The 277,582-nt window shown below is 45.0% G+C and overlaps 1 protein-coding gene and 1 pseudogene across 5 annotated transcripts; both read left to right on the top strand.

Moving 5' to 3' along the window:
* Positions 1–69,060: 69,060 nt before the first annotated feature.
* Positions 69,061–188,991, top strand: NRP2 (neuropilin 2). Of its 5 annotated transcripts, none has more exons than XM_088828124.1 (17): positions 69,061–70,019; positions 84,436–84,613; positions 104,069–104,250; positions 111,058–111,288; positions 112,665–112,820; positions 114,763–114,932; positions 116,711–116,866; positions 129,458–129,602; positions 130,710–131,059; positions 133,116–133,260; positions 137,524–137,640; positions 140,557–140,697; positions 152,972–153,234; positions 154,760–154,856; positions 155,980–156,015; positions 183,294–183,344; positions 185,663–188,991. In XM_088828124.1, exons 1-17 carry the CDS (start codon positions 69,947–69,949, stop codon positions 185,965–185,967), a joined length of 2,796 nt encoding a protein of 931 aa, XP_088684250.1. In that variant the 5' UTR covers positions 69,061–69,946; the 3' UTR covers positions 185,968–188,991. The 5 variants fall into 5 exon arrangements, with proteins under 5 accessions (XP_088684250.1, XP_055253521.2, XP_055253524.2 ...); XM_055397546.2 differs by having other exon boundaries at positions 69,062–70,019; positions 155,980–156,000; XM_055397549.2 differs by lacking the exons at positions 183,294–183,344; positions 185,663–188,991 and adding an exon at positions 165,380–168,867 and having other exon boundaries at positions 69,062–70,019; positions 155,980–156,000.
* On the top strand, positions 161,332–161,430 carry LOC129538780 (U2 spliceosomal RNA; annotated as a pseudogene).
* Positions 188,992–277,582: the final 88,591 nt, after the last annotated feature.

Here is a 277,582-nt window from a genome sequence, read left to right as displayed (position 1 = left end):
TTGCACTTCTGTCAAATACGTCCATTCTTCCTAACATCCTGCTATGGCCTTCATTCAGTGCCATCACATCTCAGCCGCTCCCCTTGGCTGCCTTCTATGTGATCTCTCCCTCTTATTTAGCTTCCTTCTGACCCACCTCTGTACTATACAGACCCCACCACCTTTGTAAATAAAATTTTATTGGAACATATAGACACTGATTCACTTAAACATTGTCTACTACTCTCTCACACTGTGATATCAACCTCTGCCCTGCACTCCCAGAGGAACTTTTTTGAAACAGAGAGCTGACCAAATTAGTCTGGAAGCAGCATTGTCTTGTTGAAAGAACACTGGCTTTGCACACAATCAGTTCAGTCGCTCAGTCATGTCTGACTCTTTGTGACGCATGGACTGCAGCACTTGAGGCTTCTCTGTCCATCACCAAATCCCAGAGCTTGCTCAAACTCATGTCCATTGAGTCAGTGATGCCATCCAACCATCTCATCCTCTGTTGTCCCCTTCTGCCCCTAAAATTAGGTTCAACCACTAATTATCTATATAACCGTTGCATAAAATGCTTCTCTCTCTAGGCCTCAGTTTTACCATTTGTGAAATGAAACTACTATACATCTTATAGGACAAAGATAGGAGTTATGGAGCTAGTTTGAACCAGCTCCCAGGAGCTAACTGTCTGCATTTTTTCCCAAATCCATGTTCAGTGATGTCACATTGGTAGCTTGAAATAGGTCATGTTCGAAGCATTCACAACACAGGAATTAGCATACCCTACAAATCAGGACTTTTTCCCTTCTGGAGAGTCAGTTGTTAAACAGTACCAGCACACCAGTACATAAAACATATGTTTACTAGAATACTGCTATATATAACACACATAGTTGCCCAGCAGTCAAGGGAAATGAATCCTTGCCTCCATTCTCTCTCTCACACACACACATACACAAACACACACACATACACAAACACACACACATACACAAACACACACACACACCCTCACTCCTCAAAGCCTTTCTGTGGCTAATGCTTATGGCTTCCAGTCTGAAGTCCAAAGCCCTCCAAAATCAGTCCACTGCGCCTCTCTCTTCTCGTCTCGTTACTCCTAATTTTACATCTTGTGCTAGTATTGTTTCAAATTACTTTCATTTATTTAAACCAGGGGTGCATTTAACAGCTTTGCACCACAGCAGTATGCAGTAAATGCAACAAGCAGATCCTCCGCTGCTCAAAACGCCCTCTGACCTGTGGCTCCTCGGTCCTCCTTCAGATCCCAGACCAACTGACTCTTTCTCCATGAAGACCTGAAGGCAGACACTGAAGGCTGGCTCCTTCGTATCCACCTCGCCCTCTTGGAGCAAGACTTACTGCAGATCAGAGGCATGAAACCTAGAGACCACCTTTTCCAAATTTCCTCCCAGCTTGGGCACCACATGCGGCCCAGCCTCCACCAGTCAGACTGAACACTCTGGAAGACGGAACTGAGGCTCAGGCATGCTTCTATGGGCAAGCATAGTACCAGAGGCATTTGGTTTTACTGGAAGGGTGTCTGGTCTCTAGCTTCCTGGGGGCCAAGAGGCATATGAGGGACATCCACTGTTTTAGCAAGGATCACAGCTGAGGCAGTATAACTCTGTTGCCCACAGATGGGGTAATGGCTTTTCAGGGCCCTGGCTTTCTGGGCAGCAACTCCTTCAGTGGGCCAGTTCTGTAACATTCTGAGATTTATTCCTGGAAGCCCTGCTCATGAAGCATTCTCTAGCCCTTCCAACACATTGGCAAACACCTGTGCTGTGTTTAGTCTCTTCAGTCATGTTAGACTCTTTATGACCCCATGGACATGGGAATCCACGGGATTCTCAAAGCAAGAAAACTGGAGTGGGTTTCCATTTCCTTCTCCAGGAGGATCTTCCTGACCCAGGGATTGATTGGCATCTCCTGTAGCTCTTGTATTGCAGGCAGAATCTTTACCGCTGAGCCACCTGGGAATCTAACTCCCCACATTAAGTTCCTTTCTGTTTAGCTCGGAGGGACTCAGTTATCAGCAATTACACCAACCAAGTTACCTGCTGCAGCCTCCTCCCAAGACAGAGCTGGCAATTCCATACAGTATTACTGAGATCCTTTCTGCAGATCGTCAATAAAACTTTTATTACCTCTATTACAGTGATTGGTTTCCATGTCTCTGTGGCCTTCTAAGGAGTATCGTATTTGTAACGCATCACCTGGCTCTGACTATGCACTTTAAGAAATATTTGTTGAATTCATTTGAATGAAGAAATGAGGTGTGAGGATTCTTTCCCTGAGTTGCTCCAGTGCTGACGTTCCAGCTCACAGTCCAAACCATATATCTCCAAGTCCTGTTGTTAAAGATCACCTGGTATTATTCTCGAGGTGAAAAGTGTTAGCTCACATGAGCAGGCCATGTCCCAACTTAAAGCACGAAGCAGGCTAGGAAATTATAAATGCAATGGGTGATGCATTATTTACAGAGTAAAGAGAAACTTAAGTAGAGAGAAAATGTATCACTTGCGACCTACCAAGATGGAAATACTTTTTTTTAGTGACAGATGACTACTATTATTATTGTATAATTCCTTGGATTTTAGGCAAGTGCTTTACAATCACTTGCATTACTTGTTCCTTTCAACAACCGTAGGTGGTGAGTTGGGTGGTTCCCTGACTTTCTGTAAGGAGTCTTGCATACAATGGTACTAAATAAGAGGTTTAATGAAACTACTTAGGCATATCCAAAGAAACTAGAGATTATTTCTGTAAGTGTCTTGACAACTGAGATTTCTTTTTTGGTGGCCATGTTTATACTATACTAATTGTTGTTTACTTCATTGGCTGAATGGTTCCTGATAATGGTGATTTTTGCTTCTCATATAGTCAGAGAACATCAGACTCATTCTTATTTTACAGCTAAAGGAACCGAGGCATGAAAGAGTCACCCAGGTCCTCCAGCTCAGAGGGAGAAAAAGTGCAACTTCCTTTACTCATGAAGTGCTTCCTGAGACCCTACTATGCTCCTGGCACACTATGCTAGTCCTGAATGAGCTCTCTGCCATGTGAGTGGCTACGTCACCAGTTTACATCAGAAGCTTCTTCCTTAGCATGTTTTGGCTAATGCGCTTCATCTCTGTACCTTCCAAATCACTGGACTCTCACAGGTCCTCAGTCATGGTTAAGAAACCCGTGTCATTTGGAAGAGGAGGGGAGATGCTTCACAGATGTGAACACACTTAACATTCAACTATCATCCTTTTGACCTGAACCTTTATTTGGCTGGTGGTTACTCTCCTCAAACAATGCCAAATACCTAAGTTTGCTGCCTAATAATGAAGATGCATGCATACATGCTCAGTTGTGTCCGACTCTTTGCAGCCCCATGGATCACAGTGCACCAGGCTCATCCATCCAGGGGATTCTCCAGGCTAGAATACTAGAGTGGCTTGCCATTTCCTCCTCCAGGGGATCTTCCCAACCCAGGGATAAAAGTCACTTCTCTTAACATCTCCTGCATTGGCAGACTGGGTCTTTACCAGTAGCACCACCTGGGAAGCCCAGTGATGAATGTGCAATACCCTCAATATGGTTTACCTGGTAACAACCCTTGACCTTGTAGCTCTTCTGCTTAGTCACTCCAAAGACATTCAAAAATAGAGATTCATTGTGGCCCAACAGATACTTCATGTAAAATGCAGCAGAGGCCCACAGACATGGAGGAGGCTTGGATTTTGTTCTCAAGGACCTGAGGAGGAAAGAAAAACAAGTATACAAAGAACCAAAACTCAAAGCTGAATGTAGTAAGTTCTCGAGAGAAGTGTGCTCTGCCAGAGAAGCTGGACTTCTGACTTTGGGTGTAGACAGGATCAGTAGGTCTTATGGATGATGTGATGTCTGAAATGCAACCTTCAAGGACAAGAATATAAACAGGCCAAGCAAAGGATGTTGGCTTTCTAGGTGAAGAACAGAACACAAGAATACGTATGATTTGAGGGAGAGGGTGAGGACAGGTTGGGTGACGGGATTAGGAAGGGCTGTAGGTTAATCATAATAGCCAGTATGATTTGGTCCTTAGCAGTGGCTAGATAGTACTCTTGCCTAGAAAATCCCATGGATAGAGGAGCCTGGTAGGCTGCAGTCCATGGGGTCACTAAGGGTCGGACACGACTGAGCGACTTCACTTTCACTTTTCACTTTCAAACACTGGAGAAGGAAATGGTGACCCACTCCAGTGTTCTTGCCTGGAGAATCCCAGGGATGGGGGAGCCTGGTGGGCTTCCGTCTATGGGGTCACGCAGAGTCGGACACGACTGAAGTGACTTAGCAACAGCAGCAGCATCAACCTGAATGTTTTTCATATTTTATCCCATTTAATCCTCAAACTTTATGAGAAAAGTGAGCCTTAAATGAATTAAGTAACTTGCCCTTGGAATTTCAGACCCAACTAGAATAATTACTTAGGGGCTATCGGGATTTGGGCACCTGAGAGAATCGCTCACAAAAATGGGTAAATGAAACTGGCCCAGGGATGTCCCTGGCGGTCCAGTATTTAAGACCCACCTTCAAATGCGGGGTTTGATCCCTGGTCAGGGAGGTAAGATCCCACATGCCTTTCAGCTACAAAGAAAGTGAAATTGAAAGTGTGAGTCGTTCAAACGTGTATGACTCTTTAGGATCCCAGGCACAATAGCCGGCCAGGTTCCTCTGTCCATGGAATTCTCCAGTCAAGAATACTGGAGTGGATTGCCATTTCCTTCTCCAGGAGATCTTCCCAACCCAGGAATCAAACCCAGGTCTCCTGCATTACAGGAAGATTCTTTACCATCTGATCCAGCAGGGAAGCTTTCAACTACAAAACCAAAACATAAAACAGAAGCAATACAGTACAAATTAAATAAAGACTTTAAAAATGGTTCATTTCAAAAAAACTCTTTAAAAAAAAAAAAAACTGGCCCTGTTGAAAGCACTTTGTGAGTTGAACTGGAAAATTCATCAAATCATCAGCCCTTACTAGGAAGGGGAGAGCTGATATCTGTTGAGTTATGAATTAACGTAAGAGCCATGCTAGTTGCTTCCCTTTTATTTTTCTCACCATATCTATTAAGATGGACATTATCCCCATTTTAGAGGTAAGAAAACTGAGGCTCTAAAAGCATTAGAACCAGCTATCGCTAGTAAAGTGGCAGTTCTGATCTAAAATTCAGCTCTGAGTCCATAGGGTTCCTTGTTACACCCATGAATGGTAGGGATTAAAGATAAATCTCTGTGCAATTTCTTTTAATTCTTCATAGCTTACACTGTGATTACTATTTAAAGCATGTGCAATGTGGAAGAAAATTCAGAACGTGTAAATGCAGATTTTGACATTTCAGACTCAAGAAACAGGCAGCCTTGTGTTAGTTCCACTATATATTAAATTATAATCTATGTAGACAGCAGTTTTGAAAGGTATCCAGGCAAATAAGTTGTACTTTGGGCTGAAGTCAGACAGGTAGATGAAACTTTGATGACTTAATTCCCCCAACTATTAAAGGTATAAGCAGCCCAGGACCCTGAGTTGGAGAGAAGCTGCCAGAAAATTTATTGAGAGCAGTAAAGTGCAGGGCCATAATTTCAACAGGTTATCTTGCTTCTCCGGCTAATTGTTTTCCAAGGTTTCTCGGCTCAGAAGCATTCAGCATTCTTATCACCTGGGAAATGTGCGTGCTTCTCGGGATATTTTCCAGCGTGCAGCCACCTCTGTCCTCCAGTCATGGCTATATTTTTGCTCAAAGAGCTGTTGATTAGATTTAAGAGCCATCCCAGCCCCACAATGCGCTGTCTTGCTGATCTTCAGAGAGACGGTGGTGTCACCCTTTGATTTATTAGGAGAGCAGCTCAAACCCAGCCCTGTGTTTTATTAAAGCAGCTTTTTAGTCACGTTATACCTTCCCAGTTTCAAGCTTTGAACACCTCCACCACCTAGGAGTCCAAATCCCTTTGATAAACAGCATTTGGGATGATGGGGAAAGGAGCCTTTGCCTTGTACCCTCCCAGCATCTGCCTCCCGACCCCCCAAGTGTGAGATGGCCGGCAGGGAGCGGGTGATGGAGACCCAGTCAGAGCCCTGCTCTCCAGGTGGCCTTTCAATATCCGTTTCTTTCCTGACCCTCTCTTGACCTTCTCAGTGTGACAGTGTTTGGCCTGGGGCTGTGCCTCTTCATGGTGATTTTTTTCCTATCCAGGCTTTAAAGGGGAAGCCTCAGAGAGGTGCAGCCACACTGCTTTGGGACCCACTTTCAAAGGCTCCTGTTCTCTGGGCTGTGTTCTGCAAAATCAAGCGACAGGATGCAGGCCCCCAGCAGAGAACACAGTGGAGCAACTGGCATATGAATACCTGCAGGTAAATCAACTGTCTTATAGGTGTCAGTTGTACGAAACCTGGCTTCGTCTCAGAACACAGAACTTTGCCTCTACCTTAGTATCAGTCACCTTCCCCAAGATACAAACCAGGCCTGTGCCATGAAAGGCTGGGGTGGGGAAACCTGAGTATCCATGGCTACAAGTGCAAGCCATGATCTACTGAGAAGCCTGTGGTCTCCTTCCCAAGGACCTGGCATCAGGATATCCCCACCCTTCCTTAGAGGTGTTCCCAACTCCCTCCGGGGTCTTCACTAAGGCGTTACTGCTCTCTGCACTTGGATGCTACACCATCACCCTGCCCCAGCCAACTCACTGGAGTGGAGTTGATGAACAGAGTCATCCTGGACCAAGGTTGAGATGTTCAGTTCAGTTCAGTTCAGTCGCTCAGTCGTGTCCGACTCTGCGACCCCATGAATCACAGCACGCCAGGCCTCCCTGTCCATCACCAACTCCTGGAGTTCACTCAAACTCATGTCCACAGAGTCAGTGATGCCATCCAGCCATCTCATTCTCTGTCGTCCCCTTCTCCTCTCGCCCCCAACCTTTCCCAGCATCAGAGTCTTTTCCAGTGAGTCAACTCGTCGCATGAGGTGGCCAAAGTATTGCAGTTTCAGCTTTAGCATCAGTCCTTCCAATGAACACCCAGGATTGATCTACTTTAGAATGGACTGGTTGGATCTACCTGGCAAACGTCCTTTCCACCCTCCCCTACTTCTCAGTGGGAGGATGGACCATCTGAGAGTCAGGCACAGTGGTGGGTGGGTTGCAAGTGGCTCTTGTATTGACAGGCTGGGGGACCCAGCTAGTTATTGACCATCTCTTGTCTTCAGCTACCTGTCTTTAAAGTGGTGATGATCATACTGACCTCATAAGATGATGTAGAGAGTATGTGACAATGTATTAGCCAATAGAAGCTCAGTGCTATTTACCATTATTAGCCCTGACTTTTGCAAATAATCACAAATTATTTGATCACTGTGGATAGTGACTGCAACCATGAGATTAAAAGACTCTTGCTCCTTGGAAGGAAATCTATGACAAACCTAGATAGCATACTAAAAAGCAGAGACATCATTTTGCTGAAACAGAGGTCTGTACAGTCAAAGCTATGGTTTTTCCAATAGTCATGTATGGGTCTGAAAATCGGACCATAAAGAAAGCTGAGTGCTGAAGAATTGATACTTTCGAACTGTGGTGCTGGAGAAGACTCTTGAGAGTCCCTTGGAATGCAAGAGATCAAACCAGTCAAACCTTCTGTAAATCAACCCTGAATATTCATTGCAAGGACTTGTGCTGAGGCTGAAGCTCCAATACTTTGGCCACCTGAAACAAAGAACCAACTCAATGGAAAAGACCCTGATGTTGGGAAAGATTGAAGGCAAAAGTAGGAGGGGAAGGCAGAGGATGAGATGGTTGGATGGCATCATCAACTCAATGGACATGAATTTGAGCAAATTCCAGGAGATACTGATGGACAGGGAAGCCTGGCATGCTGCAGTCCATGGGGTCGCAAAGAGTTGGACATGACTTAGCCACTGAACAGTTACAAGAATCTGACTCTTATTAGGACTCACATAACACACTGCCACTATAAGAAAGATGATACCGATGAATTTATTTGCGAGGCAGCAGTGGAGAAACAGACATAGAGAACAGACTTATGGACAGGGGTGGGGGGAGGAAGGAGACTGTGAGATGTTTATGTGAAATAGACAGCCAATGGGAATTTGCTGCATGACTCAGGGAACTCAAACAGGGACTCTGTATCAACCTAGAGGGGTGGGATGGGGAGGGAGATGGGAGGGAGTTTCAAGAGGGAGGGGACATGTATACCTATGGCTGATTCATGTTGATACTTGGCAGAAAACAAAATTCTGTAAAGTAATTATCTTTCAATTTTAAAAAAATTTATTTTTTTTTAAATTAAAAAAAAGAAAGTATTTCCCTCCAGTTCTCTGCTTCCTACAAGAAGACTGTGTCAGGTGCTTATATGATTTCAACACGCCTTCACAATTTGTTAATCTCTTTTATTAACAGAGAGCCCACTAAGGTTCTAGCATGAATTTTATAACTTTATTGTATTTACTATAAATTCTCTTCTATTTAGTAAAAAATGATCCTGGCTTTTTTCCACTTATTGGAGTGCAATAAGTTTTCATTAAAAGCAAAATGACTTAAATATTAAGTAAATAATGCTACAGATATATACAATAACAATCACATCATGGTTCCAAAAAGGAGATGGGGGATGTTCAGAAACCCTGGGCCAAGTTAAGCCAGTGGAGCGGTGCCACAGGGGCCTCTGAGACTTCCAGAAGGTAGGGCAACTTCTGTAGGATGCAAGCTGTCTGGCTGAATCCTAGGACACCAGGATGAGTTACAGAGGAATGAAATGAGGTGAGAATGTTCTGAGAGAGAGATTGCGCTGACCAGGCTGATCTCCCTTAACAGGGCCCTTGCCCAGCCTTCTCCCCTCCTTGCTCCTGGCTTGGGTTCCAACACCTCCCCACAGGTCCTTTCCATTCTGTCACCTCCAGCAGTGGGGACCTCAAGGCCATTTGGATGATTCATCTCTAGTGCCAGAGACAAAGCAGTCTGAACCCAGGAAAAGAAAAGCTTTCCTTTTCCCCAAACCTTAGGATTACAGCAGCGTTAAAGCAGGCCTCAATCCCTGCCTCCATCATTACATAGCATCCTACCTGAGTATCTCTGAGCCCAAATTTCACAAGGATGCCAAGCATCAGATTAGGGTAATCCAATATGGCCCCATTTTAATTTCACTATATCTGCAAAGGCTCTATTCCCAAATAAGATCCTGTTCACAGTACCAGAGTTCAGGACTGGACCATACTTTTTGGAGATTCACAATTCAACCCAAGACTATCCTATGTATGGAGGGTCTCTCTCCCCCTATCTCTACACCTCCCACCAGCCCCCCATCAAAATCTTTTCCCAGTGTGTAGCTAAGACTGCTGCTGCTGCTGCTAAGTCGCGTCAGTCGTTTCCGACTCTGTGCGACCCCATAGATGGCAGCCCACCAGGCTCCCCCATCCCTGGGATTCTCCAGGCAAGAACACTGGAGTGGGTTGCCATTTCCTTCTCCAATGTGTGAAAGTGAAAAGTGAAAGTGAAGTCGCTCAGTCGTCTCCGACTGTTAGCGACCCCATGCATTGTAGCCTACCAGGCTCCTCCGTCCATGGGATTTTCCAGGCAAGAGTACTGGAGTGGGGTGCCATCGCCTTCTCCAAGTAGCTAAGACTAGTGCACACTGAAGTACCAATGACAGACTGCAAACACCCTGCCAGTGCCTTCCTAAGTTTCTCCCACCTGCCATTCCTGAAAAGGTCACCGTTTTCCAGGGCCTGGGGATAAGTCAGCCAGAGATGGGTACAATGTGTGTCTGCCCGTCCAGATTCCATAGTGTATTAAAAAAAAAAAAACTTACTTTCCTACACTCTCCTTCAACATAAATGAGGTCATAAGTCATGGTTCTAGCCAATGAAAAATAAGCATAAGTATCTGAGTGATTAATTTCCATAGACAAACAGCAAACCTGCCTCCTTCTCCCTTGTTTGTCCCTTCTCTTTCTGCCTGGGACCTGGAGATGATGGCTAGAAGCCCAACAATCATCTTGTAACCATGAGGTGATAAACTGAAGATATTTTGTCAAAACTGAGCATGCTAAGCATGATGATGCAGAAATAGTATTTAAAATAGCCAACAATTATTGAGCATTTAACACACACCAGGCATAGTTCTGGGCACATTGAATGTATTAATTCATTTACTCCATCAGCCCCATTGGCGGAGTATATTATTACCCCTATTTGCAGATAACGAAATTTGTAAAAACCCACCCAATGTGCTACAGGGTCCATGCTATAAACTATTGTTGTGTTCTCACTCTCAACAAAGGCAGAAAGAATCTAGGAGTCCTGATGACATCATTGAGCTCCTAGATATACCCTTTTCATTTTCAAGTCATAAACCAGCGTTTGTTGGGGATTATATTACTTGCAGCTGATTGCATTCTTGGCTGACACTAATATTAGCTCATAGGCTCAAAAGGCTTAAATGAGAAAATATATGTCTGCAGTTGGAGAAATAACAGTTACCATTGTCTAAAACACAATTCTCAAACCTTCTCAATAAATAATTGGTTTTAATGTTTAACCATTCAAAGAGGCAAAATAATTAAGTCAATAATATTGTAGGCAGAAGAATGGTCTTCCAAAGCTGCCCTCATCCTCATCCCAGGAAACTGTGATTACTTCATATTATTTGGCAAAAGGGAATTTGCAGATGTAATTAAGATTAAGGACCTTGAGTTGGAAAAATAATTTTGAGATTAATATGAAAGTGAAAGTCGCTCAGTCGTGTCTGACTCTTGCGACCCCGTGGACTGTAGCCCTCCAGGCTCCTCCGTCCATGGGATTCTCCAGGCAAGAATACTGGAGTGGGTTGCCATTTCCATGGAATTCTCCAGGCCAGAATACTGGAATGGGTAACCTTTCCCTTCTCCAGGGGATCTTTCCAACCCAGGGATCAAACCCAGGTCTCCCGCACTGCAGGTGGATTCTTTACCAGCTGAGCCACAAGGGAAGCCCTGAAATTAATATGGGTCCCTTGCAAGCTATCACATGAATCCTAGAATCAGAGAACCTTTCCCGACTGGAGCAAAAGAGAGATTCAGATGTAGATGCTCTGAGGTGTGAGTCTACACAGAAAGAGGCCACTAGGACAGCCAGCCAGTGAGGAAACCGAGATCTCAATCCTACAACACAGGGAGCTGAAGTCTGCCAACACCTGAGTGAGCCAATAAATGGATTCTCCCATAGAGCTGATGGAAAGGGACACAGCCCTGCCAGCACCTACACTTTGGCCTGGGAAGACTCATACTGGACTGCTAACCTTCAGGACTGTAAGATAATAAACTTACATTAAGCCATTATGTTTGTGATAATTTGTGATAGCAGCAATAGAAAACTAACACAAAAAATTTCAGGCAACATCCAGAGTGTTAGCTTAGGGGATTTCGAGAACAAGCTGAAGAGCTGCACACCAGGTTAGTGAGATTCCCCCCAAAGCATGGAATTAATCATGATGATCTTTGTATGAAATCTTTTGACCTGGTGGTGGGACTGACCCTGTTTGAATGCATCAGGCAAGGCTCCCCTGATACACAACTTAAGGGGCACCACTCACATAGCCCTAGGGTGGCATTCATACAGAAAACAGTGTAAACAGCGCCTCCTACAGTTGTGTGGTGCAACAGCTCTGCAAGTGAGAGGGGCCTTGTGGGATCACAAGGAAAGATCAGAGCCAGGTGGGCCAGGGATAACCAGGGCAATGTCTGTACCGGATATTTTACAGGAGCCACTCTAGCCATCCAGTGATTCTGGTATTAGATAATGAGTGTAGTAATAAAATGCCATCTTGTAATGTCAAAAGCTCCATTTTAAAAGGGAACAAAAGGGAACGCTTTGGGGTTTTCTTTGCTCAGCTGAGCCTCTGCAGTCAGATGAGCTGGTCAACGTGGGCCTTGTGTGGCCATGTCGCTCTGTCTCAGCTAACGAGGAACACGCCTCGATAAGAAGCCAGTGAGGTTTACACCTGAAGCTTAAGTTGAGGACAGAGTTAGCATTCCCATGACGAGGGTCTATATTTTGAATAAAAATCTGGTGACAGAAATATATGAGATCTTGAGACGCATCTGTCTGTTTTAACCCTCTTCCTGAGGAAGGCGTGTCGTCCGAGTCAGAGCTGCAGAGACGCACCGGTGCCCACAGCCTGCAGGGGTCCAGATTCCAGGGCTACCGTGTCAAACATGTTTACATTAGGTGACAAGAAACCAGTTAAGTAAAGATGTGAGAAATGGAAATGCTGCACCAATTTTCCAGAACAAACTGCCTCTGAGAAGGTGTAACTTCACGCAAAATATGCTTCATCATTTGAATAACAAAATAAGATAGGCAAGAAAATGAGACTTCTCAAAGAGCTACTGTATTCAAGTTACAGTGAGTACAAGCGATATGAGGACTCTCTTGTGCTATATTTAAAATGTTTTGTGAGAAAATAATGTGGTTTAGAAATGGAGCTGAGATAATGCCACAGACTTTGTTTTAGTGACTATCAAATACGTTTCCAGGCTGGTTTTTCTGTTTCTTATGGATTCCTGGAGGTAATGGTGAAAGCTGCCATTAAAATTCATCAGATGAAAAGTAAACATATTACAATTTATGACATTCTCCTCTAAATTGTTAGCCCTATTAGTGAGAAACATCTTGCCTGCAAAACTCTATCTGTGGTATCTGCCTTGCTCTAAACAGTTCTCTTGCATTTTAATCTCAGGAATACTCCTTCAGTGTCTCATTTCTACCATGCACCATACACCACACAGGGCATTCCATGAACTGTCCAGAGAAGCTGCCCAACTTTTAGAAACAGGATGCTGAGGTTGCAAGGAAATTCTTCTAGTCCAGGCATCAAGGTTGGAAAAATTACTTTCGATTGACAGGAAGAGGGTTTTTTTTTTTAAATATGCCCAGTTACTAAGGTCTGAAACATCAGTCCATTCAGCTGAAAAAATTCCTGTGAGCTTCTCTCAGAGCACATTGAAGAGCCTCTGCAAGGCCCTCTTTGGGTTCAAAGCAGTTCAAGAGCAGAAGCAGAGGGGAGGCTCTGCCCCTGCCTGCTTGATCTTCAGACCTTTATGGTCAGACCCCTCCCTACCATCCTTCCCAAAGTTGGATCAGGAGGAGAATAGAACATGACAAGGACTCATCTCATTATTATGGTGACTCCCTGTTATAGACTGATGTTTGTGTTTCCCCCACCAAAATCAAATGTTGAAGCCCCAATGGCCAGTGTGATGGTACTTGGAGGTAAGGCCTTGGGAGGTAATTAGGGTCATGAAGGGACTTCATGAGGTTCACTGAGGTCATGAAGGGACTTCCCAGGTGGTGCTAGTTATAAAGAACCTGCCGTCAAATGCAAGAGAATTCTATCCCTGGGTCAGGAAGATCCCCTGAAAGCGGGCATGGCAACCCACTCCAGTATTCTTGCCTGGAGAATCCCATGAACAGAGGAGCCTGGTGGGCTACAGTCCATTACATCGCAAAGAGTTGGACACAACTGAAGCAACTTAACACAGAAGCCATGAGGATAGGACCCTCACAAGGCAATCCGTGTCCTTATAAGACAGAAAATTGCTCTCACTTCCTCTCTGTCTCTCTTTGCCATGTGAAAAGGCAGTCATCTCCAAGCTAGGAAGAAGGGCATTGCCAGGATTCTAATATGCTAGCACCTTGATCCTGGACTTCCCAGCTTCCAAAACAGTGAGACATAAATGTCTTTCCTTTAAGCCACCCAGGCTATGGTATTTTGTTATCACAGTCTGAGCTAAGACCCTTCTCATCCACAAAATGTGGCTTGTGCTGTGACAATCAGCAAAGTGATTATCAAATCTACAGAGTGCAGTTTGGCAAGAAAAAAATTCTATGGGTCAAAATTTTTCTCAAAAACATAGAGCTGGCTCACAAAAATGCATCTTTCAGCTTGGCAAGCCCTAAACTCCCTGGCTCTCTTCATGGAAAAGCCAATTTCAAGCTATCCCAAGAGAGGCAGGTGACAGCAAGCTCCTTCCCTGTTCCCCAAACCTGGCTGCACCAAGAACTGTGAGCACAGAAATGGAGCAGAAAGACTCTTTCCTGTTCTCCCATCTGCTTTTCCATGGACTGGAGGGGCTCACCCAGAAGGCACCAATGGATCAGAAAAGGCTATGCTTCTCAGTTGGGCTTGAGCTGGAATCTCTGCTCCACCACCAACTCATTGTAGGACCTTGAGTAGATTATCAAAACTCTCTGAGACACAGACTCTTCATTAATGAGGAGATGGTAATAATTCCTGCTTCATGGGAAGTTTAAGAAGATGAATAAGATACCTATGTAAGCACACCTAGCACGGCAGCCAGCCAGCTTCCTTCCCAGGGCCCCTCCCTCCTGGCCTCTCTCGACATGGATTAGAAGTTCCCAGAATCGGTGCGGCATCTCAGCCTGTATTATCAACCCTCACTCTTTCCCAGGCTCTATCTGAATGACTCAGGGTTTGAGGCTTTGTGGCGGAAATTTAGTGGCAGAATTAAGAACCTTGATAGTCAGCCTTTCCCCCGAGAAGGAAGAACCTAATGTTCATGGTGGGGCAATCAAGAAAATTGGAAAAGACCCAGATGCTGGGAAAGATTGAAGGCAGGAGGAGAAGGGGACGACAGAGGATGAGATGGTTGGATGGCATTACCAGCTCAATGAACATGAGTTTGAGCAAGCTCTAGGAGTCGGTGATGGACAGGGAGGCCTCATGTGCAGTAATCTATGGAGTCGCAAGGAATTGAAAGTGACTGAACTGACCTGAATCAAGAAGATGCGCTGGCCTCCATCCACCTGAGGTTTCGTTCTGGAGAAAGTAGCATGAACATATATTACATTGAAGGGGACAAGAGTTGACCAAAGCAACTGACAACGACAACCACAAAAAAAAAGCCCCAAGCTTATTTTTTTCTAGCTTCCAAACAGAGAGTTAAATATAGGTGAATCATTTCTGCAAATTAGAGCTTAAAGATAGTACTTTGCTTTCTCCCCGCTGAGACTGTTGAGGAGAAGTGTGGGCCCATGGTATCAGCTTCATCCTGGAAATAAACCTGACCTAATCTATTCATAACCCAGCTCTGAATCTCTTCCCCTCAGAACTTTCAGCAATAAAACAGTAATAATAATAAAACCAGGGAGAGAAGGGTGAAGCCATTCAACTTATTTCATTATCTTGGATTTTACACGTCTTGTTTGCTAGCTTGATAAGGGTTGCTATAATCTTTTACGATATCAACATCCTTTTTTATTGCACTAGATGGTAGGGGAATTGCCCCCAAATTAATAAAAACCATATGCTAGATTTTGATTAGAGATCACTTTGGAATAATGGTTGATCTGGCTTGGGAGCTTTCCTCCCTCCTTTTCTTTTTTAATCACATGCCTTTCACAGCCCTCTTGCCTCCTTCCCACCCCCTTTTGCCTCCTTCCCACCCCCACTTTTGCCTTTATCTGCAAAACTAGGGTAATGAAAAGGTCTTATAAATCTCTGGTGTATATATTTGTTACCAAAAATTTCACTGTAATCTGAGCTATCCAAGGCTGTCTTGTCTCTATCACACCGGGGATAGTAATAGCGGCCCTTGGTGGTTGTGTCTGATATATATGATGAGATGGGTCCTGTGAGTATGTGATGTATCCCACTGGCAGGGACCCATTCATTCCTCAAATCTCTAGAGAAAATGGGAAAATTCTGTTGCATTAAGAACAAACATCCCTGGTTAACATAACCTATTCTCCAGGCAATAGGAAGTCTCCCATCTTGCCAGCATTTTAGAGACTGTTCTCAGTCTGACGATGCTTCTTTTCAACAATATGAATAGTTGGATTCTAAACATAGCCAAGATGGTCCATATTTGAAAATTCATTTCTTTATCCTATACTTCAGAGTATAGGACAACTATGGAATACATAAAGATAACTGGGAAACCTGTTAAAACTGATGGATCCAAGGCCTGTTTCTAAAAATGTAGTTTCATGAGGTTTGAAGTTGGACCGAGGTATCTGCATTTTTAACATGTACAGAAGGTCATTCTGACAGAGATGGTCTACAGACCACCCATGAAGAAACACTGTCCTTACAGGGACCTTCAAAATAGCTTAGCTGTGTTGAAGAGCTTTGGAATAAAAATGCAGTAGGTATAAACCCTAGCTTTGCATTTACTAACTCTATGATATTGGCTACATATTTAGCTAACTACTCTTAGACTCAGTTTTCTCTTCAAGAGAATAAAGATAATAATACCTATACCATAGTGTTGTTGTAAGGATTAAGTGAAATACTATATAAACAATGCTAAGCGCTGGGCCTGGTGATTATAAGCATTCTGCATAGAGCTGTTCCTAAGGGAAAATATTTCTAGGGGAGCCATCAAAGAGTTAGCGCTGTCTTATTGATAAGTTGATTTTCTGCCACAATAACTATGGAAAGTAATCAAGAGGAATATTGGTCTTAGAAAGACTAGTGGTAGAGATCTGAAGAAAGTGGAGGCTAACAAATTAAAAAGAATAACAGTAAAAATGTGAAAGGTGAATGGAGGTATATAAAATTCACAATTGTCTTCAGTTGTAAGCTGGATAGTTGTATCATGTTAGATGGAAGTATGGCTTAGCTGATGTTTTAATTTGGAGATTACATGTGATTTAAGGACTCATATATCCATGCCAAGTTGATAAGAAGTAAACTATTGTATTATAATAACTTTTAATGCATCAACTTGGTTCAGCTACAGTTCCCAATTAACTCAATCAAATGCTAATCTAGGGGCTGCTGTATAGTGATTTTATAAATATTATTAAAGTCCCTAACCAGTTGACCTTAATTAGGGTGAGTGTCCTGGTGGGCCTGGATTAATCAGTTGCTGCTAAGTCACTTCAGTCGTGTCCAACTCTGTGCGACCCCACAGACAGCGGCCCACCAGGCTCCTCTGTCCCTGAGAGTCTCCAGGCAAGAACTCTGGAGTGGATTTCCATTTCCTTCTCCAGTGCATGCATGCATGCTAAGTCACTTCAGTCATGTCCAACTCTTTGCAACCCCATGGACTGTAGCCTGCCAGGCTCCTTCATCCATGGAATTCTTCAGGCAAGAATACTGTCATGGATTGCCATTTCCTTCTCCAGGAGATCTTCCCAACCCAGGGGTTGAACCTAGGTCTCCTGCATTACAGGAGCCACAAGGGAAGCTAAGCTAATACCTTGTACTAAATCTATATCTCTATATCTACACATATATATTACACATCAATATACCTACATATACAGTCCATATGTCTAAATCCATATAAACAAAATCTGTCCTTCTATCTATCTATCTCCCTTCCTACCTATCATCTTCTACTGGCTCTGTTTCTCTGGATGGACCTGCCCGATACAACTCTTTGCCAGGTTCAAGTTACAGAAATTGGATCTAAAGTAGAATTAAATTATATGACTTGTAAATAGACACCCCTCCTCACCACCTTGCCAAAGTCTAACAGAAGAGATGAGAAATGTCTCTTTCGCCTTTTAAGTGCTTAATTTTTTTTTTTTTTCCAAATGGTTTTACAGAACAACAGCTGGGAATTCTGTGATAAGTACTAAGGAAATAACAACTGTCTTGATTTTTTTTAAAATCTCTCTTTCTTTCTCAGCAATCCAAAGAGATTTGCAGATTTTATCCTAATACAACTCTGGAAATATCTCCATCAGTGTGTTAAGGGCAGGTGTGATTATTCTCATCTTAGAGATAAAGAAACTAGAGAAGAAGGGACCTGCCTTTCTCAAGCTGACTCAGCAAGTCAGCAGGTGAGACCCAACAAAACCAGGGAAATTAACTGCCAAACTTTCAAACCTTGCTTGCCACCTGATTTGTGAAGGTAAATTAAAAAAAAAGAAAAGCAATGGAAGGAGGGAGGGAGGGGCAAGAGAGAGGATAAAAAAGTACCTCACTTTGTTTGAGGAAGCAATGTTAGAAGTCACTCATAGATAAAGGATTTTAAAGAGAGAAGTCCAACAGGCTATCACTAAAATGTATTTTGGAGGAATGTAGTTGCTCAAAAGAGAAATTTCCAGTGCATTGTTGAGTTTTCTTTAAAGTGTTAACATCTTATTACAATTATGCTTTCATTTGTTTTTCCTAAAATGCATAGGGAAAAACATCTGAAAGGGCATACACCAAAATGTTGAGAATAAATTATAGGTGAACTTATCTTGATTTTGCTTCTGCCTTTTCTCAGTTTCTCTATTGAATATATATGTGTTACTTGTATTTTTTTTAAAGAGTTGTTAAACAAATGTTCTATTTTCTTGTGATGCTTATTGCTCTATTGAAATTCAAAGAAAGAGCAATTGGACATAGGAACCAAATACTTCAGCTGCTCAGTGGGCCCAAGCCTCAGCTGTGAGCATGATAGATGCCAATTCCTGGGTTCCCCACCACCCCACCACCCCCGCCCCAGGCCTGCTGATTGAAGAGGGCTGGAAAAAGCCTCAGAATCTACAGCTCTAACGAGCTCTCAAGGTGATTCTTTTATAACCAATCCAGGGACACCTTGAAAAACACTCTGATATGCCTTACTCTTTATCGAGAAGACATCTCTTCTAAAGGTTACAAAATGCTCAGTGTATTGAATATGGATAAATGTGGGAAAACCAAGTGCCACCTTGGTCTGTCTCCAAATAACAGAAAGCATTTTTAACAGTTCTGAATAAAACATGCCCTCACAGCTGCGGCCTCAGGCCCCAACTCCTCACTTCTGTACCTCTACGTTTGTGCCAGGCATATTTTGCCATCCAAAGAGTGGCCCACAACCACTCTTATTACAGCAGCATTACCTGGGAACTTGTTAGAAATGCAGACTATCCAATGGCACCCTAGACATAGAGAGTCAGAACCTACATTTTAGCAGAATTTCAGAAGTATTGGAGGAAAACCTACAGCCACTGGAAATGAGGGCCACCGTCCCCAGTTACAGACTCTCCAGACAGTCCCCTACTCAGACCCCCGTGGCCAGAGTCTAAACAAGCACAGCAAATTCTCCTTGACCACCGAAGTGCACGCCTGCAGGAGCCTGACCTTGGTCTGGGGTTCAGAGGCCTGGTCAAGGGCATCCTTCCTGTGTTAGATGTGCTGCTGTCTTTGTCTCAGGCCAGCCGGCTTCCTCCGATGGCCTCCCTCACCCGCCCAGCCTAGGAGCTGAAGGATGCTCTTGGGAGTGAGGTCCTGTGACTAAGCAGCCTCCGTCCATTCATTTCCTTAGCCCCCTCCTTCCCGCCTTCTAGAAAAACTCAGACAGTTCGAGTCATCCTTACCATCATATTAATAAACGTGGCAGTGTGAGGGCAGAAACACAGGAAAAGACCAAGACGAGAAGGAAAAACAAAAGCCAACACCACACACAAATACGGCACACACAGACACTAGTCTCTGCAAAGCCGGATATTTCTCTTTCTTGCCTAGCAGGATATGGCATCTCCCGCGTTTTTTTTCCTCCTATTTGTGCTCTTTTCTCTTTTCCTTTTTAAATAGACACATTTCAAATGTCAGTGGGTGATAGTGGGGCCAAGTCAAATTGGATTCAGGAGACCAAATAGCAAAAGGGTTTGATCTCTGCAGCTGCGTCTTCAAGGGAGGCTCCAGGAGAGGGACCAGTGGGGGTGAGCGGCCGATAAGCTCAAGTGGGCATTCATTGTGCTAACTGGGGCTCCCTCTCAGTTTAACCTTTATTTACAGACTTGAACTGAAACTGTCGGCTTGAAAAGAAAAGTAGTCTTTCCCCCTTTTCCCCCTCCCTCTATCCCCAGAGGGGATGGAAAAGAATCAAGGCAGAGGTTAAGTGATGGAGACAATGAAAAAGGAGAGATTCCTTATCTAAAATCTTAGTGACTGACAGTGAGTGGCAGCTCGATGGCCAGTTTTCGTGTGTTTTTTTTTTTTACACCTTCCTCCAGAAATCCCAAGAGAGAGACTAAGTTATATTGGTCCCCACCTTTCCAAGTCAGCTAAATGGAAAATTAGACTCCAAACATGTCCCTACCCCCAAAGGGGCCAGGGCTAATCAGATATCCTCTCAGAGGGACTGCACGTCCAGGGACATCTCATATTTTAGGCAAGTAATTCAGACTTACTTTCCTAATGCCTTACTGAATCTTGTCATCACAGCAGCCAAGTAAAAATTATATCTGTGTGCCGTGTGGAGCTGTAAATCCTGAGGCTGCATTCTCAGTCATTCCATATTTCAAGACGGGGAAGCTTATTTCTACAAGGCCGTTAATAACTGAAGTGACTGGGTAAGGAAGGGAAAAGTTTGTGTCTACCGTTGGCACCCTCACAGGTCCGTCCTGGGGACGGGAGGGGAGCTTGTGGGGCACCCTCTTTTCATGGAACTTGCAGCTGGAACTGTTCTGTGATCCAGCAGAATCCTCCAGGGAAGGAGGCCCCAGTATCCCTGTCTGAATGGAGACAGGAGGTGCTTCTTTGTTTTCTACGAGAGACTGAATGGCCTTCCAGTTTTAAAATCACCCTGGGAATCACTGAGGTTTGCCCGAGGGCAGTTGGAGCTTAAGGACGGGAAGTGGACCACCAGGCCAGAGCATGTAACGAGGAAGGAGCTGAAGACACTAGCATCTGGAGAAAAGGCTAAGACTTCTTGGGTAGGTTACCAAGTACGGCCAGGTGAGCCCGGCCAGATACCAGACAAAAAGGAATGTCTGGTGTGACCTAAGCGAGCCTCTCCCAGATCCCATAGGAAAACTGGAAACCAAGATGGGCTCTCCCATGGTCAGTCCCCCATGCCCCGCATCCCCATGATTCACAGTGCTGAAGCCTCAGAATGGCCGAATGTTATAACAGGAGAGGATAAGAAAGAAGACAAAAGGAGGGAAATGATGGAAGGGATGGGGTTGGGGAGGGCGGAGAAGACAGAGAAGCAGCAGAGGAAAGTAGAGGGAAAAAAATCTAGTTAACCTGGGGCTTTCCAGCTTTATTAGACTATGAAGTCTTTTTCCCTTCATCATTTCTGTTATCACTATTTATGTGGGGTTCACATGAGTGTCCCTAAGGGACCCTATTTGGGGAATTAATTCTACATCTTATCAACATTTTTTCTTTTATTCTAAAAACTATAAAAAACCATAGTGGAATATATCAATCCATTTGAAGCAGGATCTGCCTGCTTGTGTGTGTACCTTTAGGTCACTTAGCTCATATTCTCACAACAATGTGTTAGATTTTCCCATAACAACTGCTCAGTTAAATATCAAGTACTAAGTTGATGATGGACAGGGAGGTCTGCCGTGCTGTGATTCATGGGGTCGTGGAGAGTCGGACACGACTGAGCAACTGAACTGAACTGAACCAGTTTGGGTTACGCAGGTAGCCCTAGTGGTAAAGAACCCTCCTGCCAGTGCAGGAGATGTAAGAGACTTGGGTTCGATTTCTGGGTCGGGAAGATCCCCTGGAGAAGGGCATGGCAACCCACTCCAATATTCTTGCCTGGAGAATCCGATGGACAGAGGAGCCTGGTGGGCTACTGTCCATATGGTCGCAAAGAGTCAGACACAACTGGAGTGTCTTAGCACACATGCATGACCAGTTTACATTAGAGTGAGAAACACATAATTCACATTAAGGTATAATACATATTAATTAATGTTTCTGCATGCTCCTTTTATTCTGTGTATGGGCTCTTTTCAGGGTTAAGTATTTAATTAATTAAAGCTTTCTTTACTGAGCAGCAGTGTTCCCCTTGAAATGTTTGCTTAGTCAGGGATAGCAGACCTGGCAGCTCCGGCCTAGTGCCTCTCACTCTCAAGCTGTGTGACCTTTGACAAGTCCATTAGCCTCTCTGGGCCTCAATTCCTTCAGTGGTAGGATGAGAGTATTGAACCAGATAATCTCTGAGGCCTATTCAGTGTCAACATTTATATTTCAAACCCTCCTCATAGCAAACCTCACTAACCATTACTGCCTCTCTATGATCTAAATATTAGACTTGTAAAATGTGAACCGATTTAATTTACTAAAAGCCTTTAATCAAGACCAAAACCTTTTACTTAAACAATTAGAAAACAATTAGCTGGGGAAATAGAAACAATTTTAATTTGCTAAATGGGCTTCCTCCCTCCTAATAGATATGGATAAGACCCTAACTAATGCTTCTGACCACATGGAAACCACACGGGCATCGCGGAGGCTGTGGGCAGAGGCGCGGGCTGGCTTGATTTTCTATTAGGGAAGTGAAAGGCGCTCACATTAACCTCAGTCTTCTTGCTGTGATTCATGTTTAAACATACGCCTAATGTTTGTGGGCCTTAGTGCTCCCTAATCATTGATCTGTCTTGATGCTTAAGTGCAGACGGATCTTGCACAAGCCCGAGTCCACGCACACCTTTGCCATCACGTCTCTCAGACCAACATGAATTGCCATGCCTCTTGTCAAAACCAAACCCATCCAACATGCTTCCAAGCACGTTGTGATACCCAACAAGAGCCTCCTTAATTAATGAAATGTGAGAGCATCTGGCCCCAAATTCCAGTAAATTTCAGCTAGAAAACTGCTTGATTACATAGTGCTCAAAGGGATCAATCAATAGGCAACCCTTCCATTTTCACCACTACGCAATCACAGTAATAGAGACCACACTTTATAAACTATCTGATGCTAAAGCTGAAACTGCAATGCTTTGGCCACCTCATGCGACGAGTTGACTCACTGGAAAAGACTCTGATGCTGGGAAAGGTTGGGGGCGGGAGGAGAAGGGGACGACAGAGAATGAGATGGCTGGATGGCATTACCGACTCTGTGGACATGAGTTTGAGTGAACTCCAGGAGTTGGTGATAGACAGGAAGGCCTGGCGTGCTGTGATTCATGGGGTCGCAGAGAGTCGGACACGACTGAGCAACTGAACTGAACTGAATTTCTCCTTCCATTCATAACACAAAATGGAGCAGTCTCCATTTTAGAAGTTAATTCAGGCTAGTTCCTCTCATTTTTTTTTGTTCCTTTACCCTCATCCTCTTTGAAATACACTTAATCTTGGGCAAGTCATTCCATCCCTCTCAGCCTCCATTTTCCATTTAGAAAGCAAATCAAGGATTGCACCATCTCCATTTTAGAAGCTCTTTTAGTTTTTATTTTGTTTTCCCTTACCCTCACCCTCTCAAAATATACATCTTTTGTTATTTTGGGCAAGTTTCTCACCACTCTGGGCTTTAGTTTTCTCTTTGGTAGAATGAGGAGACAGATGTTCTGTGGTCCCTCCAGCTCTGTAGAGCAGAGGGTGATGGAGTGATTTCTCACACAACCATGGTGAGCTAGGGAACCAGTTTGTTCTTTTGTCTCTCTTTTTACATTACTTTTCTGTTCATTTCTAACTTCTATGTTCTCCTCTCCTTTTTTCCTCCTCCCTGGCCTACACCTCAGATTCAGTCCAAGGAGGGCTAAAAGGGTTGACTTTGAATCAAGAACACTCATATGTGAAGAGCGGCTCTATAATTCACCAGGCATACGGCCTGAAGCAGATCTCTGAGGCCCTTTGAACCAGTTTCCAAGTTCATAAAATATAATGATCACAGGAGCACCTATCTCACAGAACTGTTGGAAGGATTCAGTAGCTGAGCTCATGTGAAGTAGTTAAAACAGTGTCTGGTTCCATAAATGTTGGTTTCTGTCATTCAGTTTGGACTAGATTGTTGGATTGGCTACTGTGAAGTCAATTTGCATGAGCAGGAGAATAGGAGAACTTCTGATTGAGAGGAGGTTTGAGGGAGCGTGGGAAGGGTGGGAGGGGGTCCCCTGGGGTGGGAAGGTCACCCAAGTGTCTGTTTCACGAGTTAGCCCCTCAGTCAATCTCACAGAGGCCCATGGAAAGAAAGGATGCAGCCAGTAATGGAATGTGAGGGCACACAGAGCTCCTCTGAGACAAAGCATGACCCAGAGTGAGCAAGAAGTCTTCTTGACACTTCTATACAGAACACACAATTGCTTTGTACAGTGAGGCCTGAAGAGAACCCAACAGACCCTGGATATCACAAGGATGGGAACTTGAGGAGCTCCCTGAAACAAAGCATGACCCAAGTGAGACGTCTTCCTGACACTTCTATACAGACCATGCAATTGCACCTTTGCAGTGAGTCCTAAAGAGCACCCAACAGACCCTGGGCACAACCAGGATGAGAACTTGAGGGGCACCTTGAGAGAATTCCATCAGGACAGATATCAGCTTTCCCTTGGGGGACACCAGCCCCCGGGGTGATCCTGAGGAATTACATAAGCTGGGATATCACGGAAGCAGAAGCTGCATGTACATGAGCCAAGGGTGAGAGGAAGAGAGATGCCCCTTGATGTCTCTCTGACTTTCAGGAAGGGCAATTTTGCATAGGACAGAAGTCCTCACATGCAGGTAAGGGAACATGGGTCAGTGAAACTGGGACCCACAGGTGTGCATGCATCCATGAGGACAGGAGAATGTCTAGCAGCACTAATAAGATGGTGGTTGTTCCCAAGCTAGATGAACATCAGCACATGAACTGATACCAACTGTAGCCTCCACTACCAGAACCACCGCTCCCACCTTTTCTGAACCAACCTTCAGAATACCTGATGGAAATGACAGCTTGATCACTGATAAAGCCAACTGAAAAACGTGACTTGAAACTGCAGCCAAGGACTTTCCGGGTGGTCCAGAAGATAAGAATCCACCTGCCAAGGCAGGGAATATGGATTCAATCCCTGGTCCATGAAGACTGCACATGCCCCAGGCAACTAAAGCGCACGCGCTGCAGCTACTGAAGCCTGCTCACCTAGAGCCCATGTTCCGCAAGGAGAGAAATCACAACAGTGAGAAGCCTCTCTGAAACTAGACAAAGCTGGCACGCCGCACCCAAAACCCAGCGCAGCACTCCCCCCACCAAAAAAAGAAAGAAACTGCAGCCATTTCCACTCACTAAACTTTCACCCCTGCTGGGTGCAGGCAGTGATGGGCAACCTACCTGACTGGTCTCCTCTAAGGAGAACCCTCACCTCTGAGTGAGAACAGAGACATTAGGGATCTTCCTGTAGCTAAGCACATCTAAAGATGAAGGGTCTGAGCTGGGCATACCTGGATCCTTCTCCCAAAGTTACCAAGTCAGGGGAAGGAGAAATGCCCGGAGTGTTACTTGAAACTTTCTCTACATAGAAACACAAAAGTGGGGAGATGTGGTGTCCACCTTAACTACCTTACCTGGGATCACAGACTCAAATACTTTCCCCTAGTGTGGCTATGTGAATATAAGAGTGTAAGGAGATCAGGAGCAGCAGTGGACACATGTAGGGTCTGGGAGAAGAGAGGGTGGGGCCAGAGGTTGTATTTAGGGAGCAGGAGCACCCACCACCCCACCCAAGGTAGTGTCCTACTCATCTCTGGCCAGTTGTAGGACCAGCAACAGGCTGGGCTTCTGAACGAGGATTCTTTTTTAAACAATGAAACTTCTTGATTGTTAAATGATGGCACAGAATTCAGCCTCACAAGGTCCATCTGAGAGCTGCCAGCTTGTGGCCTACCTTATAGTAATTAAGGTAATGGCCTGGGAAAGGATGAATTTCAGGAAAAATGGAAAACCAAACCTGAAGGCATTTGCTGTCTCGCAGCAAGAGTCGGACAGGACTGAGCGACTTCACTTTCATTTTTCACTTTCATGCATTGGAGAAGGAAATGGCAACCCACTCCAGTGTTCTTGCCTGCAGAATCCCAGGGACAGTGGAGCCTGGTGGACTGCCGTCTATGGGGTCGCACACAACTGAAGCGACTTAGCAGCAGCAACAGCAAGAGCAGAAGAGAAAGGAGGGCTATTTCCTCAATCATAAACAGGAGGAGCCAGGACACTGGGGCCCAAAGACCGGGTCTCACTGGTACTCCCAAGGCTGGGGCATCTGAGAGGTTGCTTTGTGGCCCCAATGGGAGGATTATAGCCCTTGATCCACAAATATGGGAGGATGAAAGGCTCCCATCCAGGAAAAAGGGAGATCCTGCCAGAATCCGCCTTGTTCTCCAAGACCACGCCCTCTACTGTTCTCAGTCCCTTCAAATGCCTAAGGAGAGGCAAACCCAGCCGCCAAGTGAGTCACCCAGTCTGGGAGGACGACTTTCTTCCGTCCTCGCTTCCCTTTGGCTCCCTTCCCCTCAGTAATTGTTTCCAGGGCCGGCGCTGGGGGCAGACACCATCCAAAAGGCCAGCTCTGTTCCTCCCTCCCGCTCTTGAATGGGCCTCACAGGCTGCCCTGTGTTGCTAGTGCCCATTCATCTGGAACTAGCTGTTCACAGCCCCAGCTAAAAAGGCCTTTCATCCACTCATTATTCCTCCACCAAAACCTCAAACAGGAGGAGACTTCAAAGGATGAGGGCCAAGCTTGATTTCCAGTTTGCGGCAGCTCTCCCTCAAGCAAAGACGGGGGAAAGGCAGCCTCGCTTTCCATGGGTTCTACCTGGTCCGGCAGAGTTGTCATCTGTCCCTAGTAACACTCATTCAGCTGGGTCCCTTCCCCTTTTGGACCCTCCCATCGTTGTGTCTCTTAGAGAAACAAAGGCTTCAGGGGAAGGCTCTCTCACAGTTCTGAGCCACCCCCTTGCTTGTTGAGTATCCCCTCTGGCAGCACAAGCTGAAATGCTCCGCCTTGGGGTGCCCAATGAGTTGTGCCTTGAAACAAAAGGCCCCTGGCACAGCTGCTGGATTTCCTCCCTCTTATCCTCTGATTTCACTCCTGATCAGAACCATATTTCTAAAATGAGGCCCTGAATAGCAAGTGGAATGGCAAAATGGTCATTTCCCCATTGTGATTTTAAATGTCATGCCAAAGACAACTGGTCTTTTTTTTCCCCCTAGTTATTAAATTGAGGTCGGGATGTACTTTTGTAATTTATGGATCTTTGAGCATTTGGTGTATAGTCCTCAAGTCCCAATAGACCCAAACGTAAACCTAGGCTTCTTCCTTCCTGACCGTTGCCACCTCATTTTCTTGAGTGAGACACCCAAGCTGGTTGGGCAACTTTCCTAGACAGAAATATTATTAGTCTGCCAACCGCCTATACCAAACATTAGTGAGAAGTCTTGTGAAGCTTTGAGCAGGGGCCGACAAGCTGTCCACTGACTGACCTTAGGCCTGGTGGAATCTTCAGCAACCAATATCTGACCTGTTTGGTAAACTGAGACTTAAAGTAGCCAGTCACTTAACAGAAATTTACTCTGTGCTTCATGAGCTGACTAGTACACAGACTTTCGGCTTCTTTGGTATATTTGTCCCTACGCCAAACCCGCCCACCCCCCATCCTAAATCTAGCCCTTAGATATTCTACTTGGGAATACCCACTGACCTTGAATTATATGGCCCTCCCTTGCCACAAAACAGTTACTATATACTTCTAGCACAAGCTAAAAATGCCCCAAGTCCTGAGGACATTCAGCACTATTACTCTCTGCCCAGACTTCAACCACCGGTGCTTCTCCATTAAAGGCAGCAGTTCTGTCCACAGGAGTCCAGCCAGGCGCACAGTGAAGGGAAGGTCCTCACGTCCCCATCTGCTTCTATTGCCTTTCCTCTCACACCAGTTTGGATGATTTGATTTGAGGAGACAACTCTAGAAAAAGGGGTGAGAATTCAGCCCTTAGCTCCAAGACTTAAATTGACAAGAGTGCCTCGTACAATTCATGAGCTTGCAATCAGTCCCCTTCAGCTTTTCAGCAAGTGTGTCCAAGCCAGTCTAAACCATTGTTTGATAAGTTTAGAGCTTAGACTTATGAGTGGGAGGGACTAGAGTCTATGTTCTCAAATGGTATGGGAATTGAGTGTTCAGCTCAGGGGTGGGCCTGGGTGGGACACTCAAAATCACCAGATATACACTGCACAATGTTGTGATAATTTTATTCAAAGACTTATTCTTGGAAAAGCAGTTCATTAATAGAGATATTAGCATCACTACGAACAAAGCTAGTGGAGGGGATGGAATTCCAATTGAGCTATTTCAAATCCTGAAAGATGATGCTGTGAAAGTGCTGCACTCAATATGCCAGCAAACTTGGAAAACTCAGCAGTGGCCACAGGACTGAAAAAGGTCAGTCTTCATTCCAGTGCCAAAGAATGCTCAAACTACCGCACAATTGCACTCATCTCACACACTAGTAAAGTCATGCTCAAAATTCTCCAAGCCAGGCTTCAGCAATATGTGAACCGTGAACTTCCAGATGTTCAAGCAGGTTTTAGAAAAGGCAGATGAACCAGAGATCAAATTGCCAACATCCGCCGGATCATGGAGAAGCAAGAGAGTTCCATTAAAACATCTATTTCTGCTTCATTGACTATGCCAAAGCCTTTGGCTGTGTGGATCACAATAAACTGTGGAACATTCTGAAAGAGATGGGAATACCAGACCACCTGACCTGCCTCTTGAGAAACCTGTATGCAGGTCAGGAAGCTACAGTTAGAACTGGACATGGAACAACAAACTGGTTCCAAATAGGAAAAGGAGTACATCAAGGTTGTATGTTGTCACCCTGTTTATTTAACTTATATGCAGAGTACATCATGAGGAATGCTGGGCTGGAAGAAGCACAAGCTGGAATCAAGATTGCCGGGAGAAATATCAATAAGCTCAGATATGCAGATGACACCACCCTTATGGCAGAAAGTGAAGAGGAACTCAAAGGCCTCTTGATGAGGGTGAAAGAGGAGAGTGAAAAGGTTGGCTTGAAGCTCAACATTCAGAAAACAAAGATCATGGCATCTGGTCCCATCACTTCATGGCAAATAGATGGGGAAACAGTGGAAACAGTGTCAGACTTTATTTTTTGGGCTCTAAAATCACTGCAGATGCTGATTGCAGCCAGGAAATTAAAAGATGCTTACTCCTTGGAAGGAAAGTTATGACCAACCTAGATAGCATATTAAAAAGCAGAGACATTACTTTGCCAACAAAGGTCCGTCTAGTCAAGGCTATGGTTTTTCCCGTGGTCATGTATGGATGTGAGAGTTGGACTGTGAAGAAAGCTGATCGCTGAAGAATTGACGCTTTTGAACTGTGGTGTTGGAGGACTCTTGATAGTCCCTTGGACTGCGAGGAGATCCAACCAGTCCATTCTAAAGGAGATCAATCCTGGGTGTTCATTGGAAGGACTGATGCTAAAGCTGAAACTCCAATACTTTGGCCACCTCATGCGACGAGTTGACTCACTGGGAAAGAGTCTGGTGCTAGGAGGGATTGGGGGTGGGAGGAGATGGGGATGACAGAGAGTGAGATGGCTGGATGGCATCACCGACTCGATGGACATGAGTTTGAGTGAACTCCGGGAGTTGGTGATAGACAGGGAGGCCTGGCATGCTGTGATTCATGGGGTCGCAAAGAGTCGGACACGACTGAATGACTGAACTGAACTGAATAGAGATATTGCAGGTTTAGAATGCAAGATGCTTCATGAGTTGTTGAGCTAGAATTTGAGTCTTGACCAAAAACAAAAATTACAGGCCAATATCTTTGATGAAGATAGATGCAAAAATTCTCAACAAAATATTAGCAAACCAAACCCAATGACACATAAAATCATATATCACGACCAAGTGAGATTCGCCCCAAGGATGGTTCAACATACACAAATCAATGGGATATACCACATCAACTAAAAAGACAAAAAACACATGATCATCTCAATAGATGCAGAAAAAGCATTTGACAAAAATTCAACATCCACTCATGGTAAAAATTCTTACCAAAGTAGGTATAGTGTAGTATATACTATATACTACAGTCCAACTCTCTGTGACTCCATGGACTGCATCCCACCAGGCTCCTCTGTCCATGGAATTCTCCAGGCAAGAATACTGAAGTGGGTTGCCATTTCCTTCTCCAACAGTAGGTATAGAGGGAACATATCTCAATATAGAAAGGCTATTTATGATATATAGAAATTGGTTGCATTTCTTTACACTAACAACAAAATACCAAAAAGGGGATGTAAAAAAAAAAATACCTATTAAATTGTGCCCCTCAAAATAAAATACTTAGGGAATAAACTTGACCAAACAGGTGAAAGAATGATATGCTAAGAAATATAAAACATTAATAAAGGAAACTGAAGATAATTCAAAGAAATGGGGAGATAGCCCATGCTCTTGGATTGGAAAAATTAATGTTATTAAACTGGTCACAATACTCAAAGCAATCTACAGATTTAATGTATCCCCATAAAATTATCCATGTCATTTTTCATACAACTAGAACAAATAATCCTAAAATTTATATAGAATCATAAAAGACCCAGAAGTGCCAAAGTAATCCTGAAGAAAAAGAATGGAATAACCCTGCCAGACTTCAGACAATACTGCAAAGTTACACCTATCAAAATATAATGGTATTGGCACAAAAACAGACATATGGATCAATGGAACAGAATAGACAGCCCAAAAATAAACCCATTCACCTATGGTTAGTTACTCTTCAACAAATGAGGCAAGAATATACAATAAGAAAAAAGTCTTTTTGCAAGTGGTGTTGGAAAACTTGGGACAGCCATATGTAAGTCAATGAAGTTAGAACACACCTTCTCACCATGCATAAAACTCAAAATGGCTTAAAGACTTAAACGTAAGACATGACACCATAAAACTCCTAGAAGAGATCTAGGCAAAACATTCTGACATAAATTGTATTGACGCCAATGTTTTCTTAGGTCTCCCAAGGCCAAAGGAAAAAAAAAAAAGCCCAAAACAAATGAGATCTAATCAAATGCACAGCAAAGGAAGGTATAAACAAAATGGAAAGATAACCTACAGACTGAGAGAAAATATTTGCAAAGGATGCAATCGACAATAGCTTAATTTCCAAAATAAGTAAACAGTTCAAGCAGCTCAATTATCAAAAAAAAACCCAATCAAAAAATGGACAGAAGATCTAAATAAACATTTCTCCAAAGAAGACATACAGATGGCTGAAAAGTACATGAAAACATTGCTAATTATTAGAGAAATGCACATCTAAACTACAGTGAGGTTACTACCTCACACTGATCAGAATGGCCATCATTAAAAACTACAAATCACAAAAGCTGGAGAGGATGTGGAGAAATGGGAAGACTCTTTCACTGTTGGTGAGAATGTAAGTTGGTATAACCTCTGTGGAAAACACTATAGAGGCTTCTCAGAAAACTAAAAATAGAATTACCATATGGGCATATGTCCAGACGAAATTATAGTTCAAAAGGATACATGCATCCCTATGTTCATAGCAGCACTATTCATAATATCCAAGACATGGAAACAATCTTTAGGTTGTTCATATGTCCATCAACCGATGAATAGATAAAGATGTGGTACCTATATACAATATTCAGTTCAGTTCAGTACTGGAGAGGTAGGTGACTAGGGAAAAATTGGTAACAAAACAGTGATTTCTTCATCATCAGTTCAGTTCAGTTCAGTTCAGTCGCTCAGTCGTGTCCGACTCTTTGCGACCCCATGAATCACAGCACGCCAGGCCTCCCTGTCCATCACCAACTCCCGGAGTTCACTCAAACTCATGTCCATCAAGTCAGTGATGCCATCCAGCCATGTCATTCTCTGTCGTCCCCTTCTCCTCCCGCCCCCAATCCTTCCCAGCATCAGAGTCTTTTCCAGTGAGTTAACTTGTCGCATGAGGTGGCCAAAGTATTGGAGTTTCAGCTTTAGCATCAGTCCTTCCAGTGAACACCCAGGATTGATCTCCTTTAGAATGGACTGGTTGGATCTCCTCGCAGTCCAAGGGACTATCAAGAGTCCTCCAACACCACAGTTCAAAAGCGTCAATTCTTCAGCAATCAGCTTTCTTCACAGTCCAACTCACATCCATACATGACCACGGGAAAAACCATAGCCTTGACTAGACGGACCTTTGTTGGCAAAGTAATGTCTCTGCTTTTTAATATGCTATCTAGGTTGGTCATAACTTTCCTTCCAAGGAGTAAGCATCTTTTAATTTCCTGGCTGCAATCAGCATCTGCAGTGATTTTAGAGCCCAAAAAATAAAGTCTGACACTGTTTCCACTGTTTCTCCATCTATTTGCCATGAAGTGATGGGACCAGTTGCCATGATCTTTGTTTTCTGAATGTTGAGCTTCAAGCCAAACTTTCCTCTTTCACCCTCATCAAGAGGCCTTTGAGTTCCTCTTCACTTTCTGCCATAAGGGTGGTATCATCTGCATATCTGAGCTTATTGATATTTCTCCCGGCAATCTTGATTCCAGCTTGTGCTTCTTCCAGCCCAGCGTTCCTCATGATGTACTCTGCATATAAGTTAAATAAACAGGGTGACAACATACAACCTTGACGTACTCCTTTTCCTATTTGGAACCAGTCTGTTGTTCCATGTCCATACTCAGCCATAAAAAGGAATCAAATAATGCCATTTACAGCAACATGGATGCAACTAGAGATTACCATACTAAGGGAAGTCAGTAAGAAAGAGAGACAAATGCTACATGATATTATTTGTATGCGCAACTAAAATACGGCACAAATGAACCTATCTATAAAAAAACAAAACAAAACAGACTTAGGAACATAGAGAACAGACTCAAGGTTGGCAAGGGGGATGGGGCTGGGGGAGGGATGGAATGGGAGGTTGAGTTTAGCAAATGTAAGTTTTATATATAGCATAAATAAACAACAAGGTCCTACTGTATAGCACAGGAAACTATATTCAATACCCTGTGATAAACTATAACAGAAAACTATATTTAAAAATAGAATGTGTATAATGCATAACTGAATCACTTTGCTCTACAGTGGAAATGAACAAAACCTTGTAAATAAACTATACTTCAGTTAAAATAAGTAATTCGCTAATTTAAAAAACATAATAATAATTTGAGTCTTGAAAGATGTTTCCTGCTTGGGGCAGAAGATCCAAGAAAAGCACTTGGACCCCCCAGGCCCACTCAGCTACTTTGCCTTGCCCCAGGGTTAGAAGTCCGGGAAAGCTTGATAATCAGGTTGATCACAGAAACCTGTTCCAACTCTCAGATTCTAAAAGTACCTCCTCCTTTTCTTTCCTGGGGCACTTATTCTTTCCAGAGGTGAGACAAAGACATTCCATTAGGTGAAAACTACTTCTCCCCATGTTCATGTGGTATCATCCAAACAAAGAGCCACCCTGATGAGACACTGTGAGAACTATGCATTCAAGGACACATAAAGCCCAGGGTGGTGAGTCGTCAAGGTCGCTGGAACCAGGGCCTCTGCTCACCATCATCTGACATCACTTCAGGAGGAGCTACCACTTCTAGTTGTGTGACCTTGGGCACACCCCTTAATCTTGGCTGTGTCTTCGCTCCTTCATCAGCAGAACGGGGATAATGATAATAGAAAGCACCTCTTTTGGTTGTTAGAGGAATGCCTGAGTCTGTACAAAGTACTGGGAGAAGTGGCTGGCATACGTCAAGCTTTATAAAAATGTTTTAATGACTAAACAAAAGTTAGTTTGGATCTGCTCCTTTCTCAAGATAGTTTAAAATTTTTAGTCACAATAAAAAGCCTGCCCTTACTTACTGCTCCCACAAGAATTTCTGCAGCAATTATTATATGGATGAATGGTAAAACAGGGTTCTTATTGCCTGTCACCATCAACACTTTTCCTCTCCTTACAGGGTGGGGAATTGGCATATTATCTTGCGCTAGTTACTCTAAGCAAGACTGGCCTTATTAGCAAAAGAAAGATGTGTTTGACATATAGATGCTTGTGATAGGCTTGAATAATGACCTCCAAAAGATGTGCACATCCTAATCCCCAGAACCTGTGAATATGTAACGTTATATGGTGGATGTGATGAAGTTAAGGAATTTGAGATGGGGAGATTATCCTGGATTATCCTGGTGGGCCCAGTGTAATCATCAGCATCTTTATACAAGGCAGGCAGGAGGTCAGAGAGGAGAGATGCTACACTGCTGACCTTGAAGATGAAGGGAGGGACCACAAATCAAAGAATGGTGGCAGGCTTTAGAAGCTGTCAAATGCCAGGAAACAAATTCTCCCCTGAAGTCTTTAGAAGGAACGCAGCCTGATTTTAGACTTCTGACCTCCAGAACGAGAAGATAATAAATTTGTGTTGCTTTAATATACTAACTTTGCATTTATTTGTTACAGGAACAACTGGGAAATAATACAGTGTACCAAACATTTTTTTCCAGATGGAACCTGGAAAGTTCAGAGGCCTTGACCTTGCAGCAAGGTGTCCAGAGTGAACTGTAGCAGAAGAGGCAAAAAAACTCAAGACAACTTTTTTTAAAAAAAAAAAGGAATGATTTGGCATCATCCTCTGGACTCTGTTTCATGATCAACTAAGAACAAGCTCATTTACCATCTGGTCACGAATTGTACCTGCAGGTGTTTCCAAACATAGCAGGAAAATTTCTCCTTAGAACATACTTGAAAAGTTCTCAGGTTTTTTTTGTTGTTGTTGTTGTGCCATTTTCCCCATTGTCGACTGTTGCCTAAATCTTTTCTTTACATTTTTACTTATTTATATAATAGCACTGACAATCACACAGCAGTGCTATCTTGTGCTATCTTGTCCCTCATAACAATGAATTTCCAAAGGGCCAACGCCAAGTATTATTCTTGTTCTTACCTCCCCCACTCCCCATCCCATCAGGCCTAGACCATTTACTGAGCTCTTGTTATTGCTAGAACTGTGCAGACACTTCCATTTACATTACTTCCCATAATCTCCACTATAAACTCAAGTGCTTTGTCCAGGGCCCTACAAATACTAAAGTGAGAGAACCCCAGCCTCATGCTCTTTCCAAACCATCACATTGAATTATAGCAAACGAGAGCACTGGAGTGCTCTCTGATTGGAGCTCTTTCGCTTATTACCAGATGTGCCAATCTTATCACCATTTGAGTGTCTGTTGTGTGGGTGTGCTAAATCACTTCAGTTGAGTCCAAATCTTTGCAACCCCATGGACCATAGCCCACAAGGCTCCTCTGTCTATGGGATTCTCCAGGCAAGAATACTGGAGTGGGTTGTCATGCCCTCCTACAGAGTTGGGTTGCTGTTGCTGCTGCTGCTGCTAAGTCACTTCAGTCGTGTCCGACTCTTAGCGACCCCATGGACTGAAGCCTACCAGGATCCTCCATCCATGGGATTTTCCAGGCAAGAGTACTGGAGTGGGTTGTCATGCCCTCCTTCAGGGTTGGGTTGCTGTTACTTCATCTCTAAAACCTACCCTGTAGGCATTTCAGGCTCCTTCTGGGAGGGGCTGGAGGCACATCAGAGCTGGGAAACAGAGCTGGTTGCCACATTCCCCCAAAGCAGCAACAGGTGTCTGAGGATGACCGATGGAGCAAAGCTCTGAAGGGTACTCTCCCTTTCACCCAGTGAAGCCCAGTTCTGGTCCTCCTTCCCCGCCTTCTCCAAAGGAGCCATTATCCGGCTGGAGATGTTGGAGATTACTTTCTCCCTGGGAGCATCACTGCATCACCTACCCCAGTTTCCATGACTTCCATTTGGTGCAAATGCTGTTCCTCCCTCCCTCCACCTCCCAACCAGGATCTCGCTGCCAGAGACACATTCAGCAACAACTTAGAGAGCCTCACTGGAGGCAGGCAGAGAGCTAATGCTGTATCTGACCCCTTCCTTCACCATAGTTCCGGACACTTATGCAGGCACTGAAGAAAATTTGAAGATGAAAGGGCTATGGGACCTTCTTGTCGGAGATGAGCGATTGGGTCCCTGTGCCTGAGAAAACAGACATGCCAGCAGTTTCCACTACGTCTCCAACCCAAGGATGAGGGAGAAAGAAAGCAGACCAGAGCAACCCCCAACCTCAATTCCAGGAACCAGGAAAGAGTCTCAGCCACCTACCAAATTATCGAAAATGTAATTCAGGAAAGACCAGCCAGGACGGCCGAGGAGAAAGACCTGGCCTCACCTCCTCTCATGGGTACATCAAAAATCACAATGCAGAACAGCCATCGGGCGGGGGGCGGGGGGGCAGGGGGAAAGACCAGAAATACATCGTTTACAACTGAAAACCTAAGGAAGAAACCACGAGACACAAAGGGGGATGGGCTTGAGAAATAACAAGTCCCATTACTGAACTCGGGGGTGGTGACCACAGCTGGAGAGTAATTATATTGCAGAGATTTTCCCACAGGAGTGAGGGTTCTGAGCCCCACGTCACACTCCCCAGCCCAGGACTCCTGCCCTGAGAAGACGAGACCCCCAGAGCACTTGACTTTGAAGGCCAGTGTGGCCTAATCCCAGGAACCCCACAGGACTGGGGGAAATGGAGACTTCACTTTTAAAGGCACACACAAAATCTCACATGCACTGGGACCCAGGACAAAATTAGCAGTTTGATAGCAGCCAGTCCTACCTGCTGGTCTTGAAGTGTCTCCCGGAGAGGCGAGGGCGGCCGCAGCTCACCCTGGGGCGCTGGTGGCAGCCATATCTGGGAGCTCCTTCAACATGGACACTGGCAGGTGCCAGATGGGCTCCTCCTTCTTGCTCATTAGCTCCAAATTAGCACCAAGACCTGGACTCGCTTAACAGCCTGTAGGCGCAAGTGCTGGGACGCCTCAGGCCAAAGAGCTATCTGGGTAGGGACACAGCCCCAGACACCAGCAGCCAGGGTGTCTAAAGACCTCCTGAGTCCACAGTGTCCTCTAGACACAGCTCTGCCTGTGACAGAGGGCCCAGGACCCAGCTCCATGCCCCCAGGGGGCCAGCACCAGTCCCAGAATCCCTTGCATTCCCGCTCTGCCCACTGATGGGCCAACAAAATTCAGGTAATCCCGGACCCCTCACCCAGCTGTGTCAGGACCTGCCCCTCTCCACCAACAATCTGACACCAGCTTTGGGATCCCGAGGGCCTGCAGCCAGACTCCAGTACCAAGCTCTGGCTGCCAGTAGTCTGACACTAACCTCAGGACCTGACTTCACCCTTCTTGCTCATTAGTGCCAAATTAGCGCCAAGACCTGACCCTCCTCAACAGCCTGTAGGTGCAGGTCCTGGGATGTCTTAGGCCAAACAACTAACTGGGTAGCCCAGGGTGTTGTGTAGGGCAACAGCCCCGGAGTCTTCAGGACTGACTCCATCCATCAGTGAGCCTGCACTAGCCCTGGGGCCCTCTAGGGTTCTTCACACAGTCACCTCATGACCAGGCCCCACTAAACAGTAGCCTGCAGCATCTACAGCCCACCACAACAGAAGGACCCATGCAGCCCGCTTAGGCAAATTCGTAGAGCGTATAGCATGAGTGGTGAGAGGAGAGTAGCTGCTGGGATGTGCAGGCCATCTCCTACTTCTCCAAGGTCAAGAAACACAACTAATCTACCATATACATAGCAACTTAGACAAGATACGGCCGCAGAGGAACACGTTCCAGATGACAAGACAAAACCCCAGAAGAAAAACTAAGTGCTGTGGAGATAGGCAATCTACCCAAAAAAAGAGTTCAGAGTAATGACTGTAAAGATGATCGAAGAACTTGGTTGGGGGTGGGGGGCGGAGTGGATGTACAGTTAGACATTTTTAACTAAGAGAAAATATAAAGAACAACCAACCAAAGATGAATACAAAAATTGAAATGAAAAATGCACTGGAAGGAATCCACAGTAGATGAAATGATACAGAAGAGGTTCAGTGAGCTGGAAGACAGAGTAGTGGAGATCCCTGCCACGAGACAGAAAAAAGAAAAAGAATTTTTTTTAATGAGGACAGTCTAAGAGACCTCTGAGACAACATGAAGTGCGCTAATATTCGCATTATAGGGATACCAGGGGAAGAGAGAGAGAGAAAGGGCCTGAGAAAATATTTGAAAAGAGTAGCTGAAAGCATCCCTAACCTAGGGAAGGAAACTTTCATCCAAGTCCAGGAAGCAGAGTCCCAAACAGGATTAACCCAAGGAGAAACACACCAAGATACATTGTGATTTAAAACTGACAAAAGTTAAAGAGGGAATACTAAAAGCAGCAAGCAAAAAAGCAACAGCTCCCATAAAGCTATCAGCTGATTTCTCAGCAGAAAGTCTGCAGGCCAGAAGGCAGTGGGACAATACATTTTAAATGATGAAAAGGAAACTCTACAACCAAGAATACTCCACCCAGCAAGGCTCTCTTTCAGATCTGATGGGAAGATCAAAAGCTTTACAGACATAATTCAGGGTTTTAAATTGTTTAGCTCTCTGGACATCGTAATATGAAATTCTTTGGCTTACTTTTTTGGACATTTTACTTTGAAACACATTCTCAGTTCTCATTACATGTGAATTAAAATAGAAGATTGCCTCTACTATATCAGGCAGGTGATCCGTAGCTACTCATGAGCTTTACAAGGGCCGGCTGTAATCCCCTGGTTACAACTGCTGTAGCAGGAACAATACTGTCTGGCTCAGTGTTTCTCAGTGCTTGCCACATGTAGAATCACTTGGGAAGACTAAATCAATGCCCTGATCCCACCCTGACTAGGAAAATCAGAATCTCTGAGGCCAGGCATGGGTGCATTAAAAAAAATTCCTCCACTGGTATTAATGGGCAGCCAGGATTGGAATTTCTGGTGAGGAATCAGAAAGGTTGCATTTGCAATCTGAAAGGTTCGCATTATTCCTCACTAGTGGTAAAAAGAAAGACAAGTCACCTGAGCATTCTTCACCTTAGTTTATTCACCTGGGGGTCAATAAAAAGAGCAGCACTTCCCAATTTTTTTTTCATGTCATGGAACACAGAGAAAACAAAAATATGCATAAGAGCATCCCAGGAACTCCTGGAAAAGGAAATGGCTACCCACTCTAGTATTCTTGCCTGGAAAATCCCACGGACAGAGGAGCCTGGGGGGCTACAGTCCATGGGGTGCAGAGTCAGACATAACTTAGTGACTAAACACCAACAACAGTCCGGGGAACTCCAGAAATCAATAAACAAGTGAAGTGTGTGTGTGTGTGCGTGTGTTAGTCACTCAGCCATGTCTGATTCTTTGCAATCCCATGGACTGCCAGAGGCCCACCAGGCTCCTCTGTTCATGGAATTCTCCAGGCAAGCATACTGGAGTGGGTGACCATTCCCTTCTTTAGGGGATCTTCCTGGTCGAGGGATCAAACCTGTGTCCCCTGCATTGCAGGCAGATTTTTTACAGTCTGAGACACTAGGGAATGAAGGGAGGCAACTTTCTTGGGTCCTTCGACTCTCTCAAGGGCTGAAGCAATCAATAGACCGACTAGCTACCACACTGTCTCTTCAAGGCAAGCCCGTTAGAAGGCTTTGCAGAGAAGAGGAGGTAGGAGAGATTTTTACCGAGTCATCCTACACAGACTGTTCGAGCTAAAAGGAAACCTAAAATGATCTGTTCTAACTCCTTTATTTCAAAAAGGGGGAAACTGAGGCTAGAGAGGTGGGATGACTCACTCAAAGGGTATACCAGGTCTGTATGAAGGATTGCCTTTGGTCAAATCAAGCCCCTGGCCAGGAGTGCTAGCCCCTTCCTTTGATCAGAGGGCAGCCACAAAACAATGCTTACATGTCTTGTCAGGGGATCTGACTTACATCACCCTAGTTGATTCATCACGTTGATTCATCAGCCCCACGCTCTCCTTGCAGCCCAGGAGGCCGGCTGAGAGCAACTGTCTTAAAGGACGGGTGCCTGTGCAGAATGACAGCAAGCAAGTTTCTTGGCTCTTTTCCTTTTCAATCTGAAAAGCTGCAGTCAATGAATGTGTTCAGAATTAAAGGCAGGAGTACGGAACAGGGGTCTAATCGGAGAGCCACTCAAGACTGACAAGTCCATGGCTCAGCATGTTGAAATCATTTGTCTAGCTGGAGGACTGTCTTCCCCCTTCAGGTTTATTTCAGTTGCAGAAGGGTTGGGGTTTGGGGGAGCTGTTTGGGTCCTGACACTTGAGCTGCTTCTGCGCAGCTGATTTCTAACAAACCCTTGATTCTGGAAACACTGGTTGCCTGGTTTACATGTGACTCAGAACTCCCTGCCCCCACTCACCCCCTCAATTCCATTTCCGCATGCTGCGTGGAGATGAAAACCCAGAATGCAAAATAGAAAATATGCTGGTGACAAAGAAAGGCCAAGAAGCCACTGGTTACACAGGCTTGGAAGTGGAAGCCAGGTGTTTCTCTCCAGTATGACTGCAGACTGTCTTTGAAACAGATGTCACCCACTCCTTCGCCATTCTCTTCGCGAAAGGGAGGCGCCGAGCTCCAGAATGGGAGACAATAGGCATTAATATCCATTGGAATGACAGCTGTTTATGACTCGCTTTGCTCAGGACACGTGTCCCCCAAGCAAAATGATTAGCGCTCCGGCAGAATACAATATTTGTGGGTAATCAAAAGTGAATGGCGAATCGTTTGGGCTAATGGGAAGCAGGGTCCTCATCAGCCTTTCTGGAAGTTCTCACCAAGAATAAATAATAAAGTGGGCTCCTAGCAGTAGCCTCCTTCCTACTCATAACATAGTGGATTTGTTTAATGTGTCCTGGGAAAACTTACCTACCTCAACCAGGGTGTTATGAGGATTAATTAATGTTTATAAAGTGCTTGGAATTCCACTGAAGAAATGTACTTTGTCGATGCAAATTATTATCATTCTATAGTACCTTTCATTCCAGAATCTCAAAGTGCTTCCCCAACAATTAATTAAGCCTCACTACAACCCTGTGAGGGAGGAGAGCATCCTTCTGCCCTTACTAATACAGCAGAGTTTCTGCACCTGAGTCGCAGAGTCTAATGTTCCAGTCACCCTCCAGGAGGGAGAGAGACCCCATTAGCAAGCATCCCTAAGTGCTTCATAATACATGAGCTGCTAACAATGCGAGGCACAGCACTATACCCAATTCTGATGGCCATAAGGACTTGTTTAATTTTGTTTGGTCCCTAATTGTCTTGGCTGCTTGTTGTTGTTTTTTTTTTTTTTTTTTTTTTCTCCCTCCCCTGCAAAGCAATAAGGTGCTTGTCAGATGAGAGCCCAATTAGTGGCTGTAACAAGTTTCAGTGTTCTGACTCTACCATCTAATCCTATTCCTTAGCATCTGCAATTCTAGTAACAGGTTGTACCTCTCTCCCACCGTGCATACCCCAGAAGTTGACTTATCCTTTGCAAAAATTTTAATGGGATAATTAACAGGATGGATGGTTATATGCCACGTTAGCCATCTAGAAGCTGTAGGCTCGTCTAACACATGAACATCTCAAGCATGTACTGTAATTCCTTTTTCATTACAAGTGCAGTAATTCATACGCACAAATCTCTTGCATTGGCTCCTTTTAAAAGGAACCTGGAAATCGAGTGAGCATGTGTAGCATTCCAGTGAGTGCTGGAGACAAATCAAGCCTGCAGAGCCCTCACCAAAAGTGTTTTAAAACAGAACTTCTGGCATAAGATCTGGACAGGTTTTAAGTCAGGAATTTCCTCAGGAGGCCAACATTCTAGCCATGAAAACCTGGGAGGAAAATCATGATTTTCACCTCTAATCTGATCTAAGGGGTTAAGATGCTGTGTGATCTCAGAAACATTCCCAAAACTCCTCCTTGCTCTGATGTTCAGTTCAGAGTTGGAAGACCTGGGTTCTCAGATGAGTTGACCACTTATCAGTTATGTTACCCTGGACAAGCCACTAACCTCCCCAAGGCCCCATTTCCTCATCTATAAAATGGGAATAATTATGTCTGTTTATGTACTCTTCATGTTGTTGTACGGATGAGCTCTTTTTATGTGAAAGTGCTCTGTAAACCGTGAAAAGTGCACAAATGTAAGTGGCTGCTAAAAGCAGGGAAGTCTTCATAAGAATTTCACAGCTATGTGATGACAGACTTGTTCATAACCATAAATCACACAGAGATAGGTATAGCATACTTACTATTATCCATGCTAAGCAGCCCTGATAAGGGAAATTGAAGAGTTCTAAGACTTGAAATCCTTGGGTATTGTCAGAAGGATTGTAGCAGTTACAGTTCTGTTGATCTAGCTTCTTCCCCACTCTGCCACACCAACCACCCTTACCTCCTACTCTCTTAATTCTGTTAAGGATTCCTTCCCTACACTGTGTGATCATACCAGCACTTTCGTGAAAGGAGTCTTATCCACACCCTGCTAGGAAAGTGAGCACATGACACAGGTTGGCCAATCAGAATACTTCAGCCTCTGGCCTAAGAAATGAACATCAGCTCAGGCATGGCTAATTAGAGCCTTTTCAATGATTGACACTGAGATGTTAGGAGAGAGAAGTCCTAATTCCACTGAGATTGCAAAGCTGGAAGAATGTGGGTTGCCTGCCCCTTGAACAAAGCCTGTTTGGGAACGTCACAAAGCAGAAACAAGTTGATGCAAGAGAGCAACATTCCACATAGTATACGTGTGTACTATGAGGCAATGACAATGCTTTGGCCTCATCAACTGGATCCTAGAGCTATCTGGGCCCAGGTGCATAGGGAGACTCCTAGCTTCCTGATTGTATGAATCAACAAATTCCCATTTACCTAAACTAGTTTAGGTTGCATTCCTGTTCCTTGTCAGATTCAGTTCAGTTCAGTTCAGTCGCTCAGTCGTGTCCGACTCTCCGCGACCCCATGAATCTTAAGTCTTGATTAATTCAGGCACAAACTTACCAATAAAGAATGGACAAGATTTATCAGTTTACCCTCAGAAAGAAGGTGAACTTCATAACCCCAACCTCCATGATTGGTTGAAGCAGGGGCTTTGTGAATTCACAGCACTTACAGAGTAGATAGAAAGGTAATTTTTAAATGAGCATTTTTAAAGAGAATATAAGTTGGGCATCTTCAGAAGTTTGGAGACCTTATAATTTAACCCAGATTGTCAAACAGTAACTATTCTCCTGATAGCAGTTCCTCTGTTTGGACCTCCCTGTCTCTTCTGCTCTTACCCCATCAGAGGTCTCCATTATCTCTGCACTGCCATTTGCATCATATTATTCTCAGTAGGGTTTGGTGCTGTCTTGTGAATAGATTGAAAGCTCTTTGGGGACAAGGTTGGAGCCCCTAAATACATAACACACTGCCTAATGGGATTTTGCATATAATAAGTTGACATTATATGATATGCCCCAACCAGTAGTGCTGAAGATGCTGAAGTTGAATGGTTCTATGAAGATCTACAAGACCTTTTAGAACAAACACCCAAAAGAGATGTCCTTTTCATTATAGGGGACTGGAATGCAAAAGTAGGAAGTCAAGAAACACCTTGGGTAACAGGCAAACTTGTCCTTGGAGTACAGAATGAAGCAGGGCAAAGGCTAATAGAGTTTTGTCAAGAGAATGCACTGGTCATAGCAGACACCCTCTTCCAACAACACAAGAGAAGACTCTACACATGGACATCACCAGATGGTCAACACCGAAATCAGATTGATTATATTCTTTGCAGCCAAAGATGGAGAAGCTCTATACAGTCAGCAAAAACAAGACTGGGAGCTGACTGGCTCAGATCATGAACTCCTTATTGCCAAATTCAGACATAAATTGAAGAAAGTAGGGAAAACCACTAGACCATTCAGGTATGACCTAAATAAAATCCCTTGTGATTATACAGTGGAAGTGAGAAATAGATTTAAGGGACTAGATCTGATAGAGTGCCTAACGAACTATGGATGGAGGTTTGTGACACTGTACAGGAGACAGGGATCAAGACTATCCCCAAGAAAAAGAAATGATGCAAAAGAGCAAAATGGCTGTCTGAGGAGACCTTACAAACAGTTGTGAAAAGAAGAGAAGTGAAAAGCAAAGGAGAAAAGAAAAGATATACCCATTTGAATGCAGAGTTCCAAGAATAGCAAGGAGAGATAAGAAGGCCTTCCTCAGTGATCAGTACAAAGAAATAGAGGAAAGTAATAGAATGGGAAAGAAGAGATCTCTTCAAGAAAATTACAGATACCAAGGGAACATTTCATGCAAAGATCGGCTCAATAAAGGACAGAAATGGTATGGACCTAACAGAAGCAGAAGATATTAAGAAGAGGTGGCAAGAATACACAGAAGAACTATACAAAAAAAGGTCTTCACAACCCAGATAATCACGATGGTGTGATCACTCACCTAGAGCCAGACATCCTGGAATGTGAAGTCAAGTGGGCCTTAGGAAGCATCACTACGAACAAAGCTAGTAGAGGTGATGGAAATCTAGTTGAGCTATTTCAAATCCTAAAAGATGATGCTGTGAAAGTGCTGCACTCAATATGCCAGCAAATTTGGAAAGCTCAGCAGTGGCCACAGCAATGGAAAAGGTCAGTTTTCATTCCAATCCCAAAGAAGGACAATGCCAAAGAATGCTCAAACTACCGCACAATTGCACTCATCTCACACACTAGTAAAGTAATGCTCAAAATTCTCCAAACCAGGCTTCAATAATACGTGAACCATGAACTTCCAGATGTTCAAGCTGGATTTAGAAAAGGCAGATGAACCAGAGATCAAATTGCCAATATCCACTGGATCATCGAAAAAGCAAGAAAGTTTCAGAAAAACATCTATTTCTACTTTATTGACTATGCCAAAGCCTTTGACTGTGTGGATCACAATAAACCATGGAAAATTCTGAAAGAGACAGGAATACAAGACCACCTGGCCTGCCTCCTGAGGAATCCGTATGCAGGTCAGGAAACAACAGTTAGAACTGGACATGGAACAACAAACTGGTTCCAAATAGGAAAAGGAGTACGTCAAGGCTGTATATTGTCACCCTGCTTATTTAACTTCTATTCTGAGTACATCATGAGAAACGCTGGGCTGGAAGAAGCACAAGCTGGAATCAAGATTGCTGGGAGAAATATCAATAACCTCAGATATGCAGATGACACCACCCTTGTGGCAGAAAGTGAAGAAAAACTAAAGAGCCTCTTGATGAAAGTGAAAGAGGAGAGTGAAAAAGTAGGCTTAAAGCTCAACATTCAGAAAACTAAGATCATGGCATCCGGTCCCATCACTTCATGGCAAATAGATGGGGAAACAGTGGAAACAGTGTCTGACTTTATTTTTTGGGCTCCAAAATCACTGCAGATGCTGATTGCAGCCATGAAATGAAAAGACGCTTACTCCTTGGAAGGAAAGCTATGACCAAACTAGATAGCATATTAAAAAGCAGAGACATTACTTTGCCAACAATGGTCCGTCTAGTCAAGGCTATGGTTTTTCCAGTAGTCATGTATGGATGTGAGAGTTGGACTATAAAGAAAGCTGATCACTGAAGAATTGATGCTTTTGAACTGTGGTGTTGGAGAAGACTCTTGAGGGTCCCTTGGACTGCAAGGAGATCCAACCAGTGCATCCTAGAGGAGATCAGTCCCGGGTTTTCTTTGGAAGGACTGATGGTGAAGCTGAAACTCCAATAGTTTGGCCACATGATGCGAAGAGCTGACTCATTTGAAAAGACCCTGATGCTGGTAACAATTGAGGGCAGGAGAAGAAGGGGATGAGAGAGGATGAGATGGTTGGATGGCATCACCAACTCAATGGAGATGAGTTTGGGTAAACCCCGGGAGTTGGTGATGGACAGGGAGGCCTGGCGTGCTGCGGTTCATGGGGTCACAAAGAGTCGGACATGACTGAGCGACTGAACTGAAGGCACAAAAGAATGACTTGTTTATTCTGAGATCAACCTGATTAGTTAGACCAGTCAGACTGTTAAAGTGTAACTGGTGTGTGTGTGTAACTCATAGGCTTTTTGGTGACTGGATTGGAATCTATGCATACAAGGGTACGTGGTTATATGCTTTGTCTTTGGTTCTAGGTGGCCTGAGTTTGAATCCTGACACACAGCTTTATTATTTGGGGCTAATTATTGCCCCTCTGTATCCCCCTCCTTGGGCTCCCCAGGTGGCTAGTGGTAAAGAACACTCCTGCCAATGCAGGAAACATAAGAAATGCAGGTTTGATCCTTGGGTTGGGAAGATCCCTTGGAGGAGGGCATGGAAAACCCCTCCAGTTTTCTTGCCTGGAGAATCTCATGGACAGAGGCACCTGGAGGGCCTCAGGGTCACAAAGAGTCAGACATGACTGAAGTTACTTAGCTCACATGCATCCCTCTCCTTCTCCGTAAAAATAGGCAAAAAATTAATCCACCTCGTTATTGTGAGAATTAAATTGATTTGCACCAGTAACCTGGTCAGAACAGTGCCCAGGTCATAGCAAACATTTAATAACTGTAAGCTAGTGTGAAGAGTGCAATCTGGCCTGTGATATTCATTCATTTGTGGGAGGGTATGTGGCTCAGATGGTAAAGCGTCTGCCTACAATATGGGAAACCCGGGTTCGATTCCTGGGTCAGGAGGATCCCCTGGAGAAGGAAATGGCAACCCACTCCAGTACTCTTACCCGGAAAATCCCATGGACAGAGGATCCCGGTAGGCTACCATCCATGGTGTCGCAAAGAGTCAGACACGACTGAGCGCCTTCACTTTCACACGTGGATACAGAATCGATCAGGGCCTCAGTACTACACAGAGGGCACGGAGCGGTTCTCGTGACTGTTTTGCCTGTGAACTCAGGTGCTTGTTTCCCCACACTGAATCACTGTCCTGTGGGGCTGGGCAGCAGGTGGTATGCTTGACAACCTACGATGGTGTGTCACCACCACTGCAAGGTACAGATGGCGTCTGAGGCGCAGTCCTGGAAACCAGCAAGAGGAGACCCATCAGGTTGCAGTTAAGAATCACAGAGCTCTTCTTTCTCTGCTTGTCCATATTTTTCTGGCTTGTTACCTTCACAAACATTTCTTTTTCTTCATCATGTCCCAGTGGTAAGTTTTCGCTCTAGTTTTGGACACGTGCTTTTACTTCTTTGCCAATTTCCCTCCCCACTAGCACTAATCTGATCTTCATTTGCATCCCCTTGCTTGCGTGAGAGACATAGTTGTGCACGAGTGTCAAGCAGACGAAACGATTCATAGGGAAAGTTTATGTGTCCTTGGAGGCCTCCCACAAGGTAACTGTTAACCCCCTTGCACCCCATTCATAGAGCTTCGAAATGTGTTCAGCTTGCTAACAAGTCAGAGAGTGTTTAGAGAGGAGGGATGAGTCAAATGGGGACCATGAACAGATGGAATAGAGCCAGTTGTTATGCTCCAAGTACATTTCCCACATTGGAACACGCGCATCAAAGCCTGGCGGTATATATTGCATGCAAGGCACCCACGTAGGATAAAACTGGGTTAATTTACTACCAAGTGCTTTGTTTCTCCACTGCATAATCACAAATGTGCCCCCAAAGAGGCAGTGTTGGAACGTAAGCCAGGGCAAGGAGCCAGCCAGACAGGAGTTCCTGTCCTCATCAGACAGCTTCTTCCGCTTTCCTGCCAGTCCTCCAGGGCCATTCTGGTCTGTGACAGGGACACACCTGGATGCCACTCATGTCTGTTGACTTGTCTTCCGTGTACCAGGCTGGTGATGTGTGTGTGTGTTGCCAGCCAGATCCCAGAGCAAGCTGGTGACCTATAAAGGGTAAGTGACCTGGTGTCTTTGAGTGTGGAAGTGACTCCCAGCTCCCCCCACCCTGTTGCTGCCTCTTGTCTTGTGAAAATTACTGCTCTGAAAACAGAACTCAGTGTCACTTGAGAGGGGCCTGGAAAGGACAGCCTTCATTGCGTTTTCCTCCAAGGCCTTCCCATTAAATCTCCTGCAAGCTTGAGGTACAGAGACCCACTTAGCAGGCCCCAAACATCTCAGTTGCTTCTACTGGGTGAGGAAATTCCATTCAGGGAAAGATGCATTTCAAGAAAGTTGGCTACAGAATGGGTTTCTATAAAGAGAATTCCATTTTCTTCTGGCTTCCATTACAAAATTGGAAAATTTGTCACACTGGGGGGAAGTCTCTCAGGAGACTAAAATGAACATTTGGGGTGAAAAAAAAAATGACTGTAAACCCACAGCAATGGCACGTCTTTCATTACAGTGAACCAGGAACTGCCGAGAACCACCTAATGGTTCACTTTTCCTTTGAATCATTTCCAGCATTTTGTTGGCACTCATGAACCTCACGCACACACACTGTCAATCTTTTTCCCTCCTCGCCCAAATATATGAGAACTGTCCCCATGACTGAAGGTCCCATTTCCGTGTTCTTGCACCTCTCATAACTTGGACTGTTCGTTCATGTTAGTCTGAATCTGGCATTAGGCTGCAGCATAAGATTTTATTCATTCCTTCACTTATTTCTACCCCGCTTCATTCCTGTAAATAATTTGATGTAGCTTACAGGGATAAAGATGGTGACATGGTATGTTTGCATTTCAGATTTACTTCTACTTGTTTGCCATAATTAAGTCAATTTTGACATTTTAATGTCACAAGTTATAGTATTAAATAATAAATATTAACCTATTTGAGTTGAAAGAGTTTGAGGGGGTATGTAGCCCAACCTCTCTCCCAACATAGCTTCTGTCACATCCTAACCAAAGAAATGGGGAGATATTTCTAACTCCTCTCTGTAAGAGATGACTATCATGTGTCACTGTAAGGCTTCCACGGGAAGTCCTCACTTAGGACATGAAGCTTGGTGGGCTTTCCAGTGAGTGAAGAAAAGCTTGAGTCTATCTGGAAAACTCTGGCACAAATAACATTTCCCACTGCCACCATCAGATGAGAGCATTTATTTTTCACTCAGTAGTGACACCTGAGGCATTTCTAGCTTCAGTTTCTCTTTCTTTTTAATAGAGACTCCTGGAAAAGCAAGTCTTTGCTCTCTGAATCCAAGCTCCAACCCCCTCCTGCCACCACCTGACAAAAACTGTTTTTCTCATTGTCATCCACTCTCTGATTCAGTGGAATTTCCTTAACTTTGTCTACAGAATCCCCCTTCCCCAAACTTCCCCTTTTCTGGATCAGTTCCCCCAGTTATTTCTGCTTTAAAGACTCTGTAATCATGAATAAGACACCAGGGTCCTTCTCTTGGCCCCACGAGGAATGACCACAGGTCCCCTTTGGGGAGGGGAGAGGAACATTGATCTGACAGCTGAGCTGTTGGGCTGGTAGCCAGACACATCTCCTGATCTCCCCACCCATGTTGTGGGGTCAGGCCACCTCCTTCTGCAAGGACACATGCTCCCTCAGAACTGTAGTAAAGCCCCTTCCTACACTGTTTCGGGATCACAGGGCATATCCTCACGAGGTCCAGTGGATTTATAGAATCTGTGTTCACCAGATTCTGCTGTTGTGACCCCAAGATCTCCATGACTTAGAGTGCAAAGGTTTGTGTCCCACTCAGAGCACATGTCAGCACCAGTCATCTGCAGGTCAGCTCTGCTCCTGTGCCCTCTTCATGCTGGGATCCAGGCTTATGGGCAGCCCTTGGTGGGCACATGCCCTTTTTGCTCATGGCAGAGGCAAAGGGCAGTGACCAAAGCTGACACTGGCTCTCCAAGTGTCTGCTTGCAGGTGACATGGGTCACTTCCCCTCACTTCTCAGCAGCCAAAGCACATTCATGCCTGAGTTTGGAATGGAGTCATGTCAAAGGGTGGAGATGTAACCACACTGGTGAGAAGGCACTGCACACCACAGACCCAAGAGGGATGTATAATACTTTTGCTGCAAATGAGGTGAATAACTGGGATAATCATACAATCCATCATGGTGCCGTTAAAGTTTGGGGCAGGCTCCCACAGAGGAGCTAACTTGTTTATTTGAACTAAAAAGTATCATAGAGTTTCACTTTACAGCTTTTGGAGGCATCAGCTCATTATGTCTTCAAGCAGTATTGAGTGTCCGCCACAAATCTCTTGTCCCTTCTTTATACCACACTCTTGACTCCCTCCCTTCTCACCACACACACACACACACACACACACACACCTGGGTCTTCTTGACTCACCCCAGTTCCCTCCCTCCCCTTCACTCCCAGGCTGCAGTCCTTCCCAAAGCTGCCTCCTGTGCCTGGAAAATTTTTAGGGGTACAAAATACAGATGCTCTTGCCTGGTCCCATTTCTCTGTTGGTTGAGGTAAGAAAGCCTCAGGTCCTTCTGCTGAAAGAAGGAAGGAAGGACCTACTATGGGCTAGCCTCCAGGAGACAGCTTGCTGTTCTTTGCACCCTCTCTCTGAGTGTCTTTAGTTATGGTCCTTTCAGTAAATCAGGTATCTCCTCTTTCAATAAATCAGCTATCTCCTCTTTCAATAAATCAGGTATCTCCAGCTGCAAGAGTTCATCTTCTGCCAATGAGTTTCCCTGAGTTTAAACATGAGTCTCATATTCTTCCTGCTAGTAAAGCTTTCGTACCTTTTAAGACTAAAAGGATATCTGTCTCCTTCACAACTTTCAGTTCAGTCAGTTCAGTCGCTCAGTCGTGTCTGACTCTCCGCGACCCCATGAATCACAGCACACCAGGCCTCCCTGTCCATCACCAACTCCCAGAGTTCACTCAAACTCAAGTCCACAGAGTCGGTGATGCCATCCCGCCATCTCATCCTCGGTCATCCCCTTCTCCTCCCGCCCCCAACCTTTCCCAGCATCAGAGTCTTTTCCAGTGAGTCAACTCGTCGCATGAGGTGGCCAAAGTATTGCAGTTTCAGCTTTAGCATCAGTCCTTCCAATGAACACCCAGGATCGATCTCCCTTAGAATGGACTGGTTGGATCTCCTTGCAGTACAAGGAACTCTCAAGAGTCTTCTCCAACACCACAGTTCAAAAGCATCAATTCTTCGGCGATCAGCTTTCTTCACAGTCCAACTCTCACATCCATACATGACCATGGGAAAAACCATAGCCTTGACTAGACGGACCTTTGTTAGCAAAGTAATGTCTCTGCTTTTTAATATACTATCAAGGTTGGTCATAACTTCCCTTCCAAGGAGAAGGTGTCTTTTAATTTCCTGGCTGCAATCAGCATCTGCAGTGATTTTGGAGCCCAAAAAAATAAAGTCTGACACTGTTTCCACTGTTTTTCCATCTATTTGCCATGAAGTGATGGGACCAGATGCCATGATCTTTGTTTTCTGAATGTTGAGCTTCAAGCCAACCTTTTCACTCTCCTCTTTCACTTTGATCAAGAGGCTTTTGAGTTCCTCTTCACTCTGAGGAGGACTTACAAATAGCTGTGAAAAGAAGAGAGGCAAAAGGCAAAGGAGAAAAGGAAAGATATAATCATCTGAATGCAGAGTTCCAAAGAATAGCAAGGAGAGATAAGAAAGTCTTCCTCAGTGATCAGTGCAAAGAAATAGAGGAAAACAAAAGAACAGGAAAAACAAGAGATCTTTTCAAGAAAATTAGAGATTCCAAGGGAACATTTCGTGCAAAGATGGGCTCGATAAAGGACAGAAATGGTATGGACCTAACAGAAGCAGAAGATATTAAGAAGAGGTGGCAAGAATACACAGAAGAACTGTACAAAAAAGATCTTCACGACCAAGATAGTCAGGATAACGTGATCACTGACCTAGAGCCAGACATCTTGGAATGTGAAGTCAAGTGGGCCTTAGAAAGCATCATTATGAACAAAGCTAGTGGAGGTGATGGAATTCCAGTTGAGCTATTTCAAATGTTGAAAGATGATGCTGTGAAAGTGCTGCACTCAATATGCCAGCAAATTTGGAAAACTCAGCAGTGGCCACAGGACTGGAAAAGGTCAATCTTCATTCCAATCCCAAAGAAAGGCAATGCCAAAGAATGCTCAAACTACCACACAATTGCACTCATCTCACACGCTAGCAAAGTGATGCTCAAAATTCTCCAAGCCAGGCTTCAGCAATATGTGAACGGTGAACTCCCAGATGTTCAAGCAGGTTTTAGAAAAGGCAGAGGCACCAGAGGTCAAACTGCCAACATCCGCTGGATCATGGAGAAAGCAAGAGAGTTCCAGAAGAGCATCTATTTCTGCTTCATTGACTATGCCAAAGCCTTTGACTGTGTGGATCACAGTAAACTGTGGAGAATTCTGAAAGAGATGGGAATACCAGATCACCTGACCTGCCTCTTGAGAAACCTGTATGCAGGTCAGGAAGCAACAGTCAGAACTATACATGGAACAACAGACTGGTTCCAAATAGGAAAAGGAGTACGTCAAGGCTGTATATTGTCACCTTGCTTATTTAACTTATATGCAGAGTACATCATGAGGAACGCTGGGCTGGAAGAAGCACAAGGTGGAATCAAGATTGCTGGGAGAAATATCAATAATCTCACAACTTTGGTTACACATAAATTATGTTAACTTATCCTTGAGAGTTGTGCCCAGTATCGCACTTCTAAGGTTTCCCAGCGTGTCAGTGCACACGTGTGTGCATGGGCTCCTTTCTGTTGTGGGTGTTCATTTGTTTTCAGCAGTAAGTGAAATCCCTTCTGTCACTTGATCAACTGGAGCCCAATGCTGGGAACCATCCACACCTGTTGACCTGCCTCACCCCTAAGCCACCGTCATGCTTTCTCCTCTCTACCAAGAGTGCCACTATTTTCTTATACTCTTCTGGACCTCCCTCCTACCCAAACGTTGCCAGGTACAGTTGAGCATCTTCGGATTCCTGAGCCCACAGGAGCTTCTCTCAGCATTGCACCATTCCTTGTCATTCACCCAGGACCTCAGATCACTGGTTAAGTCCTCACATATTTTAGGCAAATAGCCTGGGATTGTAACCACCCTCTCATGCTTCTAAATTATCTCCAAAACAGTGCATATGTCCACCAGGACCTTAATTTTTCAGTTTTCCAAATTTTCTTTCTAAAGTCACGTAAAGAACTCTAGCCTGAGCACTGCTTACATCACCCAGTCTCCCCTGAGGCAGAGTCCCCCATACCCAGAGTAGAAAGCAACCTTGAAATTGGCCCAGATCAAGACCCTAGCTCCACTCAGTTGTCTTGATTTCCATCCAGAAAGGTCATGACCTTTGACCTTCATGATGTTTGCATCCCTGCCCCTATGCCTAATCCTGCTGCTTTGGGACAAAAAGTGCTAACCTATAAATTGCCAGACTTATAAAGGATGGATGACCATTTGATATCATGTAAAGCCAACTGCTTCATGAAAGAACGTGCGTGGAGAAAGGGTTGTTGATACAAATGTCCAGTGAGTGAAGGCCTCATGGACTCAGGGAGGAGAAGGAAGGCTAATCTTTGAGGGAGACCAATCTATTCCAATCCCCCTGTTTTAGAGAGGAAGATGAAGGTACCCAAAGCACCAAGTAAAACTGCGTGCAAGGCTGATAAATGACAGAAAGTAGACTATTTATCCAGTAAAGAGCACTTTCTGCTTTACCGTGCCCCCTTCCTGAGCTAATTTTTTTCAGTGATTTCTTTTCAGCCACAACAAAAAGGTATTTGAGGTATTTCTATTTTTGAGAATGTTACATGGGCTGTATATTGTCACCCTGCTTATTTAACTTGTATGTAGAGTACATCATGCAAAATAGCAGACTGGATGAAGCACAAGCTGGAATCAAGATTGCAGGAAGAAATATCAATAACCTCAGATATGCAGATGATACCACCCTTATGGCAGAAAGCAAAGAGGAACTAAAGAGCCTCTTGATGAAAGTAAAAGAGGAGAGTGAAAAAGCTGGATTAAAACTAAATATTCAGAAAACTAAGATTGTGGCATCTGGTCCCATCACTTCATGGCAAATAGATGGGGAAACAAAGGAAAAAGTGGGAGACTTTATTTTGGGGGGGCTCCAAAATCACTGCAGATGGTGACCACAGCCTTGAAATTAAAAGACACTTACTCCTTGGAAGAAAAGCTGGCAAACTTAGGTAGCATATTAAAAAGCAGAGAGATCACTTTGCCAACAAAAGTCCATATAGTCAAAACTATGGTTTTTCCAGTAGTCATGTATGGGTGTGAGAGTTGGACCATAAGGAAAGCTGAGCACAATAATTCTTCAATTAATGCTTTTAAACTGTGGTGCTGGAGAAGACTCTTGAGAGTCCCCTTGGACTGCAAGGAGATCAAACCAATCCATCCTAAAGGAAATCAGTCCTGAATATTTACTGGAAGGACTGGTGCTGAAGCTGAAGCTCCAACACTTTGGCCACCTGATGCAAAGAACTGACTCACTGGAAAAGGCCCTGATGCTGGGAAAGACTGAAGGCAGGAGGAGAAGGGGACGACAGAGGATGAGATGGTTGGATGGTACCACTGACTTGATGGACATGAGTCTGAGCAGTCTCAAAGAGCTGGTGATGGACAGGGAAGCCTGACATGCTATAGTCCATGGGTTCACAAAGAGTTGGACATGACTGAGCGATGTGGCAACTTGTTCCCATTTAGACAGGTATTGGTTTATTTAACCCAGTTTCCATCAGAACAAGTAGAAAAAAATCCAGTGGTTCTTTTCACCCAAGCACACCTGTCTGCTTGTTCCTGGAGCGATCTATCACACAACATAAAAGTTATCACTTGGTGGGCATGTGTGTCTTACTATCCATGACTACCAGGTCTGGATCTTTCCTTGTCTTGCTCAAATATAACTCTGTGTTATATATAGACTGAAGGACAAGTCATCTCTTCTCATGACCCCAACTAGGGAACAATTAGGTGCATTCATTTCAGTTCAGTCACTCAGTCATGTCCAATTCCTTGTGACCCCATGGACTGCAGCACGCCAGGCTTCTCTGTCCATCACCAACTCCTGGAGCATGCACAAACTCATGTCCATTGAATCAGTGATGCCATCCAACCATCTCATCCTCTTTTGCCCCTTTCTCCTCTGCCTTCAATCTTTCTCAGCATTAGGGTCTTTTCCAATGAGTCAGTTCTTCACATCAGGTGGCCAAAGTATTGGAGTTTCAGCTTCAGCATCAGTCCTTCCAAAGAATATTCAGGGCTGATTTCCTTTAGGATGTACTGGTTTGATCTCCTTGCAATCCAACGGACTCTCAAGAGTCTTCAACATCACAGTTCAAAAGCATTAATTCTTCGACACTCAGCTTTCTTTATAGTTCAACTCTCACATCCATGCATGACTACTGGAAAAACCATAGCATTGACTATATGGACCTTTGTTGACAAAGTGATCTCTCTGCTTTTTAATATGCTGTCTAGGTTTGTCATAGCTTTTCTTCCAAGGAGTGTCTTTTAATTTCAAGGCTGCGGTCACCATCTGCAGTGATTTTGGAGCCCCCCAAAATAAAGTCTCTCACTTTCTCCATTGTCTCCCCATCTATTTGCCATGAATTAATGGGACTGGATGCCATGATCTTAGTTTTCTGAATGTTGAGTTTTAATCCAGCTTTTTCACTCTCCTCTTTTACTTTCATCAAGAGGCTCTTTAGTTCCTCTTCACTTCATCCAGCCTGGTATTTCACATGATGTACTCTGCATGTAAGTTAAATAAGCAAGGTGACAATATACAGCCTTGATGTATACCAATTAGATGCATTGGTGCTTAGTAAATGCTATTGCATGGTGACATATTTTTACGGCAGTGGTGGTAATTGTTTTGTTTTTTTTAAAAATCAACATCCTGGTGACAGACCCCAGTTTGGCCAGCTGATGCTGATTTGTGGTATGTTGCAAGATTTCTTTTGGAATCTATTCTCAAGCCCTTCTATAGGCATGTGAGTAAACAGACTATGTGGAGAGAGACGGGAAGGGCTGGCACTTGGACTCTGAGAGTTGTCCTGTGGTGAAAGTACAGAGTGTCAGAAGTTTAGAGTTAAATTTCCTGCGCAGCCAACAAGTCTTTGTGTGATAAATAGACTGGTGTGCTATACCCGTAGGCAGAAAGACTGTCTACACAGCTCTGGTGCTGGGGGATCTGTTTATTTTGCAATTAGCAAAAAGGTAAAGGGTCTTGTCTGAAACGTTTAGGAAGGATCCCAGACTTGACAGTCTTTCCATGGACTGTTACTGTTGTCTTCCTCTTTAAACAACCCTCCTGCTACCACATTTTAAGAGAGTTTGAGAATTTTTTTTTTCTTATCAACTCTAACAAATATCACAGAAGCATTTGCTCATGTTAACTTTTTTAAATTGTTTTCCTTGAATCTGAGATTTCTCTGAATATATTCCCCTTGAACAAAAAGGATCAAAATACAGAAGCAATGGTAACGGTATTTCTGATGAAATCGCCCGGGTGAATATTTTAAAAATAGCAGCAGAAGAGGCTTTGATTTCTTCCCATCATAATGTTGCAAAAGAGTCTAAATACAGCTTTGCATTTGTTTAACTGAAAGCTGCCATTTCTCCATGTCGGTTGGGTGTTACATCTCAAAATGATGTGCACAGTTAACTTCAGCTACTGTCATTGCTAAAATGATTCTATGAAAGATTCTACAAAGAGAAACTCTGTAAAAACTGAAATTACGTAGAGAAATATTTGGGATGAGTTTGCATTTGATATGACTTATATTTGGCAAAAACAAGAAATGTGAATATATTGGATTTTCCCGACCTGGGAAAATGTGTCATTAATTGCTGTTCAGTCATTGTCGTATCCAACTCTCTGTGACCCCATGGACTGCAGCATGCCAGGCTTCCCTGTCCTCACTATTTTCTGGAGTTTGCTCAAACTCATGTCCATTGAGTTTTTGATGCCATCCAACCATCTCATCCCCTTCTCCTCCTGCATTCAATCTTTCCCAGCATCAGGGTCTTTTCTAATGAGTCGGCTCTTCCCATCAGGTGGCCAAAATATTGAAGATTCAGCAGCAGTCCCTCCAGTGAATATTCAGAGTTGATTTCTTTTAGGATTGACTGGTCTAAACTCCTTATTGTCCAAGGGACTCTCAAGAGTCTTCTCCAGCACCAGTTTGAAAGCATCAATTCTTCTGCACTCAGCCTTCTTTATGGTCCAAGTCTCACATCCATACATGACTATTGGAAAAACCATAGCTTTGAATATACGGACCTTTGTTGGCAAAGTGAGGTCTCTGCTTTTTAATATAATGTCGAGGTTTGTCATAGCTTTTCTTCCAAAGAGCAAGTGTCTTTTAATTTTGTGGCTGCAGTAACCACCTACAGTGATTTTGGAGCCCAAGAAAATAAAATCTGTCACTGTTTCCATTTTTTACAATTTGTCATTAATAAATTTGTCTCATTAATAATGAGGGTAATAGCAACAACAATAACAATACAAATAAAGATTACCGTAACATGATACAAAAGCTTTTCATGATTTTTACACATTTTGATCTAAACAGTAGTAGTTTCAGAACCTATCCCAAACAAATAGTTCCAGGTCAATCTACACTTACTGGGTTGGTCAACGCTGGGACCCTTATTCACTTAAAAAATATAGACTTCCTTCAATTTAGTGTCTTCTTTTAGATTGTTCATAATATACTTTGATTCACAAAAATGTGATTTCCCATGAGCTAGCTCAAGACCACATTTTTGCATGAGTCAAGTTGCCCCATGATGGAAACACAGCTCCACGGCCATCGTGCTGACCTGCACTGGGTAAGCAGCTGCAGTGTGACTGGGATGCCTGGATGCTGGTGTTTCTTCTTGGTACATGTGTGTCTGCTCTGCTTCAGGAAGGCAGGAGGGGATGGATACAGAACATTGAGTGCAGAAATCCGAAACTCTGAGTTAATTTGCCTAGCCACAGATTTTCAGGCAATTAGGTAAATGGACTTGAAAATTAACTCATGGGCATGTGCAAAGGGCCCGAAGCGGTCTGTTGGTGCTTTCCTTTCTGAAGGATGATGTATCGCTGATTCCTCAATGCGATCGCCTTGGTCTGGCTCTCCCATCCCAAAGGATGTCAACTAGGGTTCTAGGCAAGGAAGGATGGAAGAAGTGGGTCATCGATTTCTAATCAAATGCATAACCTTAAAAATTATTCTGAGACAGAAAAGCGTACTACTTAAGCCACAACTAAGGAGGGAAAATGTGTGTTAAAGTAAGTTTACTGCTGCTTTGAAAAAGGTGACTTAAATGAAGACTTGCAAGACTAGTTTTAGGAAGGCAGAATTATCTGAATCCCCAGGGACAAAAAAATAGAAAAACTTCCTCACTAATTCTTTTCTTTCTTTAAACATTCTAAAGGTTTAATGAATTACAGTTATAAGTAAGAAGAAGGCAGTTTGCCCTACTTGGGAGAAGAACTTGTTAAACTCTTTTTTTAAAAAATTGTAACAGAGTTTCTGAGAATTCCAAAAATAGGCGATTCCTAGCACCATAAGCAGAGAAGGCAACTGCACCCCACTCCAGTACTCTTGCCCGGAAAATCCCATGGACAGAGGAGCCTGGTGGGCTGCAATCCATGGGGTCGCAAAGAGTCGGACACGACTGAACGACTTCACTTTCACTTTTCACTTTCATGCGTCAGAGAAGGAAATGGCAATCCACTCCAGTGTTCTTGCCTGGAGAATCCCAGGGACAGCGGAGCCAGATGGGCTGCCATCTATGGGGTTGCACAGAGTCGGACACGACCGAAGGAACTTAGCAGCAGCACCATAAGAGCAATGTAATTTTGAATTTGGTTCACAAGGTTGGCATTTTGGAAAAATATAATACATTATGCTGATACTTTGGTAAGTTATTTGGTAATTCGTGCTGATGTATTTATTTTAAGACCCAGTGCATAAATATCACATTTCCATTAATTCAAAAAGCATTTATCTAGCACCGTTTATATGCCTGAAACTGGGTTAAACACTGGGATTCTCTGATGAACAATACTACTGTTTATTCAACAAATAAAATCAAGCAAGAACTCTGTTCCATTGGATTCTTGCTATAAAAATTGAACAGAATCACAGAATTTGAGAGCTTGAAAATATGTTAGAGATCACCTAATCCACTGAAACCCACAGAAAGTAATATATTTTTACATGTGACCCAGAACACACGTGTGTGTTTATGTGTGTAAGATATATATACATAAATGGAAGCAGGTTTCATGAAACAATATACGCTCTTATTTTATTCTGATCTATTGCATTTTTAAAATATTGATCACAAATTTCTAAGTTGATTTCATAACCCATTAATGAATCTCAACCTGGACTTTGAAAAGTACCAGTGTAGCAAAACTCCTTATCTTAAAGATGAGCAATTAAGCCTGTTAGGTTATTAGCCGATGATCGTCTTGGTTAATGGAAGGACTAACTTAGATTCCCTGTCTGATGTTTACTAGTCTCTATCACATTATCTTATTTTGTTTTTCTCTTAGAACTCCCTATCATCATCTGAAATGACCTTGCTCCTTGTTGACTTGGATGTTATCTGTCTCCCCTACTAGGAAGTAAACCCCCTGAGAATAGTCGCCTTCACTGATGTAGTCACCATTATTCCAACCATGCAGGGCTCAGCATAGAGTACCTGTTCAATAAATATATTTTGACTCCATGAAGGCTCTAAACTGGACCCTGCTTTAGATTCACCTGAATATTTGGTAAAGTCATTATTTTGGAATAATAACATGTTCTAATAAATGACGAAACAGAATCACAGAGAAATGAAATGATTTGACATAAAGCATACACATGGCATCAACAAAAAAGCAAGAACTAGAAACTAGGTCTCCTGACCCACTTCAGAGCCCTTAGTTTCCTCTGACATGTCTGTCAACCTACATTGCTAATCCAATTATTAAGTTTATTAGACTGACTTGCCCTCGAATACTCCTCACCCCCAAAGTGCAACTTTTCCATTTTCCAAGGGCTAAGGGAGCTCAGTGTTGGAGAAGATGAGGTCTGTGAAAATACTGTCAGTCGGGTATAGCAACAGGAAAACATGCTTCCAAATGTGTTGAAAGGTCAAAAATTACATTTCCTTCTTCTAAATGATGATCAAATCAAATGGGAAATCAAATGCAAAGTGTTTTTACATCCTAGATCCTAGCCAAATTCTAACAAAGAGACAAACTTGCTTTGTCATTTAACTTTGGGGGGGCTTGTGTAAAGGGAAGCAAATTGCTTCTGGTCAGAGAGGTTTTTATTTGGCAATGTTTCCAGTATGACTTTTCAAATGTGTTAGAAACTAAACTCCAGGACTCCATGTCAAAGAAAAACAGAATGAGAGAGAAAGAGAGAGGGTTGAAGACAGCTTCTGACTTTAGGCTACAGATGAAAACCCAACAACCACTGCAAAACAACCGCTTTTGAAATAATCATTTTGCGACTCACTCCAACACATCAAACTCCACTGCCCACTTGACAAAGCCCAGCTTAATCTGGCACAGGGTTAAGGAGCTCCCCATGGCAAGTGCATGCCAGGCTTTCTCAGAATTACCCCAGCAATCCCCAAGTGCCCCCTGTCCATGCTGGGTCTTCAGGAAATCCAAGAGTCTAACATCAGAGGTGAGTGATTGAGAACAAGTGCCTTTCATCCTAAAAGGAAAGTTTCCACTGGATTTTAATGAGTGACATTGGGTGTAGAGTTTGGGACAGCCTGGGAGTACTTTGTCTTCTGAATCAGACTCAGCAAATAACAAATACAGGATGCCAGGCGCTCCATGCTTTATCCAGTGACCCTAGACCAGGGTTTTGACAGGTTTTTGTTGCCTATCTTAATGTTGGGGAGGGGAAGTTTGGAGATTAAAAGTGATGAAATTTATTGTGCTCTAGAATCAACTTTCCATTTCATATTATCCTAGCATAAATGTTGCCCCTGCATTCCAATCACAATGAAAAACATCAGGGTACAGAACTCCCAAGAGGGCTGGTTTCTGCCTAATGTACCCAGAGGGAAGAGCCTAGAAAACATTAAAGCGGTAGCTAGGAGCTTTAATGAAGTTAACCTGCTGAAACCAGGGGAGGTTTGCTTGAACTACACCTGAAAGCATTTTGATTACGGCATTGGCTTCAAAAGAAACACGGTCCCTCATTTCTGAGCTCTGCTGCATTGAGAAATAGAATGGCACCTTTATATTCAGGCTAATTTCGCTGCCTCGCTGAGAGCTGAAAGCATGCTGAGGATGGAGTGGATGCGGGATGGCCCTCCCACCCCCATCCCCCACATCACAAGTCCAAATGGACAAGGTGTGGAGTTCTGTACCCTTTAGTTGGAACAGGTCCTAAGAATGGAAAGTCCTGCATGAAAAACGCCTTCCGGTTCAGGTAAAGATAACCTTCTGCTTTCTGCTCAAGTTGAGCTAATCAGGTTCTACAGGTTAGCTTTTAAAAGAACATTTTTTTTTTTCAAATAATCCCTAGCCTTTATAAATTTCCCCTCTCTCAACACATAAACTCCCTTTAGTTTTTTAATATTACAACTTCCTTTTATTTTGTGATGTTTTGAATTTGTTAATTTTGGCTTTCTTTTTCATTTTTCTCTTCTGCTGATCTCTTTCCTAAATTCCTTTCCTTCCACATATCTTCCTCTTGAATTTTAGCTCTGCATTTTCTCCTGTTGTTTCCTTTTCTGGTCACAGCTGCCCCCTAATGGTTTTCAAGATCATTACTGCTTAGGCTAGGAGAGAGAGACAGGGAAGGGAAAAGGGCTGGAAAAAGGAAGCTGAAGAAAAATATAAATATGTTTTTGCTTTAAATTTGGAACATAGTCTCAGTATCTCTGGAAGGATACCCAAAACCCGTATCAATGGGGAGATGAATTGGAAAGGTGAACTGCAAAACTGGGAGACATTCAATGAAACTTAAGTTTTCATTGAACACTTCTGCTTGGAATTTTTTAAATGATGTCCATTTATTACTTACTGTCTTTTTTAAATTTAGAAAATAAATAGAATTCAAGTCTGGAGATGGAAAAGGAGACAGCCTCTTCAATTTATCTTGGTGCCTGCAGAAAGCAAGCTTCAATCCAAGGTCTGCCCCATCCAGAAACTCAGTTGATTGGCAGCTCAGTAAACTGCGTAGGAGTAAATGTGAAGGAAAAGAGTGGAAACAAATGACTCTGGTGGGTGTGAATTAACCCACTCCTGAGAATCCTCAATAGCCAAAGGTCAGTTCCCAGACTCTTGCCTTTCCATCAGGGCTTTCACGGTCAAATTAGCAATTATTTCCATCATAATGTAACAGTCACTCGACAGTGTAGATGTCTAATTAAGGCACTGTAAGTCACAGGCTGGGCTTCCCGGGTGACTCAGCAATAAAGACTCCACCTGCCAGTCCAGGAGCTTTGGGTTCAACCCCTCTGTCAGGAAGATCCCCAGGAGAAGGAAATGGCTACCCACTCCAGTATTCTTGCCTGGAAAATTCCATGGACAGAGGAGCCCAGCAGTTACTAAAAGAGCCGGACACGACTTAGCAAGTAAAGAACAACAACAAAGTTACAGGTTACAAATCTGAAAACGGCAATAAATAACAACAACAAAACCCGTTACAAATCAGTGGGGGGTTGAGAGGATATACACGCATGTGAAGGAAGGAAAAGGAATACATCTCATGGATGGAAGATATACATTTCCAGGAATTTTAGTCTATGAGTTTAGTGAGGGAATGGGAATCTTCAGCTTAAAATAAGATTTTCCTGAATGGTAAAAATTTCATATCATAATCCCCAAATTTCCCATCACATCACCTATAAATGCCATGAAGTTACAAATAAGTTCTTGGCCTAACCATCAAGTGGAATCTGTATTTTTTTTTTTTTTAAAGGAACTAGGAAAGGTCTTTGTCCAAAAATCCAGAAATATCTCTTCTGAAAGCCCTACCAAGATGCCTAACATACTTACTATTACTTACGTCTTGGGAAAAGGTACCAAATGAAATGGGCTTCCCAGGTGGCTTAGTGGGAAAGAACTCCCTACCAACACAGGAGACATAAGAGACACAGGTTCAATTCCTGAGTCTGTCAGGAAGATCCCCTGGAGAAGGGCATAGCAACCCACTTCAGTATTCTTGCCTGGAGAATTCTGTGGACAGAGGAGCCTGGTGGTCTATGGTCCATAGAGTTGCAAAGAGTCGGACACGACTGAAGCAACTTAGCATGCACGCACCCAATGAAATGTTGGGTAAATATTTTATATAACATTTTGTAGGAAAACCCAAATGAACTTTTTGACCCAACTTAATACTATGAAAATGGAATAGCCAGTTAAGCTTCATCCATGCATTTATATTTTCTTGGGGGATAAAGGATTATCAATTTTATTAACTGATGATGGCTATGAAATTAAAACCAGCTTTAAATTCACAAATGTGAATGGAGTCCTGGAAGATCCCAAACCAAATTTAAAAAACTGAAAAAGGGTGGATGTCATGGAAGAATGTTGATTTGAATGACTTTTCCTCCTACATGTGAGGAAATTGATTCCAAATTGGTTATCAGACTTTCAAGGACACCAAAGGGCAGTGGAGAACAAAAGTCCATCTGCCCTAACCTCAGGTTTCTGCTGCCCTAACCTGCTTCTTTCCACTGAGGGCTTGAGTTGAGGCCAAGGGCCCAGAGCACTGTGAAAGCCCTGTTTCCTGGTCACTGCTCTGGAAAAACTGTCCAAGAGAGCAGAGAAGGGGCACAGGGTGATAGACAGTAATATAAGCCAGTCCTTTTCTTCCTCAACAGGTAGAAACCAAACATTTTCAAATGTTTCCTCTGCTGATACTGGGATTCCCTTTTGGGTGAACAAGTGAGGGAGCCTCAGAGACTAACAAGGGGGTGAATTTCTAGGGCTTCTATGGGAAATGTTCAGCTCTGGTCTTTTGATTATCTAAACCTGAGAGGTTGCATTTGTTTAATAGCCTTAACATCATGTGGAATCTCTCTTTTTGTTTTTTGTTTGTTTGTTTGTTTTTGTTTTTTGAGGGACTAGGAAATTAAAATTTTTTAATAAAATTAAATGCAACTTAAAATTCTATTATCAGTGACACTAGGCATTAAATGCCTAATGTTGTTCAGTCACTCAGTCATGTCTGACTCTTTGTGACCCCGTTAACTGCAGCATGCCAGGCTTCCCTGTCCTTCACCATCTCGTGTAGCTTGCTCAAACACGTCCATTGAGTTGGTGATGCCATCCAACCATTTCATCCTCTGTCATCCCCTTCTCCTCCTGCCTTCAAACTTTCCTAGTATCAAGGTCTTTTCCAATGAGTCAGTTTTTCGCATCAGGTGGCCAAAGTATTGGAGCTTCAGCTTCAGCATCAATCCTTCCAATGAATGTTCAGGACTGATTTTTCTTAGGATTGACTGGTTTGATCTCCTTGCAGGCAAGGGACTCTCAAGAGTCTTCTCCAACACCACAGTTCAAAAGCATCAATTCTTGGCGCTCAGACTTCTTTATGCTCCAGCTCTCACATCCATACATGACTATGGAAAAAAAACATAGCTTTTCCTAGGCGGACCTTTGTCGGCAATGTCTCTGCATTTTAATAAGCTGTCTGGGTTGGTCATAGCTTTTCTTCCGAGCAAGCGTCTTTTAATTTCAAGGCTGCAGTCACCATCTGCAGTGATTTTGGAGTCCAAGAAAATAAAGTCTGTCACTGTTTCCATTTTTTCCCCATCTATGCCATGAAGTGCCTAACAGCTGCGTGTAAAGCACTGATACCTCTTTCATTGCAGAAGGTTGTATTGGAGAACGTGGCTTTTATAAAAATATTTGGCTGTGCCAGGTGTTAGTTGCAGCATGCTGGATCCTGGATCTTCACTGTGGCATGTGGGACCTTTAGTTGAGGCATGTGGAATCTAGTTCCCAGCCCAGGGATTGAACCCATGCCCCCTGCACTGGGAGCGCAGCATCTTAGTCACTGGACTGCCAAGGAAGTGCCTGGAGAATGCTGCTTTAAAGTGAAGGATTGATGGAGTTCTTTTCGAGAGTGATGCCTCAATTGTACAAAAATGAGTGTATCAGAGGGAAAGAGACCCATGCTTAAACCACAAAGAGTAGCGAGAGCAATACGACTTCTTTAGTTTTCTTTGCCAAAGATTCTGGAGATGTTTGAATGAATTTTGCACATTTCACTTGATTTTTCTTTTTTTCATTCATAAGTCTCCCTTCTACCTGATCTAGTGTCTGTGTCTGAGAAAGAGATGAGAGACACATACAGTAGAGTGAAGGACATCTCAATGCTTTATGGAAATCTGTGAGGATTCTGGAAATGCACCAAAATAATATCAAATAGTAACTCCACGGTAGTGTTCAAATGTACTGAATAAAGAAGAATGTTGATTGTTTAAAGAGTGAGTAGTATAAAAAACTTATTGGCCAGAAACCCAGACTTCAGCTTCAAACAAAACAGAGAATAAAAAATGAAGACCTATTACATTTTAACTGAAGCTTTGCCTCTGAGACAGATGCAACTAAACATTAACTAGGGCAGTGTGGTGAATTACAGATTAAGACTCAATTATGTCTCTCATCTCCACCTTCTGGGGTGAGAGCTTGTCGATGTCAGGGCTCAGATAAGGGGAAGCACTGTGTGACAGGTGGCATTTACTGTGGAAGCTTGATACTTCTGGAACTCTTAGATCCTGTGTTCCCAGGAGACAGGACCCCAATGTCTTACTTGCTTGCACACCTCCTGCAGAGTCATGCTTCCACGAGCATTTAATAAGCACAATACAATGAACACAGATGGAAAACTATACCTGAAACAAACCTCTAGTAACAACCAATGGTTCAGTGGGTGGGTGGTGAAAGGGCTGGATCCAACTTCATAAACCCCACCAGCTGGCACTTTAAACATGTTTTTTCAAATCCCTTGCACCCATGAGGTGAGGTTTGGTGTTTCCAAAAGGCTCTTTGCTATTGCTACTAAATAAATGTCATAAGGCAAAGCTGGAAATACCACCACTCTGGCATTTTTAAGGAATATGTTCTTGGGGACTTTCCCCAGAAACTTGAATCACCTGCTTGCTGTCTGAAAAGTGCCTGGAGAGGAAATGTGAAGAAATAAATACCTGCCCAGGTCCTTCTATGGAAGTGCATATAACTAAGATATGTGCAAACACAGTGTCTCAAAACAGAACTCCTCAATTCTGGTCTGATGAACATTTACGTAGAATCACCTAAAACTTGGGTTAAAAAAGCAGATTCCCAGATGCAAGGAATCTGACCTGCAGGAATATAGTGCCCAGGGATCTGGATTTTTTACCACTCGTCCTCGGTGATTCGGATGTAACCTTGGGTTGGGACTATCGAAGAGGAACCACCCATCTCTCCTTAGGGGTGTGACTGCTACAGCTTTCTCTTCCAACCTTTTACAAACCTGTTTTTTGTTCCCCACATCCCTTCCTGTCAAAGGAATGGAATGTAGGATGGGATTATCTATTATTATTTCACAATTAAGGATAATGATGTAAAAGGTCCTAGGTGAGTCAGTGATTCTACCAAGAATCTCAACTTCACTAGTTAGCTGTTTTCTAGTCAGTTCACTGTTTCTGTTAACTCGTGCATTGTTTCTGTAAATGCCACTAGTCTTTAGTAGGCAAGTTTCTCTATGACAGGGGTCCCCAACCTCCGGGATCTAATGCCTGATGATCTGAGGTGGAGCTGATGTAATAATAATAGAAGTAGTGTACAATAAAGGTTATACACTTGAATCATCCTGGAACCAAGCCCTCTCAGTCCATGGAAAAACTGTCTTCCATGAAACCAGTCCCTGGTACCAAAAAAGTTGGAGACTGATGCTCTATGGGACTCAAAAGGGTGAAAAATGTGGGCTCACAAAATAATGAAAAGTATGGTGCCTGGCTCACCCCTGCACCTCTGGTCAAAACCAAACCAACTGCAGCCAAACCCCTGAGATTCCAGTCCAGACAAAAACGGGGGCTGGCAGGTCTGAGCCAGTCCTGGTCTGGAGAATTTCCCTAAAGATTGGATTTCAGAGGGCACTGGTAGGATTTTTGTTCCCAAGAGTCCTAGGAAGTCCTGAATTAAAGCAATTCTGAGTCCTCCCTGAGTCCATGGGCTCTTGTTCACAGTGGACTGGTGAGATCTGCTCTCATCCTGAATCTCCCCTGGTCTGATAAAGGGCTGTGGGCTCCTAGAAGTCTCATAAAAGCACCACCAGAAGAGCTACTGCAGGTACTGTTACAATTATTTATTGAGTGCTGCCCCCTAGAGGATTAAAAATGGCCTGGCTGCGCTGGCCAGGGCTCTGAACCAAAGACTCACCCTCTACCCAGCTGAAGGCAGTCAGGACTTGACTCAAGTGGACTGATTAGAAGTCTTAGAACACTCTTTCTGAGGACTCCCAGAAAGTGAGTTAGCTCCTTCTTAATGATACCTCTATAAAATTAAAATCCATGACTGGAAATCAAGTCCAGGAACAGAACACAGAAACTGACCCTTCTCCCTGCCATACCAGACCCTCAAAGCAGCCTCATGGGGACCTTCAGCCCTGAGACCCTAAGAGTAGAAGTCCAGAATTTCATTCTTACAGTTTCCCAATGGGCTTCAGTTTACTTTTACTTTCTGTCTTCCCTTCATCTGAACTCTGGCTATAATGTTCTCAGAAACAGAATTCTTTCCTGTTGAGCACTTGCTAGGTTGGTTGGTAGGGGGACATGATTCTAAATGACTCTCTTTACTTGGCCTCTGTCACTGTAGATAATATCCCTAGGTTAGTAACTTGGCAATGACAGAAGCTGAGATCTCAAATTGAGGTTCAAATTCCAGACTGCCTCTTTACTCCATTAAACACTGGGGGAGCAGTGGTCTTTCTTTACAATTGACATTTAAACAGGAAAAAAAAATAGTAAATTTGGAGTTTTCAATAATATGGATGTGCTCTCAATGCCAGGAAGAAAGGAGGGAAAAGAAGGAAGGGGAGAGGAGGGAAAAAAATGAAAGGAATGAGAGGTAGTCTTTGGGCCAGTCTGGGGATATGCACATTGGAAGAACTCACCAGGCCTCGGTTAAATGCCCTTTCAAGCCAGGCGTCTAAGATTAACAATGTGATATGCAGCCTGTGGATTTACACAGCACGGTAAAGTCCTTGCACGGCTTGGCGCAACTATTTGCAAATGACTTCTGATTCAATTTTGTTTTGGTTATCTCAGTGTAAATAACAGTTAAGTGGGAGTTACAGATTTTTCAGACACTAAAAGTGATAAACAAAGCTAATGGCAAGTCCAGATAAGGAGGAAAACCACCCAGAAGAATCCACCAACACAGGCAAAGAAATAAATGGAATAGTCAGATGTGTGTGTGTTTCTTGTCACCACAACTTTATTTTTCTTAATCTGTGGAGTGGCAGAAAAGGTATACGCAGAGTGTTTAGACTGTTTCTGTTACAGTCTTTATGATACTGTAGTAATAGGTGCCTAGTGAAGCAAGACAGTTTGGAACCCACAAAGACATCCTTTGAAACAAAAATACAAGTGTTTTCCCAACTGTTAGCCCGAGGCTCCCTCTAAACAGTTTTCACGCCTCCGTTTAAAAAATAGTTGGCGTAATGCTGTTTTCTTTCTCTCAGCGGTGTGACCACATTTCCACGGGGAAAATATGAAGAGAAGTAGTTTCTGTAGCATTTTGAGAAGAAGCCTTCCTACCTGGACATTTTTGGAGGGTTGGCGGAATCCAATTTAATTACCTGAAAAATTGCTTTGAAGAACATCTTTCCTCTTCTGATAGTTACAAGTTAGGGACGCAGGAAAAACTAAATCCTCACGCAGAGAGGAGAGGAGTATGTTTGGGACACAACAAAGGATCTGAGTAGTAAACGGAAGGAGTGTTTGGGGTTTTATTCAGCCAGGGCTGAGCGTGTGTGTCGCCGCCACGCACTGCTGCCTGTGCGAACGCATGGCTGAGCTGCTGCCTGCTTCCCTGCTCCAAACACCGTACGCCACCCAACTCCTCTTGTAACGCCATTGCGCGTGGCATTGTGCTGGGCTCTACGTGTGTGGCACCGGAGTCGGGGAATCAGGGGCGGGGGGACAAGAATTTCCTCCGTTTCCCGCGGAGTCTCCCTCGGACCGGGGCCAAGCGGCCAAGGGCAGCGCGCCCGGGAGGTGCCCGGGGGCGCTCCTTCTGCAGGGCATTACGCACGGGCGGCCTGGCGAAACCCGGCCGCGGAGGTGCCAGGGTGGGCGGGAGGCGCTGGGTGGGAGATGGGTGGCTTGAGGCGGGAGCTGCCTTAACTTTGATCCGGCCGCTACCGGGGGAAAACCGCCGCCGCCCCGCCCGAGCTGGGTGCCGCGGCACTCGCCTCTGCGCCGCGCGTCTCCGCGGCTGCCTCTTTAATCAGGAACACAGAAGGGGCGGGCCCTGAGCCGGCGCGTAATCGGATAGCTCTGCCGCGGCTCTGACATCCACATGCTGCTCGGCCTGAAAAGGCAGCGGGGGGAGCCGGAGGGGAAGCAGAGAACGCGAGCTAGGCACCAGCCCGCAGCCCGCCCCCAGCACATCCTCAGACGCGCAGACACTCTGCCGGGCGCTGGGCGAGGTGGAGGTGAGGGCGGGCGCGGGCGAACTCGGAGAGGGGCTCGCTCACTCCCAGGCGATCCCAGCCGCCGCCGCCGCCGCCGCACCACCAGCAGCCACAGCAGCCGCAGCCGCAGCAGCAGCAGCTTCCTTCCTCAGACTCCCCTCGCGAGGCTGGCCAAGCGGGTGTAGCCGTTAGGGGAGGCTCCCGCTAGGGGAACCCGGCGAGGGCAAGAGCTGGGCGGCCGCCTCGCGCTCGGGCCGTCCGGCGTTCTGTGCCTCCGCCCGCGTGCCGGTCCCCAGTGCCGAGGGATGTATGTCAGTGTACGCCTCTGAGATCTCACAGCTGCCTGGGGGCCGTGTGATGCCCAAGGCAAGTCTTGGCTTGTATTTTTATTCTTTTTCTTTTTTTTTTTTTTTACGCTTGGCTAACGGGAAATACTCGGGATGTTGTAGGATAAAGGAAATGATACTTTGAGGAACTGGAGAGGACATAGATGCGTTTTGTTTTTAAGAGAGGAAATCCATCCTCTCTTCCCGGCTTGCTCCCTCTTTGCTGATTTCAAGAGCTACCCTCCTCCTGGTGAGGTGGGGACCCAGCAAGAAGAAAGGTGACGACAGGCCGGCAGGACTCAGAAGGGAAACACTGACCGGTAGGAACCTTTGCAGAGGACACTAAGGAAGAACACAAGGGAGCGAAAAACACAAAGACTTATCATTAAACAAGAAATCTATAAAAACAGCTCTGGAGAAAACCTTCTCCAAAATGGATATGTTTCCTCTCACCTGGATTTTCCTAGCTCTCTACTTTGCAGGACATGAAGTGAGAGGCCAAGCAGGTAAGACCCCTGAAAGGTGTTTTTTTTTTTTTAATTCATTTCAGCATGCCTTTACCTTTAAAAACAACTGCTAACGCAGGGGGCCACACGCAATGGCAAGAGAAGGAGGATCGCTCAATACTGAATAATTCAGAGAGAGATCCCAGTCGGCCCTCCCTATACCACCACCGCTGCTAAAACCCAACTTTTCTTTTCCTGCTAGGAGTATGTGACTATGTGTGTGTTTTGAAACATAGACAGAATTTGGCGGTGTTCAGATGTCACATATGGACTGAATCAAAGGTTTAAAAATACTACAAAGCCTTTGCATTACAGTTTTGGGGAATTTTTTTCCCCTGTCTTGAAGCAGAACACATCTCCCATGAGTTTCTTCAACCTAGCCAGCGAAATATAAATCATTTGCATTCCCTCCACTTAGCTACATTGAGCAATGTTAAATGAAGGGCTTGGGAAATACAAGAATCTAGTTTGGGTTTTCCAATGCTGTGGCTTCTTTGCAGAATGTGTGGATGAGCCTCCGAATCACTGGGCTCAGGCTGATGGAGCAAGTTGTCTCGTGGCTCGGCTCTGGGCTGGGCGCTGCTGCCAACGGAGGCGGTTGGTCATCCAGTTCTCTTGCCTGCCTCCGTATATTTTCTGGGGGAAGTAAATCATATGTTCTTTTTAAAACTAGTATTAGATAAAACAAACTGCGTGGCCCTCAAAGGTCTCTCACTCTTGTAAAGTGGTTAGAAACTTTTGGGTAGAATTTGTTCTCAACCACTGCCAAAAAGAGTGTGTGGACACACTGCAGAGATAAGCACTGCAAGGCCCAGAATGGTCTGGGGCAAGTGTCTGGGGAGTGGGGGGAGTGGAGGCTGGCCAGGGGCACTGCTCTTTCAGAGAAGGGCTCTCTGGTTCCAGAAAATCCAGTGGGGCACGTTCTTGCTTCCCCACACCACTCTCTCCAGGCTGAGTCTCTCTCCCCTCTGACAAGAGGCTCTGGAATCTGACAAAACTCTTAAAAGCTGCTACAGGTGATTGAGAGTGGGGAAAGCATCCCTGGAGGAAATGGAAAAAAGAGAGAGGAGAAAAACGCTTCCTGGAGTGCCCTTACCCGGAGGCACATCTAAGGCTGCCACCGCAGCGGTAGCACGAACCCCTGGCAGCCTCCCCGGGTCCTCCCCATCACAGCGGGTTAGTGGATCCTGCGGGAGCCGGGGACTCTGATTCTCACTCCCCAACACAGGCACGCGCCCCACTTGAAGCTTGGGTGTTTATTTGAGGGAAAGAAAGATAGGTGAACGCCCTTACTCTCCAGACCCACACGTTTGCTGCTTTTCTTCTCTGCCGTAACTGGTCGTCAGAGCAGCTGCAAATCGTATCAAAGAGATGGGTGCAGGTCCCACTTGGGGAAATTTCCTGTGGCTTCCAGTTCCCTGTTCTCTTAAATCTAAGTTCCCAGCTTGAGGCGAAATTAAATTACCTCCCACAGACCTGAAAGCGGCATAAATTATGGATGTTTGTGTGATTCGCTGTGTGTGTGTGTGTGTCCGCGTGCGCGCGCGGCAAGGATGCCCACGGTACATTATGTATTCAGGCACGGACTCCGGTAGGCCCGGGTGCGCGAGTGCGCGCACACTGGCGTACACATCGGCACGCACACACACACACACAACTTGAGGTTCTGTGTGCTGTGCGGAGCGGGAGGGGTCGTAAAGACTCAGGGGCCATCTCGTACCCCAGATGTTCTCACATCTGTCCCCGAGCGCTGCGCGGAGTGTGTACGTGTGTGCGCGACACCCGCTCTAACCCACTCCGGCTCTGCCACCTGCCTCCCGCGCTCTCCGCAGAGCCCCCTCCCACCCCAGCCCCGGGCCGCGCTGCGTCACTTCTAGAGAAGCCCAGAGGCGGGAGCGCGGGCCGGTCACCCACTCTGAGGCCTCAGGCAGCCTCGGACCCAGGGTGGGATCTCCCTACGGGACGCGGAGCTGGGACCCGCTCGGGTGGATATTCTGCAGACCCCCGAAAAGGCGATCGCGAACCGCGGGCTGCTAGGGCTTTTGGTCGCAGTAGCCAACTGGCACCGGGGGAGCTGGCAGCCAGTAGCAAAGGGCGAGGCCGAGCTAGACCTCTGACTCACCCGGTGCGCGCCGGCCAAGAGGGGGCCGGGCCCAGCCTGCAGCGACGGTTGAAACCCACTCCGACGAGTTGGGGTGGGGGGAAGGGCGGAAGGAGGAAGCGAGGGAGCAATTGGGCAAATAACCTCGTGGCCACGGCGCGTGGCCTCTGGCACTGGCTGGCGGCTGGGAGCTGAGTGGGCGTCGCGCACTAGGCTGCCCCAGTCCTTGCCACGCCGGCCGCCTTGCCGGATCACAGCGCCGCCGCCTTCCTACCCCCGCTCGGGGATTCGGGGGACGCTCCGAAGGCCCTGCGGGGAGCGCCCCCTCCTGCACTCCACTCTGCGCTGCAGTTCCCGCGCCGCCCCGAGAGAGCCGGCTCAGAGGGGCTGGGGGCCGGAGCACTGGCCGAGCTGGTTGGCGGAAAGTCGGGGTGGGATTCGGACCTGAGGTTGGAGGCAGAAGGGAGGCAGCTTGAGCCACGGGAATGCGCGCAACTTTAGTAGCGCTGCGCGCCGGGCGCCCGCCAGTGCGCTCGAACAGGTGAAGAGCACGCGGCGCGCGGGCATCCCACGTGGTGGGGACGTGGTGGCCCCCCAGCCGGCCCTCCCCACCCCCACCCCATCTGTCTCTAACGCCGCATCGATTTGTTTGGGCTACGCAGCAGAAACAGAGCCGAGCGATCCATAAACATTCTATTAGGCAAAAATATTCCCAGAGAAAGCAAAACCGAAGCTCAAGCCGGGTTAAGTGGGCCGCCTCCAACTCCTCCAGCTTTGTCCCCTCCTCCTCCACACTAAGGACACCCCCAGGGAGAAGCCTGCGGCATTTCCTCAGCACTGCCCATTGCCAGAAAGTTAAGTCTCCGCTGCGGTCTTCGGCCTGGGAGAATCCTCTGCAGTCGCCGGCGAGTTCCGCCTCCCCTCCGCCGCCGCCTCGCTCTTTGCTTTTCCACTGGAGAAAAAGAAATAGTCACGGCCAAGGCTCCATTTTCACTGATTGATTTCTTTTTAATATCAACAGAAGTTAATGGAGGCAAGGCGAGCTGTGATTAACCGGCTGCCTCCGCCCTTCGCCTGGGGCTGGCGCACCCCCGTTTTTCCCACCAGGTCCCACCCGGGCGCCCAGCGAGGGTGGGGGGCATCCGCGGAGCTAAAGTCCCGGCGGCTGGGTGGGGGGCATTGCCGAGCTGAGGTCCAGGGCTGCCGGGGTCGGGGCTGGTGGAAGGAACCGCGCGCCCCTCCGGAACCATGGGGTTATGGGCATGGTAATCGGCTTTCCCAGCCAAGCTTAGGGGATCCGGCTCCACCGTGTCACCGCTTCTGCGGCTCCGGCTGAATTTTCTCTGGAAGGGGAAGGAGATCGGCGCTCGGGTTGATTGGCCGGTGCTCACCGCTCGCCTCCCTCCCACCACCTCCCCTCCTCTCGGTTTCAGACAGCGAGGAGAGCCCCCTGGCGCTGGCCATTCACGGTCAGCGCCTGGCCACGAAAGTCCCCTTTGCTAGACTTAATCTCGTGGTCTGCGGGAAACGGGGTTTTGCTCAGGAAATCATCAGGCCCTGACAATGGGTTCCTTCAGATGATGGTAACTCCCAGCTCTGACGTTTCCCAGCCTTCGGGTCTCACCGCTTGGGGCCAAAACAACCCGGACCCTGTAACCATCAACCCCCGCAAACCCCACCCCCACCCCCACCTCCTACCCCTACCTGCCCCTTGCCTGGAGAGCTTTGATCTGTGGTTGAGTTTTAACACCATTGCCATGGTCCCTGGCAGAAACGGTCAATTCAGCCTTCCGTCTGGACAGGATGATCAGATAAGAGGTGTAAATTGGCTGTGGGAGACAGGTCTGGGTTCAGACAAATCCTGAAAGAGGCAACCACGGTCTAGGCTCGGGAGGAGAGGAGTTTGAAGAGGGTTTTCGTTTTTGTTTTCTTCTGCCTCCCTAAATTGCCCGATGACTGTGGGCAGGCATAAATATTTGCAAGTAGAACTATAAACTCCTGGATTTGGCACAGACGGCCTTAGGGACTAGTCTCTTGCTGGCTTTCAGTGAGTACCAACTCCACTTTACCCATAAACAGCCACTGGAGGTAGTGAAGCTAGTGCTAGTTGCCAGCAGAGCACACAGTGCAAAACAGTGGAAAGAGAAACGCTCCCCGTGAGGGTTCCAGAGCAAGCCCCTTCTTGTCCAAGTTGTGCCTGGTACAATTAATTGTGACTGCCCAGGCATCCCCGCAGGTCTGGACTTTTATATCATGCCGAGGAGACCTCGGATTAAGCCACAGAGCACCCAGTTGGCAAAATGAAATGTTGGAAGGCTGCAGTGACTAGAACCCTGGGCTATCCAGACAGGACTCCTGCTGTCTACCAAATGGCTCACATCTCCTACTGTATAGTTCACGTTCTGCACCTGAAAGGCCAGTTCCTGCCTTCACAGTGTAGAGGAGACTAGGAGTTCAAATGCCAATTCATAAGCAATGAGGCATGAAAGCGAATAACAGCTGGGGAGAGGCCCATGGGGGGTCAGTTGGGAGAGACACTAGGGGCTGGATGGTTCTGAGGGTCCTGTCTGGTGTTTGTCATTTCCCTCAATGCTTATTAAAGCAGTCAAGAGAATGAGCTGTCTTTGGGTGACCCAAGTGTGAGACAGTTCTGAGCTGACAGAAGTCAGAACCAGGTTCATTGGTAAAGAGTTTTCAGAATATATTCCCCAAAAGTCCTGTTTGGAAAGACTTTAGGAAATTAGAGACAAGACTTTCTTTTTTTCAAAAATGGAGCAGAAGCATAATACCTTTTTAATTTCTTGCACTGACGAGAAAAGACTTGAAAAGTGATGTCTGGGCAGTAGTTTGCAGTATCATTAACATATTTGAGGTATTTTATCATCTGACCATCACTTGCCACTGGATAATCTTTGAGACACCCTCCTTGCGTGTCATACTTGTGTTTGATCCCTAAAAGTTTTTGTATGATTCCTTCCAAGTAAGGCATTAACTTTTTTTTTTTTTAATTAACTCATTCCTGGAAGATATTGTGAACGTTTGTTCTGGAGAACCTACAGCCTTTTCCAAAGCTTTAGCTGCCTCTATGAGAAATAGCTGAAGGGCTTAATGGACTCGTTACCTAATAGGAATCAGTAGGGTTGGATTCCAGGACACAGTGGCCTTGTAGTGTGGCTGGCCCTCCAGGAGAAAGCATCTTCTAAAGGTTTAGGAAGCTGTCAAGTTTAGATAAGGCTGAGCTCCGATCCTATGGGACCTTGGTTGTATTAATAAGGAGAAATTAATTTTTAACCACTGGGAACATTGCCAAATTATGTGACCTTTGGCAGACCAGCTGTGCTATAAAAATAAATCCCCCATCTCTGAAAATGCTGCTCCTCTCCAGTAGAACAATAACAACCGTGGCATTTAGGATGGAGAAGACTGGGGTTGAGGAGACAGGAGAGAAATGGAAACTGCCAGGAGAAAAAAAAAAACACTCTTATATTGTGACACATAGTTTCAGACTTGAGTGATCTACTCACACCCCCGCCACACCCTCCCCCCAAACACACACCCTGGTTTCCAGGAAGCAGGAAAGAGGGCCAGGATGACAAGGAACAGAGTGCCTGTGTGTTGGGAGTGAAGAAGGTGTTAAGTGCCTCCAGCCCACTCACACCCCAGCCTCGGAACACATCTCTCATTGTTCACACACAGATTCCTGGCACTGGGAGAGAAAAAGGAGTTTTCAAACAGGCAAAACATTTGTCTGTCTCTAAATGCTATTGAATAAGTTTGTCACTGAAAGGTTCAGGGAGACCTTCATCAGACTTCCTAGCTTCTGAAGCATTAGAGCCAGACCTCCTGCCAGTCCCCTGATGGTTCAGTGATCCTGAATCCCAGATTTCTCTCTGCCTCAGTGTCTTTATCTTTAAGTGTGTTTGATCCTAATAGCCGACTGATTTCTAGGGTGTTGGGCTATTTCAGGTTACATAGAGTACTGCTGAGTACATATTAAGCCGCCTGTTCGGAAGTTATTTTATCTTCAAAACAGCTTCAGTGGGGTTAATAGTATCTACTGATCATAGAAAGACAGAAAGCACACTAACACCCTTGCGGTAAGTTTATGTTACTTTTATGAGTTTGTTCTTTTTTAAAAAAATCAGTAAATAATTACTCATTCTCAGCTCTTACCCCGCTAGACCTTTGTCTGGTTTTATAAGCGTCAGATTAATCTCTAGGCACCCTGTTCTTCAGAGATGCATGTTTTCTGCTGGATTCTCATCTTAGATTTACATCAGTTCTTCACACTTTTTTTTTTTGGCCTTGGTTTTCTACTTTCAGAATTCTCGCCTCTACTGATTTTTAAAATCACTCTCCTTTCCTTTCCTCCTCTTCCATCCTTCATCCCTGAAAGTGTGCTCAGCAGGAAATGCCGCATGGAAGGGGCTCCCCAAATGTATAATAACTTCTACTCTGGCAGTAAGGCCCCTCAGCAGCTGAACTCAAAAAAGTCGTCATAAAGACAAAATAGCTTTTACCCAGCAAGACTCTTAATAATCCCATTTCCCTCTGGGTCTTCATAAAAGAGTCATGATCTAATCCAGAAAAAAAAAAAAAGAAGGGGGCTGGGAATAACAAAAGGAAAGCATGCCTTGGATGGGGCTGCTGGCCAGTCTAATGCACACAGCCAGTGATACCCTGTTCACTGCCTCTCAAGATCCTGTGATAGCTAGGGATCTGGGTTCTGGCCAGTCTTTCAGTGAAGAAGATAAAGAGAATTGCAAATGACTGGACCAAGCGGCAAAAATAATTTATTTTGATAAAGGGGAAAGATAAAACAGATGTGCCTAAAAGGCATATTGGGGGCCAGGGGAAAGGAGCTGGGGGGGCGGGGAGGATGGGTAGAAAGGAGTGAAATGAAACCCAGCAAGAGTTTAGGGATAAAGTAGGACTTTGAAGCTTCTTGGTGCTACTGAAAACAAATATCTAGAACTTGCCCTTGGGAGGATGGGGGGAGGGAATGAGGGGGTAAGAAAGCCCTCAGATAAAATTAATTTTACCATTATTAGAATTAAAGTGTAATGTCCTTTGAACTTCGTCATCATTATCTCAGGTTATTGTGTCCTGTGAGTTCACACTAGCTCTCCCTTGATCTATGACTAGGTATTATTATCCCAGACAAGTCCTCTAAACTCCTGGTTCGCCAATAAAAAATATTTGCATTTAATAGCAGCTGTGAGTTGGGAAGGAAGGGTGGAGGCTGGGCACACAGAATACTTTGCGATAAGGCTTTTTTAGAATTTATGATACCTACTGATACTTTGGGTATCACTCTGCTGAGTCAGCATGCATGGGTGCTCAGTCGTGTCTGACTCTTTGCGACCCCATGGACTGTAGCCCGCCAGACTCCTCTGTCCATGGGATTTTCTAGGCAAGAGTACTGGATTGAGTTGTCATTTCCTCCTCCGGGGAATCTTCCTGACCCAGGGACTGAGCCCACATCTCCTGCATTGGCAGGTGGATTCTTTACCACACCCAGTCAATTATTAACTCATTAATTCATCAAGCCTCATTGAGCGTGATCTTTGGCAGAGACTCTGGGTTTGATGCCGTAAGGTTTGCCAAAGATAAGCAGGTGGTCCAGCAGCATGGATAGGGTTCTCTCACACTTTAGAAGATGCTAAAGAGTTTCAGCCTTAGAAGTTGGAAGAGGTACTCCTGGGAGATCAGGGAGGGTGGAGGTGGCATGTGAGCCTGGATTGAGGGTTTAGATGGGTTTAGAGCTGGGAAGCCACTCTAGTAGTCTTGCCTGGAAAATCCCATGGATGGAGGAGCCTGGTAGGCTGCAGTCCGTGGGGTCGCTAAGGGTCGGACACGACTGAGCGTCTTCACTTTCACTTTTCACTTTCACACATTGGAGAAGGAAATGGCAACCTACTCCTGTGTTCTTGCCTGGAGAATCCCAGGGACAGGGGAGCCTGGTGGACTTCCATCTATGGGGTCACACAGAGTCGGAAACGACTGAAGTGACGCAGCAGCAGCAGAGCTGGGAAAGGCATAGCAGGGGAAGGGGGAAAGGGAGCAGAGAAGGAACACTGGGGAACACTCAGAAATGGCCATTTAGACAGTATGGAAGCAAATAGTTGCAAATAAGTTTGGAAATAATAGCTTGGGCCAAATGCAAGGTCCAAATTGCTAGGCCTGGGGGTTTGGATTTCATTTACTAACCAATGGGGAGCCATGAATGTTTCAACAGAAGCCTTCTGTTAATCAAAATAAATGAAAACAATTATATTACCTTTTGGAGAGACCCTAAAATTATTCTTCTTCTATTTCCTTCCCCAAATGTCTGTTGAAATGGTCAGTAATTGTAATCCCAGATCTCTCATCAATGGCATCAAAATTGCATTTGCAATGAGGGCTGGGAAAGAGTGGACATAAATATCAACTAATGATATTATATTGGCTGCCCTATTGGAATTGCATTTGTTTATGATATAAGATGACAAATAACAAGGTTACCACAGGTGGCATGATTCGAGGTCAGGGGAGGTAATCACATCAAACTTACATTTTAACGATTAAATGAAGGTTCATTTTTAGAATCCAGATTGAGGAGAGACGTTCCAAAGGCCCTGTTTCCAGACCCAACTTCCAGTTCTGTCCTTGGTGAATTCATCAGAGGTGTGTTAGAAGAGGAAGTTTGCCTCATTCCTCACTCCTTTTTCCATGCTCAAGTGCTGCCTTCCTTTCCCACTCTCCCGTTCCCTTCTTCCTGCCCTCTCAGACAGTTCTTTTATTCAGATTTTGAACTTTCTCATTGCAGAAGTTCACAGGAATTTTCATTTGCTGTGCCTTCAGGAGTGGATCACTCACTGCCACCCAGCCCCATAAATTGAATAGATTGCATCCCTTCCCAGTTGCCTTAGGAAGTGGTCAAACAGCCGCATTCCTGGGCTGATGGATTGGCTCATTTCTTCCCAGCTTAAGCCAAGATACAGATTTTTATGAGACTGTCTTGTGACAGGCTGAAGTCACTTTGAATAAAACAAAATCCAGCCTCAGCCCACAGAGATCACTTTAAAAGAAGCTTATTCAAGGTTAGTGAGCAAAATTTGGTTCAAACCCTGAGCACAGGACTTAGAAGATCTGTGTGAGAGATTGGAAAAAACTCTTTCTCTGTTTTCTTTTCATGCATCGTTGTTGAGAAGCTCACACACAGAACTGTGTATGGCTTATATTTATAAATATACAGCCACAGACTCAGTTAAGAAAAGAAGCTCACGTCAGTAGAGCTAATGTGATTGAAAGAGACATTTAAACTCTCCATAATGCAAGACAGATGCATTCACTGAAGAATCCTAGAGTTTTGTTTCAGGCTTACCAAACAGATGAAATAAAATCAACACCTTGCATAAATACCTTTTTGTCTAGGAGGGTAGAGAATCTTTTTAATTAGAGGTTCATCTGTGGGTTATAGGATTTTCCCCTTCCATAGTTATACAGGCTATGAAATTTAGAACTGGAACTGACCTGTAGCACCACTCCCCTCATTATAGATGGGAAAATAAAGGCTCAGAGTGGTTTACTAACTACCCAAGGTCACACAGCTTTCCAGTGGCAAGATCATACTTGCATACAAGGCTCCTGACTAGTTAACAAAGTGACAGCCTTCTCTCTTTTGAAGTCATAGAAAGGGCTTCTTCTTTTCTTTCCTACTAATAAATAAAAACAATGCTATGGTAATAGGATGAGACTGTGCTGTGAATGTATTTTTGGGGGATGAATTGAGACTTTTTCTCCATCAAGTGCCCTCAGGTATATATATAGTGTCTTCTAATCCTTGTACTTGTTCTCTTTTCTGTGGCATTTGAAAGTAACATGGGAACTGAGTTCTAATGGGTTTCAAACCCAGTTCCAGGAAGCCCTGAAGACCTTATAGAAAGGCAGGGAGGGGCTTCCAGGCAGGCATACTGCACTGATTCTGTTATCTTCTATGCCCACACCCAAGAAGAGCTTCACTTTTAGTGGCTTTGCACTTTGGAGTTCTGGTTCCAGTTTTGATTAAGGGAAAAACAAACACTTCCAAAAAGAACTTTGAAAACGACACACTCACGGAATTACAGTTTAGGAAACTGAGAAACAGGAAGGTCACAGGGAGTTAAGAATCCAGGTGCTTGCATCCCCTCTTTTGCTAACGTCAGCCCCGCCCCCTCCTGGTAGTCTGGTCCCCTTACCCCGGGCCCACTTTTGACAACAACCTGATGCTCCAGTCCCATATCCAGCCAGCCTAAGTTCCCCATTTTTGATAAGGACTTTTACCTTCAGTTCAGTTCCACCGAGTGATCTTATTGTTCTGTGCGGAACAGCCCGAGGTTTGTAGCTGGTGTCACCTGGCCGTCGAGAAGTAAACCACCGTAATCCAATTATTTTCAAGTTCTGGCCATATGGTGTTCCTTTAAAAACAACTCCAGCTGAATTTTCTTAGGAGGCAGACCAGATTTTTTTAAAAGATCTTCTACTCCTTTTTAATAAATACTTCCTAAAAATTGTATTAGCAAGGAATCAGTGCTCTGTCTTAAATTGGGTCCTATAGGAGGGTGAGTTCCTTCCGAAACTGGCAGAGTGCCTTAGAATTGTAAGTGGATGGGTCCAGAGTCCCTTTACCTGATCCAGGAACAGGTACCACTAGGCAACATCAGATGGTACTTAGCTCACCAGCAGACAAGTCTCTTCAGTCTTGTCTGACTCTTTGCAACCCTGTGGACTGGAGGAGCCTGCCAGGCTCCTCTGTCCATGGAATTCTCCAGACAAGAATACAGAGTGGGTTGCCATGCTCTCCTCCAGGGGATCTTCCCAACCCAGGGATCGAACCCCTCATCTTTTTTGTCTCCTGCATTGACAGGTGGGTTTTTTACCACTAGTGCCACCTGGCAAGTCTCAAACAAAAGCACATGAGAAAAACAAAAAACAAACAGAAAGATATGAAGGTGAGAAATAATCTGACCTTTCACATGTCAAATTTAAACACCTCAGTATTCATTATGGGGGTAAATCAGACCTTTGTGATTTTAGAACTTAGTAGTCCCTTGATTTCAATCCTGTCTAGAGGTGTCACTTGAGTCCTTTTCATCCATGGTCCAAAGACCTCCGAGGTCTTTATCTGACCTGACCTGGCCCATCCCTTAGACTTCCCTCTCAGATGTAGGAGAAAAGCTGCTCTGAACTGTCCAGGCTTAGGTTTGCCTGCTTCTCTTTGGGAATGAATTTGCCCCAGGTATAAGGTAGTCACCAAATACAGAAAGAAGTCACTTGTCAACTTGCCAGACAGGCTCAGTAGCTAAAATTCAATGAGGTCAACCTCGCCTCTATATGTGGAGATTGGCCTAAATGTGTTTGCCCTTGAGTTCAACTCCCTCTTGGCTGGGCTGGACTCCTCTGAAACACATAGAGAACATTTATGCTGTTCCTTCTGGCACGTGACACAGACCTCCTGAGCCCTGGGTGGTGCAGCTCTTCAGAAGAAAGTCTAGCTCATTTCTCTTGGAGGCATGCTTATATTTCAGACAGACCCTTCTGTATTTCAGGAGGGTCCCCAAACCTGGAAGTGAAAGATCAGTTATCAAGAGGAGGTGGAGAAGGATTAAGTGTGTTTTCTTTACAGTTTTCACTGATGATAGATTTCAAGAATTCAGATCTCTCCAAGAAAAATAGAGACAGAGATTCTAGTATTTATCTTGGTAGATATATGTCTGTGCAAATGATGTGTGATACTTCATGAGAGGGTGTGAATGTGTGTATAGGACTGAAGTGTGAATTTCTAATAATTATGTGTCCCGGATGTGTGTTCATTATCTGTGTGTGTGTGTGTGTGTGTGTTTCTGAGTGTGCGTGCCATCCAAACAAGAATGTGAGTTTATAAATGTTTGGATATTGAAAAGGTTAACTCCATGCAAGCAAAGCAGATGTTTTAATGAGTTCTTAAATATTTTAATAAGTGCCTTGGTGTTCTTCAGATAAAGAAAGAACAGGAGAAAAGAAATGAGTTATTCCTATTTCCTCTGGTTAAGTGAGTTTTAACAGCAGAAAATGTAGACTGTCCACTATGGGATATATATATAGCTTAATTTTTTTTTTAAGTGGGAAATGATTACTCCTGATGTGGGTAAGAAACGAAACCTTATGAAGAAGTTTCCTGTCTTTATTGCTGATTATGTGTGCCGTCTTAGTATTAAAAGCTTAAACTTGGGAGGCACAATGGGAGGAAGAAAAATTCCTGTTTCAGGAGTAATGGGAGGGGAACAGGGAAGGGATACTGAAAGGAGGGAGGGAGTTTGGATGACCAAACAGGAGCTCAGCTCAGATGCCCTGTGATGAGTTCTGCATTAAAAGGTGTGGTTTGGGGTGAGCCAGGAGCAGGGCTGTAGTTTCAGCACAACAACTGGCAGAGGAGCTGCACCCAGTAGAAAACTTCCTCTCCTGCCAGTTTAGTCCAGACAGCTGGTGATCTAAATCCGGACAGCTCCACTTCCTCAGAGCGCCACTCTCAGTCCTATTTCCCACCCGTGAGCAAAGACCAATGGGCCACAGTTTGACCTAGTTGGAAGACATTGGGTACCCAGCATGGCTGAGTGGTGTGGACCCCTGGAAAGCCTGCAGGATTGGCTGCAAGGGAGTGGCACCCAGCTCCACCACTGACCTCGTCTCCGTCTGGGTGGGAAGGCTGGGCCCATTGTCCTCCTGGCCTGGGGAGGGCCCAGGGTCATTAGTTAGAGGATGATGTGGTCTCTGCTAACCAGAGGAAATGGCCTGCTTTTGTTTTCCACCCAGTAGGAAATGGAACCTGAATCCATTAGATTCTGGGCAGCTCGACTGTGGCACAGTTTGAGCTTGAGGCGCGATGCCTAAAAGGCTACTTGCATGGATTTGCGTGTCCCAACCACCATTGTGCGGCATGCCCATGTTTTATGCATTTAAAGTCTGTCAGGCTGGTAATCTAAAGCAGAGGTCTGGAAGACAGTAATACCAACCGACACGGGGAAGAGGAGAGTGCACCTGTAGAGTTAAAAAATGCATGACCCTTTCCTCAAAGAGGGAACACAGGAGAAAGCCCCCATCCTGTCGGGTAGCTGCTGAGCCAGAATGCATAATTGACGGACCCGTGCTGCTCCATGCAGATGGCGATATTAAATCGTGATTGATGCTAAGAGAGGCACACATCTTAGGAAGGTCTCCGAGAGGCTTCTGAATATTTCTTGGTCTCTTGTGCCTGCCCGTCTTCTGTTCTACTGTGGGATTAAGCACCCCCCCCTTTCTCATTTCCCAAGAACCCCTCCTGGGGATGACAGAACTTCACTCCCAAATATAAGATGCATCAAATGTCATCACCCACCTTTTCTGCCTTTGAAGATTGCCCACTTCCCTCCAGGCCCCCACAAAGCTGTTTACCTCCAGCCGGGCACTGTTGGCAGTTACTCCCCTGCAGCTGCCTTTCCGATGGCTGGTCACCCCTGGACAAAGCAGCAGCACACTCTGCTGGTGGTGACCAGGCAGGAAGGACAGTGGATAGAAAGCTCAGAGAAAACACAGGCGTCCACTCAGCACAAAGCACCTTTGTCAAAACTCTGAGATCAGAGCCAGTGGATTCCCTAATGCAGATTTTTCCACTCATTGTGTAATGAAATAATAAATCAAATTTGTGGTGCATGTGGAATTAAGTGTTTGGGGGTTTTGCTTTTTCTTCCTTTAAAAATAAAAATGCTGAAATCACCCTCCAGGGCCTGTTCTGGCCCAAAACTGAATATGCTTCCTCCGTATCACAAGTAATTGTTACCAGGCTCACTTGTGGGTCGGCACCACAAAACCACTATTGTCGGTTCCTGGAGTCTTTACTTCTGGCTGCTGGGCTGGACTAGAAGACACCATCAAATAACATAAAGGATTTATGAGATAAAGATAGAGATGCAAGGTTTGAACGAGAAGAAGATGGGCCAAGCAGGAAAGACGGAACAGGAAGGGAGTCATGTTAAGTTTACAGTGGTTTTTTTTTTTTTTTTTAAATATCAGCCCATGTAATTGGAAATATTTATGACTTCTGGAATATTTTCATTTTAGAGAGAGTGTGTGTGTTGTATGTGTGTGTGGCTGGGTGAGCTGGGGGGAGAATGAGCTGAAATAATCTCTTCCACTAAATGAGTAAGTAGGTTAGTCTTTTGGACTGCCATAAAAGGTCTGTAAAACAGTGTTAATCAGCCACTGGTAGAGAAGAGAAACAAGGAGAGGAAAAAAACAGACTGTAACATATTTGAAGTTTTTGTCTGCTTTCTATTCCAGACCAACCCTGTGGAGGTCGTTTGAATTCCAAAGACGCTGGCTACATCACCTCCCCAGGTTACCCCCAGGATTATCCATCCCACCAGAACTGTGAGTGGATTGTTTACGCCCCCGAACCCAACCAGAAGATTGTCCTCAACTTCAACCCTCACTTCGAAATCGAGAAGCATGACTGCAAGTAAGCACCGCCCTGGGCCCTGTACATCCATGAGACACACCCTCCCACCCCCCTCCCCAGGTTCCTGCCATACCCGCCACCTCATGGCAGCACCCCCTGGCCCCAGGATCTGCAGAACAGTGGAATATCCTGGCCCCAGAAAGGAACCTCAAGATGTTGATTTCTTTCAGGGGAAATCAAAGCCTAGTTGACCCCGTAGAATGGAGGTAAGAGACTTACTGAGTGAAGACTATAAAGAATACACCCTAAAGTCAAAGGCTTGCAGAGGAGGAGAATTCCATGTGGGGGCAAGGGATGGACTACCTCATGCTAGCCCTTGACCTTAGGAGTGACTTTCCCCTCAGCACACACCGAGTGTGTGCTCAGTCGTGTATGACTCTTTGCAGGGCCCACCAGGCTCCTCTGTCCATGGAATTTTCCAGGCAAGAATACAGGAACGGGTTGCCATTTCCTTCTCCAGGGGATCTTCCTGACCCAGGGATTGAATCCACATCTCCTGCATCCCCTCCAGAGATCTCCCCATTTCTACTGCTGTTCCCACATGAAGGAACCCCAGCAGCTTCCTTAATAAAACAGTAGCTAGATCCCCAAGTGGAGACTTCCTTTGCATCTAGCCGTGGAGAGTCAGGCTGTTGTTTTATGAAGCAGCAGCTGGTCCTTATAGAAAGAGAGTTAAAAATCTAAATCTATACTGGTAGGCCTGAGATGCACCTTGATTCTCAGAGTTTGTGCTATATAGGTTAGAGTCTCAAAGCTGGTGTTCTGGATTTATTTAACAAACACTTTCCTAATTTCTTTGTAAATATCAATCCATTCAGTTCTCACAAGGGCCCTGAGAAGTCGGTATCATTATCATTATGACTTCCATTTTGCAGATTAGAAAACCAAAGACCAGAGAAAGTAAGTTAAGTCACCCCCGGTCACTCAGCTGGGCTCACAGCATTGGTTCTACCATTTTGAAAGTGTGTGATTTTAGGGGACACCAAGCAGACATTGACATCTGTGAGAGGCTTAGAAATGCCGTCTTCCTAGCCTCTTCTAGGGAATCCATCACTTCTCCCACCTAGCCTCATTCCATGTGAGCATCAAAGGGAATTTCTTTTTTTTTTTAATTTATTTATTTTTAATTGAAAGATAAGCAGTATTGTTGATTTCTACCAAACACCCACGTGAATCAGCCATAGGTGTACCCATGTCCCCTCCCACTTGAGCCTCCCTCCTACCCACCTCCCCATCGCACCCCTCTCGTTGTTACTGAGCCCCGGTTTCAGTTCCCTGAGTCATACAGCGAAGTCATCAAGGGAATTTCTTTTCACAAAGTTTCTAATTTTTGTAATCTCTATCTCTTTATTACTTTGGTCACAGTAAGGAAATGGCAACCCACTCCAGTGTTCTTGCCTGGAGGATCCCATTGACAGAGGAGCCTTGGTGGGCTATACAGTTCATGGGATCGCAAGAGTCAGACACAAGTTAGCGCTATCTTTTTTTCTGTGGATACGTGTAGCTACAGAAGTTTACATAATAAGATGTTCTACTTTCCATAACTATTGAAATATAAAATATTTTACTGCATTGGGAACTTCCTAGTTATACCCATATATCAATTCCTACTGACTGTGAACCAGTCTACATTTTCTATAATTTTATAGCAGTAATCCCTCTAGTTTCCTATCAGGTAAAATATATATAAAATCCCATTCAGAGTGGTATTCCCTATTCAGTATATATGCCTATGACAAAAATCATATATAGAATAAAAGTCTTGGATGATTTCAAGAAAAAAAGCAAAAACAAAAAAAAGAAATGCTATGTTAACATCAAGGTCCCTATTAGTTAAAGTGAGGTAGGGAGCAGCATTGTATTATAATGTCAAGAGTGTGAATGCCCTTTGTCTTGTCTAGTGGGCTCCACCTTAAAGTCTTTCTTCACTGAAACAAAAATGAGAGTTTTCTCTGTAGGACAGAATGTGCCAACAATCATTTGTTGCTGTTAAGTTGCTAAATCATATCTGACTCTTTGCTACCCCATGGACTATAAGCCCACCAGGCTCCTTTGTTCATGGGATTATCCTGGCACAAATACTGGAGGTGGGTTACCGTTTCCTTCTCCAGGGGATCTTCCTGACCCAGGGATTGAACCTGCACTGCAAGTGAATTCTTTACCACTGAGCCCCCAGGGAAGCCTGCCAACGATCATGTCTTGCTCTAAATGAGTGCCTAGAACATGCCATGGCTCTGATGAGTTTCCAGTGGCCCCTTATGATTAATAAGTAGTCTGAGCATTCCTTGTGACCAAGGCACTGTGAATACTGATGAATTGACAGAGGAGACAGCTAGTAGGAGGTGTACCAAGGACAGGCCTAAGTCTGGGCCCTCACTTCCTTGTGGAGGAGACAAGGCTTCTCTATAACCAGAGCTAGATTGGGAGATTCAGTGAGTCAGTGTCATTGTTATCATCCTAGGATGCCTTTGCACCTTCATAACAGTTCTTTCCTAACAAGAGTTAGACTTTGTTGAAAACCGGAGGGTTTCCCAGATGGACGCCTCATGTGATGAAGAGTCATAAGATGGAGCTCTAATCCCAGATCCACGCTTGACTCGGTGGATGACACCAGGGAACTTATTGGTTCCTCTGTCCAAGTTAAATGCACAGCCTGCGTATATTTGCACAGCGTCTCAGGGCTTCCAATTCCCTGCCAGTGAATGTTACCAAAAATTTCTGTTAGAAGAGCTTCTTTCTAAGGTATAAAGCTTCCGGTGCCTCTGGCTGGGATACAGAAGGTTGGCACAAACTGAAGCATGCTGTACTCAGAGCTTGGGTCTGAGCTCAGAGAAATTTGACTAAGCACCTCTCTCAGATGAGGGCCAAAATCTGTTATGCTTATGCCAGCAAATCTCCCAGGGAAATTGCAGAGAGGTCATCTCATGTATATTCATAGTGGCAGAGAGAGAAACCAGGTTTTTGAAGAGAAAACTCAGGAGCTGGTGAGTATAAAACACATTGGAAGCAGGAAAAGCCAGGGAAACATGCTCCTGCCCTGTTTGGGGATGTGGGGTACCATTTCCCCTCAGGACTCAGTCCCAGGGATGGGACGAGCACAAGGTCTCTGAAGCCACTGGTGGCAGAGGATCCAAGACGGTGTCTCTGACTGGAGCTGGAGTGGGGGAAGCAGGCAAGTTACAGGTTATTCTGAAGCTTCTGGTGCTTATCATCCATACCAAGTAACTTCCTGTTCTCCCCACTCCTCCACTCCTTGCTTCCAGCTTGAACTGAAAAGTTCATGGAGGTCAGAAAAAGATCTTTCTGGAGTCTCTTTGCCCCAGTGCCAAAGTGTCAGCAAGACTGTTGGGGTCATGCTGCTTCATCTGTGCTTACCTCTTTCACTCTCCCCCCTTTCTCCTCCACTCCTCATTTTTCTCTCATTCTGATTAATTTTTATACTTGGAAGGACACATCGGGCCTCTCCGTCTCTTACCCTAGAGGTGTTTTAAGTCTTACCTGCCATTTGTGTTTAGGGTAAATGGGCTCCCCTTGTCCCTACTGCCTGGCTTCACTTTCTTGTGAAGGGAGCAGTTCATCTCATTAAAGTCTTAGGAGTTCTGTCCTGTGCCTCCTCTCTCCCACCCTCATTTTCCTTCCAAGGGAGTTTCTGGGCTGGGAAAGCAATTACTACCAAAGGAAGCTAGCATCCCTTCTCCTTTCATTTTGGGTGTGTGTTTCCAATGGGATTTGGTTCTCAAGGTCCTTTTGTTGTCCTTGTTCGGCTGCTCAGTCATGTCCGACTCTTTGTGACCCCATGGGCTGCAGCATGCCAGGCTTCCCTACCCTTGACTATCTCCCTGAGTTTGCTCAAACTCATGTCCATCGAGTCAGTGATGCCATTCAACCATCTCATCCTCTGTCGTCCCCTCCTCCTCCTCTCTTCAATCTTTCGTAGCATCAGGGTCTTTTCCAATGAACTGGCTCTTTGCATCAGGTGGCCAAAGTATTGGAGCTTCAACTTCAGCATCAGTCCTTCCAATGAATATTCAGGGTTCTTAGGGTGAATACTCACCAAGAGAAAACTTCCCAAAGATCTTCTGAGAAGAGCATAGAGCAACAATACCCCTGCAAAAACTGGAAGTGAGCAAGAAAATCAGAAAAAACAAAAAAACAGCCTCCCTGTGGAAAAAGGGCAGTGGTCACATGCCCGCTTTCTTCGGTTTTCCCTGTCTTCCTTTGTGCAGGATTAACTGCAAAGATGGTCTGTGATCTGGGAGTGGGCCCTGCTATGAGAGGATTAGCCTGGTTACTGGCCCCTAAGCTTTTGGCTCCCTATCCCTTGAAATCCACAACCTAAAGGTGGAGGCCGTTGGTGAATAAACCCCAGACAGGCAGACCTTTTCCCCTAACCATCACTTGCTAATTTTGTTCCATTTAAACTTGCTGTCTGCTTGGAAACTTTCACTCACCAGCCCCGGTTTTGCCTGAGTCAGTGCAATCCAAGGCCACCATCTGCAGTGAGCACCCCACCTCCTCCCTCTGGCCATCCCCAGGAATCCAAGCCACCAGCACCCATAGGCCATTCTGAGGCCTGGTTACCCACTGCAAGCAAAAACCAGAAACCCCTCTGTGGCCCCTCCAAGTCAGGGTGGCTGACAGACGGAAAGGCAGGACTCAGGGCTGACTGAACAAACAAGGCGAAGCCACTTCATTCCCTGTGGTGGGGAAGAACATCCTGCTACTGCCTTTCACTTGAGTCATCGGCCAAGCAGCTTAGGGCTTTAGAAACACATGCACGCAAACTTGAATATTCTTTCCCTTTCTGAGATCTGAAATAGATGTATTCTTGAAAAGCCCCACCTGCATATGATACAAAGCTTATTCACGAGCACTCGCACAGGCCTGGTGGAGGCCCAAATGAAGCCAGAACCAAGAGTCTAGTCCATTTGTGCTGTGCTTAGTCACTCAGTCGTGTCCGACTCTTTGTGACCCTATGGACTACAGCCTGCCAGGCTCCTCTGTCCATGGGGATTCTTCAGGCAAGAATGCTAGAGTGGGTTGCCGTGCCTCCCCCAGGGGATCTTCCCAACCCAGGGATCAAACCCAGGTCTCCTGCATTGCAGGCAGATTCTTTACCATCTGAGCCACCAGGGAAGCCCCAGGTCCTTTTAAGAACTGGTTATTTCCAGATGGTGTCTTGAAAAACATGCTTCAGAAAGTGCAAAAAACCACTAGGAAAACTTGAGAGAATACTTGGGCTGAAAAACCCAGATGCAAACCTATACTAATAATTGTATGTGTGGGCTCAGCAAAAGAGATCTCCTTTACCATGCCACAATGAAATTTCCAGATTCTAAAACACCCTGCTTTAAAGCTCGAAACGTTCCTGTTTAGAAAGATCTCTGATTAAAAACATTCTATGTCATGTGCCACGCTTCCTTGTCTTCTGAAACAAACAAATAATAAGGTGAGTTAGCTTTTTCTCAATGACTCAGGCATCTAATTCTAAACTTGACTTTTTGCAAGATAGGCTGGGTAATGTCATATTTAGATCAGAAAGGTTTACATATGAGTTTTTGTTGACCTTTTACACTTCCCAGGCCTTAGTGTCTTCACCTGCAAGACTGTGTCAGTGATGACTGCTTTGCAAGATTTCGGTCTCCTGTTTATGTCGATACACAATACATTATTGACCATGTCAGCATCTTTGTACTTTGGGGGAGTGTGTGACATTTTTGCTATCTATACGCTTGCTGTCATAGCGCTTCTGTTATAAGTGCGCTCCTCTGATCTGTTTTCACCCTTTTATTTTGGGTAGGATTTTGCCTTGAGAGGTTTTGGTGTCCACTGGGACCTCTTTAGTCCTGGGGTTTAGTTTTTGTCCCAAGCCAGTACAGTCCAGGGCCAGCATTCTAGTTTGCCTTAGTCAGCCTCACTCGTAGTGGAGCAAGGACTGGGGTGCTCTCCTGGGGACAAAGTTCGAGAGCGCCAATGCAGGGTCCTCAGCAGTAGCTGAGCTGCTCACCATCTTTTCTTTTGAAACCATCCCCTGTCCCCATACTGGATATTTGAGGTTTGGGGATATTTGGCCTCTCGCTAAGTGTGCTGGGTAAACAAAGTGTTCTTGTGTTTACTGTGGCCAGAGGAGCCCTCTAAATCTTAGGTGTGTCTGTTTTCCCCAAAGTAGGGGATGCTGTCTTAGAAAGAGAGCTTTCTCTTAGGTTGACAAGTTGACTACAGGAAACAGAGGGAACATACCAGATTTCAGTCATCTGGCCCCACCCCGCCCAGCCAACGAAGATTACGTGCACTCAATTAGCATCCTCCACATACAATCACATACAACCTTATTTCCACAGGAGACCCTGTGAGGGCAGAGGCTCAGACTCACCCCGCTCTCCCCTTCAGCACTCCCCGCTGTGTAATACCCTCCCCTCCCCCTAAGAGTCCTAGATTCCTCTAGCTCTTTTAGGGCCTGCTACTCAAAACTCCCTAATCATTTCTTATTGCCTGGATCTGCTTGCATTTTGTTCATGTGTGGTCATCCTATGTTCTGAGCATGTAAGTTCTTTAAGGGCATGGACCACAAGTATCTTGTCTCTACCCTCTATGGCCACAAAACCCAGTAAAGTCATTGTTACTCTTCCCATTTGACAAATGAAGAAACCTGGGCTCAAAGAAGTAAGCAGCTGGCCCAAGGTCGCACTCTTTGAAAGTGGCAGAGAAGGGATTTGAAGCCGGAACACCCTCCTTTTTTGCAACCTGAGCTGTTGACTCTCATGCTTTATTGTTTCCTCCAACACCATGCATTCTGATTGAGGGCATGATATGAGCCCTGGGATCCAGTTGGCTGAGGAGATCAGGGAAGGCTGCTTGGAGGAGGCGATGGCTATACTGATCCTGAAGAAGTTAACCAGGCAGAGGAGGGGCATGGGTATGGCTGGTGGCCCGGGCAGAGAGCATCATGTCCCAGACAAGAAGGGAACCACAGTAACGAAAGGCCATCTTTGTGTCTTGTTGATACAAACCCCCTTCCCAGTGAAGAGATTCCTGGGCAGTACTATTTAATTTTATTTCCTGGCCACACAACTTCCAGCATCTCAGAGAGGGGTTGAGGTCAGGAAAGAGAGACTATGGGAACTCTCTGCTGTCCCACTGTCCCGGGTCAGAGCTTCTACAGTCTCATACCCTCTATCCTGGGACCCTCCCCACTCCCTCCAATTTAATGCCTGAAAGTGAGATTTGGCCTGGGGAAGTCCAGGTAACACTCTGGATTAAGCTCCGTGCATCAGAGTACTCCTATACAAGACTCCCTCTGAACACACTTCTTTTTCCTGTGCAATAGAGGGCACAAAGGCCCAATGCCCAGTTAGAAGTGTGGTTTCAGCTGGTTTCCGCCTGAGCCTCTGCAAATCCAAGCAGAGAGTGGGTTCTCTGTGGTTCAACAGGGTGTCTTACACTCAGGAGAGACCTTCAGGTTGATTACTCATGACATTATTACAGATTTACTGCCTGGCCAACCTCAGAAATATTCTGATTCCCCCAAGGAGCCCATGAGCAGCAATACTTGTCTGTATTGCAACAACCGTGCTAATGACAGAAACATTCCCCTCCAGGTACTTGGTGCAATAAACGGGAGCGGTCTGCTGACTGGAGCTCAGCTGGCAGCCGACCCCACACTCACGAACCTTGACCAAGGGCTCCACCCAGCAACTGAGCTTGCTGAAGAAGTGGGAAAACACACCGCAAATTGTTCTCCTCCGCCTACCAAGGTTAAAGAGCAGTTGGGACAGCAGTTATTTTTGGCAGTTTGTTTTTAAATATGCGATGTTGCAATCGCAACTCTCAAACTGCAAGCTTCACTGTGGATGTCCTTCCTAACAATGCGTTTTTATCTTCTGATTGAGAAAATCACTTGAGATTTTCTAGTTCACAATCCCACTTGTTCTGCCTCTCAACCCTGGCACATTCTCTGAACCCCAGAGGTCTCAGAGGGCCAGGATCTCATCCCATGTAACTCTGTGTAATTCTCCCTTCTGATTACACTGGGTGAGAGTCTGTCTTAAGAAATTCAGTGGGAACTCTGGGTGTGGAGGGGATAAAGAGGAGAAGGAAATAGACTAAGTAGAGAAATTAGATTTTTCTTAAAGGGGATTCATGTGTTCTCTGGTAGTCATGAGTCCTTTATTAAAAAAAAAAAATTCTGTTTTGTCCTTTTTAGTGGCAGGGCAATTGAAACCTTTGGATTAAGAGAAACTCAGCAGATAATGTAATTCCATTCTTCTACTTCTGCCTGGATAAATCATCCAGGAAAAAATATATATATTTTAGCTGCCCTTGTCTTTCCTTCTAGAAAAGAGCTTCCATAATCGTCCTTCATTATAAGACCTACGCCTCACAACTCATCTCAGCTGATTGCAGAGTAGATGGTTGTATTTCATTTACATAATAATTTTTTTTTTTTCCTAGAAAGGAAATCCCTGAAAATGTGAGCTGGTTCAAAATAAAACTTGACAAAGAAGAAGAAAGAAAAAGTGTGAGCTAGGCTTAGATTTAGAAGGGCAGCAAAAAACTCCAGCACAGTAAAGGAAAATTCACATGATTTTTATATGCTTTTTCCCCTGGCTTTGTAGCCAAGCGTCTCAGCAATCTCTATAAATTTTTTAGCTCTGCCCCATTAGGGACTCCATTTTGTTTATAGGTGGTATGAAGGGATTGTCAGTTGGACAATAACAGCAAATATATATTGAGCTCTCGGCAGGTCCCTGGTGCTACTACACCAAGAACTTGCCATATTTTACTCTCATAACAACCCTCTGGGGCTGGGACTGCTGTTATTCCCATTTAACAGATGGCGTTACTGAGGCCCGGAGAGATCACACAGATAGTAAAAGTAAGGCTGGGATTAAGCCTGCTTTAGCTGCCTTAGGATACCTGTGTCCTTGTGCCCAGAGCTGTCATCTGCTTTCCCAAGGCTTAGGTATTTGGGGCCTCTCTGATTGCCTAGGATATCCTGGACACGGATTTTTTTTTTTTTTCTCTTATACCTTTTCTTTGCTTCTTCCTGCCATCTGCTCACCTCCGGATGCCGACAGGGCAGTCAAGGAGAGAGAGTGATTTTTCTGTGTCTTTAAATACAAGCTGAGAGGCCTGACTCTGAGTCAATTGTTTCCTTCTGCTTCCTTGTCATCCACCTCCTGCCCTGTCCCCTCCAGCCCCGCCCCATCCTCTTCAAATTCCCTGCCATTCCCCCACACCTCACTCTTCATCTGGAATCCGAAGATGTGAGGGCTAGTAATAGAGTGTCAGCGGAAGTAATTGATTCCTCACACAGGGAGAATTCTCCTGCCTTTAGTGTCAATGGAGCTGAACCGGAGTATTGGAGGGTGAGCGAGACATGTAAACAGTCCATGGCTGAGCTGTCAGGGCGAAGCCAGACACACCAGAGAGTGAGTGAGAGGGAAAACAGTGGAACAAATAATTGTTTTATTGGAAAGGAAAGGAGTAAATAATATTTCAGCCCAGGAATTGGCAGTTTGAAAGAAAGGGTTGAGAACTAGGAGCAGAAGGAATCCGTGATGTGGGTTTTAATTGGGGGGGGGGTTCCATTGTCTCAAGGTAGGAGGTTTCGCCCCACCCCACCCCTTCCACCCATTATCATCATTATTATCATTAAAATAATTATCGTAACAATTACAGTTGATGAGACCTCGGGTTTATGGAGCACCTTTCATCTAAAAGTTCAAAGTGATTTATCTGTTCGTCATCCCTTTGAGAGCAGTAGGAGGGTAGGAAAATATTATTATTATTTTTTTTTCTGGTCTTATCTGCTGGGAAAGCGAGGTCCAAGCAGACACTGGATTTAGTCCTAGCCTCAGGGCAGGCTGCTGTTGGGGTACTGACTCTTCCTCTGGGCATCTCCATTGCCCTACTGCCCATAAAGCCCCTTATGCTTGTGTGGCCCCCACAGCTCATCCCGACACTGATGCTCCCTCCCACGGTGTGAGGGTCCCTCCGGCCACTGCAATGTGATGGCTGTCTCACCAGCCAGCCAACTGCTCCATGCACACAGCAAACAGCCTGCTCTGTCTGTGGGATAAAGGTCCTCCAAGGTCTGACTCACACTGACTCCACACTGTATCCTGTGAGGAGACATCCTGCAATCTGGTTCCCTTTCTTGTAGAAGCTGGTGTCCTTTCTAGCCATATTTCTTCCCGGTCTTACTGAGCCTTCGGCCAAGAGCACCCGTTATTCTGAACTTCACAGCTTCTACTCCCCCACAAATGGCAGCTGATTCTTTCAGGATAGAAGGATGTGTTTCTGTGATGTGGAGAGGCGAGTGTTGTAATGTGCCCTGAGTGGACAGGCCTGCTTTTGCTTCAGCAGCCACAGTGCCTTCAGAACACAGTTGTTGAAGAAAGCTGTTACCCAGTGGTGGTTTGAGAGGCGGAAGCGGTCCCAGCTGACTGGCCACCAAATGCTCTATTCAGAATCTCCACCCCGGCGTGGCAGCCATCCCTTCCTGCCTGGACATTAGTGCAGGCCCCTCGTGTCCACACCCCAGTGCTTTTTGCACAGTAGTGACGAGTTGGCCCCTGGAGCCAGGAAGAAGCTCTGGGCTCTGTAACCTGAAGCTCTGAGTAAACGAAATGCAAAGACAGCACTCGTCACACCTGCCCCGTCACACCTACTTCTCAGACTGTCCCCTGCTTGGATATCCGCATGGCACGTTTTTCAGGCAAGTTTTATATTTTCTGACTTTTGTTATGGAGGCTAGAAGCCAGCAAAGGAAGACAGAAAAACCTTTGAGAACTCCCTTGATCCCTGGAAGAAACATAAAGGATTTTTTTGATGCTGACAGATTCCCTGGAGCTCAGCACACCTCGTTCCCAGCAGGCTCCCATTTTTCGGGCAGATGGAAAGGTTATGATTCACTCTCACAGTTAGACCCTCTGGGAGCCAGGGTGAGTGAGCACCCATCCGGAGGGAACCATTCACCCGGCCAAGTTCAGGGATGATGCCTGCACACCAGGCCCAGGAATGGTGCACTCTGATTTCCTCTCAGTGGGTTGCAGTTACCTTCTGCCCCTACCTGTCAGCCCTGAGAGGCACAGAGACATCGTTCTTATACCCATTTATGAGATGAGGCAAGCTGAGGCATGTGCAGGTGACCCAGGCCAGCTTAGAACAATTCAGCAAGTCTCTGGCCCTTGGCACTTGGGATTGGAAGGGTTTCACCTTTCCATCCGAGCCCCAGTCTGCTGGTAAATGGAGGCAAACTGTGGGCAACTCTTACCTACTCTCTGCTTTGGTATTATTACACAGTGCCAGCATGGGGTCTTTTAAGCTTATGGCAGAGGATGAGGATTTTATAGACGCAAAGGACAGACAGAAAGCAATACTTAACAGTCATGCTGAAAACAGCCTGCCCAAAAACCTTAAACTTCACACTGGCACTGGTTGCCTCGAAAATCCTTCCTTACATAAACAAACACGTCCTATCCAAGCCCGTCTCCAGGAACAGAGCAGATTTGTGGCCTTGGGGCCTGGGGAATGTGCTTGCTGGGGAGTCAGTCAGTGGAGAGAGGGGTGCTAGGCCAGAGGGTCAGGGGAGAGACGCTGCGGACTTTGTTGTGTGCCCTTGATTCTCTGAAAGTTCATCTGCAGTGAGACTTATCAGACGCTGTCTGGAGCAGCCTCCTTCCTCACGTTGCAAGGCGTTCTTGGCAGCCTGCTCTGCCAGAAACAATGAGACCGGCGGGCCCTTTCCCTCATCCCAGGGCTTCTGCGGAAAAACAGCCAGTAATTATAAATAGATGTTATTTGTAGTTTCCATTTTCTTGCCTTCAAGGTTTTTTGCAATAATTCCTCCAGTTTCTTTTGGGTTGTTCTCTTTGCATACTTCCTTTGCTGGGTGGTCAGATTTCCTCCCTTCTGAAGAGCCCTGGTGACCTGGGTTCTGAGTGGATTGTGAAGAAGCTCAAAACATCAGAGATTTGGAGTGGGAAGAAATAAAGGAAGAAAATGAAAGTGCCAACAACCGGTTTTAAAACGGCATTCGGCACCAAGGCAAATACCCAAACCGATGCAGTCTGTGAGTCCGTGGGGTTAGATAGCACATAATAAGGGAGTTAGATAAGACATAACAGGGATGTGAAGTTAGACAACAACAGATAATAATAATCATGATGGCAGCAGTAACAACTAACATTTGTTTATTGAGCATTTACTATGTGCCTGGCCCTGTGTTGACATGTATTAACTCACCAAATCTGGGGGTTCAGTGCCTGGTTGTTCAAGATGTAGCACATGTGAGGGGCAGTAGGACTGGTTTTGAACCCAGCCTGGCTGGCTGGTTCCAGAGCCTGGGCTGGGAAATGAGAATGAAAAGAATTCTCAACAGCTCAAGGGATGAAGCACTATGGATGGGTTTGTACAGAAGGAGGGTGTTTAGAAACTGCCCTCTATAGCACGGAGGTTGGGTGGCATAGACTGTCCCTAAAGTTATGACTTTTCATTTCATTGTCAACTGTTCAGTTTCCAGAGTGTCGTGTGTGTGTGTAATGCTTCTCTTCCTCGATGTCTGCCACACTGTTTTGTAGAACGCAAGTAATAATAAAAATAGCCAGTGCCTCTCAGGCGGTTTCTAAGGCATCCGGTGCTATATTGGGCCTGTGTAGACCTTTACAAACTTTTCAACAATCTCACAAGGTGGGAAAATTATTATTTCCATTTTATAGATGAAAAACTGAGACTTACAGAAGATAAATGCCTGAAGACGTAACACTAGGATGTGCCAGAAACTAGCTGAATCTGTCCACAAAACAAGAGTATACATACAGAGTATGCATTTCCCAGACTATACACACCCTTGTAGACAGATATGTTTCTATGCAATTGAAACATTCTCTTTTTTTTGGTCACAGACCCCATCCGTAGGAAAATGAGCACATACACAAACCGACAAAATTTCTACATATGATTGTAGGGGTTCCCCAATCTACTAAAATTCATCTGTGGACCCTACTGGAAAAATCACGGGCTTAAAAATGTATGTTCTAGATGGTACTTAAGAACGTGTAAGTACACAGGGTACTGTTTTCTCCCTCGGGCCATATGTTCACATATGGGTATATATGTGCTTATAAAAATACTTCACTTCAAAAATTAATATGTTATCCCATCTGAATACTTAGAAGCTGGATTTCTACTGATGAGACTCAAAACCACGAATTCCAATTCTACTCCCTGTTTCTATGGGTGATTTGTCTATTAAATTTGGCATTGTTAAACAAAACAGCTAAATTAAAAGACTGAGATTCTGTGATCTCTAACTGAGATGCAAAGGGTGCTTTGCACCTGCCCCTTCTAATGTAGTGCTCTGGCAGTCTGGCATGCCCATTGCTCTCTGATTTTTCCTCAGCACAGAGGACAAAGGACGGAGGCAATGCCAGTGAGCCCTTGAGTGAGACTGCGTGGGCCAAGCCTGCGTCTGACTTTCCTCATCTCGTGACTTTAGCTTCACCCTGTACATCTGTGAATGGACAGTGATCATATCAGGGTCTGGTGTGTATTAAGTGAGGGTTAAAGGAAATAGTAAATAATTGGAGCGAGGATCCCGCCCATTAGGAACGCTCAGTAAGTGGGAGCTCTTCCCATTGATATGCCAGCTTCTTCTTAAATGTGTGTGTGGCACCGGTGAAAGGGAGAAATTCAAGGAAATGAAAAGATTCTTAAAAAACCCGACCTGACAGCTGCCTTATTTCTACAGAAAAGCTGGGTATCCCAACTGAGCTGGAGACCAGGCGACCTGGCTTTGGACCTGAATTGACTAGAAACTTTAGCATCACGCAGACCTGCTCCACAGCCTCTTAGGAGCTCAGGCAGCTTCTTTGTTGGGAAAGTTGTGCATGACAGTGTTGTTTTTTCCTCCTATTTTCCCCACAGGTTTTAATGTAAGGATTAATAAGACAGTGTTTGTAGATGTCTTTGAGCTTCCTAGAAGAAAGGCACTCCAGGAGGTGATAAATTCCCTGGCCTGGATAATCTACTCATGAAATATGGAACTTTGAAAGTGTGAGAAAAATCTCAAATCACTTTGACAGCATTTTAATTATAGTTGATTTGTTTGCCGCTAATAGTGAAAATGCTGTCAGCATGATTTGAGATGTTTCTTCCACTCAAAATGTTATATTTCGTGTTTTCAAGTCACGAGGCAACATTTTGGTTTCCAGATACAACCAGAATAGCTCAGTGAGTGCTCTGGCGCACAAAGGCAGAGTAGAAAACAGAACAACATATCCAACCCCTCGGAAAGCAGAGTTTATCCTTTTTAACATATAACATCAACCTTAGGTTCCCCATTCATTTATTCACTCAACACAAAGTTAGTGAGCCCTCCTATGTGCCAGGCACCATGCAAATATCAGGTTGGCCCAAAAGTTCATTTGGGTTTTTCAAAAAACCCAAATGAACTTTTGGCCCAACCCAATATTATAGATTCAACCGTGAAAAGGTGAGTTTCTCACCGTCATGGTCCTGGTTGTCTAGTCCTGGCCCCATATCCTAAACAAATGAAGTATGTTGACAAGACCTTCCCAGATTATGGTAACAGCCATAAAGGCGATGAAAGCAGGTGAGGTAGAGAATAAGGGCATGCCAGCTGAAATGGGATGGTCAGGGCAGGTTTCTCCGAAGAGGTGACATTTGCAGCCAGAGCAAAAGCTAACGAAGAGCACTGCAGACAGAGGGAAGAGCAAGTGCAAAGCCCCAGGGGCTGGCAAGAACTTTCCATGTACAAAATGTGATGGCTTAGACATTTCATGATGCAAGTAGCATGAGAGGGGGCATCGCCTGGTTGGCAAAGGTTATGGCTTCAGGACTGGGGCGCATAGGTGCTCAGCCATATAGACAAATCCCATAGAACGGACACAGCATTCTTCCTGGGAGCAGCTAAGGACTCTGCCCACAATATAGAAATCCCCTCACAAGCAGTTCTGTGTGGCATCCACAAAGGTATGGATGGAGCCACACATCATCCAGCCCTGGGAGAAGGGCCTCCACGTGGTAAATTTTCCAGCACAGACTTGGTCGGCTGACCCAGCCTTTGGTGGCCTGCTGGGCAGCGTCACACGTGGAGAGAGTTATGGAAAGTAAAACTCTTTTCATGTTTGCCTAGTGATGAGAAGAGATGAGACTGATGCTTTTTCATATTTCTCCTGTGGACTCTTAAAATTAATTCCACCGTCAACGTTCCCACGCCCCAAATGTGGGTTTGGGGAGAGGAACGAAGACTTTGAAGTTGAGAGAGAAAGTACAGAAAGCATTCTCTAGACAAATGCTCAACATGCAGATGCTGGGATCTGTGAAAAGAAAAGTAAAAAGGTACTCAGGGAACCATTTTAGAGAGGAGGAGGAAAAACAAAAAAAGAACTGGCTCAGAGATGGCCACTTCAGCTTAGGAAAGTAAATAAACAAATAAAATTTGAAAAGGTAGTGTTAAAGCTTTGAAAGGAATTTTTTCATTTGAGGGAGATTAGGAATAATGAAATGCAAACACAATAGTTAATATGTCTGTTTCCTTCCAGAAAATGGATAAGAGGAATGGCTTTTCAGGTTATCCTACTTGACTACCATTGGGGTGAGCTGTGAGTTTGCAGCCCAGATTCATTTACCCAACAAACGCTGGGTATCAGATGCCAGATGCAAAGTCATGTTTATTCCAAGACCACAACTTCCTAAGTCTCTGCTAGCTCTTCATAAAGGAACCTGACAACACTGAAATTTCTAGAGAGATTTACTCCAGCTGTAGCAAATATCTAATAATAAAAAATTTCCCCAAAAGAGTCAGTCTCACAGAAGGTAAATGAGACATTCTGTGTGGAGTCAGCATGTCATTTGGAGTATGCCCTTTATACAAAAAGCCCAGCCAGAAGACCTGGTGGTGAGCTGGAGTTGGTCCAGAGGGCAGAACCCTAGACGCTGAAGGGAAGGGGAATTTTAGCTGCCAGATTGTAACTCTGGGTCGTTTTCCTGTCAAGTAAATCTGATTGGAAAATACAGTTTTGCTAAGAAGTTCAAGTAAGGGCTGATTATTTGCTTCACAAAAGGATTCACCAGAGGGTCCTTTAAATAACAGGCTCAGAGAGAAGCTGTATGATATGACTGATTTGTGTGAACCTTTTTCAAAAGTGCCTCCCTTCACTAATGTCTATGTAGATATGTGAGGATGTATTCACAGCTAGCCATGTAACCCAGAAGGACTTAGGTGAGATATCTGTTGAGTAAATTGAGGCAAGTTTGCAGCTATGACATGTTTTGGGTACTGTTGCTTCATTGCTGATTCTGTCAATCCCCTAAATGACCGCATAGGTGATTTGGCGACTGGATAAAACCTTCCACTTCTAATGAACAAGCCAGGTGGATGTCAGTGCCTCTCTGTGTCCTTATAGAAACTGGTGACACAACAACTGGACGTATGTGATGGTCTCTTCAAAATTGTTTTTAAATTTTAATTGAGTGTGGGCCATGTCCCTGTCACTGTTCTTGGTGCTCCAACAAGCTATGTCTCATTTAGCTCTTATGGATGATGGTTGTCATCATGATGGTGGCATTTTTTATCTGCAAAATTATGAGAGCTGGGTTATTTTTCTCAACTCTTCTACTTCGGAAAAAAATTCTTAATAGAAGGATCTTTATGTATTTTAAAGAAGTGAAGACTTATTGTAACAACTCAGATAATAGAAAAGAAGAAAGCAAAAAATTACAAATTATCCCCCATCAATGTATTCCACCCACCATCAATATATTTCATCACAGTTAATATTTTAGTCTCTAGTCTTTCAGGCTTTTTCTGTGTGTATATGCAAGGAAATTTATATACTTACATATATTTTAAAGCATACTTTTAAAATAGTCTACTGTTTTTCAACTTAATAATATACTGAGGACATTTTTCCTTAAAGGCCAAAAAAACCCCACCTATACCTACAGCATTTTCACTATAGCGATGGAGCTTTCCATTTATAAATGTCCAAAATTGATTTACCCACCACTTTTGTCAGACATTTAGACACATGCTTTTTATAAACAAAGCATCTTTTCACTTTTCTCATGCTTTTTAAAATATGTACACACACAGAGAGATGCATATACATCTTTGCACAATTGTCTGATTATTTTGCTAGGAAAAATTCCTCGCAGTGGGATTGCTGGATTAAAGAATATGTATATATTAACTTTTGTCACATTTTTGCCAAAGTGCCCTCCAAAATGTTTGAGCAGATGCACATTCCCCCTTAGACAGTGCTTCATTCACTGGCTCTCTCTCTCTCTTAGGGAAAATCACTTCTGCTCTATGGCTCAGCCTCTTCCCCTCTGAAACGGGTGTGGAAACACAACAAATCCCTGTGAACACTTATGAAGTCCACACTCACTGCCAGTCTGTGTCCTAGACACTTTCTATAGATTATGTGGGTCCTTCAAATTTCAGAAAAACTGAAAGGAAGGTTCTAGTATCCCTATTTTGCTTTTATTTTTTCCATTTCTGAGGCTCAGAGAGGTTGAGTAACTTGCCTGAGAGTAACTAGGCTAAGGGCTCTGCCTACCTGCGGAACGAGGTGGGTGGGGGTGCTCTTGCCCCTCCAGGCAAGCTGGGTCCTATCTGCTCAGTGGGTACGGTTGTGCTCCAGCATTGTGCACCCTGCGAAGGAAGGCATCGCCATTACTCAGCTGAGAGTGACTGTCCAGAGGTGCTTATTGCAGTGTGGAAATAACAAGGAGGGATTTTCCAGAAGGTCTGGGGGAATTTCCTTTGAGAAGAAACTGCCTTTTCACTTATGTTTTGGAACTGAGGAAGCACACTTTCAGTGTCAGCATCATCTCCCACACTGATTCCCCCACCCCCACTGCCTTTCCCAATCTGTGGCCATCTGTCCTGGGGGAAAACCCTGCCATCTCCTTTCTCCAGACTCTAACCAACTTCTGTGATTCTTTTGACTGTAGAATTCCAGCCCTCTGGGGTCTAAGAATGAACTAACCCTGGTCCACTCCATATACTCCCTTCGAAGGCCTATTTATTTGGAAGTGGCTGAGCCATCTGAAGTATGGCTTCTGGGGGCTGCAAGGAGGCCTCAGACCACCCCGGCTCAGACAGGCCACTTCTGCAGGCCGCCAGCTGCCCCAGACCCTGTGCGTGTGGCAGGAGCCGGTGGGTACATCCCAGGGAAGGTAGCCTTTCCTGTCCCTCTCTTTTCCCCAGTGGAAGAGATTTTGTACATGTTGTTTTAACAGCTTGATACAAAATACATAAACAGGGTGGGAAAGGAGATGGATGGCTTTCAGTAAATAATAGTACAGTGACCAGCAATTTGAGGGAGTAGGTAGGGGAAGAAATTTTCCACATCAGCAGTTGTGACAGGGTGTTCCCCAGGAGCCCAGATGAAGACCACAGGCTTGGGACAGTGAGGCTTGCCAGACCACATGCTGAAGCTGAAAGTGTGCATCTGTACAGATAAGATGGCACAGTACCTGTGCAGTCCTGTGAACTTAACCAAGAATGTCTTTGAGGTGTCTCCCCCTACCTGGGCCAATTTGATTCTGTTTGAAATGAGCTCAGGTCTTCAGGGTAAGGAAGGCAGCCCGCTCAGCCTCTTGCTGAGACTAATAGTTATGTGCTCAGAGAAGCTGGGTCCCCTGGGATTCACCCCCTGCTTTTGGAGAAAGGTTTTTATTGCCTTATCTAATACGGTGCTGATTCCTTTTAAGAAATGTGTTGTTGACCAGATAGACACTGCTGATGTGAATTTCTCAGTCATCTCAGGGAGGGAGATGGCCCACGATTGGAGGTCTTTATTACTCACAGTTAAAGAAAAGAAGGGTCGACCCCTTCAGTTCAGGAGAGAACTGAAACTTGGGAAAGAGGCAAAAAATAATAAATCTCTCTGAAACATCCCCCGTGTGCCTGACTCGGTGCCCAGCACCTTCCTTACATTTTTTTCATTCCATCTCTGTCCCAGCCCCCTGGAGTGGATATCTTTATCCGCATCTTATAGATGAAGTAATTGATGCTCACAAGGGTTAAGTAACATGCAGAGACACAGAGCCAAGAAGAAAAGACTAAGATTCAGATAGATCACGATGAAAATAAAAATGGTGCTACCGAATGAAAAAAAAAAAATGTTTGAGACATTTGATAGAATGATGCTACTGCTCTTATGTGAGCAAGAGATAAGGCCCTAAAGTCTAGCCATGCACAGAGGTGCTCACTCTCTGTGACTTTAGGAAAGCAACTTCCTATATCTGTGTTAGCCAGTCTCTACAAGTAAACCTAAGTGCCCTTTGTTTATGCATCCAGAACACCTTAATGTCTAGAAGTGGATGGAGAGCAGCTGAGCTGGAGGGAGACAGTAGTCCATGTCATCTCCTAGCCGTGATCTGTTTTCATATGTGTCCCTTTATGCTGTCTGCACCCAGGTATGATTTCATTGAGATCCGAGACGGGGACAGCGAGTCTGCAGATCTCCTGGGAAAGCACTGTGGAAACATCGCCCCACCCACCATCATCTCCTCGGGCTCCGTCCTCTACATCAAGTTCACCTCCGACTACGCTCGGCAGGGCGCAGGCTTCTCCCTGCGCTATGAGATCTTCAAGACAGGTCAGTGTGGTCGTGGGTGGGGAGAAGCAGGGACTCCGCCATCGCCACCCGTGTCTGGCCACAGTGCACTGTGGATCGGATCTGCCTAATAGTTATGTGTTCATAGATGAGGCCCAGTGGGTTGACCTACGTGGTCAGGGTTCCAGTTTTATCCAGCCTGAGAGAGTTGATGGAGGGAAGAGTGTTCAAGGTGAGCCTGGAGACAGTCCAAGTTGAAAAGTCCATTTAAGTTTCCAGTCAATTTAAGAGGGCGAACTGCAGGGTTAGTGTTTGGGTGTTTGTGACAACAAAAGAGTAGGGACATCTATTATATAGAAAAACACATTTGGAAAAAATCTGATTTGTGTGTGTGTGTGTGTGTGTGTGTGTGTTTAATCACAGTAATCTTCACGGTGAAAGCAAACCTTGGTTGAACTTCCTCCAAATTACTTCATCATTTAAATAGCCTTTGTTTAGAACCAAAGGGGAAGAAGGACATAATCTTTTCAGTGTTTGGAGTCTCTAAAAATCTTACTGTGACCCCACCACCAATGGGATCATGCAGTAATTTTAGATCCAAAAATGACTCCTAGAAATCCCCCCTGCTGATCCACTGTATCACGTCTATCCATTGAATCCCCACTTCCTAAGTGCCAAAGAAGCTGACTCCCTGAAAAGGATAGCAGAAGAAGAAGCAGAGAACTTTTAAGTTGACTGCTTGCTTTCCATTAGGTCCCCCTTAGATTACTTTTAGACCCTGAGAATAATGCTTGCTTTCCATTAGGTCCCCTTTAGATTACTTTTAGACCCTGAGAATAATGCTTACTCTCCCTATCTGGGTAGAGACAACTTTGATTCACAAGATGCTAGTTCAGCATCTCCATGGAAGCGCGCAGAGCAGTGTATCCTTCCCTCCGATGTGTGAGCTCATTAACTTGAAGCTAAGTGAAGCCTGTCCTCCAGTTCTCCCCTCACCCCTGCCCATCCCCCCACCTCGGGGGCTTCTACCCCATCTAGGGCTGTGTTTCCTTCTCCAGCAGCCCACGTTTTACGACTCATGGGCAGAGTCTGCCGAAAGGGGAAGCTGTCAGCCTTGTCATCAAGGAGCCCAAAGCCCGGCGCCTGTTGAGTTCAGTGTGAGGGGAACTATTCATATATATTTTCTTTTTCGCCAAACAATTCTTGAAAGGAAGTGGTAGCTGCTGAAAGCACTTTTTATATCCACTCTGTCTAAATATTTGGCCGATTTATCTGCCTGAGAACAAGATCGTAGGATCCAGTAAAGGGGTGGGGCTGAAGGAACTGTGTGGAGCCAGAGTGGGAGCTGGGACTGTCCCAGGGCATGAGTCCTGAGAAGCTCCGTCTGCTATGGGTGGTCATGCTCCTGAGTACTTGATGTCATGGGGACTGACGATCTGTGCGTCGGGTGGCTTGGGACTGGCACGAGACTTGCAGATAGGTTTATCCACATTCCGCTGAGTCCTGTGCGAGATTCAGATTAGTTAGTGCCCCCAGCAACGATGGACCACTCATTATACCATCATCTGCTGGGGAGCAGTGAGGAGATGGAAGAGAGAAAGGAAGGAAATGGGTGTTGGTACTCTTCTGGTGGGGGAGACAGCACATAACAGGTGCACAGTTGATGTTATTGGATGAATATGTGTAAATAGATACGTAACTTGAAAGGTATAAACTATAATATGAGGCAGAGTAAGTATCAAGGTATGATTAACATGCTATGGACGCTTCCTAGGTGGCACTAGTGGTCAAGAACCCGCCTGCCAATGCAGGAGACACGGGTTCAGTCCCTGGTGGGAAAGGTCCCCTGGAGGAAGGCATGGCAACCCACTCCAGTATTCTAGCCTGGAGAATCCCATGGACAGAGGAGCCTGGCAGGCTATAGGCCATGGGGTCGTACAGAGTCGCACACAACTGGAGTGACTTAGCACTCCATATATAACATGCTATGGATTTGTACTTAATGCACTGTGGTGACCTGAATGGGAATGGGATGGCAGTCTGAAACAGAGGGGATATATGTATATGTATGGCCGATTCATTTTGCTGTACAATAGAAACTAGCACACATTGTAAAGTAACTATGCTCCAATAAAAATTAATTTCAAAGAAGAATGTGCTCTGGATACAAAAATGAGGAAGCCATCGAGTGGCTTGGACCGCGGGGGATCTGGGAATTCCTTTAGATAGTTAGGTTCCCCAGTGCTAAAGCTGCCACTCAGCCCTACTGGGTTGACCATGAAAACTGCTCCAAGCAAAGGCTTCCAGAGAGCTGGCCACTGGAAGTCAGAGCAAGAATGGGGAGGACCGTTACAGCTCAAATCTGTTTCATACTTCCCAGCTTAGTATTTCACAAAGGACGGTACCACATCCTCCAAAAATCAACATTAAAAACGTGAATGTTAGCTCTGTGCCTGCCTGCCTGCTAAGTTATTCAGTTGGGTCCAATTCTTTGTGACCCTATGGACTATGGTCTTCCAGGCTCCTCTGTCCATAGGATTCTCCAGGCAAGGATACTGGAGTGGGTTGCCATGCCCTCCTCCAGGAGATCTTCCTGATCCAGGGATCAAACCTGTTTTCTGCGCTACAGGCAGATTCTTTACCACAGAGCCACCAGGGAAGCCCCCGTTAGCTCTATCCGTCATGCAAATTTGAAGGGTCGATATTAAAAGACAAAATACACGGAGATCATCATAATTCAGCATTGCTGTTTTGAGGGTAGGCTGATGTAGGATTTTGAATGAGGCAGCAGGTCTGTGGACTGCCTAGAAACAAAAGAGGCAGCCAAGAAGGTGACTTGGGCATGGGGAATTGGGACAGTCTACTTTAAGGACGGGGATTGCCTAGGAAGGAAGGAAGAGATTACTGCAGCAACATGAGATAACAGTCCTGCCAATAGCAATCATTCTTCTGGGGACTGTAAGAAAGAAGATGAGAGCCCAGTGGCCCTGGAGCCATTCACGCGTGCTATCATGCCCATTGGAAAGAGCAACTTACCCTCAATAAGGCACACACAGGTGCAGGGGTAGGGGGCGGCTGTGCCAAATTCAAAACTGAGAAGTTTAGGAAGATGAGCGTTCTTCCAGGTCCCTCACCCAGATCTCCACTGTTGGAGCCCTGAGAGAAAATACACAAAGTTACGTCATCCACAGAACATGAAAGAAACGCAGGAACATGCTGAAGAAATCCAAACAAACACAGTTGTGTTTGCTAGTCAGATTCATAAAGAGAGAGAAGGGGGAAGTGTAAACACAGATACACAACTGTGCCAAGGACTCAGGAAGCCTTCGACCGCACATCACCCAGGCAGGGCTCTGCTGCAGAGTTATACCGGCAGAAATAAACCCACGATTCGGTACAGATGGGACCAAGAGGCTGGAGGGGGAGGTTCATGTCTGCCCCGAATGAAATGGTTTATGAAAGAGTCTGCGTATGTCCACATACAAAAGGGTTAAGCAAACAACTTGCTGACTTAAGTGATCCCAACTCACCAAATCAAAGCATAACAGAGAAAGGAATTTTAAAATAATTTAAAAAGTAACATTGGAAACGGAATCACTGGAAAACTTGGGGTTTTTGTATGTTTGTTTCCTGATTGTCTTCTGACCAATGTGCAAGATCAAGTTTTCTTTCCTGGGGCCCATTGAAATTTTAGAAACTGAGATCTCACTTTATCCACGAACGGAGAAAACCTGGGGTGTCCCCTACTCCCACTTCTTCAATTGAAGAACTGGATTTACCTTTTGTGGTTAGACCCAGCTCAATTTTGGATAAATGCACCATGTTTTCAACAGCCTTGTGCTTGCAGAGTTATTGTACAATTTAAAGCGAAAAACCACAGGATGGGCATTTTTCATACCAGAGTCCTTTGGTATGAAATCATCCACGGCAGCAAAATCCCCTAGCTACTATGGACAATCTTACCATTGCATGAACTTGAGTATCTGTTGACTGAGCTATTTTCTTAATTTTTAATTCATTTTGCACATTGCAAAAAAAGCGTCTTGGTTTAGGTAGGTATCTGCAAGACTCAACTCTTGCCCCAGGGATAGTCACCTTTCCTGAGATCTCTTCTCCTCATTCAATATTCAGCTGCCTACTTTCTGACAATGACCATAGTCCAAACAGCAAGATGGCACCGTTATAAATGGATGAATGATTGTAATGAACAGGCTTGATTTTTCTGCATAAAGAGGATAAAACTGTTTTTCTCCCTCATTCTAAATAAGCCACAGTACTTGTTGATATTGTTCAGTTGCTAAGTCATGTCCGACTCTGCAACCGCATGGACTACAGCACACCAGGCTTCCCTGTCCTTCACAATCTCCCGAGGTTTGCTCAGATTCATGTCTGTTGAGTCAGTGATGTTTTCTAACCATCTCATCCTCTGCCCCTCCCTTCTCCTTTTGCCTTCAATCAATTCTGAGCATCAGGGTCTTTTACCAAGGAGTTAGCTCTTTGCATCAGGTAGTCAAAGTATTGGAGCTTCAGCCATGCTTTCCAAGTGACTCAGTGGTAAAGAATCAGCCTGCCAATGCAGGAGACACAAGAGATGCAGGTTCAACCCCTAAGGTCCCCAGGAGTAGAAAATGGCCACCCACTCTAGTATTCTTGTCTAGAAAATTCCATGGACAGAGGAGCCAGATGGGCTAGTCCATGGGGTCGCAGAGTTAGACACAACTCAGAACACACACACACACGTAGCCATATGTCAGAGATAAACACTTTTTTTTTCTTTTTGCTTAAGGACTTCAGTTTGAAAAATTCTCTCCAGTCCATTACAGGACCACAGAACCTTGGAAACTCTGGGTACTTTAGGATCTTACATTCTCCAGGCCTCCTGGGGCTTTCTAAGTGTCCTTTGTATCCCTTATGGATGACAGGGACCAAAGAAAGATTCCACTATAAATTCCCACACCCAGGGGGTGGGGATTCCCCTTGCCTTGGCGAGGAATGACAATAGGGCAAACTCTAGGAGGGATTGTCAGGAGGCCTTTCCTAGTTCTGGAAGCAACTTGTGAATAGAGTTAATTTCCTCTGGCTAAGTGGCCCAGCAGCCATAAATGCTAACCTTTTGAAAATTCCTCTTGGCCCCCTGAAGGCCTGCCAGCTGGCTTGGCTTTCCTAAACTGCCTCATCCTGAACCACCGAGGAGGCCCTCAGAAGCTGGGGTCCTGATGGTAAACAAAGCTGGGAATACCGTGGTAAACAAATTGGGGGAGAGGTCATCTCAGCTGCTGCCTCCTGGCCTTGCTGCCCCCTGGACCAGCTTGCCTCTGAATGATGGCGTGCAGAGCTTCTGGGATGCCACATTTGAGAGCCTCAGAAGAATCCTGAAAAGATTAACTCTCGCCCCAGGTGTCCCAGGTTCCCACCCTGCCAAGGCACAGTGCTGGCTGGAGGGCAGAGGTGATGGACAGGTGGGTAGGGATATTGGAACTTCCTGTCTGATGCTAAAGAAAATTCCCCTCCCCCCCCCCGATTATTTGCATGGCACCTTTTCAAAGTCAGACATTTGCAGCTTTCCAGAAAGCCGTCATCAATAAAAAGACTCGCAGAGAGGCTGCAGCAGGAGCCACGGATAAAGACATCGCTGCGGGCTAGGATCAGCGTATTGACATCACACAGTTATATTTCAGTGGGATCCCCAGAGGACACTTCCTACCAGTAAACACCTGGTTTATCTAGTATTTCTCTGTTTTTTTTTTCTTCATGCTTAGAGTGCCTGTTATTCTCCTCATAAATCCTGCACCCTTTTTAAATTTTAAAATCAGAACATAGTGAAATCAATTCTAATTGTGCAGCATTTACATTCATCACATTAACTCGCAAAACTTCTGGCTCCAAGCAGTTCCCTGGGCCCTGCTCCTGTCCTGGGACTGTCCCAGGCCCGCCCTGGCAAATGGTGGCCCTTTTAATGTGACTCCACCTAGAGGCATTAGGGGAGAGGGTAGCTGTAATCCTTTTATGAGCTCCCACTGCGGTCCAAGGCGAATGTGTGTGGCATTTAATAAGACGCCTCCATCAGTCCTGAGAAAGCAGACATAAGAGCTTAGAGGAGAAGCAAGGCCATCCCCACCACAAAAGAGCCAGAAACCGTCCAAATGCCAATGCACTGCCACATTTTTTCCAAACTTTCTGCGAGAGCGGCCTTTAACATCCCCAAACCCTGCTGTGATCCACCGGCTGCAAACCTCAATTGTTCATTGTCTGGCCACTACAGAGCCGCTCGTTTTAATATAGTCATGACATGAATGAGACCCGAGCTCCCCTTTGCCCCTCCCCTGAGGCACCTTGGATCTTGGAGGGAGACGGGGGCACCAAGTTGGCTCTGGTACAATAGGGGCTAGTGTTGAGGTCAGAAGTAAATAAGGGGTCACATTGTTTCCCCTGCTGGCAATCAGTAAGCCTTCCTTAAGGATTGAAATAACTTACATTTCTGGAGCAAGCGGCCGAGTAACTGAGAAAGAAGACTCTGTTCCTCTTTTCAAGGGACTCCATCTTTCTCTCTCTCTCTCACATACTTTTCTCTACACCACCCCTCCTCCCAAATCCTCAATTGCCGCTCTTACTCTAATATGTAGAGCAAGCCTGCTTGCCTCCCTAATTTCTCCCCTAAAGATGGTCTGGCTTAAGGGCTTGAAATGTGGATGTGAAAAGTATGTTTCTTCAAGGGCCACTCCAGTGGAAACAAAAACTTCTTGAGTAAGGAAATTTGGGCCCAAACATTTAAATAACCCGTGTGACAGACACAACAGAGAAAGACATCCTCTTCCACTCTCTTAAGGCTCTGCTTCTCTTTCACTACAGGCTCCGAAGATTGTTCAAAGAACTTCACGAGCCCCAACGGGACCATCGAGTCCCCTGGGTTTCCCGACAAGTACCCGCACAATTTGGACTGCACTTTCACCATCCTAGCCAAACCCAAGATGGAGATCATCCTGCAGTTCTTGACCTTTGACCTGGAGCATGACCCTTTGCAGGTGGGAGAGGGAGACTGCAAATATGATTGGCTGGACATCTGGGATGGCATCCCCCATGGTGAGTGATGGCGCCTCACCAGGCCCTTCCCAGTAGCTTCATTGCCTGTTAATTGCTTTAGTGGCAATAAAAAACAGAGAACAAAGGCGTTAAAGCTCCTCAGAGTTTATCTATGACCCATGATGACTTTCTCTTATCCTTCACCAAGGATGACTTCAGAAAAACTGTGGAAAGGCAGTTTCCTTGCTTGAGGATGCTTCTTTGCAGAAGGATAGGAGCAGACTGGAAGAGGGCATGGCAACCCACTCCAGTATTCTTGCCTAGAGAATCCCCATAGACAGAGGAGCCTGGCGGGCTAGAGTCAGACACATGGGCTTGCAAAGAGTCAGACACACCTGAGTGACTAAGCATAGGAGGAGACTGAATAGATACTTGGATCAGGATGAGGAAACCTATCGGTCATGTTTTCTTCTGCTCCATAGAAAGTGACTCAGTGACCACTCTCTATGTCAAAATAGGACTCTAGAGCCAGACTAAGTTTGAACTGTGGCTCTGATCTTAGCAGCTCTGCAACTTTGAGCAAGTTACTTAACCTTTCTGTGTAAATAAGCTGCTATCATCATCATTATAATTACTATAATTTTATTATTATTTATATAGTCACAGGCTCCCCTGGTGGCTCAGACAGTAAAGAATCTGCCTGCAATGTGGAAGCCCCAGGTTTGATCCCTGGGTCAGGAAGATCCCCTGGAGAAGGGAATGGCAACCCACTCCAGTATTCTTGCCTGGAGAATTCGATGGACAGAGAAACCTGGCAGGCTACAGTCCATGGGGTTGCAAAGAGTCGGACCCAACTGAGCAACTAACACTAACCAACTAACTATAGTCATAGATGTTAAAAACCCCCAAAGCCAAGAGGCACCTGTGCTTCTCATTAGAGACCAGCATGAGTCTTGGGTATACAGTATCAATGAGGAGACTCATCTTTCACTTCTATCATCATTCTAAGTATTTTGCACTGTAAGGGAGACTTGATGCCTAAGCAATTTCATTTCCTCAGACAAGCATAAGATTTAGTCAGGAAATGTGTTGGAGTCCCTGCTCTGCTATTTCCTGGCTGTATGCACAATGAACAGTCATGTGCCCTCTCCAAACCTCAATTTCTTCTTCTATGGAACAAGCATTATAATGATACCTTTCCAGCCCATCTCTCAGGGCTGTGAAAACAGAATGAAGCCAGGTCAGTGAAAATACTTTTTAATGTGCAGGAAAAAAATGTTAGGCATTGTTCTGAAACTGTATCTCTGGTTGTTTTGTGCCAAGGCGTCCCGAGTGATGCTCTATTGAATGACTTGGAATTATGGGAAGGGAAAATGTATGGAAATTGGGGTCTGGCATGTTCATATCTGTGACTTCCCTTTGTCCTTCCTGTCCAGTTGGACCCCTGATTGGCAAGTACTGTGGGACCAAAACACCTTCTGAACTCCGTTCGGCCACGGGGATCCTCTCTCTGACCTTTCACACGGACATGGCGGTAGCCAAGGACGGCTTCTCTGCGCGTTACTACCTGATCCATCAAGAGCCTCTGGAGAGTGAGTTGGCTGGCTGGGAAACTGACCTGTCCTCCCATGGGGACTGTGAGGGTGATCTCTGCAAAAGAAGGCGGGGGGAAGTCGGACCTCAAGGGAAGTGAGCTATAGCCTCTTCCTGGGGAGAGATGAATGAAAATAGAATATCAGCATGGGTGCTCATTTCTTAAAGAAAAAGTGTGTATACCAGGAATTAGTTATTCCCAGGGAAAGTCACAGGACCATCTCAAGTCTCAGAATGAAAGGGAGAGTACTTAAGATATCTATACTGAGTACCCCATGTGCTATTTTTGGGGGTTTCCCAGGTGGTGCTAGTGGTAAAGAATCCACCTGCAGGAGATGCAAGAGATGTGCATTTGATTCCCTGGGTCGGGAAGATCCCCTGGAGAAGGGAATAGCAACCCACTCCAGAATTCTTACCTGGAGAATCCCATGGACAGAGGAGCCTGGTGGGCTATAGTCCATGGGGTCACAAAGAGTCGGACACAACTGAAGCAACTTAACACACATGCATGTGCTTTTCTTTCAGTCTGGGGTCATTTTCCTCACTCTCCAAGTCTCAGTGACCATTGTCAGAAAAATAGAACAATTTTTTTTTTTTTGGTTGCATTGTGCATGTGGGATCCTAGTTCCCCAACCAAGGATTGAACCCACGCCCCCTGCATTGGAAGCTCAGAGCCCTAACCACTGGACAGCCAGGAAAGTCTCAGAATGGAGAAATTTTAAACCTCTCTATTTATACATATGTTTTGACATGAAATCTCTCTGGGCCTGACTAGAGTTTCTCTTACTAGGCTGGTACACTGCTGGATTTTCACTTTGTTCTGCCAATAAACACAGTTTTTTGAGCTTCTACTATGTAACGGGCACTGTGAAAAGCATAGAAAATCTAATCCAGCCCCCAGCAGTCATGGACCTTGCCATCCAGACCATCAGTCTCTTACTCTGAGCTGTATCTTTAAATCAGTTCCTCTTGGACGTGGACTTCAGATGTGCTGTCATTTTCACTGAGAAACCTAAACGATCACTTGAATGACCAGAGGCACACTTTCAGGATGATTGGAGCTGGGCAAATCCTGCCATGGCTGTTGACATTTTGCCACACGGCAGCCTGGCCAAGGGGTGGGTTTCATTCTGGGTTTTGCTTTTTCTGCAAAGAGCTCATGAAGGTTGAGAGACAAGAAAACAGTATTGTGAGTTAACCGAGTTCTGCGGGTGGTCAGAGTGGTCACCGAGCGACAGAGTAGGTTTGATAGCTGAGCGAGATTGCTGGTCCTTATCTGACACATGCACACACACATATTGACCAGTGGCTGTGGGATCACGGGAAGGACAGCAATTCAGCTGACAGCACAAGGCCAGAGGAAGTGACTTCTGAGCCCAGCTGCCCAGACAGGTGGTGCCGGCTAATACAGAATGACACGCATGTACTCACAGAGAGGACTCCCAAAGACAGGTATTCATTGCTTTGTAATGTCTGTCTTCGATGCCAGAACTCAGAGACAGTTGCGTGAAAGAAAGAAAGAAGCAAAAGTGCCTCCTGGGTGTTTATTAATAAAGCAGGCTCCCCACGATGTATCAGCCCACCCAAGTCTATCACACGTTTCCCTGTTATTTCAATAATGGTGCATCTGGAGTTTGTGAGCATCCGTTGCCTGCAGCACTAACAATTCTTGTTTAGATTGTATTTTTAATTTCTGTGATGATTCTTATTTATCCCCAGCCCAATTTCTTTTAGGTCAAATTTAGTTCCTTTCAGACCAAGAGGGGCTGTCAAGCTCTGTGACTTGGCATAGTTGTTTGTAAAATGTGAGTGTACAATCAGGTCTTTAAGATGAAGGAAAGCCTGAAAGGACTCACCCCTTGAAGGGAGCAGCATTTTGGGGGTCTCGGGGTTTAAGGCTGAGAGACCTAACTTCTGACCTTGACCATTTCTACCCACCAGACTTTCAGTGCAATGTCCCTCTGGGAATGGAGTCTGGCCGGATTGCTAATGAACAGATCAGTGCCTCATCTACATACTCTGATGGGAGGTGGACACCTCAGCAAAGCCGACTCCATGGCGACGACAATGGCTGGACACCCAACTTGGACTCCAGCAAGGAGTATCTCCAGGTACTGACTCAGAGGCCGTGCAGAGTGTGTGTGCTTCGGTGGGTGAGGCGGCTGGCTCCTTCACTAGAGTCGACAAAGGACGTGAAAAAAATAAGTGTAACATAATTGAGAACTCCATCCATATTCTAGGCACAAACAGACAGCGCCAGGCACTGTGCTAAGCGCCAGGATAAGATGGACAATGCCCTGCCCTTGTGAAGATTACCAGGCCCTGGTGGACTTGCTGGGCTGGGAGGGTGTTTGCCCTTTCACTGTAGATATCCAAGCAACTTCTGTAAACAGTTCCAGAGAGTCCTCATTCTTGGCAGAGGGAGGCATCAGGACGTAAAGGACATTTTTCCTAAGGGCAGGCTGGCTGAGAAGCATGTCAACCTTTTGTGATCTCTGCTGTTTGGAGGGAGCCCTGCCAGGAAGGTTTTGCCGATAGCCATCAGGAGACCACGTGGGAAGTTATCACTACCAGGAATGAAATTCCAATCGCGTGGATGCCCTGCAGCATTTTTTCAGACTATTGTTTGCTTTCCTTCTGAACAAGATGTGCAGCTTTTGTGGAGTAATCCTCCCTTGCTCTACACACCGGTCCAGTGCTGGTCCCCAGGGGAGGGCAAGCTGCTAGTTCCATGCTAGAGCAAGGACTGCTTTCATGACACATGGCAGGTAGCCTTGTGACCTGCTGACAAGCCTGTCCTAGCTCTGATGCGACAGAGCAGCCTCTGCTCTGAGAAGGGTGTTACTGAGTAGACGACAGAAAAGGGAGAAAGACCCCTTAGAAACTTCCAGAACGTTCCACAGAATGAGCTCTAACAGCCCAACCCTAAGGCCATCTGCCACTCTCTTCTCCTCCTCTCCAATCATCCTTCTCATAGCAAAGCTTCCAGAAAGTTCTTACTGATAGCCAGCATTCCTTGACTATAGTCTCTGTTTTGAGTCCTGATTGTAGACTTTCTCCTCTTGCTCTCCACTTGTTTATCATACACATGTACAGCACTGCGTGCCTCTTTAGAACGCTTAATCATGCTGCGCACATGTTAAGTAGCTAATAAATGCTTACTGAATCAAATTTTACCAGGGCATGCTGGCTCAATTTTGATCACAGGGAGATTGCTGTTAAGAAACACTGTGGCCTGCAAAGGAATGACACCTAGCAATTTCCAAATGGGTTTGGTGTTGTGGAAGGGAAGATGGCTCAAAATGTTGGCCGTCCTCCTTGTCGGACAAAAGGTCAGGACTTGGTCCATAAGCCTAATTGCTTGGGCAGACTCTACATGCCCTTTGACCCCTTGGTGACCCAGCAACTAAATACACAATGGAGTGAGGGACTGAGGGGAGGAGAAACAGCTCTGAGCTGAGACTTTGGCAACGAGGCTGGATCAGAGTGGAGTGGATTGGATTTAGCCGTTGTTCCTGTAAAACAGCATCCGCTTTCACTATCCAAGGCAGGTCGCGGTTAAGTAAAAAGGGGTCATAGTTCTAGATGTTCAATGATTCCTTTAAGATAAACAGTCATCCTGTCTGTTCAGATTTGCAGAAAAAGAAAAGAAAGGAAAAAAAAGGAAATAAATCTCAAGCTACAATTTCAGAGGTGTCCATTGTAGTTCGAATACGTCGCGTTTAGCTGTCTAGTGGATGCAGACAGATACTGACCACCAACACCAGTGAGTCAGTCACAGACGCGGGTTGGGAGTCAGGAACTGCAGTGGTGTCCCAGGAAGGAAAGCCCAGGTGCTGCCCCGTGTGGGGAGTCACGACACCCATCCTTCTTCGCCTTTCTTCTCCAGGTGGACCTACGCTTTCTAACTGTGCTCACAGCCATTGCAACGCAGGGAGCGATTTCCAGGGAAACTCAGAATGGCTACTATGTCAAATCCTACAAGCTGGAAGTTAGCACTAACGGTGAGGACTGGATGGTGTACCGGCACGGCAAGAACCACAAGGTAAACCCACAGCCCCACCACAGGGGCACGCGGGGCGGAGCCAGAGGGGCGGGTCCAGAGGGGCTGCTCACCCACAGCCTTGCTCCCCAAGGCTCCAGTAATTGATGGAGGCACCGGAGACACTGGCCCTGAAAATATTCCTTCCTATGCTAAAGTGATTGGAAGACACCGTTTTCTCCGACAGCCTGGCTGCTGTCGCATCTTGTACAGCAGAGAGAGAAAGAGCTTGCAGAGTGCTCTCTGACTACAAATGAAGGAGAGAATGTGTTCTGGCCCGTGTCTCCCTGTGCAGGATTCATTGAGCATTGATGGCCTGAGTCCCTTCCACATGCTGCGTTAACAGTCACAAAACCCCATGAAACTGCAGTTCGGGGAGTTACTGAGGTCTGGAAATAAAAGGACACAGATCCTAAGAGGGAATCACGATGTCCCGAAGGAAAAAGAGGACAATAAATAATGAGGAGAAATTCGGTTTGTCAGGGATGAGATCTGAACTGGCAGTCATGCTTGGCAGTAAGGTGTTGAATCTGCAAGGCTGGTGCCTTCAGTGTCTGGGGCTCCCACAGGCGTGTCCTCGTGGGTGATGTGAGGCTTTTGTTGTATATATGGATGAATGTCTGGTCTCAGCTTTGTTACAACACGTGGCATTCTGGCAGTGAACAGGTGTGCAGCTGGTGCCGGCAATGTACATACTGTTTATAAGGTAGACTCAGTGCATGGAAAGGCTTATTGGAAATAGCCAGTGGTCTCACCTGGGCAGGGCAGGAGCCCCGTTCTTTGTGGGCTGACTCTTGGTTCTCAAAGGAGAACGCTCATCCTTCTCTGAATGGAATTGGAGAGTGAGAGAGAGTGTCTCTCCCAGTCTGTCAGGTTGTGAGTTATCCAGAGGGTACACAGGTGGCCCAACCTTGAGAGGCCTAAGGTCTTTTCCAAACAAGATGCCCTCAGCCTGCGTCACTGCTGCAAGGCAGCTTGCTCTTGCTGTTGTAACAGGAAACCTGGGGCCCAGAAAATCCCAAACTATAATGTTGGCACTGCTTCACTTGGGAAATGTGAGTTTTTAAAAGAGTGGATTTTTAAAAATTAAGATCGCCATAGTAACATGGCACCATTCGTCTGAAATCATGGCTTCTAGATATTACCAGGTCTCTCTCTCTCACACACACACACACTCCCCATCTCACAGATAAAGAAAGTGAGAGACTTAGCAGTTGAAGGACTTCCGCATTTTGATGTGTTGAGCGGGGCTGGTTTCTCATTGCCTGCTTTTGTTTCAGGGAGAGTTACTAAATGTGACTTGGACACAGCAAGCCAGAGTTGGCATGGGGTGCTGGGAGCTCTATGGACGAAGTCTTCATCCCAGCCTGCTCCTTCTCATGCCCTCTGTCTCCACCCTCCCTTTTCCATAAGAAACTGCTAGAACCCAGAAATTCAGCCAGGCAGGCAAGGGCCAGCATCTGGCTTGGGGTGGGTACAGGGGAGGAGGAAGAGGTTCCCCTAACCACCTCCCTGTCCAGGCTCAATGACTAAGCAACGCTGGCCAGAGGGATACTGTAGCATAAGCTGATTTTAAAAGCACGCAGATGGACTGGGATGCTATTTTAAACACCGTTTGTAGGAAATCTGCTTTTGGAAATACCTTAGCACTGCACATTTTGATAGAATGCTGTCCTCCCTGCCTTTATCCCTGGTATTGGTTCTGCAGGGAAGATATTCCTGAGAATTAAATGTAGCTTTCTGGACTCCTTTAGAACCATTCTTCTCCCCTTTTTCATAGCGGATACGTTCTCATCTCTTTTATTTCCTCTCTCTCTCTCCCCTTTGCCTCCTCTTCTCACCCATGACTAAATTTCTTTCCCTAGAAACCACAGGGTAATTTCCTTCTTGGTACCTAGAAGGAGGCAGAAGAACGGAAAGGCTGCCATTCAAGCGTCGCCCCCTCCCTGTGCTCCCTTGGCCCCCTCGGGTGTGGCGGGTGAGGGAGGAGACCTCCAGGTCCTCGAGTCCGTGGATGATCTCTGCTGCGCCTTCATTATCGGATCTGCTCCCAGACGTCTGTATTTAATGTGCAGATTCCGCACCGTTCATGGTGTGTCAGCGCAGCTCTCTGGCTGTTTGGGTTGAAATAGTTGAGTGAACCGTGCCAAATAGATTTGTCAAGTCTGCTGCAGTTTGACTTGATGCCATGAAGGGGAGGTGGGGTGAGGAGGGGACCGGGGGGCAGGGTGGGGAGAGGCTTGGTCGACCCAGGACACTACCACTTTCCCTTTGTAGCCGCTGGATGGTGGGCACCGTGCCAAGCACACTGGCGCTAAGTGGGCTCCAAAGCAGAATTCAGCCAGCAGGACCTGAGAGCAAAGCATGACAGAGGTGGAGGCAGCCGCAGGCTCTGCTCTGTAGGCAGTTGGGAGGGGTTGCGGATGGGATCCAGTGCATAGGGTGTGCAAGGAGGGGATGGTGATGTTTGGGGCAGAAATGTGGGGACTTGATTTCAATTCCCTGGTCTCTGTCAACACCAGTGCGGTATACCAAAGGCCAGGGAATTGGGGAAGTTGGAGGAAAACAAGATTAACGAGCACTCAGGGTGGTGGGGGATGGCTGTGCTAGTCCCTTGCAAAACACTGTCTACAGTTTGAAGCCAGACTAGGCTGAGGCAAGGCCTGAGCCTATGTGGGGGAAGACTTCCTTGAGGCTAGGAAGTGAGGGGGGACTGACTGAAGAGCTCTTTTCCAACCTCCCATGGCCTGGAAGCAGCCTCTTCTTAGGCCCTTTCCATCCAACAGGTAACGGTGAGGCTGCGGATGAGAAAGGCATTACCCTGTCGCTGGGGATATTGTAAGGATCCTCCAGGCAAAATGCAGCCCGGTTACACAGGCCACGTGTGCAGCACATCCACAAATCCTTATCCAACTCCACATGCCATGAAAAATGGAACCTATGGTTTTCCTATAGGGGGACCTTCTTATGCATATTTACTGCGTAACCACAAGGCAGAGAGCTCTTCCACCTGGTAGAGCCCAGAGCCAGCCCAAGTGCTCTCTTAGATTATACAGATTGCTTCACATATATTTCTTCAGAAACCACAAGCATAAAACTACTGCCTTTGGTTTCACCAGCTGTATTAATAACACCCCAAACACAGACATAGCATTGTAAGTACAATAGTGGAAAGTTGGTATGTTTGTCTATAATTATAGGCCCAATTATGTACACACAGACCAAGGGAGGGACGTGGAGAAAGATGGAAGGAGCTGGAAGGCACTAGGCCTTGGCTAGGATCCTGCTCACCTCTGAGATGCTGGTTCTGCAAGTCTGCATTCGAGGCAGTGAGACAGAGGCTGCTGTCAGGCCAGGAGGACACAGGCCTTGCCCTCATAGGTCTAAGCAAAAGCCTCTAATTTCAATTGTCCCTTATTTGGTACATGTGAGCATCTTTCTTGCTGATGTCACTCTCATCACCTTGTTCTTAGTCACAGTGTTGCTGGGCTGTTCTGATGTGTTTGGAAGAAATTTGGACTGAAAGAAAAAGTCTATCGGGTGCTACCTATATCCTGATGGCCAGATTGAGGATGGAAGGGTAAGGACAGGGATTAGGTAAGGTTTGGGCCCAAGAGTTTTCAAAATTACCCATAATGAGTGGCAGAAAGGCACTAAGCTCAATCTTATTAATGTAATGATGACTTCCAAGGGGCTCGGAGAACCCTCAGGCACTGGCTTATTTGTTTCAGAATTTAACAGAGTTTCAGACTGTGGAACTGAAGCTCTCAGGCAAAGTAATTTGCCCCAGGGATTTGGGGAACTGTGGAGTCCCTGTGGAAGACACCAGTCACCACGCTTTGAGTTTAGACCAGTCTTATAATCTGATGGCTCACCGTCTTGCATTCAGAGGGAAATTGGCTTATTCAATGTTTCATCCAGGGTTCAAGAGAGGCACACATTCATGGAGATATGAAGGCAAGTTGTGCTTTGAGGGCACTAGGCTCATCATTTTGGATTTTGGGCACCATCATAGAATCCTGAGCTGTAACTTGAATGAAGTCACTTTGGCCACAACCCTTCAAAACAAATAACCACTCCCCTATCACTTCAAAAATCCTCAGTTCTATATTTATTTTCCAAATTAAAACAAATCATTGTGAGAGCCATCTGAGAAATTTAAAACCCTTTGTGAAGCTTTCAGAAACTTAAGAGGAAAGACAAGCACCCCCCCTCGCCCCAAATTAATTGGCTAAAGGTTAGAACCATGTGGTGTCTCTCTTCAGACCTTCTCAGATGATGCACTACGTGACCTTGGAGATTTCTCTTTGCAGCTCCGTGCCTCAGTGTTTCTGCTGGCCCAAATGGAACGGTGCCTTTTTTGCTGTAGGCAGAGCACCCTGGGATCCATAGATGGAAGGCTTTCTGCAGATATAATTAATGTATTAGACCCACAGAGCTCTTCTTGAGCAGAAGCAAGTTATCAATTTAAAAAGTAACAAGGCCCCATGGGATATTTATCTGCCTCTCTTAAAACCATAGGTCTGGAAGGGACCTGATAAGTCATCCAGACCTCTCCATGCATCTGATGGGGCCTGTACGTGAGCTGCCACAGATAAACCATACCCCTCAGGCTTCAGTTAGGAATGCAATTGTTCCTTCAATGAAAATTTGGATTTTTTAAAATATATATATATACCTTTTTTTGAAGCCTCCTGGCGGATGACTGGCTTTCCCGTTTCCTTTTATTGTAGTAATTTTACTTATTGTGTATAACATTAAGACAATGACTCAAACCATCAGCTAGTAATGGACATCAAACTTTAGAAGTCATGGATATGATTATATTGTCCAGGGTCATGTATGTTCAGAAGAAGGCTGATGTCCCCTCCAAATTCAAGTCCCCCAGTTTATCTGCCCCCCCCCCAATTATAACCAAGAAGAATCGAGGGCCCTTGGTAATTAAGTTTGTCCCTTATCCATTTGCCATGGGATGAGCTCAGACCTTTAGCCTCTCCACTTAGGAAGCTCCAGGGAAAATTTCATTATACATAAGCTTGGAACCTTTTCTCCATCAGGCCCCCATGGCTGGCTTCACCCAACTCCCATGGGTGCTGAATTGTCTCTGGGACTGGAGGCCAGCCTCCCTGGCGCTTACAGCCTTGATGCTAAATTCCTTGTGCTTTCCAGACCCACAGCCAGTGGGACAGAGCAGACAGCAGGAAATGTGAAATGGTACCGTGATTTTACTTGGGCAAAAGCCCAAGCATCTCCAGATGAGCAGTGGGGTGAACACTTCGCCAGGTAGATTGTCGGGTTCTTTGCTATCACCAGTTCCCTGCTCTGTGGTTTCCTGAGATTTCTTCTGGAAAAGGAGTACAGTTGGCAGTTAGATTTAGCAACCTCATTCCCTGTACACTTTTTGCTCTCTTTTCCCCACCTGGAGATTAAAAGGTGCCTCCTTAAATAATGTGGCAGTGTCCTTCCAGGAGGTATTCAGTTGGAGGCACTTCCCACCCAGGTAAGATATCTATTTCTGCCCCACCTTCATGGGAGTACACCCTCATGGCTCTGATATTCCACTCTCCTGCAGCCCATCTCTCTTCCAGCCCCCGATCCCTGAGCTGTCCTCTGCTCCTCTCCTCCCTCGTGCTTTCCTGTCTCAAATCCTGAAACCCTAGTCCTGTTCGGATGCTGTGTTCCAGGGCTCAGCATCTCTATGGGGGTAGCTTGATCCCACAGTAAATCTAACGGGCCCCCAAGGCACACACAGATGGGGATGTGTGCATACCACCCACCTCCGCCCCCCACCCCCAGAAAAAAAATAGGCTTTCCCTGCCCTACACCCCACAACAAGCTCCTGCTCTTCTGTCTCCTCCTTCACATCAGCAACACTGTCTGATGATAAAAACAGCCCTAAAGTAAAGGAGGAGGAGATAGGGCATCGTGGTGGTAAATGAGCATTTGGTGGTTAGGGAATTTCTTTGCCCTACCCCCATCCCTTCCTGCCCTTAAATTCTCTTTCTCGGTGTCTCTTCTAGATATATATTTATACAGGAGAGAGACATCCCTTCTGATTCTGTATCTGGCTAAGTTCCCACATTCACTAGAATGAAAGCAGCTTTAAAAAAAAAATTTATAGTCTTTAAGGAAGAGGTTTAAGAGAGAAATGTCAGGACCAAGATTTACAAACAGGAAAAAAAAGTCCATTACCTTAACATCATTTTCCCCGAGTGCAGCAGGCCCCCACCCCCACCCCTACCCTTGCCTGTTTGGTGCAACAAATTAATTAAGCAGGATGGTATTCATTGATTAACCATTTATTTCCCCGTGTACCCCCGATGGCTGATTTTAGAGAAAATGCAAGGGAAAGCATGTGGGAGAGGGAGGACCGCACTTGCTCCTGAGTGAGGATGGGTCAGTATGGTGGTTCCTGAGAAGAATGTTTAAAATGTGCTCCTGTTTTCCCGCATCTCTGCCCTCCATTCCTGCCACCTCTCTTCTCTGCTGGCTTTGTTCTGCTCCTTGAGAGTCTGTGCCAAGTAGACTGAAAAGGGAGAACTTTGGATGCAATGAAACATTTATTAGTGAAGAGAAATATTTATTTTTAAAAAAGAAAGGAAGGAGAAAAAGATCTCCTGCACAGTTTCTACCTCAGGGCTCCAGCACTGTGTTGTCTTTGAAAATGTTTCTACTCTCTGTGCAGTTCCTGGAGCCAGTTGCGTTCACATATTTACAGCAAAATAGAAGTAAACTGTAGGTCACACTATAGATAATGAAGGGACGGGCATGCGCAGACGGAATGAATGAAGCCCAGTCGGGTGGGAGGCAGTGCACAGAATGAGAGTCTGCGTCTGTGGAGCAAAGGGCCTGCCTGACGCAGGAAGGTTAGGCAGCCAGGAACGCCGCGGGCCTGTGCTGTGTCTCTCCACCAAGACGCTCGAAGACTGTGGAGTGTCTACACTGGCCTGGGCACCCGGATGTTGATGGCGGAGATGAACAGCGTATGGGAGAGAGATTTAGGGCTGGCGGAGAATCCACCCTCAAAGAGGACTCCCAGGTAGGCAATGAAACAGTAACTGTTCTCAGTGGTGCCTGAGTCACTGCATGTTCTTCAGAGATCCTTGGGAGGGATCAGCAAGAAGTGGTGGCTGTGACTAGAAATGGGGTGAAAGAGCAGATGACCTCAAAACCAAACATGATGCTTTCTGGCTGGATGTTTCTTATTAGAGTATAAATATATATACATACATATACATACTTATCTTTTTTGTTTTTTACATAGTCCATGCCTTATGAGCTCACAGACATGTTCGAAACATGTTATTTCCGTTTTCTGGGTGGGGGAAGAGTGATTTGTAGATAATAACCAAACTGCGATATTGGATAGCAGCCAATTTAATTGGCAGATGCCCCCCTCTCCCAGAGGTGCAAATCAAAAAATCCATGAAGTGCTGCCGGTTTCAGATTCTGTCTTACTGAAAATAAACCAAAGGTCTCCAGAATCAATTGGCAAGTGTTGGATTATGTTCGGAATTCAGCAAGGCACCAAATGGATTATCTAAACCACTTCGTGCTCTGAATTGTTTTTCAAACTTGGTTTACAGAAGTGCACTTGAAGAAATCTTTATATTCAACATAGCTTCATATATTTATATATATACATACACACACACACACATTAGTAATTATGACATAATCAATGCTATCCCACCTCTTTAGAAAGCTAGGATCACCTTGAACACACTTCTGGTTTTCCTTTGGGTGGGAAAGCAACCATATTAGCTTTTTTTTTTTTTAGTTAACAAAAACATATAACATCTGTGACATCCAGCTTTTAAAGCAGATGTTAAAATGTGATCATCACATTTCATATACATCTATCTGGGTGTGCCATATGCTGACAAGTCACTGAGTTTTCTCAGCGATGTGGACTCCTCACTGTGAAGTTATGGCCGGAAAATTCTTGGCGTCAAGGTGGGACTTGAGAGTTAATGGATTTCAAGGCTTGAACTTTCCCAGTTAAACAGAGACCTATCTGTTACTCGTGCTGTAGCTTCCCATCTAACATCTGTCCTGGCTGTGGTGCTGGCACTAGAGCCAGCAGGGAGGGCTGGCTGGTAAAGTTCAGTGTCTATTTGCAAGCTTGCTATCTACTTTACTTTCCTGAAGGAGAAATCAAGGTATCTAAGGTTTATTGATTTGCCTATAGTGATTCAGTGAGTCGGCAGGGAATAGGGAGTGAAACCAATTTCCTGGCATCATTTCCCAAGCACGCCAACTCCTTACCTTGCAGTGCCTCGACTGGAAGCCAAGAATCCATCTCAGAGAATTTGATCAGAAAACATATGAAGGGTGATTCTGAAACCACAGAAGCATTGAGAAAGTCATAAAGATGTATAATATATGATAGCATTTACCAGCTATAAATAGGGCCGTGCAGGGAGAAAAATAGAGTCCTTATAAATCCATTGGGTCTGGAGAAATAGAAACTGCTTAATGTTTCATTAAAAATGGATTTTCATAAATTGCACTTTGATATCTTTGGGCACAAGACAATATGTGAGGACTAAGGTGTTGTTATTTATTATTCTTCGTTTATTAATAATTTGAACTGTTATTGAACCAAAAAGATCAACAAGTTATATTCTCCCTCTGAGTGGAGCAGTCACCAGGTGTCCTGAGTCTGAGCACTATTTGAAATGTATGAAAACCCACAGTATTTGTCCACAAAAGCACTTAGGCTACAAGGGACAGTGGTAACTAAAATGCCCTGTTAGAAAGTGGACACTCTTGGGGCAGTTCTAAATGAGAAACTCTTGTGAAGCAAGCCTTAGAATCTGGGGGCCAGAAGGGACTGTACAAATCAACCCATACAATCTCCTCATTTAATAGGGAAGGAAATTGAGGCCTGGGGGAGGTAGAGATATCTGCCCACAGTTTGGGCTTCCCTGGTAGCTCAGATGGTAAAGAATCTGCCTGCAATGCGGGAGACCTAGGTTCAATCTGGGGTTGGAAAGATCCCCTGCAGGAGGGCATGGCAACGCACTCCAGTGTTCTTGCCTGGAGAATCCCCATGGACAGAGGAGCCTGGCGGGCTACAGTCCTTAAGGTCGCAAAGAGCTGGACACGAGTGAGTGAGTAAGCACAGCAGGAGCTAATTAACAACAGAGTCTGGCTCCTGGTTCAATTGTGTTTGAACTTTTTCTACTACGCCCACCTCAGAGTAAGAGGTATATAAAAAGTTTATTAAAATAAGATGGTATTGGGAACTTCCCTGGAGGTCCGAGGAGGAGGAAATGGCAACCCACTTCAGTATCCTTGCCTGGATCACCCCAGGGACAGAGGAGACTGGGGAGCTACAGTCCGTGGGGTCACAGGGTCAGACCCCACTGAGCGACTGAGCACAGGCACACATTGGAGGTCCAGTGGTTAAGACTTCTCCTTCCAATGCAGGGCTGCATGTTCGATCCCTGGTTGGGGAGCTAGGATCCCACATGCCTCGTGGCCAACATACCAAAACATAAAAAAGAAGCAGTATTGTAACAAATTCAACAAAGACTTTAAAAATGGTCCACATTCCAAAAAAAGATGGTATTCCATCAGCCAAGGGGCCCAAGAACAGAGGGTAGTTAAAAGCACAAGCTCAGGGGCAAACAAGACACTGAGAAGGATCTGGGCTCAGAAACAGGAATGATTACTTGAGGTCACATTGTAAGAGCCTTGTCTGGTTCAGGGGTGGTAGAAGAGTGAGCAATAGTGGAAGGAAGGTCAACCAGAGAACCAAGTACATGTCCTCAGGTAGATAAACCATGTGCCTGCCTCCCTTACTGACTGATGCCACTGTGGGCAGAGATCCAGGAGGCTTACCCAAGCCTGTGGGCACACACATCCATGGGAAGAGCAGCCCCCTCCTCAGACATGGAGCCACGCGCGTGTGTTCCCCATGCCCACACACAGCCAGCCTCCCTAGGACAGTCCAAAGACACAGTCATTTCCTTACTGAGGAAGGAAAGAAATGGTTTCCTGGTGTTGTCTGCCCAGGCTGAGAAATGAAGGGGTCAGATAAGATAAAATTGGATATTAAAAACACATAAGACGTGCTGTGTTTCTAAACGGTACCAGCATGGTGTGTACGCTGTGGATTAGCAGCTGTGTTAAGGTTCAAATCCACTCAACACTCCAATTATATATTCACGTGGCAAATCAAACCCCCCACCAAGCCCCCCGCCTTGGAACTCCTTAGCATCTCCTGATGGAGGCCACACACAGCCGCCACCGCCATCCTCAGGGAGCAGGTCAGTAGTGGGGGCCCCCCACTGCTCACAGCACCCATCCGAAATAAGCAGAGGGCTTGTCTTTGCTTCTGCCCTGCCAAAACAAAACAAAAAAACAAACAAAGAGCCTCTGCCTCGTGCTGAATTCTACCGAGAAGTGATTCATCTCTTTCCCTTGGATTCGGTTCCTCCATCTCTTTACGCAGAGCAGCAAGGAAGCCAAGGAATGGGCATGGCGAGGCCTGGACTGTCCGCCCTCCTGGCCCTGGTACCTCCCCAAGATTAGATCACAGAGGTCCAGGCACCTCCTTCTTCCTGTCGGCCTTCTCCCAAGTGTCTGGCTCCAACTTCTTTCCTTCTGCTTTTGTGGCCCGTTTTCTTCGTCTTCTCACTCTTCTTTGTCCTCAATCACGATGCGGGAAGCAGCCAAAGTGAAGCTGGGAGGGATGTGTGCGGCAGGCAGTCCTGCTTTGGTGCTCCCGGCGGTCAGCGAAGCAGCAGAGAAGGCAACTGGTGGCCCGGGGACCAGAGCAGAGGCTCCGCAGGGGAGGAGAGCAAACAGCAAGGCTGGAGGGGGTGCTCCCCTGAAATAGGTGGGCTCAGTACCAGGAACAAGGGGTTTCAGCTGAATACAGCGGTCCTCTGAATACTTTTCCGTCCTCTCTTTCCCTCCGTTTCTCTTCAACAGGCCACATCCCCTTATTTGGTTGGAAAAGGTATGTGATGGCTCTTAGTCTTCACCACCACCATCAGTGGGAGCTATTAATGGCTCTGACGTTTGACCTTTAGCAAGTGGGAAATACCGAAGGTTCAAGGTTGCCAAATGGCTGAGTTCCTAGTTACAATTCCTAAGGAAGCAAAGACCACGTTAATTAGCTGTAAGCCTTGGTGCTGCTCTTCACGGTTTCCCAGAGCCTTCTACGCTGCGATTAGAAACAATGGGAGCACACCAGTCAATAGCAGCTCTTCCTCCATTCCACCCACGCTTGGAGATCTCAAGGCTCCCAGACTCCTAACACCAACATAAACACTGCACGTGTAAGAGATACAAGAATCAAGGGAGAAAACCACAAGCCTACAGTCTAAAAACGTGGCAAGGACTTGAGATCCAGACAGACGTCTCTGAGCCTCATCAGAGTTTTTTCATCAGCAAAGTGGAAATAATAGCACTTACTTCCTGGGATGTTTTTTAGGCCTGATTGTGTTTATATAATGTCTGACTCAGTGGCATTCCAACATACTAGTTTCCCCATTCCCCTTGTCCAAAGCCTGTCCGTGCCCAGACAGCTCATGTGTCATAGGTGGTCCCCCTACCTAAGGGGAATGGCTAGTTGTTGCAGAGTTGGCTGTGAATGGATTTACAGTCACTTGGTTGTTAGAGCTGTGACAGGTATGATCTAGGAGTGGTGGTTAGTGGTCTTTCCCTCCACTCTTATTAAGGGAAACCGGGAGAAACTCATGTCCACTTGTTTCAGCTCCTCTTTTTTTCTTTTTTGTAATGGAGAGCACAAAAAAACATAAGGTCCATATGGCAGTTATTGATTTGGGCCATCTGGTAAGCTCGGACTTGTTCCTACCATGTTGGATCAGAAGCTACTTGGAACAGCCATTCCTCCCATAAGAGATGCATCAGTCAGATGGGAATGGGGTGGATTTCATTACAGGGCAGAGACTGCAATGAGAGGAAGCCAGAGCCAGACTCTGAGGGTTTGCCTGCAACCCTGACCCTACAACAAAGACCAGAAATAACCAAGAAAGTGTTGATTGACACAGGGGCACCAGGGTGGACAGTGCCCCCACTCTCTCACCCATCTGTGAAGCAGGGAAATCTCTAAGTAACTAACGTACAATCGTGATGCACTTTCTGATGATAAAATACCCTGCAAATCTTTCTATATGCTGAAACCTGAGTAAGCAGGAAAGTCAAGTTCAAGCCAGTGAGAGATGTCCACAATCCCTAAAAGATGATGTTGTCATTCCATTTTGAAAGGATATTCTACTGCTTACTCCCCCTCTCTCTTGGCTTCTGAAAGTGTTTTCCTTTTCACGGTGCCTTCCTCTGCTTGCTCTCAGGCCCAGAGGCAAAATTTTTTCTCCCCTGCAAAAGTTTTTGTGAGGACCATGTATTGTTTTCAAGTTAGAGCAGTGTGAGAAATTATCGTTGTTTTTTTTTTTTTTTCACGGCATTTCGGTAACAGCCCCAGACTACAAACCCACTGATCATTTTTAAACTTAAGGGAAATAACATTGAACAGAGCTTCCCGCACTGCGTCAATGACTGCCTGGCTCAACTACACACAGAGATTTCAATAACATGGACTGGCGTGTGATGTTACAGGTCTTCCAAGCCAACAACGATGCCACGGAGGTGGTTCTGAACAAGCTGCACTCACCGCTGCTGACACGCTTCGTCAGGGTCCGCCCGCAGACCTGGCACACGGGCATCGCCCTCCGCCTGGAACTCTTCGGCTGCCGCGTCACAGGTAAAGTGGGGTCGCTGTGAGGTTGGAGAGCAAACTGAGTCCTGGGCTCTGCTTCCGCTTCCAGCCCTGTGCTAACAGCTCGACTGCAGCACGTGGCCTTCTCAGAAGGCTCGATATTACCTGTGTGGGTATTGAATGCACATGAAGTCTTGGACCCTGCCTTGCTGGGTACCATGTCTTCAGGCAACCCCCACTCTCTCAGTGGCTGCATGAATCCTTATAGAAGGCCCCTATGTGCCAGACCCCACGCTGAGAGCTGGAGATGAAAAAGAGAAGGGAACGAGCAGATAGGGTCCCTGGCATGGCAGAGCATTCAGGCTGGGGGGCAAGACAGAGAATAAATGTAAGTATGGGGATACTGTGTGACTGAAGGAACCTCTTGGAGTGTTGATGAAAAGTTTGGGGACAGCCTTTTTAAGGATGTGACACTTAAGGTCTGGGCTGAGTAAAGGGTTGGTCTGATGGTGAGTGAGGGGAACAGCATTTTGGGTAGAGGGAACAACAAGTGAAAAGGATGCAAGGCAGAAAAGAGCTGTGATGATACATATGGAAGTAAAGACCTAACCCCATGAAGGGTTCCATCTAGATGGGCAAACAATCACCCAGCTTACAATTTGACGCTCAGCGCAGCTCCCCTATGCTCACCGCCCCCAGGAGGGTTAGTGGGGACTGTTACCAACAAGGATGTGAGAGTCCTTGGCTAACAGCGTAAGATGCTTAGCCATGCCAGGCACTGTGCTTTTCATACAGTAACTAACGGAATCAGTAACTGACTTTCATATAGTAACTAATGGAATCCTTGCAACAGCCCCCAAGAAGTAAGTACTACTGTTAATCCTCCTTTAGGCCTAGGGAAACTAAAGCACAGAACACTTCAATCATTTTCCCAAAGTCACACAGCTAGTAAGTGGCAAAGCAAATGTGAATCCAGGCAGTCTGGTGCCCAGCCATGCTCTTAACCACAGCGCTATCCCACCTTGAAATGCAGGAAGTCAGTGCTGACTTAAAGTGTTTGACAGTCGGGTTCTTTGACAGCTCCCTACTGATGGGTGGTCCCAGTTAATAGGGTACCAGCCTGACCTCTTGTATCTTCCTCCTTCTCTGCAGATGCCCCTTGCTCCAACATGCTGGGGATGCTCTCGGGGCTCATTGCGGACTCCCAGATCTCTGCCTCCTCCACCCGTGAGTACCTCTGGAGCCCCAGTGCCGCCCGCCTGGTCAGCAGCCGCTCGGGCTGGTTCCCTCGGATCCCTCAGGCCCAGCCAGGCGAGGAGTGGCTCCAGGTGGACCTGGGAGTGCCCAAGACTGTGAAAGGCGTCATCATCCAGGGGGCCCGTGGAGGAGACAGCATCACTGCAGTGGAAGCCAGGGCGTTTGTGCGCAAGTTCAAAGTCTCCTACAGCCTCAATGGCAAAGACTGGGAGCACATCCAAGATCCCAGGACCCAGCAGCCAAAGGTAGGATGTTCCCAGAGGACTCCCTAACCTTGCCCCACAAAGGGAGGTTGATCTGGGGCGGGCTGGGGTGTCGATTTCCCATCCAGATGGTCATCACCAACTTCTATGACCCAGTCAAACAAATGTTAACTGAGGGATACTTTTTGTGCCAGGCCCTCTGCTAAATGCCTTTTAATCCTTACAATAGGCTTCCCTAGTGGCTCAGACGATAAAGAACTGGCCTGCCAGTGCAGGAGACGTGGGTTCTATCCCTGGGTCAGGAAGATCCTCTGGAGAAGGAAATGGCCACCCACTCCAGTATTCTTTCCTGGAACATCCCATGTACAGAGGAGCCTGAGGGGTTACAGTCCATGGGATCACAAAGAGTCAGACACGACTGAGCAACTAAACAATGAAAATCTTTATAACATCTCTAAAAGGTAGATCTTATGGTCCCTCCCATTTCAGAGATGACAAAACTGAGGCTTGATGTCATGTCCAGGGTCACACAGTACCTGTGGTAGAGCCATGATTCAGACACAAGTCTCCCTCCAGAGCACAAACACCTAACCACTATTCCACACCACCTTGCTAGTAACTTGGACACTCTTAATGCTCTCTTTCAGATAAAGTTTCCTTGGAACTGGCCAGATATTCAAAGGGGATGTGGTTCTTGGAGGCTCAACTATAGAAACTTAGGGAATGACTTCCAAAAACAACCGTGTGTTTCTTCTGAGTGTTGCTGAACTTTGTATTTTGCTGGGCTTGACTGCTTAGATCTTTCCCGCCTCTCACAGGGAGACTGGAAAGAGGCAAAGGAAACTAACTCCAGGCCAGAAGTTCAGGCCAGCGTCGCCCACTCTGTCCTGCCATTGCAGGAGTAAAGGTCAGCCCTGAACAGGGGGGACCAAGGAGCTCCAGGAAAGGGAGGGATGTCATGCCCCTGTCCCTGTCCACGTTAATCTTCCAATCAGCCTGGGGCCCCAGTCCTCGTTGCTAAGCTAACTCTTCATTTTTTGCAAAAGATCAGGGCCTCTACTAAGGAAGGGGTATCACGTGTCTCTGTTTGGCCCCCTTTACTAAGCCAGCATTTCCATTCTTAATGCAGAGGCAAGGGCTGGGCTGGAGGTTTTGCACTGCTGATGTAAACTCCCAGCTCATGATTCCAGTGGCTTGAAAGGGCTCAGGGCTTGGTAACTGGAACCGTCAGTGGATGGAACACAAGTTGGACCACAGGCTCCCCCAGGGACAGCTGACCTTGAGTCTTCTTGACCATTCTGAGGGCCTGGGAAAGGAGAGGATCTTAGCCAGGCTCAGAGCCTACTCTCCCCATGACAGGGCCCCACTTTTGCAATTGTGGGCATTCTGCCACATTCCTAGATAAAATCTGCCACAGCCCCTGGCACACCTGTGCACCGCCTTTCCCTAAGTCACTGGTTTGCAAGTGTGCTCTGGGTTGGGTCCTCACGCAACTTCAGCCAGGGCAAGCCCAACGGTCATCAGATTCATGTAGTGTGGCCTCAGGTGAGGTTTATTTTGACAGAATGTCTTCTACTAAACCAAGGTTGGAGGAACACAGTCTCAGACTGTCAACGTGTGTCCAGCAGAAATAGTCACGAGCCTAGAGAAAGGAAGGTCACTTGCCTTTCAGTCTCTCGGTGACCTGGAACTTTCTAAATCGAAATTGTCAAGCTGGGAGTTTCTAAATCTAGACTCTTAAGCATCAGGGAAAGAGCTGCTTTTTCTAATAAACGGAGAACATCAGAACAGGCAAGACGGTCTACATGCCCTTTCTTCCTCCCTAGCCAAGCACAGCTTCCAACTCACTCAGAGCCAAATTCTGCATTTTCAGTTTCACTCCCAGGATCGAGAACAGAACCCAACAACTGCCGCTTTCATCTGCTCCCTATTTGCCATGTTTCTGGGACCTCCCAAATGAATAAAACCTTGGCCTGAGAATGGGGTTCCCTCAGACCGAAATGTAAGGGGCGGGGAGGGAATGGGGAGCAAGGAGCAGAAGGGAGGGGTGAAGGGGCGTCCAGCCAGGAAGGGCTGAGCGGCCTTGTCTCCCCTGCAGCTGTTTGAAGGCAATATGCACTTTGACGCCCCCGACATCCGGAGGTTCGACCCTGTCCTGGCGCAGTACGTGCGGGTGTACCCGGAGAGGTGGTCACCCGCAGGCATTGGGATGCGACTGGAGGTGCTGGGCTGTGATTGGACAGGTAAGGCCCCCGTTCCACTTCAGGTCTCACTCACATGGTCTCCTGACCCCGGCTTCCTGGGACGGCCTGGGAGGTCAGACTATGATGGGGACAGGCAGAGAGGCAGCCATCCCCAGTGAAGCCCCATCCATTCAAAACCGCACTGTCCCCCTGCCTGCCCTGCACCCCACCTTATTCGACCTCAAACCACGGGCCCTGCCACCTCTGGACTTGGGACAGTTTCTCAAGGGATGTGCTCTGTCAATTTTAAAGGATCGTTTCAGTCCTCCACCCCGAGTCTCTCAAAAACAAATCGTAACTACACACCACCCACCCAAATTCAATTAGACCCTGACTCTTCAGGCCAGAGGGCTGTGGCTGTTGATTTAGGGAAGGGGAAAAAAAACCTTGCTCATGATAATAAAGTAATCGGTTTATGTCTGAATCTGGCCTCCAGATGTCAGTGACTAAGAGACTTCATTTTCATTTCGAAGCTACATCTGTAAAAGGCATTTATTTGCTCAGGAGGGACCCTGTTGTGGGGGAGCTTCTGGGAACCCGCCTTCTTCCCCTTGTGCGGCAGAAGCCTGGCTGAGTCCCGCCTCCACCCAGCAGCGGCCCCGGAGCATCTCCAGAGTCTCCTGAACAGGATGAGGCCCACTGATCACGGCCACCCTCCCTGTTCCCTGAGAAGCACCCCATCCATCCTTCCGAGTAGGGCCTCCCTACTCTGCAGGCCCCCGCCCTCCTCCCGGGCAGACCTGGCACGGATCTCAGCTAAGCCAGAGTCGAGCTCGCGCGCTGCCTGCCAGACGGAGCTGGCGCGCCGAGCCAGAGACAGCAGGGGCTGCAGGCAGGACCTGGGCCCCAGGTATCTCCATTTTCCTGTCTGTACGGTACCTGTCAGCAGCTCGCCCAGCAGGGGAAGGTGAAGGATTAATAAGGGCATGTCGGAGAAGTGCTTTTGGCTCCTGGGGAGAAAAACGCTGCCTGCGTGCTGTTACCGTGGTGCCCAGGAGGTGTCCCGTTGAGGCGCGCCGGCTGGGAATCCGGCTGAATTAGCCTTTCTCACCTTCAGATGGAAGGCAGCCCCAGTGAATGCATTATAGTGGGAAGACACTTTACTCCCCGTCACGAAGGAGTGAGGCCAGGTTCCCTGCAGCCTGCTGAGTGTGCCTCACCTGTCCTCTTGTGGCTGCTGAAAATGGCCCTCTGGCAGTGACCCAAGCTGGCTGCTTCTGACCAGCATCAGAGCGTTAGAGGTGCAGAGGACCCGAGGGCTGCAAGGCCAGTGACTTTCAAGCGTTTCTGACCATCATCTGCAATTTACAGTAAATTTGTATCACAACCCCCTTGACTTACAAGCATGAGCACACACACACACAAGCACACACTACCACGTGTGTGCATGGAATATGGAATATCATTAACCTAGTCTGGACTCTAGGGACAGATTGCCAAGTTCAAGTCTGGCCTCTGCCGATCTCGGTTATCTTAGCTGAAGAACAGGGGTGACCATAGTATATCTACACCCCTCACCGTTGTCATGAGGATTCAATAAAATAACAAAATACTTAGCCTACTGCCTGGCCCCTGATAAATGTATTATAAGTAAATATGATTGAAACAAAAGTTCCCGAAGCAGTGCTAACACATGAGTACACTCTGAAATATAATAGTCCCTTTTTTTTTCAGAGTCCCTATTTTAAAATGCTAGTCCTAACCCACGAAATTGATCCACAACCTGTTAACAGGGTGACATATAGCTTGAAAAAGATCACCAATCTGGGAGGGGGAAACTGAGTCCCAGGGAGAGGAGTCACTTGCTAGAGGCCACTCAGCTAGCTGAGAGCTGACTCATACTTCACTTCTGGGCCCGGTACCCCTGTGCCACACCTCTCCCAGGCTGGCCCTGCTTTATGACCGACTGAACAACCGCTAATGGCTTTTTCCTCTTACTGCCCCTCCCAAGCTATCCCAGATGACACTGGAGATGGTCAGCAACAGGTTTCTCATTTCAAAGTCCTCCTGGCCATTCTTTGGAAGATCAGAGTAGGACCTCGACACCCTCCACCCAGCCTCCTTCCCTTTGAAGTCTCTGACATCTGGTTTCAATTGCCGGGGAGCATAACGTGGTGGGCAGTTACCTCTGAGTGTCCAGTACAAACACAGTGGACACGGAGGCCAGCTGTCATCCCCTCACTTTCATTCACACGTCCAGCCCTCTCACTGCCTTGCCTGCCCCCTTGCCACTGGATTTAACATTTTACATCTCTGCCAAAAGCTCACCCACTCTGACATTTCCTGGAATCGCTCTCCCAGGCCTTGTGGCTTTCTGCTTTTCACATTTCCATTCATTTCTGCGATTCACCTTTGTTCCCTTCTTTCTTCCTATCCCAAAAGGATAACAGGGAATAGAATGGGCTGGGTTGAATTGCTGCAGCTTAATAATTTGACAGGGCTATTTCACCTGTTCGTTTGTTTGTGTTTCCAATGATTACTTCTTGCCTTGCTGCCCATAGTTGCTTTACAATGGTATTGGAGATTCTGTGACACGGTGACAAATTTGAACTTACAAATTAGGACACTTTGAGGTTGTTTGCTATTTACTGTGCGTGAGAGGCAGACATGGCAAAAGGAAGTATGAAAGGTTATGCTCGTAGTATTTAATAGCAGAAAGATGGGAAGTCGACCATGAAAAAGCTATTCAGCGTGGTTAGTGATTTCCTTCAGCTCCCGGCTTTATTGAATGGTATCCTAAAGGGTGATGACAAAGATGCCTAATTACATACAACAGCACAAAAAAACACATATAGAAATAGTAGGAGCCGTGCACAGGCTTTCTGGGGAGTCTTATGGGAGGCCAGCCCTGGGATGAAGACCCCACCTCACAATACGCAGACTTAGACATCAGTTTCCAGCATTCCTTGGGGCCCCACCTAGCACCTGACTCATGCTTTCATTCACTTCACGAATGGTTGCCGAATGAATGACTGGCAGCAACAAATAAACAAGTGAACGGACGGCTGAATGAATCACCTAGAGCCCAGGGCAGAGCTGACTGCCTGCAGCCAGCTTTGGTTGCCTGCTGCTCAGGTTTTGAATCAGTTACCAACATTGACAAGTCTGGAGATTTTCCCTGTTTTTTTTTTTTTTTTGCTTCATGTGTGGGAAGAGACATCCTTTTGCAAGATCTGGCCACCTCCCTACTTGGGGCCATCCTGGTGGTGGCCTCCTTTACAGCAGGCAGGTGGAGTTCCTCTAACACTTCTCCTGCAGCCCTTTACCCTCCCTGCCCCCCAGTGGGCCATCCCCGATTACAAAGGTGGTTTGTATCCTAGAAGCATTTGTACTTATCACACCCTGACCTAAAGGCACAGCCCTAAATGCTTTCCACTGAGTGAGTCTGAGTCCCTTTGAGCCCTGTTCTTTTCCATTCAGTTTTGTGCAAACAGGAACAGTGTCTGGGGTCCCACCTCCCAGTGGCTTGGCTGTGACTTCAACCCTTGTGCTTCTGATGATCCTGTAACAGATGGGCTCCCAGGTCGGGTTAGCTTTGATTCATAAAAGCACTGTCTGACTCAGAGAAGGTAGAGATGAGAAGGCCTGTTCCGTGTGCCAGCTGGGCCGAGCCAGGGGCACTCCAGTGTGCAGACGTGTCTTCCACAGGACGGAGCTCACTGTGTGAACCCAGACTTTTTTTCAAACCATTTTTGATTTGTGTGGTTCACTACATGTGTCACCCATACTTGTGTCTTTAAGTGATCTTTTTTTTTTTTTTTTGACATTTCTGGTCATGCCACATGGCATGTGGGATCTTCCCCGACCAGGAATTGAACTCACATTTCCTGCACTGGAAGCGTGGAGTCTTAACCACTGGACCACTAGGTCCAGTGTCTTAAACAGAACACCCAGGACATGGTTGAGACCCGCCTGGGGTCAGTGTCACCCACATTCATTATAGCCTGGCACTTCAGACTCTCTGCAGTGGAGTAAACAGGTAGGTTTGCGTTCATCCCTCCCCCCAGGGAGGGATTTCTACAGCTAGGGACCATTCTCCTTAACACAGGTTATGGTTTTAACTTCACCATAGCACACAGAAATGACTTCATGGGTGTGTGTGTGTGTGTGTGTGTGTGTGTGTCCATCTTGGCTTTCCTTTCTCCTTCCATCTTGAAAGGCCCACCGTTGGAGGAGAGACTTAATATTTGGCATCTTCCTCCTGCTGGGTGTGACACAGGCTGCTGCCTGAAGGATTCACTCCCGTACTTTGCCTCTCTGCAGACTCAAAGCCCACAGTTGAGACACTGGGACCCACCGTGAAGAGCGAAGAGACCACCACCCCATATCCCATTGACGAGGAGGCCACGGACTGTGGGGAGAACTGCAGCTTTGAGGATGGTGAGGATGGGGTGGTGGTTTATTTCATCTGGGGTGGCATGGGTGCCAGCCAGTCACAGTGGAGGCTGGTCCACGGCTGGGGCCAGGAACTGGGGGTCCCTTGCTCCGAGGTCAGGAAGGTGTGGCACTTAGGGACTTGGGGCAGTGGCTATTTATAACCTCTCTAGAAGGATTCAGATATTGGAAAAACCAGTACACTGGTCATCGGCTGAGATAAGGGTCCATCCAAGGAAAACTCCATTGAGAAGTCTCCTTTCCGAGCCCTCACTTCCTATCTTTAGAATCCACAACCGTGATGGCTGGGTCCACAGCACAGTCAAAGGGAGATCTGTCTGTCAGCTGAGTGACTTGGTCAGTGGAACACAATAGTTGGCTTAACTCAGCAGTTAACCATGACTTATCTGCATTTCCCTGTGTCTTCACCATTACTAGTTGAGAAAGCATTATAGTTATGACTCTAAGAGTGGGCACTGCATTCTCCACAAGGCGAGTGAGGTCAGTGACAAAGGCAGAAGTATGAAAAGGCACCTCAGTTGTCCCTCAACACTCAGGGCCTCTTAATTTCCGATCGACCTCATCACATGGGAAATCTATATCATTTTCATTTTCTCTCCTAAGCATATCCAACTCAGATTTTAAAAAACAATAATTGGCAGAGCCCAAGAAGGACATCACATTTTAAATCTTCCTGCTGAGGCCATAGCATATGAGGACATTCCTAACAAACCACAAATTTTGGAACACCTGGCATTTTTTACTAGGATTAAATGCTTGACAGCCTCAATTTACAGTAAATTGCTGATCATTATTAATTGTTGATTAAACCAAATGAGGGAAGATTGGTGAAGAGGCTGGGGAAGTGATGGAGACGTAAAAACCTAGCACCCAGTAGTGGGTAGATGGATGGTAAAGTCTGTGAAACCCACGCCCTTAACCACTTGACAGTACTAGGAACTGTGCTGATGGGGTAGACGGCTCCCAAAAATGGCTACAAAGAAGAATGGGAGGAGAGCCAAAAATAAATGCTGAAGTTGTATGACTGCAAAATGATAATTTAATGCATATGCTTTTAGGAATGCGCTTTTGTATATTGTGTGGGCGGGTTGGAGGTGGGGGACACTCTTGGTCAGGGATAGTTGAATTCAGAATTCTGACATTTTAATGAACTTGTTTTTGTTTTATGAAGAGGAGAAGGAGACTTGGAGAATCTTCCAAGACATGTTTGAAAGAGTTTGAGAGCCAAAAGGGGAATGCATTCATTTACTGTGTGGTGTTGGATTAGCAGAGTTAGCTTGGTGGAGGGCAAAAGGAGGGTTTTTATCTAAATGCCAATCCAAAGGAAAATTTAAGAGTTCTGTTGCAAATCAGAAGTTAATATAATTTTCCCGTTTATAGTGTGGTTTGTCTCATTTGGGGTTTCTGTAGTGGTTCCTCCCTTCTCTCTCTCTTTTTTTTTTTTAGCAAAAGATCTCTTTGTGGAATTGGGTTCCTGAGATACAGTATGCATATAAACATTCGAGAGGAATTATGCTATATTGAATTACTCCATATTTTTGAATGGAAAAATAGAAATTTAGAAGTTGTCGGGAGAAGGGGATGGTGAGGGCGAAGGGCTGACTTTTCCAAGCCACAGGTTGATGCTGCAGTAATAGATTCCATGTGTTTGTTCTCATGCTGACTTTGGCCATGGATGGGCAAATATTAAATATTCTTTCTTGGGAAGGGGAAAAGACGAGCAGGACCCAGCGGCAGTCTGCCGTGTGCCCCCAGGCCAGCAGGGCCCTCCCCTCAGAGGTGAGCCCTCTTCGCCCCCAGGGTGGGAGCAGCTTGTTGCCGTCAGTCTGTTGTTCCCTGTCGACTTCCTAACCTGCATTCTAGGTCTTCCCCACGGAAATTCCTCTCTGGGAAGCCTGAGAAGGGAAGTGAAAAGGCCAAAGACCCCACTTCCTCCCTGCTCCCAGCATTGAGCAGCGTTTTTCCGCTGTCTCCGCAGCCAAGAGTCCTAATTTGGGTTCCCATTTCCTCTCTCCCCACCCCGCCACCCCCACTTCATCACATGTTTGGCACCAGCTCAGACTGGATTTTTAGAGCTAAGTGGAACCTCAAAAGAAACTCTTGGGTTCAGTCTATTCACTTAGAGGTGAACAGCCCTGCAGATGGAGACAAGCCATTGTGTGGCCTCTTCTTAGATTTCCATTCTCTGCTGCCCCTGGAATCCTGGCCTTGGAGCACTCCGAGCCATGTGAAATTATTCTTCCTCCTGATTGGCGCTGAGCTGGGTGGCAGGCTGGTCTGTCCCTACCCCCCTTGTTTTTGCCCTTAACATGCCAAGTTGCCCTCCTGGCAGCACCTCCCCCTGAGGACTCTGAACTGACTGGTCCTCTGAAACAAGAGACCTGGCACAGGGAGGTGAAGGGGAGCAAACAAGCCCTCCTTGTTTCCGAGGTCACTTTCTCCTCCCTAGCCAGCACCTCCTGCATTTCGAATTCCAGCCTCTGCAGATGCCAACAGGCTGCCCATCACTGCTGACAGCCAGGTTGGCAGGATCCCGCCTTCCACTGAGGCACTGGGGAGACATTCTTCTCCGGCATTTAGGGAACAGCGATTTTCACATTTGTCTGCTCTCCAAGGTGGACAGAAGAGGCTGATTAGAGCCTGCAGCCATTTGGTGGCCTCATTTATAATTGCTGACTATGGGAACCACTGGCAGACTTGGCTTTCATGCCTGGGAAGGATGAGACCAAAGGCTGACCCGAAAGCCAACCATCGCCAAGATGGGTTCAGTGAATAAGCAAAGGGAGCCATTGCTTTCTCTGCTCTCCCCTTAGGCCCTGCCAGCGGTTTAAATAGCACCACTGTGGCTGTTCTCCCGACCCATTTCATTTGCCTTGTTTTTGGGTTTTGTTTTCCTTTCAGACAAAGATTTGCAGCTCCCTTCAGGATTCAATTGCAACTTTGATTTCCCGGAGGAGCCCTGTGGTTGGATGTACGATCACGCCAAGTGGCTCAGGGGCACCTGGGCCAGCAGTTCCAGCCCCGACGACCGGACGTTTCCAGGTAAGCCAGCCATGAGTGATGAGCTGAGAGAGGACTTCCCTGGTGGCTTAGTGGTAAAGAATCCACCTGCAGTGAAGAAGACACAGATTGGATTCCCGGGTTGGGAAGATCCACTGGAGGGGAGGGCATGGCAACTCACTCCAGTATTCTTGCCTAGAGAACCCCATGGACAGAAGAGCCTGGTGGGCTATAGTCCATGGGGTGGCAAAGAGTGTGACACGACTGAAGCGACTTAACACACACGCAGGACCAGCCTGCACCATGTTTTCCAGCTCTAGATTCCCTGACGAGCTTCCTAATAACTTCCCACCATGGAGCAGTCCTCTGCTCTTTGCCCACAAACCACCGAGTCTTTGCTGACAACATCACCCCACGGAATAGCTAGCTGGTTGGCGGTTCCTGGCCGTCTCCTGTGATTACAGTGCAGCCTGGAGGCTGGGAGGGAGTGAGAGAGGCTAAGGTAAAAGAAGAGAGAAAGAGCAGCCGGGAGTTCTAGGAGAGGGCCGAGCCAATGTCCCTTTGTTCCCACAGTCTGCGCTAGCCACCACAAGCACAGAGCCTCTGGGCAGCTCCAAGCTGCGTATGGTTCCTAAAATGGCTCTTTGGGAAACTCCTGGCGCAAACTCTTTGACTGCTACTTCTGGGAAGGTATCATCACTTCTGTCGAAAACCAAGTCAAGGGCGTGAACCACTTGGCCTCTCAAAGAGCATCGCCGCCAGTCCTTGGAATATTAGGAAGCCACCCACTTGGTCTCAAAGCCTCTCCTGACACTGCTGACAGAGTTGTTGTTGTTCAGTTGCTAAGTTGTGTCTGACTCTTTGCAACTCCATGCATTGCAGCACTCCAGGCTCCTTATCCTCCACTGTCTCCCGGAGTTTGCTCAAATTTATGCCCATTGAGTTGGCGATGCGCTCTAACCATCTCATCCTCTGCCACTCCATTCTCCTTTTGCCTTCAATCTTTCCCAGCATCAGGGTCTTTTCCAGTGAGTCGGCTTTTTGAATCAGGTGGCCAAAGTATAGAGAGGGGTTGTCTTTACCCTTCTAAGCAGGTAGAAACAAGAGTTATCCACACTCTGGCAGGCTTTTATAGCAGTGTTCCAGTAAGGTTTAAGCACCAGGATTCTTTTTTTCTAAATCTGCTTTGTAATGCTTGCCACTCTCTGGTGTAAATCCTCCCACTGTGGTTGAACGCAAGCTACCAACATGACATCATCAGAGGCAGAGTGGAGAAGTAAGTAACACAGCCTTAGTTTTTTCCATCACGCAGATACAATAGATATAAATAACTTAGGAATCATGTGTACTGGTAAGATGTATTAAAATGATTAGGAAGTATTGCACTTTGAGAATTTCTTTCCTTTTGTTTTTTAATATCCTTAATTTTTGGGTAACTTTATATAGTTCCATTGGTAATAATGCTTGTGTTTCAACAGCTGGCTTACAAAATTCCAGAAAATTCCACAGTCAGCTCTCTCAAGCCAGTACATAGTAGACGTTGCTCCAGCACATCACGAGTTAGCTTTCAATGCTCCTGGACCTAGGCCGCCAAAAGAGTTTGAGAGGAAAGAGGTTAATTCTAGAAATTAGTAGATCATACGTTGCCTGCCTAGAGCAGGAAAGGGGGAAAGGCGTCCCCTTGTGCAGAGTCTCCCAGAGTGACTCTGCTGCCCCCCACCCCCAGGCCTGGCTGTGTCCCCCCTCCCCAGGGGTGGCAGTGGAACAGATGCTGGGAGAGCACCACCGCCTTCTGACTCGGCCTGCACTTGCTTTCCCGGAGGGTCACAGCGTCTGCTCCGGAGAAAAACATTTTCATATTTCAAGTGTTTATCTCTTCAGCATTTGAGTGCTCAGAGAGATTAATATCTGAAGATCACCACCGCCCTGGGCAACGGGGGAGAACACTTACCCTCGTCCCAGCCTTAATCACCCTCCCCACCTCGTTCACTGCAATAATGTTTAATTAATATAATGAGCCTCCTGCACGTTGGAAAAAAATACTTATTTTTATAACCCAGCCTGGATTTTTCATTTCATTTCCTCTCCTTTGAGACTTGGCCCAATTAATTGGTTGTTTTTCCCAACCCCCACTTTTTATACAAACGTAAAGGAGATTTGCAGGGTGTGTGTCTGTGTGTATGCACATTTATAGGTGTGTGTGCATTGTGTGTGTATGTTTGTGCATGTGTTTCTTTCTCAAGTTTTTTGTGGCTGTGTCTGTACGTGCATATGTTATGTTTTTATGTGTCGATTTTGTGTGTTTGTAAATATGGATATGCATGTGTTTGGTTTGTGTGCATGTACAAATGTGTGCGTACGTGTGTGTGTCTGTATGTTTGTGTTTGAATGTGTTTGTGGTTTATATGCATGTGTGTGTGTGTGGTGTGTATATAAGGGGGCAGCTTGGCAAAGGCGCTTTGCATGAAGGGGAAATTTACCAAATCTTAATCAGCATCCATCCTCAGATTCTTTCTAACAATTCCACTTCCTCCCTTGCACTCTTCTGAGCAGATTTTCTCTAGGAAGCCCTGAGGTCAGCCCAGTCTAGGCTGACCTGGAGGTCCAGGTTCCAAGGCCACTAATTTGCAAGTGACACTTTGGGAAGAGCTTAAGTTACTCTGTTTGAAAAGGTTCCTCTCTGCCCACTCCTCGCCCTGCCCTGGCCCTCACCTGATGCCCCATCGGTCGACTCTAGTTACTGGCTGGGGATCCTCATCCTTGCCCTCATTCCGCTTGATTCATTACACCCTGCGGTTTGGGAGGGCTTTTCAGAGCAATCTCGAAGAGCGGGCAGAAGTCCAACCTTGGCTGGCTAGATAGGGACAGAAAGAAAATTAGGGCCATGAGGAACTGCTAGATCTAATGTTGTTTCTCCCTTAAGAAACTGAGAAAGAAAATAACAATTTTCCTCTTCCAGAGGAATCCCTGAGGTTTGCAAAAGCGGCCCTTAGATGCTGCCTCCAGAAAAATCGAATCATAATATTGTCTTCAGAGCCCGTCTGTCCATTCCCCGAAGATTTAAAGAATCATTTGCTGTATTTCCCACTATCCTTCTCCTTACAAAACATGACGCTGGATTCTAAGCAGGAGAGGATAGAAAGCCCTTTCTGTTCAGGGTGGTCCTTTTTTCTTTTTCTTCTTCTATTTCTTCAAAAAAAAAACTGGGGCCCCGAGGGGAGCAGTTGGGAGAAAGGAAACAGCTGTACTTGGTTAGGGGCAGGGCAAATGCTGACGGGTTCAAAATCACGGGACCTTCTCAGTCAAGCCTGAAAGCCACTGTGTCACCCACACTTCACCCCTCCACAAAGAGGAGACCGCACCACTCTTTAAGTGTGCCGTGTGTTTTATCTCCTTGTTAGATAGGTAAACAAAAGTAATTACAGTTAAGAAAGGAGGTGTCTCCATCAAGTGCAGAGGGAGAAGGCAGGAAAGAAAAAAGGAAATAGCCATGTTGAAATATCATAACAGGCTATTTGATTAGAACTGTCTGTGGAAACGACTTACATTCCTTAGATGTTTTCTGATTTCGTTCTTTTCTCTTGTTTTGTTTTCTTCTTTTCCTTTTAAGTAAGCAATTAAGTTCAGTTTTTCTGGCTAGTGGAAAGAGTTGCTTAAAGCTGACAAGACACCCTCTGGTTTTATTCCACTGTTTTTGTTTTTCAAGATAGTCTTTCAAGATACTCAGAATTTCTTTTTTTAGCTCTTTGCTTGTGACTTAGAAGCCTGGAGTATGTTCATAGTAGCCCCTGGGGACACTGTTGCGAATGCCTGGAGTGGGTTTGCTGTGTCCTCCTCCAGGGGATCTTCCCGACCCAGGGATTGAACCCACATCTCTTTTGTCTCCTGCATTGGCTCAGTGGGTTCTTTACCACTAGTGCCACCTGGGAAGCCCGCTCTGAGAAGGCACTTTGCCTTTGCCCTGTAACTGCAATGACACTGGAAATGTCTCCCCTAGTGGGAGCCACTGTATCTCCTGCAGACATTCTCAGGTGCGCTGATCAGAAACAGAATTTAGGTGCAATTTTGAAGATGATCAGATTCAGCTCAGCAAGGCACAAGGCAGAGACTCCTCAGCAAGGAACAAGGCAAAGAGATGCTGTGGTGAACCTGTGTGTCTAGACCTGCCCTGCTTCATATGGTAGCCACTAGCCACCTATGGCTAATTTAATTTTAATCAGAATTAAATACAGATAAAACTTCAGGTCCTCCATCATACCAGCCACATTTTAAGGGCTCGGTACCCACTCTGTGTGGGGTGGTGCAGATGGGGAACACGCCAGTCATCACAGGATGCTGTCGTGGTCAGCGCTGTTCAAGCACCTTTTGACATGAACATGAGAGTAACTTCCAGGGTCCTTGCTGCTGCTGCTGCTCCTTGGTTTGGTGTAAATCAAGGGGCAGATAATTAGGGGGATGTGTCTTCTCTTTGATCCCTTCATGGGAGTGTTCAGTGCCTGGTACTTTTGTCACTGTGTCATTCTGAGTGAGTAACACAGTAAAGTCAGCAAGTAAACAGTATCGGAACTATCCCATTCAATCAAAAAGAGTAAATACTAAGTAATAGCAATTATAGTAACAAAAATTGTTTTATTATTATTATCTTCAGGAATGAGACAAGGCTAAATACACAGGGTGCTATGCCAGGTCAGCCTCAGCATCTTCAAGTGTGTGGTCACCCTACATATGTGTTCTTTGATATGTTTGTTGACCTGATGAAGTATGACTTCAATATTACTTCATTTCAGTAACTTTAAGTTGTGGAAGTAATATAAAGAAAACAGTCAAAAGCTATTGGGACTAGTTTGCCTTTCTAAAAGGACAGAGCTCTGGCAACCTAGTATGTGCATATTTATTAGATTGAGAGACCAGAACCTTTACTCTGGATTCAAAAACAAGTGAGAGTCGGTCAAGAATACCATGTTCTGAAATACTCAGATTTTACGAATGGTGGCTATTCCATCAGATGTAGCGCTGTTGTAATGCACATCGGGCTGCTGAATAAACTCCAGGAGCATGGAGGGCCAGGACTGTGATTCACTGTGGGACATGCACAAAGAGGATTAAGTGTAGCTGGGGATGGTCAGTAGATGGTCACAAAGGAATCAGTGAAAGAGATGAGTCACTTGCTTACAATGGGCTTGATTTTGGGTGGTGAGCTAGCAGTGACTCTTTGAATTAAAAAGCAACTCTCTGAACTCAAAAAGACCTTCCTCATAGGTGGGGCTGATGGCAACAAACAGTCCAGACACGGAATTGCCATTAGCTCGAATTACCTTCAGAAAGCAGTTACTGTGACTTGGCTGGGGCACAGCCACTACAGATATGGAGACAGGAACTTCTCAGACCAGGCTAGATTAAAATTAAAGAGCAGGAGCAGCTGGGCTAAAAGAAAGCCATATTTAAGGAATCACATCAACTGGAAAATGAAAGCATAGTGACCCTTCTTCATGGAAAGTAGGGAGGAAAATATCTCTGGCTCTGTAGAAAACACAGCAGTAGACAGGAGAAACTATTTTTCCTTATCTTCTGCAAGTCATGACTGGTTGAGTGTAGATTGACAGTGAAGGGGCAGTGTGATAAAGAATGTCTCGATTGCAAGCCTTCATAAAAGCTGCCATAGCAAAAAAAAAAAAAATAGCTCCAGATAGACTTCTGCAAAACCCAAGCCTGAGACCTCAAATGTCCACAAACTGGTCAGTTGTAAACCTTGAGAACATTCTGTGGAGTTCATCCAAAGTCAATGTTTCCCTTAACCAGTTGTTAATTTGAGGACCTTAGCAGACATCGGCTGACCTTGAGAGACCAGCTGAGGGGCTGACTCACGTTTTAAGCATGACCTATAGGAAGAGACTCCATCTCCTGCAGCACTAAATAGTCTTTCAGATGGCTGTTCTAGCAGGAGGGCAAGATGCTAGCCAGGAGATGTGTGTGTTGGACAGATGGTGTGTTTGGCTTTGCGATAGCCAGGAGAATAGACTGGTGATTTATTTCAGGGTTTGGTAAGGTGTCGGCGCCATTGATTCTGTTGCAGTTGGGCCAGGAACATTCACGTGATCACCCAGCACTTATGCAGCTGAAGCCAGATGTGGTTGTAAATCGCCAGGTGAAATGTCAAGAGACCCTTCCTAAAGACAGCAGCAGGTTAAGATGCCTGAGCGACCTTGTCCTCCGCACTTCCTCTCTGCCCTTTTGAACTCCTCTCATTCATTCCCTTGTGCTTGTTTTCCCTGTGTCATGGGCAACAACAGATGTTTTGAGTCAAGGACCCAGCAGAATGCTTCCCAAGTATGTCAGGTCCAAGAGGAGAGGGATTGTATCTCTGGGACATTTTCGTTTCATTCTCTTTCTGCAGCTAAATGTATTTCCTCTACATTCTTTTCTTGTTGGAAACCATCCATTGGCGACATCACTGCCATCAAACTACAAAAAAAAAAGAAGAAGAAGAAGACCACCTCTAGCAGGCAGACCTGGTTCTTAACCAGTCAGTTGTCATGTTTTGGGACCTCTTAACCATCCAAAGGGCTTTTCCCCTAAAGTCCAAGCAAATCAGTAAAGTAGCCCACCCATGCAAGGCCAACCCTTTGCTCTATCAAGTCATCAATAGTCACTGTCTGCTAAAACTTCCTCTGTGTCTGACAGTGGTGGGCCATAAAGTAGAATGTTCCAGAAGAGCAAACTCCATTGACACTTCATGTGCTTCACTCACAGCAGAGACAGGGATGTCGGGACTTAAAGGAGCTGAAGCACTGAACTGAGCAAAGTACCCATCTAATCAGGCCAGGGTTATATTTCCTGAGGAAGCAAAGACCAGGGTCTTAATTCTTCAGGACTGAACTTGTTTCTTAGTCAGAGGACAGAAATTGGCTGTACTTCATGGGGGAATAGAAAGATGACATGTGTCTAAATGACAGTGGGAAAACTTAAAACTGAATTTAAGACGTTTCTGACAGTTAGGGCTGTGCGCCCCGCCCCCTCGGAAAAAAAAAAAAAAACAACACCACATTGCCAGCATGGCCTTTGAAAACTCCTGCCTTGGAGAATTTAAAGCAAAGGTGGACAGCTGTGCTGGGGATGTTTTCAGTGTAGTTCCTCTGAACAGCAGGGCTGGCCCCTTCTAAATGGTCTTTTGGGGCCCCACTCTCATTCCAGAATCATGTATTCTTTTGTCTACTGTGCTGCTGCTGCTGCTGCTGCTGCTAAGGCGCTTCAGTCGTGTCCGACTCTGTGCAGCCCCATAGACGGCAGCCCACCAGGCTCCCCTGTCCCTGGGATTCTCCTGGCAAGAACACTGGAGTGGGTTGCCATTTCCTTCTCCAATGCATGAAAGTGAAAAGTGAAAGTGAAGTCGCTCACTTGTGTCTGACTCTTAGTGACACCATGGACTTCAGCCCACCAGGCTCCTCCGTCCATGGGATTTTCCAGGCAAGAGTACTAGAGTGGGGTGCCATTGCCTTCTTAGTTGTCTACTGTAGATTGACCCGAAAGACATGTGGTCAACAATGCCTAGTGTATACAGCATGGGGCTGGCCCATTTCTGGGGTTAGGACGTATCTGGGAACCATCTTATTCCAGAGAACATTTTTACTGTCCTTGAGCCAAACCTTACTTCCTTTGAGTCTCTGAATGGTCTTCCCAGGTTACTGGGGCTCTTTGGACCCCTTTTCTTTCTAAAAGAAACAAAAAAGCCAGCAAAGCTGAAGTTCCAATACTTCGACCACCTGATGCAAAAAGCCGACTCATTGGAAAAGACCCTGATGTTGGGAAAGATTGAAGGCAGGACAAGGGGGCAACAGAGGATGAGATGGTTGGATGGCATCACTGACTCAATGGACATGAGCTTAAGCAAACTCCAGAAGATGGTGAAGGACAGGGAAGCCTAGCATGCTGCAGTCCATGGGGTTGCAAAGAGTCAGACGTGACTTAGTGGCTGAACAAAAACAGGAGGCAGAGTGTCCAGGGATGGTAGTTGAAATAAAGATCATAGCTTTTATGGAGCTTTTACTGTGCCCCTGTTTCTATGCAAAGCACTTTAAAAGGCTCTTTCCATTTCCTCCTCCTCCCAGCCCTATGCAATATTGCTATTATTGTATCCATTTCACAGGTGGGAAGACTGAGCCTTTAAAAGATTAGCAAACATTAGGATGCCAGCCCCCATGAGAGATGAGGCTCTGGCGATTTTACTCGGTCCAATGAGGGTTCAGATCCTACTTCCATCCCTCTCTAGCAGTGGTCTGGGACACACTTTTCACTTCTCTGAGCCTGTTTCCTTTTTGGTAAAAATGGAGAACATCATACTTATTTCACAGGAAGATTACGGAAGGCAATGAAGCCCCCAGCGTGATGTCTGGCACCTCGAGGTGCTCAATTCACATCAGTTCTCTTGCCCCTGCTCTTCCTCTTCCCCTCTCTGGGCTTCTCTTGACCAAAGTCATTCCTTCATGATGTCCTGCTTCTAATCAGTCCTCTCTCAGTGACAGGCGGGGATGTTTTGCAGCTCAGCGTCCTTCTGACTGATGTCTCCTGCTAATTCCTTAAATTTACATATCATCTTTCTTCCCTCCAGCTCATAGCACTTAACAGACAAGTGGGGCACAAGTGATTTCACTAAGTGAAATTCAGAGGCCTGCTTGTCTAGAGATTCTGCAAACCAGTGGATTAGCTCAGATGTCAGCACTGAGTTATGATCCTTCAGCTGCTCGTGCTTAGCACGCCACCAGCATTAACTCCCTGGTCTTCCAGGGGTCCTTTAAATCATGCACAGTGATTATCATCTTATTGTGAGAGAGAGAGAGAAGAGAAGAGAGGGAAAGGGGGAGGGGGAGGGGGCCAGTTCAGGTCCCCGGGAGAGGCAGTCTGTGACACCTCTGGCCTCACGGTGCCTGAAGTTTTAGCAACAGGATGGGTAAATAAAGCAGACCCGGAGAAAATCCAGCCAGCCCGGCATTTTACACCTCCACACACATTTTACTGACTAAATTCTAACCATTATGCTATGATTCCCCTGCTGCTTAAGAATGTAAATTCACACAAGTGACAGTATTTCTGCCAAGCAATTTTCAGACAGCCAGTGGGTCTTATTTGTGAAACTGTGAAGGAAGAAGGCTGAATAATAAGTCTCTGAAATCTGGTTTCCTTTCTATACGAGGTGGAAGCCGTAAAGTCTTGGAAATGACTGGAGCGTGGGAGCATGTTGGGGGGTTGTCACTGGCGGCTCAGTGGACTGGATGCTTCCACAGGTCACCTTGTTTTAAGATCTGGGTATCGGCTATAGGTATATTTACTTTGCAAAAGCTGTTGTGCATTTTTACTTATACATACTCATATTTCAGTATAAACGTTCCTTAATAAAAAGCAGAACGTCTCAAAAATCCACCTCACCTTTGAAAAGGGCTGTTGGCTCAGTAGAATGGGAGGGAATTGTGAGATTATAAGAACCTGAGGGATTACAGAGCCCAGCTGATTCCTGATCTGTTCTTGTTTCCAATAGAGAGCCTCATAACATTCTTTATCCATGTGTTTATCATTCATTCATTCATGGGAACAGAAAATTTTGTCATATATATGTATGTGTCACTACCTAGGGGCAGGGAGAAGAAGCATTCTTAACCCTCCTGTGTGTAAGGCCAGGACCTTATAGTCTAACCAAGGAAATAGAAAAGACGTATAGCAAACAATTTAATTGCAGTACAAGGCAGGGAGCTGAAATGCATGAAAATGGCCTCCAGTCTTTTTAAAAACCAGGTAAAATCAGTGGTATGGTCAGTAAATGCTTGAGTTATTGAAAGAAGAGAGGCATTAATGTTGAAATGTACAGAGTGGTGAGGAGAAGAACTGGCAAAAGTGGTGGGGTGGGGGACAGGGGGAAGCAGAGAATTACAGGTAAAAGGAGAAAGGGGAACAGCGACCAGTAGAGAAGCCGGTTTCCTTAAATCATATGTAGATCACGTAGACTTGGGACAAGGTTACCAGGGGCACAGCTGAAGTGAAGGGCCTACTGCACGAAGGTAGAGAAACTCGAAGTCAAGTCCAGCTTTGCTACTCACTAGCCTTTCTACTTCGGACAAGTCACTTGAACCTTTCCCAGCCTCAATTTCTGCATCTTGTGTAGAGTAAGATTCATAAGACCCAGCTCACAAGTATATAGCGATGATTAAATTATAAAGGCAGATCAACATGCTTTGTAACCTGTAAAGCAGTATGCAAATAGGCCTTATAATTATTATCATTAATAGTGGTAGTAATGAGATCTGATAGGAGAAGCATAGGTTTAGAAGATCTTTGAGTGTCTGGTTGTGACACCAGTGTCTCCTCCTCAGCAGATCACCATCATTGAAATTCTCTGCTGTAGACAGCTGCCTCCATATCTGTGCTAACTTTGGCCTTGAAGAGCTCCCATGGTGTGGGGTAGTGTGCCTCTAGATGGTTAAGGTATCCCAAACTAGAATCCTGACTATGCATCTTAAACTGGTCTAATTTGACTTCAGGGGAGGGTAGCTTCCAGAACAATAACCCCAGAGAATCTAACCAGGACTTAGGGGAGACGGAGAGGAGGGAGAGAGGTGGCCAGGAGGAGGGAAGGAGCTGTTTCTGGGCCACTGATGGGAGGACTGCCACAGGCTCTGCTCTCACTAGAAAGATGATGTTGGCAGGTACACAGCAGCACATGGGTGGCCCAGGAGTCCCTGCTGATTCTGGGCTCTAGAGTCCCTGCCTGTCCTTCCCTGACAAAAATGTTCCCAGTCCCTGTTAAGTAAAAAAAACTCTGTGCCCACATCTCAGATTAACATGATCCTGAGGTGTCTGATGTGCTGGTTATGTGGTGTAAAAGGGCCATTGCCATCTTGCAGAAATGTTCAGCATAAGATGTTTCAGGGCCAAAAGGAGACAGTGAGATTTTCTGCTCAAATGCCACCCTGTTCTCTGTGCAAGTGGTCGAAATGCTCCTGCATGAACTGGATTTGCCGGTGCAGGTCCCCACACCTGTGTCTGCAAGGCATGGGGTCTGCCAACAGGGAACTCTGCCTCCCACAGAGTACCTGATGCATTTAAAAGTGCATCAGCCAAAAGACACATTCTTCAAACATTTGGATGGGTGAAACCTTCATCTCCCAATGTGTGTATGCTGCTGCTGCTGCTGCTAAGTCACTTCAGTCGTGTCTGACTCTGTGCGACCCCAGAGATGGCAGCCCAGCAGGCTCCCCCATCCCTGGGATTCTCCAGGCAAGAACACTGGAGTGGGTTGCCATTTCCTTCTCCAATGCATGAAAGTGAAGTCACTCAGTCGTGTCCGACTCCTAGCAATCCCATGGACTGCAGCCTACCAGGCTCCTCCACCCATGGGATTTTCCAGGCAAGTGTACTGGAGTGGGTTGCCATTATCCTCTGCTAAACACATAGCTTTTGTTAGTGATGGTGACAACACCTGTTTTATTGGGGCTGTATTTGCCTGACTCTTTCAGAAAGGCCACGTTCAGGCCTCCCCAGGGTGGGGTCTCAGGTCCCTTGCATCACCCCTTTGTTGTTCATTATTCAGTCACTCAGAACTTTCTGACTCTTTTCAGCCCATGGACTGTAGCACACCAGGCTTTCCTGTCCTTCACCATCTCCTGGAGCTTGCTCAAACTCAGCCAACCATCCCCCACTCCTATTCAGCCACCATTCCCTGCTCTGCTTGAACAAGGATGCCGGGCTTCTGAGCTGCTGTTGGTAGAGCCCAAGCTTCATCCAGGAGCACTGCTGGAGACAGAAGGTTGTAAATGTCTTCCAGTTGGACAGTGCCCAGCCAAGATGATAAAGGCTTGAAGCATAAACCACCTGGCCAGAACCATCCACTAGTCTAGCAGTCACTTCACCCCTTATTATTCAGTTCATTACAGCGCCCTGGCCCTTTGGGTAAGCAAATGATGATTAAAATGTGGGCTTGGCCTCTCAGAATCTAGGGGGAAAAGACAAGCACCAATACAGCCAACCAAGACCTAAGGCGGATGGTGCCAGGTGCCATATGTAAAAGATACAAAGGAAGGGATGCAGAGAAAATAGGCAGGAGGGACCTTCTTGACATAAAGACTCAAGAAAGGGCCTTAAGGGGATGCAGCATTTGAATCAGAGTCCTAAGAAAGGAACACAGAGCCTGGAGAACAAGTTCATAAATAAACCAAGGACACCCAAACTCTGCCCCGGCTTACCCCCCGCCCCCCGAGGGGCCACAACTGCCAGCTGGTGTCCTTCCCAAGCATTTACGAGGGACCTCTGTTTGGGTTTTTTCCCCCTCCAGATGACAGGAACTTCTTGCGGCTGCAGAGTGATGGGCGGAGAGAGGGCCAGTACGCGAGACTCATCAGCCCGCCGGTCCACCTGCCGCGGAGCCCCGTGTGCATGGAGTTCCAGTACCAAGCCACGGGCGGCCGCGGGGTGGCGCTGCAGGTGGTGCGCGAAGCCAGCCAGGAGAGCAAGCTCCTCTGGGTCATCCGCGAGGACCAGGGCGGCGAGTGGAAACACGGGCGCATCATCCTGCCCAGCTACGACATGGAGTACCAGGTGGGGTGGCGACGGGAGACGGCGCGGAGATCCGAGGGGATCCTTGTGATCTGCGTTTCAATATTTCAAAGGCCGTGCCCATTCATCATTAGGGAACGCGGTTAAGCGCCGCTGTTTTCATTGTGTTTCTCCCGTCGCCATGGCAACTAAATGACACTCTTATTTGTTATTCAGAATGTGCCTATCTCTACACCCAGACTTGGTTCTTTGTTCCTCCTATTGCCTTTTATACTGCTGAAATCTTCCCCAACAAATGTTTCTTCTCTCCATTTTATTTTAGATTGCTATCAGGTAGGCTGACAAAGGAACACAGAAGCCAGGGAAATAAACACAAACAAACCCTCCACACAGGAGAAAAGACGCCCTGGGAACCCCTGAGACTCAGAGAAAGAGAGGGCAACAGCCTCCCCGCCCCGTCCCAAGTGTTCAGGTGGCTGTTGGTGCTTAGTGTTACAGAGATTCCTAAATGAGTGAGTTCTCACCCTGCAGCTCCAGGAGTTGAATTCTATTATCTGTGCCCTCACAGAGCAAGAGACCAAGGCACAGATGGGGATGCGCAGCTGTGGCTGAAACTTGGGCAGAGTAGGCACTGTGGAAGAGGTGACTGAGAACCAGCCAAAGCATTAACCTGCTCCTCCCCAGACGAGAGGCAGCAACAGATGGCTGGTGAGGCAGCCAACTGCTCGCTCAGCTTGCCAGAGGACATGTGCTCGTTTGCAGAGAGAACCTGGGGAGGGCGAAATCGAGGGCTGACTGGAGACCACTGAGCCGAGAGGCTCCTGCATGCAGCCTGCAGTCACTCTCACCTTTGCAAAATAGCCTGAGTCCCGCCCCCACCTGCCTTCCTACTTAGAAACCTCCATGTGTTGTGAAGCTACTCCCTGTTGGTATTTTTGTCTCACCCACTAGACGGTGAGATTCTCCAGGCAGAGGGTCTTGCCTTCTTAGCTTTTGTAACTGTCAGGGTGCCTGGCACATAGTAGGTGCCCCGCAAATTAGTGGTGAAGAAAAATCACTTACCTTCTAGTTGTAATAATGTAACACTGTAACTAACCCCCAAGGTAATTCAAACCTGTACACTACATTTCTCACATTACCCCTACCTGCATGTCCTCTTGAGTTTCCAAATACCTGGATTGAGCATCTGAAAGATTTGTGAGAAAAAGAAAAAAAACATGGCTAGGGAAATTTAAACTCTCCTTTAAACATGCTCTGATTGTAGTCCTTTTAGTCAATACATTCTAGTTACTTGACAACAATATCCACCACTTAGTTATATATATGTATTTTTTAATCCCCTTAAATATGCATTTGATTTCAACCAACTCATTTTAAATTGAGATTTCAAGTACCAGAGCCATGTGGTCAACAGATGTGTACCAGGTGCAGTAAGGCACATGTGCGTGCGTGCGCGCGCACACACACACACAGATTTTAAGCTACAGTTAACAGAAAATTGGAAATCTTTGCACTGTTTGCACCAAGAAGCTCGGTTAACCCTGGCGCTTTTTCTTCCTGCTTCTAGATTGTGTTCGAGGGAGTTATAGGAAAAGGACGTGCGGGAGAAATTGCCATTGATGACATTCGGATAAGCACCGATGTCCCACTGGAGAACTGCATGGGTACGTGAACATCTGTCTCTTCGTGTCTCCTCCAAGGGCTGGGATCCACCAGGGGAGGCAGCACCTCGTTTTCAAACACAGCTGTTCCCCCAATGGGTGCTGTAGCACCAGTCCATGCAGGAGGCGAGATGTGAGTTCAGTTAGAGCTTAGGCTGCAGTCAGGCCGGGAGAGGTGTCAGACAAGGTGGAGTCCTATACCCCTGCTCCCATTCAGAAAGACACATGCACTTAGTATATGAAGATTCAGGGTGCTGAGACCCCATCACCAGACTCCAGCTTTTAGCAAAGAAATGCTAGAGGACAAGAACAACTGCCAGTCAGAATTACATGCTGGAAGGGTTTGATGGATTTAATGGAAACCTTCACTGGTGAGCAGAAATAGTACATATGTTATATTGGAATGATAACACAATTACCCAGGCAGTTCTTTTACATGAATGAATTGCAGGACGAGCTATGGCATGTGAAATAAGAGTTCAGATTTTGCTCTGAAGCTAATATCTCTAATGCCCAACATGCCAGAGTTGTAAGATTAAATACTGCATGCCAAGTGACCAGCACAGTAAGGACACTGTCTCCTTGGACAGAAGTGCTGAGCAGCCAGGTCACCTAGTTCACCCCATGGACCACCTCCCATCAGAGGCATGGACATTCCCAAAAGCAAGAAGAAATCCTGAGAAGGAAGGAGACCTGCTTGCAGTCTGCAGAGTGACTGTAATAACTCACCAAGTGCTTTTCTTGGCACATGGGTCCCGGGTGTGTGTGTGCCTGATGATGGTCAGAAGCACCTGGGACCACCCTATTCCCTTCAGGCAACTCTCGGGGCCCCCGGCATCTAAAACTAATCCAGGCTCTGAGAAAGTAATCAGTGGTAAGTGACTGATTACAATGCTTCAGGGACCCATTACTCTATAAAGGACTTTTTGTTCCAAAGCAACTTTGAGAATCTTTCCCCCCTGGCCCCCGTGACTACGATGTGTTAGACCCAGAGCCTGTGGCGGGCATGGGAGACTTTTCACAGAATAGTATAAAAAGCTTGATGAAATTCATCTTCATCATACACTGTGTTCACCTTATGTATTCCTCTCATCTAATTCAAATTTTTTTGGTTTTTTTTTTCCAGAACCCATCTCAGCTTTTGCAGGTGAGAATTTTCAAGGTAAAAAAAAAGAAGTTATTTTTAAATTTCTGCATGCCTTTTCCTTCCTCCCATGTGATGTGAATTTGGCGGAGGCGATAAGCCTCCAGATTTGACAAAGCTCCCAAGAGAAAAATAGATGCCCCACCTTCTCACCGCTAGATGGCGCCAGCAACACCTGTAGATACTGGAAAAAGGGCGATTGAGAGCCTCACTGTCTCTGGTTTAATTAAAGTTTAGAAACCTATAATAGAGACAAATAGGTTACAGATAAACCTTTCAGCTTTGCATTGTCCAATGGAGAGCAATGAGGCTGAAAATGCATGAGTGGTGAGAAAAGAGAGGGAGACTGAACCAAAAAAAAGAAAAAAGTCAGTAGTAAATTAGAAGTGAAATGAGGTGGCAGTGATTTATTTTGGACCAAAGATGGTTTCTTTCCAGTCACAGGGCACCAAGGCAGCAGTCTCAATTAACCCTCAGTGAGGTACACAGTTGTTTGAGGGAAGAAAGTTAGGGGAAAGACATGAGGAATGACAGCCCTAAGTGGAGAAGGTCGCAGAAATCTGGAGACGGTGTCTGGTTAAGGGAAGGAGGAGGCTCATTTGGTGACTGGAATTAGAGCACTTGAAATACAGGGCTGAAAAATAGAAAGCGACATTTTATCCCTAATAAAGTAAATAGAGAACAGAGCAAAGAGAGAGGAATGTGGGATGCCTGCCTTATGCCAGGAGGGAAAACTAACCTCCAAACTCGGGGGTGCTAAAATGCAGTGTATTTCACATCTCACCCTCTTAGGTTGACACTGCTAACATTTCCACCCGGGTTCCAGTGCTAAGGATTTGGAAACCACTCTGTAAATGCTTCCCATGAATTGGCCCGGGTGTATAAGCACACTCAGAGACACTCACCCACACCTAATAACAGAACCTAGTTTATGCAAACAGTCCCGAGGGTTTCTGTGCCCTGTTTATATTGGCTGGCCTTAACCCCACAGGTGACAGCATTTCAGAGATAAGGGAAGTCATTTTTATATCTGAAGTCTAGACTCGTTATCTTCGCTCTCATTAATCTGTCCAGCTCCTGGCTGGACAGAGATGGATTCCTGGTTTGCCACCTAGATGTGCTCTCTGACTTCAAATCATCTCGCCCAATTTGCCACTCATCACCCGCAGCACTGAGATAGTAGATGAGGGAGAGGCAGCAGGATGGGGGATGGGAAACCTATCTAGAATATCGTTTCTTTCTTCCTCACCCTTCCTGGCCTCCCTGGCCCCATTCCCACTCCCCAGTGCACACTTTTCAAGTATTAAGAGTATTCCTGTGCATGTGGTGGTGCTTCTTGGGTGTGAGATTTTCTGTTAACACGAATCTAAAAGTATCGAAAGGAAAAGCTGAGATCAAAACTGAACGGCTTGGATTACAGTTGAATTCAAGTTCTAACTTTCAGGACCCAAGGTAATGTTGATGCTGGGGAAGTAAACTTGCTTATGTTGTTTCACGTGACTTTGATTGTTGAGACTCAAACCTCCCAGAAAAGGCTGGTTAGGGCCTTCAGCCCCCACGGCAGACACTCTGCTGTGTGAACATGGATGTCTGGGTCCATGACTGACAAGTTCAGTGGCTAAGTGCTTTGCTTCTGTAAGTGAATAAACAAACCAGGGCACATGTGCTGTCGCAGACGCTGTATTTACCATGAGGCTTCACAGGCCAGTCATGTTCTCTTGTAAAATATATATATAAATAAAATAGCCTCAGAGCTGCAGTGCTCATTTAGCCAAAATAAACACAGGGCTTAGGGACTCCAAGGTAAGAATTTCCAGTGTGCTTCCGATGGGCTGGTTTGGGGCTTAAGCACAGGCAGCCCTTGAGTGACATGGATTGGCCCATGGCTATGGTCTTGGGAAATAACAAGCATCTTTGGAAGGAGGAAACCAAACTCCAGAGACTTGACTCAGGAGTCAAGAGCAGGATGGGAATTGAGAATGGACAGTGTCGATTGCGTCAGCAGGTTTTACATGGAATTCTGACTTGGTAGCCAGATGAACCCAGGGCCAGGGAGGCTTCTTTGGGCTGAAGCCCCTCTAACTTCAGTAGACACCTGTGGGTTTTGACTTGAGCAAAGCCTTCCATTTGGGAGAGGAAAGAGGACATTCGCTCTACCTAATCTACTGACCTCTCCGAGTCAGGGCGGTGGCAGCCTTCTCTTGGTGGGAGGGTGAATGCCTTGGGAATTAAAGCAGGCTGTTCACTCAAATAAAGAAACAGAGAAATCAGGTTTGGGCAAGCAGGATATGGAAAGCTGATGGTGAAACCCTATTAACAACAGGCATATATTGTTAGTACGGTTTTTTCTTTTTTTTGAATGTAGATTGTTTTTCTTTTCCATTATAAATTCACCATGAGACAGAAGCAATCTCATTCTTTATGAGAGACCAATGTGTACTAGGTAAACCTTTAAGGCAATGCAACAAAAGTGGCTTCTGGACTGAGGCTTATTAGGTAGTCTTGATCTTTTGTATTTTGAAGTGTCTTTCATTTTCTGCCTCTTACTCATCTCTTGCCATGGAACATTTTCTTTTTATTCGAATCACCTTGTGTTTTCTGCTTGGTATATATGCTTTGATTGTGTATCAGGATATGAGTCAGCGAAAAGAAACAAGCCACACTGAAAAGGAGAGCCATGTAGCGAGGGGACAAGGAGGAGATGGAATGAATACGCTGTGTTGTCATGTGATGTTTAAAAAGACTTTTTTACTGTTGTCCTAAACAATGTAGCCTGGGTGTGCGTTTCTTTTTTTTTTTTAAGCAGCAGCAGCAGCAGCATAGACATAGTGCCATCATGTATCTTTTTCTAGAATTTGAGTTTAACAAATGAAAACTGTGTGTAAAGGCGGGGAGTGGGGAGGTGAAGAACCGGAAAGTGGTGTATTTAAGGTGATGGATTATTTTTTCTTAACCAATGCTTTCTATTTTCAGTACAAGTAAAAAGAATAATAAGGAAGCCAGTAAAATGATATAAAGCCCATAATCTGAGTTCTGTAGTTGTTTACCAGGTAGTTATTTTTAGCAGGTTGCAGTGGAAGCAAGAGCTCTTGTTCATGTTAGAGGCTGTGGGCTTTGAACCAAGCGGGAGCAGAGAGACCCATGGGAGTCCCAGGCATGGGGGGTAGTGAACGTGAAGGATTCAAAAGTGCTGTGTCAACCACTGATGGATGCTAAGAGGAACATCAGTAGCTCCTGCTCACAGCTGTGAGCGTGGGTTTTATGTCTCAGACCAGCTCTGAGGGCTGCTGGCCCTATCTCTTGGGCCTTTCTTGTTCAGTCCTCTGCAATTTTCATCCAGGTAAAACTAGGAGAAAGAGGATAGTACAGGCTGTCTGCTGGGCATAGAGGGGACCCATTTCGGGGCAGTGACAGATGCCTAGGGTTTGACCCTGTGTCTCAGGTTTTCAGGTCTGTCTATTTCATACCAACTGGCCCATCTCTGCCATGTCTCTTCCCCATCTTTCCATCCCCGCCCTTATCCCGGTTGATCTGCCAATCGGCTACCTCCCTGAGACTTTGCTCCCTGGTATAATGCCCCCTATGCAAGGGCACAAGACCTGGAATGAGCCTCAAATTCCCTCTCTCTCTGGCATCCTTCTCTCCCACAGCTCTCTTGACTAGAAGCACTTGCAAGACGCAGTGAGGGTTAAATGGCATTCTCGCCATAATCCTCTGATGAAAGGCAAAGAAGTATTCCCAACGCCTGCCAGGGCTCCAGATAGGCAGCTGTGGGGTGTGACTCCTTCTCCTTGGCCCCCTCCCCCTGAGGTCCCCAGCTGCCAGATCAGAGCTAGGTGTTGCTGAGCCGGGGAGTCTGGAGATGAGATGCGTGTGAACCACTAACTGCCCGGCTGCTGCCACTGCCCGAGGGGACCCCAAGGCATCCTTTGTGAGGTTCAAGCTGCAGAGGCCTGACACATCGTCCTGCAAGTTTACCATTCATCTAAACTGCTGCCAACATCGGTTTCTCTAAGGGGAGAAGAAAATTTTTTTCACTGACTTTTCCTCTCTCCAGGAACAGAAAGGACAAGCCTTAATTTAAAAGAAGTAATCTAAGTGCCACCAAAGAGAGGACAAATGTTCAGACTTCAGGCAGCCATGGATCTGGGTTTAGGGGTGTCTTAGACAGGTGTGGGGGGGCAGGCAGCAGCATTCCTACTAACTGAGTGGAAATCTCCCAATGACCCCCCCCGACACACACACACACACACACACACAGTGCAAGGCAAATGGAGAGTCATTTCACAGGGAGATTTTATGCTTCTACATTCTTCTTCCAAACAGATCGGTGGGCGCGACCACGTTCTTCGACCCTCTTCTATAAACTTCTCTAGAGAAGCCAGCTTTCTCTTTTGTTTGTTTAATCTCACAAATTAAATAAATGTTTTAACTGAAATGCCCCTTCTCCAGCTCTTCGTTTTCAACCTACACATGCAAGACTGCAGACAGGCCAGACCTGAAACAGTTCTGATTTCCAATGAACCTTTTCTTCCCCTCCGAGAGAGATGATTTACGTATATTAGGTATCTTTCAAAACATTTCTCTTGGAAACCTGGGTGACTCCTCCAGGTCCGGAGGACATTTCATAAACTTAGCTGCAAGAGATGTTTTCGCTTTGGGGTGATTCAGTGAGAATTTGACTGAGACAATCCGCAGACGGGTTCAGACAGAAGAAAGAAGCAGAAAGGGAGAGGTCTGCTTCCTGTTCCACCCCATGTGGTGAGAGCAGAGTCTGCACACCTTTCTGTCAGTGGACAGATAGTGAGCATGTTGGGCTCTGTGACACTCTGTGTGGCTGGGACTCACTGCGCCTGTAGCAGAAAGGCAGCCATAAGCCATATGTGATGAGGGTGGCTGTGTTCCAAAATGTACAGAAATAGGCTGAGAGCCAGATTTCATTTTCTGACCCCTGGGTTCCAGCACAGGCGGAGGATCTGGTCCACGTACTTCCAGTCCTGACCCTGCCACTCCCCAGCCGCATGTGCTTCCTCCGAAAGCTCTGGGCCATCTCTCGGGTTGCACTCTGTGCTGCCCCTGTCCTCCTCCTCAGTTTTCCTCCAGGCAAAACCAGGAGAAAGTCACTTATCCTCTCAAGTTCTCCACTTTCCCATCTGAGAGTCATGAAGAATAAGGATGATAGGTGGTCCAATGCCTGGCACCCAGAAGTCTCCACTCATTAGGGTGGTAGTTATGCTCACATTTCCCAATTGCTTATTAATTCAGTAACCCTGTTTGCACAACAGGAGTGGAAAGAACCTACCTAGTGTGTAATTTTTTCTGTTATACTCCCATATCGCTTCTCGGCCTTTTGGCTAAGATCAAGTGTATTATCCTCCCGTGCAGGGCTTCTTAGAATCTATTGTTTCTCAGAATTTAAATTCTCCACCTTCACAACCCCCCTTTCTCCAGGGGGCTGAGAACTTTTACAGGTGGAAGCCTACTCAACCTTGCAAATACACTTTTAAATTTCTGTTTTTCATTATCTTACACGATGAGAAAAGCATAAACAGAATCAGAAGGTGGAAATTCATGAAAAATAGAACAGACATTGAAAGCATCTTTCAGTTGGGGGGAAATCAAAGTCTGTGAGTACATGGGGGAAGTTTGAACAATCAAAGGGACCTTCAGGTGAGCACATCACCAGTGTTGGACAAAGTTGAAGTCACCTGTGCTTTTTCTCCCATCCTGGGGGACATGTCTCCAGCTCCTGAGTTGTGAAGCAATAGCCTGGGCATCTCATATGGCTGAGGGGGCAAGTGGAGCTAAAATGCAGCCACTTACCAGCATCTGCCCAAAGGGGGCACCTTTTTGCATTTTAACGTATAGGCATGGTATGAGCTAACAGAATCTAACACTTTCCAAGAATAACTATTCTGTGAAGTACCATTAGGTCGTCAAGGTTTTTTCAAGGAAGTCTGAGTGTTGGTCCAACATGCATTCCTCCTTTCAGCTGTCCACCCATTCATCCAGCCACCCTCCACCCCCCCGACCCCATCGATCCATCCATCAAACATTCCTGGGATTGCTGCCCTTATCTAGGAAGGTGCTCTGGAAGAGGACTTAACCCCTGTTGACCTTCCTTTTCTCTGGCTGGCAGACCACAGCCTCATTAGCATACAGCCCTTGAAGACTGCCACAGAGCCAGATTCTAAAACAGCGGTCTGTGGGAGTTGAGTCTCTTTAGCTGGAGAAGGTCCTAAGAAACTCTGGCCCCCAACTGCAGGTCATCAAAAATTGCCTGAGGGGGATGAGAGGAGGACTGTTTGCTGTATCCTCTCTTTTCTGACTGCCTTAACATTAAAAACACAAATTCACATAGTATATTTTCTCATTTCTCCAAACAAATGTCCAGGGAAAATGTTTAAGGAGCCAACATGATGTCGTCTACCAAATGGCTTCTGTCACTAAAATTTTCTACATGGTGATCATTTCTGGGGAGGGGAGTATCAGCAGGAAATGGGAGGAAGGTTTTATGAGAAAGTGGAGTTTGTCTTGCAGAGCAGAACTTGAGCCGGGTTTCTAGCTCTGATTCTGAATCTGTAACCCACATAACGTGACTTCTTCTCCAGTGCTCAGTCGCTACAGTCATGTCTGACTCTATGCAACGCCATGGACTGGTAGTTCACCAGGCTTCCCTGTCCATGGGATTCTCCAGGCAAGAATACTGGAGTGGGTTGCCATGCCCTCCTCCAGGGGATCTTTCTGACCCAGGGATTGAACCTGAGTCTCTTATATCTCTATCTTTGGCAGGTGGCTTCTCTACTGTCCCCTAGATCCTCCCCACCGTGCCCCAGCTTTGTGGATATCATAAGCAACATTTCAGGAGTCAAGTGAAGAAGGTCTCAGCCCCGGCGTGTTGAGCCCTGGGGGTGGGAGATGAGGCAGTGTATTTAGTGTTGAAAACCAGCATTGTGGCTGAAGGAAAGCAGCCTTTTGAACTGAGACTGTGTGTTGATGGTGGGGATGAGACCAGTTGTGACTGCTGTATGCTTGACAAAAATGAGTGCTCCTGCTTTGTGGTCTGGTCAGGTGCTTCAGAGGGGGAGTTAATCCCTGTGGACTTACCGCCTTCCTTTCCTCTCATGGCTGAGCTGCAGCCTCATTAGAGGGTGGGTCTCACTGTGGAGCCAAATGGGAAATCAGAGGCTGACCCGAGGACACCCTTTGGGGAGAGGCAGGTGGCCCAGAGGAACCTGGAGTCCATCTCTGCACACTTTGTTGTTTCTCGTGCGTTCTTCTGAGCCCACATGAAAATCCAACAGCGGGATGGTTGCCAGGCAGCAGATACTCTCAGTGGCCTGAATAATGAGTTGACACCACGTCCCTGTGACTCGCGAGCTGGCCATTTCAAGGAGCCGTTTTCAGAGCCTTGCTTTCTCTTTCTGTTTCCGTGCATAATTTTCAATCTGGTCACCAAAAGAGGGAGGTGGGGGAGGGAGGGGAGGAGGGCTGGAGGGAGGGAGCTTTCTAAGCTACAGTAATGAAATTATTAAAAGGTGGAAACGGTCTGGGAGTAAACACAAATAGAGGAGGAGACAAGGAAGAAGACAGTGTGAAAAGGGGCGTGGTGGTGACCCTGGGATTCTGGGATCCTTTCTACCCCAGGGGCGGCGGCTGCAGTTGCCAGGGTGTATGCTGGGTGACACATCCTTGTCACAGCTCCTCCCAACCCTGTGGCACTTCCGATGGGCTCAGAGGCACCGACGAACCCTGTACCCTAGCACAAGGGGATTCCCTAAAGCTAGAGGAGTCAGTGATTAAGAGCTGGAAAAGTGAACAGGCTCTGGAAGATTTTCCAAGAAAAATTCTCTCACTTTTCTAACACTTCTGAGAAGGCATCAGAAGGTCTGATTCACCCCTCAGCTATCCCCCAAATCAAAGAGAGGTGCTCTGGGGTTCGGGCTGCAGGAGTCGGCAAACACTGACTCAGAAATAGGAGTCTTCACCTCAGTTCGGTCTTTTAATCACGAGCATTTATGGAGAGCCTTTTTGGTGCATAATACCCTGAGGCAGAAACCAGGATGAGAGCGAGTGCTTCTGCTTGAGGAGCTCCACGTCTTATGAGGGAGGCATGAAAATATCGATGAGCCTTGTCTGCATCTTGAGCAGAGATGCACCCACGGGGTAGGACCAACGGTACAAGGAGAGGGCAGCAGCACCTCCTCCCCCACCACTGTGGCTCCCACCTGGGATATTCCATGGATAGAGAGGACACATCTTTCTGGCCACCTCTACTTGATGTAAGCAGCTAGGGAGGAATTTTTCATAGGTTAAGCATACATCATCTTTCTGAAGTAAAGATCATGTCTGGTTTTGGCAAGCTCAAAAGCTCCTAGTCCCATTTGGGCCAGATTCTCATCTGATGTAAATCGTTGGGAGAATCAAGTTGTAGCACTGTTTTGCATTAAATGGGACTCCAGCCAGTCTTTCCCCAGAGTTACCCTGGGCTTAAATCTACGACATCATCTCCATGGCAACCAGAGGCTGGCCAGTGAATGTGGTTGCCTTGTAAATCCTCTGCTAGCTTCTCTTCCCTCCTCTGTCTTTTCCGTGATTAGAATGTTCTCCCTCCCTTTGCTCTCACTTATTTATTCACTGTCGCTCTCACATACCTACTATCGTTTTGCACCCACATTTTTTGGTTGCAACATCCTTCCAACCAGCTTTTTAAATCCTCCATTCAGTTAAAAAATGAAGATGTGTTAGTCATTGCTTGACAGTGGTAATTGACCTGTTTAGACAAGACCAGGCTGACTTCAGTGGGCATGGAAGCCTTGGCAAACCAAAGTGGAATTCCCCTTCAAGTCTAGCCAGCCTAATTAATACATTGTTTGAGAATGCTGGCCAGTCAGACCAAATATTGTTATTTCCACCCATTTGGAGAGTCAGTCCTATGGAATCCCAGAAGTCATTTTAACATCCCTCGCATATACTCCTATGTGTGTGTGTGTGTGTGAGAATCATAATGCTTCTACATATTATAGAATATTGTAGTTTAACAGAAAGAAGAAAAGAGTTTTGGAATCATACAGCTCTTGGTTGAATACAATACTTACCACTTACTTGCTGTATAACCATTCATTTAACCTCTCTGAGCCTCTATTTCCTCATCTGTAAAATGGGTCTGAGAGTACCTACCTGATGGGGTTGTAAGTAGGAAGTAATATCAATCACTGAAAAGTGCTTGGCCCACCCTAAATACTCAGTACTATCTTGTTCCCCTGTCCCCTTCCCTATCCACTCCAAAGCATGTGTGTGTTTCTTTTCTTTTTTTTAATTAATTTTTGGATTAGCCTGCATGCTCTCAGCCTAGCAACACTCTTCTGTGTCTTTCCACCAGGGGGCACCCTCCTACCGGGGACCGAGCCCACAGTGGACACGGTGCCCGTGCAGCCCATCCCAGCCTACTGGTATTACGTTATGGCCGCCGGGGGCGCCGTGCTGCTGCTGGTCTCCGTCGCGCTGGCCCTGGTGCTCCACTACCACCGGTTCCGCTATGCGGCCAAGAAGACCGATCACTCCATCACCTACAAAACCTCCCACTCCACCAACGGGGCCCCTCTGGCGGTGGAACCCACCCTAACCATTAAGCTAGAGCAAGACCGCAGCTCGCACTGCTGAGGGCCGAAGCAAGGACCGCACCCAAATCAAACGAGAAAGACTGCAAACACGTTGCCTCGATTTTGCACTTTTCCCTCCTCGCCTAGTCTCTGTATGAACGCTCAGACATCTCTGTCTCTGGGCCCAAACCCTGTGCGCTCGTATCCATCCCGACCATTCTCCTCGGGTCCTCTTGTTTGTTTTCCTTTGGTTGATTCCAAACCGCCCAACCCCAACTCTACAATGCTGCATCTTGGAATACGAGAAGAGACACGCCTCTAAGCACCTCACAACCCACGGCTCAGCTGGTTTCCTTCCAGAGACTGGTTCCTTGTTTCTTCCCCTTGCCTTAGCCCATCCCTCCTCTCTGGTGGGCAGTCTGCCAGGAGACTTGAGGGGAAACCCGGATCTGTGTGTTTGTACATAGTATACATTTGCGCCTGTGAATAGCTCTGTGTGTGCGTGGGTGTGAGAGAGAGAGACTGGCTCGTGGCGGGGGAGGGGAGTGTGTGAGTGTGTTCAGAGAGGGCCCCCTTTAACTCTTGTGTTACTTCTCCGGGGGTACATGTTCCAGAAAATAATATACTGTACTAGTTCTGTTTACTTGGAGAAGAGGTTGAAGCTTTTTGTTGCCTTATCTAGCTCTGGCTGGATTTCTGTTGGCTTACCATTGTCATCTCCAGGTACCTAAAACTAGAGGCCACATGAGAAGAAATGTGGCCCATCCTATCCCTGTCCCCACACCCCACCCACCTGACCCAAGAGGAAGGTTCTCCCACTGCACTCAGACCAGACATGACTCCTAGCTAGTCCCGTCTGGGGTGTCTCTGAAGTTACACAGTAACAGCCATTGGGTGCCTGTGGAACCATCTCTTACTTCCAGCCCTGAAGCAAATTTGTCTCATGTTGCCTTATAAAAGAGAAGCTCATAATGAATGTTTAGCTTTTATCAGTTAAGTCCAATCTTGGAATAAGTCATAGAGAATAACCAATCTGAGACTGATGTAGGAAAAGCAGTAGCCTGTTGAGAGCAGGAGGAAGTGGAGAAGGAAGGATTGAAATGCTGTCTTAAAAAAACTCTTACCCCAGCGGGTTCATTCTGCCCACTGGGGGATGGGGTGGAGTAAGAAGATTAACAAAAGTGTATTCTTTGGTATCATATGGATCATGGTTAATAGCATTTGTAAATTATGGGGGAAACGGGGTCATTTGCTTTCCTTTCACGGTGTTAATGTGTGCCTGAATCTGTAGCCACTAAAATATAAGGCTGTTCCCCTGATTTATTTGAATCTTATGAGAGAATAAAAAGTTACCATTTGTTTAAATGTACTAATGTGCTAGCCCTTAAAGCATTCATAGCATCTGGTAAATACACCCTCATAGGCTGGCCTGGCATTTCCAGATGTTACTGCATCGTCAGGAGAAGGTATCAGGAAGGTAAATCCGCTGCTGCCCATTTGTCCTGTCCAAGCAACGCAGGGAGAGGGATGTCAGAGAGAAATTGCCTAATGATATTGTACGAAGGATAGATTCAGTAATGAAGCCAATTTCATTGATAGAAAATGCATATTTTAATGAGATTCTCAGTGTACTGAGGCTTAGGCTTGGGGGTTAAACACCTTCCTTGGGGGTTCTCACCTTCCTGCTAGGAATCCACTGGGGAAGTGTAAGATTCTCTCCAAAGATGGTTGCCTGGGCTGAAAACCTCCAGGTACCTTCTGAGAACAAAATACTAATGATTTTTTTGGCTGCTTGTGGGAGAGAGACTTAGCATTCTTTTGGAATATTCACATAGGTCCCTCCAACAAATGCACACTCAACTTTCGCATCTGGTTTGTTTCATCCTCCTGAAAGAATGGTGCTCTCCCACTCTTACTCTATTTCAAAGAGCTAGTCTGTCTCAACCACAGCAGCCCTGCCAAGAAAAGAAGATGAAAGGCTAGAGCATGAGCTACCTTGAGATTTCACGAATACTCCAGATTTCAGCTTATCCCAGCTGAAGATGGAGAAAGGGGAGAGAGAGGAGGGGTGCCAGGATGCCATGGATACCTCACGATGACTTTCATGCCCATCACTGAGGGCTTTTTATCTCAGGTGTCCGTATCCAGTGATGTGTTTGGGGCCAGGCGTCCCCTTGAAATGATTGACATCCCTATAGGCACCCCATGGAAGCGTGGTGTCAGGAAATTACACCTGGGAAGTCCGGCCAGTGTAGCAACTGTCTGAGTTACCATACACCCATGAGGATTTCCGTTCTTTAAAAGAAGAAGACAGCAGCTTTGTGAATTTCCTTTATCTTTATCTGATGCCCCATGGTGGCGTCATCTTTATGTACATGCTGTCGTTGAGAAAATGAGACTGCTCAAATCTCTGTGAATCCCGTAATGCACATCAGCTGGGGATGTCACACCTCTCTCTGTCTCTCTTCCCTCTCTCGGCCCCAGCAGCTTTCACAGTATCAGCCAGGTACTATGCTAAAAGGGCAGCTCTTCTGTAATGTCATGCCTTGCAGCTTTAAAAAGCAAAACTCTGTTTTTCATGGAGGAAGGGAAGGGTCCCTCTCTTCTAAAAAAATAAAATAGACTGGACAGGTGAATGCATGCATGCATGTGTAGAGTTCCTTCTCAGAAGACAAAGAGGTGATAGCAACTATTAAAAAATAAATGACTGAAAGGAAGGTCTAGCTCGGGCTGATAAAGTTTTTGCCTTAGTAGAGCTTTCATGTTAACAGTTCCAGGAGGGAAACCCTTATCTCTAGAGTGAAAAAATCCCTTTCTTGGTATTATGCTAGCAATTGCAATACCTTAATTGCCTGTGAAGGCAGAAGAAAGAAAAACAGGCTCATAGCATTGCCATTGACAAAACAGAATGCTGAAAGTAAATTATCTTTTCCCTTGTCCCACATTTTTGGGATTAAAGCCAGAATAGGATAGGAAATCCAGTAATATTTCTGAGGTTGATACCCCATCTTTAAGAAGACTGTGTCTTTAAAAATGAAGCTAGCAGGCAAGTAAACACCTAAATAATCGAAAATTACCAAAGAACAACAGCAAAACAAGAAAACTTAAAGATTTTTACTTCCTATTCTTATCCCCTTGCCCTGTAACTGTGACATCTCTTGCATTGCTCAGTTGCCTGTGTGTCAAAATACCTTGTGGACGTTGAAAACTATTTGAAAATGTATTGTGTGGAATGTAATAAAATGATGATATTTTTATACAAACATCTGTTTTTTTTTTTTCCCACCTTGGTTTATGAGAACAAAGTTCAGATGTAGGCTTTGAACAAACTGCTGTTTGCAAAGTTTATATATCACCTTTGAGCTAGAGGGCATTTCTGTGGGAAGTAGGTGGGTTTTCTCCTTGAGGCTGAATGCCAACTTCTCCTTTTATTTTTATTACTACTGCTTGTTAGGAGTTTTATCCAATTTGTGCAGCTGAGCCAGCTTTTATGATTGGTGTGGGATTTTGCAAAAGTTGCTAAGTGCTAAATTACTCCATATGATTCCACAAAATTTCTCTTGATGGCAAATCCCTGGAGATGGGACTCTACTTTCAAAAGGCCCCAGGGGCTGGGACCAGCGAAGCTGAATCATGTTCTCAGCTCTACGGAGACAGATAGTTTCCTTTGGAGAAGAAATGGCAACATCTTACCCCTTGCCTACCAAATTATTACTTCCACGGGGACGTCGATCTCCAATTTATGAGCACTTTCCCAGACCAAACAGGGACTTACAGCATGTTCAAGGCTCAAAGATATTCCAGACTTTGGAGCAAGTAATGAAGATAATTATATGATTACTGGGAACCTGGAAATATCATGGTGGAACATTTTATAAAAGGAATATTCTATAAAAACTTTGAGGAGAGGAACTTGGGGAAACTTACTTGAAAAGCCAGATCTTTTGATAACTATTTGATGAGTATTTGGTTCTCTTTATTGAGTATTTAGTAACATGAATTATGAGTTTATGTGCTCAGTCATGTCTGACTCTTTGCAACCCCATCCCATGGACTATAGCACACTGGGCTTCTCTGTCTATGGGATTTTCCAGGCAAGAATGCTGGAGTGGGTTGCCATTCCCATCTCCAGGGGATCTTCCTGACCCAGGGATTGAACTTGTGTCTTCTACACTGCAGGCAGATTCTTTACCCACTGAGCCATTGTGGAAGGCCATATTTAGTGACATAGTTATATAAAATATTTTATCAAAGAGTTATTAGTGCCAAAAAAAAAAAAAAAAGATCTAGGAAAGACAGCCTCACAGCAATTCAGTGTTTCTAGATGGTGGTCAAAAGTGGTGATGGAAGAATTTTCCACCCCCCTATATTTGTGGGGTGTATTAAAAGTATCAACCCCAAACCCTTCCTCAGAGTCTGAGAACATTCCTAATGGCCCCCAAGGAAAAGAGTAGGTCCAAAAGAGCCTATTTCTGCCTGGATCCTGCTTTTCTTCCTTTCTAAACCTAGAGCCAGGAAGAATTGCTTTTTACAGCTATCAACCTGTCCAAGTGGTGCTAAAGAAAACAGGCTTCTGGGTTTTCAGATCTGCAGTCACTATAGCTGGCTCACTGGAGATGTCACTGTCTGTCCTCTGCAGGAGAATAGAGTTGAATGTCCATGAGCAGAGCCTTGTTTTTTCCTCTACGACGAGCGTCATGACCCATTTTGTCCCCATAACAGTTGGCTGTCCTTAAAGCTGTTTGTTCCTATTAGCAAAGGATGAAAATGAAAGCATCTCAGAAGCATTTATTTCCAACAAAGAACCAGGCTCAGTCAACATTTTCATAAGCTGGCCTGGGACCAGATTTGCCAGTGAATTAAATTAGCCATCGTGTATGCTTTATTAGCTTTACTGTTTTTGCAGCCACCTTTGAGAATTTCATCATTGCTTTCCCTGCCTTGGTTCTGATCCCAAGGCTTATTCTATATACATTCTCTCCCTTCCCCAAAAGAGCAGAGACTGTTATGATCTGATCTTAGGCGTTAAACACAGCGCTGTTATCAGTATGGTATTTCAGACCTAACCCAAGCATAAATGTTACAGAAATTGTATTTCCATGGATCATAAACAGCAGATGTCAAGGCCTAGTAGGGTCTGTCTTGGCTCCTACCTGGCCCTTTATGATGTTTCAAATGTGCACTCTTGCATTTGAAGCAAGACCCTGCCCTCCTAGCCCAGATATTCGCAGCCTGGCCAGTTGACTATGGCCCTGGGTTTGTTTTCATCACCTCTCTTCACAGACTGTACAGTTGTTTGGCACAAACGTTGTTGGCCTTTCTATCATCTCTGATGAAAAGAGCTTCATTTTTAAGTTTTAATTTGTCCGCTTTGTGGTCTCCACATCTGAGCCAAACTGCAGATCTGTAGGTGCGGCTTGTTTTCTCTTTGTGTGCATCACTGGGGCTCTTGCAGCTGTAATTTGCCTTTCATCCACTTCAGTGATAGCCCAAAGAAAACACAAAACAAAGCCAACCAGAGGAAAAGGAGGGGAGAGGGGAAGCCCCAGCTGATGGCCTTATGATCAGCAGGGGAAAGATCGCCTTATATAAATAAACTACAAGCTAGGAATAGTGTAGGATTTAATGAAGCCTGACACAGATCAAGTGCACTGGAGTATGTCTTCAGGTTAGATATCATCAGACACCTGGACCCTGAGAAAGCATCGGGCCACAGGCCACAGCCAGGCTATGTTTGCACTGTGTGGAGGAAAGAGTTCCTCTGGCCCCAAACTTAAGCCTGGGATGGATACAAGATTTGGGCACTTGCCAAAGAGCAGACCCCCTCTTAGTATGGTTTCTGCTTGGCACAATGCACAATCTTGGTGCTTCAGGGCAAACAGCAGAAACCATTCTTGACCTAAGGCCAGTGGGCAAGAGACCCAGAATCCTTCTACTCTCTTTCCAATAAAAGAGTTGTTCCTGGGCTTTGCTGTCACTGACCTCCAAGCTCCCAATAAAACTAAAGTCCCATGGGCATCAAGCCAAAAAATAGGAAAGGCCATTTGAAGAGTCAGCAACAGACATGCCGGAGGCAGGACTGGTCATTGACGGGAGAAAACACCTATTCTTGGAGGCTCATGGCCAGAGTGGTTATTGATACTGAAGAAGTTCATTGGGTGAAACTTTGGGATGGTATCTGACTAGGCTTCCTTTCATTTCTTTTCAACTTGCAAGTTATTCATGGCTATAACCTCAAAAACTGCAAATCGTTTTTTTAAAAAGCAGTTAATTTCATTGTTAACCAGTCCCACTCCCCTCCCAGAGGGAACCATGAGAAATTGTTCAAGGTATATAATTTCAGGGCTTGTTTTATACCTTTCCAAATGTATATGTTCATGTCTAATTATGCAGTTTGCTTTGGTTTTTTGTAAATAGTATCAGCATTGGGTCACTTGGCTGGATAATGTGCTTTTTTTCATTTGACAGTCTTGTGGCTACTTTGTTGCATGCCAGTGGGCTTACACAATTCTTTTTAAATACCGTCTGGTGGCTCAGAGGTTAAAGCGTCTGCCTCCAATGCGGGAGACCCAGGTTCAATCCCTGGGTCGGGAAGATCCCCTGGAGAAGGAAATGGTAACCCACTCCAGTATTCTTGCCTGGAGAATCCCATGGATGGAGAAGCCTGGTAGGGTGCCGTCCACGGGGTCGCAAAGAGTTGGACAAGACTGAGCGACTTTACTACTACTAGCATTTTGCCTGGAAACTCCCATGGATGGAGGAGCCTGGTAGACTGCAGTCCATGGGGTTGCGAAGAGTCAGACAGGACTGAGAGATTTCACTTTCACCTTTCACTTTCATGCATTGGAGAAGGAAATGGCAACCCACTCCAGCATTCTTGCCTGGAGAATCCCAGGGATGGAGGAGCCTGGTAGGCTGCCGTCTATGCAGTAACACAGAGTCGGACACAACTGAAGCAACTTAGCAGCAGCAGCATTTTGTATCATGTGGATGTAACATAGTTTATTAACTGCTTCCCTGCTGGTGGGAATTCAGGTTGTGTTTAGTTTTTCTTACTATGATAAACAATACTGTAATGAACATCCTTACAGTTGCCTCTTTGTTCACGTTTCTCTGGAGTAGAATATGTGGGTCAAGTGGTATGCCTGTTTACACTTTATAATAGATGCCTTGGAAACCTGGAATCTACCTTTTAGAGTGAACCTGCCTCCATCTGAGAGGCTAGCAAACTAGTGGACAGCCTGCCTTATAACCCCTATCATGAGTACAAGCCACATAATGTCTGGCTCTGTCTCTCTAAATTAGGGGGAGTGCTTGCAGGGGAAAACTTTAGGACACTTTTAGCTGAAGGAAATCTTAATTGCAGGGTTTTTTTCAATGCCAGTTTGTGGAGAATGTGGGCCTGGCTATAAGTTGCAGCTCACTGGAACTGTGGCCACTGTGCCCCGGGAGTTAATTCTATCCCTGAGATCAGCAGGCAAAGCCCTGTTCTCCATGATTAATGAGTTCCACTTGGTTTCTTCAAAGAGTGACTGTGCTGTGCCTTGCTGTTATTTATTTATGTTTTCTACTAAAAAATTCATGTAAAAAACATTCTTTAAGGTCAGTGAACGGTATTGTGCTACAGACAAAAATATTCCAACAGCCACAAGCCAGCCCACATGCCAATGGAAAGTCCCCAGTCTTTGGGACCTTGCACCTTCGGCCCCCACAGTGACCATGGCCTTGAGAGGAGCAGGCTTACCTGGCTGAAAGGATGCACCCTGCTCCTTTCTGAGGAGCTTCAGGGCTAATGTGACCCGAGCAAAGGTAGTAGATGAGGTGGTTTTCCAGTGGGAGGTTTCAATGTGCAGATGAAGCTGCTAGCCCCAGTGGCTCCAGTAAGGAATGGCAAGTAGAGGAGAAGCCAAGAGACCCATTAGTCCAAAGCACCATTTCTTTTAAGAGTTGTTACCCTGATTTCTACCGAGCACTTAGAGCAAACGGTCATAGTATTGTGACTCTGAGCGTAATGGATAGTGTGACAGCCATACAGGAGATCTTTGCGCTTTCTCCAACCTGCCAAAAATCCAGGACTGCTGCCTCTTGGGCATGAGGCTAGGGTATAATTCTTTTTGGGGGGAGTGGTTATAACTCTTGATAGCTCAGTGGGGGGGAGCAACACAAGAATGAGATGTGGGTGAGCTAGAGCTATGTCACCACACACACACACACACACACACACACACACACACATGCACACACACCACAAGCTTGTTTTGTCTTCTGTGTGTGATTGTGGAGAACTGAACCCTTGTAGTATCATTAACTGATGTACCCAAAGGCAAAGGCTCTCATCCGGAAGAGGAGTGATAGGGCTCCAGGTCTGGCTTTCAACAGCAGCAATTTCTTTCTCAGGCGGCAGGACTCATTAACTGGACGCTGAACTGGAGTCCTCGGGAACTCGCTAGAGAGCAACCAACTGCAGTAATGAAGGGAATGCAGAGAAAGCTTTGAACCTGAGGTGGCCTTGACCAAAGCCCTGTTCTCAGTCAGCCTGCTGGTTCCCGAGGCTCATTTCAGCAGTCTGTTAAGAAACTCTCCCTCTCTTTGCGTCTCCCTACTGCCACCAAGGGGCTGGGAAAAGGGACATAAGAACCTTGGGGGATGCGTCGTCTTCCTCATCGTGTTCTAGGGCACTTGTGACGGCTGGTGTGTGTGCTGTGTGCTTAGTCGCTTCAGTCGTGTCCAGCTCTTTGTGACCGCACCAGGCTCCTCTGTCCTGGGATTTTCCAAGCAAGAACACTATCAGTTCAGTTCAGTTCAGTCGCTCAGTCGTGTCCGACTCTCCACGACCCCATGAATCATAGCACGCCAGGCCTCCCTGTCCATCATCAACTCCCGGAGTCACTCAAACTCATGTCCACAGAGTCAGTGATGCCATCCAGCCATCTCATTCTCTGTCGTCCCCTTCTCCTCCCGCCCCCAACCTTTCCCAGCATCAGAGTCCTTTCCGATGAGTCAACTCGTCGCATGAGGTGGCCAAAGTATTGCAGTTTGTGGGTAGCTATTCCTTTCTGCGGCAATCTTCCCCACCTCGGGATCAGACTCCATCTCTTATGTCTCCTACGTTGGCAGGCAAGTGCTTTACCACTAGCACCCTCTGGGAAGCTGGTACCGAGGTGGAAAGATAGTCACTAGGACCTGGACAGGGTCTGATGTGGGGGGCCCAAGGAGCCCCTTGGTGCTTCATCTGCCTCAGTCAACTGAAGACCGGGAGCACGAGCTCAGTAATACTGTCTATGGGAAGCCTTGAGCTCTCACCACTGTCATGGCCTCCTGGCTCTACACACCTGAGAGGGCCACTGTCCCATCCTCTTTCCTCAAGGAGGACCTGTCCCCACTGATCTACGTGTGATTGTACTGGGTGTGGTTCATCTTTAGCCCCCACTGTTCCCCTTCTGCACCTCTCCTGTCTCTACTTTTTTAATGTATTTTTAAAAATTTTTTTTTGGCTGCACTGAGTCATCATTGCTGTGAGGGCTTTTCTCTAGTTGCGGCAAGCGAGTGCTACTCTTCATTGCAGTGCATGGGCTACTTATTGCAGTGGCTTCTCTTCGTGCAGAACACAGGCTCCAGGTACTCAGGCTTCAGTAGTTGGAGTGCATGGGGTTAGTTGCTTCACATCTGGTAGACTCTTCCTGGATCAGGGACCAAACTCATGTCCCCTGCATTGGCAGATGGATTCTTAACCACTGGACCACTAGGGAAGTCCATCTTCCCCTTCTCTTGGTGGCCCCTTTTCTCATCCTCTGGCGTTCTTATACTTTCTTCACCTCCCTCCACCAAGGCCTCCCACCAGAAAAGCATGTCAGATCTCTCGTGTGCATTCATGCGTGCAAAGTCGCTTCAGTCATCCGATTTTGTGCAACCTTAGGGACTGTATCCCACCAGGCTCCTCTGTCCATGAGATTCTCCAAGGAAGAATACGGGAGTGGGTTGTCATGCTCTCCTCTAAGGTATTTTCCTGACCCCAGGATTGGACCCACCTCTCTTATGTCCCCTGCATTGACAGGCAGGTTCTTGACCACTAGCTCCATCTGGGAAGCCCAGTTGCATTTATACAGGAGACCAAACCTAAAGTCGGGGCTTCCACTTACAGTAATGAAGAATATCTCTGATTTTTCAAAGATCTAAGCAAAGAAAGCGAAGAGTAGCTAAAGAGCCTTTTGATGAGGGTGAAAGAGGAGAGTGAAATAGCCGGCTTAAAACCTAACATTCAAAAAAACGAACATCATGGCATCTGGTCCCATCATGGTAAATAGATGGGGAAAAAGTGGAAACAGGGACAAATTTTCTTTTCTTGGGCCCCAAAATCACTGCAGATGGTGACTGCAGCCACAAAATTAAAAGACATTTGATGTTTGGAAGAAAAGCTATGACAAACCTAGAGAGCATATTAAAAAACAGAGACATCACTTTGCTGACAAAGGTCCATCTAGTCAAACCTATAGTTTTTCCAGTAGTCATGTAAGGATGTGAGAATTGGACAATAAAGAAGGCTGAGTGCTGAAGAATTGATGCTTTTGAACTGCGGTGCTAGAGAAGACTTGAGAGTCCTTTGGACAACAAGGAGATCAAACCAGTCAGTCCTAAAGGAAATCAACTGAACATTCATTGAAAGGACTGATGCTGAAGCTGCAGCCCCAATACTTTGGGCCCATGATGTGAAGAGCCAACTCATTGGAAAAGACCCTGATGCTGGGAAAGACTGAAGGTAGGAGGAAAAGGAGGTGACAGAGGATGAGATAGTTGGATGGCATCATCGACTCAATGAACATGAGTCTGAGCAAACTCAGGTAGTGAAGATCAGGGAAGCCTGGCATGCTGCAGGTCTAAGAGTCGGACACAACTGAACAACAACAAGAACAGTGAAGGAGATTCCAGAATTTTCCTCCATCAGCCTTACTGGATTTTTTCCAGCCTACACAATCATGAAGCCTCTGTCTATAACTAAACATTTTACTGGCTGCCTCCTTTTTCTTATTTTAATGTGGATTGTTGGGGCTCAGTGGAGCCATTCTGGCCTCAGCTGCTCATCCGCCTCCACACTTGAAAGTATTATTAGGTCATTTCACAACCGTCTCATTTGTAGTCTATATTTTCAATCCTTTTTAGTGTTTCCTTCTGATAATTCAACTAAAAATAATTGAAAATCATGTTCAAAGTGTTCTTAAATATCACAGATCAAGCCCCCTTTCCTTTTCTAGCTTGAAACCATTTGAAAACTGCAAAAAAAAATTTTTTTCCATGACTTTGCATACATTTGGCTATAGTTCAAGAGATAAAAACCCATGATAAAGGATCTTCTGGTGGTGTTTCTAAACTCAAGCCAAACCCAGCACGGGATGAAGGGCTCTCAAGTAGCCTGACTCTAATGGAGGAGTTTTGGCAAAGTTTTGATCTACATCTGAACTTTTGGCTCCTTATGGCAACTGGGGATGAACAAACTGAATTAGGAAAATTAAGTGTGGTAGGGAGTAGGAACCTTCAGCCAATACTAAATAAAATTAAACACACTGAAGAGCCAAGAAATATCTGTTAGTCCTTCATGATTTCTCATTTGTTTAGATCACAGTGTTGCTTCTCCTGCTGGGATCAAAAGAAAGTGGCTGAGAGAATTTTCTGAAGGCTACTCCCATTTGAATGGTCCAGTGATTTAACTGACCTGAGGGGTTCAGGAACTTGGAATCAAACTCAACAAGAACTCTCAGTGGCCAAGAGCTAATCCCAAATAAATCACAGCCCCAAACAAGGTGTCGAAAATGTGGCTAACTCTCAGGTCTGCTGCCGAGCTCTTCAATGACTTATTGCATTTTTCTGCTCTCCTTCCTCAATTTCTTCCTCTTTGAATAGAAGTGATGACACTTGGTACCTGTGAAAAGGAATGATTTCAATGATTTCCTGTGTAGGCATGTCTTTGATCCTTGTTTTAAAAGCTAATTGCAATTTGATGGGTTGAGTGGGTATGTGGTTTAAGTGGCTTCTCACCAGGTTTTATCAGCCCCACCTTAGCTAAGGTGGAGTCTTCAAATTTGGGACATTATTTACCCAATTTGTCAGTTCTTCAATTGCCAGTTAGCAGTATCGATTTCTAAGACAAATGAGCAAGTATTGAAAACATGGGACCTCATGGCTTCCCCCCAGCCTGTCCTTTGCATGGTCTTCTCCTTCCCCACAGAACTTAAGATGGATGACTTCAGGTGGGAGGCACTCAGAAGAGGACAGACCTGGGGTAAAGACTGGGGCAGTGAGCTCTTTTCTGTAGAAGCTGCCTTATCTAATATCGGCCTTTTCAGGCAGCCCTGAACAGAAAGACTGTCGTAGCTTTCTCATTGTCTTCCTGTAAAGACAATAGGGTTTTCGGGTAGAAGAGAACACCAGTGCTTACTGTACAGAGGAACAAGCTGAGACTCAGGGTGCTTAGGGGCTCATCCTAGCCCCCACACCTGAGTGGAGTGGTGGAACTCTGATGAGCAGGCAGTCTGCTCCCAGGGCAGTGCTCCCAGCCCGGTGCTCCTCCATATCCTGAAGTGCTCCCCTCCAGGTGCAGTCCTGAGTGTGTCCACTGCATGTTCTGGGCGGCCAGTCTATCATCAGCTTCCACCAGGCCCCTCAAGCCACTGCTTGGAGCTGGCCTGGAAGAGACTCTTCAGAGAAAAGCCAGCTTATGTTGGTGTCCTGATCGGTGTGCAAGTGACCCAGGGATGGATGGTCTTCAGTCATTTATCTAAAAGCAGCCAGTAGTTTGGGGCAGACTCCTCACTCTCTTAGCGATCTTGTGATGCTCTTTTTTTTTGATATAAAAACTAAACAGAGCAATGTCAATGAAAATACACTTGCAGTGACCACAGCATATGAGAGATGTAGTGAAAGGGAAGGTCAAGTTTTTCTGTAACTGCAGAAAAACATTCTAACCCCAAAGGATCCTAATTTAAGAAGGGAAAGAAAAAGATGAGGGAGAGAGCAAAGTGTGTGTGTGTATCTGTATGTGTGTGTAAAGAGAGAGGAAGGGTGGGAAGGAAAATCTAAATGAGAGCATTCTTGTTTGAGACCTGCACCACACTCAGGGGGAATTTTCCACTTGCAGGCCAGAGTGTCTAGGGTATTTCCCCTGCCTGCCACGTGTGGTCTTACACTGCCAGGCAGTGTTCCAAACCCCTCTGGGAGATACACATCTCCCTAGAGTAGGCTTGGTTCGTGACCGGTATGGCTGTTCCTCTTTTGTGCCGTATCTTTGCAACTTACTGACAAAGATGCTGGAGAATATTCGACTCTTCCTGGGTGGAGGGGGGTTCCTGAACAGTCCAGAGGATGTCTTGGTAACTAGCCACTGTGGGGTCTTTGCTCTGAAAAATCAGGATAAGAGGAGACAGGTAAGAGTTTGAATCACTCTTCACCGGGTACCTAACCCACCTCTCCACAATGCTAAGGGAAACAAGGGGACCATTTGGCCTGAGATGCAGTGTCAGTATGAAAATGATCAGGTTTACCTGAATTGGGTTTTTTGTTTGTTTTCTAAGTAGTGGCTACTCTAATCACTTAGTTTTTCAAAATTCTGTTCAGCTACCTTCCAGGCGCTCATGAGTTCTTCTTCCTCTTGCTCTGCTGGTCTGCAGTAGCTGGTGCAGGGAGGTAGGCAGAGATGTGACCCTGATGTAGGGAAATAAAAGGAGGAGATCTGTGACCAGGCAAGGCAATCTCTTTGAATTCCTCAGTGGATCTAAAAAAAAAAAAATGAATTTATGCCCCAAACCAAGAGATCAGTGTACAAGCTTAAAGGCCCAGGTGCCATGTTTGAGACCATCCCTACCTATCAAACAGAGAAAGGAGCTGGACTCCCCTCCCCACCCCTGGCAGCAGCCTCCATTCCAAAGCCGCTATCTCATCCTCCCACATTTTTCCCAGCAGTGGCCCATCCTCATTTGCCCAATCCCTGCCCCCAACTCCATCAGCAATTTGAGGTCCCTCCACAACAGTCCCCTTTCTTTTGTGCTATTTTGGCATGGGTGAGTCCTTGCTTCCCAGTCACACTGAAGGGACTTGGTTGTAGACACCAGGTCCCATACATTTTCACTTCCCAAGCTCCTCTGTATGGTTCCCTGGCATGTAGTCGACCCTCTTAATGAGAATTGGCTGACTGGCTGGTAGTCGGTAAGTGAACATTGCTCTGTGAAAAACAATGAAAGCCAGCCTTCCCTCTCTGGATAATGTCTATCATGAAAAATATGAAGCCCCATATTTCAGATCACCGCATCCTCACATTCATGAGAAGTCTTGGTGAGTTCCCATCAAAGTGGTGAGCCAGCAATGCAGGCAAACAGTCAGACACTGTGTATCCAGCCCACTGGAAAGAAGACAAGGCAGACTGTTTTCTCTATTGGAATGGTCTTCCCAGGTGGTACAGTGATAAAGAAGACGTCTGCCAATGCAAGAGATGTGGGTTTGATCCCTGGGTAGGGAAGATCCCCTAGAGGAGGAAATGGCAACCCACTCCAGTATTCTTGCCTGGAGAATTCCATGGACAGAGGAGCCTGGAGGGCTACAAAGAGTTGAATGTGACAGAGCACACACACACACACACACAGGGATGATATAGGTGAAATGCATTGTTCTGCCCATAGCCTGAGAACTTGTGTGCACAGGTGGAGGAGTTGACGGAGGAGGGTCTTCTCTGGCCCCAGTACAGTACTGAGAGTCAGAATTCAGGTTTTGGAGTCAGACTGACCTGAGCTTGAATCTACACAGGGGCCCAGAAGGAAGCAGGGTCATGTAAGCACAAAGGTTGAAAGTGGAAATCGTGTGGGTGGTAAGATGCATTCCTGATTTGTGTTCTCTTAAAGGTGGGGCTCACTGCACTCTCCGTCAACCCACGCACAAACACACACGCCTCCTAAAAGAGTCCCGGAATGTCCTCTCCAAGTTTTTCCTCATTTGGAAAGTTTAGTTCCAGGTCCCTGCTCTGCCTCTCTTCCCCAGCCAGGTCTTCATTTGCTGGCTGTCATGTCCCCTTCCTGGGAAGGTGCTGCTTCCAGTCTCTGCCTTGAGCTCCTTCTCCCTCACTCCTTCTCCCTCCAACCCACCCTTGCCTTTTCTTTACTAGAATTACAGGGACCCAGTGGACATCCACACACCCTGCCAGCGTTCTGAGGAAACAGGCTGAAGTTTCTCTCTTGGCCTCAACAGAAAAGGAAAGTGGCCCATGAAGAGCAAAGAGCCTTCTGAGAAAGAAAGCTCTTAACCAAACACAGATATCAAGAATATTAGCGAGGGGACTAGAGAAAATAGCTATCAAAGTAAATGGCTTTTTGTACAAACGTTCCCTTTATTGGGATTTTCCCCAGTGTGTCATTCTTTCTTTAAGGCTTCATGAACAGATGCGCTTTTGAAAATGTTGATTAACTTATCCTTTTTTTGACCCCTTCCCACTCACCCAAACTCCTGGGAGCAGTGATTATGCAAAAAGCCAAGTCAAGCCTCTAAAATGTTCTTCACCTGAAGTAGCCTTTGATCCTCCAGGTGCAGAAATCTCAGCCACATCTGGGTAATCAATTTCATAGAACCTTAAAAATGGACCTATTCTTGGCGGCGGGGGGCGGCGGGGGTCATCTTATCCAGTCCTCTTCCCACAGAGACAAGTGGCTGTGATCTCCTGGGACAAAATGTTCTCACAGTCATTACCATCCTCTTACCCTTTTTCCACCAAGATCAATGCCACATCCACTCCTTTCCAGCTAGTGATCAATAGTGTGTTAAGAATTCTTCCCTGCGGGTGTGAGATGGAGCAAGATGGCACTCTAGCCTCCAAAACTTTGTCACATCCTTGGCAGAGTTGGAATCCCTAAAAGCAAGAACAGGATTTGGCCCAAAAGTCACTGGCAGGAGCCCTGCAGTTTTCATCCTGGGTTGATCCACATACTCTTTCTTATCCAGTGTTCTGCTTCTTTTAACCATGAAGGTGTTAAGACATATAAGCATCCCATAAAAATGATTAATTGTTAGAAATGTGATGGTTTTCTTCCATGTTTGTTTTTCTCGTAAGGTTTAAAAAAAAAAAAACCTCTGGGTTGATTTCCACGAGCCTGATTTGATCCCTATGACAGATAGCACCTGCCTCTGGCTGAGTCATGTTTACATCTTCATTCCAAGGGCACAGCCTGCATTGTAGAGGCAGCCTGCATTGTAGAGGCTGGAAAAGAATGTAAGGATGGGCACTGAGGTGCGGAAGTTGGCAGGGCCTGCAGGTACTAGTTGCTGTGCTACAAACATGCCAGGAACAGACTGGATTTATGGAGAATCAGTGCCACGTGGCATTCATCCTTTCCAGTGGGGTCTTGGCATTTTGTTTTCCACATCCCTCACTCATGACGAAGAGGATGAGACTGTGCTTTAGCACTTTGGCCAGGAATGAGGAAGACTTCTAACAGGATGAAAACCACTGCCTCCAGGGAAAGACTGAATGTCAAGCATGGCAGTTATGGATAGATCCTCAGTTCAGGTCATGATCAAGTAGATCTTCCCCGAGATTTTGTACAGATGAGGGAGAAGTTCGGGCTGGTCTGAAGTCCTTTTGTTCCTCTTGTTTGATAGCTTAGCTCTTTGGAAGCTTGAATTTGTGTTCAGTCTTGACTTTTTTGGATATAAATTGATAGTGCTGACATCAAGGTAGCTCACCTGACTTTGAGTTGAGTGAAATTTCTGAAAGGCCATATACATTCACTGGTGCCACTTTGACCTGACAGCCGGGACAGGCATAATTAACTCAAGACAGGAAGAAACGATAAGACCCTGTTCTTCACCACATATTTGATTCTCTTTTTTTTAATATTTTACCATTTTAGACAGGTAATTTCCATTGGCTCTGATTTCTATTAGATGGACAGCAAAGTGAATAGAGACCTGTATTAGCCACCCCCCTTCCCCAAAAAAATTATCATAAAAAAAGAAAAAGATAGACAGTGATAATACTGGAGAAAATACAGAGTAAATTAACTTAGCTCTATTCAAGCCTGGGCGAGTCAGGTTGGGTGCCTGTGTTTGATCTATTCTAAACCGTGAAGAAAGCCAATGGGAAAAATAGACTGGGAAGGAAAGAGGAAAGTATTAGCATGGATATGTGGGGGTGGACAGGCATTATAACGTTCTTTCCAGTTCTAGTTCTATAAATACACTAAAACATATAATGATGAAATGTGACTTACTTAAATTACAGTGATTGCAATCCAGAGGAGAAGGACTCTTGTACTTTGTGTCCACTTAGATGCATCCATATGAGGAGGGGCGGTGCGTTATACCAGATGAACATCACAGTCATGCAAGTGATGATGGACATGAGAGACCACTGAAGTTGCTTCAGATAAAACTGAGACCTACATTGGTTGTAAACAACAGTTATTGTAAAGATACAAGCGAGCATCCATTGGGCACTTAAGGCCTTTCTTATTGTTTCTGTTTTCTGATTGTTGTTGGAAGTCAAGTCAAGTCATTTGAAGGAGGATGGATCCAGTAATGTGCATCCTAAATGATCTAGAAGCAGATGCAATTTTTTAGCTTCCCACAGTGCTGGGGAGTCATTTTCAGCAAGGTGGCATCTCTGCCTTTTAGCCTCTCGAACCTGTTATGACTGATTTTTTTGAATTTTCTTTCTTGTTATAGTGGACATCCCAGAAATACATGGGAGAGAGGGCTACGAGGATGAAATTGATGGTAAGTTTTGTTATGATTTAGAAGATAATCATGAAAGTCAAGCTTGGCTATAAAGCTATCAACAAAAATAATGCCCAGGGTATGGGAGGGCCAGAATTCAGAACTATCAGCCAGAAATATGTGACAAGAATCCAGAGAGGAATGAAGAAGCCATCAATTTCTCTGTCAAAGTCAAATTTAGAGAGTTAGAAAGTTTATTGAGTTTCCTCTGCCTAATCTGAAATAGGTCCCCTACTTTGGGCAACTTTTGACACTGATGAACTTCAAATCTGAATAAACCCTTTAGAAGTGAAAGCCAGACTCCTCTATACATGTCACTGCTTGAACCTGTTGACCTACTTCCAAAAAGGGCTTAGTGGATAACTGTCAGTGTGAACATTCCTTCAGGCCTGCTGAGATTTCTGATTCCATGGCTTTCAGGAACCAAGGTGGGGCTCGTTGCAGGATTTAGGTCTCATCCACACTACCGATCTCATTTTTCATACTTATTCCAAGCTCTGTTTTCCTACTTCAAATACACATATTCCATGAGGCTGAAGCAGGAGTCCTGACTGGAGGGGCGCTGAGCAAACACCCAGATGTAATATTTTTCCTCCACTCAGAGGAACACAGGTCTCTCTAGGCGTCTCTGAGAGCCAGAGTTGATCTCCAAGAGAGATCACTAAGGTTCGCCTCAAAGAGCAGCTTTAGACTAAGACTGATGCCTTTAAGAAGAGCAGTTTATAGAGCTGCTTTTTTTAACCTGACCTTAATCAAACACTTCAAGTGTAGTTATAGAAACAGAGTGACTAACCCAAACAGCACCTTGTTAACTGAATGCAGACTCCCCCTGCAAAGCCTGGTCTAACGTTCCTTTTATGGGCAAAGCTGCACAACTGGCCTTCACAGAAAGGCTGCGATAGATCAAGCAGCAGAAGCCCTAGATGGGGTAGAAAGAGTAAAAGATGAAGATGCAGAAAGCCTGAATTCTAGTCCTAGTTTAACTCTTTGCTAACTCCGGGCACTTGAGTGAGTTACCTAATCACTTAATTTTTCAAAGCCTCAGTTCCTCATCTATTTTTTTCAAATTATAGTATCACCCTGCCTTCTTCATGGTATTATTAAGAAATCCCACAAAACCTGCCAGAGATGTGGTCATGCCTTGATCACACTATAGAAATATATTAGTTTGCTTGAGTGGCCATGACAAAATACTGCAAACTGGGTGGATTAAACAACAGAATTTTATTTTCTCACCGTTCTAGAGGCTAGAAGTCCAAGATCAAGGTACCAACAGGGCTGGCTTCTTCTGTGGCCTGTGAGGGAAGGATGTGGACCAAACATTTCTCCTTGGCTTGTAAATGGCCATCTCCATGTTTCCATGGCATTCTCCCACCTGTATATGCCTCCAGATTTCCCCTTTTTCCAAGGACACTGGTCATAGTAGATTAGGTCCCACCCTAAGGACCTCATATTAACTTGATTACCTCAGTAAAGACCTATCTTCAAAGTAAGGTTACATTGTGAGGTACTAGCGTTCAGAATTCAACATCTGAATCTGGGGTAACACATAGCTGTAAGGTAAAGTTTAGGTCGTGAGGCCTGGTGGATCAAAAAAAATAATAATAATCTACTGCTTGGATGGCCAGGAATACCAAATTGGAAAACTCGTCATGTTAAAATATTCTCAGCCTGTTCTTTGATTTAACATGAAGCAGCTGGAAGTAAGGGATAAGGAGACAAAGGAAGAAGGGTGTAAGGAACAGAGGGCCATTCCAAGAGCTCTAAAGGCACCCTGTGAAAATCTAAGCTCACTTAATGTGACTCAAACTGTTTAAGTATCAGATACTTAGACCATACTTACTTTGTGCTGGACACCAAGTACTGTGCAAATGTTAATTCATTCAAACCTCCTAACAACCCAGTGAGGTTATTAGTAGTGCCATTTCGCAGATGAATGAACTGAGGCAAAGAGAAACTAATAACTTGCCCAAGGTTATGCAGCTAGGACAAGGTGGGGCTGGGTTTTGAAGCCAAGCAGGGCTTCCCTTTTGGCTCAGCTGGTAAAGACCTGTGTTCTGTCCCTGGGTTGGGAAGATCCCCTGAAGAAGGGAAAGGCTACCCACTCCAGTATTCTAGCCTGTAGAATTCCGTGGACTGTATACTCCATGGGGTCACAAAGAGTCGGACACGACTGAGCGACTTTCACTTTCAGTATAGTTCCAGAGCCGAACAGCCCAGCCTCAGGTTCTGAAAAACCTCTGAACTGGGCTGGGGGGAGTCTCAGTTATTTCTAAAAGAAGTAGTGTCTACAGTCTCTTGTGTCCTTTACATCCTAGATGACTACGAGGTGGACTGGAGCAACTCTTCTTCCCCGACCTCCGGGTCTGGGGCCCCTCTGGCTGACAAAGAGAAGAGCTGGCTTTACACTCTAGACCCCATTCTCATCACCATCATTGCCATGAGCTCGCTGGGCGTCCTCCTGGGGGCCACATGTGCGGGGCTTCTGCTCTACTGCACCTGTTCCTACTCCGGCCTGAGCTCCCGCAGCTGCACCACGCTGGAAAACTACAACTTCGAGCTCTACGACGGCCTCAAGCACAAGGTCAAGATGAACCACCAGAAGTGCTGCTCAGAGGCCTGACAGATCGCACACAGATAGCACCTGACGTTTCATTCCAGCAAGAGGGGCTAGTGAAAATTACATTTTTTTTTCCTTTGGAAACTGAATGCCATAATCTCGATCCAACCGATCCAGAATACTGAAGGTGTGGACAGAACAGACAGGCGAGCCGAGGGAGGCGAGGAAATGCAGTCTTTCAGAGGGTTGGGACCTACCTGAGACCACGTGGCCGAATCATTTGCTGGGGCAAGGATGGGCGCTCATCTCTTTGGTGGTCACAGTTCTATTTTGTTTGTGAGTTTGTTACTAATTCTGTTTTATTTCTTTGGTCTGTGAGCAACTCAAAGAGGCAGAAGAGAATGACTTTTCCAGAACAGAGCAGAGTGGTGATCAGTAGTCTCTGCTTTTTCTTCCTAATCGATGCTTGGAAAGCAAAGGGTCTTTTCCGACTCTCCATCTTTAGAAAATAAATTCCCCAAAAAAGCCGTCCAGTTTATCCCACCCTCTGATCATCTCATGACTTCCGGGATTTGCTATGGTATAGCTTCTGCCAGCCAACTTGACAAGCTGCCGTTTCCAGTCCTAACATTTCGGTAGGATGCTGTTGCCTTTAACTTTTTTTATCCAGGGGAAAATTGCCATTTTAGGGTCAGCATGAACAGCTCTTTCTTATATGCGATTTAAGACAAACCAGAAAGGAAACTTCACACGTCAAAATCGGTAGAAGCGCCTCCATGTTAGAAGCAGACAAGCCTTAACATGCTTTGTGAATAGGAGCCATTCATTCAATCTAGACCCAGAACTTGTGGCTGTGAGGCTACTTTGTGGGGCCTCTGGTGGTGGGTTTGCTTTTTCTTTTCCTTCGTCCTTGTTCTTCTAAAGCATACACACATGCACACACACATACAAGCATGCACACACGTGTATCCCCATGCATACACGCTCACTGTCAGGTCTCTAAGCCCCAGGAAACAGCATCGTTTGCCCTTCTCTGAGATGGGGCGGGGGAAATATAAGCTATCAGTATGTTCGTCCGTCAGTGAGACATCACTAGTGACAACTGACAGGAAAGGAAGAGAACAGTGGAGAGAGAAAAAGAAGTCCATCATCTGTGATCATGTGACAGCAAAGACCGAGAGGACTGGAAAAGATACTCGGATACAGCAGTCTCTGTTAGGCTAGTAAACAGACTTCTCCCTGGGGTGACAGCCACCACCTCCACCTATCAGAAGCATCAGTAGCACTGCAATGTCCAAGAGCTGGTTCTAACCAAAAGTCTGCACGCCCTGTGGACCGAAATGCTAACGCTGCTTCAACCCCAGAAAGACCTGTGTTCTTACGTACACCCACCCACACACACACACACACCAATTTATGTATTTTTTTTTATTAAGTGCCTTGAACAAATGAAGAAAAAAAACGTATTTTCCTTCTATGTAGAAATCAGTGAATACCATACAAGTTAAGGCATTCCTCTATTCCTCTTCCTTCACCCAGTGGCTCCACACCCGGCTTCCCCCACACCACTGATCATATGGATGGAGTAAGGCCTGCCACCCGAGTGGTAATCGTAGCCCTAGATGACTCTCAACTGCTCTAGAAGGGGAGGCATCTGGAATCGCATGAAACTGTGTGAAGGAGAAGATTGTCCGCGCCAGGACCCAAATCTTGATTTTTGTAGTAACGCCTACAGCTTGCCTGCGTGCTGGAAATACATTTGAAACCCAAACAGTATGCCCAGCCTATTGCTAATCAGTGGTGAACTGTCAGACCATTTTTTGCTGCTATGGTCACCCACGATGTCATTTGTCTCATAGCCAGGTGAAAGGGGAAGGGTGAATGGGACTGGCTGGTTCCTTTCAATGTTAACTTATGGAAATGCTAGTTCAAATGGTAATGTCACAGTGTTCTGTGTGGAGAGAGGGAGAGTTCATACCGACAGCTGTTTATTCCTGTGTGTGTGTGTCTTTGCCAGTCTTTGAGTTCTCCGTATCTACTGTGTATGTGAATGGTCAGGTGGGACTCCGTGGTGTTGTTGTGACTTTGACCTAGGCCTGAGTGTCACTGCTGATCTTGGCACTCGTTGGCACAGTGGTAGTTAGAGGTGAAAAGTGAAGCTATCAAGCCCAAGGCCTTAGCTTCAGGCCCTCCTGAGCTGAGTGTGTGGCAGAAGCAAGTTCTTAATTATCCCACTTCCTCTTCGCCTTCCCATGTAACTCAGTGTTCTGGAAGTTAGCATGTCCAAGGGTTTCCAGAGTCAACCTGCAGAAGAAGAGAGTTCAAAAGTTGACACTGAGGGCCCTGGCCCTCTCAAGTCCCGTGGGCCATTCTACAACTCCCCAAAGACCAGCCTTGTCTCCGACCCACAGTTCACCTCTCAAGTTATGTACAACTCAACCTACATTCCTCTAATGTCCTATATCCATATTCAACATTGGCTGGTTTGAGGCCTTGAGTGGGCTCCGGATGCTAGACAAAAGCAGGCCAGCCAGAGCTACATGTAGATACCTCACCAGCCCTGGAGGCTGGCCTGTTGTAAGACAGAAAGGCAGCAGGACCCCGATTATAACCTGGCCAGGGGACACCCTGGTGCATTTGTTGTTGCTATCTGCAGGTAGGCTCGCTGACCCATCTGCTTGATTCCTTCCCCTTGGGAAACCCAGCTCACAGTATTTATCTCCTTTTATGCCTTGTACTGAATGACACATTACCTCTGCGCTCTCCCGGACTAGGCGGTCAACAGGACCACAGGGCTGCTTCCTCTCTTAGGTGGGCATGGGGAGTTGACAGGAATGAGGGTCCGAGGAATGAGCATGAATGGCAAGAAAACAAGGGGAAAAGTTAAACTGTCACACAGGAGCTTAACTTTTCCAAGGTTAGCTGTTAAAGTTATTTGACCATCCACTGGCTGAGCCAGATCAAGGGAACTTGAGAGCTTTTACTGTGATTCTTCAATGTAAAAATTAAACAACAATGTCAAACTGTGTTTATATGATTTGTATAAAACCTTTTTAAGATTACTATTTAAATAAACATTATACCAGAGATATTTTTCTGCATTTTTTTATTGGAGACAAAGAGACTTGGGTTCACCTTGGGTGACCAAAAACATCCCAGTTTGCCTGAGACGTTCCTGGGTTTTAGCTCTGAAAGTCCTGTGGTCCTGGAAAACCCTTCAATCCCAGCCAAATCGGGATGGTTGGTCACTCTTGGGACAATGCTTCTTAGCACCTTTACATGCCGTTAGTAAGTAGATTGGCTAGCTGGCTTTTTATAAAGTGAAAATATGATATCGGCAGGTAATGAGCTATGTGGCCAAGTAGACCATTTCAGCTCATAGACTTGCCTGGTAGATTTCTGAGACTGTGAGCCCTACTAACATTCCTCCTTCCTGGACATCACCAGTCCCCTGTGCTTTTTGACTCTGCTGTTTCCTGTCTGTTGAAACATTTGCTTGACAATATCTCTGGTGATTTTGAGGTCTATAACAGTGCTTCTCAAAGTGTGGTCCCTGGACCAGAACTATTAGCCTCACTTGCGAACTTGCCGGATGTGTACATTTTCAGACTCCACGCTACATCTACTGAATCAAAAACTCTGGGAGGATGACCTAGAGATTTACATTTTAACATGCCTCCAGGGGGGCTCATGGGCTTCCCCAGTGGTTCAGTGGTAAAGAATCTGCCTACAATGCGGGAGACTTTAGTTCCATCCCTAGGTCAGGAATATCCCCTGGAGGAGGAAATGGTAGCCCACTCCAGTTTTCTTGCCTGGAGAATCCAGTGGACAGAGATGCCTGGCAGGCTATAGTTCACGGAGTCCTAAAGAGTCGGACACGACTAAGCAACTGAGCACACCCGTACCCACCAGGGGTTCAGATGCACCTTCGAGTTTAAGAACCTCTGGTCTAACAAAAAGGGAAAGTAGCCTGGCTTCACAAAATGATCAGAAATCTTTTCACCTGTAGGTTATTGGACTCAAAACAAATGGACTTTGGCCAGGGAAAGCTAAAGGAGACCCAGTACACTCCTAGGCAATGCCCGCTTCCAGTGGAGGAAGAGTGAAAAGCTTTACTATGAACTCCTCAGCCTACCCCTTCACCCCCTCATATATGGGAGACTTGAAGATGTGTACCTGCATGGAATTTACCCCCATCCTGAGCTCGGTTAACATTTGGTTCAATTGTTTATTCAAGAAATGTTTTTGATCATGACCTGATTTTGTAAACTCTTGGAGCTTACACTTCAGTGAAGTGGATGGAAAGCAAACAGACAAACACATAAAATAAGGATTGCTTTTGGTAAATTCGGTGAAGGCCATAAACACATAGCTCTAATAGAGAATTGCCAGATACTGAAGGTAGAATATTTGTGTCACTTGAGTTCATATTTGTAAAGCATGGCTATTTATCACATGTTACAGCATGGACATGCTCAGTTGTGTCTGACCCTTTGTGACCCCATGGTCTATAGGCCGCCAGGCTCCTCTGTCTATGAAATTCTCCAGGCAAGAATACTGGAGTGGGTTGCCATTTCCTCCTCCAGGGGATCTTCCCAACCCAGGGGTCAAACCCACATCTCCTGTGTCTCCTGCATTTCAGGCAGATTCTTTAATTGCTGAGCCACTGGGGAGGCCCCAATGTTATAGAATTTTGGTTAATTATATTAAATACAACTTACCTTTTTTATAGTCAATAAATTATCATAATGAACCTAATGAATATATCTGTTAGAAGCTAATTTTTAAAAAAATTACCAGGACCACTCCCTCTAAAAGGTTGATCAGGAAGCTTCCCTGAGGAGGTGATATGTCAGATATTTTAGGTGATAACCTGAAAAGACGAGAAAGACTCACCTAAGCAAAGTACCTGGGGAAAGGCTTCCCAATTGAAGGTGCAGCATATAGAGATCCTGCTATTAGAAAGAGCTTGTTCCTAGGCCCACAAGGCAGGGCTATGAAAGCATGATCAGCAGTGGGGAGGGTACGGAGACTGAGCAGCCAGATAAGATTCTTTAGGCAGTGAAGAGTTGCTGTCTTGCATCATTCTTTGGCCTTCCTTAATTTATAGATTGGTTGGATGGCATCACGGACTCAATGGACATGAGTTTGATTGAACAAACTCCAGGAGATGGTGAAGGACAGGGAAGCCTGGTATGCTGCAGTCCATAGGGTCGCAAAGAGTCAGGCATGACTGAGCGACTGAACGACAACAATTTATAGAGAAGGCAGCCATCCCTGTTCCTCACTGGCCAGCAAGGTCACCCCAGCCACAGCTCTGCAGCTTCCCTTTCAGCCTCTGTTGCAATCTTCATCGTATCATGTGTCTCTTGAGATGCCTGCTTCTACCGTTTTACTGACCCTAGCAGCAATAACAGAGCTTAAAATGAAAGTAAATTTCTACTTTCCTTTAGTCGAGCTTGTGGGTATTTTTAAAGCCCCAACCATCTAATACCTCCTGGTCCCTAGCCATCTAGTGTTTACATAAGATCTTCTCTTTTTTTTTCCTTATCTGCATCCTTCTGGAAATGTTTATAGAATCCTCAGGGGAGGCAGTGAAGTGAAGTTGGAACAGGCCCATCCTTAAGGGGAACAGGATCCATCTGGATGCCCGAGGCTCCTTTGCCCCTGCAACGTTGGTGGTGGTGATGGGGGTGGGGGAGGGGGCGCTCAAAGAAGACAAGATGAATCTATTCCTGTTCTCACAGGCTTCAGCATCCGGTCGCAGGCCGAACTAAACAGAACTCCTAGGGACATGTTTCCCCTGGGGGTAGGGTGTGAGATGAGAGGGTTGCTGATCAGAATAGGAAATGTTACTGTGCTGGTCCTCTCTGCTTCCTTCCCTTCTCCCAGGAGCTTCACAGTAACTTTAACTGCCAGTTCCCATCAACAAAAGGGAAGGGTTGGATGAAGCCCAGGGATTGTGGCAGAGGTTCGGCTGGCTGGCCCCTGGATTCCCACCTCCTAGAAGCCCCAAGCCTGTTGCTCACCCCCCGAGGCCAGTCTTTCTGGTCCCTGGCTCTCCCGGGTGGCCCTGTGAGGAGCTCCTGGTGGAAGGACACACCTTCCCTGTTCTCCCTGAAGGTGGGCCGGGGACTTCCGAGGGAGCCATGGGTCAAGTTGTTTCTGCAGCTTCTCCAGAGAAGGACACCTGGGTCCTCTCTCTTCCCAGCCAGAAAACCCCATAGGACAATTGTGTGTGCCGGAAGCGGGTGTCACAGCCGGCTTCCAAGGGCTGCAAGAGAAAGAGACCCTTGGCCGTAGGTGAGTGGTGCCTTATCCCTCCCTTCTGTCTGTCCACCAGGTAGGCAGAGCCCCTCTCTGCAGGGAAGCCACCTGAGCCAGCCTGGCCCACATACACACAGAAGCACCCAGAACAGCCCTCCACCAGCAGAGAGGTAAAGCTCGGGAGTGGGGCAGGTGGTTTGGGGGCGCTCTGTTCTGGGCTCCTCACCAAGCCAGCAGGCCTGGGCAACCGTGGTCAGGAGTGGGCCCCCCTCTACCCTAATTCAAACAAACCTCCCTTGGAAAGTCAGGAGGCTCTGTGCGAAGAGCAGGCTGCAGCCTCCACAGCGGCCCAACCTCTCAGAGCCATCCAGAGCCAGGTTACTGTGGAGCACAGCTCTGCTAATAAATCTCCATCCCGAAGCCCTTGACTGCCTCCGCTGGGAATTGAGGCGCAGCCTCTCCGAGCACCCGCTGGCGACCCTGCCGCATTGCCAAGCCTTGACTCCAGGGCCCTGGCAGGCGGCCTTTCTGGATCAACCTTTTTTCTTCACCTTTTTTCCCTCCTCCACCCCCTCATCTCACCTCTCCTTGAGCATTCACGTTTCTATTTCCAGCCAACTGTTTTTAATTCCTGTGACAGTTCAAAGAAAACTTTAGAGGGTTTTTGCAGTCTACCAGTGCTCCTCACCCCTTGAACTTGGACATGCTGAGGAGGTGAGAGAGCACTGGTCCCAGAGTTCAGTGCCCGGGGTCCTCAGTTCTGCCTCTAGCTCTGTGACCTTGGGAAAGTCAGGCATATCTCATGTTTTCCAGGTGTAAACTGAACTTTTGTGTTAAATGAATTTTGAGCCCCGAACTCTGACCTCTTAGCTGATGGAGTAACTCTGTTCGGTTGTCTAAATCTGTGATGTTCAAAGCAGTGAGCACATAGCTTTGCAGATGCCCCCCTCCCCGCCCCCTGTAGAGAGGCCAGGAGCACATCTTCAGGCTTGATTCTGTTGTGGAGCTGGCCCAAATCCAAATTCCCTTGCAGCAGAATTGCTCTTTTTCCCAGAGCCCTTCAGTAATAGCTATTAACATAGAAATTGAAATGCTTACTTATCTATGTCCCACTAACTCTTATGGGAAACATGCACGCATACATACGTTCATGTAATCAACATGTATTATTAATAGATTAAATGCCCACTATGTGCCTTGCTAGGGCTTTGCAGGTGGCACTAGTGGTAAAGAATCTGCCAGCCACTGCAGGAGACTCAATTTGATCCCTGGGTTAGGAATATTCCCTGGTAAAGGAAATGGCAGCCCACTCCAGTATTCTTGCCTGGAGAATCCCATGGACAGAGGAGACTGATGGGCTACAGTCCATGGGGTCACAAAGAATCAGACACAACTGAACATCTAAATACATGTGCCTTGCTAGGTGCCAGAGACAATGATATGCATTATGGACGTGGTCCTTGCCTTCAGGGAGCTTACAATCGAGAGACAGACATAGGTAAATCAAATAACCACATGAATCTGTCATGACAATCAAGGTGGGAGCTATAAAGTTTAAAGAGCTGAGTATGTGAGAGGCTCTGGGGAGATTTCCCTGAGCATCATGACCAATGGGAGCTGAAATCAGATAAGTGAGAAAGGCAGAAGAGAAAGCATGACAGACAGAAGGGCCTGCAGGTGCAAAGACTCAGAAGCAGAGGGGAATCTGGCTCAGAGCAAAAGAGAGGAATAAGGAGAAGCATCTCATTCACCTTTGTATCAGGACTCCCAACTCATACCTGATTCTTACTGTTTAAGATCAATAAATGTTTGTTGAATGAATGAGTGAATGACTTGTGTAAACTCCCCTTTCTAACAGGCATCAGGCTGCCTGTTTGTACAGACTAAAAGACAGACGTTTTGGTTCTTCCTTATTACTACTTGCCTCACTATAGTGGAAAATGTGCAAGCAAGTTTCCTAGAGTCTAAACTGAGAGATTATGCCCACAAGTTCCAGTATGAAGAAGGGTACTACTTGTTTACATGTGACAGTTTAGGTTAAATATATACCAATTAAAAGTACTGTTAGGAAGTTGGAGGATCACCAGATTTAACAAATAAAAATATCCGTGAGCCACTGTGGAAAACAGTACAGTAGTTCCTCAAAATGTTAAATATAGAATTACCATGTGATCCAGCAATTTCACACTCAGGTACATAGATAGACTCAAAAGAATTGAAAGCAGGGAATCAAGCAGATACTTGCCCACCAACGTTCATAGCAGCATTATTCACAGTAGCATAAAAGTGAAAAACATCCAAATGTCCATCAATAGATGAAAGGAAAGTATAGTGTATGCATAAAATGGAATATTATTTAGCCTTAAAAAGGAATGACATTCTGATGCATTCTACAACACAGATAAACTTTGAAAATATGCTAAGATGAACTAAGCCAAACACAAAAGGAACACTAACATGAGATGCCAATAACAGTGGCTTCCTCCCACTGCTCAAGAGTAGCAGCCTGTCCTCCATGATATCAGCCCTATCGATTTCAGACTTGCCCCAGCAGCTCCCATGATTGCATAAACCAACTCCTTGCGCAATAAGTCACCTATTAGGTTGGTGCAAACATATGCAGTTTTGGACTGTGAATTTTAAATTATTATAACTAGGCTCAAATACATCTTAATCAAAAGAGGAACCATTACAATCAACACATTTTTTGCCAATGAGAAAGAAGTTTGTTTATTCCAATAGCATAAAAATACGTACTTCAGGATTCGACACACTCTTAGAAAGCATTTTTTGCACTCTGCTGGTTGTGGAAGCATTTCCTCTGCCAAAAGCTGTTGAGATGCTTGAAGAAGTGGTCGTCAGTTGGCAAGAGGTCAGGTGAATGTGGCAGATGGGGCAAAACTTTGCAGCCCAATTCGTTCAACTTTTGAAGCATTGGTCGTGCAACATATGGTCAGATGTTGTGGTGGGGAAGAATTGGGCCCTTTCTGTTGACCAATCCTGACTGCTGGCATAGCAGTTTTTGGTGCATCTCATTGATTTCCTGAGCATGCTTCTCAGATATAATGGTATCTCCGGGATTCAGAAAGCTGTGATGGATCAGATCGGCAGCAAACCACCAGTGACCACATGCTTTTTTGGTGCAAGTTTGGCTTCTTCTCAGTCCAGCCACTGAGTTGGTCATTGCCAGTTGTCATAAAATCCACGTTTAGTCGCATGTCACAATCTGATCGAGAAATGGTTTGTTGTTGCTGCATAGAATAAGAGAAGACAATACTTCAAAATGATAATTTTTAGAATTTTCAGTCAGCTCACAAGGCACCCACTTATCAAACTATTTCACTTTTCCAATTTTTTTCAAATGCTAAACCACCATAGAACGGTTGACATTGAGTTCTTCAGAAACCTCTCACGTAGTTGTAAGAGGATCCACTTCAATGATGCTCTCGGTTGGTCATTATCAGCTTTCAATGGCCACCACAATGCTCCTCATCTTCAAGGCTCTCATCTCCTTTGCAAAACTTCTTGAACCACCAGTGCACTGTCCATTCATTAGCAGTTCCTGAGCCAAATGACTTGTTGATGTTGCAAGTTGTCTCCACTGCTTTACAACTCATTTTGAACTCAAACAAGAAAATCACTCTAATTTGCTGTTTAACATCATTTCCATAGTCTAAAATAAATGTAAAATAAGTAGTAAGTAATGTCATTAGCAAAAAAAACATAAAGTGAGAAATGTGCATTAAAATGATGTATAACATAATCTCATTTACTTAAGAATGTATTTAATATCAAACTGAAATTTCAACAACGCAAAAATTGCAACTGCTTTTACACCAACCTAATACATTAAAAAGTGAGATACTAAGAATAGGCAAATTCAAAGAGAAAGTACAGTAGAGGTTACCAATGGCTGCTGGGGGGTGGGGAAGTGTTACTGTTTAATGGGTACAGAATTTGGCACATTGAATAAGATCTGGAAATGGATAGTGCTGATGGTTGCTGCTGCTGCTGCTAAGTCACTTCAGTCGTGTCCGACTCTGTGTGACCCCATAGACGGAAGCCCACCAGGCTCCCCTGTCCCTGGGATTCTCCAGGCAAGAACACTGGAGTGGGTTGCCATTTCCTTCTCCAGTGTGTGAAAGTGGAAAGTGAAAGTGAAGTCGCTCAGTCGTGTCCGACCCTTAGCGACCCCACGGACTGCAGCCTATCAGGCTCCTCCATCCATGGGATTTTCTAGGCAAGAGTACTGGAGTGGCTTGCCATTGCCTTCTCCGGCTGATGGTTGCATAGCATTGTAAATGTACTTCACGTCACTGAATCATACTTAGTGTTAAAACAGTCAATTTTACATTATATAAATTTCCCACAATATTTTAAAAGCATTTTTCTCTCAAAGGAAAAACCCTATGTAACCCTTGGGATATACCTAAACTGAAAAAGTATTTATTGTTTATCCAAAATTTGAATTTAACTGAGTATCCTGCATTTTATCTGGCAACAGTCACTGACAAGCTTCCTGTACACCATGGGCTCCCTAGAACATTTCCAGGATTCTGGGACCAGCCTTTCAAAAGCAAAAATCAATGCCTGTGGTCTGATAAGAATGAGTGTACAAGCCAGGCACAGAAAGTCAGGGGGGTGCCTACACTAATTTAGACTCAGCCCTAGACACAGGCCATGAAGTGACTCCTTCAGCCTTCACTCACTCCATCAGTGAAGAGGTGGAGATTAGAAATCTTGGTTGGGTTTCCCATCTGTTGTTTAATCATCGTGATCCACAAATGCAGTAAAAGCTGGTTATAAACCCCTTCTTACAATTGACCACGTGGCTAGAATTACACTCACAGATGGTGACACTCGTGCATATGACTCAGACGATAGCCTCATCCCCTGCCATCAATGCGTCTTCACACCAGAGTTGGTAAGAGCCCATGGAGTGCCCAGATGCCTAATTGTACCACCATTTGCACCCATGTCTATCAATGAAAGAAACTGCCTGAACAGCTCATTGTGCAGCAAGAAACAACAGGTGCAAAAGGCAAAGGCCACTTTGGAACCATTTGGACCAAAGAACATGGCTCAGTGTAACAGGAGCGCCCACAGACTTGGCAAGCCTGCGCTAATCTGCCGGCGAGATGGGCCTGAAGTCAGACCACAGCCGCGGACTCTACGGCTGCCGTTCCAGGTGGTCCCACCTACTCCTTCCCTCAACCGAGACGAAAGGCAGCTGGGGAGGGCATCGCACAAAGAGATGAGTCGTGTCCAAGTCATTTTTAGTAGGTGCTGACAAGTCCCTGTGAACGTCTAGAAATGTGTAGCACAGCAAAAACACACGGGTCACAACGCACTGGTGAATGATTACCAGAGGAGAAATTCATTGCAGGCTGCTCTCAGCTCCCATCACATAAGAAAGTGTTACATTAACAAGATGGAAGGTCCCTGCGGTCCCCTTCCCAACACAGCCCCCACTGCCACCACCTGCCACCCCACTATTTCAATTTGTGTGGCATGGCGCAAAGGGAGCCCAAAGGCAGGGAGAGGGGAGTTAATTCAGCTATACTCATCAAAAAGGGGGTCACGGTGGCAGCCAAGGCCAACTGAAGCAGATTCGACCTGAGTGTCACGTGAAATTCTTCCCTTGCAATCTGCACCAGCTATGACCTCTGCGGCCTGACAACCATTGATGACGTTAAAGCAAAGTGAGGCCTTTTTTCTTAGCTGTTCTCATCATCTGCTTTCCAGGCTGGGTGTGTGCGTTTCCCCATAGATGTGCCTGGCCTTGTCTCTGCTGGCCCCAAGATTTTCTGGTGTTTCTAACCTTTCCTGACATAAACATGGACAGATGGAGAACCAGGCGGGTGCCAGCCTGGAACCCATGCTGGAGACTGTGGGAGACTAAGATGAGGAAGACACAACCAGAAGCGGCTTCTGGTCTGGAGCCGCTCCGGACCAGCACAATCTGGGGTGATGGGAACAGGAAGTCTCCCTTTTGTGGTGGCCAAGTGGACACAATAGATAAAGCGGCCTTCCAAGTCCTTGCTTATCAGTGTCAGAGGCTGTCATTGTCTCATTCCTCTTCCTCATCTCTTCTCCAATCTCCACATTAAAGAATCATAGGTCACAAATGGAAGGTTAGCAGAGAGTCAGAAGCACGCAGACAGCTGGGTCAATAGTTCTTCTTTAATGAGATTTCTGTTCCTTCGGTTGCTTTTCACATGCAGAGGGGCCAATGCCCCAATCTGCTTTTAAAGTCAAATGCAAAGCCAGGCCCGGGGACAGATAGGCTGTGCCTGAGAGGGGGATCGCCACTGGTGCCTTCCCCAGGAGGCCAGAAAACTCAGTTCCTTGGCCTTGCCCCTGCACCAAGCTCTTTACCACTCAGAGCCCTGGTCCAGTTCCTGTTGCAAATGTGAACCTAAAGTGGTGAGGAGCCCCAGCACACTCACTAGCCAGTACGATGCTAAATATCACACCTCCCTGCTTGGGCCTGGGCTGGAAGCCGCCTCTTCATTTCACAGCTTTCTCTGCACTTAAGAAAGAGAGTACGCCTCTCCCAGACATGCCCCACAGAGACCTGCCCTCAGCCTCCCCAGCACTGGGGAAACCTTCAAAGCTGTTCAGTTTGTCTAAACCCCATCCATCTTTAATGTCAGAGTCTACATTTTCTCCTCTCCTCCTTTTTTCAAAGCTGCCAAAAAAGAAAATGTCACTGCATTGGGGGCCAATTCAAAAGCCAGGCTTAGACGCATGTTCGGCTTCATTCCCCCTGGCCCCTAAGTCTTTATCTCCCATGGAGTCTTCAGAGGCTGTGTCTCCACCCCATTCCATTCCTGGGTTCACTTAGCGTCTTGATGTCTCCCCTGTCTCACACGCTTCTCCCTTACCTTCTTCTAAAGCACCGGCCTTAGAACTCACAAAGCTGTCTTTGTGACCGCAGCCCCTACTAAGAGGACAGCTTGTTGATTTCTTAGGGGATGGGAAGGGAGCTTGCCAGGTGAGGCTGTCGCCACCCCTATAAACACCCTGCCAGGGATTTGGAGGTTGAACAGCTGATGCAGGTAAGTATCCCCGATGGTGCATTTTAGAAGCCAGATTCTCCAAATTTGTGCAAAACACACGGAATCATCCCAAGCTGTGATGATTTGGTTGGGAATGGTGTATGTACTTCTGTTCCCACTGTATGCCTTAGAAAGACTCTTCAAGCCATGAAGGGCAGGTGGCGGTCCTGATGAAGATGCCAGCCGGAATGCATCCCTGACAGCCCCTGGCTCACCCAGGAGCGGGGAGCTGAGGGCCTGATTGATACCTGGGGGCGAGGCTGTCAGCTGGGAGCACACAGGAGGGAGATAAGGGACTCAATCAGTGTCAGACCCATCTTGACACACATCGCTGTAAATCACTTTGGGGAAAGATGCTCAGCTGCCAAGAGCAGAGAAGGGCGAGTAGGTGATAGAAAAACAGGGCGAGAAGCAGCTGTGTGGGCTGCTGGCTCTGGGATGGACCCTGGCCTTGGCTGTAGAGGGAAATGTACAAAACACACAGAACTCTGTCCAGCCGGCCTCAGCCCAAGCGGAGGTACAGCACTGAGTTCACTGCAGTGGATTAAAGCATAATCCAGGGTGAATGTTTGAAGATGTGAATTATGTCTCAATAACACTTCTGTGGAGGCTTCTCAGGTGGCGCTAGTGGTAAAGAATCCGCCTGTCAATGCAGGATACACAGGTTTGATTCCTGTGTCGGGGAAGATCCCTCGGAGGGCATGGCAACCCACGCCAGTATTCATGCCTGGAAAATCCCATGGAAAGAGCAACCTGGCGAGGCTACAATCCATAGGGTTGCAAAGAGTCAGACATGAAGCTACTTATCACGCACAGTCAGTCAGTCAGTTCAGTCGCTCAATCGTGTCCGACTCTGAGACCCCATGAATCACAGCACGCCAGGCCTCCCTGTTCATCACCAACTCCCGGAGTTCACCCAAACTCATGTGCATTGAGTTGGTGATGCCATCCAGCCATCTCATTCTCTGTCGTCCCCTTCTCCTCCTGTCCCCAATCCCTCCCAATATCCGGGTCTTTTCCAATGAGTCAACTCTTTGCATGAGTTGGCCGAAGTATTGGAGTTTCAGCTTTAGCATTAGTCCTTCCAATGAACAACCAGGATTGATCTCCTTGCAGTCCAAGGGACTCTCAAGAGTCTTCTCCAACACCACAGTTCAAAGGCATCAATTCTTCAGCGATCAGCTTTCTTCACAGTCCAACTCTCACATCCATACATGACCACTGGAAAAACCATAGCCTTGACTAGACAGACCTTTGTTAGCAAAGTAATATCTCTGCGTTTTAATATGCTATCTAGGTTGGTCATAACTTTCCTTCCAAGGAGTGTCTTTTAATTTCTTGGCTGCAATCACCATCTGCAGTGATTTTGAAGCCCCCAAAAATAAAGTCTGACACTGTTTCCACTGTTTCCCCATCTATTTCCCATGATATGATGGGACCGAATGCCATGATCTTAGTTTTCTGAATGTTGAGCTTTAAGCCAACTTTTTCACTCTCCTCTTTCACTTTCATCAAGAGGCTTTTGAGTTCCTCTTCACTTTCTGCCATAAGGGTGGTGTCATCTGCATATCTGAGGTTATTGATATTTCTCCCGGCAATCTTGATTCCAGCTTGTGCTTCCTCCAGCCCAGTGTTTCTCATGATGTACTCTGCATATAAGTTAAATAAGCAGGGTGACAATATACAGCTTTGACTTACTCCTTTTCCTATTTAAAACCAGTCTGTTGTTCCATGTCCAGTTCTAACTGTTGCTTCCTGACCTGTATACAGGTTTCTCAAGAGGCAGGTCAGGTGGTCTGGTATTCCCATCTCTTTCAGAATGTTCCATAGTTTATTGTGATCCACACAGTCAAAGGCTTCAATAAAGCAGAAATAGATGTTTTTCTGGAATTCTCTTGCTTTTTCAATGATCCATCGGACGTTGGCAATTTGATCTCTGGTTCCTCTGCCTTTTCTAAAACCAGCTTGAACATCTGGAAGTTCACGGTTCACATATTGCTGAAGCCTGGGTTGGAGAATTTTGAGCATTACTTTACTAGTGTGTGAGATGAGTGCAATTGACAGCGCTATAAATACAGGCATTCGAACCAGCAGCCCAGGATGAGTGCCGTGCAAACCCTCCTCCTCTTCCATGCACTTCAGTAAGGCAGAAGAGACTACTGTTGATGCTCTCACCCTGCCTTGCCCACTGACACCTGGGATGAGAAGCTGCACGTGGTGAGCCATGAAGCAAGCAGACCTTAAAGGCACAGCATTTTGTGGAAAAAAGATTCCCCCAATTCCAGAAAGACCCTAGACTGCACCTCAGCATTCCCCAACCTAATTACAGATGTGATTAGCCCTGGCCAAACCCATTTTATAGATTGCCTTTCAACATGTTTTAATTAGAGATTTAAAAATAATAACCTTATTTGTTTTTCCAAGGAACAGAGTTGGAAATAATGAACAGATTAGTGATTAATTAATTGCTGGCAGGTGTGGGGAGAAACCAGCCACGGCTTCTTAGCATTTTCCCCCTTTCCCTCTTAAGATCATTCTTTCTTATTTTAATTACTTCTTGCCATCCCAGCACTTCTCTTATCAAACATTCAAATAAACTAAACAAATAGAGTGTACTGAGACTCAAGTACTCGATATGGTGTTTAATTGGAATTACCCAGCCTTGTTTTCTCCCGGTGGAATCTCGGGGCGCCTGGTAGCTTCCCTGGTAGTGGAATCGGATTCCAAAAGTGCATTGTTAGCAGGTAGTTCATCTTCCTTTCAGGTGTCAAGGGCAGGGCTTGACTGAAGCAAGGAGCAGTAAGCCGTTGAATGTTTGCGGTTCGCTGGTGAGGAACTGAGGCGGGAACATAACAAGGCTGTGCACCTTCTCCCACCCATCTGCCTCCCTGTTCACTTCTGTGTGTCTGCATCGCACGAGTACACACCAGTGGGTGCACCATGCAGCTGCTGAAAGGGCAGAGGCTCAATGGTAGCCACGTGCTTCCGTTTGCCAGCATCTCTCTAGGCTCGGTAGGGGGGCCACCATCACTTACTTCTATCAGAACAGCTAAGTCTAAGGCAACGATGTGCATCTATGACCTTAAACCCAAGCCTTGGGCAGAGGAGGGTGACAGACAGGACCTGTGCTTGTGTACCAGGCTCCCAGCACTAGCCTCTCAGGGAATGTGGGCTTCATATGAAGTTCTGTTCTTTCCAATGGGACAGCTGCTCAGAAAGGCTATGGAGATGTCCTACTCTGCAGGGCTGTTTCCTGAACGAGTGAGCAGTCATCTCTAACTCCCAGAGGGGTCTTTGGGGATGCAGCAAGTCTATAATGGAGACAGACGTACTAGTTGCTTCAAAACAAGTTAGGAGCCTCAGGACATTACACTGGTGCCTTCTCAGTGTGGGGAGATTCCATAGGACCAAGGGCCTAAGTTGTCTTCTCAAAAGCTGCCAAGTTGTTGAGCCATGACCATGGATTTACCCATAAATGATGATTGGTAGGAATACAAAAGGAATGGCAGGGGAGTTTTTAAAGTGGGTCCCTGGTGGCCACTGTGGCCTTCAACCCAAAGTATTTTTCTTCAGGTAGAGACAAAGATGGGCTTCCCTGGTGGCTCAGATGGTAAAGAATCTACCTGCCAAAGCAGAAGATGCAGGTTCAATCCCTGGGTCAGGAAGATCCCCTGGTGGAGGAAATTGCAGCCCACTCCAGTATTCCTGCCTGGAAAATCCCATGGACAGAGAAGCCTGATGGTACTACAGTCCATGGGCTCACAAAAGAGTCGGACATGACTTAACAACTAAACAACAACAAGAAGAGACAAAGACAGAAGTAGTTTGCAGTGACCGATGGAGCCCAGATGATGCCTTGTCAAGCATTTCAGTAACCAGAGGGAAGAAAGGTAAAACGGGGTGGAGGTGGAAGGGGAAAATCTACGGGACTGGGGACATTGCTGGTCAGGAAGCTGATGAAATGAGAGTTACTTCTGAGGGTTTTGGCTCAGATGGTAAAAAATCTGCCTGCAATGCAGGAGACCCGGGTTCAATCCCTGGGTCACGAAGATGCCCTGGAGAAGGGAATGGCTACCCTCTCCAGTATTCTTGCCTGGTAAATCCCATGAACAGAGGAGCCTGGCAAGCTATAGTCCATGGGGTCACAAAGAGTCAGACATGACTGAGCAACTAATACTTTCACCTTCACTTTTTTAAAAGCATGCAAGCGAGTGAGAGACCTTGCCAGAGTGAAGATTTTCTGGTATTTCTCTCAGCCAATCTTTTTCTCTCTCCCAAGTTTGGAAGCATCAAAGGACTGGAAAATTGGGACAGGAATCCCTAAGGGATTCCTAAAGTAGCCACGTATCTACTTTTTAAAATCCTCACAAATAGATCACTGGGCAACCAGAAGAAGAAGGAGAAGAAGGAGGAGGTGGAGGAGGAAGAGGAGGAAGGAAGCTCTTTAGGTATAAATATGAAAAGATCTTGGGAATTCCCTGGCAGTTCAGTGGTTAAGACTCTGCACTTTCACTACTGAGGGCCTGAGTTTCAGCCCCTAGTCAGAGATATAAGATCCCATATGCTGTGCCACGGCCAGAAAAAGAAAGAAAAGAAAAGCAAAAAAAGCAAAGTAAGGAACCATGTCTAGCACCTGGGAGAGGTTCTATAAGTTGCAGGGCCCACTGAAAAATGAAATTGAAGTGGTTCAGAAATTCAGAATTTCAAGAGAAAAAGATGGTACGCATGAACCTATTTGCAGGGCGGGAATAGAGATGCAGGCATCGAGAACAGATGTGTGGACACAGCGGGAAAAGAGCAGGGTGGGACGAATTGAGAGAGTAGCGCTGACATACACACTCCCACGTGTGAAACAGATCGCTGGTTGGGAGCTGCTGTGTAGCACAGGGAGCTCAGCGGGTCTCTGTGACGACCTGGAGGGGTGGGATGAGGGGTGTGGGGAGGCAGGCTCAAGAGGGAGGGGGCATATGTATCCATATGACTGATTAACTTCCTTGTAAGGCAGAAACTAACACAACATTGTGAAGCAATTACATTCCAATTTTAAAAACAGAGAAAGAGAAAAGAGAATTTCAAAAGAGCAGGAGCAGAGTATTAAACCAAGTGCAAGGGCCCTCCTGACCCTGGGGCCCTGTGTGACAGTGGCACGTTCACACTCCACACCCATGAAGCCAGTCGTGTTGCGATGCTAACCATGCAGGACACCTGAAATGTTGAATAAGAAATAAACAATGAGGGACTTCCTTGTGGTCCAGGGACTAAGACTCCGAGCTCCCAATGCAGGGGACTGGGGTTTGATCCCTGGTCAGGGGACTTGTGCCCACATGCCGCAACTAAGAAATCTCATGCTAAATCTGCAACTAAATTAAAGATCCTGCATGCCTGCAATGAAGACCTGGTGCAGCAGATAGATAAACGTTTTGAACAATATGTAAATAATGAGGTTTCCATATGGGGGTGGTGAGAACTAGCAGGAAGGAAGAAGGAGAATGTCCACTTTATGCCCATTTATACTTTTTAATGTGTGAGGTGTGTGAATAAGTTACCTAGTCAAAAAATGAAATAGGAAGAGTCCTCAGGCTCTAGAGAGCACCACGCTGACTCTAAGCAATACATGGGCTCCCACTCACATTTCTCAGTGATTCCATGTTGCCATGTGGAGGTGCTGGGGATGGAAAGAAGCTCGGGGGACAAAGCCATCTGACTGTGATGACTGAAGCCACAGCTGTCCTCTTCCTCACCACTCATGTGTTTGGCACTGGACTTAGATTTCTAGGAAACCAAATAAAATAGAAAATGTTGTGTCTCTCTGTGATCTGTGAGCTCTCTCCTGAACTTTGCTAGGCTTTGGGCACGTGGGCCAGTCCTACTTTTACAGCACCCTGTAGGGCAATAAGTGCTACTCTGCTGAGCAGAGGGACTCCAAATCTTGTTAAACCGCAGGTTGGTTGTTTCGGTAATAACAGTAATGATCAGTAATAGCAATATGTTTCAAGTTTAAAAAGACACCTTCATGTGTCTCCAGATTGATGCAACCTGGAAAAAATAGAAGCAGAACGTGAACTGCTCCTGAACTACAAATAATCGTAACAGCTTGCACACATTGGGTACCTACCACATACTAAAAGAATTATTCATTTAATCTTCACGATTCCCCTCAAGGCAGGTTCTACTATTTTTCTTGTCCTATAGGTAAGGAAACTTAAATTCAAAGAGAAAAAGTAATTTGCCTGATATTACCCAGAGAGTAAAGATGGAGCCAGATTGGAACAAGGACATCCTGGCCCCAAAGCTCTGTTAACCATTAACGGCACAGAAGGGCAGCTCCAACTTTAATGTAAATGATCTAAGTAATATTAAACTAAAATGTAATAATTCTTCTCAACTGTTTCACCAAAAAATCTTCCTCAATCCAGAACACAAGAAGGCTAATCTGGAAGTAAGAGCTCCTACTTTCATTTGTATAGATGTGGCTATGAATTCTTTTGTGCCATCAGATCAAATGAATGCTAGGCTCACCATTATTTAAAGCCCACAGTAATGTTTGTTAATGTTTAGTATGACCTGCACCCCCTTTTCTTGGAAATGTTTCTTAAAATTTGACAACGTGTCAGCTCTTGGGAGACTTCCCACAAACTCTCAAATTGATGTAAAAAGTTGAGGTAGTTAAGAGGAGTGATGAGGAATTACTTCCAAGAGTACCAATAAATTAATAAACTAATCCAGGGTCACAGAAGGTCAAAATCAGAGGCAGATGTTGGCATTCCTTAGCTGAGAAAAGAAGTCTCCAGGACTCAATTCAAATTGGCTGTAGAAATAGGATGAAAGTCAGATCAAACTCCAACATTCCCTTGGGAATTTTGAATTGCCTAGGACACAAGGAACCAAGTATCTACATGAGAGAAGTACACATACATATGTATAATCTATTTTGTTTTGCGTTTATCCTCCCCTAAATTGTGGTGATTACTTTCGTGGAAAAGCCAATTTCAGATCTATCTTTCTTTTCCAGCACCTAAAATGCTACAAAGCAAAATAGATCCTTGATATATGTTTATTGAAAAAATGAATGAATGCCTCATCAGTCAATTGATGTATTACCATAATCCTTAATGGTCAGGTTATACAAGTAATATCTCATCATGACAATCCAGCCCCTCTCAGAAGCCAACCAATGAAATATTCAAGTGATTTTTATTCTATTGACACTTGGTGATCATTGCTAGAAATTCTTTTCCCAATAGGCAGAAGCTGGAGATGAAACAAAACAAACAATAATTTCTTCATCAAGAATTGCAAAGTAAAAACAAAATGTCTTGAACATAGTAAAAGAGAAACATTTTGCAGATCAGCTTAATATATTGCCCTGGAAGGCTGAAAAGTATTTGTGTGATATTGTCAAGTAACTACTCACTAAATGCTTTAAAGCTTGTGCAAATTTAAAATACTGAGAGAAAGAAAAGAGGATAGGCTGATTTTTACAAATTCAATATCCAAAGTAGTACAAAAGGACATAAAACAGTTGGGATTTGTGTAGTTGCTAATTTAGCTGAAGAATAATCATCTAGCTAAGCAAAAATAATTCCTGGAAGAAACAGTGGTAGGAGGAAAGGTGTGATTTTGTTGCCAAAAGAACATTTTCCTTACTGGAAAAAATTATTAATTTTATGCAAATTACACTTGGTCTTATCCTTATTTATTTATGTATTTCTTTTTCTGTTTCAAAGTGACGAAGCACCAGAAGCGGGAAGATAGTCCAGGGACTCTTATGAGATTAATAAAGCCAGGCTTTCTTGGGAAAGAGACTGGCTGAATCTTGGCCAGGTGATGAGATAATATTAGGAGGAGGTCAGTGCCCTAAAAGTTTCCAGTAAAAGCTGTAGGATGAGACAGACTGCCAGTAGCTTGTGAGGAGAGGCCAAGGGATTAGTCTACACTCTAAGAGTAACTGAAAATCGGGGAGTTTTGCTTAAAGGGAAAAAAGGAAAAGTCAGGTTACAAGTGAACAGTAATCAATGATAATCAAAAGTCTAGTGGGACAAAGAACTTAACCTGAACATAGACTTTTGTTCAATAGTTCATTGGACGTTGTTCTAAGTTCTCTACAACATATCACTTTCTGTATTGCCTTTACTATTTTAAGAGTTATGTTTAGATTTTCTTATTTGCATTTCTGTTTTTCTCAAAATGAGTGATTCTTAAAACTTATCTGCACTGGAATTACCAAGAAAGGGCTTCCCAGGTTGTTCAGTAGTAAAGAATCCACCTGCAATGCAGGAGACGCAGGTTCGATTCTTGGGTATGAAAGATCCCCTGGAGAAGGACATGGCAACCTCCTTCAGTATTCTTGCCTAGAGAATCCCATGGGAGCCTGGCAATTTACAGCTCATAGAGTTGCAGAGAGTCGGACATAACTGAAGCAACTGAGCATGCACAAATGAAGGAAACTTTAAAAATGGAGATCCTGAACCTAAGGCCCCCAACTAGGTGAATATAGGGTCGGGGCTCAGGACTCTGTGTTTTAACAAGCGAATAGGTCTTAGGTGATTTGATGCAAGGAATTCACATCTTACTTTTGAGAAATACTTTTGAGAAAATACTCCTATAATTTATGTACTACATAATGTTCTGGATCTATGCATCTGGAGCAAGGAATTACCACCTAATGGACATTTATCAAAATTTCAGGTGTAAAGGAAAGGAGAACTCTGGGAGGTCAGAGGGTAGCGATTTTATCATTTAAATATGATGTCAAATAACTACTCAATAAATGTTTCATAACTTAATTTGCTCAAATTTAAAATATTAAGAGAATAAAAAGAAACTTGGATGAATTTTACAAATTCAAAACCAAAGTAACGTGGAAGAAAAATTAGCAGTGGATTGGTATAATGGCTAATTTATTAGAATTTTGAAGTCCAGAATACATGGAAACAACCCAGAGGAGTGATTGCAAAGCTGCCAACTTTTCAATTATACCAACTTTTCAATTCTGCCTGCCTCTCTCTAGAAGTAGTGACCTGATAATAAACTTCAAACTAATTTGTTAATGCCTATGATCATGGCATCTGGTCCCATCACTTCATGGGAAATAGATGGGAAAACAGTGGAAACAGTGTCAGACTTTATTTTTTTGGGCTCCAAAATCACTGCAGATGCTGATTGCAGCCATAAAATTAAAAGACACTTACTCCTTGGAAGGAAAGTTATGACCAACCTAAATAGTATATTAAAAAGCAGAGACATTACTTTGCTAACAAAGGTCCGTCTAGTCAAGGCTATGGTTTTTCCAGTGGTCATGTATGGATGTGAGAGTTGGACTGTGAAGAAAGCTGATCGCTGAAGAATTGATGCTTTTGAACTATGGTGTTAGAGAAGACTCTTGAGAGTCCCTTGGACTGCAAGGAGATCCAACCAGTCCATCCTAAAGGAGATCAATCCTGGGTGTTCATTGGAAGGACTGATGCTAAAGCTGAAACTCCAATACTTTGGCCACCTCATGCGACAAGTTAACTCACTGGAAAAGACTCTGATGCTGGGAAGGATTGGGGGCCGGAGGAAAAGGGGACGACAGAGAATGAGATGGCTGGATGGCATCACTGACTCTGTGGACATGAGTTTGAGTGAACTCCAGGAGTTGGTGATGGACAGGGAGGCCTGGTGTGCTGTGATTCATGGGGTCGCAAAGAGTCGGACACGACTGAGAGACTGAACTGAACTGATGATGAAGAAATCACTGTTTTGTTACCAATTTTTCCCTAGTCACCTACCTCTCCAGGTGAGGCATGTCCAAATCTGCCTTAGCAGTTCAAAGCATATGCTTCTAACTTCACTGCAACCCTTCCCTCAGTTGAGAAGACATGGGAAGAAAAGTGAATGGAATGGAAAGGAACCCTGCTCTGGACAGCATTTGACCCTGTGGACTATAGCCTACCAGGCTCTTCCGTCCATGGAATTCTCCAGGCGAGAATACTGGAGTGGGTTGCCATTTCCTTCTCCAGGACAGCATTTGGCCCCCTTCCAAATATGCACATGGCTTCTCTCCCTCCCTCTATCATACGAGAGTTCCATGTAACAGTACAGGCCTAATACTGGGAATCTTTGTAATTTCCCTTCCTAGAGTGCCTGGGCTACTATAGGCCAACAGAAAAGTAGGAAGAGTGGCTTCTTACCTAGATTTTGCAGAGAAAGATCTATTTTTCACTGCCCTACCAGGGTACCCATTCACCCAGAGAAGTAACATGAGCTGAGACATACAGAGACATAGCCCTTCTTAAAGAAGCTCAGCCTGCACTGGCTCAGTAGAATCAGAGATTTCTCAGAGGACCCATTTCCTAAAGCTTTCATCATTCCTGAGGCTTTTCTGGCCCCTCTCTCCAAGGTCCCCACCTTAGTTATGCCGCTATTAGCTCCATGACAACCATCAAAGAGCCCAAGCTTTGGGCAATGCAGCTTCCTCCAGTGAGGGAGTGTTTGAGTCAGAAAGTCCCAGTCTTCCATCTCTCATCTTCCTGTTCGTCAGTGACAGCAGACAGTACAAGGCATCAAACCTTTGCAGGAAGCCACTGCCCTACAGCATGGTATGGAAAAGCACAGAGTGCTGGGCTTCAGATCCTAATCTGCATGACCAGGAGCAAATCCCTCAGCCTCTTCAGGCATCATTTCCCCTCTCTATTAAAGGGGTCCTTTATCGAGCCCATCTTTGCATGAAATGTTCCCTTGATATCTCTAATTTTCATGAAAAGATCTCTTGTTTTTCCTATTCTGTTGTTTTTCTCTATTTCTTTGCATTGATCACTGAGGAAGGCTTTCTTATCTCTCCTTGCTATTCTTTGGAACTCTGCATTCAGATGCTTATATCTTTCCTTTTCTCCTTTGCTTTTCGCCTCTCTTCTTTTCGCAGCTATTTGTAAGGCCCCCTCAGACAGCCATTTCGCTCTTTTGCATTTCTTTTCCACGGGGATGGTCTTGGTCCCTGTCTCCTGTACAATGTCACGAACCTCCGTCCAGAGTTCATCAGGCAGTCTATCAATCAGATCTAGTACCTTAAATCTATTTCTCACTTCCACTGTATAATCATAAGGGATTTGATTGAGGTCATATCTGAATGGTCTAGTGGTTTTCCCTACTTTCTTCAATTTAAGTCTGAATTTGGCAATAAGGAGTTCATGATCTGAGCCACAGTCAGCTCCTGGTCTTGTTTTCGCTAACTGTATACAGCTTCTCCATCTTTGGCTGCAAAGAATATAATCAATCTGATTTCGGTGTTGACCATCTGGTGATGTCCATGTGTAGAGTCTTCTCTTGTGTTGTTTGAAGAGGGTGTTTGCTATGACCAGTGCATTCTCTTGACAAAACTCTATTAGCTTTTGCCCTGCTTCATTCCGTGCTCCAAGGCCAAATTTGCCAGTTACTCCAGGTGTTTCTTGACTTCCTACTTTTGCATTCCAGTCCCCTATAATGAAAAGGACATCTTTTTTGGGTGTTAGTTCTAAAAGGTCTTGTAGTTCTTCATAGAACCGATTAACTTCGGCTTCTTCAGCATTACTGGTTGGGGCATAGGCCTGGATTACTGTAATATTGAATGGTTTGCCTTGGAAACGAACAGAAATCATTCTGTCATTTTTAAGATTGCATCCAAGTACTGCATTTCGGACTCTTTTGTTGACCATGATGGCTACTCCATTTCTTCTAAGGGATTCCTGCCCACAGTAGTAGATATAATGGTCATCCGAGTTAAATTCACCCATTCCAGTCCATTTTAATTCACTGATTCCTAGAATGTCGACGTTCACTCTTGCCATCTCCTGTTTGACCACTTCCAATTTGCCTTGATTCATGGACCTAACATTCCAGGTTCCTATGCAATATTGCTCTTTACAGCACCAGACCTTGCTTCTATCACTGGTCACATCCACAACTGGGTATTGGTTTTGCTTCTGCTCCATCCCTTTATTCCTTCTATAGTCATTTCTCCACTGATCTCCAGTAGCATACTGGGCACCTACCGACCTGGGGAATTCCTCATTCAGTATCCTATCATTTTGCCCTTTGTTACTGTTCATGGGGTTCTCAAGGCAAGTATACTGAAGTGGTTTGCCATTCCCTTCTCCAGTGGACCACATTCGGCTGTGGTCCATGTGATCAGATCGGCTAGTTTCCTGTGATTATGATTTCAGTTTGTCCGCCCTCTGATGCCCCCTAGCAATACCTACCGTCTTATTTGGGTTTCTCTTACCTTGGTCGTGGAAGATCAGAAGCAGAAGATATTAAGAAGAGGTGGCAAGAATACACAGAAGAACTGTACAAAAAAGATCTTCACGACCAAGATTGTCACGATAACGTGATCACTGACCTAGAGCCAGACATCTTGGAATGTGAAGCCAAGTGGGCCTTAGAAAGCATCACTACTAACAAAGCTAGTGGAGGTGATGGAATTCCAGTTGAGCTATTTCAAGTCTTGAAAGATGATGCTGTGAAAGTGCTACACTCAATATGCCAGCAGATTTGGAAAACTCAGCAGTGGCCACAGGACTGGAAGAGGTCAGTCTTCATTCCAATCCCAAAGAAAGGCAATGCCAAAGAATGCTCAAACTACCACACAATTGCACTCATCTCACACGCTAGTAAAGTCATGCTCAAAATTCTCCAAGCCAGGCTTCAGCAGTATGTAAACCGTGAACTCCCAGATGTTCAAGCAGGTTTTAGAAAAGGCAGAGGCACCAGAGATCAAATTGCCAACATTCGCTGGATCATGGAGAAAGCAAGAGAGTTTCAGAAAAACATCTATTTCTGCTTCATTGACTATGCCAAAGCCTTTGACTGTGTGGATCACAATAAACTGTGGAACATTCTGAAAGAGATGGGAATCCCAGACCACCTGACCTGCCTCTTGAGAAACCTGTATGCAGGTCAGGAAGCAACAGTTAGAACTGGACATGGAACAACAGACTGGTTCCAAATAGGAAAAGGTGTACGTCAAGGCTGTATATTGTCACCTTGCTTATTGAACTTATATGCAGAGTACATCATGAGGAACGCTGGGCTGGAAGAAGCACAAGCTGGAATCAAGATTGCCGGTAGAAAGATCAATAACCTCAGATATGCAGATGACACCACCCTTATGGCAGAAAGTGAAGAGGAACTAAAAAGCCTCTTGATGAAAGTGAAAGAGCAGAGTGAAAAGGTTGGCTTGAAGCTCAACATTCAGAAAACAAAGATCATGGCATCTGGTCCCATCACTTCATGGGAAATAAATGGAAAAACAGTGGAAACAGTGTCAGACTTTATTTTTTGGGGCTCCAAAATCACTGCAGATGCTGATTGCAGCCATGAAATTAAAAGACGCTTGCTCCTTGGAAGGAAAGTTATGACCAACCTTGATAGTATATTAAAAAGCAGAGACATTACTTTGCCAACCAAGGTCCGTCTAGTCAAGGCAATGGTTTTTCCCATGGTCATGTATGGATGTGAGAGTTGGACTGTGAAGAAGGCTGATCACCAAAGAATCAATGCTTTTGAACTGTGGTGTTGGAGAAGACTCTTGAGAGTCCCTTATACTGCAAGGAGATCCAACCAGTCCATTCTAAAGGAGATCAATCCTGGATGTTCATTGGCGGGACTGATGCTAAAGCTGAAACTGCAATACTTTGGCCACCTCATGCGACGGGTTGACTCACTGGAAAAGACTCTGATGCTGGGAAAGGTTGGGGGCGGGAGGAGAAGGGGACGACGGAGAATGAGATGGCTGGATGGCATCACCGACTCTGTGGACATGGGTTTGAGTGTACTTCAGGAGTTGGTGATGGACAGGGAGGCCTGGCGTGCTGTGATTCATGGGGTCGCGGAGAGTCGGACACGACTGAGTGACTGAACTGAACTGAACTGAATTAAAGGGGTATTCCTACCTCCTGGGTTTGTGAGAATTTGAGATAATGTATTAAAATGCCTGGGATATAATAAGTGATCAATAAATGGCAGTTTTTATTTTATGCATGAGCCTGAGGCTAATGTATGTGTGAACATTTAGTTATTAATTAGGAGGTAAATGAAAGCTGGCTGGAGGGAATTGCATTTGACCTTTAGTAAATTATTTCATTTAGATGCGCTGATGCAAAACTATCACATCTTATAAAGAAAGACGAAAATAAATCTGACTGACAAAAGATTTTTTAATAAATGCTCAGTCTCTCACTGACATCCTCACAGTCGATGGGCACCCTACTGTAATTTGTATGCCGTTTGGGGAGGCTTTTGTGCCTTTCCCTCTCGTCAATCACTGGTGGTTCAGGGGTCAAATTCAGCTCAAAAAAACCTGTTTTGAGCCCCCACATCTACGGACTGATCCAAAAAAGGTCCTCTAGATGATTTTTCCCCTTCATAAGCTTGCCACCAAATGAACTGGGCATACTGGAATTTTTAGCCACTGCTGCTCAGAAAATGAAAGTGGCTCGATCATGTTCTACTCTTTGCAGTCCCATAGACTGTAGCCCACCAGGCTCCTCTGTCCATAGAATTCTTCAGGCCAGAATACTGGAGTGGGTAGCCATTCCTTCTCCAGGGGATCTTCCTGACCCAGAGATCGAACACAGGTATCCTGCATTGCAGGCAGATTCTTTACCATCTGAGCCACCAGGGAAGCTCTGCTGCTCAGAGTCTCTCTAAATTATTCCCAGGCTGAGCTCAGCTCAGCTGGTATACTGCAATGCAGGAGCCCAATATACCTCTCCTTATGTGCCCCATTTTATTGACAGGCAAAGAGAACCTGCCAGAGTCCATAAAAAGCACTTCATTACATGGGAGCCTGTTATGAGATTCACTTTGCTTACAGAAATGTGCTCTATTACCAGAACAGCATAGCTATTTCAGCTGATGAAAGGGAGAAAGGAAAAATGACCAGGGCTTGCTACAGAAAGGAAACAGAAGAGACACAGACATATCGTGACCTTATCTTGGAAATCTAGAGACTAGATAGATGAATGGAAAGAGATGGAGTGGCCCAGGGAAGGATGAGATCTGTGAGGGCATTTCTGGGGAGAACGATGCAGGAAAGAAGAGGGAGGCTGCAAGAGGTTAAGAGGGATTAAGAGGCTGGGCTGCCATTCTTTAAAGAAGAGTCAGTGACAAAGAACTGATTGGTAGCCTTGGGGAAGAATGGAGTTATGTGTACCAGGCTTAAAAAAATAGAACTGGAAAAGAAAAGAAAGAGGAGGTATAAGAGAAAATCAATTGCTGACACTATCCTGTTGGAAAAGATTTCAGATCCCACGACTCAAAGAAAAGAGATTTGTGTTTTTCACGTGTGATTCTCTCACGCTGAATCATATGTAGGTGAATGGTGCCATCAGGGGGCCTCCTCTGGAGTTTCCCTGCCTCTTGCCCTACCTACCTGGCATGAGGATGTGTTAGAAAGTCCAACCCAGTGAATTCTGCAAAAGGGCTGTGATTAGCCTTAGAAGGCTCCAACTGTGCAAGCAGCCAATATAATAAGCTTGCATATTGTGACTGATTATGCCCATTACCATTCCTGCATATTTCTGCCTTCTAAAACCCACAGGAGAGCGGGCAGAAGAGTTAGGCAAACATTTTCAGGACTGGTTTTATTAAGCTAATATACCAGGCATTGCCCATTTTGCATCCTAAGAAGACATCAAGCCCTTTAAACTTAGCATATTCATTAGATATCATCTATTTTAAATAATGATACAGTAAACCTTTGAAGTGCTTTTTATCCCAGGACCTCAAAATACATTACTATTACTGCTGATTCTCAGCATTTGGTAGATAGTATTACATTAATTTTCTAGATGGTTAAACTAAAGCATCTAACGGTGAAATATAAAATCAGCTATACAAGTAGGAAAAGAGTTTGGAGAACTCTGGGCCAAGCGTTTACCAGTCACCTGTATAACTATGCTTACTGAAATACCCCTATGTTCAGATGCCCAATCACCATCCAGGGGCTAGTGAAGACTTCATGATTGGAAAGGACATCGGTCATGCTGGTGGATGCCTGACATCTTTTAGATATGCTTCTTATGTTTGGAGAGCAGCCCACTTTCCTGTCTTCCTTGCAGAGCAGGGCAGACACGTGACCTGGGCTCAGCCAATCAGATGCACTGGTCAAGTAGCAAGTCTAGTTCCTGGTGTAGACTTTGCAGCAGAACAGATTATAGTGTCAAGTGTATGGTGGTAGCAGCACGTCCCCATCAGACTAGTTTGATGGCATAGTCATAGGATATTTCTGGAAGTTTAGCCTCTAGCCTGTTTCTTTAGCCCTGTCAACAGTTGTATGAATTCCCCAATACATTTTGAAAAAAACTCCTTCCCTGCACAATCAGTCAGACTCAGCTTCTGTCACCTGCAGCTAAAAACCCTGACAAGAATTCCTTTACCTCCCATAGAAAACAGAGGTTTGTAGCCTTCCTTCATACTTTTAGACTGACTGTTGATCCATTTTTAAAAATTGATGTCAGTTTACTCAATTGATATTTGCTATTTATAAATACCTAATAATAGGGAGGGGACATATGTATACCTACGGCTGATTCATGTTGATGTATGGCAGAAACCGAACACAATATTGTAAGGCAATTATCTTCCAATTAAAAATAAAATTTTAAGAAATAAATACCTAATATTTATTGAGCACAGACTAAGGACAAAGCTCTGTGAGAAGTATTACAGGAAATATTTGCTGGAGGCTCACTATGTGCTACATGTCACACTAAGGGCTAGAAATGGGAGAAAAATAAGCAAAAGCAGATATAGCTACAACACCCCAAGAGTTGACAGTCTACAGGGAAAGACAGACAATAATTGAGGAATCACACTCAAAACTGTAAAATTGCTACAGCGATAAGTGATGTGAAGGGCTGAGAAAGCATCCCTGAGGGGAAAATATGTTAGCACGAGATATGCCTTTGCAAAGAGCACACTAGAGTCAGTCAGAAAATGAATGGAAGGGAAGTAAGCACAGATGCAGACAGACCAGTTAGAAGGCAATGCTACTTTCTCAGGAGGGGGATAGCAGCAGCTTAGACTACAGTGGTATGGGTAGGGGTAAAGAGAAAAGGACAGACTCCAGAAATATTATGGAGGCAAAATCAAGAGGACTTAATAATGGATTGGATATGGGGAATGAGGTAAGGTCATAGATGATGCCCAGGTTTCTGACTTGAGCCCCTGGGTAGATGGTGGTGTCTGTCCCTGGGAGAACATTGGGAGAAAATCAGGCTTTATAGCTACATTCCCTGATAGCTCAGTTGGAAAAGGATCCACCTGCAATGCGGGAGACCTGGGGTCTATCCCTGGGTTGGGAAGATCCCCTGGAGAAGGGAAAGGCTACCCACTCCAGTATTCTGGCCTGGAAAATTCCACGGACTACATAGTCCATGGGGTCACAAAGAGTCAGACACGACTGAGCGACTTTCAATTCACAAGCTCAGTCTAACATGTGTTTTTAATGAGTTGCCTTTAAAGCATCTTTGAGCTCTGGAGCTCAGAACAGAAGACAAGGTTGAAGGCATGAAAGAGTCCATGTATAACTGAAGTCATTGTATGAATGAAATTTCTTAGGGAATAATATAGTCTGAAAAGAAGAGATGGCCTTGGTCGTCATCTTAAGGAGTGTCACACAGAGGTCTAAAAATCCAGGGAGCCACTCAGCAATAGTTACCAGAAAGTAATGATAGTGTGCCTAGAAAACATCAACAGGCTGAAATGCCTTAATCCGAGACATATCTAGATCCTCTAGCCACAAACTCCTCTACAGCAGTGTTTGCACACTCAAGGGCCTGGCCAATCTACTACTGCTCAGTTAATGGGCCAAGCAGGGACTTATGGTAGCGAATATGTCCCATCTTAATTAAGCAATTGACTTTAACCTAAGGCAGGTTATTCCAAGGTAAGATACCTGTATCCATGAACCTCTGTTGAATCTCCCACTTTTTGAAGTATCTATTGTGCTTCATATTAACTTGAATGGACCTTGACTGAAACTGTATTTAACCAGATTTCTGGAGTCAGAACTCAATGCTATGCTTCTGAGTTGGAAAAATCTTCAACTACTGTAAATTATTTTCCCAGCCAAAATCAGCTATATTTCTATTTTCAAATAGCATCCATAACCCCAGAAGACTATTCTCCTACCACAAACACTTTCCCTGACTATTAATACTGTTCCTAAAACTTTCCACTGTCTAACACTCACCCATAATTGCTAAATCATTTCAGTCGTGTCTGACCCTGTGTGACACCACAGGCGGCAGCCCACCAGGCTCCCCCATCCCTGGGATCCTCCAGGCAAGAACATTGGAGTGGGTTGCCATTTCCTTCTCAATACATGAAAGTGAAAAGTGAAAGTGAAGTCTCTCAGTCGTGTCTGACTGACTGAGCTACCCCATGGACTGCAGCCTACCAGGCTCCTCCATCCATGGGATTTTCCAGGCAAGAGTACTGGATTGGTCCACCCTGAAACCCCCTCCATTATTCAACTCCATCCTGAAGATGAGGGTATTGTTGATATTACAGCCCTTTCATGTGGGGTGTGCAGATGAACAAAGGTTGAAGTCATCTCCTACCACAACAGAACCACTGGGGATCAGGAATCAGGAAGGGAGGCTAGCCCAAGTGACAGGACAGTCTTTGGAAGCCAGTGACAGGAGTGAAGATGACAGAGTTCTGGAGTAATCTTGAAGATGACCTATGTATGTTAGTCGCTCAGTTGTGTCTGACTCTTTGCAACCCCATGGACTGTAGCCTGCCAGGCTCTGTTCATGGATTCCCCAGACAAGAATTCCAGAGTGGGTTGCCATTCCCTTCTCCAGGGGATCTTCCTGACTCAGGGATCAAACATGGGTCTACCACATTGCAGGCAAATTTTTTACCACTGAGCTACCAGGGAAGCTCAAGATGACCTACAGCAGAGGGTAAAAGGAGAGAAAAGATAGAAAATAATAGGAGACACTTGCTCTCAATGTTAATTAGTTCTTGATTCTGTTTTTTTTTTTTTATTGCCATCTAGCTCCAGTATATTTGCCTGCAGGTCTGGAAGATAATATCTGTATAGATGCATTCCAATTTTTTTGGAATATTCCTTTGCAGTGATACATTGCATGTGCTCATTATAACTGCCAGCTATTGATGAAATCTGATATGTAGTTGAACTGGATTTATTTCTTAGTTTAGTACTAACGCATACACATATGCTCACACAAAATCAAAATCTTCCTTTCCCATTCCCACATCTTTAGCCTCAAACCATAATTATTAAACAAAGAAACAGGAAACAAACAAATCATCAGTACATGTGTTCAGGAAAGCAGCTATTAGGATTTCATCATATACCAGGTGAGTCAACCACATACCTTGCCTCGTGTCACAGCTTCCAAGGCAAACCTTCTTGAGAGACATTACACAGCACCTGAAACAGAATCAGTGTTGGTATTTACTAAGGAATCTTCTTGTAAGAACTTCTCCCCAAATTCCCTTTCCGTTGACATCTGGCAGGACTTCTGTCAACAAAAATTACCTCAACCAACACCTAACAGAGTGTCTGGCACATACTCAATACTCAGTACTTTTTTAAAATCAGAAGACAATCAAATGAAAATGAGCCATGTCTAATCTAATAATGAGTGAATACAGTAGCACATTTAGTGCCCAACACATAAGTGCTATATAAATATTAGCTGTCAGTGTTATTATTGCTGCCTAGAGTCACTGTTGCTTCTTGCTCACATTATGGGAATCCAGAAGGGCCTCTCTCATTTCCTTCTCTCACTTCATGCCTCTTATTTAAATACTATCACAACTCTCAAGTTAAAACCACGTCTCCCTCTCCCTCTTTCTCTCTCTCTTGCACACACACACATACACACACACAGTGAGAGAATATGGTCTCTCGTGCATTGCTGATGGGAGTGTAAGAGCCCAACTCCCACAGAGGGAAATTCGGACACTTTCTATCAAAATGACAAATACAAATACTTCTCAACCCAGAAAGTCACACTGGAGAATTTATCTTACAGATTAACTCACATCTATGTGATATACATGTGTACAAGGTTATTCACTGCAGACTTGTTTGAAATGGCAAAATGGGACTCAAACTAAGCATCTTATCAATAGGAAGAGCTCATTAGATAAACTTTGGTACAAGCGCAGAATATGAATATTATACAGCCATGAAAAAATTTTGAATAAGGAATATTTCCATGTATTTTTGTGAGAAGACCTCCAAGATATATTACTAAGTCAAGTCATTAGGGACAAAAGAATAATATAGAAAGCATTCCAAATTGGGCATAAAAGTGAGGGAAAAGAGGATAAGAACATATATGTGCATTTGTTTTACATTAAGAACTCTGGATAGGTATGTATGAAGAAAACAAAAGGAATGATTCCCATGGCAAGGGATGGAGAATTAGGCAGATGGGAGAGGAAGCAAGGAATGAAGGGAAAACATCTTACTGTAAAAATTTCATTGTCCAATCAATAGATATATAGGTATAAGATAGGCAGATAACTTACTTTTCTTTTCAATGAAAAGAACATCTGGTTTTATGACCATCTAAAGAGTGGATTCACCTGCCAGTGCTGTATAGTTGAAGTTGACACCCAGGAAGTTCAGCATCTAGAACCGTCTGTCCCCTCCCATCCCAGCTTTTTCTTCCCTACCCACTGTGGGATGAAGGAGCCTTGGAGATGGATAACTGTGCCTAGAAGGTCAGAAACCTGCTAACTTAATACAATCTGTTGGGCTCTGTCCCTGTTCTCACATCTATATATTCCTTCTGGGACACAAGAGTATAAATTAAGAAAAAATCTCTAGGGTCACAGATTCAATATTATAACTCTTCATGTCTTTGCTTTCATCAGTTTAAATTCAGACTTCTAATGTGATTTGCAAATAGCCTTGTGTGATATGATATTGGAGGTCAGAGGACTTCTCAATCCATCTGAACACTCATAAACACATAGAAACAAAAATCCATTAAAAGTGGAACTAGCTAATCCTTTACATGGGAAGAATAAATAATTCACCTCCAGGCTCTCCCACCATAAATCAGTTGTGCCGTTATCAGATGACAGCACCGGAATAGGAAAGTAAAGCAGATGTATTAAACTTCAACAATAAAAATAAAGGAATGGAAAAAATCGAGGTGAACCATTTGTTTTCTTTCCAGGTAGTTCTCTAAACAGACTATGTAATGAACAAACTGGGAAGAAACCGGTGACTTAATGCCCCTCTGATGAAAACCTTTCTTGAGGTTTTATGTTAGGTAAATGATAGATCTGATTCATGCTATAATAGTGGCACATGCCAAACCTCTGTGTGGGCTCCTCACTGCTCCAGGGAAAGACCCACTGGTAACTTGACTCCCTCAAGCTCAGCTAGAGGAGGAAGGGAAGTCTCTGTGACAGAATAATGCAGCATTCACCTTACACCCCAAAAGGTTCTAAGGAAGCGAGCTGCTCCCACATTTCCCAGAGTCAGGAAGAGTCAAGAAGGAAGGTTATGAAAGACATTTAGGATGAAGAGAACCCAGACAGGAAATGAGGCTCAAGCCAAGCCAACCACTTCCATGCAGATGACCCTTTACAGCAAGACTTCTTAATATTCAGTTAGCAAATGTTTACACAGAGTTTGCTGTGTGCCAGGGACAATTCTAATTGCTTCAGGTGCCAACCATGGAAATCCTCACCACATCCCTCTGAGGCAGGTTCTACTGTTATCTCCATTTTAGTGGGGAGGAGACTGAGGTGCAAAATAATTAAGAACTCTGCCCAGTTTTATTCAGCTGTGGATGAAGGGCCCAGAGGATGCTTCAGGTGGTCACCACCCTCAGAGGGGACCCGTCATTACCATCCTTAGTTCTGTTCTGGGAGCCAGGCAGGCTGCACATGGGGAATGAAAACAAATGACTAGAGATATGAGCCTGAAGGTTAACAGAGCTGCTTTTGTCTGATGATAATTATCATTATACAAGGAATTATTGAAGTAAGAGGCTTACTCATCCTAGCACATGATCAAAGCTATGGTTTTTCCAGTAGTCATGTATGGATGTGAGAGTTGAACCATAAAAAGGCTGAGAGCTGAAGAACTGATGCTTTCGAATTGTGGTGTTGGAGAAGACTCTTGAGAGTCCCTTGGACTGCAAGGAGATCAAACTGGACAATCCTAAAGGAAATCAACCCTGAATATTCATTGGAAGGACTGATGCTGAAGCTCCAATACTTTGGCCACCTGATAAAAAAGAGTCAATTTATTGGAAAAAGCCCTGATGCTGGGGAACATTGAGGGCAAGAGAAGGGAGTGGCAGAGGATGAGATGGTTGGATGGCATCACTGACTCAATAGACATGAATCAGAGCAAATGAGATAGTGAATGACAGGGAAGCCTGGCGTGCTGCAGTCCATGGGGGCACAAAGAGTCGGATGAAACTTAGCCACTGAACAACAACAAATCTTAGCATTCCCAAACCTCATTGGTATATAATTGAGAATCACAGTGAATAATAATTGGGAGTTAGCTCATCTGCAATGGCAGTTAATAACATGTACTGGGAGGGCTATACGGGAATTCTCAGAACAACCATACTCCATTCTCTTATTTGAAAGGAGTCCCCCAAATGCAGACTCAGCACAGCACCTTGAAATGTGGTATACATCAGTAGCAAGAATGCATGATAAATGAAGCAGAAATGGTAAACTTTGTATCAGTTAGCTTTTGCCACAACAAAGCTGTGTGACAACCCCAAAACTCAATGACTTGATCTGGGGCAACAGGATCACTACATGCAAAAAAGAGATTTCAAACCTTACCTGATGCCATATACAAAAATTAACTCAGGGTGGTTCAAAGATCTACATATAAGAGCTAAACAGTGCAACTTTTAGAGAAATCATCAGTTCAGTTCAGTTGCTCAGTCATGTCCAACTCTTTGCGACCCCCTGGACTGCAGTATGCCAGGCTTCCATGTCTCCCGAAGTTTGTTCAAACTCATGTCCGTCGAGTTGATGATGCCATCCAACCATCTCACCCTCTGTCATCCCCTTCTCCTCCTGCCTTCAATCTTTCCCAGCATCAGGGTCTTTGCCAATGAGTCAGTTCTTCACATCAGTTTTTCAGGACCTTGGATTGCTCAAAGGATTCTTAGATATGATGCCAAAAGTAGAAGAAACAGAAGAATAAAATAAATTAGACTTCATTAAAATTAAAAACTTTTGTTCATCAAAGAACACTATCAAGAAAGTAAAAAATCATCCCATAGAATGAAAGAAAATATTTACAAGTTATATATCTAGTAAGGGTCTAGAATCCAGATTATATAAAGAACTATTACAGCTCAACACTTAAAAAAACACACTATTTTTTTTTTTATTTACATTTTTGTATTGGTTTTGCCATACATTGACATGAATCTTCCCCGGGTGTACATGTGCTCCCCGTCTTGAACTCCTCTCCCACCTCCCTCCCCATCCCATCTCTCTGGTTCATCCCAGTGCACCAGCCCCGAGCATCCTGTATCGTGCATTGAACTTAGACTGGCGATTCGTTTCACATATGATAATATACAAATTTCAATGCCATTCTCCCAAATCATCCCACCCTCACCCTCTCCCAGAGTCCAAAAGACTGTTCTATACATCTGTGTCTCTTTTGCTGTCTCGTATACAGGGTTATCTTTACCTTCTTTCTAAATTCCATATATATGCATTAGTATACTGTATTGGTGTTTTTCTTTCTGGCTTACTTCACTGTAAAATAGGCTCCAGTTTCATCCACCTCATTAGAACTGATTCAAATGTATTCTTTTTAATTGCTGAGTAATACTCCATTGTGTATATGTACCACAGCTTTCTTATCCATTCATCTGCAGATGGACATCGAGGTTGCTTCCATGTCCTGGCTATTATAAACAATGCTGCAATGAACATTGGAGTACATGTGTCTCTTTCAATTCTGGTTTCCTCGGTGTGTATGCCCAGCAGTGGGATTGCTGGGTCATATTGCAGTTCTATTTCCAGTTTTTTAAGGAATCTCCACACTGTTCTCCATAGTGGTTGTACTAGTTTGCATTCCCACCAACAGTGTAAGAGGGTTCCCTTTTCTCCACACCCTCTCCAGCATTTATTGCATGTAGACTTTTGGATAGCAGCCATTCTGACTGGTGTGAAATGGTAGCTCATTATGGTTTTGATTTGCATTTCTCTAATTATGAGTGATGTTGAGCATCTTTTAATGTGTTTGTTAGCCATCTGTATGTCTTCTTTGAAGAAATGTCTGTTTAGTTCTTTGGCCCATTTTTTGATTGGGTCGTTTATTTTTCTGGAATTGAGCTACAGGAGTTGCTTGTATATTTTGGAGATTAATCCTTTGTCATTTGCTTCATTTGCTATTATTTTCTCCCATTCTGAAGGCTGTTTTTTCACCTTACTTATAGTTTCCTTTGCTGTGCAGAAGCTTTTAATTTTAATTAGGTCCCATTTGTTTATTTTTGCTTTTATTTCCAATATTCTGGGAGGTGGGTCATGGAGGATCCTGCTGTGATTTATGTCGGAGAGTGTTTTGCCTATGTTCTCCTCTAGGAGTTTTATAGTTTCTGGTCTTACATTTAGATCTTTAATCCATTTTGAGTTTATTTTTGTGTATGGTGTTAGGGAGTGTTCTAGTTTCATTCTTTTACAAGTGGTTGACCAGTTTTCCCAGCACCACTTGTTAAAGAGATTGTCTTTTCTCCATTGAATATTCTTGCCTCACTTGTCAAAGATAAGGTGTCCATAGGTGCATGGATTTATCTCTGGGCTTTCTATTTTGTTCCATTGATCTATATTTCTGTCTTTATGCCAGTTCCATACTGTCTTGATGACTGTGCCTTTGTAGTAGAGCCTGAAGTCCAGCAGGTTGATTCCCCCAGTTCCATTCTTCTTTCTCAAGATTGCTTTGGCTATTGAAGGTTTTTTGTATTTCCATACAAATTGTGAAATTATTTGTTCTAACTCTGTGAAAAATACTGTTGGTTTCTTGATAGGGATTGCATTGAACTTACAAATTACTTTGGGTAATATATTCATTTTCACAATATTTAAACTCATTCTATGAGTCCACCATCACCCTAATACCAAAACCTGACAAAGATGCAAAAAAAAAAAAGAACTACAGGCCAATATCTCTGATGAACATAGATGCAAAAATCCTTAACAAAATTCTAGCAATCAGAATCCAACAACACATTAAAAAGATCATACATCATGACCAAGTGGGCTTTATTCCAGGGATGCAAGGATTCTTCAATATCCGCAAATCAATCCATGTAATACACCACATTAACAAACTGAAAAATAAAAATCATATGATTATCTCAATAGATGCAGAGAAAGCCTTCGACAAAATTCAACATCCATTTATGATAAAAAACCCCAGAAGGCAGGAATAGAAGGAACATTCCTCAACATAGTAAAAGCTATATATGACAAACCCACAGCAAACATTATCCTCAATGGTGAAAAATTGAAAGTGTTTCCCCTAAAGTCAGGAACAAGACAAGGGTGCCCACTCTCACCACTACTATTCAACATAGTTCTGGAAGTTTTGGCCACAGCAATCAGAGCAGGAAAAGACATAAAAGGAATTCAAATAGGAAAAGAAGTAAAACTCTCACTGTTTGCAGATGACATGATCCTCTACACAGAAAACCCTAAAGACTCTACCAGAAAATTACTAGAGCTAATCCATGAATATAGTAAAGTTGCAGGATATAAAATCAACACACAGAAATCCCTTGCATTCCTATACACTAATAATGAGAAAATAGAGAAATTAAGGAAACAATTTCATTCACCGTTGCAACGAAAATAATAAAATAATTAGGAATATATCTACCTAAAGAAACAAAAGACCTATATATATAAAACTATAAAACATTGGTGAAAGAAATCAGAGAGGACCCTAATAGATGGAGAAATATACCGTGTTCATGGATTGGAAGAATAAATATTGTGAAAACACACTATTTTAAATGGGCAAAGACTCTGAACAGACATTTTTCCCCAAGAAAGATGTATACTCAACAAGCACATGAATACACGCTCAACATTACTGGTCATTTTGTGTGCTCAGTCACTCAGTTGTGTCCAACTCCTTGAGACCACATGGGGTGTAGTCCTCCAGGCTCCTCTGTCTATGGGATTCTCCAAGCTAGAATACTGGAGTGGGTAGCTGTTCCCTTCGCCAGGGGATCTTCCCAACCCAGGGATCAAACCCAGTTCTCTTATATTGCAGGCAGATTCTTTACTGTCTGAGCCCCCAGGGAAGCCCTGCTGGTCATTCAGTTCAGTTCAGTTCAGTTCAGTCACTCAGTAGTGTCTGACTCTCCGCGACCCCATGAATCACAGCACGCCAGGCCTCCCTGTCCATCACCAACTCCCGGAGTTCACTCAAACTCACCTTCATCGAGTCGGTGATGCCATCCAGCCATCTCATTCTCTGTCGTCCCCTTCTCCTCCCGCCCCCAACCTTTCCCAGCATCAGAGTCTTTTCCAGTGAGTCAACTCGTCACATGAGGTGGCCAAAGTATTGGAGTTTCAGCTTTAGCATCAGTCCTTCCAATGAACACCCAGGATCGATCTCCCAAAACCACAATGAGATAAGGCTTCATACCCACTAGGATGTCTATAATTAAACGGGGAGAGGGAAAGGGAGAAAAGGCAAAAGAAAAGAAGGAATGAAACATATAAGTGTTTGTGGGTATATAGAGAAATTGGGACCCTCCTATATTACTCATAAAATATAAAAAGCACAGATGCTGTGGAAAGCAGTTTGGTGGTTCCTCAAAATGAAATATAATTTTAACATATAATTCAGCAATTCCACTCCAAGGTATATACCCATAATAACTGAAAACAGTTGTTCAAACAAAATGTACAAAAATGTGAAGAGCAGCATTATTCACAATAGCTAAAAGGTAGAAACAATCCAAATGTCTATCAACTGGATAACAAAATATGATCTATCCATATAATGGAATATTATTCAGCCATAAAGAAGAATGACGTACTGCATGTCACAACATAGATGAACCTCAAAGCGGTTATGTTAAGGATACATAGTGTGTAATCTTATTCATATGAAACAGCCAGAAGAGAAAAATTCCTGGGAACAGCAGATTCATGTTTGGCAGGACTTAGGGAAGGCAGGGAAATGGGAAGTGAAGGCTTAGTGGGTTTTAGGTGTCCTTCAGGAGTGATGAAAATGCCAGAACTAGAAAATCTTCCTAGTGGATATGAAGCCTAGCACTAGAACTAGAAAATGCTGGTAGTGATACTTACGTAACACTATGAATGTACTAAATACTGCTGAATTGGATACTTCAAAATGGTTCACATGCTGAATTTTAGGTGAATTTTAACTAAAAAAAAAAGACACCTTGGTGGTTTTATAAAATAATTATTTCTTCTCAGTCATGTACCTGTAGTTTGTCTGGGGGTAAGCTGATCTAGCATGAGCTCAGCAGGGCTTATAGTCCTGGTTCTGGACTCCAGGTGGGATCCAGGTCAGCCTCATACGTCTCTCCTGCTCTCAGCAGTAGACTTGACAGGGCATATTCTCCTCAATGATGGCAAAAGCACCAGAGGGCACACCCAACACTCAGACACATGTAAAGCCTTGCCTTGTATCCCCTTGGCCAAAGCAAATCACACAGCTGAGGTAAAAAAGTAAGGGAAAATGTTTTCTCCCATTCTGAGGGCTGTATTTTCATCTTGTGTATGGTTTCCTTTGCTGTGCAGAAGCTTTTAAGTTTAATTAGGTCCTATTTGTTTATTTTTGTTTTTCTTTTCACTATTCTAGGAAGTGAGCCAAAAGGACCTTGCTGTGATTTATGTCAAAGAGTGTTTTCCTCTAAGAGTTTTATAGTGTCTGATCTTAGATTTAGTTCTTTAATCCATTTTGAGTTTATTTTTATGTATGGTGTTGGGTAGTGTTCTAATGTCATTCTTTTACATGTAGCTATCCAGTTTTTCCAGCTCTACTTGTTAAAGAGACTGTCTTTTCTCCATTGTATATTCTTGCCTTCCTTATTATAGATTCAGTTCAGTTCAGTTCAGTCGCTCAGTCGCGTCCGACTCTTTGCGACCCCATGTATCACAGTACGCCAGGCCTCCCTGTCCATCACCATATATCCATCAATAGATGAAAGGATAAAGTAGATGTGGTACGTATATACAATGGAATATTACTCAGTCATAAAAAGGAGCAAAATTGGGCCATCTGTAGAGATATGGATGGGCCTGAGAAGGCTATGGCACCCCACTCCAGTACTTTTGCCTGGAGAATGCCATGGATGGAGGAGCCTGGTGGGCTGCAGTCCATGGGGTCGCTAAGAGTCAGACACAACTGAGCGACTTCACTTTCATTTTTCACTTTCATGCATTGGAGAAGGAAATGGCAACCCAGTCCAGTGTTCTTGCCTGGAGAATCCCAGGGACGGCGGAGCCTGGTGGGCTGCCATCCATGGGGTCACACAGAGTTGGACACGACGAAGCGACTTAGCAGCAGAGTCAGTCATACAGAGTGAAGTAAGTCAGAAGGAGAAAGCAAATATCATATATTAATGCATATGCATGCATACTAATTTGCTTCAGTCATGTCCAGCTCTTTGCAACCCTACAGACTGCAGTCTACCAGGCTCCTCTGTCCATGTGATTCTCCAGGCAAGAATACTGGAGTGGGCTACCATGCCCTCCTCCAGGGGATATTCCAGACCCAGCGATTGAACCTGCATCTCTTACATCTCCTGCACTGGCAGGCAGTTTCTTTACCACTAGCACCACCTGGGAAGCCCATTAATACATACATGTGGAATCTACAAAGAAGACGCAGTTCAGTTCAGTTCAGTTCAGTCGCTCAGTCGTGTCCGACTCTCCGCGACCCCGTGAACCACAGCACACCAGGCCTCCCTGTCCATCACCAACTCCCAGAGTTCATTCAAACTCATGTCCATCGAGTCGGTGATGCCATCAAGCCATCTCATTCTCTGTCGTCCCCGTCTCCTCCCACCCCCAATCCTTCCCAGCATCAGAGTCTTTTCCAGTGAGTCAACTCATCACATGAGGTGGCCAAAGTATTGGAGTTTCAGTTTCAGCATTAGTCCTTCCAATGAACACCCAGGATTAATCTCCTCTAGAATGGACTGGTTGGATCTCCTTGCAGTCCAAGGGACTCTCAAAAGTCTTCTCCAGCACCACAGTTCAAAAGCATCAGTTCTTTAGCAATCAGCTTTCTTCACAGTCCAACTCTCACATCCATACATGACCACGGGAAAAACCATAGCCTTGACTAGACGGACCTTGGTTGGCAAAGTAATGTCTCTGCACACAGATGAACCTATTTGCAGGGCAGGAATAGAGATGCAGACATAGAGAATGAGCATGTGGACACAGAGAGGGAAGGAGAGTGTGGAATGAACAGGGAGATTAGGATTGATATATATACACTACCATGTGTAAGACCGCTAATGGGAACCTGCTGTATAGCACAGGGAGCTCAGCTAGGTGGTCCATAATGATCTAGAGGGGTGGGATGGGGGATGGTGGTGGGAAGAGAGTCCAAGAGGGAGGGGACATATGTATACATAGAGCTGATTCACTTTGTTGTATGGCAGAAACTAACACAACATTGTAAAGCAATTATACTCCAATTAAATATATATATATATATTATACACACACATATATAAGGGCAGAGAAGCACCCTCCACTACTGGAAAAAGGAGCTACAAAGTTGAATGAAGACATGGATGAACCTGGAGGATATTATGCTTAGTGAAATAAGCCAGACACAGAGGACAAATGCTATACAATGTCACTTAGAGGCAGAATCTCAAAGAGTCAAACTCACAGAATTGGAGAATAGAATGAAGGTTGCCAGGGCTGAGGGATGAAGGAAATGGAGAGATGCTGGTCAAAGAGTACAAGCCTTCAGTTACTGAACGCATAAATTCTGGGAGTCTAACATACACCATGGTGATTACATGTAAATAATGCTGTCTAGTATACTTGAAGGCATTGAATGTGTTAACTAACTTGATTGTGGAAATCATTTCAAAATAAATGCCTATGTTAAAACATCACACTGTACACCTTGATAAAGTCCCATTGTATATCCTAAATATATGCAATTTTAATTTGTAATTATACCTCAATAAAGCTGGAAATAAATTAGAATGATTTTTCAAAATTTGAATGGTAAAACACAAAGATAAAGGGAGGAGTAAGGAATTGTGAGGGGCTTCCCTGGTGGCTCAGAGGTTAAAGCGTCTGCCTCCAATGCGGGAGACCCGGGTTCAATCCCTGGGTCGGGAAGATCCCCTGGAGAAGGAAACGGTAACCCACTCAAGTATTCTTGCCTGGAGAAGCCCATGGACGGAGAAGCCTGGTAGGCTACAGTCCACGGGGTCGCAAAGAGTCGGACACGACTGAGCGACGGAACGGAATGGAAGGAATTGTGAACTTGAATGCAACCTACCTCAGCTTTCTCCTTACACAATTGACCTCTTTATACTTTGCTCCTAAATAGCAAGAATTCCTCCATATCTTTTCCACCACCTTTTATGGTTTTTTAGAGCAAAGGACCTCATTCTAAGGAATGTGACCTGATTCACCTAAGGTACTCTTATTAAATTGTAGAAAACACAGATCAAAGTAAGTGTTTATAATTTATCTGGGCTTTTCTAATGTTTAGCAGATGGAATGGATGGGTTCCAAAGCAGTTATAGGAGCCTTGGTATCAAATAACACATTTTCAGGTGTATAGATCTCCCCACCATACCTAGTGGCAGATTTTAAATCCCACCATCAGTCAAGGGAAGAGCAAGGACATGGAGGGTTGTGTAGGAATTTCATGGGCCAGTCCTAGAAGCATCAGACATCACTTCTACCTACATTCTATTGCCCAGAATTCAGTTATATGGTTACAAATTTCACAGGTGCAAAGGAGACTGGGAAATGCAATCCAGCTGTGTGTCTAAGAGGAAGCGGGAACTGGTAAAGTGAATAGTTAGCCAGTCTCTGCCACATTCTATATTAAGCTCTCTTTATTGGAATGTCAAGCTATGTAAAGTTGGCTCCAAAAAAGTGCTAATCTCTTGTTTGTGGGAGTTTAGGGGACCATTTCTTCAAGGCTGGGGAAACAGAGGAAAGTCTGGCACTAAGTTTGAAGATACTGAGCAGCAAGAGATGACAGAGCCCACAGTGTTGCTGTTCAGTTGCCCACTTGTGTCCAGCTATTTGTGACCCCATGGACAGGCCTCCCTGTCCCTCATCATCTTCTGGAGTTTGCCCAAGCTCATGTCCATTGCATCAGTGATGCCATCCAGCCATCTCATCCTCTGATGCCCTCTTCTCCTTCTGCCCTCAATCTTTTCCAGCGTCAGGGAAACTTTTCCAATGAGTCAGCTATTCGCATCAGATGACCAAAATACTGGAGCTTCAGCTTCAGCATCAGTCCTTCCAATGAATATTCAGGGTTGATGTCCTTTAAGACTAACTGGTTTGATCTCCTTGATGTCTAAGAGACTTTCAGGAGTCTTCTCCAGCACCATAGTTCAAAAGCATCCATTTTTCAGCTTTCTGCCTTCTCTACGGTCCAGCTCTCACATCCGTATGTGACCACTTGAAAGACCATAGCCTTGACTGTACGGGCCTTTGTAAGCAGAGTAATGTCTCTGCTTTTCAACACACACTCTAGGTTTGTCCACAAACCTAGGAGGGACCACAGAAGCTGTGAACAAAATCAGCTCAAAGGAATATAAAGCTGCACCAGAATTTGAAGAAAAAGCATGTGTGGCACCAATGACCCTCAAGAATCAATGCCTGGAATTCAAACTAGAAAACTGACTGAGTTCTCAGAGGTAAATACCATCCAATGACAAAAGTCTTGACTTCACTCAAGTCAGCCCTGGGGAAGCAAGACTTCTGTACATGTTACAGATTTCACTATTCCATTAGTGGCTTGCTCCCTAGACTTTTACTGTCACCCCGAATAAACTGAAGCTTGAAGGAGCAATGTAATCAAAGTGATTTGGACACAAAAATCTTCCTTCTCTTTATCTCCCGTTCATTTCCCCAACCTTCCTGTTTCTAACAACTGACCTGAAGGAAGTAAAGGAAAAGTTAGGCTGAGGCTGCTGTTAACACCTCCAAGGCCAATGAAAGACAAAACGAATTCAAAAATCATACTTCCAAAGTACTCATCATGCTTCCCCGAGCTGGCAAGTTCCTTCTTTTTTTGATTATGACCCAGTCATCCCCCTTGAAATTTCAAGCCAGTTGCCATTTCCACCTCTCTCAACTAGGGGCTTTATTATCGTAAGGTGAGAAAAGTTTCTTTGGCACAAGTCTGCCTAGGAGAGAAATCAGAGTGATTTAAGAAATGCCCATGTGTGTTAGAGAAGGAAGACCATCCCTGGCTGCCACATCGGATAGAAAAAAAAAAAAAATGTAAGCTCAGATGCATTTATTAAGGTAGGTTGGATATCTGTTCAACCAAGCCCTTTTTTTTTTAACTCTCAGATACTGTTTTAATGAAACGCCACTGCAAGTCCTCAGCAAATCACAGCTTTGAAGGAAAATGTCAACCCCTATCAAAGCACAAAGAATTGTTGGAGCTGATGGAAATCTAAATTCATCAGTTACTTTCCCCACATCCCCCTCCATCCGCTCCAACCAACCCCTCCTCCCCCAGTTCACCCTAGAGCGCGGGAACAGAGCTGCAAATCAACGCCTGCGGGACATCCCATCAGACAATGAGAAGGTCTAAAGAAAGGTTAAAGCAGAAAGGAAACGAAATTTATAGACTTAGCATTAAAATCTTAAAGGACCTTAGGAACAGCAATGAATCTGATGTTAGGAAAGGCAGGGGCTGTCAGAGGCCACGGTAGGAAGGCCTGACAAGGGCCATAAATCTAAGTTTAGGAGCAGGGGGAAAAAAAAAAAATAGGCATCTTTTCAGGCTGAGGCAGCATGATGAAAAGATTCCAACCTAGGCTTAAAAGAGAGGCGAGGCCGCAGAGGCATGGTGGGGAAGAAGCAGACTCGGGACTGGAAATAAGGTACGAAAAGAGCAGCAGATTACGGGGGTGGGAGAGGAGGCGGATTTGGACCTGCAGAGGCTGCAGCAAAGACGCCAGCAGCACACCTCTGGCTGCGGCGTGGGGGGGGGGGGGGGAGCTTTGAAACAGCCCCAAAGAAAGACAGAAAAGAGAGAGAGAATGCAAACTAACTTTGTAAGCAACCAGAATCAGTACGAAAGGCCGGGCAGCTGGGGGCAAAAGAAGGTGGAGGAGGAAATCAGAAGATCTCAGGGAAGGGGGGACTTCCCTGGTGGTGGAGTGGATAAGAATCTGCCTGCCAGTGCAGGCGACATAGGTTTGATCCCTGGTCCCGGAAAGTTCCATGTGCCTCGGAACAACTAAGCCCATGTGCCACAACTAGAAGCCCACGCATTCTAGAGACTCTGTACTCCTCAAGAAGAGAAACCACGGCAAACAGAAACCTGCTCACCGTAACTAGAGAGGAGTCTCGGCTCTCTGCAACTAGAGAAAGCCTGCACGCAACAATGAAGACCCAGCACAACTAAAAATAAATAAATAAATGCTTTTTTTTATTTCTAAAAAATAAAAGATTGTTGAGGGGTCAGAAGATTGTTGGGGAGTCAGAAGATTGTGGAGGGGTCAAGATTATGGGGGGTCAGAAGATTGTTGGGGGGGTCAGAAGATTGTGGAGGGGGATCTTGAGAAAGGCAGCAGTGCCCAGTGGTTAGCACAAGCTGGGAAGCCAAGAACTCCCAGGGTTGTCGTTCATTTTCATCCACTCATTCTGTGTATTTTGGGGTTTTGTTTTTTGTTTCTTTCAATTATGCCCTGTGGGGTTCAAAAATACTATGTTAAGACACTAATTAAAATACATAAAACCATTGCAACTGAAAATAACATGCCATGAATTTTTATGAAAATGCCAAACTCAACCAGCCTTCCCTCTGGGGCAGGCCTGATTGGAAACATCAAATTGACACCACTTTGATTGCCAGGGCTCAGGCCTGCTTTACCCATATCCTAGGGTGAGGCATACTTTTCTCTGCCTCAGTTTCCCTCAGTGGAAAAGAAGTTGGCAGATCTGTTTCACAGTGGCAGGAAAGGATTGACTGAATTAATACCTTCACAGTACATTTCAAACCTTTGAGATCAAGTTTTTGCTAAATGTTAAATAAGGGCTTCCCAGGTGGCTAAGTGGTAAAGAACACGCCTGCCAACGCAGGAGATGTAAGAGTCGAGTTTGATCCCTGGGTCAGGAAGATCGCTGGAGGAGGGCATAGAAACCCACTCCAGTATCCTTGGCTTGAGAATCCCACGAACAGAGGAGGCTGGCAGGTTGTGGTCCATAGAGTCAAAAGGAGTCGGACACCACTGAAGTGACTTTGCACGTATGCAATGTTAAATAAATAACACCCACTCCCTTATGAAATGCAACTCTTTCAGTGTTTCAAAATATGAAAATCAATATACCTTTTCCATGTCTTACATTCCTCTCCGCTCCATATACTCTACAGTCTGCGTTTCCTCTCTTTCCTAGTTGCCTTCCCCTTCTCATCACACTTCTGTCCACTTTTCTTTCCTCATGTCCATCACCTCTCTCCCTTCTGCTGTCGACTCTCCTCAATTTCTCACTTTTCCTCTTTGCCTTGGAAACTAGAGTGCATCTCCTATGCAATGTCATTTCATAGGTGAGTACATATGGTCATTAATATTCATTAGTTTTCTTAATCTCTAGTAAAAATAGCAAAAAAAAAAAAAAAAATGCTACCTTTCCGTGTGTCAGACTGGTTGATTAGCAGACTGTACTTTTAAAGTTTAAAACTCTCCTTCTAGAGACAATATAGAGGTCGAAAACTCTGGGAGGTGGATGCTTTCCTTGGGTCAACCAAGGAAAAGGGAAATGGGCAAAGTTGAGAGATGATTTTGGGGGAGAAATATAAGCCTTTCAGCAGTGAATTAACCTTCCCAAAGATGTTTTTCCCAAAGATGGTGATCATATTTTCACCTCCTAGATTCACTAGCAGTTCAAAGGGATTGCTGCAAAAAAGTTAAGAATCTGAGACTCTAGGACCTAATAAAGCCCTGAATTTTTGGTTTTGTGTTGCCTATAAAAGTCAGTGTGGATCAGGAAAAAATCTAGCTGTTATGACTCGCACCCCACATGTACTATCTTAAAACCCAGAAAGAAGCCAAAAATGTCTATATAAAAGGTGAAGGCTGTGTAGAGAGTGAAGAATAAAATAAAAAGACAGAAAAGTAAACACCACCTCAGATATAAGGAAATTCGGTTATTTAGGACCTCCCATAAGAAATAACTTTTTTTTCTTAAGTCAATGGATCCATAAATAAATGAACTTAATCTGACTTCTAACTAGCTCATTCAGTGAAAAGCTAGTGGATTAGAAGTTTATTTGACAAACTGGGGTCTTTCAGCAGCGCAATGGCAGGCTTCCTGTTTGACTTTGGCCAAGTTATTCAACTACTTAATATCTAAAGTTACTCATCTGTAACATGAGTAAAACAATATGATAGCCATGTTATTTTTGGCTCTTGGGCTGCTCCCAACCTTGAATGTGTAACTGAATCTCACAGAGGAATTTCATGGAATTAATGAATATCTACAAATGCTGAAGGGCCTCAGGTCAATGTTGACTTCATAGAGTTATCATTATGGAGTAGCTATTAAAAGCCCTGGTACCACCTCCTCCTCTCCTACACATTACTGTCTGGTATGTCCCCTCTGTTTAAGAATCCATCTGTCCCTCCCCTCTAGAAGACTTTCTCTCCATTCCACCATCCATTAGAGCCTCTACCACAACTTTTCTCTAGAATGCGTAAGAAATCTTGTTAACCTTCACTTGACTCATCTTCCTTCCTCTTTTAGCACCTTGTAAGCTGGTTTCTGTCCATACTCTCTGTGATTTTCTTTGTGTTAAACTCAGTAGATCCCCTGTGTACAAATTTTTCTACAAAGGTGTGTTCTTCTCACCATTTCTGGTGCTGTAAGAGTTGATGTCTAGACTTCAGATGTCTGGCTTCCGTGTAATAAATCACCTCTAACCTTTCTGATGACTCCTTGGCAAATTCTTATTTCTCTTCCTGTCCAATGATCATCCCTTCTAATTCTTTCCAATAAGTGGTTCATCTAATCATGTAGATTTTCTATCAGCTGTCTATATAATCTCCAGCTCCTGTTCTTTATCTCTTTCAGATCTGTATGAATTCTGTTGAAGATACATGTGTTGCTTATCTATGGTCACAATAATAATGCCTAACAAACCATCATAAAACTTAGTGGTCTAGGACTTCCCCGGTGGCCCAGTGGGTGAGGATCCACCTGCCAATGCAGAGGACATAGCTTTGATCCCTGGTCCTGGAAGATTCCACGTGCCTTGGAGCAACTAAGCTTGCGTGCACCACATCTACCGAGCCGGAGCTCTGGAGCCCACCAGCGGCAACTACCAAGCCTGAGTGTTGCCACTGCTGATACTCGTGCACCGAGAGCCTGCACTCCACAACAGGAGCAAGAAGACCCCACAGTGAGAAGTCCGTGCACAAGGAAGAGTAGCCCCGGCTCACAGCAAGTAGAGACAGCCTATGCAAAGCGACAAAGACCCAGCACAGCCAAAAATAAATTAAAAAAATTTTTTTAAACTTAGCAGTCTAAAATACTAGCCTATGTTTGTTGCTGGCAAGTATATGCGTTGTCTGGGTGGTTTTGTGATGTGGGCCTGACTTGATCTCAGGTGTGTTCATGCATCTGCCAACTCCCCAGTCACTCTACCACTGCAGCCTAGCTTAAATATTCTGCCCTCAGATGAAGCCAAGCAAAGAAAAAGATCATCTTTTTTGCCTGATCTCTTTGGCAGTACTATCACAATTCCAAGATCCTAGGCTTCTTACACCTTAGAAATTTAAAATCATTATTCAGCCTCTTTAAAAATTTCAGCATTATATGAATTTTTATTTTCCCCTTATCACATCCTGTCTAGGCTCTTGAAATTATTTAAAAGATTTCTTACAAAATTCCACATTTCCAGGGATCCATCATCCACTTTAAATCATTTCAGATTGGAGACCTATATTCCCCTCCTGTGAGAGTCACTGTGACCTTCTTTGCCTCTTGTAAAAATCTCTTCTCTTGAGCTTCCCTGGTGGCTCAGCAGTAAAGAATTCATCTGCCAATATAGGAGACATGGGTTCAATCCCTGGTCTGGGAAGATCCCACATGCCATGGATCAACTAAGCCTGCATGCCACAACTACTGAAACCTGCATGCCTAGAGCCCATGCTCTGCAATGAGAGAAGCAAGCACAGTAAGAAGCCCATACATGGAAACTAGAGTGTAGCCTTGGCTTACTACAGCTAGAAACAAGCCCCTCCACAGCTACAAAGACCCAGCACAGTCAAAAAGAAAATAAATATTTTTTTTTTAACCTCTGCTGTTGCTCCTGTCCTTCCACAGGTTGGTGTACAGCATCTTAAAAATTAGTAGTAAAGAGAATCAATAGCAGAATGTTTAAAAAATAAACATGCAAACAAAAAGCAATAAGATTAAATGACAGAGTAGTTTAAATCCATTTTATCTATTTCTTCTTATTGAGCCAAATCCTGGAACACTCTGAAAATGACACACATATTTAACATCTTCAGTCCGTTCACTCATCTCTCTGTCCATCTCTACTCATAATAAACATACTTGATTGTTGGAAAACTCATTAATCCAGATCTTGTCGATATGGCTACTGTCAAAATTAATCATCTCTTCTCAAGCAAGATAGTTTTCTCGTTATTAAATTCATTAGAACCCCTAAGTAAAAAAAAAAAAAAAATGTGCCTAGATTTTCAAAAGTGTGTTATTTATAATAAGACCCAAACTCAATCCATAATTTCTGGATTTAAAGCCTGTAGTTGAGATATCATGTCCTATTTGGCCTTTAAAAAAAAGGAATCATTTTTCATGAATTTGCTATTTTTTATTTTCAACCCTTTCTTACTCTTCTGCCAAAAATGGCTATGTCTCAACCTTATCTCTTCATAAGCCTAGTTCTAGAAGGGAAGAGCTTAGTCTTCCCCACTCTCTTTCTAGCTTCCCCACAGTGCTTGGTGTGTAGCTGGAGATTAATAAGTACTTATTCTTTATAATGATAGTGTGGGGCTCATTTCAAATGAACCACCCCTTTGTCAATGGGCTTCACAAAAGCAGAAGCTTACAATAGAGGAATGTAGTCTTTTTGAACATCTGGAACAAATGCCAAGACCCCAGTCTAAACACTCTTCCCTGGAGATTCAGATTCATCCTTCTTTTAAGTTTATGTGTATGTGGTTATAGCTATTGTTCTTGAAAAACCAAGGTCTGGTGCTTTTCCTTTGAATTCGCTTATACTTGTTGCTGTTGTTCAGTCACTAAGTCGTGTCTGACTCCTTGCGACCCCATGGACTGTAGCACCCCAATCTTCCCTGTCTTTCACTATCCCCTGGAGTTGGCACACACTCATGTCCATTGAGTCAGTGATGCCATCCAACCATCTCATTCTCTGTTGCCCCCTTCTCTTCCAGCCTTCAATCTTTCCCAGCGTCAGGGTCTTTTCCAATGAGTCGGCTCTTCATATCAAGTGGCCAAAGTGTTGAAGCTTCAGCCTTATGCATACACTAAGTTTAAGGCTTACATTTGTAGCCTTAAACTAAATTTAAGACCTTAACAGTTGCCCCTATTCTTGTTTCGAAACTTTGATTCCCTTTACACTTTATACTTCCTCATGCTGTATCTTTTGGAGTCTCGGTTTCTAGATTTCAGGACCAACACTGAAGATCCTTAGAGGGAGGACCCCTTATCCCACTGATCTTGTTCAGCCTAAGTCTAGCTCTTTTCCCTCTTTGTTTTCCACGGCTCAGTCATAATGACCCATCACATGTCATCACAAACGCAGCTTTCCTCTATATACTTTCAAGGACTCTGTGCCCCCTCTTGGGGGACCACTCAATCCTCTTTGGTTTTCTTCAGTTACTAAATCAGGCCGCTGATTTCTAGTTTTCTCTCCCGTCATCAGTATGGAGCCAATCAGACCAGAGAATCCTATTAACCAAGCAAGAGGGTACCACTGGGGTTAGAGAGGGCTAATGTTTTCAGGTTGGTTCCTTTAATGCCTCTGCATTTGTAAAGTATTGTTCCTAGTAAGTTGACTTCAAGCCCTATATTTTACAAAGCCCTCTCCGACACAGTTCACCTCAGCCCTCTCCTCTTCTCTTTCCCACAAACTCTTGAGGCCCTAGAAAGTCTTCTTTCAATCTATACAGACAAACAGTTCCACTTATTAGTTTGATTCAATGCCAAGTTACTTTTCTGAAACACTTCCAGTCTGCATTATAAGCCAACACTCCCACGAGAGCTGGCCTGCTTCCTTCCCACACTGATGGTGCGAGAGAGGAAAAGAAAACACCCCACACATCAAAGAACAATCCCACTCAGGTCTGGGATTGGCTGAGAGACAATGCAGGGTGTGGTTCTAAGTCAGCTGTTCATCTCTTCTACCCATCCTTTTTACCCCACAAAATGGAATAAGTGATGAACAGGAAAATTAAACAAAATGAATGAAATGAGCTTGTCTGTCCACATGCTAATCCACATGGTAATGGAGAGCCATTTCAAATCAGATGTGAGCAGTAGCCAAAACTATTAGTAGGTTGGGAAATGGAGTGCATCAAGGCTCAGATTTATAAAACAGTGCTCTTTTCGCCAAACCTCTGAAATTCTAAACAAAAACAACACTCAGATATGTCAAAAAGACCAACCCTAAGCATCTGGTTTCCTTAGCTGGTGCACATAGCAGGAGAAATGTTGGCAGAACATTTGATTACCATAAAAGAGAGAGCTATGCAGAAACCACATTAGAGTAAACTCAACCAAAACAAGTCAAATGTTTGAACGGTTTTGAATAAATTATGATGGAGACTTGATAAAGGGTCTAGCCTGGATTAATGAGAAATGCAAATGAACTGGCTCAGAAGCAAACTGGCTTCCCCTGTGATGCGACCCTTTGCCCCTCAGATTTGGGGGTGAAGTAAATACCTGTCATCTACAGAACTGCTCAGAGGCACATCACTTCCACATGATGGGTGGCTTGAGCCAAGCATGTTAACTGTTTCCAGAGAAGTGGTAAGTCAGCCTGATGCTGAAGTGTGTCTGCTGAGCCCCCTTAACTGCCAGCTCCACCCCCTATTCCTTTCAATGAAGAACTACATGGACCAGCTGGTTTTGATGATTTCATCCATGGCAAAGACTGTGAGAAACACACATATTTTGGTAACACACAGCAACATGTATATACATTTACACATATATATTTGCACATGCATTTTCTCTGGGTTGTATATATGTCTATTTATTATCTAGGGTTGGCAACAGCATTCAATCAGTCTTTCAGAGTGTCCTCTTATGAGCTGTCAACAAAACCTCCCTAATTTGGGTTCTTGGCAGCTGAATCCAACCACCATTGGAAACCAAACTGCTGGGCTTTGGAGAGTCCAGCCCATCCATCTGGCAACCTATTTTCTTAGGGACTCTGATGATCCCTGGAGACCCTCCCCTTTAAGGCCCTCTTAGCATGACTGTGCAAAGAGATGATTGAGAAACAAATACTATTTTAAGAATATGTGAGTGGTTCTCATCACATTCTCCAGATCCTGTCTAGAGTAGGAGCAAAGACTCAATGATTTGTGGGTCTGGAGGTTCAACGAATCAGGAAAATATTCTCTGAACTAATGTTAATGAAATGAATAGAGGGGAAGTATGAAATGAGGTTGACAAGATGACTGGGGGTCTCATTATGGTTCTGCCTTGCTGTTGGGAGAACAAGCTCTGAGTGACAACTATGATGATAGGGAGTTATTTGCATGAGGGCACTTTAAGTGAACAGCTCCCTCTCCCCGAACAGCCCCGCTGCCTCGTGCCAGGGAGCCAGCACCACCCCCGCTACTTCTGCTGCCCAGAGCCTGAGGTTGAAAATGTGAGGCAGCTGGGGGAGATGAGAGCCAGGCATCCTTCTACTTATTTGTTTAACCACTCTGCTGGCCTAGGTGCAATCACACAGTTTTTCATTTACATGATCTGCTAATTGGAAATCCGTACCTACCCAGCCTTGGTCCATGCTTAGAAGCTCTTGCTGCTGGCCTTGGATATTCCATTCCAAATATATCCTGGGTGCCAAGAATGATTAAAAAAAAAAACACTTGAGAACAGTGTTGTCAGACCTTAGCATGCAAAAGAAGCACCTGGTATACTTGATGAAACACATACTCTCAGGCCAGCCCCCAAAGATTCTGATTTAATAAGTCTGAAGTAAGCTCTGAAAATCTGCATGTTCATTTCTGGGCGGGGGGGGGTGGGAAGTTGCATTTCTAACAATAAAGTAATGTTAATGTTGTTGGTCTGTGGATTATACTTTGAGTGAGGTATAAGTGCCTTTGAGAGAGTTGCTGTAAGAAGAAGTCGTCATCACTCTCCATTCAATCAAGTCAATACTAGATATTAATTGCAAACTAACTTCCCCAGGTAAGAAAGGAATCTGTGATCCTTCAGGTTGAGATTTTTATCTTTCCCTCTCACTGCTTATCCTTCAGGGCCTGTCTTGAGTGCCTCTGACCCTCAACCAGATGCTCCAAATTATACTAACATTTCCCTTGTCTGAACTTCTACTGCACTTCAGCATCGTATTACCTACTTTTGTTCTTAATTTTTCACTAATTGTTCCTTGCATGTGAATTTTGTCATAGATCTAAACTCTAATGCAATTGGAAAAAGGACCTCTCAACACTCACAGAGCCAGGAGAAGACATAATGACCTCCAGAATGAATTTCAAAGATCAAAGCAGAACTAAGTGTGCCTGCAAATGTAAGAACAGGTAACACTGGAGAGCTGTGATCATAAAGAAGTCATCAGATCAATTGATCACCATGTCATTTTGGCTGTGGTTCTAAATGTTTTTTTTGTTTGAAGTATCTGGCACAAGATAAAGAGAGATTCTGCTGTAAGGAACAGTAAATGACTTACCTTTTCTGCTATTTGTTTTCTAGACAGAAATTAGTTTAAACGGCACCCAAGATGTTCCTAGGTTGGATGTTGCTGCGTGAAATAAATTAAAAGTAACATAGAAGATTTCATGGAATGGGCATGTGAGGCATCCCAAATACCCTTTTCCCAAGGAAATACTATTTAACTACTAAAAATTATAAAAGAACAGCCATTTAAAGTCCCTGAAGATCTTCCTAGGGATGCACATCAAATGGAGACTCAGTCATTTAAGAAAATCTACTAAATCGTCATATAATAGAATATATATATATATACATATAAGTCTTAGAACAACCACTTGGAGAAGGAAATGGCAACCCACTCCACTGTTCTTGCCTGGAGAATCCCAGGGACGGGGGAGCCTGGTGGGCTTCCGTCTATGGAGTCACACAGAGTTGGACACGACTGAAGTGACTTAGCAGCAGCAGCAGCAGAACAACCACTAGGAAAATAATTTCAGAAATATGGTTAAAAATCATTAAAGGAATTAAAAATTTCACTAGAAAAGAGTCATTTAATACAAAAGATGGTAGCAAAGGAGAAACAAGGGAACAAAAATATATGAGACCTAAAGAAAGAAAAAACAAAATGGCATAAATCAAAACGTATCAATAGAAATACTAAATATGAATAAACAATATAATCTGATCAAAAGGCGGAGAGAGACTGGATAAGAAACAAGAATCAACTATATAGTGTCTACATGAAATGCACATTAGATTCAAAGATATAAATATGTTGAAAGTAAAAGAATGGAAATACAGTATATATATCATGCAAGCAGCAATGAAAGAACTGCAGTGGCTATACTAGTATCAGACAAAATAGACATTAAAACAAATAATATTGCTAGATTATAAGATTAAAGATACACTTTATAATAGGTATATTTTATAACATAAAAGAGTAAAATTTATATGATGATTATCAATTCATCAGCAAGATATGGTAATTATAAACCCACATGTACCTAACAACAATGCCTCAAAATACAAAAGCAAAAGTTAACAGATTTGGAGGGAGAAAGATCATTCAACAATAATGATTGGAATTTTCAACACACCAATTTCAGTAATAGATATAAAAACTAGAGAGAAGATTGACAAGGATATACAAGACTTGAGCAACACTATAAACTGACTAGAACTAAAGACATCTAAATAACACTGCAACCAATCACAGAACGTGTATTCTCTAGTACACAGGGAATATTCTCCAGGATAGATATATGTTGGCCCATAAATCAAATTTCAATAAATTTAAGGGGATTACAATGATACAAATTGCTTTCCAAACAAAATGGAATTAAATTAGAAACCAATAATATAAGGAAATTTGGGAATATTTATGAATATGTGAGAATTAAATATATACTGCTAAATAATCAGTTATTCAAAAAAGAAATCATGAGAAATAAGGAAATACTTTTAAATGAGTGAAAAGGAAAACCCAACATTCCAAAACTTAAGGGATGCAGCTAAAGCAATGCTTCGAAACAAATTTATAACTGTAAATCCCAACATCATTAAAGAAGAAAAAGCTCAAATCAATAGCCTGGATTTCTATCTCTAGAACCTGGAAAGAAAGAGAAAACTAAACCTAAAGAAGGATATGATAAAGAATAGAAAAATTGGTAGAATTTTGGCTAAAATTCATATGAACTCAGAATAGCCAAAGCAACCTAAAAAACAAAGAACAAAGTTGTAGGACTCAACTCTTAGCAATTTCACACTTACTGTAAAGCTACAGTAATCATGGACATGAGTTGGCGCAAACTCCAGGAGACGGTGAAGAACAGAGAAGCCTGGCGCGCCGCAGTCCGTGGGGTTGCAAAGAGTCGGACCCGACTGAGGGACTGAACAGCAAGAATCAGGACTATGATATTGGCCTAAGAATAGACATACAGGTCAACAGAATAGATTCAAGAATCGATAAGCAAACCTTACATTTATAGTCAGCTGATTTTCAAAGACCATGAAAAGGAGACAGAAATGTCCTTTCAACAAATGTTGCTGGGACAACTGGATATCCATATGAAAACGAATGAACTTGACTCCCTTCTTGACATCATGTGCTTGCTAAGTTGCTTCAGTGGTAGCTGACTCTCTGCTACCCTTTGGACTGTAGCCTGCCAGGCTCCTCTGTCCATGGGATTCTCCAAGCAATAATACTGGAGTGGGTTTCCATGCCCTCCTCCAGGGAATCTTCCCAACCCAGGGGTCTAAACCATGTATCTGATGTCTCCTGCATTGGTAGGCAGTTTGTTTACCATTAGTGCCACCTGGGAAACCCTCTTTACATCATATATAATAAGAAACTCAAAATAGATCATAAACCTAAATACAAGAACTTAAACTATAAAACTATTAGAAAAAATAGGAATAAATCCTCATGAACTTAGATTGGGCAGTGGTTTCTGAGATATTATACCAAAAGCACAGCAACAAAAGGAAAACAGAAAATAGATTTTAAAAAATCAAAGCTATAAACTTCATACTACAAATAATTCTTTCAAGAAAGTGAAAAGAAAATAAACAGAATGGTTGAAATATAGTTAAAGAATATGTCTGGTAAAGGACTTGTCCTTAAAAATTAAAAAGAAAAAAGGCACACTTACAAATCAATAAAAAGTTCAATTTTTAAAATAGGCAAAAATATCTCAAGAAACAGTTCTCCAAAGAAGATAGATAGATAGGTAAATTATGTAATATATATACTAATGGTTAACACAAACATGAAAATCAAAAGTTATTCACTTTCAGTATAGCAGCATGTATCAACAAGGAGCTGTCATGTGGCAGCCCAGATGGGAGAGGGGAGTTTGAGGGAGAATGGATACATATATATGTATGGCTGGATCCCTTTGTTGTATACCCAGAACTATCAAAATATTGTTTGTTAAATGGCTACACCCCAAGACAAAATAGAAATTTTTAAAAAACATAAAAACACTTTCCATAACAACTACAATCAAAAAGACCAACAATAATAAGTGTCAGTGAGAATGTCGAGAAACGGAACCGTCAATGTACTGTTGGTGGGACTGTAAAATGATGCAGCCACTTCAGAAAAGAAGTGTGACAACTTTTCAAAAAGTTATTAAACAGAGAGAGTTGCCATGTAGCCCAGAAATCTCCTATCTACAATCTCAGTTCTATACCCAAGAGAATGTATACCTTCTAGCATGGCTGGATTCAAGTGCTCCCACCACGACATCAGGAATTTCAATAGATGGATATATGAAAGTGAAAGATAGAGATATACAATTGGATTTATCCCAGTTCTGCTTTTCTCTGTGTGATCTTGCTCTCTGCCTCATCTAGATGACTACCAGCCACTTAGAGTCTTACAGTCTACCATTTCACCCACTCCAGTGGAAAGAGCATCTTTCTCAGTACTTACAGACAAGGCTCCCAGACTGCTTCTCAATGGCCTACCTCGGACACTTGCCCATCACTCAGACAATCACAGTGGCATGGAGACCAGACTCTGGTTAATCTGAACTGTCATGCTCCTCTCTAGGTGGGCAATGGGGAAACAGCTGAAACATGGACTGACATGTACTGTGGTCTCCCTAAGGAATTGTAAGATGCTCATAACAAAGTGGGTACGGGTATTGAGAACCACTACAGTGGTAGAAAGCATGATTTAGAAACAGGTTGCTTAACATGCTGAGCTTAGGAAAGAAAAGATTTATTATGACTCCTAGAAATGATTTTTAAACCTATCTGAAAAGAAAAAGAATATGCTGAAGTTTGAACAATTAACTTCAATTTAAGTATCCCACTACACAGATGGTGTCTCTTGAAAAAAATTTTAAATGATAGCAAACTTTTGAAGCCCTTTATGGTTTCAGCAAATCGTCATGATTATATGGCTGGACTTGGTACAATTTTGACGTACAGTATCTATTGCAAACTTTCCATTTCGTTACACCAGACACATAAGCTTGACTTCAATGGCAGAATGGGAGAGTTAGAGCAGTTCAATCTCTGCCCTAAATAGAATAGGGGATGGGGTAACGGGAAAGGCTACAAATACAAGAGCGCTTAAGGATACTGTGTTACGGTTTCCTGGTGTAAACCGCAGAACAAAGCAGGCTCATGTCTTTGCCTGCTTCACACTGAAAAGTTGCAGTCTGGGACCCGTCCCAGAGTCATTTTCAGGGTGGCTGGATTTCAGTCTGGCTTCTATGATCTTAACATCTGTAATCTTTGTCATCTTGGTATAAGATTTCCAGGAAAGTTTTTTTAATTAATATTTTATCAAAAACAGAACATGGGTCCTTAAATAGCCTACTACTGATCAACTGTTTGGGGCTTTTCCATAGCTTAGCATTTTACACATATAATTTTTCTTTGCAAATAGAGGTCAGATTCTGTCTTATATTTTTGTAGCTTCCCTAGCAACTCTGCAGAGAAGATTTAAAAGATTTTAAAAATAATACCAGTTTGATTATTGAAAACGTCACCTTGCATGGAAATAATATTACTATCACTGATACTATTAATAATAATAATAACAGCACTTCTTTTCTAAAATTTTTAAAATTTTATTTATTTTTGGCTGCACTGGGTGTTCGTTACTGCACGGGGCTTCCTCTAGGTGCAGCAAGCAGGAGGTTCTCTAGTTACAGTACACGGACCTCTCATTGCGGTGGCTTCTCTTGTTGCAGAGCATGGGCTCCAGAGGCCTGGGCTTCAGCAGTTGCAGCTCATGGGCAGTATATAGAATCTTCCCAGACCAGGGGTCTAACCTATGTCCCCTGCATTGTCAGGTGGATGCTTTGCCACTGGACCACCAGGAAAGTCCAGCACTTCTTATTTTATTAAATACAATGCATTTATTAGCACATACATGAACTCATTTAATTTTCACTTAAAAGACTTTAAGAGGATGGTACCGTGTCAACAAGGCAGAGACTCAGAGAGGTGAAGTAACTTCTTCAACATCACACAACTGGTCAGGCTTGAAGTCAGAACCTAAACTCACACCCTGGTCAGTGCTTTTAACTACCTTGCTGACATTTTGAGGGTAGCCTCTAAGTTACTCTATTTATCAGGGCCCTTCTGACTGCACCGTGAGGTCTCATTACTACAATGACTAGAAAAGCACGCATGTGAAACAGCGTGCGCGCGCACACACACACACACACACACACACATACACACACACACACACACACACACACACACACACACACACACACACACACCACACCACACCACACCACACCACACCACACCACACCACACACACACACACACACACACACACACACACACACACACACACACACACACACACACACACCGGGTATGCCCATAACCGTCACACATGCTTCTCTCCTGGCCAACCGTACCTCTCTCACCTCTTCACTTCCTCAGAAAGGCAGCCAACGGTGTCAGACACGGAGTCAGAATTCGGTGCCATTCATTTCCCAGATGAGCACTGGTAATCATGTCAACATCTGACCTTCCGTGCTTGTGAAATACCCTGCCTCCCTCACAGTGTTCTGTGAGGATCCAATAAGCTTCTACTGGGCAAGCACTTTGGACGTACAGCTGCAGAACTTTATCTGAGGAAGATGTGGCCTTCTTTGCCTTTCTCAGGGTGACTACAGAAACCAGGCCCTGCTCACGCCCTCAGGAGCCCTTGATCCCCTGAGGACTAGCCACATCATTCATTCATTCATTTGCTCCCCCCATCCCTGAGGGAAAGAATGTAAAAATGTAAAAAAAGCACAAAAGCCTCCAGAGCTAGGTCCCCAAACTCCCCTCTGTGCCAGCCTGTAGGGGCATGTCCAGGCTCACGCTCTCTGCTCCTTGGCAGGTGTTCTAGATCTAAACATTCAAACTGCCACCAGGACTCCATGGTAGTCAGCTTTCTGAAAGGAATATAGTCCCCTGTGCCAAGCTGGTGTGAGGAACTGACAGATCTCCAGACCTTTGAGGTCACGGAAATGACACCAGACACAGAGCAATCCCTGTTGAAAGAGAAAGTTCCACAGTTCCCAGGGCTGGATTCAAAGAAGGTTTCGGCGCTCGGGAGGAGAACCACAGACCTGGCTGGCAAGAATTCATCATGAAGAGATGAAAGAGAAGGCATGGGAACTCAGAGAGGCTGTGACTTAGAACTGAGAGGGTTTTCCCCCCAAGGCCTCTCAACACCCCTAAAGACTCCTTCAGCACATTTCGGAGTGTCTGCAGGAAAGGGAAGCTGGCATTTTTTTTGGTCAGTTTCTTAGCCCTTCGGCTGCCTAAGCTGCTCAGGTAGCAAGAACTGAGGACAAATGACCAGGCAGAGAGTGCCAGTTTCCAGAAGAAATAAAGATGGATCTAGTTCTGCCTGCGGGCCCAGCAATGAGACCGTGGAGTGTAGAGACTAGGCTGCAGGCTTGCCTGACACTGTGGAACCATAGCGGCATGGGCCAAACTGGAGAGCCATCGAGGGAACGTGGCCCTGGGCCACCAGCTGGAGGGATGTCTGAAAAACATGGTCAAGCTTACAAAGTTCAGAAACTGCTCAGCCCCCAGCAGAAGGTTTGGGGGCTTTTAGGGTTTCCCCTCCTCCATGCCAAGCCCAAGATCAATAGGCTACACTAATGTAATGACCTCCTGAAAGAAGGCAAGCAAGCACCGCTCTGGCAATCATGTAGGAAAAGCCTCCCCTCCCGTCCCACCTCTCACCCTCTAGGGAAAAGCATGGGGAAGGGAGGGTGTACAAGAAGGCAGACCAAGAACTGGGGCCAAGAACACAACCAGTGCCTGGAGGAAGGCAGAGAGCTTTGGCTGGAATCTTAGATTGAAGTAGAAATTGCAAAATGCATGAGCGTGAATTCCAATAACCAGAAAGAGACTGTTCTAATATGCAGAAGTGGTTGAAAAATAATGGAATCCAACCAGAAGTTGCTAAGGGAACCAGCTGCTCCAGCAAGAAGGGAGGGATCATGGTCGACAGAGCACAGCTGGTAGGAGTTATTGGAAGAACAAAGCTGTTTCATGTTTATTCACCAATAAGTGAGACTTCTCTAAGCCCTGATGCCCCAATGGTATGTCTAAAGCAAATCCATTGTCGCTCATCCGGGCCAAGGGTCAAGGCTGTGAGGGTAATGATTAGGGGAACAGAGTCTTGAGTCAAATCTTCTCCCACTGGGACCAAGGGTCAAGGCTGTGAGGGTAATGATTAGGGGAACAGAGTATTGAGTCAGCGAGAACTTGTGTGAGACCAGGCTCCACCACTTGCTAAATGTGTAATCTTAGACAAGCTAAACTACTCTGTGCCTCAGTTTCCTAGTTCGTAAATGGAGATGTTATATAGAGTTCTTATGAAAATTAACCAAGAAAACACATGTGAAGCATTTAGACCGGTGCCTGGTAGACAGCGGGTCCTTAAACGCTAATTATCGTCCTTATTACTGATCTCTGCTCAGAAACCCATAGTGTGCTCTGATGCCACCATCTCTGTCCTCATTTAGCATTCAAAGAGCACTCCTGCTCTGTGTTCTCTTGGCTTTCTTGCCATCAGCCTCTCTGACCTCTCCTCTCTAATCTCCTTGTCAGCAATTTGCCATGTACCAACATCTCTGGGCTCAGTCCTGGCCCTTTCCCTTCCTCCCTCACAGCCTGCATTTGTTCTCACCGCTTTTAATACCATCTACAGGTCCACAGCCCCCAAAACATAGCTCAAACCCAGGTCATATCCCTGAGCCTTGGGCTTCCAGACCCACTGCTGACTTGACAGCTCCCCGGGATTTTGCATGGGCACTTCAAAAACCTGAGATGTCCAGGAACTTCCTAGGAGGTCCAGTGGTTAAGACTTCCCCTTTCAATGCAGAGACTGTGAGTTGAATTTCTGGTCAGGGAGCTAAGATCCCACATTGTTTGTGGCCAAAACCATAAAACAGAAGCAAATCATAACAGATTCAATAAAGACTTTTAAAATGGTCCATTTCAAAAAAAAATCTTTTAAAAAAAGGCTAGGATGTCCAAGTGGGAGCTCTGGGTCTGCCCTCCCTAACAGCTGCCTATACCTGGTCTTCTCCATCAGCCCAGCTACTTGCTCAAACCAGAAACTTGAGAGTAAACCTCTAAACCTCTCTTTCCATCACCCTCCACCCCCAATCCATCACCAGGTTCTCTCAGTTCTGCATCCAAAACCTACCCTTAGTCCATTCATGTCTCTCTATGTGCACTCCCACCAACTGCTTTGCACTCACAAAGGCAACAGCAATAGATTTCTAACTGGTCTCCTTGCTTTCGCTCTCTTTTTGCTTTATTTTATGGTAAAAATACTTATGACAGAAACGTTACCATGTTAACCACTGTAAGGTGAGCAATTTAGTGACATTTATTTCATTCACAATGCAACCATCATCACTATCTGTTCCAGAACGTTTTCATCACTCCAAAAGGAAACCTCATATCCATTAAGCAGTCACTCCCATCTTCCCCACTCCCAACCCCAGGCAACCACTAACCTGCTTTCTGTCTCCAGCCACTCTGGATGTCTCACATAAATGGGGTCCCGCAGTAGGTGACCTTTGTGTCTAGCACCTTTGTTTAGCATCATATTTTCAAGGTTCCTCCATGTTGCAACATGTATCAATATTTCACTCCTTTTTATTCCTTATTTTCTTTCCCTCTTGCCCTCTATTTGTTTTTGCAAAGATGCCAAAGTAATCTCATAAAAGTATATTATTCTTTTATTTAAAACCTTGCACTGACCATCCATTGTACTTAGGTTAAAGCACAAATTTCCTGACTGTCAAGGGCCTTTGCATTTCCCTTTGTTACCATCTTCCTCGGCTCCCTTTTTCCTGGGCACTGATCTTTCTCAGCTCTTTTGAAGCTTTTCCCTAGACGTGTATTTCTGCTACCTGAAATACTCTTTCCTCCCCTTTTTATCTTCCTCAGAGAAAGCTTCCCTGACCATTTAATCTAAATGATTTTGCCCCACTTTTCTCAGAGTACCCTATCTTGTTTTATAGCACACACCACAATTTGTCATTAAACAGCGCAGTTTAACAGTCACCCACCTAATATTCTGTTTAGTATTCACTTCCCCTGCCAGACTGTAAGCTCCATGAAGTCAGGAATCAAAGCTCTCTTTTTTACCAGTGTTATCTTACAGTCTACAGCTACCACACAGCAACTGCTCAGAAACTATTGGCGACTGAGTGAATGAGCAGAAAGAATGAGAAACAGTAACTCAACCACTTCTGCTATTAGAAAGCCTAACCGAACATTGTTCAGAGGGGCCTCAGCGCTCATTTACCCTTACCGTCACCACTATCATCAACAGCGACCTCCTGCCGACCTAATGATGGCTGCACTATGGCAGTCTCCAGAAAAAAACACACTTTCTGGGCAATTCCACATGTCCTCCTACAATTTTCACTCCAGGCAGCTAGAAACTAGAGGCCAGCAGCCAGCCCATGAAGAATGACTGCCAGAGAACAGAGAGAGACTGTGGGATGACTTCCTGGCTTCTCTCCTTTCCTGGCCAAGTCACTCCTAGAGATGTAGTCCTCAAAGTTCCCTGCTGGCAGTGCTCTTCTGTGAGACATGACACTTCCCTCACAGCTCCTGATTACCCTCCTAAAAGAAACAAAGAATTCAGGAGAATGGTCTTGCTTTAACTGAACCACCAAATGAGGCTCGTCATGAAGTAATCACTAATTCACACCAGCAACAAAAGCTTAACTTTAACAATCACCCTGCAGGAGACCAGCCCAGCAGACCACCAGGGAACCTGGACCACACTTCGAGAACATCTCTCTAAAAGAATGTGGGAATTTCCTGCTAACCTCCCTGACTCTATTAATGTGGTCCCGGATGAAACCCAACCCAGTTAAGCTAGAATAATTTTTAACGAAGAGCAGAGTCAGCCCTGGTCTGGGCAGCTCACCACTCTCTTTAATGTCACCCGAGCATCCCTGCCTTTGGTGCCTCTGTCAGCTGGCATCATCTTCCTCTTCTTTTGATGTGGTTCTCCATCTGCACATGTCCTGGCTGAGCACATCTGGAGCTAACGAACTAGGTCCATTAGTTCTAGTTCTCCGGGGTTTAAAAACAATCAGTGGCCACAGTGGGCTTTAAAAACAATAAAGACCACAAATAAAGCTTTTAGCATTCTTCACCCGGCTCACCCCCGTAAAGGAGCCCCAAGTCCCATAGAACACTGGGTAATACGTTAAGCTAGTCCATCAGCAACTATTTGCTGAGCCTTAGCAAGTGCCAAGCACTGAGCTGGGGAACAAAGATACTATGGTGAATAAGACAGATACAGTCTTTGTCCTGGCTGGGAATAAATAAGTACATCACTATTCAACTTAGTAATTGCTAAGATAAGGGAGATAAAAGATCCTTGGGCGCTCATAGAAGGGAACAGTCATCAAGACCTGGGTGATGAAGTCAGAGAAGGCTGTCTGGGATAAGTGACATCTAAGCAAAAGAAAGAAGGATAAGTAGGAATAACAAATGAAGTGGATAAGGTAACGTAAAAATTGTACAGGATAGAGGAAACACATGTACAAGTGGTCAACAGTAAAAGAATTTAAGAAACTAAAATGAAGCTCAAGTTGGAAGGTGGGAAGAAGAGTTAGGAGAAAGGATGCTGGAAATATAAGACACAAACAGTTCTTGCAGGGTCTTGTAAATTATTTGAAAGAGCTTGACTTTTATACTTAGGGTGTTGAGGAGCCAGAACAGGATTTGAAACAGGGGAAGGGAAGTTTTACATTTTCCAAAGGTCTCTTTGACTTCAATGTGGCCAATGTGCAGAGGAGAATAATGATGGTGAGACCATTGCCAAAGCCAGGTGAGTGATAATCAATCATTGCCTCTGCTAGGATAATGAATGATAGGGGGTATGGAGGAAAGTGGATAGTTATTTTGGATCAAGGGGACTTGGTGATAGGATGGATGGAAGGTGTTTGAAGAAAGATGACACTCTGGCTCAAGCAAATAAGTGAATGATCTTGTAATTCGTGGCATAGAGAACTTCAGAAGAGGAGTAGGTTTGGAAGGAAGATAAGTTCAGTTTTGCACATATAGGTCTGTAGGTGTTAGAGAACATTCATGTATGGTTGTCATCCAGGCAGTTGCGTACAGGGCTCAGGAGAGAAATCATCTGGCTCTCTAACCACATACGGGAGTCAGGGAAATGAATGTGCTTTTTGAAGCCATGTGCATGCATGCTGTCACTTCAGTTGTGTCCAACTCTGTGACCCCATGGACTGTAGCCCACCAGGCTCCACTATTCATGGGATTCTCCAGGCATGAATACTGGAGTGAGCTGCTGTGCCATAGTAGTTAACAAATCCACTCAGGAAAACTAATTCCTAATTAAGAGCTAAACGGAAGTTACAGTGAAACTGAACCTAAAGGGTAAGTGGGATGAACAGGTGAAGTAGAGGGACGGGAAGCAAAAGTGTTCCAGACAAAGGAAGCAGTCCATGCAAAGGGTAAGAACTGAGAGAATTTGGGGACTAAAATTGGTTTAGTATGGTAAGAAGATAAGAGGGCCCCTACGACAGAACTCCTAGGAACACCAGTGTTTAAAGAGTGGGCAGAAGAAAAGTCTGAAAAGGAGACTAAAGACTAAGAAATAGGAGAAAAACATAAAAGTCAGGGAAATCAATAATTCAAGAGATCAGTCAACAGGGTCGACTGGTGCCAGGAGGCTGCATCCCCAGTGTCTGGAACAGTATTCCATAAATAGTTGTTACATGAAAAAAAAAAGTCCATTGAATTTAGCAACAGAACTCATTGGTGACCTAGAAAAACGACTTCCACTAGGGTGGGAACCAGGTGTGATGGGATGAGGAGTGAATACGGTAAGGAAGTGAGTCTGAACAACTTCTCCAAGACTCTGAGCTAAAATCCCAAGACATCACCGTAAATAAGAGTCCCTGCCCATCCTCTGACTTCAAACACAATATGACCTGGTGCCAGCACCATCTTGCTCAGTAGGGCTCGACCAGACAGATGGTCCCTCTTTCAGGTCCCCTTTCAAACTCAGGGTTCTCACCCGCACTGTTCCCTCCACTGGGGTTTATTCCTCCCTCCTTCCCATCACAACCAACTTCTGCTCATCCTTCAAGGCTCAGCTGTCCTCAGTGAAGGCTTCCTGACTCCCCACCCGCTCCCCCAATTCCCCATGAGACTAAGTTCCATCATACACCATCCTATTGCACACTGAGCTTCTCCTTTGTATCATTGAACCTGAGTGCAATGAATCCTTTGTGCAGATATTTAAGGTATATTTCCCCAACCAGATCATAAGCTCCCCAACTAAGCTAGAAACACCCTAAGGGCAGGGACTGAAACCCCAAGCCTGAAGCAGTGACTGATACATAGTAGGTACTCAATAACTATAAATTGAATGAATAAATTAGTAAATGCATAAGTAAAGGGGTAAAATAGTAATTTGAAGGAGCTGAGAGATCAAGGGAAGGCTTTTTAATCAGAGAGAATAAGGTTTGATAAAATGCTCATGTGAAGGGGCCAGTGGAGAAGAAGAGGAGATAATCAAGAAGGTGAATTACCTGGGGAGGCAGAAGAGGAGACAGCAAGTGGAGCAGGTGGAGGGATGGTCCTTAGATGGAAGGAGAACCACTTTTTTCACTGAAACAGGAAAGGAAGGAGTATGGGTAAGGAAAGTCTTAGTGGCAGGAAGTTGAGGAGGTACTTCTCTATGGGCTTGTTCTTTCTAAGAAATCAACGTTTAAACTTTGCTTTCCCTTGATCCCGAACAATCACATGCTTATTTGAACAGTCCTTCCAAACTTCCCTTTGAGTTAGACAAAAGTTAAGAGAGCCACATAAACAAAGGAGGTGGAAGAAGAGGATGGATTTGAGGTATTTCTGGAGATCAAAACTCTATACTCTTTGGAAGGACTGATGCTGAAGCTGAAGCTACTATACTTTGGCCACCCGATGCAAACAGCTGACTTATTGGAAAAGGTCCTGATGCTGGGAACGATCTAAGCAGAAGGAGAACAGGGTGACAGAGGATGAAATGGTTGGATGGCATCACCAATTCAATGGACATAAACTTGAGGAAACTCCGGGAGATGGTGAGGGGCAGGGAAGACTGATGTGCTGCAGTCCATGGGGTCCCAAAAAGTCGGACATGACTGAGTGACTAAGAACACAGCCCAGAAAAACAAACACGTTATTTACTGAAATGGATGTAAATATCACAAGAACTCTCGCAGCAACAACCAGTCTTATGGTACCATCTGACTCTTTAAATTATGTGTTTATATAACCTTGGCAAAAACTAAATTAAAAAGATTAAAATATATTTTTTTCCTATTATCTTCACATCTAATCAGATAGCTCCAGTTGTTCAGTCACCAGGTCATGTCCAACTCTTTTCAACCTCATGGACTGGAGCCCACCAGGCTCTCTGTCCACGGGATTTTCCAGGCAAGAATACTGGAGTGGGTTGCCATGCCCTCCTCCAGGGGATCTTCCCAACCCAGGGATGGAACCCAGATCTCCCACATTGCAGGTGGATTCTTTACCGTCTGAGCCACCAGGAAAGCCCAAGAATACTGGAGTGGGCAACCTCTCCCTTCTCCAGGGGATCTTTCTAACCCAGTTTGTTTTTCTAATTCTGATTATCCTTCCCACTATGGAAGATGAGAACTTAGTTTTGTTTTTTTTTTTCCAGATGCCTTCATCCCTACCACACACAACACTTTTTCAGCTCCCCAGTTCTCTAAGATTCACATCAGTATGGATTAATATTCTGTGTTTATATCTATGACTAAGTAAATGCAATTTACAGATGAGTCATGGGCTATCTTGTGATTACTTTTCCTTCCCTGCACACACTTCTTATTCTGTCTAAAGTTAATAGTTGTCTTATTTTCTTCCTTGTTATTAATGTTGCTGTCATTAATTCAGCTCCAAGCTCTCCTTCATTTATATAGACACAACAGAGAGACTCTCAGTGTCACCTTATTGAATAAATCTCCCCAGGGTCCTTCTAATTTGGTCCAGGTTGCCCCCAACAAGTCAACCCTGGGTACCTTACTGTCACCATGATCCCAGTGGGTCCCTTCTCCTCTCTCCTTTGTTGAATCTTCTGTTTCCTATCTCCCATGTCTTCATGTCTCCTGGTTTATACCCTCAGTTTTGTGGAGCATATCCTCCAGTAGTATCCTGAGAAAAGGTGCGTAGGAAGTAAAATGTTTGAGGCTCTACCCAATTTAAAATGTCATCCGCCAGTGTAGAAAAAAATATATACACATAATCATTTCAGTAGATGCAAACAGGAACTTATAAAATTCAATATAAATTCATGATTTAAAAGAAACCCTTGTTGAATAATGATTCACAATAGGCAAAAGCTGAAAACCACACAGGAGTCCACCAACAGATGCATGGATTAACAAAAGGTATGTTCACATTCAATGGAACATTATTCCTCTGTAAAAGGAATGAAGTTCTGATATATACTACAACTTGGATAAATCTTGAAAACATTATATAAGTGAAAGGATCTGCATACAAAAGAACAAATATTATGTGATTCCACTTGTATGAAATATCTAGAATAACAAATGTATAGAGGCAAAGTAGACTGGCAGTAACCAGGGCCTGGGGGGAAAAGGGATGGGGTGTTATTGCTTAATGATTACAGTTTCTTTTGGGGGTGATAAAAAATTTTTGAAAAAACATAGTTGTAATGATTACACAACAGAAATTGTGTAATTAATGTAACTGAATTAATGTGAACAAAATTAATGTAACTGAATCGTACCCTTAAAATAGTTAAAATGGCAAATTTTACGTTATATATACTTTACTGTTGAAATTTTTGTAAAAACTGCTTAGCAAATTAGGAATAAAGAAAAATTCCTTAGTCTGATGAGAGTAACTATGAAATAATAACTTTGAAAGATCATCCTAAGTGGGAAAACATTAGAATAATTCATTGTAAAATAAGAAATGAGACAATCTAGTCCAGAGTCTTACTATTTTTTTTCAGCATGGTATTAAAAGTTCAGCTAGCACAATAAGAGAAGAAAATGAAAGAGGGAATGGAAAGGAATAAAACAGTCATTATTTTCAGATGATATAACTGTTTGCACAAGAGAGCAAATAGAACTATGAGCAAATTATTAGAAATAATAAGCAAGTTTAGTAAAAGTCAATTGCATTTCTATACTCTGAATAAACAGAAAATGTAATTAAAGAAAAGGCAAAATTCACAATAGCTTCAAAGGGCACCAAGAACCTAGAAATAAACCTAAAAACGTGAAATTCTACAAAGAGAAATATAAAACTTTATTATGAGTAGCCTGTAATATGGCCCAAATAAGATAAAGGAGATATCTTTGTGAATAGGAAAGCAATAATATAATGCTATCCATCTCCCCAGTTTGATAAAGTTCCAAAGAAAATTTTAACACGTATTTACATAGAACTTGATTGGAGACGGAAATGGCAACCCACTCCAGTGTTCTTGCCTGGAGAATCCCAGGGACAGGGAGCCTGGTGGGCTGCTGTCTGTGGGGTCGCACAGAGTCAGACACGACTGAAGTGACTTAGCAGCAGCAGCAGCATATAGAACTTGATAAGTTGATTATAAAATTTAAATAAAAGAGTAAAGGTGGGGGGAAACAAAACTTTTATAAAAATGATTAGCACAGAGGGAAGATTTTTCCCACTAGATATCACACTTTTTTGATGAAAATACAGTAATTAAGAAAGGTTGCTTTTGGCACTGGAACAGACAGAGTGTGGAATCAAACCCAAAGCTCAGATAGAGATCCACACACATATGGATCTTTGGTATACGACAGAGGTGGCCGGCCAGAATAATGAGAAAATAAATAAAGTGGGATAAGAAAAAGGTCATCATATGGAAAAATGCAAAATTAAATCCCTATTACACATCATATAGCAAAACTGATTCCAGGTGGATTGAGGCTTAACTATAAAAAAATTTAAAATCTTAAAAAAAATCATAGGCAAATATCTTTTAAACTTTGAGATAGAGAAGGATTTAACAATACTCAAAAAATACTAACAATTTAAAATTTTTTACAAATTCAGCCATACTAAAATTAAGAACTCCCATTTGTCAAAAGAGCATGAAAGCAAGCTACAAATGGAGGAAAGACGGGGCAATATTTAATAATCATTCCTGGGCAGCAGGCATAACTGATATTGTCCTGGGAAAATTAGGATGCAGGTTACTCTACTTTAGGTCCAAAAATTCTACTCCTCGTGTAAAGTTATGAGACTTTTACCCCTAAACACCTGGAGACATATGTGAGAATGTTCTATGAACACTGTTTACATAGCAAGTGAAGTGAAGTTGCTCAGTCGTGTCCGACTCTTTGCGACTCCATGGACTGTAGCCCACCAGGTTCCTCTGTCCATGGAATTCTCCAGGCAAGAGTACTGGAGTGGGTTGCCATTTCCTTCTCCAGGGGATCTTCCCAACCCAGGGATTGAACCTGGGTCTCCCGCATTGCAGGCAGACGCCTTACTCTCTGAGCCATAGCAAACCTTAATGTTATTGACCAAATGCTTATGTTCATGCAAAATTCTTATGTTGAAGACCTAACCCTCAATGTATTTGGAAGTAACTGTTTTTAGATGAAGTCATGAGGGTGGGGCCCCCATGATGGGATTAGTGTTCTCACTAGAAGAGGAATCAGAGCTCTCTTTCTCTGCTATGTGAAGATAAGGCGAGAAGGCAGCTGTCTGCATGCCAGGAGGAGGGCACACTTTGATCTTGGACTTCTCAGTTTCTAGAACTGTGAATAATAAATGTCTATTGTTTAAACCCCTCAGTCAATGGTTATAGCAGCAATTTTGTTATAGTAGCCCAAGCTAGTTAAAACATCTGGAAATAAGCCAGATGCCCATCAACAACAGAGTGGATGAGTAAACCATGGTATAGTCACACAGTGGAATATAATAGAGCGGTCAACAGGAATGAGTCATAGCTATCCACATCAGTATGAATAAATCCTAAAAAAATAATCCTGTTTGAAAAGCAAGCCCTAAATGGCTACATGCAGAATGGTGTGGGTTGTTTGTTTAGTAAAGTTAAAAACAACTTAAAAAAACACTTACTTGGCAGGAATACAATTGGTTGAGTATGGACAAATTTATGCTATGTCAATTTAGCTAAACCGGAACTACATTTCCCAGAATTTCCTTTACTGTATGGCTCTGAGTAAACCTCAGATGATAGTTAAACAGCATTTGGAAGATGGACTTTCCTTATGTTCAGAAGATGGGCATGGGGTACCAGGCACTATTGCAGCTTATGCACATCAACCTGCTGCCTCATCTACTGGCATGGAGAAGTAGGTGGTTCCATGATTGGTCCACCTTCTCTTCAGTGAATCCTGACCGAGTGAGTATAGCCCCGTGCCTCCTTAGCTCCTGCTAGATCTCCTCCTTCACCTTCTCCAACTCCTGGACTAGACCTAGCACCAGATGCAGGAAAAAAAGAAAAAACATACAACAATGGTTTAACAAGTTGGGGCAACTACATGGAGTCATATCTCTTTCATAAATTCCATATTCTATACCATTCTTATGGTTCTGCCTCTATAACCTAAACCTTGATAGATACAGTGAGATAAAACAATCTAAAAGGGAAAGTAAAGGAGATGGTAAAAATAGGAGTCAGGATGCTGGTTACTTGGGTTAGGAAGAAATAGGAGGTTACCAGGGAAGGACTATAAATTCAACTTATTGTTATAATTTTAGTTTCTGCGCTGACTGGTGGGTTCATAATTGTCCATTACATAAAAAATAAATATAGCTGCATGAATGAATGGTTGGAGGTCATGTATGGACCAACAAATAATTTTGAATACTCTAATGACATGAAACTGGGTGTTCATTGGAAGGACTGATGCTAAAGCTGAAACTCCAATACTTTGGCCACCTCATGCGACGAGTTGACTCACTGGAAAAGACTCTGATGCTGGGAAGGATTGGGGGTGGGAGGAGAAGGGGACAACAGAGAATGAGATGGCTGGATGACATCACCGACTCTGTGGACATGAGTTTGAGTGAACTCCGGGAGTTGGTGATGGACAGGGAGGCCTGGCGTGCTGTGATTCATGGGGTCACGGAGAGTCAGACATGACTGAGCGACTGAACTGAACTGAACTGATGGTGAGAGAACTCTGCATTCAGATGCTTATATCTTTCCTTTTCTCCTTTGCTTTTCACTTCTCTTCTTTTCACAGCTATTTGTAAGGCCTTCTCAGACAGCCATTTTGCTTTTTTGCAATTCTTTTCCATGGGGATGGTCTTCGTCCCTGTCTCCTGTACAATGTCACGAACCTCCGTCCATAGTTCATCAGGCACTCTATCTATCAGATCTAGTCCCTTAAATCTGTTTCTTACTTCCACTGTATAATCATAAGGGATTTGATTTAGGTCCTATCTGAATGGTCTAGTGGTTTTCCCTACTTTCTTCAATTTAAGTCTGAATTTGGCAATAAGGAGTTCATGATCTGAGCTACAATCAGCTCCTGGTCTTGTTTTTGCTAACTGTATGAGCTTCTCCATCTTTGGCTTCAAAGAATATAATCAATCTGATTTTGGTGTTGACTATCTGGTGATGTCCATGTGTAGAGTCTTCTCTTGTGTTGTTGGAAGAGGGTGTTTGCTATGACCAGTGTGTTCTCTTGGCAAAACTCTATTAGCCTTTGTCCTGCTTCATTTCATGCTCCAATGCCAAATTTTCCTGTTACTCCAGGTGTTTCTTGACTTCCTACTTTTGCATATCCTATAATGAAAAGGACATCTTTTTTGGGTGTTAGTTCTAAAAGGTCTTGTAGGTCTTCATAGACCTGTTCAACTTCGGCTTCTTTAGCATTACTGGTTGGGACATAGGCTTGGATTACTGTAATATTGAATGGTTTGACTTGGAAACAAACAGAGATCATTCTGTAGTTTTTAAGATTGCATCCAAGTACTGCATTTCGGACTCTTTTGTTGACCATGATGGCTACTCCATTTCTTCTAAGGGATTCCTGCCCACAGTAGTAGATATAATGGTCATCTGAGTTAAATTCACCCATTCCAGTCCATTTTAGTTCACTGATTCCTAGAATGTCTACGTTCACTCTTGTCATCTCCTGTTTGATCACTTCCAATTTGCCTTGATTCATGGACCTAACATTCCAGGTTCCTATACAATATTGCTCTTTACAGCATCGGACCTTGCTTCTATCACCAGTCACATCCACAACTGGGTATTGTTTTTGCTTTGGCTCCATCCCTTCATTCTTTCTGGAGTTATTTCTCCACTGATCTCCAGTAGCATATTGGGCACCTACCGACTTGGGGAATTCCTCATTCAGTATCCTATCATTTTACCCTTTGATACTGTTCATGGGGTTCTCAAGGCAAGTATACTGAAGTGGTTTGCCATTCCCTTCCTCAGCGATCAATGCAAAGAAATAGAGGTAAACAACAGAATAGGAAAAACAAGAGATCTCTTCAAGAAAATCAGAGAGATCAAGGGAACATTTCATGCAAAGATGGGCTCGATAAAGGACAGAAATGGTATGGAATAACAGAAGCAGAAGATGTTAAGAAGAGGTGGCAAGAATACACAGAAGAACTGTACAAAAAAGATCTTCACGACCAAGAGAATCATGATGGCGAGATCACTCTCCTGGAGCCAGACATCTTAGAATGTGAAGTCAAGTGGGTCTTAGAGAGCATCACTACGAACAAAGCTAGTAGAGGTGATGGAATTACAGCTGAGCTATTTCAAATCCTGAAAGATGATGCTGTGAAAGTGCTACACTCAATATGCCAGCAAATTTGGAAAACTCAGCAGTGGCCACAGGACTGGAAAAGGTCAGTCTTCATTTCAATCCCAAAGAAAGGCAATGCCAAAGAATGCTCAAACTACCGCACAATTGCACTCATCTCACACGCTAGTAAAGTCGTGCTCAAAACTCTCCAAGCCAGGCTTCAGCAATATGTGAACCGTGAACTTCCAGATGTTCAAGCAGGTTTTAGAAAAGGCAGAGGCACCAGAGATCAAATTGCCAACATCCGCTGGATCATGGAGAAAGCAAGAGAGTTCCAGAAAAACATCTATTTCTGCTTCATTGACTATGCCAAAGCCTTTGACTGAGTGGATCACAATAAACTGTGGAATATTCTGAAGGAGATGGGAATACCAGACCACCTGACCTGCCTCTTGAGAAACCTGTATGCAGGTCAGGAAGCAACAGTTAGAACTGGACATGGAACAACAGACTGGTTCCAAATAGGAAAAGGTGTACGTCAAGGCTGTATATTGTCACCTTGCTTATTTAACTTATATGCAGAGTACATCATGAGGAACGCTGGGCTGGAAGAAGCACAAGCTGGAATCAAGATTGCCGGTAGAAAGATCAATAACCTCAGATATGCAGATGACACCACCCTTATGGCAGAAAGTGAAGAGGAACTAAAAAGCCTCTTGATGAAAGTGAAAGAGGAGAGTGAAAATGTTGGCTTGAAGATCAACATACAGAAAACAAAGATCATGGCATCTGGTCCCATCACTTCATGGGAAATAGATGGAAAAACAGTGGAAACAGTGTCAGACTTTATTTTTGGGGGGCTCCAAAATCACTGCGGATGCTGATTGCAGCCATGAAATTAAAAGATGCTTACTCCTTGGAAGGAAAGTTATGACCAACCTAGATAGCATATTAAAAAGCAGAGACATTACTTTGCCAACCAAGGTCCGTCTAGTCAAGGCTATGGTTTTTCCCGTGGTCATGTATGGATGTGAGAGTTGGACTGTGAAGAAAGCTGATCGCCGAAGAATTGATGCTTTTGAACTGTGGTGCTGGAGAAGACTCTTGAGAGTCCCTTGGACTGCAAGGAGATCCAACCAGTCCATTCTAAAGGAGATCAGTCCTGGGTGTTCATTGGAAGGACTGATGCTAAAGCTGAAACTCCAATACTTTGGCCACCTCATGCGACGAGTTGACTCACTGGAAAACACTCTGATGCTGGGAAGGATTGGGGGCGGGAGGAGATGGGGACAACAGAGAATGAGGTGGCTGGATGGCATCACCGACTCGATGGACGTGAGTTTGAGTGAATTCCAGGAGTTGGTGATGGACAGGGAGGCCTGGCATGCTGTGATTCATGGGGTCGCAAAGAGTCGGACACGACTGAGCGACTGAACTGAACTGAACTGAACTGATGGTGAGAGAAAGGGAGAGAGGACAAGTCAATTTCTTTTGAAAGAACATGCCCTTGAAATTGCATCACCATTTTAACTTATCTTTCATTGCTTCAAACTTGGTTCCCTGGCCACCTCTAATTCCAAAGCTGAAGCCTGTACACCCTAAAGTCCATGCTCCACAACAAGAGAAGCCACCTCAATTAGAAGCCTGCACACCACATCTAGAGAGCAGCCCCTGATTGCTGCAACTGGAGAAAGCCCAAGAACAACAATGAAGAGCCAGCACAGCCATAAATTTAAAAAATTTTTAAGTCTAAAAGGAAGAAGAAGACAAGGGCTTGGGGGGGGGGGTGGGAATGAAGAATCTTTGCTCCTGGTAAGTATTACAGAAACAAAAGATCCATGATGTATTTAAAAGAATTAGTCAGTTCTTTAATGAACATAAACATCAAAAAGCACTCCATGAACCAATGTTTGAAGCCAAGTGGTTGTTTGGCTAGTGTTGCAGACATTTGTTTTGAAGTTCCCCCTAAGATACCTTCCTGAAGGCACCAAAGCCTTTTTAGGAGAATCATTTCCTCCCCATTGGATATGGTCTCATGAGACTATTATTAGGTACCAAGTTTCCTCTAGCCAAGGTTCTAGCAAGACACCTGTCTTAAGCTGCTGTTTTTCAGTTACTAAGTTGTGTCCAAATATTTGTGACCCCATGAACTGCAGCACGACAGGCTTCCCTGTCCTTCACCATCTCCCAGAGTTTGCTCAAACTCATGTTCATTGAGTTGGTAATGCTATCCAACCATCTCATCCTCTGTCACCCACTTCTCCTCCTGCCCTCAATCTTTCCCAGCATTAGGGTCTTTTCCAGTGAGTTGGTTCTTTACATCAGGTGGCCAAAGTCTTGGAGCTGCAGCTTCAGCATCAGTCCTTTCAATGAATATTCAGGATTGATTTCCTTTAGGATGGACTGGTTTGATCTCCTTGCTGTCCAAGGGACTCTAAAGAATTTTCTCCAGCACTACCACTCAAAAGCATCAATTCTTCAGCACTCAGCCTTCTTCATAGTCCAACTCTCACATCTGTACATGACTACTGGAATAACTATAGCTTTGACTATATGGACCTTTGTCAGCAAAGCGATGCCTTTGCTTTTGAGGTTGGCCATAGCTAGGTTTGTCATTGCTTTCCTTCCAAGGAGCAAGCGTCTTTGAATTTCATGGCTGTAGTCACTGTCCACAGTGAATTTGGAGCCCAAATCTGTCACTGTTTCCACTTTTTCCCCATCTTAATTTAGATGGCCCAAAAATAGATCATAAAGGATTGACTAGTAAACATTTTATTTGGGAGGTGAGCCCAGGAAGCAATGTGAAGAGGAGGAAGTGAGAGAGGAAGGGAGGGAAGTGTAGGCTAACAAGCACATGATTGCTGTGGGCCGCTGAGGCTCATTCCCATCAGCACCCTCTGAGAGACTGTGCGGAACACCCCTCGGGTTGTCTCACCACAGGTAGCAGAGGCTGGGGTGTGTCAATGTCTCTAGTGAGGATCGCTGTGGGATCTAGTGGGAACCTGCCTCGATATGGCCTGGGGTATCCTCAGGATGAACGGCGTCGGCATCAGCAAGAGAGAGAGAAACAGAGGCTGATGATTCCTTGGTTTACGCAGGAAACCAATAAAGCCCCAGCACGGGGTCTGCTCTGTTTACGTAGGCCACAGGCACCCTCTCGAATCACTGGAGGCACCCCACCAGGGCACCCCCTCGAGTGGGCCTTAGAAGCCCAGGCAGATAAGTAAACGCAGAGGGCCCAGCGCTCCAAGGATCTCAACCAGAAAAAGGAGAATAGAGAAAAGGAGGAAAAATGACACGGGGAGACCAAGCTTCAGTGAGCAAGGCCCCAAACTTTATTTTCCAGTGCTGCTTTTATACCCTAAGTTGTGCACATAAAAAATGGAGAAAGGGAGGTATAGAGTCACGCCAAAATCACGCGGGGTCAGCAGTCTTGACCCTTATCAGGATCAGGGCTTATTTTTGTATGTCTCATGATACAAAAGTTTTAGGTGGTTTACATTATCTTCTGGCCAGGAGGCCTGCTAACAGTTTATGGCCCTCTCTCCTAACAAAGGTTAGTTAGCTAGAAAAAGGCTTATATTCTTTCAAGGTGATTTTCCTAAAGTCAGGCGCTATTCTCCAAAGACACATGACAAGGTTACATTCCTATAAGGCAAGGGTGTAGTGAGCTACAAGAAAGAAATTTATTAACTTAAGATCTGATGTGGTTAAATCAAAGGCTACTACTTATTTTCTCTATATGTGATTAATATATTTCCAAGGATACAATAGATAGAAAATATGGAAACTTTGCAGCAAGCATTGATTCAACAATGAAATCTTTTTTAGTACTATTCTAATGATTTTAACTTCTTCAACAAATTCCTGTATTTTAGAATATTAGGTTTTCTGTCCTTGCATGGCTGGGAGGCTGTAAACAGTCACATTCGTAGTTGTAAGAGCCCAGACAAACTTGTCAGGCAAGTTAGAAAGCTATCAGAGGGGCTTGGATTGGAACACTCCTATTAAGCCGAGGAGAACTTTTTAACTACAGCTCTGAATTAATGTTTTCAGAGAAAGGTGATTGGGGGGAAGCCCCCATAAGTATTAGAGGACTTGGTAAGAGGCATAAGATAGTAAGGCAGTCAGACTCCGGTTTTCTTTGGGGTAGATGCTTGGGTAAGTCCAGGGGGTTCCTCGAGTCCTGATTAGCCTTTGCCCATCAGGCCTCTTCCCCATTTGACCTTTGCCACGGGTAGGATTTCTCTCGCTGGCTCCCGGCAGATCACTCTTGGGGAGGCTAGTTCCCAGCACTTCTGGTGTCACCTGTTTTAGGCAGACTGTACCTCTGTGGACAGAGTGCCCTCCAGTTGTCAGAATGTTAAGGAAACTGTCTACAGGTGACCTCCAAGGGAACATAGTCAGTGTGCCAAGGGCACTTGTTCCACAGGCAAGTTAAGACCAGTGGATGCTCACTCTCAGGAAACTGAAAAAGTCATCAGAGTTACATAGAGACTGAAGAGTGGAGGTCTGTCTTGCCCTAGCCAGACTGCTCCTAATAGCAGCCACTCCTTGGGTGGCCCCCTTCCTAACCTTCCAGAGATGCCTTGTTTTTGATCCATTTCCAAATCTGGTTCTCAGCCATTTTGTGGAGCTTCTAATATCCTTCCATTACTTCCAGTAAACTCCCAGAGTTGGTTTCTGTCATTTGTAACCAGAAGATGTAACTCGTACACCTGGAGATCCAGAACACCTGGAGAGTCCCTACACCTGGATAGCTGATACACCTGGAGATCACTGCCACTGATCCGAGACTTTAAGAATATAAGCCATCTCTTGGCACTTTGGTTACATCATCTATAAAATAAAAAGATTGAAATCAAGGATTTCAAAGATTCCACTCAGTGGTAAGAGTCTATGATTCAACTAACCTTAATTGATGGTCAAACAAGGGAAACCCATAAAATTCATTATTACCACCTGACTTCCAAGCTCCGCTCTCTGCCAGTGTTGCTGCCTCCTTCCTAAAAATAGTCATGGGCTCCAGGATCACTGCAGGTTGACTCCGTATGAAAATGAGAAAAATAGCAAGTCCAGCTCTTAAATTCATCCCAAACCTATACCAAAAGGAATGATTCAGGGTGAAAAAAAAGTGTTTTGCTTTTATCCAGAGGAATTCTAGGCAAAAAATATTAGGCTGCCCACAAAATTCCTATCACATCAAATTCCTAGTCTGCACATAACTGGATTTCTCACTCCCATCACCACCACTTCTGGAAAGAGGTGTGTTTGAGGCGTGGAGCGAGATGACACACACAGCCTATTCTTCTCCTATATGGATTCAATAAACAAATGCCCGAGCGGGAAAAAGGATGGAGCTATGGTCTGTTATCATCTGCCAGCTAATGATACAGTTGAACAAACATAGCAATGTTGCGGAAAAGGAACACATTTAGGACTCTGACTCTCTATTAAGCTATGATGATTTCCCAAGATGTCCAAGGTGGAGCAGAGATGCGGCTGATAAAATACATGGCGTGGACTGAACAGCACGAAGAGAGCAACTGACTGCAGCTGTCTGAGCGATTTGGCAGCGCGATGATGCAGACAAATCTAAACAAATCACCATCCCTGGCTTCCTGATGCCTCCAGAAAAGTCCTGTGATGACTGCTTTGTGCCGGCCTCCTAGGTAGGGGTGAGGAAAATATGCAGAATCCACAACTTTAGGGCTTTCCTAGGGCTTCTGCTAAATGTAGCAGCTGCCACCCTTCCACAGATTTGGCTGTTTTCTGCAAAATGCAAGTTTTCATTAACTAATCATATGTTTGCAGCCCTTCCCACTGTGTCCACAGCTAGCATGGTGCGCCCCAAAGCCCCATTCCCCTCACAACCCAGCCTTATGGAAACCCAACATGTAGCCCCAGCTGGGAGAAGCTAAAATTTGCCTACTGCCTACCTAGTCACTGGGGCTTCCCTAGTGGCTCAGATGGTAAAGACTCTGCCTGCAATGCAGGAGACCTGGGTTCAATCCCTGGGTCAGGAAGATTCCCTGGAGAAGGAAATGGCAACCCACTCCACTATTCTTGCTTGGGAAAACCCATAGACAGAGGAGCCTGGTGAGCTACAGTCTATGGGGTTACAAAGAGCTGGACACAACTGAGTGACTCACACACACACACACACACCCCCCTAGCCATGTCTTTCTAACTTTCCAAAGCTTAAATGGAAGCATTAGTAGCTGGGTCCATGCACACAGCCATCACCTGGAGTCATATCTCCAACCCTGAGTCTGGCAGGTGGCGCTCCCACCCCCGATCTCTCCTAACTGCAACTGCCAGGAGAGCTGCAGCTCTACTGGCAGCCAAGGTCATCTAGTTAAACACCTCTCACTGGCAGGAGAGGATGGACCTGCCCTAACCAGTCTGGACCACAATGTGGAATGGGTGGGTGGGAAAGAGATACTGCCCCTCAAAGTCCCCTCCCCTGGAAAAAAGAAAAGAAAGATGTGCTCTCTTTGCCCTAGCAGCATGTCAGTGAAACATTCCTGAAGATCAGATCAGTTCAGTTGCTCAGTCGTGTCCGACTCTCCGCGACCTCATGAATCAGAGCACGCCAGGCCTCCCTGTCCATCACCAACTCCCGGAGTACACTCAAACTCATGTCCACAGAGTCGGTGATGCCATCCAGCCATCTCATTCTCCGTCGTCCCCTTCTCCTCCCGCCCCCAACCTTTCCCAGCATCAGAGTCTTTTCCAGTGAGTCAACTCGTCGCATGAGGTGGCCAAAGTATTGCAGTTTCAGCTTTAGCATCAGTCCCGCCAATGAACATCCAGGATTGATCTCCTTTAGAATGGACTGGTTGGATCTCCTTGCAGTATAAGGGACTCTCAAGAGTCTTCTCCAACACTACAGTTCAAAAGCATCGATTCTTCGGCGATCAGCCTTCTTCACAGTCCAACTCTCACATCCATACATGACCACGGGAAAAACCATTGCCTTGACTAGACGGACCTTGGTTGGCAAAGTAATGTCTCTGCTTTTTAATATACTATCAAGGTTGGTCATAACTTTTCTTCCAAGGAGCAAGCGTCTTTTAATTTCATGGCTGCAATCAGCATCTGCAGTGATTTTGGAGCCCAAAAAAATAAAGTCTGACACTGTTTCCACTGTTTTTCCATCTATTTCCCATGAAGTGATGGGACCAGATGCCATGATCTTTGTTTTTTGAATGTTGAGCTTCAAGCCAACCTTTTCACTCTCCTCTTTCACTTTCATCAAGAGGCTTTTTAGTTCCTCTTCACTTTCTGCCATAAGGGTGGTGTCATCTGCATATCTGAGGTTATTGATATTTCTCCCAGCAATCTTGATTCCAGCTTGTGCTTCTTCCAGCCCAGCGTTCCTCATGATGTACTCTGCATATAAGTTAAATAAGCAAGGTGACAATATACAACCTTGACGTACACCTTTTCCTATTTGGAACCAGTCTGTTGTTCCATGTCCAGTTCTAACTGTTGCTTCCTGACCTGCATACAGGTTTCTCAAGAGGCAGGTCAGGTGGTCTGGGATTCCCATCTCTTTCAGAATTTTCCACAGTTTATTGTGATCCACACAGTCAAAGGCTTTGGCATAGTCAATGAAGCAGAAATAGATGTTTTTCTGGAACTCTCTTGCTTTCTCCATGATCCAGCGGATGTTGGCAATTTGATCTCTGGTGCCTCTGCCTTTTCTAAAACCTGCTTGAACATCTGGGAGTTCACGGTTTACATACTGCTGAAGCCTGGCTTGGAGAATTTTGAGCATGACTTTACTAGCGTGTGAGATGACTACCGCACAATTCCTGAAGAAGGCAGTGGCAAAAAACATCTGATCGGCCACTGACAGAGATGGTGGGGTCTCTGCAGAAAGAGTTGTGGCCTTGTCAGAATGCCATGGCTAAGGAAAACTGGGGAGGGGAGGAGGGCGAACCCTGTCCCCCTACCCAGCATGCTTGGGGAAGGGCAATGAATGCGCTCCTGACTGCAGCCCAAACAGCCCCAGGTGGCCTTGACAGTGGGACGAAAATGTTCCTCCAGGAAGTTAGCATCCCAGGACGAAAAATGGGGAGGGAAGGAGAGAGCAGAAGAGGGAGAGGCAGGGGGAGAAGGAGAGACCACAGAGCTTCTCTTTATGGTGATTAGAAGTCAATGTAATCACAAAAGAAACACCTGAACACCTAGTTTGTTGTAATGTACACAGCAGGTCCTCAATAAAAACTTGCTGGTGATGGAGTTAAATGTGACTTCCTAGACAAAGTCTGCTTTACTGTGAGTGAAATAAGTATATGTTGGATTGAATTGAATTGAAGCAGGCAGCAGGTTAGTGATGTAATTTGAGGAGCAATGAAAAAGTGGTCCCCTGCCCCAGATCTCTCACTCCTACTAGAACTGCCACAGTGCGGGAAATTTCCAGATCCCTCTTTTGGGTTAATGGAGTAATGAAAACTGTGTTGAAAGGCAAATATTGTCTGAGAGCTACAATCCATGAAGCCACTATGATCTATCATTCACCCAGGACGGCAAGTCCAATTCAATTCCAGAGCCAGCACCGACAGACTCACAGGAGCTGCCTGGAGGTCTGTCCTGAGAAGACTGTGTAACTCCACCTGGCTCAGCAGAAAGCAGCATTCCGAGGAGTCACTGATGTGTGTGCGGATGTGGAAAAGGGGTTCAGTAAGAAGCACTATGTACGCGCACTCAGTTGCTTCAGTCCTGTCCACCTCTGTGACCCCACGGACTGTAGCCCGCCAGGTTCCTCTGTCCATGGGATTTCTCAGGCAAGAATACAGGAGTGGGTTGCAGTGCTCTTCTCCAGGATATCTTCCCAACCAAGGGGACAAACCCACATCTCTAACGTCTCCCGCATAGGCAGGCAGGTTTGTTACCACTAGTGCCAACTGGGAAGCCCCTAGTGTGAAGGGTGCCACATGTATGCCATCCTGGCCTCTTAGTCTGAATTCTTTGGCCATCAATGAGCAGGCCTCTAAGGGAATATAAACCGGGGTGGAGATTCAGAAGTTAGGAAGGGTACAGATCATGAAGATTTTGCCTGAAAAACAGGGCACAAACTTATGATGGACCGTATGAGCCATTCAGGTTTGAGGGTAAGGGACTGAAGAAAGACCATCTGAAATCTAACTTTGCCTTCTTCAGTCTTGCCTTAAGGGAGCATTTTCTATAGATTCTACAGTCTGAAGGATGAAGAATCCTCTCCCATTCCATGAATTTGCCAGGTCCTTGTCAAACTTTGCCTTCAAGTTTCTCCAACATCATAGAAGAATGAATGGCTCACTCTCTGGACACCCAGGGAAAGTGCCAACAGCCTACCATGAGCAAAAGGTGTCTTTGAAATCTCAGTTTGGGGACTTGCCTGGTGGTCCAGTGGCTAAGAGTTCACACTCTCAATGCCTGGGTTCCATCCCTGGTCAGGGACCTAGATCCCACATGCTTCAACTAAAACCTGGTGCAGCCAAATAAATAAATACATATTTAAAAAAAAAATAAAATCTCAAATGTTTGAAAAAAGATGTCTCATTATTAACTTAAGAATTCATGTAAAGTTTACAGGCTATCGTAGGACTGCTTTCACATAGAAACATTCATATATCAGTTCTATTAGAGTAATGTTCTTTGCTATAAGAGATCAGGCCCAAACCCTTGGTGACTTTTTAGAAATGCATATTTCACTCACTGGAAGTCCACATGATTGTGGCTTGTGGATAGATAGTCCACCCCTTGGTCTTGTGTCTCTACCTTCCTTCAGGGCCTCCAAGTTATTTCTGTTTAGATGGGGAAAGAGACTACTTCTTAATTACTTGAGCCCAGAATTGACAGCCACTCTTTCCCACATTCCAGGAGCAAGAATTCATCATGTGACCCCATTTAAATGCAACAGGATCTAGGAAATATAGTCCCTGGTTACCCAGAAACAACTCTTGGGTAGACTAGTAAGTCTTCACCTCATTAGTTAATGTCTTAACTTCTCTACCTCCCCAAATCAGAGAGAAAAGTTAATGCTCTTGAAAGATGTGCTGAATTTTATCCCATATTTTATTCATCCCAAAGACATTGCCACATACTCCCAGAAAGGTATCTACCCCCATTTAAGACACATATTAGTAATCCATCTTCAATAAGATCCTATTTGTAGCTCCAATGAAAACCAAATTGAATGGACTACCTCATTTCACCTCCTCTTCTCTCTGCTCGCTCCTTCCCTTCCCCTCAGTCCAGTTAGATACCAACAGGATTTTGAAAGTGGGCCCAAAGCCATGTTGAATATTACCAGGAAATGGCTGGCTGGCCATCTACCAAAAACCCTTCCAAAGTGGCATTATCTTAATGAATTTTTCACGGTCCGAAGTCTGGCCAGAAAACTTACAGGTCCAAAAATTCAATTTTGTTAGTGTTCCAGGATTTGCCTGACTTGGGAGGGCTGGCTTATGTGAATTAAATTCTCAAAACACCAAAATTTCTCACCAAACCGTCAATACTTCTGTTGACAAAGGGACGTGCAACCATCAGAAAGATCAAATGTTCACACTTTTCTCTCCAGCACTTTTTCTCCCTGAAGAAAATCTACCCAGGAAGTCTATTACAATCCAAAATCTCCTTATTGAGCTTGGAATCAGAGCAAAGACAGTTTAGTTGGATGGCTCAAAAGCTTAACGGCATCAGGCAGCTGGGGTCTGATGAAGCCATCCTCATGCGTGTTCTCAGTCATGTCCGACTCTTTGCAACCCCGTGGATTGTAGCCCACTAGACTCCTCTGTCCATGGGATTGTCCCGGCAAGAACACTGGAGTATATTGCCGTTTCCTCCTCCAGGGGGTCTTCCCAACCCAAGAATTGAACCCCCAGTTCCTGCACTGGCAGGCAGATTCTTTACCATTGAGTCATCCGGGAAGCCATACCCCTGGAATTCATACCAGCTTCTCAGAGATCCCCCTGTTCTGTCCTCTAAGTTCTATGCTCACCAAGTCCCTTTATGATGGACACTTCCTTTCTCTAGACATATTCATACCATCCATAGGGTAACTGCCACCACATTCACCCTCTGCCTTCTTCTTATAGACATTTTGTCTCTAAGGTACATATGTGTATGACCGGCCTCATCCATTGTATTCATTTTATAATCTAGTGCTCAGAGCTTGGAAGAGGAGAAAACAGGGAAAAACAGAAAGTTTATGCATCTCTGCCTACACCAGCTGATTTTGTTCTAAAATGGAATTTTAAAACTTATCTGGAACATGGAGAGATTGGATATTCGTAGATCTTTGAAGAAAAAAAAAAAAATGCTTCTCTCCTCTTTTGCAGCAGGCTTCCCAGTCAAGGTTGTAACCCAGAGCTGCTGGCAGAAAATACACACAGAAAGATGAGTCCCAATCAAAGCCAAGAAAGGTTGCCAAGTTCAGTGCCAGGGAAAGGTGTTGAGTTTCAGTTGCTCTGGGTGAGAAGGAGACAGTGAATAGAAGATCAGGTAAAGATCACTAGCCACGCTGCTAGAAACAGGTCTGCAAACAAATGGAAGGGAGGGGCCAGGTGAAAGGGAGCAAGGTGGAAGCTTTTTTAAAAAAGTATGTTTATTTAATGTGGGGTGCATTCGGCCCTAGTTGAAGCACATGGAATCTTTCATTGCAGGCTTAGTCACTCTGAGGTATGTGGGATCTTAGTTCAGCCACAAGGGCCCGAACCTGCATCTCCTGCATTGCGAGGCAGACTCTAAACCACTGTACTATCAGGGAAGTCAAAGATGGAAACTTGACAACAACCAGGCACCAGAAGGCTCCTCCTTGTTGGGCATAGGCCTGTTTAAGGCACCTGACTGAGCTGGTGACCAGGCAGTCTGGGCAAGTCTTTTTCTTTAACTGAGTTTGCATCATTAATTGCACAGAATGGTGAAGAGAGGGACTCGGGCATGAAGAACCATGAAGGACACTCCACAGCCAGATTACCCTCCCATTGAATCAGAATCTACAAAACAGATCTGCTCGGCAGTTGCATCTCTGAAAATAATGGAAAGCTTGACTTCTGGAACTCACTTTACTCTCTGAGCCTCTCTGCAGCTCAGTTTACCTCCTCCATTCTGAGTCATTTGAAATCAGTGCTCTCTTTTCTCAGGGTACAATGATACTGTGCCTACAAACAGAAAGCACCCCTCTAACCACACATCTATTTATATCCTAAGCCGAAAAGGTTACCTGCTGGAACAGAGGTGTTTTTTTCTTTTAACTTTTGAAGTTACAGCATAAATACAGAAATGTGTGCAAAACAGCCTTGTAACTACCTCCTGGATTAATAAACAGAACATTAACCAACATCTCTAAAGCTTCTCTATGTCCCTTCCCTGTCACCACCCATCCCCAAAATAACCACCATCCTAAGCAAAGAGTCAGACACGACTGAGTGACTGAACTGAACTGAACTGAAGCTTCAAACAGGATGATAGATTAGTTTTGCCCATTTTACAGCTTTATGTAATTGAATCGTACAGTATGTACTCTTTTGTGTCTGGCTTTTTCACTCAATTAATTGTGTGACTCATCTATGGGGTTGCATGTAACTAGGGTTGGTTCTTTTATTGTAACTTACAGTGGTCCACTCTCTGAACATACCAAAATGTGTTTATCCATCTTATTGCCCGTGGACTTTTGAGTTATTTCTCATTTTGGTATTATGAAAAATGCTACCATGAAAACTCTTAGGCATGTTCTTGGATGCACATTTGTAAGCATTTCTGTATTTGTTATCTATTTGTTAATTACTCAGTCATATCTGACTCTTTGTGACCCCATGGACTGTAGCTCCCCAGGCTCCTCTGTCCATGGAATTCTCCAGGCAAGAATACTGGAGTGGGTAGCCATTCTCTTCTCCAAGGGATCTTCCTGATCCAGGGATCAAACCCAGGTCTTCTTTGCCATCTGAGCCACCAGGGAAGCCCCATTTGTTATCTATTACTGTGTAACTAAGTACCACAAAACTCAAACCATACATACTATCTCACAGTTTCTGGGGTTAGGAGTCTGAACACAGCTTAGCTAGGTCCTCTGTTTCAGGTCCTCTCACAAGGCTGCAATCAAGGTTTCATCCAGGGCTAGGGTCTCACTCACAAGTGTCAACTGGGGAAGGATTTGCTTTGATGTCCCCACTGTGGTTGGCAGAATTCAGTTTCTGAAAGACCACTGGACTCAGTTCCTAGCCGGCTATTGACCAAAGGCTACGTTTAGTTCCTCACCATGTAGTCCTCTCCAGCATCAAAGCATGCAAGCCAAGAAGACAATAGAGAGGCTGCTAGCAAGATGCAAATTACAGTTTTATGTGTGATAATCATGTAAGTCATATTCCATCACAGTGGTTGTATTCTATTGCTCAGGAGAAGATCACAGGTCCCATCTGCCCTCCAGGAGACGGGACTACACAAAGGCATAAAACCCAGGAGGTGAGGGTCACTAGGGGCCATATTGGTGTCTGCCTACCACAGTTTCTGTTGGGATTACAACTGAGAATGAGACTGTCTGGCCATAGGTCTAGTTTCAGTTACAGAAATCCACTGGTTTTCCAATGCGATTATATCAACTGGCACTCTCACCAACATTTGCTCCTCATCTGGGATTGGTCTGACCCAGATTTCCTCCTGGTGTGAGTTTTCAAATTGTTTCTGACAAAAGAAAAAAATACCTTCCGTTACCATGGACTGTGGTACATTTAGGAGTGTGCCTTACCCCTTAACTGAGTTGAGAAGCAGAATTCTAAAGTCCCCACCTCAGACCTGCTCACCCCTTTTCTCCTCTATCCTCAGAGGTAACCCATCCCAGTAAATGCAAAGTTAAAGAAGGTACCAACTCCAGCAGCATCATGGTGCTAAATGGTCACCAACCTGTGGGGTGAGGGATCTGGAGAAAGAGTGCCATAGCCTCATTTACTGGAGTGCCCTGGTAATCAGCCATTCTTCATCAAGCCTGAGATGACTGTCACAGTGTCTGAGTCAGACACTGATTGGGTCCTGAGCCGGTAACCAATCCGAAAAGGGCATTGAGTCACGGGAGTGTGAACATTTCCCTCTGTCACTCCTCTCTTCCACAGAAATGCACACCGTGGACATTCAATGACTGATTGAAATACAGTAGGAATAATGTCTCCCAGGTGGTTCAGTGGTGAAGAGTCCACCTGCTAATGGAGGAGATACAGGAGATAAGGGTTCTAGTCCTCCTGGAGGAGGAAACAGCAACCCACTCCAAAATTCTTGTTGGGATAATCCCATGGGCAGAGGAGCCTGGGGGGCTACAGTCCTTGGGGTCTCAAAGAGTTAGATACACGTGAGCGACTGAGCACACAGGCACACAGTAAGCCTTCCAGGCATCTTACCCCAAGAAGTGCTCTCTAGATTTCTCTATTTCAAATACAGCAAAGGCACCAGATGTAAAAAAACAAAAAATTGGGGGGATGAGGATGCAATGGGCCAAACACATTTTAAGGATTTACATGAATGTAATTAATATTTCTGCCCATGCATGTCTAGCAGGGTAGACTCCTGAAAGCCATGAAATAATGGTAATAACAGTACTGGGGTGGTAATACGAGTGAACTGCCTGAATTTGAAAAACTTCAAAATGTTTTCAAAGAACTTCTTAAGGGACAATTGATTCGAGTAGGCTCTGCAAAAATATATATATATATATATCCTCCTGAGGACACCTGTGAAATGTTGAGGCTAATTGGGGCTTCTGATGCTGATTACGGGTGACTTTGTGGGTTGCTGTTTTTCCTCCACTGAATTCCATCTCGTTTCCTACTACTCCCTTTCAGTGGGGCTGCGAGTGTGTCGGATGTAAAGAGTACTAAATGGAAGCGTGCTTTTGTGTGGAAGTCATTACAGTGAACACCTGTTCACTGTTGAGTTTAATTGGACTACAGCTGGCGCTGATTGTGTGTGAAGGGGGGCTGCGCCTCTCGCCCGCAGAGGAGCTCCCAGTCAGAGGGAACTGTGGGGAAGTCGATGCTCTGAAGTTCCACTTGCTCTTGCAATCGAGTGTTCTCCATCTTGTATGGCTAGTTGCCTCTGAGGTGCACTGTGGTCAATTCAGCCAGGCAAGAAGAAAAAAGGTGACCCAGTCTTTGGTCTGTTTTATTAAATCAACTCAGTTTCACACATGGAAATTTGGGGAAATATGGGGAAGATTGTTGGTACAAATTTAGTGTATTTGCAAAGCAAACAAAGAAATGGCAAGGTTCACTCACTGATATTCTTAGCAATATTAGCTTTTTCATCATGTCCAGATATAATAGGCATTGAACACTCGTACAAATAGGAAACCAGTAATATAGCTCAGGGATTGGCAGATAATGTCAAATTAAGATTACATTCCTGATTGAAGCACGGGAAAAGACTACATCTGTAGCCTTTAATAATAATAATAATATTAATAATATGCTCAAGTTGTTGACTTAAAAAGAGCAGATGCTGACTTGCATATTTCAATAGTTTAGATGTAAGTCACATTACTTATTCATTTAATACCAAAATGCATGGAAACAATGAAACATTGAGTCTACAAAGGCCCTTACTTCATATTAATATTAATATTATTAACTTTCCTGATTCTGAGCATGACCCTTGTGTCCCAGAGATGGCAATAATCACACAGAAACCAAGAAAAATCCTCACTGAAGCAAATCTGCTGATCCTAGGTTCTGGCCGCTCAGCAGAGGTCACCCCTGCCTGTAGGGGGGCTAATAAGTGTTGTGGCTCTGACCCATCTTTTTTGTTGTTCAATTCTTTGTGACCCCGGGGACTGCAGCACGACAGGCTTCCCTGTCCTTCGCTGTCTCCGAGTTTTCTCAAACTCATGTCTGTTGAGTCAGTGATGCCATCCAACCATCTCATCCTCTGTTGCTCTCTTCTCCTCCTGCCCTCAATCTTTCTCAGCATCAGGGTCTTTTCCAATGAGTTGGCTCTTCGCTTCAGGTGGCCAAAATATTAGAGCCTCAGATTCAGCATCAGTCCTTACAATGATTATTCAGGGTTGATTTCCTTTAGGATTGACTGGTTTGATCTCCTTGCCGTCCAAGGGACCCACCTTTGGGGGAGGTGAAACAGACTCACCCTGAGTGTAGTGAGTCAGATGAGTGGTTGCATTTAAAAACTATTCCAGGACTCCCTTTTCTGTTGTTTTCATATTTGCACAGTTCTTATGTCTATAGAATAAGAAAGCTCGGGGCTTCCCTTGTGGTCCAGGTAGTTAAGAATCTGCCTTGCAAGGCAGGGGACACTGTTCACCCCTGTTCTGGGAAGATCCCACCTGCCTCGAGGCAACTAAGCCCATGCGCGCCACAAAGAAACGGCAACCCGCTCCAGTGTTCTTGCCTGGAGACTCTATGGGGTCGCATAGAGTCGGACACGACT

Source organism: Moschus berezovskii, chromosome 2, assembly GCF_049115385.1.
Source record: "Moschus berezovskii isolate FMDL1 chromosome 2, NW_MosBer_1.0, whole genome shotgun sequence".
Classification (NCBI taxonomy): domain Eukaryota; kingdom Metazoa; phylum Chordata; class Mammalia; order Artiodactyla; family Moschidae; genus Moschus; species Moschus berezovskii.
This window is presented reverse-complemented; position numbering and strand designations above follow the sequence as displayed.

Coding starts and splice junctions, on each gene's coding strand:
- NRP2 (XM_088828124.1), top strand. CDS start 69,947: ATGGATATGTTTCCTCTCACCTGGATTTTCCTAGCTCTCTACTTTGCA. Junction 137,641..140,556: donor GAACTGCAGCTTTGAGGATG/GTGAGGATGGGG, acceptor TTTTCCTTTCAG/ACAAAGATTTGCAGCTCCCT. Junction 154,857..155,979: donor CCCACTGGAGAACTGCATGG/GTACGTGAACAT, acceptor TTTTTTTTCCAG/AACCCATCTCAGCTTTTGCA.